The following is a 240,897-nucleotide window of genomic DNA, read 5'->3' as shown; positions in this document are numbered from 1 at the left end:
TGAAGCTCACCCTAACACACTTCACCAGGCTACCTCCTTCACTTCTCACGGCTTACAAGCTGCCAGGATGTCCCGGTTGCCCCAGAACCACCCTGGTTGCATCAGCTGCTCTGCCAGGCTCTTGTGCTTCTCTACAGGTGACATTCAGATCAGATGAGCGGTCAAAAAAAGATTCCTGCTGCAGTTTCAATATACTTTTACTGCTTGTGTAAAGCCTTTCAAACTCATAGCTGAGTGCGAGGCTCACTCACATTGTATTCCTCTGCATATTTTATAACAAGCACTGCTTGAGAAAATGTAGACACAGCTTAGTGCTCAAATTCATTTCAGAAAATGACAGAGGAGCACTCTGCTCCCTCTGAAGGTCTTTTTTTTTTTCTTTTTTTTCTAACAGCAGGGCTTATTTGAGGACAAATTAAAAATAGCCTTGAAAGTTACTCTGGGCTTTAATCTCCCACGTGACGTTGCATCATACATGATGAGAAGGAAATTCCTCCAGGCTCTAAATAAACCTATTATCATTTAAGCTCTAATGGGTTATTTTGAAATCCAAACAGAATACACCTTTGTGCACTTGCACAGCACAGAAGATCACTCTGGATTTCCAAGCCCTAACGGAGGCTTAGAAAAACATAAAAAAGGAAACAAGCAGCCAGGAGCAGGCTGGTAAAGAGCAGCAGGCTAAGGTGCTATGACAGAAAGCCTGATGGTGGGGCAGCATCAGCCGGGTGTGGGATGGGGACCTTCCAGCTCAATGGGGACAACAGCTTGGGCTTCTGCCAGTTCCCTCTTTCCACAAAAATACACCTGCAGCAGGGTGGTGCCTCTCCCAGAGGATGCAATCATCCCTGTGATGTCCTGTCTGCCCCAGGCGGGTGAGGGGGACGGGGGTTAGCTCTGCGCGGGCCATGTCCCCTGGCTCCCCTTGGCTGGCAGCTGGCATCCTCTGATGTGCTAGTTCCCCTCTTCCCGTCACCACTGCCGTGCCACCTGCTTTCCCGTACCACCCTGGCGCTTGAGGTGAGTGCTTGAAGTTCTTCTTTACTAATTACTATACTGTAACTTAAAAGGAAGCTTTCTTTTTCTTAATATGTAACAATGTCCTTTTTACTGAGCTAGAAATTCATAAATAATGCCTATGTCTTTCCTAGGAAACATTTACTTCCCTGAAGAAAAAAAAAGCACTAGCCTAATGGTCACTTCAAAAAAAAGGTTTATATAATTTACTGGCATTTCAGAGGCAGCCTCCCTGGTCCAAGAGGGCATGCATGGGATACCTAACACAAAGTCAAGACAGAACAGGAAGTAAAAATTGCTGTCGTCTTGTCGCTTTCAATTTTTACATTCATCTAAAGCATATTCTGCACCAAATGTGAAAGACCTTGACTTGTTCAGCCTGTGCAATGCACCTATCTGAAATACACAGCCTTTGACTCCTCTTGTGAATGGCTTCCCCATATCAACAAGGACAGAAAACAGATACACTGTCACACATAGGCCACTGCATAACAAAGGAAGAACACAACTACAGGTGTGGAAATTTAATCAATCATCATTTAGTTCACCACAGTAAAAGTCGTCTTTACATATGTATGTCCACTGACACATTTAACACACCAAAGACTGCTGAAAAATCATGATTGTTCTCTTTCTCTTTCTCTCTTATTTTTACACAAAGCGAAACATACAGAAAAATACACATCCTGCCTTCATATCCTGCCTGACGTTCTCAGCATCTTGCCAGTGCTATGCACTGTTTTGACAATCAGCTTCCAGCAGCTCTGCAGGCCTCATGTCCGCAGGGTTCTGTAGACAGAGCTGTTCTGCAAGCCTAAATTTTTTTTTAATTGCCAAACATCTCCTTAGAAGATATACAGAAACATGACAAATATCACAGTGTTATCACACTAAATAATAAAAAGTCCATGAATGCTTTACAAATACAGCTCTTCACAAAGTCTAGGACTTATCAAATCCTCATCCTGAGAACCTCTCTCAGATAAGTTGAAGGCCATATCCAGGTGAGCACAGACTGCTCCTTCAATTTACAGTTTGCAGGAACATGTCTCCTTAGCGTTAGGTGCTCCCTAAGAGAACCCTTAACTAATACAGATGAAAACTTTACTCTAGCTTCCTCTTACAATGATGACTGCCTAGCATATACTGGCTATATGTTTGGTAATGCACAAATCACCACACCCCTGCTGCTGAAACCTCACCAACTAAACAAGATCAGCACAGTGCAGACAGAATGCACGTATATGCAAATATACTTGGTTATCAGCTTGCTTCTTGGATGCATGTTAAATAGGATTCTTCTTTCCTAACTTTATGATCTAACAATCAGGTATCTGGTCTAAGCTCATTTTTAAAATCAATATAAAATCTCATTGAATACACATGCTCATGAGTTTACAAAGTGCAATAAAAATAAGGCAGGGTAGAAACCAGTAAATTGGAGTTGTTATCGCAAGTGAAACCAAAGACTTGTTTTCTTATTTTTGCTTTAGAGTGCTCCTGACCAAGAGTTAGGGCAAGCCAAATTTTTCATTATGCTCTGTGGCAAGCAGCAACTTTTTCTTGAGTATTTTTTTACTGCTGTATCTGGGGAGGAACAAAATGTGGCTGCAGGTATTAGCAAAAGGATAGAGCTCATCTGGATTTTCTGCTTCAGGATCTGCAATAGAAAATTTAAAATGTTCCAGTCCGTAGCCAGGGATTTGATCAGATCCTGACAAAAAAGCTGCAGGAAGGGGAAAAAGAAAAACAAGTTAGCAAATTAAAAAAAAAAAAAAACACAAGATAATATCAGAGGATGAAAATCATGACAGAAAATTAGTGTAAAAATATGGCTATTTCCATAAGCTAATTATTTTGCTTTGTTGAAATGGTACCTGAATATAATAGTCTCTTGCTGATTCGTGATAATTATAAGCCCTCTTTTACTTATATAGACTTTGTGACTGAGAAAGCCCAGGCTAGGTTTGACCTTCTACATTTAAAAAGGATGAGCCAGCTCCTGTGATCCTTCGAGAAAGCTAAACTGCTTACGTCAACATAGTCTGCTCACACAAGTTAAGGTGTCTGACCCAACAACTGATAACCACAAAAGGAAGGGATAAAGTAATTGCAAGGTTCAAGGCGGTCAGATGCACTCAGGCAAGCCTCAAGGGATGTGAGGAGGGTCAGAGCTGTGTCTGTGCAATTCTTTGTGTCACTTCTTTGTGGCTTTCACTAGAAAATGTGGCGGGGGGGAACATGTCAAAAAGCCGTTTGGAACTATAGTATTTTCATGTGCAAGCATCTAAAATGTGCTTTGTGGGGGAGAAAAAGGGCCATGAAAAGTTTTAAATGCCTGATATATTACCGAGAAACTTTTTCTTTTTTTCTTCTGGGAGTTTGTGAAACACAGTCCAGAAATTCCTTATGGTTTGATCTAACTTTTTATACCCACTGTACGTCACATTCTGTTGAAGAGATAAAAACAAAACAGGCCAGTTAATCCTCATTATTTCCATTTTTATTTAAAGCAACAACAGTTTATCCGATAAATTTTATAATCCTGTTCACAGATACTCAAATCCTCTTAACCTCTGCAATCTGCTTGTTCATTTGTTTTTCAAAGATTCATATGACAATCCTTGAGCTACAACTTGATTTTTAGTCCCCTTTATTCTTGTACCTGATGTAGATTAGAAACAGACTCAAAACAGCAACACAAGTCAAAAAAAGATAAAAGTCCCTTGAGCTTCTCTTTTCTGTTCATAACCTACACACTCAATGAAAGAACAGGTCAGAAGGAGTTTATGCTCAGCACATATAGCAGAAGTACACTGTGCTTGTATCCAATACCTTTTCCAGCAGATGCCAGTCAACTTTTGTGTGTCCCTGGAGAACAATCTGGAGCTCTGCAGGGAGAAACATCTTCCACTTCCTAGCTGGGCAGCCTCTTAAAAACCCTTGCATGAAGTCCTGAAATGGCTTCTGTACCGATTCATTGAACACATAATTCACATACAAGTCAACAAATTCTTTCCTGCAAAGATATTTTGAATCCATCAAGCAATGCAATAGGTGCTTTTTTAAAAGGAGAATTATAGAGAACTTTATTTCTTATTCCTTTATTACGTATGACCTGCTCTACTGTAAAGACTCAGTCTTTACCGAGAGCAGTCATCACTGGCAATTATTTATTCACTGAATAAGGTGGGAGGATCATCACAAATAGAAGAGAATGCTGGCCAACATGGATTCATTTTGATAATACTCCTTGTACTTCATGTGAACACTCCAATGAAATCCTATCAGACACTTCACTATTAAGATGGAACCTAGCAGACCTAAATGGTGTAAATTCAGCAAAACTCCACTGAATGCCCAAGAATTACCCTGAAATCAACATAAATATTTGCACAGCTGCTAATCAGTACAGTTTCACTCTTCTCTCTACTGTGATGGGGATTTGTTTAGTGACATTGTACTTGTACAATCAACTCAATGTAAATGCTATACTTCAATCTTCCTAAACAGCCCTTTCATGCATCCCGATAGGTCCTCAGATCATCTGCATAGCTCAGGCCACAGAATTTCTCTCTGTCCCCTGTGCTGAGGTTAATATTGCCACAATACCTTACTGATAGATTTCTCCTTCTCTGTTACACACAAGATACTTTCCATATACATAAGTAAGCAGGAAACATTTTGCTCGTTAAAAAAAACCTTAGAGAGGTGTACCTATAGCTGGATTTCCCAGACAAGTTGTCTGTATTTCCCTGAAAATATTGTTCAAGGGTATTTTATACATTTGTTAGGAACTTCCCGGATAAGGCCAGGCATCTCTGTATATGCAGATGCCAAGATGTCCAAGGAACCCCTTCTTATTCACTGATTGCACAAACTGCCAATGTCTGGTATGTATGTAGCACGTACAACAAGAACTGAAAGCATACAACCTATTGGACCAAGACCAACAGCACAAAGCTGATGTTCAATATTTTCTAAGAGTATATGGGGATGGGTATAGATATGGTATTTCATACACTCATAACAAGACAACAGGATAAGAAAAAGAAAAATAAAACCAACCTGTTACCCTTTGTGACAGGAATGTTGGCACCATTTTTTTTAAGTTCAACAGCAACCACGGAACCTCCTTCTTCCATTATCTATGCAAATAAATGAAAACATTGGATGCTATATCTATATATGACAGATATATATGTACTACATCTATCATTCTTTCTTTCTGCAGGGCCTGACATAGCACTTTTACTAGTTTGAGTTTACAGGGCCTGATATAGCACTTTTACCAGTTTACAGACAAGTTGTGTCATTTGCAGTGGGACACTGTCTTGCCTGGGTACATGCATGGCATGTCTGAATGGCACAATGTCTCACCGTGAAGTTCAGGTCCAGGCTCTCAAGGATATGATCACATTCTTCATCCAAAATTCCCTTAAGATTCCTTTCAAAAAACAAAAGGGAAAAAAGAGAGAAGAAACATGATCATTCAAGGCACTTTCAAATTCGCTGAAAACCATCCTTTGACAAGCAGTATTTGAATGTATATACATACAAACACCTATACTCACAAAGAACCTTCATATATGGCCCTAAACTGATCTATGCACTTATGTCCCGCTGTTGCCATGAGCTGAGGGCAAATGCCTTCACCATGAAGGATTCCAGGCAAGTCCTTCCCCACACCGTGTGGGGATAACTTTACACAAAGTTCAGTGGCGAGTGGGCTTGGACCACAGCCTTGTTCTTCCAGATATCATCTAGTGAGGAATTAAGTGTGGACCAGGGGGATGATCTGGGAGAACCGTTCTAGGGTGCAGCACCTCTCAAAGAGTATTGCAGGCAACCTGATGTTTCAGTCCACTGAGGGCTCTCTTGCACCTCAACACAGTCACTGGCTCGTGGGAAGGGGTTCTCATTTTCTCGGCTGTTTATAGCACTTGCATGGAAAGCTGGGCTTCAGGGGCCTAGAAGCTTTATGCTGGTGGCAGCAGCACCTCTCCCTGCCCTATCTGCCTGAAATCTCCTTTCCCAGCGGCTGGAAACCCTGCATGCAGGTTCTCAGATTTGGCACAACTGCAGCCTATGATGATACCGCGCTTCGGCAAAACAACATTGTGGAAACTGATAATTAGTAAATCGGAGAAAAAAACAACATTAGTAATTGGGCGCTTAGCTCTTGCAAGTCCGAACTACAGCTCGAAGTGTTTTGAACTACATATTCACAGTGTGGACTTAAGCTCACGCGGAGCAGAAACCTGACCCTTTCTAACCCACGGGGCTCAGCTCTCTATTTTGGCGACACCAGCCTCTCTTCGAGAGCAACGCCCGTGCCCTGGACAAGGACCACCTTGGAAATCTGCGGCTTTTAGCAGCTCCACAACGGCAAACGCAGCTGCCGGGGGTACCCCAAACAGGGCCCTAGGGATCTCCGTGAGCATCGTCAAGCTAGGAGACCCGCCTCGGCCGTAGCTTCCCAGCAAAAGCTCGGGCCGTGCCCGGCTCGTACCGGCCTGCGGCGGGCAACAGCTCCTCGAGGTCCTCCAGGGTGGGCGCCAGGCCCAGCAGCTTTTTGTAGAGAGCCCTGGGGAAGGGGAAGGGCGCCGTGCACCCGTTATACAGGGCCATTCCGCACAGCGTCCCGATCCGGAGGAAGGTGTGCTCGCAGCTTGAGGCCTGGTTACAAAAAAGAACATTAAAAAAAAAAAAAGAAAGAATGAAAGCCGTGACTGCCTTTTACCCGGGAGCAGGCTCCCCACCTCCGCGGGGTCGCCGCGGCCGCCCGGCCGGTCCCTCACCTGGCTGTGGAACCACGCGAGGCCGGAGGCCAGGCGGCGGAAGGCCCTGGTGCTGGGCTGGCAGAGGGTCCTGGCGGCGACGCTGAAGAGCTCCTGGGACGGCCCGCCTTCGTCCAGTCCCGTCTCGCCCACGAACGACACCTGCGAGCCCGGAGACACCCATAGCGCCGGGGAGAGCGGCACTGGCACCTGCGGCGGAAAGCGGAACCACCGTGCGCGCAGCGCAGCCCGGGGCGGGTTGGCGGGAGCGCCGGAAGCGGCGGGCCGGGTGGGCGGCCATGCTGGGCGGCGGCGGCGGGCGCCGGGCGGCGGCGGCGGTGCTGCGGAGGGCGGCCGCCGGTGGCCGCGCAGCGAGCGGCGAGGGCCAGGGCCAGGGGCAGGACTCGGACCCGGTGCAGGGCTCGGGCTCGGGCTCGGGGCGGCCGCAGCCGCTAGAGCCGTCCCTGCTGCGCTTCCTGGTGTGCCCGCTCTCCAAGCGGCCGCTGAGGTGAGGGGTGGGGGCCGGCGGGAGAGCAGCTCTGGCTGCCCGCCCTTGGCCTGCTGCTGCCCCGAGTCGAGCGAGAGGGGCTGCCAAAGAGCAAACCCCGGTGATTCACTCCTCTTTTTGTTTTGTTGGTTCTTTTTTTTTTTTTTTTTTTTCTTCCCCTCCCCTGACTCGCCCGGCCAGGTACGAGGAAGCTACCAACGAGCTCATTAACGAGGAGCTGGGCATTGCATACCCCATCATCGACGGCATCCCGAACATGATCCCGGAGGCTGCCAGGACGACTCGGAAGAAGCCCCCAGCTGAGGGCTCGAAGCAGCCCTGAGGACCCACCAGCCACAGGGGTAAACTGGGGCCGATGGCTGGAGGAGGCATGCTCCCCTCCCTGCCCACCCTGACTGTACTTGTTCCCCTCCTGTCCCTAGCAGGCTTGTTTTACTCAGCCAGCGTAGACGAAACCTTCCCGCAGGGCTGCACCAGCACAAACAGCTTATGTTTCTACAGTCTCCTCCTTCCTGTTACAATACCGGTTTATGTATTCTTCCACCTATGGACCTGGATGGGGATTAAGCTTTTTAGGCACAACTAGTGCGATGCACTTGATAATCTGTGGGCTTCTCTAAAGCAACGTGGTTTATTTAGTCTCATTGGGTATTGCAGTTGATTTGAGAGAGTTCCCTTTCTAGCACTAGTGACTGTCGTCATCTTCCTAGTAGTATCTGGAACTGTATGAAGTCCTCTGCAGCAGCCTATTACTTAATTACTACTAAGGCAGGTAAAGAGGAGGAATAACAAGAAGCACTAATTCCTTCTAGCGTATCCCTTCAAGAGTGTTGTGCGTTTGTAGTGGCACTAATGAAAATCTTCTAGGTGGTGATCGTTTTTACCAGGAAGAACTGTAGCCTGACTGAAATAACTGATCTTAAATAATAAGCAATGACAACATGCAGCGATATGAATCTCTCTTTGAATTACGAGCCTTAGTTTTGTTTTGAACTGATGTGTGTGTTGAAATGTATCAGTCTCACTGTCAGAAGAACATAAAATAAATTGGGCTGATGTTCGATAACAAAACTTGAGTTAAATGAAGAAATTTAGTTGGATGATACCCATGTCTGTATGTCCAGTAGCTGCTTGCTTGGCTTTTTTTTTTTTTTTTTTTTAAGAAAAAGATGGGGAGATGACAGCACTGCAGAAAAGATGTACTTCTGCATTTGGGGTTTTGTTAAAGTGGCTTCCAACATATTCCAGTGTCTGCTTAGGAGATATATGTCCCTGTACTATTTGTTAAATGACTCTGAGTGCCCAAGTTTGATAGCCAGGCTGGGTAATCTTTGTTAAAGAGGCATCTCCTGACAGGTTAGAGGAAAAACAACTCCAACTGAGCCCAGGATTTGGTAGCCAAGCCGACAGCTACAAATGCTGTTTAAGTATGTAAAGTGTCTTTCCCCCTAGCACTATCCTCCTCAGTAGAGGGGGAACAGAAGATAATTCTGCTAAATACCTCAACCTTCCCTCTTTTCATTTACAGCAACGCTAGAGAGTGGAGCGACAGACCACTATGAGGGTGTCGGGTGCAAAGAACTATGTTCTTGGTACTGTCTGACAAAATGTCTTCACACGACAGAGCTATGAAGGGGACAGGTTAATGCTATGATAATCTATTATTACAAGGATTTCTTTTTTATGTTTTGTTACTGGGTGGTTTATATCTGCAACACAAGACACACCAATGTCCCTTACCTGCTGAAAAGTTCAGAAATGCAGCACCAAGTTGTAAATACTGCAGATCTCAGTGTCTCTTGGTGGGATACTAATGATGTGGTCAAATTGATCAGGCTGCTGCTGGGCAAATAATGCTGTGAGGCACAGTATCAAAGGCAGTGCCCGCAAGAGGTGTATTCGAAGGCTGACTAGCTAAGTGCAGCTGTTTGTTGGGGCCCCTTGTACAATCAGTGGACAGAGACTCCAGATCCAGAGGACAGTACAGAGCACAAGCTGTATTGCCTCTGTAAATAAACACCTCTTTCAGTGGCTGTAGTGAGGAAGAGGGAAGGAAAGGTAGCTCTAGGAGCCATTGTGAATCTTCTCCTAAGTGTACAGGAAGGAAAAGCTTTGACAGCTCTGGTTGGCAAGAAGGCTCACTTGGAAAGAACCAGAACTGGGTAATCAGGCACTGAGGTTGGTATTTCCTGCTGCACAGGCGTGGTGCCAGACTCTTGACAGCCCTTGTGACTGATACGGCACATGGTCCCTGAGCTGAGCTCTGCTCTGGGCAGGTGCCCTGTTCCCATGTCAGCCATCTAATGGTTTTTGCAGGGCAGGGCTAGCATTGCAATACCTGCAGAAAATACAGCTGCCAGAACCTTTTGTGTGGAAACCGCAGACTAAAGCCACATGGAGGCAGCAGCATTATAATCAGCATTTCGTCTCTCTTGCTGGCACTATCCTTCCTTTCCCTTCAGGCAGCACCTCGTTGAGAGAAATGGCTTTTGTGGCTATGTTGCTTGCTGGCCTCTAAGGCTGGCTCCCCAGCCACTGGGTTTTTCTTGTACAGCAAACTAGCTTAGAGCCTTTAAAATCAGTGTAGCAGTAATAGTAATGGACTTTGCCAATTACCAGTTTCCTGAGTAATCCTATTACATCACCCCAAAGCAACTTCACAGTAAATAGCACTGCCACTTGAATTTAACTTATTGCAACAAAGCTTAATGGCTACCTGCAATAAGAATGTAAGATACTGCCCTCCAGATTTACTTTCCATCCCCCATAGAACATGTTTTACAATAATTTCATGAGTAGTTGTTTTGTTGTATGCTCGGTGACTACTGAAACCCTTCTACCAATGCTTCAGCAACACTGAAAACCAAAAAACGCTGCAGCAATATATTCAGAGCTAACAAATAATACAATTTGGTATCTTACCATTAAGATCCTCCTGAACTGCTGGGTTGGTGCGTCATTTAAATGGGTCCATATGTCTTGCAGAAGGCACTGTCTTCTAACTGGGAAAAGCCACTGTTCGTGGCCCATACTTAATAGGTTTATCTGAAAATTGAAGTAACAATCTGTTGGCAGTGTGTTTATCTCTTCTAAATTGTAAAAAAATTGGTCACGCTTACAGTACTAAAGGCGTTGGACAGAACGTTGCGTTCGGTGTAATGAACATCGATCTTGTCTTGCATGTCAAAGATGCATGGATATTTGGTCAGCTTCCATAGGGCCATCTGAAATGACAAGGAAGAAAGAAGATGACATGTTGATTTCTCATGCAAAATCAAGAGTTTGGGGGTACATGTGCGGACTGAACTGCCAGTCTGTACCCTGGCAAACTCCTGTATCTCTGAAACATGCCCTTGTTGTGTACAAGAACACTATACTGGCAGAGGCACACTTCCTAAAAGCAGCTTCTAAACACTTCTGTGGGTGGGAAACCCTGAGAGACAGGCATCTGAACTGTCTGTGCAGGCAGACGCTTGTGTTAAAGTGCCCCAAGAATAAAACAGAGAGAGAGTGATTTTAGTAGCATCTTCCATAATTCAGCTAAACCAAAACACATAGTAAAAATGTCCTGGATACCCAGGTTATGGTATATTGTTGTTAAAAACTGTTGGGTTTATTATCTGTAATACCAAAAGTAGATATTAGTGTACAAAATAATCTAATTCAAAGTGTTACACCTCTAGTGTGATGGGGCAGCAACTTCAGGTAATGTCCTATTTGACTTTTGATTCTATACTGTTTCTCAAACCTCCTCCTCCGCTCTGGTTAATTGCTACAAAATTGGTACTTAGCAGACAAAAGCTTATGAAAGAATTAGGCAGTTGCCCTGTGAATTCCAGCCAAGTTGCCAGAAAACTGTGTTTTTTGCCTAAGGAAGCCCGTACTATCCACATTTCTATGTCATGCTGCTTCCTGTGACACCAATTGCATTTGGTAGCTAATTTTCACTCCTTTGTGTCATCAAGAAATGAACCATTTCACAGATTATCTTTTGTTACCACGGCTTTGGTTTTAGATTTAAGTAAATTGAAATGCTCAACAGGATTTCTACATAAACATTTAAAGAGACCTCACAATATTTCTGTTAATTAAACATAATAAAATCCAGAATAACAAGAAGTATAGCAACCATCCCTCCTGGTGCTATTTCATGCTGCTCACCAGTTCAAAGCAAATAGAGCCGCTTAAGATGCTGGAAGACAGCTCCAACTCTCAGAACCAGGGGTCATCGCAGGAGAGGCACTATTGTAGCTGCTAAAATACTGGGACGGTAAATGGCTTGCATAATTTAGAACAGCTGGAGAACTAGGGAAAATGCGTTGCCTTTGAGATGTAATTGGCTAGAGTCTAGAGCTGACTTTCATATGTATCGACTCATTTAAATAAAACAAAAAAAAGTGGTTTGCACTGCTGGTAAGATTTTATACTTACTTCTTCTGTATTAATGACCCAACACAATCTGATAATAACTTTCACTTGAGGCACATAGAAGTTGTTTTCTTGTACTCTGCAACCAGTTCTGGAGTTCACCTGCATCAACACACACAATATGAAAAGGGGTGTCAGCAGATCTAGTGAGCTATGCGTCTACGTGGCAGGACAGGACTAAGGAGTAACAGGGCTCTCTGCAGAAACAGCTCTGAGACCCTGCAGAGAACTGGAAGGATAGAAGTGCTCGCTCAACAGTGAGAAGTCTCAGAAAGCCATGTATAAACTAGCTGGAAAGCAAATTTCATTTACAATGAAGACCCCTTAACAGGACTCCGTCAGGAGCTCTTGACTTTCCTAAACTTTGAACATCTCAGCAGGAGAAAGGATGGTTGTCAAGAAGAATACACTTATTGCCCCCTTTCTTCCCCTTGTTCGTATGCAGCTAAACATGGTCTAATTCTATTGTCCCAGAAAATGTCTCGGGTAACGGACTCTTAAAGCATCATACGGCGTTACTGTGGCAGCCACGATGTGCCAAGCAGGTGGGTTGCCTTTTAAATGCTGTGAGCAAGTTACTGGGGCGAGGGGTCTCACCAGCAGAAAGGGGAATGGGCATGCTACCTAATGGACACCACATCGATGCATAGCTCTGTACACATCAGTGCATGCACTCCTCACACCACTGAAAGCATCCCTCCCCCTGCCAGGGGCTGTAACACACTTCAGCTCTTCACTTCTATAGAGGGTCAGCCAGGCACAGCTCAAGAGCGGGATTCTTTCAAAGCTATGCTGGTGTAGAGCCAAAGAGATGCCTGAAGCAATGTCAAATGACAAGGCCCCGCGTTCCCTTGTAAGAAGGAAACCCAGAGAATTCAACAAGTAAAAAGGATTAAAATACTCTAACTTGTACTGATACGTCCTATCTAATCAGGATCCAAACACTTTCTCACCTGATAAAGAATCTGCAGTATTTGCAGAGTCACTGTTTCATGTGGGTACAGGTTTAAGGGGTTTCTGTGGCAGCTGCTGACTTCCACGATAAATTGAGACAGATTTTTCTGGGAAACCCTCTGATACAGAATGACCAGCTGCTTGAAAAAGGATGTTTCTAGATTTGACCACAGGCATTCTGTAAAGAAAACAGCTAGTGAAGTATGTGTCACAGGTAACATGCATATAACTGCAATTTCTGGATGAAGCTGCATTTTCTCTTTTTATCAAATGAACTAAACAAACAAAAAAAAGCTTAATTTTGCACTACAAAAACCAGTAAATTTCAGACTGAGAGGGTTTTTTTTTCTTGCGTCTTGCTGTGTAGTCCCCATGTTTCTACTTCTACTGAAAGCATTTCTTTTGGCTGAACTCTGGAACAAATTACATCAGTGATACTAACTCTTGCTCCACAGCCAAAAATGACCAAGCATTTAAATCATTCAGTTCTATCATCATAAAACCCTACCAAGAGTTTGCAGGTCCTTTGGCTGGAGCTTCATGATGGCTTCTGCTAGAAGCCCGAGAGAATGGTAAGAGCTGTCATCCTCTCCCTGCAGAAGGAAAGGCAAGACCAAGTAGACTCTAAAATTTTCAGGCGAGATGGGAGAGGAAGACAATGATGGCAGTAACCTCTCAATCTCCTTTTGCACCTTCAGAGGAAAAAAAAAAGAGACAAGGGTTAAAAATGCAATTATGTTTTGCCAAAATCATCTATGAATTAGGTTGCCGTGAAATTCCCAAGTTTCATGCACAAATCCAGAGCTCCTCAGTATCTGCGTAGTGAGAATCTTTATATTCAGTCCTTACCTCCTGTAAGACTTTTGGCTTCTTGCTGATCTTCTCATAAAAACGTTGCACTTCTGATATGTCTACACCTGAGAAGTCTTTGGAAGTTTTGAAATGTTTGTCTCTATCACAAAGGAAAAAAAGAACACCAAATGATGTGATAAGCTGGGTTTTGTTACTGAATGAATAGTGAAGCATCCTAACATCAGAAAACACTTGGAAAGTTCAGCCCCAGCTCCAGTGGCTATAATTTCATTCTGTTCTGAGAAGATAGTCTCACTGTGGTGTGACCTGTTTAACATTCCGTCCTTCCTGTCTTCTGTGGCTGTGCACTGTTAATGGTAGGCTTCCTCTGTTTCACCCTAAACCGACTTGCACTTCAGTGCCAGGAGGAGCTATTATGGATCCTTTGGGAGCTGTAATTTTGCCTAAAGGGATTATCATCATCTGTCAAATGTCACTATAGGATAATCTGCTAGAATGTGAGCTTCTACAGCAAATTTCAATAGGACTGGGGGATAAAAAACCCTTAATTTTAGCTTGGGCTTTCAAAAATACAGACTTGCTTCTTGCAAATTCAGATACGACTCATCTTCTCTACATATGTGGCCTACAATAACACTTTCTGGTCAGTTTACATGCAGCCAATATATTCTGTTATGTCTAAGTCAGCACACGCTACCTTTTCTCCAGGAAGCTTCCGTTGATGCAAGCCTCAGACGAAAAGATCAGTCTGATACTCCTGACAGTAAAAAACAAACCAAAGTCAATTCTTTCAACATGAGTAGCAACTTCAGGTTTTTAATTCTGAAAGAACAGAAACCATGGGTACAAGTGTGTCTGCACCTGACCACATAAAACTTTTCTTGGCACCACTGTACTGAGCGCCGTGCAGAAGACACTGTATTTGAGGAGTTAGTGATCGTCAGCAAGCCACCTCTGCTCCCCTGGGCCTTGTAAGGGAACCTGCTCAAGCGCCCCATGCCAGCCTGTGTCGCACGCTGGTGGGTGTTATGATGGAGATATCTTCTCCTGACAGCTTGCGACGTTGCCTGGTCTTGTTTGTTATGCAAAATAAAAGGCAGTGTGGCATGGGAGGGAGGAGGAACCCCTCCACGGACGGGATCTTTGTAGCACACCGAGGGAAAATCCATCAGGGTATCCATTTGCTGCTGCATGAAAGCTGGGTTCCCAGTGTCTGAAGGGATGTTAGACTTACACGCTACCTGTATTCCCGGTTCTCTATTCTTGTTAAAGCAGCTATTTTATCAAGTGATTTGCTGTCAGGCCCTTCCTATTGGTATCTGGAAAGAACCCTTTCTCTCTCTCACTCTCTCAACAACTGCTTCCCATATGATCTAAACCATACTAAAAGTGGTCAGGGGAACATTGAGATCCAAATCAGCCAAGATTTTTAAATGTGCTAAATCAGCAACTGGAGTCAGACTTGCCCAAAGAAAATAACCTCCCACGTAAGATCTGAAAAAAGACTACATAATCATAATTCTCAGCTGTAAGTGTAAGGCTTCCCACAGTAGTATATACTTACTGCTTTTGAAAATGGGTAACTAAAGAAGGGATCACTAATTTTTAAATGCTGACACACACAAAACATTCCAATTTGGGTACTCTGCATTATGATTTTTGCACAAGGCCTTGGCCTGCAGACCAAATCTTTCACTGATTTAACTTGTTGGCTCTTCATCAACTTAACAACCATCCTGTGCAAGAAGAGGAGGACAAGCCTCCGAAGACAGGCAGTACATCTGCTCTGTTCCTGCAAAAGGGTTATCAAAGGGCTGTTGCTCATCAACATCTCTTTTTCCTGTGCAAAACCTAAGTAAGAAGTCCTGGTACAAGATTCTGTCTCAGCTAAATTCTTGAACATCAGTTCCTACAATAGCCTCCAAAGGATAATAATTTTTAGAGAAAATCATGTATCAGAGAAAAAAAAAAAAAAAAACAAACAGCAGGTTTCTGACTTACTTTTTTATACTCTCCCAGTGTTGCAAACCGAAATTAGAAATCCATGTGTCCACATCTTCATCCTTCAGAGTGGCAATTCCATTCAAATAGGAATTCTGTATGAAATGCGTGAAAGTATTGAGAGATTACAGGTCTAGCAGATGGGGTTCATTTTTTCAAGCCAATCATTACAAGAAGATTTCAGCCTAAGTATGAACAAATTAATGGTCATCCAGCTGCAAATGATCTAGATGCATTAACCACCAAACAGATATATAATTGCACTACAAGTTAGTTTCTGTGTAAGCATAAGACATACATAAACTTGGTGCACTAAAAGCAGGATGGAAAATCCAAATGTTTCCAGCAGTAATGTCAACAATGGTAAAATTAGAAGCCATGATCAAATATGCACATACCTCGTTCTTCTTGCAAAGGACAATACTTTGGTTTCCTCCTGCAACAGTTTCAATCACTTCTTGTGATGTGTTGTTTTCTGTGAAAGAATAAAAATATTTTCAAAGGAACGTTTGAAGAGATAGTCATTATCTTCAGAGAATTCAGTGCACAGATGTGGAACAATAAAGAAATCCCTCAGATAGTTGCTGTCTGTCTAAAAGTTGATCCTATGTGGCCATTACCCATGATGATAAATCAAGCAGCAAATGGAATTATCCATTGCTGGAATCTGTTGGGATGACCAAGCAAGCATGAGACGTAATGTTAGCCTCTCAGTACAAACATGAAATCAAGAAAGCAAGCGTTGCCCTGGAAGAAACGAATATAGATTGTACACATCTGCAATAGTCCTTACCCTGACAGGATTCTCCAGTATTCACTGGTGAATTGATGGGAAGTGGTATCAACTGAGTAGGCTTTCTCTCATGTCCCAGCTGTCCTTCTTCATCAGAACCAAACAAATAGACTTTGTCCAAGGAGGGGACGTAGACCAACGTGTGCTGTCTGTTCAGAAAAAGAATAATAGTCATAATAAGCTCATACCATCGGGCTAGTCAGAATAAAATTTAGAGATACGTTTTCAGAGTGGATAGCTGAGGGTTGTCTTTAAAACTCCCAACAGTCCAGCTATAGAACCCCTTTAACCAAAGTCATAGGACCCTTCCTTGCATAAACATTCAGCAATAAAGAAACGTATGGACTCAAATTCCCTATACTATCCTCTAATATTTGTGATTTACCTTGGTTCCACATACGAAAATAAAGTGTTATGGCTTGCTAGCTTCACGCCCTTCTATTTTTTCAAGTGCAACTTCTATGCTCCTGATACAAAGCCCAGAAAAGTCGACAGGAGACTTTTTCTGGCCCAGTTCCAGAAAGGCAGAATGAAATTGGATAATTATCACCACTCTGGTTCCTTCTAAGGACCCACCAGTTTGTTAAAGTGGATGGGAACTCTGTGACTCTCTTGATGCAGGCTTTTGACAGTCTTTTGGCCTTTGGAACCCAGTACATCTTTCATTTCTTAAAAGAGCAAAAACCAAGGGCTTCTGGTATTTTTTGCAGCCCCCTCCCTCTGCTCGGCATGGGCTGAGGGTTCGGCTTTCAGAGGGGCTGTGGCAGGAGGGTGGCTTACACATGATGACTGGACAATATCCTGACAGTGCTGGCCTACTGGGATACAGGGATTTGAACATCATGGGGACTCCCCTCCCCTACTGTTCTTCAGTGATTTCCCTAAGACCTTGACCTTGGAAGGCATGTTATTGGTACTTTCCCACCTGCCACAGGCAACCTGCGAAACTCTTGCTCCCCACAGCTCGGCCACTACACGAGGCGTGAGTTCATTCCGGGTGGAGTTGTGACCGAGCTGGCCAGCCCCTCCTGCTCCAAAGGTGCACACCAACCCCTCCTTGAAAACAAAGAAGCAATCAACAGGATCACTGCATTATTAACATCATTCAAATGGTCACCACCGAGAGCGAGAGCCAGCAAGACACAATACGTTATATGGGACTTGATTTAAAACATCACTGATTCAAACACAGGTAGAGTTCACTTCGTGTCAAGCCTAATCTTACATTGTCTAATGTCCAAATCATTTAACTCCTGAAAAAAGCAATTTAACTCCTGAGAATAATTCCCTGATGTTTAAGAGTTTTAGTTGTATGAGTAAACCCTAGTGAATTAGCTATTGTTCATATCTTCTTAAGTCACCAACGTGCTACAAAAAAAAAGACAATATTTTCAAAAATACTGAGAGTTGAATTGCACCTCTTTGCTCCAGGATTCTCATTCACCGCCTCCCTGCAAAAGTTTACATGCAGGTGACGGGAATCTGAGAAAAGGCCAATTTTCCCAATAGCTTAGTTAGCATCCCTTGGGGATTGTCTTCAGACTTGGATGGAAGCAAGCGTTGCCATCCCAATTTCTCCGTGCTGACTTTTAGCAGTGTATCTTTTCTCGCAGGGTGAGGTCTCGGATGCTGACTTTCCATTTCAGACTCACCTTGGAGAGAACCGCAGTATGATCTGCCCCACATGAGATAAATACAGTCTTCCAGTGCTCTAATGCTCCAACGTATGATGGGCAGTCCCTGTCTGGAAAGAAGATAGCACTGCTGAAGTGGAAGAGTACTAGGGGGTCTCACACAAAGAAAGATTTAGAAAATAGGGTGTTTTAGCACTTTCCAGTCCTCTCTTATAGCAATTCATGTATTTACAACTTGGGTTTGAGTTGTTTTCTACCCTCCACTAGAACATACTTTTTTCTCATAATGTTCTTTTTCATAGGATTTTCTTTTCATTTACATTCGATCTGAAACAAAACACAGTGCTTTCACATCTGCTTGCCAAAAGGTACTTGGCTTCAAAATATCTGACTCTCAAGGGTCCAGACTCATTCAGATCCTGCTGACTTCAGGTTCTGTCTGGCTAGGGCAACTCTGCTCTAGCCTTCTAGGCTTGAAGAAAATGGGTGATTTTAATTCTTCTCTCACCTTGTGTTTATAGAGAATTAAAGAAGGCAAAGAGGTGTAAAATTAATTTCTTTCATGCAAAACTGCATGGAGAGAGAATGGGAGTGGAAAGAGACCTCTGAGACATGGGTTTAAGAGCCCACGCTATCCAGTTGGCCACATAAAATGATTGGAAGTTCTCTGTAGAAATACAATCCCTAAATCCCTTGTCCCTGCATGCCTTTCCTGGTCAGGAAACAAAGACCTCATCCAGATATACTTTCTTCAAAAGACTTTACTGTCCGCTGCTGCTCCAAAGAGGCTTGACAGTCCTGAGGAGCCACTCCTGTGCCTGCAGTAAGCCCACTGACCAGGAAAACACCTTCCTGCTGCTGTCTTTCCTTACCTTTTGTGTCTCTAAGTCCCAGCTGTCCAAAATCGTTTTTTCCCCAGGAGTAGACAGCTCCAGAGAGTGAGACGGCAGCGCTGTGAGCTCCTCCAGCAGCAATCTGAGCGAGTGAGATGCCCTGTAGTCCTTCCACCAGCTGTGGTTGGGGAATGAGCGTGCTTTGGCTCCCCACTCCAAGCTGTCCGTGGGTGTTCTGGCCCCAGGTGAAGAGCTGACCTCCTTCACGCACAGAATAAAAGGAAACAGCTCAGCCTCACTGCTTCCTTTGAGTTTTTGCACTTTGGGAGTGGGAGTGAAAATCAGTGTTTTCAGGGACCTAGCTCCAAGGTGAGACCAGCAGCAGCAGCAGCCAGATCTCCCTGTTTGCTTTCTGACCCCTTCAGGGCAGTCCCATGCTGCCCGTGTGACTCAGCACAGCAAGAATAAAGGCAGGGTGTTTGCAGCTCTAAAGCCATACTTGCAAGAAGTTCCCAACCAGAGAGGTGCTCCAACTTAAGAATGAGCAGGTCTGGTGACCGCAGAGTGGGGCAGCCACGTCTGCTCTCCACAACACACCTTTGCGGAGGGGTGGTGCTCAGGAACTGGAGAAAGACAGAGCTGCAGGTCCCCGGGTGCTGGGAGGAAAGGGCAGCGCTGATAGCCAGCGCACTTTGTGTCCCCTACCCACCGCTCATTACTCTCTAATGGTGTCACCAACTACTGGAAGTAGTTCAAACACTCCCTTCCGAGAGCAAGCCTGCCATAATGTGACTCCCGTTTGGAGGAAAAGTGTGCTTGAAAGAGGCTACCTCTGGAGAGCACAACGGCGTGCTGGTCCCCACACGCTATTTGAACAATATCTCGGTTTCCTAGTCCTTTCACCAGCCTACAAAAATAAGGAAAAAAAAAAAATCAAAGTAGATAGATGCTGTGCCATGAGACAAAGTAAACGAAGAAGATACTAGCACATTTAGCAGGAATTACGTAGAAAAATACAGGTCACCTCTCAGTTGATTCACCCTGCACTGATGCTAGCCTACTGCAGCTGGTCTAACTGATTTGATTGTGTTTTGCACCACGGAAAGCTGGAAAAAAGTCAGGCTCAGCCCTGGGCAAGCTAACAGAAAATCCCATAGCAAACTGATGTGCCATTTTTAGATGATGGTTACCCTCACAGATTAATCAGAGGGTGGCAAGGTTCAGATGTGCTTGAGTCTTTCACCTGCAGCTTTCCCAAGCCACGTGTGGTTTGCAGGTCATCTGCATTACTCTGGTATGTGCTACCAACCATTATTAAGTTTGAGAGAAACCTGTCTCTTGTGCATCCCAAGCAGCTCAGATCTTGGTATTCCCCTCAAAATCAGTGCACTTCTTGCCTGGTTTAAAAAGATGATAAAGTTTTGGGTCCTAGGAATGTGTGTGTTCCAGCTCCCTCTCTACAACAGGAACACGCCTCAGTCTCTTGGATGTTACCTTTAGGAAAAGTGGGCTACATCTTCTGACCATTACCACCCATACCTCCACTCCATGAGAGCTTCTTACCTTGTCTCAGAGCAGTCAGCTGAGGCTGTAGTCCAGTGTTCAGAAAGCTTCCCATTGTGGGAGAGAACGAGCGTATGTGTCGCGTCGTGGTTTGAGCATTGCACCTTCTCATTCTTCTGCGACTGCGTGTGCTCTGCAGAACCAATACAGACAGGCACAACAGTCACGCTAAGGCAGCAGGCATCTTAATCATCTCGGCCCCCTCCCCAAGATCTCTGTGTGCTATTGCTTTCACCGAGAGCTTCGGCTCCTCAGGAAGAAGTGAGACAAGTGTGTATGACTTATTTGCTCAGGCCTCTTGGGGTTTCAGTGTCCAACCCACTGCTTGGTTTCATGCCAGTCAACTCTCCCAGCTATCACTAAAAGACATTTCTCCACCTCTTAGGCTGCTGTGCCACCAGCTCCCAAGGCCATCAGCAAAATGTCAGCAGAAGCACACTCCATTACTTTTGCACAGCTGTGGAGAGTGTCCTGGGGAGATAAAGCACTTCCTGAGGCATCTGACCGGCCCAGATTTGCCACAGCCTTGGGGATGGCACGCCTCGAAGTCAGATGTTTTACAAGACGCTGGAGAAGCAATGACGGAAAAATTCACACATTGCCTATTTACAGCAGACGGAAGTCCCTTCTCATCTACAGCTGAGGGGCTGCAGGTGCTTTCCTGACCCAGACCTACTCCAGTTACTCGCGTGTAGCCCTGCTGCAGCACAAGCGTCCGAGAGCCGGGACGCCCAAGCGTGACAGGCGGTCATCACTCGGCACAGCCTTCCCCGATTCACCTAGCACCTCCGGAGACTCGCTCTCCACCCTTCTCACACCGCCCCAGCTTAACCCCGACATGCAACCAGAGAGGAACATTCACGTCCGTTCCCCGGCACGGTCTCCCCCCCTCCCTCCCTCCCTCCAGCCTCCCCCGCTTGCCGCGCACTGTGACACGGTCCAGCACCTCATGCCGCGGCCCGCTCTCCCCGAGAGGCAGCCCAGCAGGTTACCCCAACCTCGGCCCTTTCATCTCCGCGGACCCGTCCCGGGGTGGGGGTGTCTCACATCCCCCCAGCGCGACGCGCACGGCTCCGGCGGGTCGGGTCCACCCTCGGCCGGGACGCTCCCACCCCCGGCCGGGCTCCAGCCGCTCCGCCGCCGGTCGGTACCTCCCGTGCCCAGCCGCCGGCCGCCCCGCCGCCGCTGCCGCCGTCCCCCCGCCATCCCCCGCTCGCCGGCCGCCCCGACAGCTCGCCGGCGCCGGGGACTGCGCCGGGAAGGCTCCGCCCCGGCGGGGAAACCGGAATGGCTCCGCCCCGGCGGGGAAACGGGAATCGAAACTCGGCGGGTGCCGCGGCAGCGGGAGGAGGAGCGAGAGCGGCCGGTGCCCGGGATCCCCGGAGCTGGGAAACTCCCGAGCCCTGCGCTGGAAACGTGTGAGCCGCCGGGCTTTGGCGAACGGCCGGCTCTCCTCCCGGTGTGCGGGAGGCGGCTGCTGCTCAGGGCGAGGCGGGGGGAGAAGGGAAACCAGAAAGCGGGCGGAAGGGTGCCGGGCTTTTCCGTGGGGAAAAGACTCCCGTTTGACTTCGTTATTCACCTGGGAGAGTGTCCCCCCTGCGTCCATCCTTTGCAGCTTTCTGTAAGCTCAGAGACCTACTCTGCTGCTCGCTGTACCCTGAGGAAGAGCCCGCGCAAATTCAGAGGGGCTGCTTGGCTGGGTGAAGTCAAGCAGCAAGTGAAATTCCCGGTTTTGAAAGACATCGGCAGGTAAAAACCATCCGCTTCCATTCTCACAGAGTCTCTCCTACCGTCTGCTAAATCTCCCCCTGCCTTCAAAGACCCGGGAAGCTCCCCCCGGCCCCGCAAAGAAAGGCTGCCCAGCCTGCCCCACCTCCCGCTCTTCCTCACTGGAGCGATGCATGCAGGACCATCTTAATGATGGAATAAAGGATACCCATGTGAACGATGGAGTGGATCAAAACACATAAGAGCGCTTTTGTTGTATTCCTAATAGCTTCCACTGATGAATTAAATTCAATCTGCTTAAGAAAATTTTATGCTGCTGAATACTAAGCACGGATTTTGGTGGGGCAGTCTACAAAAGTCCTATGAAGCGCAACATGAATCTACCGATTTATACTGGTGTTCACTGAAACGCAGTGGAAAATTCGTTACTGAGACACCAGAAGCATTTAACATAATATATTTGAATGGAGCAGCCTGTGGTGCACAAAAAGGCACACAGAGGCCCCCAGGGTAAAGAAAAAGGGATGCGGAGGAGCCGCGGAAGCAAAGCAAGGTGAACCTGGGGCATACAGTAACTGACTTCTCCCCAGGGAGGAGCAACCCAGCCTGTCTTTCCCAGCCACTTCCCTATGCACATTGCGGGGACCTTATCTCCTTCCACAGTACATAGGAAGGTCTTGAGATCAAGAAATGCCCAGCCAGAGCTGTGAGGCCAAAGCACAAGCTACGAAGGGACACTAGAGGTCCTTCGGCACCAAAGTACGAACTAACGCCTCCTCCTTGGAGGAAAAAACTGCTCCAAGCAGAGGCAAGGGCACTCGCCTCTTGTTTGGCACAGAAATGAAGAACTGAAGAGATTCGAGGGGAGGAAAGGACACGCATTGATGTCCTTCTTCCGTTCAGAGCTACATTTTTCTTCCTGCCGAGTGGCCTGCTGACAGTGACTTCATGTCAGAAAGGCTTGCTCTGGGAAGCTACTGCAGGGTCCTCAAACACCCTGCGGTTCTCTGCCCAAGAGGTGTCAGGGCTTGCGATAGCCTGACCAAAAGGAACCTGGGGGCCCATGAGGGAGATGCCTGGCAACTGGCAGGAGACAGAGGAGAGAGGTGAACTGCGCAAAATGGGTTTTATAGCTAGAACTGGGTTTGGCAGATGTGTCCGTCCATACTTTGGCCATTTCACCCCTTTTCATCACTTCTATAGTGACTTACCCGTAAAAAAACCAAACCAAAACAAAACAAAAACACAAAACCCCCCATGTGTCAAACACCTCGAGTTTGGCATAGTGCTTGCTTATGAGGGCAGCCCTTCTCTCAGGAGAACAGCACAGAGCACTTCCAGGGTGAGGGGAATGGGGAAATCCGAGGAAATGTATGCAGACGCCATGGTGTCCGAGGAGGAATGTCCCATGGCGGGCCCCAGGGAGCCAAGGAAGCGTGCGGCGGAAGCCCATTCCCACAGTGTCGGCAGCTGAACGGGCACAAGCGGGTCAATCCCTCCAGAGCAGATTTGGGAGCGTGGGGAACTTGCAGCCTCTCTCAGCCGGCCTGTCTCACTCACGGCCCCCAGCTGCCCTGCATGTGAAGGGACCCGGTGACCTGCCAGGCCACCCAGCAGGGCTCAGCCGCTGGCAACCCATACCGGGCAGTGCCGCATCCCCCAGTTTCACAGCGAGGCACACCGACTACCTCCGTCCTTCCCCACCAAGGAGTGCCGAAGCAGCGCCCGCCGCGCAGGCCCCGGCAGTACCAGGGCTGAGCATCGCCTTGGCCTGGGCCGCCCCCATACAAGAGGAAGCCCCCGCAGATGCAGCCAGGCCGGAGGGGAGGGAAGCGGAAGGGCAGAAAAGAGCGCTCTGTGCCGCCCCACTGCCCCGCCGAGGGGTTTAACAGCACCACGATGCTTTGGGGCGCTGCGCTTCCAAGGCACTGTCCCGACAGACTCGAGCAGCGTTGCCCAGCGCTGCGTGAGAAGCATTCCCAGTTTCTGCTGGTGGCAACGGCCCCCCGCCCTCGGGGACCCCTCAGGAGCCATCCCGGGGCAGGTGATTATCCACAAGCCGAGGTGAAAGAAGGCAGCGGGCAAGAACTTTGTCCCAAGTATGCACGAAGGAAACCCGACGGCTCTCCTTTTCTCCCTCGTCCCTGCTCCCGCGGGAGACCGACCCCGTCCCTCGGGCACACCGGGGCCTCTGCAGCCCCTCGCAGCTGACGGCTGGGAGCCGAGCGGGGGCGGGTGGCGACCAGGGAGGGGACCCAACGTGACGCCGCAGCTGAGGGGCAGCCGGGACCGCACGCGAAGGGGCCGGCGGCCGCGGGAGGGCGGCGGTGCCCCGCTGCCGCGGCGGGGGCCGTGGCCGTGACCGTGGCCGGGGCCGGGCCGGCGCCGCCGGGGAGGGGTTTCCCCCGCCGCGGCATAAGTGCCTGCCGGGGGCGGGCGGCGCCGTGCCGCCATGCCGCCCTCCGCGCTGCTGCTGCTGCCGCTGCTGCCGCTGCTGCTGCCGGCGGTGCCCGCTCCGGCGGCGGCGACGGCGGCGGCGGCGGCGGCGACGGGCTGCGGGCCCTGCGAGGCGGCTCAGTGCCCGGCGCTGCCGCCGCGGGGCTGCCCGCTGGGCCGGGTGCGGGACGCCTGCGGCTGCTGCTGGCAGTGCGGCCGGGGCGAGGGGGAGGCGTGCGGCGGCGCTGCGGGAGGCCGCTGCGCCCCCGGCCTCGAGTGCGTGAAGAGCCGCCAGCGCCGTAAGGCCAAGGGCGGCCCGGCGGCGGGACACCCCCCCTCCGCCGCCGCCGCCCCGTCCGGCGTGTGCCTCTGCAAGAGCCGCTACCCGGTGTGCGGCAGCGACGGGCTCACCTACGGCAGCGGCTGCCAGCTCCGCGCCGCCAGCCTGCGCGCCCAGAGCCGCGGCGAGCCCGCCATCAGCCAGCGCAGCAAGGGAGCCTGCGAGCAAGGTGCGGGGCGGCGGCCCGAGGGGAAGCGCTCGGGGAAGGCAGCGGGAGGGCCGGGCCGGGCCGGGCCGGGCGGCGGGCGCTGCCGCGGGGCGGGAGGGAGCGTGGGGGGGAGCGTGGGTGGGTGGGTGCCCGGCCGTGCTGAGCGACTTCCCGGTGAAACCGCTGGTCCCGAGTGCTCCTCGTGCTGCTTTATCCCACCGGGGTGCTTACTCGTAAAGTCAGGATGGTTTCAAAACCACCTGAAATGGACTCGGGAGTCCCAGCCGGGTGATGCTGCCTAAGCTCGGAGTAAGACTTCAGACCAGCGCCAGAAGTGCGGAGAAGCGTAGCCACTCTCGGCTTCCAGCCGTGCTGGAACTACACTGCCCTGCTTTTCATACTTGGCCTGCGGCTTGAAATGTGGGATGCTGTGACGTGGGACAAAAGGGTTGAGCTGTCCAGGGGAGGGTTCGGCGGAGGAAGGTTGCAAACGGCGAGAAAAGGAAACGATTAAATGGATGTGAAAGCCACAGAAATTCAGAGCCAACGTTCGCTGGCTTGCTTTGGTTCGAAATGAAAACAAGCAGTGACTTTCCCCTGAGCTGCACACAGCGGTTTGCACTTGCAGCATTTCTAACCAGGAGCTCGATTCTTCCCAAGCTTTAGCTTAGGGTTGGTGCTCAAAGAAGAAATTGTTCTGCTGCGGAGCCTCTACCAGAAGTCCTGGCTGCTGAGAGTGGGTTTTGCTGGGAGAGAGGGAGGGAGGGGTGGGACAGAGCACGCAAGCCCTTTACTGATCGTCTCAAGGACAATACTGCAGCGCCAATGCCGTTTTGGTGGAGGAGTGTTTTCATAAACACAGTATGTGTAGGGTCACAACCTCCACCCCCTCCTTCTCTTTCTTCCCATAAGTGAGGCCAAGTATGTCTTGCAAAAAAACGTTTCTGAAGCTCCCAAGGAAAGCACGAAAGGCTGGGTCAGGACTGGGTTATGCACTTTGATGTTGCCCATTAAATGCCCCACATGGCTTTTCACAAACCCTGTGCAAAACATCAGGCTTATATATTAGCCAGAAACATTGTGCTACAGTGTTAACTCCGGGAGAGAAGGAGCTTCAGCCCGCAGGCTAATGTGGGGTAAGAGAGAACAGCCTCTGTCTGGGCCTCCCTCTAGCATTTGGAAGGAGCCTTTCCTGCCCAGCAGACTTGGGAGATGGTCACAGCATTCCTAAAAATCCGTGCTGCTGCTTGGCCCTGCCAGCGCAGACCAAGTGAGCAGACGTGTCTGAAAGATGTCTGAGGTCACGCTTCAGTTGTGTACTTGAGAAGAGGGCTGGGCTCTCACTTGTCTTGCCCAAAGTCACCTGGGAGTTCGTGGCGAAACAGGTATCGATACTCATATTGTAAGCTACTGCCCCAACCCTTGGCCACACTTCCCTGTGTCCACCGCAGACTGGGTGCTGGCTTGGCCTGGTGAGGCTTTGACCCAGACTATGGAGACAGAGTTTGATGAGGTCAATGCAAACATGAGCCACTAGGCAGGATGATGGGAGGCCACCGGCCTGCCAGCCTCAAACAGCTCCCAGAAGACTTTCCCCATCCTCTGGTCATCACAGCGGCAGCTTCTCTGAAGAGGGTCACAGTGCAGGACAGCCACTCCATGCACAAACTGCATCCCTTCCTTGGAGAAAGTCCCTTGGGGTGTGCAGATGTGCAGCAAGACACCTTTGCAGGCTGTTACCTGTTGTTTAAGAACTTTGCTGGAGCATGTGGTGCCAAGCCACTGGCAAAATGTCACTCTGGGGAGCCGCTCTTCTTTTGGCTCCTGTGGCTGGGAGAGCTCTGACCCAGCATCTCGGGGAAGGGAGCAGGAGGGACGTGGGGTGCTCAGCAGTGGTGTCGCAACTGACTCTTCTGAGACTTCCCTTGGCTGCGTGAACCTTCCTTGTGCTGTGGACCTTCTTCTGGTGATACGCATCGCTCTGTGGCTTGCAGCTGAGGCAGGGACTCAGCCCACACACGTGGTAGACATCTGGAAGTATTTCTGTAGCCCTCAGGACCTCCTGGCAGTTAGGACTGTTGGGTGGGGAGGGGAGGGGAGCTGTAATCTCCACACAGATTTTGAAACAATGGCAGGAGAGGACATCCATCCCATCAGACACGCGGGGTAGAGCCTGCTTCAGTATCTTTCCAGATAGGAGACGGCACTTTTCTGGGTTTCTAAAAGAACCTAGATGCTGTGGGAGTCAAAGAGTGGAAGTTCTGGCTTTTGCCATTTCCCACCACAAATGGACGTGATCTCCTTAAGGTGCTCTCTAGGGTGGGATCCTGCACAGGGAGACTACAAACAGGCAGCATCCTTCTTGTATCAGTCATTTGTCTGGCAGCTTTTGCACAGAAGGAGGTCCTTGGGGGACAGGGGACTTGGGCTCTGAGGTGTCTGCATGCACGCGCTGGACTATCAGGATCACATCCTTTGGGTCCAAGAGCGAGCAGCCTTACAAGTCTGAGAAGAGATCCAGAAAAACATGTTTCCAGCAGTGGGTCCTAACTGTGTTTGATTGCTCTTTTTTTTTTTTTTTCCAAGTGGAGCTGGAGAGGGAGGGCTTGTTTTGCACATCCTATTTGAAAGCTGGTGCTCGGGGGGAGGAGGAGGTGCTGAGCTGTGGCTGCCGTCGGCCTTTGCTGTCGTCGGCAGGAAGGGCGGCAGCTGGAGATGGGGCATCCAGCGGAAGAAGGGAATGCGTCTGGGAATGGCTTGTTGGTAGATGCTCCTCCTCACCCACCCTAGCACTACGGCATGCTAGGGGTGGCAGGGCAGGAGGACACAGACTGAGGCAAATGGGGCAAACACTGCTGATTTATCCCTTTCTTGATTCCTGGCCACTGTTGGCTCAAACCTCACCTCTCAGGCAAGGTGGGATTGAGGCTTACCGCAGCCACCTCCTCTTTTTCTGCCTTGAAATATATGCTTGAGACGGGGATCGGCCACAAGCGATTAAAAGACTTGGGCTCCTATTCCTTGGTTAACTGGGGTTGCATTTCATACCCTTTCTCTTGCCTTGTCTCCCTCTCTGTCCCATACGTACCAGCTATTCAAAGGGTCTGAAGGAGGTATACCTGTTGGGAGGGGCAGTCCTACTGATTTGTCATAGGCAACAGCATGTGGGCATGAGTAAAGCCGCCTAGAAACAAAGCACTGAGCTACATAAGGCTTAACATGCAAAGTACTCCTTGAGACACACATATTTTTCCACCATAGATATATTTCCAAGGGGATAAAAGTTCATTAAAATTATATTTGACAAAGCTGACCAAATGCACGTCCAGCTGAGCTTTCTATATTCATCGTGGTGCTGATTGCAGGGTTTTCTGCACAGTGCTCGGCAGTTTTTGCTTGCTAAGAGATACTGCCCACCGACTGGGAAAAACTTGGATGTTTCTTTGTTGTTAAATAGCAAAAGGAAGGAGCCAGTTCTCAGCCCTACATAATTCGCCTTGACCTTGTCCTCGGGATTCTCTTTCTGCTGCTTGTTTCCCAGACCTCTCGGATCTGATGCCTGTGTTCTTTGTACACAAATAGTGAAGCCATGCAGAAAAAGGTATTTCCGTTGCAGCCAAAACTTCCTGCTGCAGGGCAAAGGAAGACACAGTTGAGAAGAGTTTGAGAAGATGGAAATAACCCTTGCTATACCTGCACTTGGCAGGTGCAGGGATCCAGCCAGTCCTTCGTGGAGTGGGTTGCGCCTGGACAGGACCGTTGGGAATGGCTGGAAAAAGGGACCCTTCTTGATTCCCAGCTCCTTGAGGCTGCCTGTGCTGGGTCAGCAGGGCACGGCAAAGCTGCCTGCGTTTGCTCCGGGGGAGCAGGCAGCGATGCCGTGGTGCTCCCTCCTGGCTGGGCTCGTGCTGTGCCCTCACGCCTGCACTCACAGCTGGCTCTGGGTTTGCCCCACTCCCTGCCAGGGAGCCAGGGAGCCGAGGCTGTGCAGCAGATGGATGCTCGGAAGTCTTCCAGCTGCTTTCCAGCATTGCCTTTAAATGGCTCGGCCCTTTGCTCTCTGCCCGTGAACGTGCACAGCTACGCTCAGGTCTGCTGCCAGCTCTTGCAGGCAGGGCAGGCCCGGACACAAAGCAGAAGTCTGCTGGTGGGGCAGGTACAGGCGGTCAGGGGTGCCACCTCCGATGGTCCCCTCGGCAGGAGGGGAGGCTGCCGTGACAGCCGGGGAGCTGCCCTCTGCCGTCACCCGGCTGCGCGCAGATGCTCAGGAGAGCCTCTTATGGAGTTGGTGGCTTCAGTAACTTAGGCTGAAATTAATTCTGCAGCGCACGCACTGAGGTTGTTTACAGCCAGCTGGGACCTGGGGCGGGAGGATCATGGTACCCACTGCCATGCAAAGCCAGCTGGCATAAAGAATTAGGGTTGCGTGGCTCAGCTCAAGCCAGGCAGAAAAACAACCTCAAAGCACCAACCCCCATCAAAAAGCTAGCAGGATTTTTGGCATGACGATCTTTCTGAGCTGAAAAATACCAGGCACAGACTTGTTGCCTAACCAGTGCAAGAAGGGACAGATACCCCCGAGCCTCTCTTATCATTAGCTACCAGCAAATACCTGCTTCGAGGGACATGTTATGACTGCTGGAAATACTGCTGAAGTTGCCTCATTACAGCCCAAAGGCCTTATGGTTTGAAGTCCCTGATACTTGTTCCACCAGGGTTGGGGTCTCCAGGTTGCTTTGCCATTGTCAGTCAGGGCTTTGTCTGTATTTTATGCTCTCTTCTCTCTTGGTGGAAGCCAAGCGCCTGTTCTTGCCCAAATGCAGCATACCACAAAGCGGCTGTCGGTGGACATCAGAGGACAGCGTTTCACTCTCCAGGGAACTGGTGCTGCTTTGTACCTACCTACAAAGACCTCCTGGAGGTAGAAACTCCGGGCGCCTCTGAGCGAAGGGTAGATTTGCTGGCTCGCCAAGCAGCCTGCTTTATTTCTATTGATCTGAACGTGGCTTGTCTCTCCATGGCTCCATGAAAGTCTTTTCCCAGCGTTGGGAGCGTGCAGGGGTTTGCTCTATGGTGACGAGGGCTCAGCACCTTGCAGGATCCATCCCACAGGTTGCAGAGCTTATGAACAGCAGGACCAGGAGAGAGATTCTTTTAAAGCTATAACCATCGCTAAACTTGCCTAAATCTCTCTTTCACCAGCAAAGAGATCCCAGTCACCGGAGCTGAGCTGTCCCCCCAGAGGGGTATCATTTTGGCTTGCCAGAAGCCCAGACAGCATCCCTCCTAGAAGGGGTTTTTTTCCTAAGGTGCCACCTGCCAGCTCTGGGGCTCAGGAAAAGGTGGGTGCAAGGTTTCTTGGCTGTCCACAGGGCTTAAAAAATGGGCTGATGGTCATAGGATCGTGGCTGCCAAGGTCTCATGGAGACTGACAGCCCCAGGGGCAAGTACACCCCCTCAAATTCCTGCCACTTTACCCCAGCAGTGGTTTTGCTTTGCTGGTGCCTCAGTGTCCCATAAAGCTGCATCTGTGCTGCAGACAAAGAGGTGCTGAGTTCCCACAGGTCGATTTTAAAACAAGAACCATGAGTCACATCTGTTGGCTCATTCCGTACAAATTCAGCTGTTGAGGCTTTGCCAGAAATATTTCAGTTTTGAGGGTGGTTTGTTGGGTTTTTTTTAATCCACTGCCAGAGTAGAGCAGAAACAGGATTTTGGGGGAAAATCTTCTGGGAGATGGCAGACTGCTGTTATCACTGACGTTGGCTCATGTTCTCCTGATACAGCTGCCTTAAATTCAAAGGCTCCCAACTCTTTTAGACACCAGAGAGCATAGTTCATATCCGATCACATTTTGCAAGAAACTCTTGTGGATTTGTGCTTTTTAGTTAACAAGTGGATTAGAGTGCTTTAGTTCTTTCCTCCCATTCTTCCTTTCCTGGATTTTAAGGGACTTAACAAACACCCACATTTTATGAGTGCTTGCTTCTTTGCTGGTGAAAGAGAGATTTAGACAAGTTTTTTGCTAAGTCATCTGTGGATGGAAATGAACTGAATTCCCTAATTCTCCTGGAAAGCTGGTTTGGGTTTCTGCATCAGCTGGGAGCGGGGGTATTGCAGCAGTGGCCTGCTACCCGCTTTCTCCCACCACAAAGGAGAGCGTTGCATTTGCAGGTGGATCTTGCCAGCATTTTTGTGCTGCGTCCAGAGAGTCCGTGGCAGAGCAGAGCCGCGCAGGTGCGTGGTGGGGTTACACCTTTTGTTTTGTTTTGTACTGCGGGGTCCTTTCAGATGGAGGGTGGTGTGGGGATGTGATATTTTTCAGTGTGGTGCTTGCTTTCCCAGCACACAGTGCATTGGGATTTTGAGACAGAGTTTCTAGGGCTGAAGCTTTATGCTGGTATTTTTAAAATTCATCTGTAACTTTGGGGTTTTCCACTCCTGTAGGATAGGCCATAAATTCCTCCTTAAAAGGCATCTAGTTATTTGAAAAGGTTTTGGTTCATTGGAGCTTGAGTTTTTATGGTTACTATGCTAAAATCTTATTAGGGAAGCTGTTTAATGTATTACTCGGCAGCTCAGAGTCTTGGAGAGCACCAATATGCCGGGGACTATGCAAACACCTCCACTGCCCAAGAGGATCCCACATTTCACCTGTGTCTTCATTCTCAATCATCATAGCGTATCCAAAATCACTAGGAAGGAATGACTACAGATCAGCAAATTCCTCCCCATGTTTGTTTTTTTCTGTTGCTGGAAAGGCATGCCGTGTTTAAAAAAATGCATTTAATCCTTTGTTGGGCTGAGGTTGATTGAGGTTCATACTAAATAGGAGATTACCACATAACAAGTCTAATCAGGTCGGACTTTTGAAAGCCCTGCTTGCTTTTCCATGCATAAATGCTGCCATGCTTTGTTTCCGTGTCTCCCACCGCAAGCTTTTCACATTCTTTCCAGGCTTTAGCTCATGGTCGTCCTTGTGCCATGACAGTTTTCTTAGTAAAACTGAGCCAAGGTCACACGAAGAGAAGAGGGGAGGCGGGAGAGAAGTTTCTTGATAGAGCTTGTCTGGGAGGTCGGGGACAAAAAAACCCAAATACGCATCCAGATATGGCTGGGAAGCAGCAAGCATGTTTGCAGGAAGCTACTGCCTGTTTGACCTCAGGGACAACATATTTCAGAGACTGGCAAAAGGAAGGGGAGGTGGGAAAAAAGGGCAAGACAGGGGGAAAAGGCAGGAGGGAGGTTGGCTTGTTGCAGTCCGCTCACAAGGACAGTGTCATCTCCGCTCAGAGGGCTTGCCCTTTCCCCATTTGGCTGGTTCCAGGGGCAAGTGTGGTTATAAGCTTGCAGCTGAGCTTCAGAGCAGCCTCAGCCACACTGGCCTCCCCATTGCCCCAGCTTTGAGATTCAGCTTGCGTTGAGGATGCTGCTGGATGCGGCAGAGCGCTGAGCTGGGCACGAGGCATGCAGAGGCACAGCCTTTTCTCTGGGCACAACGCTGGGGCCAGCACAGACCCATCCTGCCTGCTAGATAAGGGAGAAAGGGCTTGGGACTTCGTCCTTTGCAGGGCCGCCCGCTTCTCCCTCCCACCCATATGTAAACCCCATGGGCGACTGATAAATAGCCATATAAAGGTCATGCACAAGGTCTCTGAAGGCGGCGTTCCCGAACCGTGGTAAAACAGCAGGGGTGGGATTTCCAGCTCTTATCGGTCTGCTCCACGCTGAGCCCGGTGGGGTGGGAAGCAGGAGGAGATCCATGGCAGACAGATGGTGGCCCAGGGCCCTGCCTCACGCTGACTCAGTCCCAAGTCTCCAGGGCTTGGGGCAAAGCTGCGTTTGCGTTTGCAGCCTTTTCAGGGTCACTGGGCTGCTGAAGTCTGAGGGGAGTATCTGCACAGGCTTAGCATCCGGCATCTCCTTTGGTCTGGATGTCTCGGAGCTTCCTTCTGTACCTCCTTAGTCTCTTCAAGGCCAGGTTAAAGGAGGGGGAGAAATGCCTTCAGAAAAAGGCAAAGAAGGAGGCTTGTAAGTCTGCCAGAAAGCAGGCAGCTTTGGGAATGGGGAAGGCCAGAAGCTGCTTGCACTTCCCGTCTGCTGCTGCCTCTCGCAGAGCACTGACCTGGGAGGGAGCAGCTGAGGCCGTGCCAGCTAGAATGAGTAGATGCTGCTTACTGAAGGTTTCCCCTTCTCCATATAAAGTCATTTTGAAGGGAAAATACTTTCCCAGCAACTTAGGAGGCTGGAGCAGATCTATTTTCAGACATGCAAGAGCTTGTGAGGGTGAACGATGTCTAGCTTTTTGGTTTGATTTGCTGTCTCGTGGAGAGTGTTCCCAGTCTGTGTTTCACCCGGGGCCATGGCACAGCGATGCAGTGCTCAGGAGGGCTGGCGGGGAACCAGGCTGGTGCCCATGCGAGCTTCAGCATGCGGTACACAGCTTTGTATGTTTGTGGTCAGGACTTCCCGTGCACACCCAAGCGCCAGGGCATACCCCACAGTGCTTCACATTGAGCTTATTTTTGCCTTTAGTGACATAACCTGCAGCCCCCTTAATTTTAGCAAAAAAGTTATTGCTCTGCTTGCCGGGGTGTGATTTATTTGTGTGTGTGTGTGGACACCAAAGGAAGATCAGCGAGGACCAGCAAACCCTGAGCTGCGATAGACGATCCAGGTACCAGCAAGGGGCTGGTGGGTGGGCTGGGAGATGCCTGATCTCCGCCTGATGCGGCTGAGCAGAGAAGAGGTGCCCGGCACGGGACGGGTGTCAGGAACAGATGCCAAATGATAGCCTCATCGAGGAAGTCACAGGCTCTGCCACGTGCTGCTGCAGCAGAAAAGCAACTACATAACAGCAGCGGGAACTCCTCTCCGGCTGCTACTTTTGACATAACGCAGGCTGTCAGCTCCCTGTGATCTGCAGAAAAAACAGTCCCTGTGCTTTCAGGCTCCTCTCCCCGGGGTGAATGAGCTCACTGGCTCTGTAAGTAAGCCCGTTCCCTGGCCAGGGAGAGCTATTTGTCTTACGAACAATGGGCAGAGTGGGGAGGAAATGCCTGAAGTGCCTGCCGAGAGCAGCTGATCTCCATCAACAGCCTGCACTGTCCTCTTGGCCAAGGAGGTCCTGCGCAGTCAGGGCAAGTACCGGCAGGGAGCATCCTCTACATCCCCCGTGCCCCTGGCTCCGTCACTGGCGGGGAGCAGAGACCACTCAGCCGCGTCGATGGTGGTGACCATTTTCATCAGCAGGTACAACCCACAAGTCCCCAGGTCGAAGGAAGCGGACGGAGAAACATTCCCCTTTGTGGGCAGTGCTGCGAGGAGAGCAGCAAGGCCTCTAAGATGCAGGCTGTAGGATGAGGGCCAGGGGGTTCCTTGCTGGCAGGAATCACCTCACCTGCTCTGTACAAGGTGGGCTTGTTTCCAGTCCTGCTGAGCGCACGGTGGCCTCGCTTCCTTCACAAGGACCCCCAAAGCAAGAGGGGTGACTTGAGGGGGGAATGCCCTCGCATCCTCTGAAGTCCCTGCAAGGCTCAGGCATCCCCTGCCTCTCCTGTCGTGGCAGGTTGCCACATCCCCTGTCCATCTCTGGCTGCTTCGGGGGACTGTGGGAGGGAGCGTGAGTGGGACCAAAACAGGCAGTAAGCAGGGTGGCTGCCATGCATCTGGACGTCAGCTCGCTGTGGTGGGAGTCTAGCTACTGCTGTGGCCTGTCGTGATTTGACTTTAAATCTGCTGACTTCTTGGCCTTTCTTGTTTATTTTTAGTGGAGGAAGAAGCCCAGCTCTAGAGTTGTGGCTGTCTGGATTTAAGTCAAATATCCCGAGAGACCACACTGACTCTTCCCATGACACTGTTGCGTCTCTCAGGATGTGTATTCCCTTCTGGCCTCAAGGCTGTGCCGGATAGAGGCGGAGGCCTGTGAATGCTCCCCGTTCATTTTGCAGCCAAAGGCAGAGTCTCAGAGTTCCTCCTGGTTAGATGAAGATGTGCATCCCGAGCTCGGGACTGCCTCGCAGCAGCCAGGCTCTCTCTGTGCAGTGGCTGCTGTGCCGAGTCAGCCGGAGCTTTGCTGTGAAGCTGTGCAGGCAATTCCTTCTTTCCAGGGAAGATAAACAATTTCTCCTCGCCCAGGAGGTGGGTAGAAATTCCCTCTCTCTTTTCCCCTGCCAGCAGTTGCTGCAGAGAAATCCTGGTGTGACCTGCTCCTGGCAGGGTGAGCAAACATCCCCAGGCAGAGGGTGTCCGGGCCCGTGGCACAGGGCGAAACTCAGTGGCAGCCAAAACTGAGACACCTCAGGCAGTGGATTTAGTGGTGCGTTGAATGCTGCCCGCTCCCAACCAGGGAAGGATTGAGCCAGATTCTGGAAGAGCATAACAGTGCCTTAAAATCCACCTGGCTTTTAACATAAGAATCAGGATATCTCTCCTTTTCTGTGGTGGGAGACGGTAGTCATTTGGGGGCAGTTGTGTTTCTCCTGCCTCACGGAGAAGCCCAGTGACCGGTGATAAAGAGGACGGTGTCATGCAGGGGCAAACGCAGACCTCTCGAGGAACAGCTCTGCCCTAGGAAGGGCACCTTGCACGTGGAGGGTTTTGCACGGCTGGAGCAGAGGGTGGCAGCAGCAGGCGATGCTGGGTGCACATCTGCCGGAGGTCCGTGCTCCACGGGGTGAGCTAAGCCGCCTGGGGACATCCGGATCCCACCGGAGCTGCCAAACGCCCTATTGTCCCTATTGCTCAAGGGACACCAGAAAAAGAAACGAGGAAACGGCTGCGCCGGGGAAGGGGAGCAGAGTGCGTGACCTGAGGCGGCCCCGTGGCAGGGATGGCAATACCCTGGGCTGGCGCGGGGGCCAGGCAGTGCTTCGGGCAGGAGCGCGCTGGGGGTGCTAGCCCCACGGGTCACCCCGCTGTACCACCTGCAGGAGAACAACCTCCTGCGGGGTGCTGCTGAGAGCGCAGAGCTGGGCATGGGCTGGAGGTACGGATCTGCTCTGGGCCACCTGGAGCGAGGGTAACTCCAGTACTCTTCCATACGGGAAAGGGTGCTGTGGCTCCGACACACCTCTCTCCTGGCCCACGCGCAGGAATCAGTTCACGCAGCAGCACAACCAACAACAGGGTAAGCGGTGTAACGAGACACTGCTTAAGTCCTTTTCTCAGCTGAGAGACTCAGTTCTGTGCAGAGGAGGAGCACCTGGGTTGTGATGTCTGTCTGCCAGGAAACCAGCTCATACTGATCATTAGGTGCGGCTTTAACCATGGCCCTGGGGCTACACATAAAACTTCCCTGCTTCTACGGAGCTACCTCCTTGTAAAACCAGGTCTGGGATATCTCTGTAATGGAGAATTTGGATTGCAGCCACCCCTGGTCTCTTAGCAGCTTCCCATCAGCAGGCTGTGTACAGTCATTCCTGGACAGGGAAGTCTTGGAAGAGAAGAGCAAACACTTCTCTGGGATCACATCAGCTGCTCAGGAGTGGGGAGCCACCTTGGCATCCCTTGGGCTAAGACTGAGGGATGGCTGATCTCTGCTGGCTAGCGATACCAGCGTGGATCTGCCTCCAGATCCCGAGGAGGAAAAAAAGATGCCGGCCTTCTGCTGGAAGATATTGGTGCAGCGGGATGCACCTGAAACCTGCTCCCCACTGCCTGCAAGAGGGCTGCAAGGCAGAATGCACATGCGGGGCTGAGGTCAGTGCATGTTCAGGACCCCAGAAGGAGCATCAGGACCCAAACCTACCCTTCTTTTACGGAGCTGGGAATGAGCCATGGTCTGTGAGCCAACATATCCAGAGGCTTCAGTCAGGCTGGCTCTGGAGTACTTGTTCACATAGGAAATGCCTTCTTCTGGTGGAGCCTAATGGGAGCTTGTTTCCTGTTACTGCCTGCATCTTCAGAGCAGAAGGGGAAAAGCTGCTGCGTTCTTCAAGCTGTCAAGTGGAAGTAAACACTATGTGTTCCTTTGGTCTGCTTTTCCTGTTGTGGGGAATTAATAGCTGCATTTTGCAAAACAGCCCCACTAAAGAGGGACTAAACAGAAAAGGCCATTCTTCCCTTCCTGGGATATGGGTTACATCTCCAACATTTCCCAGCCCAAGGGGTAAACATCTCCAGCCAGATCTGCAAAACAGCTCTGTTCCCATCTCGCTTTGGAAACAATTCCCTATTTAACCAGGGACTGGAGCTCTCTGGGGAAAAATGGAGCTCTACATTCACCTGGTCCCTTCCCAGATCCCCCCCAAGAAGAGCTCTGCTACCCTCCAGCCAGCCTCCTTTGGCTGAATATTGCACACAGGTAAAAAGGGAGCAGCGTAAAATTGAATTCTGCTAGCCAGCTGCCACGGGCTTTGCTGGAGGTGAAAATCATGCTGGGAAAAAGGATGCTGCAAAGCTGGCCAAGCTCTCCGTAGCATTGGAGAGTGAGTGGGGACCCACCCTGTCTCCTGGGGAGTCCTTTCTTCCATGCCAGTTGAGTGTCAACGGTGCACTTGGTGGCTGCATGGTGAGCAGAGGCAGCAGTTTGTGAAGTCCTGCTCAGCCCCTGAGATAACAGAGTACAAACATTATCTTACCTCTAACCTCAGTCTTGAAAGTAGATGGACTGATCACCTGAACTGCTCAACACTTGAGTTTCCACCTGGGGCAAGGGCACACCAGCCTGAACAGCTTAAGGTCGGATGCATATGTAGTTTTGGAGCAAGAAGTGCTGTGATGTGGGATCAGTCCAGCAAGCTTTGCTCCAAGCAGGGGACCACCTTCACCTCATCCTCAAAACCCATCAGAAGTGACCGGCCCCACTTAAAAGGCTAGCAAGGAGACAGGCTTGCAGTCACCCGGTGCTTAAAAGCATTCCTCCCTTTTTTTTGCAGGACCCTCCATTGTGACCCCTCCTAAGGACATCTGGAATGTGACAGGAGCACAGATCTACCTGAGCTGTGAAGTCATGGGCATCCCAACCCCTGTCCTCATCTGGAACAAGGTAAGGGCCCTGCTAGGAGCTCTTAGAGCACAGCAAACCTGAGGCAGCTGAAACTGCCTGGTAAGCATAAAGGCCGTAGCAGATCCCCTTGATGAGTTCTCCCATCGGTACAGTTCTGTCCACCCCCAAACATCTGGCTTTGCTTAGTCTCTAGTCATTGCTTGTTCTAAACTCTTGTTGATCCCGAGGCAGAACGGGACTTGTGTTTCTCTTGGCAGCCCCTGGTATTCAGAGCACGCGGGGAATGTCCCTTGACCTGCTGTCACCCTGCTGGCGGCAGCGACTCCTGAGGTGGCTGGACATGGCTCGCCCACGCCGGGAAAAGGAACCGCATGCGGCGGTTATCTCCGGTAGCCAGCGGCGTGCCGATTTGGGCAGCGCGCTGGTAACACCTGCGCTTAGGGCAGGGGCCAGTGTTGAGCAGAGAGGATCCTAGCTGTAGGGCTGAGAGCCACTGCGTGGCCCCTGTAGCCTCTTCAAATGCCACAGCTTTGTGGGTACCTGGGAGGGGTCTTAAGCTGCAACAATACTAGCTTAAGAATACTACAGAGGAAAAAAAAACTAGATTGGCCCAAAGATTGCTCTGTTCTGAGACAGCGAACTTTATTCATAGGGGTCCCAGAGCAGACTGCTGGGTGAGCGTACAGCGTAGGCATGTTGACCCAGGCAGGATTTTCTGCTTGTTTACAAGCAGGTGCTGTGTTTACACTGACTGTCAGCGCTGCTCTGCTTTTTGTGCCTCGTCCTCATGGCCAAGAGACTGCTTGGCCTGGTGATAACACGGGCTGAACTCCACTTATCCCGTGCTGTGCGCTGGGCTCAGATACGCAGCACTGGGGAATGACTGCACTGCTGCTCTCTCATCGATGCTGTGCCCACCAGGAGGGACTGCCAGGTTTGCTGCAGCAGAAACCTACATGGCTGTTGCTGGCATGTTGGGGAAAGGATAGGTCATGCAAGGAGAGCCCGTTCCAGGAGCAACGTGCAGACACTTGGTTCTTTGCTACTGCCGCAGTCAAAAGGCTGATCGTCAGGAGAGTTGCGGGGGAGCCTCTCCAAACAAGGACAACAGTCAGCTCCTGCTGTCCCCCCAGTCCCAAGCTGGAAGGCAGCTGCTCCAGCCTGCTGAACTGGATTGATGTATGGCTACCAGCAGCTGCAGGCAGCCGAATCCTCCTTGTTCAGCACAGGCATCGTTTGATGGGCTAAACACACCCTTGGGAACACGCACACGAGTTCTGTGAGACCAAGCTGATGCAGGGCACGTCTGCACACCCCACTGCCCAACACTGTCTACACCAGAGAGCTGTGCTGCTCTATCTGTTCCTGCTGAGGCAAGGGGAATGCAGCCTCAGTGCAGACACTGAGGCATTGGGGTAGTGGGGCTGCAATATACAGAGGGTAAAGTGAAATGCTGGCACTAGAAAAAACACGGCTACTGCACAAAACGTGTTCATGTAAAACTAGTGTTGATCTTGTCTGTGTGCAGGTATGGTCCTAACAGTTCTAGCATAAATAAGCCCCAAAATTCTTACCCCTTTCTGCCCTTCTGTTTAGATAATTCGGGGACAGTATGGTGTCCAGAGGATGGAGCTTCTGCCTGGGGACCGGGAAAACTTGGCTATCCAGACCCGAGGGGGCCCTGAGAAACACGAAGTGACTGGCTGGGTGCTCGTAAGTACTTTGTGTGTGTGCAGAGCTGCACAAATGGTACAGTGCAGTTTGCAGCCAGCTCACGAACAAAGAACAGCACAGAAGACACGTGGCAACGTACAGGGCATTTAGAGGAGAACAACCTGTGTGAATTAGGCATAAAGGGTAAGGGTGGCTGCTGGCTCCAGTCCCACCTGTTGCAGTTTTTCCCCTCTGTCTAGCATGCATTCTAGATCAGAGAAGGCTAGGCTTAAATAGAAGATCTCCTTTCTGTATGTCATTAATTGTCATTACTACGACCTTCACCATGTCTAGGAAGGAATCAGTACAGCGACAAGGCATCCCTAAGACCCACCCACAGCTGAGGAGCCCTTATAGATCTGGCAGAACTGTCCTTTCCTCAGTGAAAGACATCATCTGCCTGAGAACAGCACAGCACAGAAGCCATCAGCTCTCACTCAGCAGACCTCCTAAGCTACAGGAGTATCTGCAGGCTAATCAGCAGCCACCAGACATCAGAGGGAAGCAGTAGGGTGGCCAGAGGGAGCTGCTGTGCATCCCAGTAAAGGAATTGCAAGTATGACGGCTCCCAGCTGCAGAGAAGCTGGCAGAAGGGAGCACAGCTCAGGGTGTTGGTTCCCGCACCACTTACAAAAGCAGAGGTGGAAACAAGGACTGTTTAGAGCAGACAGAAGAAATCATGCAGTCAGCGTGGTTCCCTCAGGGTTAACTGCTACTTCATGGACTCTGTTCGTCTCATTATGTCTCAAGCAATTAGCAAGTTATATAAGATACCTTAAAACAGAATCACCTCTACCTATGTACAGGATACTTACTGGGGGATGGGGGATATTTCTTTCCCTAGATATCTCCTCTGAGCAAAGAGGATGCTGGAGAATATGAGTGTCACGCATCAAATGCCAAAGGAGAGGCAACAGCTTCTGCAAAAATCCACGTTGTGGAAACTCTGCATGAAATAGCCCTGACCAAAGGTAGGTAGTGTGGTCGAACACTCAGCAGCTCTTCCCCCTAACAGTTTATTCAGTTACTTGATACAGAAGGACCACCTCTGCTTAATGCTTTCTGAAAAAACAAATGCACGCTAGAAATCTCAGTTTAACATGCAGCTTTTACTGGATTTGGCAAAACAAAATCAAGAAGTGGGCCCGTGTGAACGTCATGAGGTTCAACAAGTCCAAGTGCAAGGTCCTGCATCTGGCTTGGGGCAACCCACGGTATCAATACAGGCTGGAGGATGATGGAGTTGAGAGCAGCCCTGCAGAGAAGGACTTGGGGGTACTGGTGGATGAAAAGCTGGACGTGACCTGACAACATGTGCTCGCAGCCCAGAAAGCCAAACGTATCCTGGGCTGCGTAACAAGAAGCGTAGCCAGCAGGTCGAGGGAGGTGATTCTGGCCCTCTACTCCATGCTGGTGAGACCCCACCTGGAGTACTGCGTTCAGCTCTGGGGTCCTCAGCACAGGAAAGACATGGACCTGTTGGAGCAGGTCCAGAGGAGAGCCACAAAAATGATCAGAGGGATGGAACACCCCTCCTATGAGGAAAGGCTGAGACAGTTGGAGTTGTTCAGCCTGGAGAAGAGAAGGCTCCAGGGAGACCTTATTTTGGCCTTCAGTACTTAAAGGGGGCTTATAAGAAAGATGGGGACAGACTTTTTAGCAGGGCCTGTTGTGATAGGACAAGGGGCAATGGTTTTAAACTAAAACAGGGTAGATTTAGACTAGATATAAGGAAGAAATTTTTTATGATGAGGGTGGTGAAACACTGGAACAGGTTGCTCAGAGAGGTGTTAGATGCCCCATCCCTGGAAACATTCAAGGTCAGGTTGGACGGGGCTCTGAGCAACCTGATCTAGTCAAAGATGTTCCTGCTCATTGCAATGAGGTTGGACTAGATGACCTTTAAAGGTCCCTTCCAACCCAAACTATTGTACAATTCTATGATTCCCAGTAAATCTCAGCTGCTAGAGTTCTCGTGGGATTGTTAAATAACCCCCCAAATGCTATAAAGCACTGGAGATTAAGATACAAAATTAAAAACACCTTTTGGGGTTTTTACAAAGCAACTTTCAGTGGTTTTCTAGCCCTACATTTGTATCTTCCTTTCTCCGTTCTCCTTCACTTCCAAACCTGTCCATCGCTCCTGGGAGCAGTATTGGCACAACCAGCCCCAAGACTGAGGGGAAGCTTCAAGCATTTAAATCCCTGCACCTCCTTTTTCTTCTCCATCCTGGAAACATCCTAGTCCCTGCCATTCTCTCTGCATGCTGGAGTGCCAAACCCAGGGGGGGGGATAGATATGCCACAGTAGGCCTTTAGGCAAGACCTGAAACCTTTACCCTCCAGCCTCAGCCAGTTTTCAAACCCAGGTCCTCTTTGCCAGGCTGCGTCCAAAGCTGACAGCAAACCACCAACCGCCTTCATTCCAGCTGCAAAGAGGATGGCTTAGTACCACGGCTGTGTGTGCTTTGGAATAAACCTGGAGAGCTGGAACAGTAACTGTAACCATGCTAGAGGGAGAGGCAGTGGGAACAAAGCAGCCAGCTAGACAATACTGTGCTGCCCAAATACACTTTTGGACATAATCCTTAGTTTTAATCCCAGTAGCTTTATCCTAGTATCCAGTAGCTTTAGCTAGATACAGTCTTCACTTTCTCTATCCTTATATCCCTGAATAGCTGAAAGACTTCCTTTAGCAGAATATTAACAGCACCTGCCATCGAAATAAGAGCATAAAATGAATCCCAGTATCAATTACGCATAGAAGCCTTGCTAAAGGTTTTTAGCTAGTCTCTAATCCCTTTTCAAAATCTTATTTACAGACGTGAATGAAATTGAGTTTTACTGAGTTCTGCCACGAGCAGCACACTTACACTCCAGAATAGAAGTTGCTCACTCCCCCTCTCACAGTAACTACTGCAAGGTTGTAGTACCGTGCGTACTGCCTCGTGGTTTATTTCTTATATGCACACCACATGTCACAGCTGTTCTTTTTCAGCTGTAGGAAAGCTCTCAAGTAAGCATGCTGTAGCTCAGCAACAAGCTGGCAGTCCACAATTACTTAAAGGAAATCGATAATGTTAAATGGAACAAACTGTCATATGAAACAGGCTTCTCCATAGCTATACACTACGGTGGTTAGTCAGTCTGCGTCCAAGTGATCTCAGCACAGAAAAATGACATCTATTACCATCTCCCTGCTGCTGTAGTCCTGCAGCAGGGAAGGAAGGAAGGAAGGAAGGAGGGTCAGGACTGAGTTGTCAGGTCTGACCCTCAGCTAAGACATCAGAAAACTCACTCACTCTGCTACTGCCCAAGTTGTGATATTACCCCTTAGAACAGTACAGAGCGTAACGTGGTTTTGTTTTTCCACAGATGACGGTGCAGAGCTGTGATGTGAGGACTTTCACTTCGCACAGTTTTAAATTAGTGTTTTGGAAAGCTGCAACCTCTGGCTCACTAATCATTCCCTCTTACTCCCTTATTCTTTGATCACCAATTTGCTTGCGCACTTCTTTCACAGATACACAAATAAAGAGATTCACAAGTTTGATTACAAATTTTAATTCTATTTACAGGAAATAAACATACTTTTGAACAGCACGTAGCAGATGAGTAAAACTGTATTTTAAATGCAGCCTACACAAAACAAAACAAAACTTGAGCACTTCAGTCTCATCATTTTTAAAAAAAGCCCTTTTAAAGGCTAAACACTCATCATACGAGGTGCAATACTCATAGACATCAGTTCTTGGAAGAGGAGTTTGCAGGCATAGGGCATTCGAACCAAAGATATCTGGAAAGAGATTTCAAAAGGCTTGTGATAAGCACTCCTAAAGCATCAACTTCCACCACCCTCTACACAAATAACTTGTCAAGTTTTATGGCTCAAAAGTGAATCTGAAGTTATGCATGAAAGCATTTAACAACAATTGCTCACAGACAGTAACAAAGTAAGAGGGAAGCTGAGGTGGTCTGTAGAGGCTACACAGCAGCTATCCAGAACGCATTTTTAATAATAAAACCTGCAGCCAAGGGATCTGAGCCATTTAACAAGGGAACATGTGCATAGCAAAGTGTGCCTGATGTGCAGTAAATGCAGTTAAGATTTCCAGCACACATCTCTTCAGTGACCCCAATGCCATTGTCAGAGATGCAGGAGTCAGTCCCTAGCACAAAACCAACCCTGTTTAAGGCAACTATTTTTATCTCTGCTGCCACTCTCTCTTGACATAGTTCTGTAACCAAGCACACACTACAGAGCTTCTTTTTAAATTAAAAAAAAAAAAAAAAAAAAGTGCAACACAAAAGACCTCCCATGGGGACGCAGCTCTGCAAGCATAAATATATTCACGGGGACAGTCACAAGGGCAATGGCTCTAAATTCCTGTGATTCTGAGTTTTATTTCTAAAAATAAGCTCTCAAGCGTTTACTTTTAAAGTCTCTGAAAACTCTGCACTGCAAAATACTTGAACAGCATTTCCTGCCAAGTGGCAAGCCAACACTGTAAAATTAATAAGGAAACATCCAAATTAACTAGGACACTATAAACACTGAAAACAGTTATGAAACTAAAATAGCAATTGTTATGGTGCTTCTTTAAATATTTACTTCCCTATCCTCCTGTTCACTGAAGTGGCATTTCCTCTTGCCCACAAAGAGAAACACTGGCTGATGAAAACCACACGTACCTGAGTTTTATTACGGCATCCCCGGCATTCATAGGTGTGAGTCCTTGTGTTTGCAATTGCCATGATTCCACAGAGGTTACAGACATGGACTTGGTATGGGTCTGAAGCTTCAAACAATCTTTCTCTCAAGAACTGGGCTGCTCCATGAGCAATCTGGCAATCACGTTCCATTTCTCCAAAACGAAGGCCACCATCACTGAAAAGAGGAAAAGAAAAAAATTCAACTTGAGTTCTTTGGCAAAATACATCAGTTCTTGTTGGTGGAACAAGTAACTTATCAGAAACACAACAGCAGTATTACAAGGCAGGTGTAAAGCTGTGGATTAATTTTCCTCTGACACCTCAGAATAAAACTATTAGGGAGAATGCAAACACAATAATTTGTAACCGCTGCTAAGCATTTCTAAAGGTGTGAGACAGCTAACAGCCACAGCACAACTGTATAGCAAAATGAGGTAAAACAATTAAATCATAACTCTACTTATCTGTGGTAGGTTTAACCTTGGCTGGCTGCCAGATACCCACCAAGCTCCTCTCTCATTCCCCCATGTCGACAGGACAGGGGGAGAAAATAAGATGGAAAAGCTTGTGGGTTGAGATAAAAACAGGGAGATCACTTACCAATTACCATCATAGGCAAAACAGACTCAGCATGGGAAAAAGTAATTTAATTTATTGCCTATTAAAAATGGACTAGGATGGTGAGAAACAAAGACAAAACTAAAAATATCTTCTCCCCTACCTTCTTCCCAGGCTCAACTTCACTTCTTCATTCCCAACTCCTTGCTCCCCTCCCAATGGTCACAGTGGGAATGGGGCATGGGGATTCCGTCAGTGCATAACAGTTCCTTTCTGCCACTCCTTCCACCTCACACTTTTTCCCTGCTTGAGTGTGGGGTCCCTCTCATGGGGTAGTCCTTCACAAACTGCTCCAGCATGGGCCCTTCCCACAGGGTACAATCCTTCAGGAACAGATTGCTGCAGCATGGGTCCCCCACAGATCACAGCTCCTGCCAGGAACCTGCTCCAGCTTTCCACAGGCTGTAGTGCAGGTATCTGCTCCACCTGTGGTCCTCCATGGGCTGCAGGCAGACAACCTATGCCACCATGGTGTCTCCACAGGCTGCAAGGGGGATTCTTCACTGCCCTCCTTCTTCACTGACCTTCCTTTCACATTTTCTCACTCTTCTCACAGCTGCTGCACAGTTTTTTTACCATTTCTTAAGTACATTACCACATATGTGCCACCAGCATCACTGACATGCTCAGCTTTGGCCAGCAGTGGGTCTGTTGGAGCCAGCTGTAAGTGGCTGTGTCCAGCACAGGGCAACCCCTGGCCCTTTCTCAGAGAGGCCATCCCAGCAGCACCTCCTGCTACCAAAACCCTGACACCTGCACACAGTACAGCATCTTAAGCCAAACGCATTAAAATGTGTGGCTAATCAGGGTGAGCTAATTAAATTCTAGCTGCAAAGTTGAGGCAGCTAATTTTTAGGGCTAAAAAATTCAAAGAAAAAGAAAACACTGTATACAAACATTAAACATCCTTACCGAGATCTACCCTCCATGGGCTGTCTGTTAAGTATCTGGATTGGCCCTCTTGCACGAGAATGGATTTTGTCATCTACCATGTGCTTCAATCGCTGATAATATGTAGGACCAATGAAGATCTGTGATGTGATTTTTCGACCAGTGAAGCCATTGTAGAGGACCTGAAGTAGTCAAGGCAATCACTGAATCATAAGCCTTACCCATCCATCAAATGTATATTAAAAAAATACAGTGAATTGATACTTTGATTATACCTCATTTCCTCTTAGATGATAGCCATAATCTGACAAAAGATTGGAAATCTTCTGCACATTGACAGCATCATTAAAAGGTGTAGCATCACCAATTTCTCCCTTGTTTGCAGACACCTACAGAGAAGAGATTTGCAAAAGCTTGTCAGACTTCTGAAGGACTGATCAGACAACATTAAGCTATTTCAAACAGTTTTATCTCTTCATGCCAGAATGTGAGATTCCATGCCCATGATAGTAGCCTATCTTGCTTTGTTTATCAGCTACACAATTTACAGTGAGATTTTAAAAAATACACCATATCAACAATTTTGCTACTCCTTTCTCTAGGTCACAGGAAATGTTTGGAATAAAAGCAACAGATGAGAAAGTACACTGTAGTCTGACTTGCTGGACAAAATTTACAGGACTGTAGGTCTTCTCCAAGAAACCTGCTTTTGCTATCAAGTAACTGCAGAACAATTGTTATTTTTTAGTGGCTTAACACCTACCATGGAGTAGTATCTTTACAAAAGCGGGGGGGGGGAGAAAACATTTTATTCATACTGCTCAGACATACAGCATAAAAGATTCTTCTTACCTTCCCCTGAAGACACTCGATCAAGTGACCAATGGTCATGCGGGAAGGGATGGCATGAGGGTTGATAATTATATCAGGTGTGATGCCTTCACAGGTGAAGGGCATATCCTAGAGCAGGAAAACAGAGTCAGTACTGGCCAGAATATCAACTTTAAGAAAAGCAGTTCTGTGGATTCAAATTAAATCTTTTAAAGCATTTCAAAGGCACTGAAGTACCATGTAAGAAGGAGCTGTGTCCCTTTCTAAACATATTTTAGCTAAATTTAAGTCAATATATTGCATTCTAGTAGATATTCCACAGACAACTCACTTAAGGCAGCTCCAATGCTAAGAAGATCAGAGATAAAATGTTAAGGAGGAAAAAAAAAAATAAAAATCACTACCTCTTGCCTGTACTGGATACCACAGGTTCCTTTCTGCCCATGTCTGCTGGCAAACTTATCTCCGATTTGTGGGATTCTTACAGAGCGTACCTGTAAGCCATAGGAAAACATTCAATTGGTAACTTAAATACAGAACAAAAATGATTAAAAGTAGAAAGCACATGTCAGTGCTCACCCTAATCTTGCAGAACTTGTATCCTTCCTGGTTAAGGGTTACCATGACCTGATCTACAATACCAGTCTCACTAGTTCGCAGAAAAGTACTACAGTCTCTCTTTGTGAAACGTCTGTTAGTGCTTTCCAGTTCGTCTTCGTTTTCTGGCAGCGTTACTGTTTTGCCAATGATGACATCATCCCCAGATACACGCACCCCAGGTGCTATCAAACCATCATCATCAAGTTTGTCATAGATTGCATGTCTCATACCTTTGGGGAAAAAAAGAAAAAAAAAAAAAAAAGGTAGACTCCCAAATTTTTCAACACGTTTACTTTGATATTCTGTAGAAATTCAACAAGTCTGCCTGCAACTTCAGACTACTGCTGAATTGTCCAAAGATAATTTTATGCAAATATGTCAACTTATGTATTTTGCTATTAATACAGACATTTCTGCTATTTTATATATCCCAAAATAAAGACTGAATCAGTTCAACAACATTAACAACCTTGCCCACAAAATTAATTTAAAAACTCAGTCTTCACACACTCCTGTATCTTACCTTGGCAAGTTTCACGCGTAGGCTTTTCAAAAACTTCTTCCTGGTCATACCCTTTTTTAGACTCTTGCTCTTTGTATGAGCGATAGAACACAGATCTGAAACAAAGTTATAAAGCCTTCCCCAGTGAAACCAGCATAATTTTTCCTCATCTGTGCATCTCAATTTCACTATAATCACCCTTTTATCACATATTATGGCTACTGTTACTGATGACAACCAAAACAAATAATGTTCACATGCCATACAACCTTTCCTCTAGTCTTGTTTATCTGTCCATCACTGAGGAGGGGAAAACAAAAACAAAAACCATCCCACCGAACAAACAAAAACCAGTTTCAGGTAGCATTTTGATGGTCACTTTTCAGATATTGCTAAAGTACCTACAGATAACATGCTAATTTTTGATGAACTGCAGAGACCTTCAGATCTGCTTGACATCTCAACAGTAGTTATTATTCCTAAAGATTATTCACATCTTCATCATATCATCCTCATATTACTTTTCTCCTTACACTTGCCATTTTGCAAGCATTTTTAGGCTTCTACTGCTACCTTGCAGTGCCACACTCAGTACAACTGAGCTGCAGTGGAAAACTTTCAATTTATATAGGTTTCTTTCTGGGGCTTTAGGGGTTTTTGTTTGCTGCCTCATTTGCCAGCACACCAAAGCCATGCCACAGCATTTCAGATAAAATTTATCCACATTTAATTAGTCCCACGCACACAGGAGATTCTATAAAAGCTTCACGTGAGCCATTGAAGTCTAATAGTCTCATACTTATTCTACATTGGCAGGCAGTAGATCCAAGATACCAAGCACACAATTCTTGGGCTCAACTTGGGCAAAAGAAAATAAACAAAACTAGAAACCCGTTGACCAGCTATACAGCTAAGCACACCCATCTAAAAACTATAATGCACAAAGTCACTTCACTTGCCCGTTGTCCCAACAGCAGTTGCTACTAAGGAGACAAAAAAGTCAATCCTCACTGGTAGCAATTGTCATGCTACTAAAGACAAGACTATATTACAAAGCTGCAATATTGGCATTAAGGTGTTCACATAACTGACAAGTTATATGAAAATATAAGAGCAAAGAGTCCAAATATTTTTTCACTTAACCACTGTACAAAGAACAATAAACATAGTAAATAAGAACAAAATGGAAGAGTTGGGAAGACAGAGTGGGAAGTCAGGTTACACAAAGGATGAACCATTACTTGCTGTGTTTTCCTAAGATACACGTTCACTATTTTCATTGTGCTGCTCCCTCCATTCTCATTTAAAAAAAAAAATTAAAAAGCTTCTCAGGTTGAAAAGATTTGGAGAATGGTGTCTTCCAGCATAAGATGACCTTTTCTTGAGCCTCTGGACAACTCAGTATACTTTTTTTTTCCAAACAGTTAAAAAATTTACAAAATCTCACCTGAAAAAGCCTCTGTCAACAGCAGAACGGTTCATGATGACAGAGTCTTCCTGGTTATAGCCTGTGTATGATGCAATGGCTACAATCGAGTTGATACCTGTAATATGTAGAGCAAATACTTTGAAAGGATGCACACATACCAGACAGGCATTACTTATAACTCAAAATAAGCTGTGTTCTCTACAATGAAGCTGTTCTACCCTTTCCGAGATAAAATCTCCATGTCCCACACAAAAAAACCACGTGGTATCAGCAAATGCAATTTTAGGAGTCAAGAGTGACCCCTTGTGAAGAACCTAGCAAATACCAATACAGAAAATGCATTTTTCCCGTTAGATTTTAGCAGGCTATATGTATAAGGTAATTTCAGTTGCAACACTAGCAATGTACTTTTTGCAGTCTAGGTGTCAAACTACAAGTTAACATTTAACCTATAATTATTTTTTAAATTACATGCATTTGCTAAATATTCGAGTATTAGACACAACATTATGTGACATAGTTTAAACAAAACAGCAGTATTTTTGTTTAATAAACATTAACTGACAACATACCTGCTGGTAACTCTCTAAATCGCAAGTACTCCATGGAGCGTGTTGTTACAAGGGGCTTCTGAGGATAATACAACACATGTGCCAGCGTATCCATACGAACATGGAAGTTTGTAATGTAAACTCCCATAGCCTGTTTACCCATAGCAGACTGGTATGTGTTCCTGGGAGACTGGACAGACAAGGGAAGAGCAGTATGTATGTACATAAAACTCTTTACACATACACATGTGGGGTTTTTATCAACTTTAAAAGCAGGATGTCAGAAGTGATGCACTGACCTGGTTGTGATCAGGGAAAGGGATAATAGATGCACATACTCCCAGGATCATAGATGGGTGAATTTCACAGTGCGTGTATGTTGAACAATATGCCACACCTTTCTCTTGCAAGTCATCTGGAGTCATTGCCAGCATCACAGTCTCTTCTTCCAGTGTATCAATGTACTCTACTACACCACTGGCCACAAGATCCTGCCAACTGAATAACCAGTGTCTGAAATACTCAATTAACACACAAAATGTGTCTCTTCAGCAGTAACAAGAAAAAGGACTTTCCTGGCTTATTATTACTACCACTGCCTCAGTGTGATAAAACAAATGAATTAAGCTACCAGGCAGAGAAAGCATCTTTGTACTGCACAAAGCTTTAATCATTTCTCTCTCCAATCTGAGGGAACTTCCAGCTTCCAGGATGGAAAATTAGTCATTCAGTTGAATTTCGGGAACATCTCTCACCTGTAATTGTTATACTCTCGTTCCTTCAGTTGGTCAATATGCCTTTTCTTCAACAGCAACTTCTGTTTTTCCACAATTAAAAGGGGTCGACAAATTCTGCCTGCATCAGTATAGATGCGGATTTCTCGCTCACGAATATCTCTAATCATTGAGACCTGTACAAGAAAGCAGCACCCCGTGAGTACAAAGTCTCAGCCCAGAATCAGAACTATGGAACACAAAATAGCTTAACAAAGTTCCCTAAAGCAAAGACCTTACAGGTGCTATCAGCAGCACAGAACAAACATTAACACTCCTACAAACAGAAGCATTTCAAGAGACTATTTTCAACTGTTTTTTCAACTGGATCCTCTTTAAAACAAACAAACAAACCAACCACCAAAAACCAAACCAACAAAAAACCCCACAACCAAACAACAAACCACATACAACAAACAAACAAAACAAAACCAAAAAGCACCAAACCCACAAAAACTCCCCCCCCAAAAAAGTACAATGTGAAGTATGTTCAGAAAGAGACTTGCAAATAATGCTATTTGGAGCTTGCAAAGTAGTATCAAGGCATTATCCTCTCTCATCTAAAAAGACACGCAAACTCTAGATGTAAAATTTATACCTCTGACACAATGATGTCCATCTGACGACGGAGCTTCCTTAGGGTATTCATGAGCTGCTCTGGATCTTTGTGTATGCCTACCCAGCAGCCGTTAACAAAGATCTTGGTAGCACTAGAAAGACGGGAAAAACAAACAAATAATTAAAAAAACCCCAAACACACACCCAAACCCTTGAAGTGTTGTGCAGGATAAAAAGCTTAAGTCTGTTTAAACAGTTTCATTTGTACATACTCAGCTATTGCTGCTGGAGATATTTCTTCCAGGTTTTCCATACTCCACTCCTCCAAGAATTCCAAAATTGGGGATGGCTGAGACCCCACAGAAATGTAAGCCATCAGGGCCAAGTTCTTCACAAGTCCTACTGCATGACCCTAGTAGAAACACAAAGTTAACTTGCATTTCCAAATCAAGAGATTCCCCCAAGAAAAGCTGAGAATTTAAACTTCAAGTCCTCAAGGAACTGGACACAAAACATGCTATTTACTGTATTAATTTCTACCGTTCAACTACAGAGTTAGCTATAAAGCTAAATATTCACGTCAGCATTTAAAAAAAACAGTGCAAGTGATTATCACAAGTGCCATGGCTATAAAACGACTAGCAGATAAAAGCAGTTAGGCATAAGTACTGACATAAATACTACTCTCATTACCTCTGGGGTCTCAGCAGGGCAAACCATTCCCCACAGCGTATTGTGCAGCTGTCTGGGCTTTGCTAGTTTACCATCTCTACCAATTGGAGAATTCAGGCGTCTCAGATGGGAAAGCGTAGATGCAAAAGTCAGGCGGTTTAACACCTGCATGTTGTAAGGAATTCAGTTAGTCAAAGCTTCTTAAGTGTGCTGTTGACAGGCATCATGATACATCAGAGAAAAGGATCAATGCCCTCTAGAAATGATATACTTCAAAAGAACTAAAAACAGCTGATATTTGTTAGCTACACTTTTTAGTTCATGTCCATTAATCTTGGACAAAGTTTACCCCAACATCTGTTTTTTTCTGTAGTATAGCTTACCCTGGTCGGGTAACTAGAATGAGCGATACTTGTAAAAATACTTTTTAAGCTGCATTTTCACCAGGAGTGTTTGCCAGTACAATGACACAGAGATCTTTTCAAACTTAGTTTGAAAAACTAAGACAACTTAGTTATTAGCAGCAAATCAGAATTTACATTCTTTTCAGAGTCTGCTCAAGGCTCCTCAAAAATTTAAGAAAATTTGATTTTACAGCCTGAAATGTGAGAGTTCATTTAAAAAGCAAACAAGCCCCTGATACACACACACCAACAACTCACCATCCAGGGACAGCTACCATCCTCGCCCCTTTCCTAACTTTGCTTTCCCCGAATTATGATTTCACCAGGGCTCCAGACAAAAAAACGTGCTGGCATTTAAAAACTGTCACCTCTTTCCCTTTTCCACCTTTGTGAGAAATGGGCCTAACTAAACACTGCTCTGGGCTAATAAAGTCATTGCTCCTCATCATTAGCTGTGGAATACATAACTGTTATATTACAAGTTGTCACTCAAGTTTCTTTAACCACCTGTGAAGGACTGGAAGTAGTTAAAGAAATCCATCCTCCCTAAAGATTCCCTGGGACTAGGACTTCACCAGACGCACAAGTATATGCTCTAACACAAAAAGTCTTTACGAGAGCTACACCAACTGTTTAGCAGTGAACACAATAGCTAAAACCAAACTCAGACAACAACAAAAAAACCCCAAACCCCACACTAGTCTCAACCATTTGGATCTTCATCCGTTTCAGCCTTGGAAGTTTCCTTTTAAAAATGGTTCTATTTAACATACAATATGCATGGCTGCCAAGCAATGTTAAAAACTCTTCTATGATATAGTTTTACTCTTATGTAAACCTGACAAATGCTACCATGCCTTATTCAGCTATTGTACCTGAGATACTCCTGCTCTGGCCTGATGAGCTTTCTTCTGGTCACCCCAGTTTCCGGTTGCCAATGAATACTTCAAACCATCTGAAATAATTCTTGTTTTAATTGCCAGTTCCAAGTTGAAATCCTTCCCTCTGTCAATAAACTTTTGTGCATATATTCTCACTTCCTTCAGCAAATTCTTAAACATTCTGTAGAAGAAGATGCCAAGAAACATGATTAAACAGTACTGTAGCAATTCAGCCTACTTAGCCCTATTTGGAAAAAATGTCACTGGCCTCCTGAAAAGAAGCAAGTAATTTGTAACTAGAGGAGATGGGGGGGAAAAAACCCAAACCAAATTAACCTGTTTATGAACACGCACAAAATATGCTTCAAAACAAGTTGATGCTAGCCACCTACTATTAGAGGAAACTTACTCACTCCATTAAAAAGTCATAATCAGATACAGGCTGTGTTGCCCAAGATCAGCTACCAGACACAACAGAATAGTCTGATTGATTTAGAAGCACAGAGTTGGCAATGCCTCTACCATTAATTATCTCCAAAGAAAATGTACGTATTATAGTTACCCTCTGAATAGGAAAGCTAACAGTGGCCCAGCAAGATCCAGTCTTTTGTTGCCGTAATGATCTCTGTCATCAAGCTCTCTTCTTCCCAGTGCTGCCAGCAACAATCTATGAACCATATACCTAAGGCAAATAAGATAGTGTATGTTTTAAACTGACAGCAGACATTCACAACAAAAAGATTACATGTTTTCATAGATAAATCAGTGAGCTGTCTCCTAAAGGCTGTCCATTCTGGATCTTTAGGATGCTGCTGTCCTAAAACAAACCTCTTCAGCACGTATGTCCTTAGAGGTGAATGACCCACTGAAAGTTCAGGTAACTAGAGAGACATCATGACGGCAATGCGTCTTCTGCTACGTCTGTCCTGTACTGTAATATGGGCTATGTTTAAGCACACGGAATCAGGTGTAAAACGGCAAGTCTCCTGATGCTACGGTTCATCTGCATACCAATAAGCAGTGATCAAGAGGATGTGCTAATAGTTTTGAAGAGTTTACATTACAAACAGTTTATCAGTAGTTACCTACACATTAGTTAACAACCTCTATAAGTTATCCATGCAACGCAATGTCAAAAAGTCATTTATCACTACCATCACATCTAACTTAAGATCCAGAATGTGTTAGAGGCTTGTTTTGTTTCAATTTTGTTTTCTATTTTATCAACATCTGCATTTTTTCAGCTACGAAAATATACCAGTGCCCTAAAGTTTATCACTGAGTATCCAGAAGACTGAGGTTAAAAAAAAACTTCCATTCAGTGTGTTCTTCCAATCATATAAATATACGTGAATAAAACCTGTATTCAGGGTCCATTTGCAGATGTGTGACAGAAAATACTGACATACCCTAGAAAATAGGCCTTCTTGGTTTCACAGAAGTCACTGACACCAACATGTGGGAGCATTTCTTTCTGCAAGACTTCTTTAGCGTACTTGATTCTCTTTTCTTTGGTGACACCTGGCTTTGCACCTCTTGATCCAATGAAGTTTAGAGCAACATTTTGCTCCTGAATGACAAACGCTTCATCCAGAGAAGGCTTGACCTAATGCACAAAATACAGCAAAATCCTGTAGCATACAGTGCCTGTTGGGGTTGAAGGAAACTATGCAGTCGTTTGCTGATGATTCTTTTCAGGAACTGCTAATTACTGACCCAGTTCTTTCTGGCTTTACTCTAGTAGCTCTTTCAAGAGCAGCAGCAAACCGTAATGGAGCACACAGAAAGCACACTAAAAATAGTTCTCATTCAAGTACCTTCTAGGCCTGTTGCTTTTTCATGTATAAATCAGGATTTTACAGTTCAAGTCAATGGCAGCAGGATAAGACCCTACCTCTCCAAATACATATTAACTCTTTGAAATTTCCATTAGACTCTGTGCACTTAAAATACTCATTAGAATAGCTTTAGGCAGAGAACTTTTGACATTTCTAATAGACAACCCACAAAAATAATAAAGTAATAAATTACAATTGGAAAATGAACAATACTTTGAATTATGATTAGCCACACCTACACATCACCAAATGTCAAGCCAGGAGATAACTTATATATTACCATTTCCATCATTTCTGGATCTTCAAAATCATATATGATGTGCTCTAAAATGTCCCTGTCGGACACAAAGCCTAGTGCACGGAAGACAATTATGATGGGGACTTCTTGTTTGATATATGGCAAAGTTGCTACAATGCGCTGACCAATAGCACTCTTCTTCGCACCCTGAAAAGATGGGGAAAAGCATACATTAGTCTTAAATTATCTTGCCTTTAAATAAAAATATCTCTCTGGATTTGGATGATACAACGTAAGTGTATTCATTCAGGCACTACAGGAAACATTACTTCTCAGCAGGCCAACTAAGCAGCTATTCTGAAACCTTACTCCAGCAGTGACTTTTTTATTTCAAAAACATTTCTAACTTTAGAAGTCTGTAAAAACTGATACAAAGGAATTTAAATAATTCTACTTGCCCATCTGTATGCATCATTTCTCTCCCTTTGTGTGTTTGCAAAGAGCAATTCTATCCACCTTCAGCTTTCCTTCTGTCAGCTTAAGCCCAGCTTTTCTAATCCGCCGTATAAGACTCCATTCTCGTAATTATACAAGTAGCTGCTCCCCCCTCCCAGAAAGAAACAAACACTGTGGGATGCAGAAAGACAATCACTGAAGAGTGCCTTAGCCATCAGGAGCAAGAGTGGTGTAAGGCTTCTATTAAAGTTAGTCTTGGAACGTTTGGGATTTTTCCAAACATCAGCGCAATGGTAAATGAGTACTGACACCTTCTGCTTTTGAAATTATGAATAGCACTTATTTCCCCTCACAGATGGCACAATTAGATATTAAATATGAATTAACATCTGGTCTGCAAAACACATCTAAACGCTAGCTCAGCCATCAGCAAAGACAGAGTCCCTGCTCCTATTCTTGTCCTTTGTCAAAAAACAGGACACAGCTTGTTTGGATTTTCTAAAAACTCATTTACAGTAATTCTAAAATTATTTTTTAGCCTCGCCCTAAAACCTGCCACAAATTGAGTCTTCATTTCAATCTTCAAATTATTTGTCCCAGAGACAGGCATAATCTATGACAAACAGAATACACTTTCATTTAATTTACCTTCTTTACAACTTAGCATCAGAAGAAAATTCTTCTCAAAATCCCAAAAGTAAATGACATGAATAGACAGGACAGTAAGAAAACTCCTAAAATAATCTTTAGTGTAAGCCCCAGGGCAGGGGTTATTACTGCTTAGGCATACCTGCCCACCTCTGGCCAGCATGCTAACCCATATAGTACTTGTTGGTCGAGAGGAATTTTCCAGACAAGATCTACACTCTCCTGTGTAGGCATATTTTGAATCTTTCTTTGCAAACACATACACTGTGTTTGTAGCCATTTTCTCTTGAGCAATCAGAACCTGTGTTAGAAACAAGAACACTAGTAAGTAACTGACAAAAGGACATGCTGAAAGTAACAAGCACTGTTTCTACTATTCCTTCAGGTGCCTTAACTTTTAACAGCACTGCACAGCATTAAGTCAATTTGCCAAACTCAGTTGGATTACATTCTACATTTTTAAACTACAGTATTAAGCAAAACATACAGCTAGTTAAGATAGAATAACCAAAAGACTCCAAGAATACTGTTCTCTATGATGTACTTACCACATTTGCTAGCTATGCCAAGACATTTCTGTTAGCTTTAGGCACAACACTGATAGAGAAAGCATTTCACCACCTGTTTCCAAGGCCAACACACCACACAGGCATTTAAATTTAAATGCCAGCTCTGATAGTCAAAGCCAGATTTATTTTTTTTTTCCACAGAAGAAAAATACAATTCTATTTCTTTTGCTGTGTTTGCCCAGGTGTCAGTTACAAAAACCAGACAGTTCCATTGGTAAGGCACAAGCATGGAGAGGGTATGATTTGCTAAAGCTGAATCCACAGCAACGGAGGGAAGAACCTATTCTTACAATAAAATGCATCTATACTGCTGTGAACAAACTGGAGGAGACTCCAAGTGAAAAAGTACCCCATTTTAGAGTGCATGCTGCTCTGCAATGTTGAAAATGGAAAGGAAAATATCTAGAGTACTTAGTGGCATTCAATGCAAAACAGTTTATGAAACTGAAGAAGGGAAATGTGCCTCAGAGAAGAAGAAAAGGTGGCTCGAGAAAGTCCTAACAGAAAACTAAAAGCCCATCTTTCTACAAGATCATGAGCACCCACAGTGACTGTGATACACTGGAATAAAAGTGCTTATGCTCGTGGCAAAACATATGGAAACAAGTAACAGTACTTTCAGTGTCTGTAAAGATGGCTGTGCAAGGTATAATCCCTTACCTTTTCTGATCCATTAATGATAAAGTAGCCACCAGGATCAAGCGGGCATTCATTCAGTTCACAAAGATCACGGTCAGTTAAGCCGTTCAACAAACAGTATGTTGAACGTAACATAATAGGAATTTTTCCTATAAAAGTTTTCTGATGCTGTGTCTGTAACTGATCCTCTCCTTCTTTAATAACTGTTTTAGTTATATCCACATACAAGGGGGCTGAATACCTACAGAATAAAAACACCATTGTATTATCCGTCAGTTATTACTCAAGGTTGTACACAAGGATAATGAATGTGGTTATTCAAGCACTCACTGGTAATATTAAGCATTATTACCAAATCATCAATCATCGTCTGGATTTAACAACTAGACATGGAAATTTAAATAGAGCAGTAATTATTACATTTCTAAGGCACTACTAAATTGAAAAAGACTATCAATTAATAATGCAGAGCCAGTCCTTCCTTGTGTTTATCCACTACAGAGTTCGTTCTTACGTAAGGTTTCTCAGTCTGGCTTCATTGGGCATCATAGGTGAGGGTGCTCCATCTCTTTCCCAATGTGTAGGTTTGGAAAGATAGATTTGTTCAAACTTCAACAGATACCGGGGCTGGAAAACAAGAAGACATTTACCTGTAATGGAAGAAACATCCATTTTGGTTGTTCAAGAGCGGCCCTAGAGCTTAATACCCAATGCTGCCGCATGTTCTCAGCTCAAAACATGGAAACAATCCCTCTTCAGATGACTAGATCAGAAAAAGCACTCAAAAACTTTCAATAATTTCTAAACACCTCATTAATAAAAAACAACAGAGAAAACCGAAGGGTCAAAACCATTGGTAAGAGAAGAATAAAGTACCCAAATAAGTCTTCTTCCTATAAAACAGCTAACAAACTCAAAATCTGCCAAGTCAGTGAATATATTAAACAGAATAAGCCTTACAGATGCCTTCTTAGATATTTATTGTTTAGGTAACTTCAGATAAAACTGCTAGTTTTATGATGCAAAAAGGTGAATCTGCTTCAACACATACAATGAGATAGCTGACATATCAAACAATGTGGGAGGTTTTGTAAAGCTTTGCTCCGAGGTTTAGAGCCTGCAGTTCACTTAAAATCAAAAGCCTTGCATTTAAAATAAAGGGGTAAAGTTTTAAAACAATACCCTTATCAAAGTGCATTTGTGTATCTGGTAGGGGGAGCTAGAACTTAAAAGAAAGCAAGCAGTTACACAACAGTAGCTTTGTTCAAGTAGTTTGTATGTGTAATCTCAGCCCCAGTGCACAAGCCTGCCGGGTCTCAGCCTCCTTGCATGCAAAAGGACCTAGAGATGAGCCACTCTACTCACAAAGCGTTCTTTCACAGACCAAAATCCAGGTGGGTAGAGAAACATAAGCAAATCATCAGATCTGCATGTATACAAGTTGAAAGGCTTGTTTCCTTACAATGTTTTCTTCAAGTTGCTATTTCCCACCACGTCCCTTTGCAGAACAGAAGCTAACACAAATAAATAACTACAGTGCTGCCACCCCAACTAAGTATCTGCCTAGAAGCCAGCTAAGAATATCTATTATTAAAACAAAACTTGAATTCCATGCAGGCATTTTACTGTATCTCAGTCATAAGGACTCCACTGTAGCACACCACCAAAGCAACACTTGCTCTAGCAGAGCAAGCTCCAATGCAGAGAAAAAAAAGTCAGCTTATGGTTTATGTTGCAAGTGGTTTTAGCCTTTCTGAAATATATTTTCAAAGTCCTCATATTCAGCCCTTTCTCTGGCCTCACTATTAAAGGCAAAGGTACAAATTATCCATCCCATACATTTTGTCTTACACAGAGCCACAGAAACCACCTTTCTAACACCTGTGCTAGGTGGTTTTGTTTCCTCTAGAGATTAAACAGATTATTGCATCAATTTATCAAAAAACCACAGCTTTCAGACAAACTGAAGTGTCATTGCTGCTCTGTCCACAACATATATTAATAACAAGCCTTCTGTATTCAGGATATTCTCTCTTACTCATTACTAACCAAAACTGCTACTGGAGAAGGATAACCTCTATCAATAACTAAAACCACAGCAAGCTGGGTAACACCAGTTCCTAGGATGATTCTATAGGATCAGTAAACAAAGAGGTGAATTATCAGAAAGGACCTCAAAACAATCTGATTTTAAAAAGACACAAAAGCTTCCTTCAATAGCAGGTGGCAGAGCCTTGTTGGCAAACACTTTGTAGGTCAAAAAAATTCTCTCAATTCTTACCCAAAGAAACACCTTTTTCCTGGATTTGCAGCAGCAGCCATGTATAGTACCAAGTTTCCCAGTTCTCATGCAAGCGCTCTCAAGGAGAACACATTTACCATAATTACTATCTCTGACCATCACTCTGATATGCTATAAATTGCCCAAATTGCTTTCAAAAATTGAGGCTGAGAAATGGAGGGAGAAAGAAACAAAAAGTCAAATTAGTCCAATACACTCAGTCTCCTTAAATTAATCCAGTATCTTCAAATGAGGCGAGAGGTTGCCTGCAAGTGACTCTGAAGGGAAAAAAGTTTCCTTTTTCTCATATCTAAACCTATTCCTAAAAACTTTAATCTCATAAATAAGAATAAGAAACTAACCTCTCTGATTTGAGAGAGTAAAATACTAGCTTTTGGGCAAAAAGTATCAAGTTACATACCACGCTCACGATCTGAATCTTAACCACATACAGTGCATATACCAACTGCAGAACTGCACAGCTACAGAATTCCACAATAATATACATACAATAACAGAAGAAACATTAAGGAGAATTACAGTGAGATAAACGTTGATGAACTGGTTGTCTAACAAAGAAACTAAAAGAAATCTCAGTTGTTATCTCTAAAGGATAGTTGTTCGCCTGCAAAAAACCGCAAAGGAATAGTCAAAACGTGTAACAAATTCAACGCTCAGGTATCTTAAATTCCTTTATATCTCTACAGGGAAGCACCAAGGTAGTGACTGACAGCAGGGGAATGGATCACTTATGGAACAGGGATCACACCACACGAGGGACAAGGATGGAAGCACCACAGCCACTGTAGAAGGTGCAGAAGAGCCATCACACAGCACAGACCTCAGATAATTCGTTCTCCTTTGGAACAGGGTGCCAATGGAAGATGATGAGCAATGGCACCCTTTGAAAACCTGGGCCTAACTTTGGCCAAAGAAAGCTAACAGAGAACTTTTCAGCCATAAACATTTCTTGCCATAGTAAAGCTACTGAAAGTCAAAATCCCACCAAAACATAGTTTGCTTTTGGCTACCTGACTTGGTCTGCTACATCCCTGTCAGTACAGTTTCGTACAGTAATTGACAGCATGAACTGCAGCAGCCAATTGCTCTTGGTCATTTCTCAGCTCAATCAACAATTTAACCCGCAGGAGAGAGTAACTCTATAGGAGAGGGATGTTCAATTCCATGGATAACAAAGCTCTTGCATGTGTTTCTCAGCCATATACTCGACTATCTGGAAACTTGGCCATGTACCTCATAGACTCCAAAGAGTTCACACTTCTGTCCTATTGACTGCATGAGCAGTGTCATAACTTAGACATATTTCCATCTCTTGAGACGCGGGCTGAATAAACCCCACGTAAAATCATTTTGCACTGTAAAAACACACCACCTCTGCTGAAGGTCTTCACTTACCGGCTCTTCCACTTCTCCTGTGGCATGCTGGGCTTCAGCTTGTAAATCAATTGGTGGAGCATCTTCAACAATTCTCTGCACAGACATCTGAATAAACTCATCAAAAGAATCCAACTGTTGCCTGACTAAACCCTTTTCATCAAAATAGGAGCTAAAAAAAAAAAAAAAGTGCGTTAACAAACAAGATATCTTAATTTACGTATTTTATACAACAAGCTTAAGAAGTATTTATTACAAAGCCTTCAAAAGCCGTGAAATACAGTACAGAATCAAACACATTCACTTTTCCCAAGGCATGACTTTCAAACACAGATGCTTAAAAATGCTAAACAGTTCTTTCTCAGCATTTAAAGGCACGGACACTATGAAGTGACAGACTTGCTGCCACCTCTTGGCTAAGCCATGACTGTACGCACAGTCTACCTTAAATTAGAAGGGAAACATGATGACTGAAACCTCTGTAAAAGTGGCTTCAGCTGAAGTTTTCAACAATGTATTGAAATTACTTTGCTTTAACTAATTTTCCAAGCTGCAGTAAATTGACTGCATGCCCCTAAGTCAAGGTAACAGTTCTCAGAATTTTTCTTAGCTTGGATCCCCTCTGTTCCAGCCACACAGAGATTCCCAGCTTCACTCCTCTGGATTTCCGTTAGCCTTTACGTCACCCAGCTTCAACCCAGCACAACCTAAGTGTAAAAATCAAAGGCGAAATTCAAAGCCCCAAATCCTAACTTTTAATGGGATGACCTAAACACGCCTGTTGCATGAGCTCCTGCCAGCAAGCTCCTCTGCCTCACATTCCTGAAGCCAGCCAGGGAACCCACACTACCTCAGCTTCTGTCCCATCGCCGCCAAGATCTGTAGAGAAAACTGGTGAAAACTACCTCCCTGCCAATTACTTCAGGTTACCCCAAGAAGGGCAACACCCGCTTGGCTATTGTGCCGCTGCCATAGTGAATCTTGCCAGCACAGTCTGGTATCGCACAAGGGGAAGGAGAAAGAAAAAGGACAACCTGTATCACAGAACAGTTGAGGTTGGAAGGGACCTCTGGAGGTCATCTTGTCCTATCACCCCACCCAAGCAAGGTCACCTAGAGCTGACTGCCCAAGACCATGTCCAGACGGCTTCTGAATACCACCAAGAATGGAGACAGAGACTGCACAACCTCTCTGGGCAACTCGTGCCAGTGCTCAGTCATCCTCACAGTAAAAAAAATGTTTCTCCATACGGAGTGAGGTGCGGCCTCAGTGGAGGGACTTGCCTCTGTTACCTCCCATCAGACTGAAAGCGGAGGTAGCATTCTTCATTGGGCTGCAACAGAAAGGATCTCCTTCTGCCTCCAAAGTTTCTCATCTCTGCTCTCGACTGCCCATGGGACCACCCCCGCAGATCCACCCTTCTGTTTGCAACTGCTGCTCCAAGAGAACAGTCGTATACATTTGATGACTGGTGCAATTAGCAAGAGAAACACTTTTTACCCAGTTCCACACAGCATCCCACTCCTTAACAGTCACAAGAAGCTGCAGGTCCTGGACATTCATGTCTTGCTGGAGAAACACTAACATGGTGCAACAGCCAAGTACTGATTTCCTAATGCCAGCATCAGCTGTGAGATTAGTGGGCAAAATCACGTGCTGGACATGGAATCAAAATCACTTCTAACTTCATTCAAAACAGGGTATCCTACAGGGGGTCAGTTGGTCTTCTTAATTCCTAATGACAACCCTGCTGTTTCTGCTTAAAGACCTTCTGTGCTGAAAGCGCTAAATTTAGCATAACCAAGCCTGCAGCTTCCATGACACGCTGCTAGTGAACTGGGTGTCACCCGTAAGACCAAGAACACACACGCCGAAGCGTTAAGAACGGCGAGTTTTAAAAAGCCACCTAATAACGATCCAGCAGGCTTCTTGCCACAAGTCGGGGGTGATTTCATCATCGTCTTCATCGTACTGCATATCTGTGGGGGAAGCACAACGTTTCAGCCAGGCTCCAATCACCTCGGCGTCTCCCCTCGCCTGCTGAGCTGGGGCCGGCACACGGCGAGCTGAGGGACACCCCCCCCGGCACCCCAGCAGTGCCCCTGACCCCCCCCGAAGGCGGCAGGGCCCCTGCGGGAGACCCCACCGCGCCCGGAGCATCCCTCACCCCCACCCTCATCCTCACCCTCACCGCCTTCCGCCGGCCCTGCCTCACCCCCCCCGCCGGGCTGAACCGGGGAAAAGGCCCGGCGGGGAGCGGCCTGCAGCCGCGGCGCCCTCACCTTCGTCGGCGTCGTACATGGTGGCGGCGGGAAGAGCCGCGGGAGGCGGCGGCGGCCGAGCAGAGGGGCGAGAAGCGCGGCGGGAGCCTGCGCCCGGCGGACCGGCGGCGAGAAGGCGGCGGAGCGGCGCCTGCGCACGCTGCGCGCGTCACGCGCCCTCTCCCAGGAGGCAGCGCGGGTGAGGCGGCGGGGGGGGGGTGGCGCGACGCGCATGCGCGGCCGGTAAGCCCCGGCCTTCCTCCCGCCGGCCCCGCCATGCACCGGCTGGCGCCGGCGCTCCTGGCCCGCCTGGGCCGCCGCCGGCCCTGGGCTCCGGTGCCGCGGCGCGGGGCGGCAGCAGCCAGCGGCGAGGAGGAGCTGTTTGTCTTCCCCGAGTACGAGCCGGAGCCGAGCGGGGTGGCGGTGACAGCGGCAGCGGCGCCCCGCCGGGAGCGGGCCCCGGGCAGGGAGCGGCACCTGGTGGCGGCGGCGGCGGGGCGGCCCGACCCCTCGGTGCCGCCGAGCGGCGTGAGCTGCTCGGGCTGTGGGGCCGAGCTGCAGTGCCGCGACGGCGCGGCGCCGGGCTTCGTGCCGGCGGAGAAGTACCGGAGCCTGTCGGAGGGCCCGGCCGGCGCGGCGGGGCTGCGGGGCGCCGTTTGCCAGCGGTGCTGGCTGCTGGCCCACCACGGCCGCGTCCTGGGGCTGCAGCTGCCGCCCGAGCAGCACCGCCGGGTGGTGAGCGCCGCCCTGCGCCGCCCCCCGCGCCACGGCCGCGGCCCGCTCCTCCTCTACCTCCTCGACGTGCTGGAGCTGCCCGACCCGGTGCTGCCCCAGCTGCCGGGGCTGCTGGGCCCCGACGTCCCCGTCGCCGGGCTGCTGGTGGCGGGCAACAAGGTGGACCTGCTGCCCGCCGACTCCCCCGGGCACCTGGGGCGGCTGCGGCGGCGGGTGGCGGAGGCCTGCGCCGGGGCCGGCCTGCGCGGAGCCCCGCTGGTGGACGTCCGCCTGGTGAGCGCCAAGACGGGCTTCGGCCTGGAGGGGCTGGTCAGCCGGCTGCAGCGCTCGTGGAGGTGCACCGGAGACGTCTACCTGCTGGGCGCCACCAACTCCGGCAAGTCGACGCTCTTCAACGCCCTGCTGCGCTCCGACTACTGCAAGTCCCGTGCCCCCGACATCGTCGACAGGGCCACCGTCTCCCACTGGCCAGGTCGGGAGCAACTCTCTTCCCGTCGCGGTGGCGGGCGCCCGGAGGCCGGCTAGCCCCGGGCCTGCCGTGAGGCTACCTTCGGCCACCCGCCGGGGCGGGAGGACCCGTCGCCAAAGGGCTGCCCACCACCCTGAAGCATCGCTGCTGTGGGCAGCACGCTCCGGTGCCGTGCCATGCTTCGAACCATCGCCTTCCTCAGGGCAGTGAGGGTGGGAGGCGTGCGCAGAGGGTGCTGCACGTCTCGTGGCACTAAGGGGGCTGGTAAGCCAGAGCTGGCCTGCGTGCTCCCCCGACAGTGCGGACGGTACCTGATCTGCATGCCTTGCCATCTTCCTATCAATTAGGGTGCCCTCCAATCTAGAGAGACCAGGAGGTGGACTGGGGAGCACCTGTAAAACAATCGTAGGCCGAACCAAGCTGCCTAGAGGTGGGACTTGCCTGGGGTGTATTAAGTCAGTCTTGGCGCCACGTGGCTTTGAGACTTGTTTCATCAAACCGTGGGTGAGAGCGGATCTCGAGCGGATGGGTGCCTCCTTCCCACCGCCCTGGCTGGGGAGGCTAGTACTTTATGGGAGCAGCTGTAGTTCCACCTCCAACTTTGTGTTACTGGGTTTCACCCAAAAGCTGGAGAAGCAGTTCTTTTTTTTTTTTTTTTTTTTTTCGTCTTGTTCCTCAGAGCTTAAATCTGCCAGGTAGTCAGAGGCCCACATATGCCTTCTATTTTTTTCCAGGAACAACACTGAACCTGTTGAAATTTCCGATTATTAATCCTACGTGTGACAGGATATTCCGAAGGCAGGAGAGGCTGAGAGAGGAGGCAACAAAAACAGAAGATCAACTAAGCAGTGAAGAAAAAAAGTACCTTAATCACCTTAAAAAGCAAGGTTACTTTGTGGGTGAGTATTGCCTGAGTAAAGGTATTGCCCCTCTGCCCCGATGAAAATACTGCATTATACAAAGGACTCCTTCATTTGCTGTAGAATCCAGCTGGTTTTGGCAAGTAATTCCTTCCCACTTTGAAAGAACTCATTTCCATTTAATTATGGGAAGAACACGCTATCTGTAGTAGCAATAAAAAATTTCCAAACTTGCATTCAAGTTATTTTGGCCAGTTTTTGTTCCCTGAGTAACGGGTGCAAGACCTCTAGCTCCTGTGTAAGTAGCAGCATTAGTATTTCTTCTGAGTACTTATTTTTCAGCTGCTGTTGTAGCATTGCAGAGGTTTCCTCTGTGCAGTGCATCTCCCATCAGCATTTGCTAACCTAGCTCAGATAGCTTAGTAGTTTACAGTGGTACTCCATTATAGGCTATCTCTCATTCCCAAAGGAAGAAAACAAGTTTCATTTTTAAATAATCACGTTTTGGCTGCAGGCCACAGTGGTTGTACATCATTTTAGTATGTATCCAAAAGAGGGGCTTGCCGGAAGATAGCTCTGATTTTTCAAGTAATTCTGTGTTTGACAGTCTAAGGCACTAAAAAAACCCAAAAAACAAAAAAACCAAAAACCAGCCTGCTTTACTGTAAGATGGAAATCATGGAGTGTCTGTGATCTGGTCCCTGCTAAGGTTTTGGGGCTTGAGGAGTGCAAAGCAAGAATTATAGAAGGGATTTCTTAGCATCTTGACTTTTGAACACACCAATTTCTAGCCACGTAGCATCTTTATCAACTTTATATTACCGACTTGCATCTCTTTTAAGCAAGGAAAGGGACAGATGTCCAATTGAAGGAAAGGCAGGTTAATAAATTAATTACCAGGAAATCTTTCATTTTAATCCAGGAAGAGTTGGAAGAACGTTTCAACAGCAGAAGTCTAGCCCGGTAGTTGACTTTGACCCTGACATGCTCTCCTACAGCATAGACGAAGATCCCAGGCATTCCCCTAAGAAGCATGAGGAAAGGGAGGAGTTCACATACAATGAAGTGAAGGATGCTCGCTGGTGTTTTGACACTCCAGGGATTGTAAAGGAAAACTGTGTAGGTACCCTGGGTGCTATGTTTCGGGATGATAGGGTTTGGGAGGACTGTTCTGCCTTAGCTGTGTATGTGGGAGAGTATTTCTGTTGCAGTCCTGGGGTTAGGATTCTTTTGGGCAATTGTGTTAAAATATGGTTCGTGTTTACTTGGAAAGGATTTGTTGTGTTAACACTGTTGCATTTCTGAATAGTGCATACTGTGATTTTTGCAAAGGAACTGTATGGCTGCATCGTCAAACTTTTTTAACTTCTAGATGAAGGGAAGTAAGCGATAGTGCTGTAAGCAAGCTTTTACCAGCATCACCCAATGAAGTCTGCGCTTTTTTAGCTCTACCAGCCTACTGAAAAAGGTGGAGCTTAAGAGGATAACCAGTGTTGTGTGACTGAACCAAATCTTTGAGAAAGCATTCTCCTGAAGCTAACGGGATCTGCAGTGTTCCTGTTAATAGCCCCAATACGTCAGGCCTACCTCAATGTTTCAGTAGAGCAATGGCTCTGAAGCCAGTGCTGATGTAGTGCACACGTCCAAAAAAGTCGTGTTTTGATTTTTGATCACTTCGATATCTTTGCAGAGCTGCAGGTCATCTTCTGGGGAAGATTAAAAAGTACAAGGAGATAGGAAAGTTCTGAAGAGAATGAAGTGCAAGAACTGTACTGAGGCTGCACAGTTCAAGTGCAGATGCTGCTTTCATGAGCACTAGAAAACTGCTGGTTTTCTAGTAGATGTGTTTGCCAGATCGTACGTAACCCACTTTACCGTGGCACTTGGCTCTCTAGCCAGTGTAAAGACAGTCATCAGCATAGAGACCTGGCTTGGTAACTAGAGATTGGATATGTTCTTCCCCTCTTCTGGTGTTGAATAAGTGTGAAAAACAAGTGGGCTTTCCTGCATCCAGAAATACTTGCTGCCATTTCTGATTTTGATTATCCTCACTGCGTCTTTGGAGAGCTACATGCCAAGTTTCAGATCAAATTTTGTTCCTGCAGTCAGTGTTCGATCTGACTGGAGGACAAGCAGATTGTTTATGTGGCAGATTTTGGCAGGGGAGATTTCTAGTTATGAGCAGGTTTGGGGGGAAGTTTTTTGTTGGGGGGGGGTGGTTTGTTTTTTTTTTTTTTGGAAGAAGAGGGAAGGAAAGTGGCTGTTAGCATATAATGGAATTACATTTTTGTCCTTATTCCTTGGAGGTATGTTATATCTGCTTCTTCATGACTCCCTCCAAAGCCAAACTTCTGGAAGGCCTAGAAAAGGATTACTGATAACTCAAATTTTGGATTAAGCATTGCCAAACACATGAGAGAACCTGCAGCTAGCAGGGCAAAGCCTCCTCATCTTTTAGAATCGGTATTGAAGGCTGCCCTGACTTTCAAGCTAGAGATTGTCTGCTTGTGAACATAGGAAGAACATTAGGGGTTCTGGCTGCACCACAACCCTTGTTAGTTCGGTCTTTTAATGCTGAACTGAAGTTAATCCTCATGGCCAGACTGCTACAAACTTGGATTTGCATGACTGTGGCGGCATGCCTGGGGGGCACAGTGGGAAGCATTTGTGCTGTCACTTCCCTGTGTTTAAGAAAGAGACACTGTCAACCCGGAGACTAGTTGTTTCTTTCCTTCAAGGCACTGCTTCCTGAAATGTTGTTTCATACATTGTTTCATAGCTGGGTTTGAACAGTGCTTCTGTAAAAAGTGATCAGACCGCTGTGGCTGCAGCACTGCTAGTTAAGTCTCTGGCTTTTAAGTAGACTTTGGGATGGATCATTTCACTGAAACAAGTTGGCACCTAAAGAGATGAGCCAGTTAAGCCAGGAGATGGAAAGGAAGAGGGAGGAGAGGAAGACAGGCAGCGGGAGCATTTGGGAGCCCTCACAGAGGGGAGAGCTTGTTTCACGGTGCCCAGGGTAGGGATCCGTGCTGTCATCCTGCAGTTTGAGTTGTTTCACAGTGTCATCCAGCACTTGTCTCACAGTGAGATATTTGAGACTAGTTTTGCTGCTGGTATTGATTCAGAGCTTTGCATCACTACCTAAGTGGAGTAACTCAAATGTCATAGCGGAAGGTGGTTTCCAGTTCTGTACATGGCTGCACTCATGCTAAAGCACAGTAATCTTGGGTGAGCTTGTTCCGGCCAGGCCCAGGATTCCCAAATCTGTGGTCCAACAGGCTGCTGACAGCTGTTCTGCTTTGTTACGGACCTTCATTGCCATGAAGATTGTTGACCTCCCTACCTCCTCCTGTTTCTCACTTACTGTGTGGACCAGAATTTAACTGTTCTGTTAGATGTTCTTCACGCTGTTCTACTTGATCTTTTTCTTCTGTCAGTATAATGCCAGTATTAATTTCATTGTCCCCATTGAAAAATCTGGAATGAGTTAGAGCAGTATAATTTATTTTGCAGGTTTTAAATCTCCTGACAGAGAAAGAAGTAAAGCTGGTTTTGCCAACACAGGCCATCGTTCCACGGACCTTCATTCTCAAGCCGGGAATGGTCTTGTTTTTAGCAGCCTTGGGACGTGTAGACTACTTAGAGGTAAGGGAAGAAAGGATTTTGTGAGCAGCTGCTTCATTTCTTCTTATAGTACCAGATGATAAAAGGCTTTCTGGGTACCTTTCCCAGACCCTCTCTCTGCTGCTTTTGAGACGATGATTCTGTTAATAAAGCACCGCATAAAGTCAAAATGCCTTGGGGTGGGGAGTTGCAGTTAATAGGTTTGATACTTGTTACCAGCCTGCTGTATTTTATATCATATAACAGTAACTGCTTTTGAATGCTTAATGTGCTTCCCATAACATACAAAGGCACAAGGCAGGGAGAGAGGGAGGGAAGGAAGAGAGTGTGAGAATTAGCTGGGAAAATAGCTGGGTTTCCTCATTTCTGTGTTTTGTGAGAGCTGCCAAGAGAGAAAAGCGTGGGCATTTTTCTTTCTGACACAGACCTTTCTGAAGAGTTTGCCCAAGGAAGCAATTAAATGTACGTGTATTTTAGTTTCTGTAAAAATATTTTTTAAAGGCACTCTGTGTGTATGTGTGTGTGTGTGTGTCCCCACCAATTTCTTCCATTTATTAGAAATGCCATGTCACACACCTTTATTGAACTGTGTGGAGCTGACCTCCCATGATGTTTCCTCTGGAAGTGGTGGTTTCTTCCAGATACGGAAGATGTATCTAGCACTTATGATAATGCCTTTCTCAGTAGTTTGTCCCATTTTGGGAAGGATGTCTGTGTATGGCTGTTCCTTTGTTTCAGTCAGCTTTCCAGTATCACCATAGAAATGTTGAATTGGTACTTTGCTGAGGACAGTCCTGACCTGCTGGGAGAAAACCAGTAAGGTGGAGGGGACAGGATTCTGTAAGTAATAATGTACCAGTATGGCAGGAGAGCTCCATTGTAGTTAAGGTGAGAATCCAGAGCTCTGTCCTGAAAAACGATACAGAGGAGTAATGCCTCACTCAGAAAAAATGCTGTTTGTGAGGAGAGCAACCCAGCAGAAGAAAACCTGTCTTTGTCCATACTGTCTTGGGCAAAGCTCTCAGAAAAGAACTTCCTAGGCATGTTGGTTGGGCGCTATCAGGGACTTAAAGCACCTGGATTTGCATCCCTGACAAAGTAGGACAGTGATACAGGTGACATCTTGCTGGCAGTAAACACCCTCTGCAAATACACTGCAAGATCAGGCAGCCACAGGGCTGCCCAAGGGGTTGTTTTGTCATGAGGGATGACTTCTGTTCTTAGAAGTTGTGGAGAACGCACCTGGTGTTGGCAGCCTGGGGAACCTGAGGTCAGGGTGAAGGAGTGTCACACCATCTCCTGATGAGAGGATCAGGCTCAGAGACATGTCCAGTGCAGCAGGGCTGGCAGTCAGGCTTCGTGCTATAAGCCTGTTCTCCACGTAATGGTGCTCCTAGCAAGCTGAGCTGTGCATGTTTAGGGCCCCGCAGGTCCTCGGTATCTGTCTCAGCCCATTGCTGTATCAGTCTTGTGTATCTACATCTTCCAGAGGCCTTGAAGGAGGACTCAGATCATCACAGGAGTCCCTGCATCAGATTAGATCTGTGAGGAACTTGAAGGAATTGCTGCACTTGGGTTTCCTTATTTCAGACTGCTAGCAGCATTTATAGAGGTTTCTCCTCTCTCTGACCTTGTTTGCTTTGCATGCAAAAGCTAAGAGAGTGCCTGCTGAAACTGCTCCACATTCAATCTTTGCATAGCTTGAGAGCAGCTTGGAATGAAGTATGGTTTAATGAGAGGTGTGTGTTAGACATGTAAAGTGATAGGAGAAGAAGCACCAGACAGGAGATGGCCATCAACTCTCATGCTAAATAACCACACTGAGTTTGTTCTTGGGAATTAAACTTGAGCAAAGATATCTCTTGGATGATTTGCCTGAGCTGAGCAAATGAAATGGCAGGGGATACGGTATTGGGGGTGCTTTGAGGCAGGATGGTGAAGCTGTGGGTGCTTCTCTCCTGGAAGCTCAGCTCCCCTGTTTATGTAAACCCTGGCTGTTCTGCAGTGACAGGGGCAAGGACCCCTAGGGCAAGGAGGGGACATCAAACAGGTTTTCAACATGCAGGAAAGAAACAGAGCAAGAGAAAGCAATTCAGGGCTGCTTTTCTGTTATCATAAGTAACATCCTCTTCTTGCTACTTATTTCAGGGAGAAAAGCCTGCCTGGTTTTCTGTCGTGGCTTCTAACCTGTTGCCAGTCCACATTTCTATCCTGAGTAAAGCAGATGCCATCTATGAGAAACATGCTGGCCAAGAGTTACTAAAGGTAAGAGGAGGTGCTGTCCTGGGCTTATGGTTGCAGATAGGCAGGCCATCCCACCTGGTGAAGCGCCCTGGCTGGGGCACAATTGATGGAGAAAACCAGGATGTGTTAGGAGTTTGAGACTTCTGCATTGGGAGAGTGGAGATCTGCAGTGTGGAGTGGTCTTGCACAGTCTGCATGGCTGCAGCTGTGTTAGGAGAGAGCACCTGAGATGGTGCGTTTTCAGCAGAGCTTTTGTTTCTAGCATTCAGGCTGATTAAGATTTACAGTGCTCTGCTCTCTAATGCTCAGCTTTTCTTGAACAGCCTTAAAGTGCAGGCAGCAACGGGGATATTTTCCATGGCAGACTTCAGACTGGGGTTTCAGAACAGATTGCAGTTGAAAAATGTACCTTTCTTATTCTTTGGCTGTGCCGCACATCCCTTCACCTTTTGGTGGTCTGACTTTTTCCTTGGTATTGCCACATACTGTGTAGCACTTGCAGATTGATGGCAGATGGGGTGAGCTGTCCTTGTCCTGGCAGCTCCATTCCTGTGCACATGGAGAACAAGTGCTGTCACTCACATCAAGGCAGCTGGCTTGAGCCACCAGCTGGGTTGTGCAGTGGGCATCTTTGCTCACCTCTGAGCTCCCACTGGGTTGCTCTGGATGTGATCCTGATTCTGTTCTTGGCAAACCTGAAATAGCTCCTGTAGGGTACTCAAGCCAGCTCTTACTTGACTAACAACAGTCTAATATCTTTATTCCCACTTGTGCCTTGCTCGCCAGCTTAAGGTAGGAGTGCTGAAGCATCTCTTGACTGTTAAATCTTTTCTCCATGTTTTGATCTTAGGTTCCTATGGGTGGGGAAGAGCGAATGAAAGAGTTCCCCCCGCTTGTCCCTCAGGACATCACACTGAAAGGAATTGGTACCACTGAGGCAGTCGCAGATATCAAGCTTTCCTCTGCAGGTAATTTAATATTGCTTCATTAGTTTGCTTTGCAGGATCTGCGTCCTAGAAACATTGATGGGAAGAGGCCTCTGAAGGGTTGAAGTCATATTTCCTGCTCAGAGCAGGACTGTCACCAACACAAAATCAGGGCAGCCGTGACTTTGTCCAGCTGAGGCTTGGCAACCTCCAAAAATGGAGATTGACAACCATGTTTGTACAGGATAACCACATTGGAATACTTTATGCTCTGGCTGCCATACAAGTTCCACAGTGTCAGGAATGGCTGTGACACTGTCGGCCGTCCAGGTGAGACAGAAAGGGCCATGGATTGGAAAGCTTTATTATTGTATTTTTTGGTAGTTCCCACCATCCCTCTTAAGTTCACTGGGAAGGAGCTGTATCTGGTGTGGCTGAGTAAGGTGTGGCTTTACGTGCTGGGAAAGGGCTGGATATTACCTTTGAGATTGGTTTCTGAAAGAAGTCACACCTGGATACTTCATGTTCTTAGCCAACATGGAAGGCACTGAGTTTGTGCCAGAATCCTCGTTCTGATCCTAGTGACTCATCTTGCTGACTGTTGTTTTTTTTTTTTTTTGGCTGTGCAGGCTGGGTGGCAGTGACGGCTCACGCGGAAGAGAAATTGCTACTCCGAGCCTATACTCCCAAGGGCACCACGTTGGTGGTGCGGGAGCCTCCCCTTTTGCCATACATCAGTACCATCAGAGGGGCCCGGATTGCAGGCACTGCTGCCTATAGGATGAAAAAGCCTCCCTCTCTGGTGGAAAACCTGAAAACCACAGAAAGGAGATAGCACTTAACATCATCTGAGCAAGGTAGAAGACAGAACAGCCTCTGGAGAACCTTGTTGCTTATTGATATTCAGGAGAGCTTGGAGTCCTTTTTAAAGGCAGACAGGCACATTTTTGAAAGCAGGCCTGGGGGGAGCTCCACAAGTCCACATCTGATCCAGCTGCTGAACTGCAGCCATTTTGAATGAGCTGAGCGGCTGGTACCTTGCTGTAAGAGGTGAAACTGCTTCTCCCTGGGACCTGCCAGTATATATGAGCAAATACCTTTACCTGTTCCCTCTTGAAATACAGGGTGGAAGCTCACCTGCCTGCCCTGGGCTGGCTTTGCTCTTCACAGAGTAGGTGTTCTCTTGCAGACATGCTCCCGCAGGTCAGAAATCATCACCTTGTTCTTGGAGGCTTTACAGTGTTTCCAAAGTTGAAGGAGGTGGAGGGAGTGGGGAGGAGCAGGGAATGCTCCAGTGTGGGTATGACCCTCCTAGTGGCTCGCAGTAATTCAACAACATCAACCAAAAATCAGGTCCTTTCCGCCCTTCAACATCTGGGGCAGACGAGGGAGTGCAATGCCCTGCTTTTGGACACAGGAAAGGTGGATTAACAAAAAGCAGGTCTGCTCACGTGCCTGAAGAGGAAACCTTTGCAACTCACTGCTTTGGTTTCTTGTCCTGCTGCAACCAGGACAAACTTGTGTAAAGGTTTCTGAAACTGAGGGTGTAGAATAAAACTTTGCAAAGACGCTTACTCCTTTGTATCCTTTTCAAATCACTGACAAAGCGCTCTTGTGTGGGCATAAGCATCCTGTTAACTACACAAAAGCTCCAGTAGGAAGGCCAGTGTTGGAGGAAAGTGTATCATGCCAGGTCTGACAGCTGAAGAGAGGTGAGGCTGCTGCAGCTCCATCCTGCCAAGCACAGAGTGCACACACGCACTGCATATGTACACCTCTGGCCACACAGATCACAGACAGACACACAGCACTTAATGCAAACATAGACAGTGCCAACAGCCTGTATCCACACGTGTGCGCACACAGACACACACACACAGGGTGGATCTCTCCAGCTGCTGGGGTGGATGCTTGGTGATGCCACTTTCCCTGTTGCTGGCACCTGGAGATGTGAGCCCCTGAGGCTGCAGCACTACTACAGTTACTGGTACAGACAGTCTCCGTCACAGACACACAACTGGCCAGGACTCTCCTGGTCCCCTAGCCTCATGCTCTCCTAGAGCCATCCGGGTGCTCTGACACCCTGACCTGGCCCTTAGAGGCCCCCCCACTTCTCCCAGGCCATTCTCCAGCTAGTCCAGCTTGATCTTCACAAGCAATAGCACACTTGTCCTCACTTCAGTTGCTGCACCATTGGGACACAGCTCCTCCAACCCATGGTCTGGCTCCAGTTGCTGCCTTCACATCCCCATGTGCACACACAGACGCAGAATACAGAGCACTCACCCAAGAAAGTTAGAAAGGAATTTAATAAGGACACAGGTTAGATTGTGCTAGTGAGGTGCAGGGCATGGCCAGACAAGTGTACTGACTAGCCAACTGTTTACACATAACTAGCCCTCTTTATCCCCTTACCCGTCTAGTATTTCCCACACTTGTTCCCCAAATCACCTAAATCCCTCTGTTTTCCCACCTTTGGTTCTTGCCCTGAATAAGTCCTGTGCAAAATGTTCCCCTGCATCCTCTGCTGTGTCCCACACCCCTAGACAGTGATCCTCCTTAGCCCAAAAGGTGACCTGGAGAGCTCCCATGACGTATAGACTCATGGCATGGCTGAGCTTGAAGGGGCTTCTGGAGGTCCTCTGGGCCAAACCCCTGCTCGAGCAAGGGCACTTGGATCAGGCTGCCCAGTACTGTATCTAGATGGGCTTTACTATCTCCACAGATGGAGACTCCATGACCTCCCTGGGCAACCTGTGCCAGTGTTCGGTCACCCTCACAGTAAAAAAGTGTTTCCTGATGTTCATAAGGATCCTCCTGTGTTTCAGGTTGTGCCCATTGCCTCTGGTCCTGTCACTGGGCATCACTGAGAAGAGCCTGGCTCTGTCCTCTTTGCACCCTCCCTTCAGGTGTTTATAAACATTGATGAGATCCCCCCAAGACAAAGACTGACTGTGATGGGTGTCAGTCCTGGACAGAGGGGCTGATGGCTCTGCAAACACAGCCCTGAAAGGGTGTTCATCCCTCAGGAGTCCTTCAGCTGGGTTTCTGTCCTGCTGTGCCCCTGGGCAGCTCTAGGCTTGTGCAGATGGGCCTTTGATGGTCCCGATGATGGAGTAGCCCAGCAGGGCATTATTTGGGCTCCCACTCCCACCACTGTGTGTGTGTGTGTGTGTGTGCTCCTTTGTGGGTGTGCAGCCTGGGCTGGAGAAGTTGCTTTAGTTTGGATGATGCTTAAACCAGCCTGCACTGTAGCTACGTTAGACAGCTCAACAGGGCCAGCCCGCAGAAACCCGGCACTAGCCCCATCTTGCTGCCTAAAATGACATCAGCAACCAGAGCTAACCACAGGCATCGGTTTTTACTTACTTACACTGTTGCACAGATACACAATGTTTTGTGCCTTGAGGAGAACCTGTCTCCTGTCTCGTGCGGGTAACACACTTGATTTAACGGCGGGGGAGAAAACAGTGGAAAACAGAAGGTTGCACCTCCTCATTTGTCAGGGTTATGCGGAGCAGTCCTGGGAAAGCAGGCATGGAAAAAGGCACGGCGTGCTCAGCTAAACTGGGAGGCAGGAAAGGGGTCTGGCTGCGGTCTGTTCAAACTAGCTTGACAAATCCAAACCAGGCATCTCCCGTAACATTCCTCTGCTGCTGTATGTCTGGGAAAGACACAACATGAAAGGCGAACAGCTCCGCATGCGGGAAGAGTAACTGGAAGACCTGCCTCTCCTTACAGCGGTGGTCCTCAGCCCAGGGGCTGGATGTGAAAAATTGCAGCCAAGGTGAATGTCTGGTGTAGCAGGTCCCCTGGCTTCGCAAAAAAACCCAAAAAGCCTTTCTACAAGGACAGGTGAGCTGCACTGGGCTCAGGGGGTGCCAGAGGCATACCCAGGAGAAAAGGCTTGCTGCCGACATGGGGATGTGCAGGAAGGGGGCATGCACCCTCGCCTGCCCAGCACCCTTTTGTGTCCAACCCCGACGTGCAAGCAGCGAGCTGGGGCAGCGCAGGGGCCTGGCGTTGGGCAGGTGTTGAAGGGCTTTTGCGAAAGCCGCGTTGTGCCGTGAGAGCAGCAGCCGGCTAGCAACAGCCCCAGCTGGGAACAAAAATGGGTGCTCCTGACAGATGATAAAGCTCGGCATGCAGGGGGTTGTAATGTGGAAGCAATTAGTGCCTCAATGAAAGCATAGACATGGCTTTTATGAGCTCCCAGGGCTGAATTACACTGGAGCTGAAGACTGCTTGGAAACTTTTCTCAAAGGGAGGGTTTGTGTCTGGTTTATGCCAGACAGCCTGAAAGGTAAGACAATTTTTACCATGCCTGTGGACAACGGCCAATTTAATCTTAGCACAGGAGCCAAAAGCAAAGGTGGTTTGAGTCTGTGCAAAACTGAGGCATAAGGAGACGGCTGGGAAGGTCCAACCCCCTGGGAAGGTCTGCTCTTCATGGGTGTCCCAGTGTGCACTAGCAGCGTGCAATCATTTCTAGCCGCTCCAAAAGAGTGTATTCAGCAGAACCGCTCAGTTTGCTGGAGAACTGCACAAAAAAACCAGCTCGTGGCTTCGGATGGGGCCGTTAAAATACAGGTAAAATCCTACAGAAGGACCGATTGGAACGTGTAACAGCTAAAGCTGGCTGGCAGTGCCCTTGAGCCGGCGGGGGGTTGCAGCACCCGGGGGTGTTTGTGTACCTGGACGGGGGTGCTCCTCAGCTTCCCGGCACAGCGCAGAGCTGGGTCGGAGCTGGGCAGCGTGGCGTGCAGAACTGCGCCAGGCAAGGGAGGGCTGCACCTCCCCGCCGCCCCGCAAGCAGCGATGTGCCGCCGCGGCTGGGAGCCCGTGGGTTGGTTTGCTTTGGCACGCATCCGATGTGGCGCCAGCTCACCCAAAAGAAAAAAAAAAAAAGCGGCTTCCTTTCCCTGCCCAGTGGCTATTCCCTTTCAGAGCTGCTCATGGCAGGGGACTCCCAGCCCAGGAAAATGGCCACTGCTTTTCATGGCAAGAGCAGAACCAGTCCCATGTAAAGTTTGAAATTTTGCCCACTGTTAACACTCCCAAAATAGCCTGTAATGTGGGGAGAGGTGCATTGGGCTGGGAGCCTAATGGACCAGAAGTTTCGAGCATCTGCTTCCTGCTGATTTTCCTGTGATTCACAGATTGCAATTACCCATAAACTTCCCTCACCAGCAACTGTCTTCACTGATCTTGTAGCTAAACTGCTGGGAGTTGCCCAACATGGCTGGTGCTGGAGCAGAAACCTTATGGTGGGTCCATGCCCTGGCGGTGCATTGACCCGTCCCGGTGGTTCCTCTGGTGGCGCAGGAGAGCTGTGTCCGTGCAGGTCAGCTAGCAGCGTCCTGAAATACCAGGGGGAATTCATGACTGGCTGCTGTTGAGGATAAGTTGGTGGTAATGTTCCATGCCACATACTGGGTGCCACGGTGTGGCTGTGGCCACGTCTTTGAATTATTCTGTGCCTCAGGTCCCCACTCCAGCCTCACCAGGCAGCACCGAATCAAGAAAGAGGAGAAAAAGAAAAAAAAAAGCCCTCAAACCATCAGGGTTATTCTGGCCTGTTCTGAGCAGGCCGAGGGCTTAGTGCCTTTTGGAAGGACTAGAGCAACACGTGAGCCTGTTATTAAAACCAAGATCCCCAGCACAGCGACAGGAAAGGGGTTCAGCCTTCTTTTTGGTTTTCCTCCATGACTGCAGGGCTCAGGGATGCTGAACAGAGTGCAAACAGCCAGGCCAGGTCAGAGGGCAGGCGAACACGCGCTGTGCTGCCCATGTGTTAGCTGGGGAGCGTGTGCTGTGCTGCGAGCGCGGGGTGCATGCCTGCAATGCCGCAGCTGCGTGTTAGGTGCGCGGTACAAGCGCGTGCTATGCTGCAAGCGTGTGCTCCTGAAATCTCCACTTAAAAATTACTGCCCCTTGGCATCCGGAGTCCCTGCGTAAGGCAGCATGACCTGCACCAGCACTCAGGAGGTCGTTCTGCTGCTTTCTAACCACCCAAGGCACTGCCAATGTCCCTGGTATCCCCACCAAGGGACCAGTCACCGTCTTCCCAGTCAACTTTTTGCCGCAATCCTCCTTTGCCCGTTTGTGATGGAAACAACAAACCCAGCCACAAACCTCATCTCTCCCTCACCTCCAGCATAGCCTTCGCTGCAGACGACAGCAGTTTGAGTGCTCTGACCAATACAGGGCTAAAGGAAGCCAAGAATGGCTCCTTCGACCAGCCCGTGGGCAAGGGACAGGTTCAGCCGCCTGGCTTGAGCCCGAGGCTGTCAGAGCACTGCCACGACATTGCCTTGCTGCAGGTCTGGGGTGTCCAGCAAAGGAGGGAGATGCAGGGAACTCAATTTACCAAGCTTAAAAATACAGCCTAGCCAAGGGAAGGGTTTTGCCCTTCTAGAATTGCCTTTTCCGATGTATAGGTTATACTGTACATGAACAAGGTAAAGCCACTTGCATCAGCGTGGCTAAGCTTTAAAAACCAAAAACCAACCACCAAACCAAAGTCAGGAACCTAGCATTTTGGCTCCTGCACAGCATCAGCAAAGCCTGAATAAGGCAGCTGAGTTAAGACATGAGCTTGTTCTGTCCCCATAGAAGCCAGCAGGAAGCTAAGCCATCCCCCACTTGAGCTAACTCACCTTCTGGGCAGCTCAGTGTGTGGGCAGGAGCTCACGCTGGCCTGCAAGGTACCACAGAGCCATGCACTTGTGCTCAGCTAGCCAGTTCTGCAGCATAAAGCAGCATCTAAGCATGCTTTCAGCTTAGCAGGTTTTATTCTGGTTTTCTATCAGGAAAAAACTAGCAGGTTTTCTACCACGGTGCAAGGAGCTAGTCAAAGATAAGGATGACCTGACTGCAGGTTTAAGGGAAAATGGTTTCTCAGGTTGCCAACCTGCTTGTGGTCTCTCATTTCAGCTAGCTTGTTCCCAGAACACCTTCCTGGGGGTGGGGGGCAGCACCAGCTGGTGGTACAAAGGGCAGGGCCTCCTCTATCGATCCAGTTTGAAATCATTAACTCACACAGCACAAGCAGAGGCGCAGAAGTACCCAGACCCTGCCTGTGTCTCTTTGCCACGCTCTCAGAGCATCTCCCTTGCAGTCCGTGGGCAGCCTCGGGTTCCCTGTCCTTACACCGGCTTTACCATAAACTGCATACACGCCATCTGCAAGACTTCAAGGGGAGCAAACCAAAACCTGCCCCTTACCCAGGTGATGACAGGCCCCCAAAGGCTACGTCCCATGATGGCAGTGCACCCTGCTCTTCGCTGCTTGACGACTAACTGCACGGCTCAAAACCCCAAATTCCCATTGACAGACCAAGATGACTCTGGCAGGGGGCATTGCTTATGAGAAAACATCTAATCAGAGAAGACAAAAGCTCAGTTCTTGTGCTTCTAGGAACGTCCCAAATTGCTGAAAGCTGCCGCAGCTGCCTATAAAACTATCCCCACAAGTTCATCAACTGTCATTTGCCTTGGTCCCCTGGCAAACAGGAATTGTTCTGCGTTAGTAGGAGGTAAGAATGACCAAGCCCTAGAAGGCAGGTTAGAATCATGAGCTAATCCAGCTCAGGTTTTCTAAAAGGGCCAGGCTGGCAGAGAGATGAAAAGTCACCCTTGCAGGCTATACAGGGCTGCACAGCTCTCAAGACATTTTCAGTGTCTATATATAGACAGTATTGTAGCCGTAAGGATGATGGGTGACAATTTTTATAGATATGTTAATTCCCCAAATGAGACAGCACCAGAGACCCTTTTGGAATGCAGGAGGAACTGCCACCTGCGTTACCTCTGAAGCTCAAATTTAAATTCCACAGCTTCCATCAAGTTGCATTTCTTCTCACCTGGCAGGGAATGTGCCTTTCATGCCCATCGGGCCTGTCCTACCAAGTCACAAACAGGTCCAGCATTAAGTCTGAGCCTCATCCATATGCATGCATCTCCCACCTCATGCCCTGCCCTCACCGAAGCGGGCGGGGAAAGGAATACAGTACCGTTGAGATGGCAAAAGAACCTATTTCTGGAGCCATCGTCCCTGTCTGCAGTCAAGTCTGCGTGCGCCCGCACGTGGCATCCATGTACCTGCTCCCCCGGACCGTGTTGGCTTGAGGTTTTGAAGAGCTCTGTCAACAATGCTTGCACTGCTCCTGCCTTTAGTTAAAAATGGCTTTCATAGCCATTAATAAGTGGGAGATAGAAGCTGCAAGTTCCTTAATAAAGTTTATTTAATCATAACTATGCTTAGGAAAATACACTTGTAAGGGTTAATATAATGCAATTTAGTTTAACTTTATACTACATTTTGGACCAAAGACTTCTTATACATGTTTTAGGTAAAAACAGGATGTATGATCTGGTTTGTTTTACATCTATTACAAACGTAGAAAAGACTGTCATGCACTACAGTAGAGAGAGCATGAAAAAAAATTACCTTTGGTTTAATTCAGAGAATACAAGTATTGCACTGTAAAAGCATCAAACATGGTGCAACTAAACATCATAAACATGTTTCCATGCCAGCTTACAAAAGTTTGTTAGCTAGTGTAATTTTAGAGGGGGAAAATATATATACACATGAAACAATTCCATTAGCTATTTGGATTCTGTTAATATTGTATGCACGCCACATATCTACACAACTGACATTCAAGAAAACTCTTGAATTTGATTTAATACCTTTCAGCTACATTAAATCTGTTGAAATCAATTAAATTTGTTGAAATCAATGATGTTACCATATCTTAACTGGCCTGTCAGTTGTTAAACATTCTTCTTTAAACAACTAAAGTTCCAGCCTAGACCATCAAAATCCAGAAATAGCAATTACAATACCATGGATTATTAATGCCTAGCTACCCACTTCTAGGCCATGTCTCAGGGCAGTTACTTTGAGCGTATAGATTCATACAGCAAAAGCCCAAAACACCACGTTGCTCAACCAAGGGCTGGCAGTGTAGGGGTAGCGGTGTGCTAATCCTTCCAACCACATATTGGAGGTTGAACATTCGTACAAGTATTATTGCCAAGAAACTACAAAAATACTAGCATTGGCAAAACCAACACAAAATAATTTAAGAATATTGAAAAAGGAAAAAGGAAAAAAGGCATTGTTTAAAGGGAGATACAGCAATGTAAGACCACCGTATATGGTGGGTTACCTGACCTGCACCCCAGCTCAAATACTCAGTATTAGCAATGTACATTTCAGGTACACATAATGCATTACATCCTTGCTGCTTTACCATAACATACTCCCAAACCTTGGTCTTAACCAAGCAGAGAATTCCAACACAGTTCTGTGCCAACATTAGGTATTTCAGGACATTGTTGATGGGTCTCAGATAGAAAGAATCAACTTTTCTTCTTCTTAATATGTTAATAATTTATTTTCAGTTTCTAATCTTGTGGTAAGAAACACTGCCGAACAGGAGCCGACTGTCGTCTTCAAAGAGTTCTTGTCAGATCAAGCATTGAAACCTTGACCACTTCACAGAAATGTGCAGCAGAATATCCCAGAGAACCACATCTTTGTTTTTAATCTCATAGAGAGACATTTAAAGTCAGTCAACACCATTATTTTCATTTAAAAACAACGAGGAAAAAATTATCAGGCCAGTCCACAAGTTTATTTGAACATAGCTAAAGTCCTTGAAGTCTCTCACAAGATGGCAAAGGCTCTTCGCAAGGATATGAAGAGAGCTATAAAACCTCTACACAGTACTGGAATTCCCAGCTCACATCGCTCACAAATGGTGGCAACATTTATATAAAGGAAACACTATTATGAAGAAAAAAAATACATCTAAGACTATTACAACTGGTTGTTTAGGAAAACAATTCAACTAGGTTTATTTTCTTAACATTTAACATAAATATAGTTGCAACTTGATCTTCAGTTGACAATGATTGTCGCAGCCAAGGTAAGGATTGAACACTATCTAAGCAAACAAAAACTCACTATACATTATACAATTTATTTCTGCCACGAGGGATGCCTTCCCTCTCAAATCTTTGGCCTCCTATTACCAATCTCTCCCAAAAGCAGAAGCAATGTAGCATTGTTGCTCTCTATTCATTCAAGGCAGTGGGTTTGTGTGGAGGGGAAGATGCTGGGGGGGGGACATGCAGAGAAGAATAGGGTTTATTCCAGACCTTACAGTGAGAGTATTTGCCATCAAGTACTCTGACAAATACCATCTGAGCTCCTCAACTCCACTCTCGAAATAACACCTGCCTCCAAATTTGCTTCTTTGGAGTTGACAACCAGAGAATCTAAGCTGCCCGCAACTGCTCCCACGGGAAAGGCGGCTAATGACAGTCAGAAGAGTGCACAGAAGGGACTGGAGGGTTTTGCTTTTTCCCTGCTGGTTTGGAGGTTGTTTACATTTTGCCACTGGTTGGCTACAAGCAGTAAGTAGCTCTCCTGTGTTTGTGTGTGCCAGAAATTAATTCTGTTTAGCATTAAAAACTCCTGGTATGACATGTAGACCCAAGATGACAATCTGATCACTTACGAGCTTCTCTCTGCATGGAAGCAGGATGATTTTATTAAATGCAACTTGAATGAATAAGGAGCAGGAATTCCTACAGTTTTTAATGCCAGGTTTGTTGCTTACCAGTTGATTTACCTTTATTTGTTTTCTTGGTGTGCGAGATGTTGAACCATACTTATATCACTGCTACTATTTTATTTTTTTTAAGCTTGTGAAGTTTGACTGCTGTCCACCACACAAATGAAGAGGGAGGAAAAAAAAAAAATCATCATCACAGCTGGACTTGGAGAATCTGCAGACCATTTCCACTGAGAGTGAGCATTTTCCTGTCTGGTGATCCCAAATTATAAATTAGTATTTATTACTCTGTATGTGTATTCAAAATACCAGAAGTGGCATTTCCATGATAAAACAAATCCTATAAAATAGTGTTTTGAAATTGCATTGGTATCCTTTTGCTCAAGAACTATACAATTTTAAAGCCAGTCAAAAATATCTAGCCAAGCAGTTCATAATTTCAGCTTCATGCACAACTAATAATATCCCAGGAAAACAAGAAAAATCTGCAGTAAAAAGCATCAGAGAAAACTGTCCCATGGTAAGCAACGAATCTGAACCTTTCCAAATAAAAAAAAATCTTACACAAACAAAACCAAACATGCATATATAAAGTGTACATGTACTGCACAAGCGCTATTCCTAAAGGATTAAACTGCATAGGTAAAAATCAAAAACAATGTGCAATATTTTAAGCCCTTAAAGCACAATCAAAAAAAAAAAAAAAAGGCAGAAATTAAAAGTAACAGACTTGCTCCCCCTCAACAAAACCAATTACATATCATAGTCATTAAGATATTAACCAAGACAGAGGTTCTCCAATCAAAAGTTGGAAGGACTACTCCCAAATTTTGGCTCACCATTCACACTTAGGGGATCTGAAATGTACGTTCACAATTATAATTATCTTAAACAGTTATGTTCATCACTAGCCAACTTTGATTTCTTTTACAAAGTGCTCTTTATGTAATAGAAGCTATCTTCCTGGTAGAAAAACCATCAAGTAGTTTAACACTTGGAACATCAAGACACATCAAGAAGAACTAAAAAAAAAAGGGGGAAGGGAAGAGGGGAGGGAGAGAAGGAGTTGGCTGCTAGAACAAAAAGCAACTAATGCCAATGGCTCTATAAACATCCAACTTGTGTATTGTTAACTACAGTCTTCTTCCTAAAACTCAATTTATAAAGGAATCGCATAAGCTAACAGACTAGAAGCTTACACTGACTTTACAGCCTCATACACCCTACCTGCCTTCTCTAATGAAGAGATCCAATAGTTAATGAGTTCACCATTACACAAAAAGTTGTCAAAAATATTTTCAACTTAAAAAAAAAAAAAACTAAACCAAAAAACAAACCAATGCAGACACTAAAGCAAACCGTGCTTAAAAAAAAATAAATCTACAATATCTGTACATAAGCTGTATAAGATCTTACAAAAGATGATTCCCCCAAACCACAGCTATTTCTACTCCTGCCCTTTTGTTGCCTTCTCAAGATAATACACATTGACTAAGTGGCGATTGAGGTGCTTGCTATATTCACCTTCCTTTTTAAATGAGCGGTCACAAAAAATGCACACATAGTTCTCCCTGGCCACTGTGGTGTCTGCAGCTCCTTGTGATGCCTTTGGACTTGTTTCCTCTTGTACGGAGCGAGCGCCATTTAACCCCGAGTCATCACTTCCTTCCGATATGTTGTCACTTATGTCGCTGCCTTCGTGGCTGTGGATGCCCTCATCCTCATCCATTTCCTGAGATTCATTCACTGCTGTATTATCCGGAGATGATAAGGCCAGAGCTACTTTAGGGCTCTCCGTACACCCTTCTGGGGGCGCAGGTGCCGGCACGGCATCTTCTGTTGGCTCTGGTGCTGGCAGGCGTGTCTTGGTCAGGTCCATCAGGTCTGAGTTACTCACAGTTTCTGCCGCAAAAGTTTCCTCTGGCTCCTTCTCAGGCGCCAGATCTGGTACCACATCCATGGGCACATCCAAGCTTTTTTCAGAAGACGCTGCATGGGAAGATTCCTCAGAACAAGCGTCTTCCCCTCTGTCTGCCTTTCTCTCCTCCTCTTTTTCACCAACAGTGTCTTTGCTCTCTCCTGCTGCAGCAAGCATTTCTTGGTCCTCTACCTCAGCTTCTGTGTTTGCATCCTGAGCTGGCAGACAAAGCTGCCCTGGGTCTTGCATGCAGCTTCCGTTGGGATCAGTGCTCTCCCCCTTCAGAGCATGACCAATATCATTGTTTAATGCTGCTGTGTCAGTGCGATCTTGCTCCTTCTGGTCGCTGCCCTCAGTGTCAGGCTTCATGCATCCATCATCTTCCATGACATGACACTCATCTGGCATCTCCTCTTCCTCGATCTTCTCCTGATCGAGTTTACCGCTTTTCTTACTGTGCTTATTTTTCAGAGCTTTCTTTTTTCTGTTTTTCTTGAGGCAAGAATTTTGCTTTTTAGGGTCCTCCTCCGGTACAACGTCACTTTTCTGAGCTTCCTGGCAGTCTCTGGGTTTAGCTTCCACTTTCTTTTTCTTTTTTATTACTGCTGAGGTATCATTTACAGGCTCTTGCTTTGAGGAAGCTACTTCAGTCTCTGCCTTTCTTTTGATCTTCTTTGTTTTACATGTTTTCTCAGTATTTTTCTCCGTTTTAATATCCACCTCCTTGTTTTCTGAAGCCGATTTCCGACTTCTGGTTGTCACCTGACCTGCAGAAACATTGCTCGTTGGTTTCTTTTCCTTTGCCAAATTATCTTTTTTCTCCACTTTCACAATTTTCTCAGTTTTCTTTGCAGCTGAATCCCCTTTCATTTGTTCCTTCTCTGCTTTGTCATTAATGCTCTCAGAAAAGTCAGCTTCGCTCTTTTTAGTCCGTAGCTTCACCTTTGAAACATCCATGGTGATGTCAGAACAATCGGGATGCCTGGATTTGATGTGATACTGCAGGTTACATTTTTTAGATGCTGCATAATCACAAACAGGACAGAGAAACTGGCGCGGATTGACGTGGAGCTCAACGTGCTTTTTGAAATTGCTGCGGTCAGCTGTTTTGTAGTCACAGTGTGGGCAAGTCAGAGGCTTCGGCCCATTGTGAACCTGCCTTGCGTGACGAGTTACTTCATGCTGGTTTGAGGCCACATAGCTGCACTGATCACATTTGAATGGCTTCTCACCTAAGGAAGGAAGGGTGGAAGGGAATGATGGTGATTATTAAGCATGGGGGTGGAGGGGCAATCAGTTCCCGCTAATATAGATACAGAAATATGAAACTAAAAAAGGGAAAAAAAAATTATCCATGCGCCTTTAAAATTAAGTGAAGTCAACATAAGAAATCCACAAGTCACAAACACATTCACAAGACACCAAGAACAAAATACAAAAAAGAGAGAAGGGATGAGGGTTGGGAGGAAGGGGATCCAAAACCAAACAAGCAGTAACGTCACAGGTTCTGGCTATGCATACATACCGGCAGAGATCTCTCTACAGTAATATTAGCAAATGGAATCCATACCCAACTGGTCCATTGAATGCATTGTAGAAAAATGGAAATGTAACATTTGATGAATAGCAGTTTCACACAAACGTTTCAAAAAAGTCCAACTTTACACAGATTTAGCATACTTCGTGTTTGCATTGAAAAAGAAACGAGGGAAAAGAAGCTAGCAAAAAACAAAGCATGTGAAAGGGGCACACTGCTCAGATGATCTTTACCTCTGATAATTCAGTTCACTGTTATGGTGTCTCAAACACATGACGTACTGGCTGCAGGCTACTCTTGGCAAGCCAACCAGATGCAGTCCAAAGCCATCATGTTACTACTGAAATCTGCATTTACAGTTGTGCAAGGACTCTTGCAGAAATGTTCCTGAAATGTTCTGCTTAGTGCATGCCCCTGCAGCAGAAGTGGCTTTCCATTTACACATCAAAGCAAATAGGAAAAACACTTCTAGTGCAACAACTCAAGTTCAGAAATACATTGAGAACATCTGTGCATGTGCATTCAGCTGAGGAATTTGGGATGCTCTTGAGCACTGAACCGGCATCTCAAAACTGACCTGCAGAACTAATGTGTGCCACTTCTCAAGTATGCTGAAAATCCACTCCAGCCCCTCCTGTTCATGGTACAACAGTACTTCTCCCACCCCTGCAACCCGCTGCCCTGACACCGCCCATACTCATGCTGCTCCTCTGCAGCACGACTCGGGAAACCTGCAACCTGCAGCGAAGATGAAGCCACTGTGACTATGGTGTCTGTGTGTTAGCCACATGGCTGATCTGCAATGCCCTCGTAAACTCTATAAAAGACTGTGCTGCCTCCCTGGCAGGAAGGATGGGGACACTTGTTTAAGAGTCTAGATCATTTCACGTCTGCCTGCAGCATCTCTTCATTATTCAAAGAAGGGTTACTTTGATTCTCTATCATCTTCAGCCTATCTTCCTTCCTTCCTTTTTCCCCCCACTTCCTGGTGACATTTTCCACAAGTTTAAGCTTGATGTGCTTCACTGCTTATCCTTGTCACAAGTATGGACATTTATCACCTACACTTCAAGGAATAGTTCCATGTTACACTGAGTGAGGACAAGAACAGCCTCTCTCTTACATGCACATGAACGAGCTGTTCTAACTGCACAGAGCGCTCAGAGGTAGCTGCAACAGGATAACTCAAAGGTTGTATGTGAAGAGTTTGTGTCCATCACCTCTACTAAATCCAGGGGTTTTGTTGCACAAGTGGAAAGGATGTGTACCAAGATGGCTAAGAATACAGCTGTGAAGTAGGCTCTAAACCACTGTGGTTCACTGTCTGACATTTGAAGAAAGCTCCAGCACCTATTTGCCTTAAAAGGCCAGCCTGTGAACTGCAGGAGTCCAGAAATTGCCACAGAAAAGGTTCAGCTGCCTGGGCCATGCGGCACAACATGCAATACAAGTTATGAGAGCTATTAATAAAACACCCCTGATAGCAAGAGTCTCATGTGCCCTCCCACTTCTGTCAGCACAGCTCACACCCTCCCTCCCAGACCTTTGAGTCAAGGGCCAAGGGCAGATCCCACTCCTCATCTCCTTTGGATTTGAGACTTCCTTGCACAGACAAGGGGAGAATAAAATGTTCATGAAATGGTTTCCAGGCTCAGTATTGACTAAATCATTTGCAAATTTGCATTTAGACCAGGGGTTCAGCCAAAAATGATTTTTGTTTCTGGAAGCAGAATACTTCATTCACAAAATTCTCAGACCAAAATACTGGCATGTTATTTTAAAGCTGGCTATTTTTAATGGGTCCAACCCCCTGCCCTCCACTACAGTCAAAATTGCCTGCCTTCTGGTTTCAATTAAAAGCCTCATCTATTGAAATTGAAACAAGTACTGTTCAGGAGACTTTCAGTATTGTTTGCTAGGATTAGGAATTCACCTAGGTCTGGTCAATTGAGATATCAGCAAACCAAAAGCACAGGCTGAGTTGTACCTGAGCTACCCTACGAGGGTCACAAAGGGCAACTGGTGCTTGTGTCTAGCGTGCCTATGCTGTTATAACTCACAAAAATGCTATTAATTCATTCAAAAGAAGAGATTTGCAAGACAGCGAGAGCCGATGTTTGTAACACCACAGCTTATGACCAGTAATGGGAAATAAAGGCTAGTGAAAATTGCTAGTTTGGCTTTTAGTGCCACAAGACCGAGTCACTTGTAACCACCCTCTGAGTTTGCTTTTTTCTCCTCCGTGTCTCCTTGCCATAAGCAGATGCTATTTTACACCTTTCTGTAATACTAAGCAAAAGCCAAAGGTTCCCTCAGAACCCCTGGATGAGACGAAATCGCAGACACCACAGAGGAGACTCTCAGCTGCTCAAAATTTTCCCAGCTTCATTGATTTGAACTGAGTTATGGCAGCAGACGGAAGACAAGAATCTGTTCCTGTATCATCACAATGTTGTATTTGCTACTAGATTACTAGGACTACTAGAGCAGCCCCATGAACCTCAGAATACACCTTGGAAAGTAAAAGGGAAAGAAAAAATATATTCCCCTGTTATCACTTTTATTAATGACACTCAGCATTTCCTTAGCAGGTAAAGACAACCTTCCCTGTTAAAATAGAAGCTAAAGCTCAGGCAGTACTGGATGATATGACATCTCACACAGAACTGGGCAGCCTGCTCTAGGTGGCCCTGCTTGAGCAGGGGGGGCTGAACCACATGACCTTCAGAGGTCCCTTCTGACTTCAACCGTACTGTGACACCCCCTTTTCCTGAGTCATGCTGCTGCCGCCCCTTACCAACCTGAGTGGGTGCGCATGTGCCTGGTTAAATGGGTCTTCTGAGAGCTGGAATAAGGACACATCGCACATTGATAGGGTCGCTCTCCTGCAAAAACAAACAACAAGTTAGTTACTGAAACACAGCTGATTCCCAAACTTGGTGAGCCATACACACGAGGCTGTCACAGATCCCCAAGTTGTATCTGACGGCACATTACCTCTCAGCAAAGGGACACAGTGGGAAGCATATGCTAAACCAGTGCAACGTGTCATGCCTTATGAACGAGGGTAGTGAAGGGACGGAATGTGAGAGAGGCACATCCTCATGTCCATCTGGGGTCAGATGGTAACCTCAGGCAAAAGGTGGTGAGAACAGCCACCTTCAGGAATCCCTAAGCCACCAGAGCTGACTTCCCTACAGTATTTTCTCCCAGCACTCAGAAGATGCACAAAAGATACAGACCCTGTAAGAAACCAGGTATGTTCTTGCTTCACATAACACCTTACCTGAAACCTCCGTATTTAATTTGGATTAAGATGGGGAGCAACCATCCATTCAGCGTGGATTTGCCAGAACACAAACACAGATAGAGATTGGGTCTCTACTTCCGAAGTTTTATTGGCAGAGTGAAATTAGCTTGGAGCATGGAAAACATGATGCCCTGCTCAGTGAAACTACGCTGCTAGCAAAAGCTCAAGTGTAGCAGCAACGTTTATTTTGAAGACTCAAATCCCACTGCCTGCAGAGTCATTGTTTCTGGAGAACTAATGGAAACTAACCTGTCATAAATTAGGTCTCCACAAGGGACAGCTAGCTTGTGTAACCATCAATACAAAGATACCTGAAAATTCTTTTCAAGTGAAGGCAAGCCCCAAATAAAGACAGACAGTTTTAGAATTAACATCTGTTAGGCAGGTCCAGATAAGTACCTGGGGTGTTTGCCCCAAACTGCTAGCACAGCCGAGCGATCTAGGTGGCCTTGTCTCCACTACAAGTTGTAACACTTTTTAGTCTCAGGTGGATACCCCCAACAGAAGAAGGGAGTGAAGTGGGGAAGGGAAAAGTAAGTTACTTGATTGTAATATTTATTCAAGTCATAGCTGGAATTACACTACAGCATTTCACTACATCAGTCGAAGCATACAACCAAGGTGCTCTCCAAAGCACTGAGACCTGGATGTCAGCAAAAGCCCTGCATACAGGCTATGTGTTCACTTTCAGAGGCATAGCTCTATCTGCAGCAGCAAGGGTCCACTGCTGGCCTTTGCCAAAGCAGCAGTAGAAACAGTCTTTGTAATGCAGACTAATCCCACATTTCTTCCTCCCATCAAACATTTAGACTATCGTTCTCGATTAGATCAGCAGTTTAAAGGTAAATTCACCCTAACAACCATCACCCCCCTCCCTTTCCAGTTAAAACAAGGTAGGAGATTGGTGCAATACACACAGTAAGATTAAGTCATGTACAAGGGAGGGTAGTCCTTTTGTTATAAAGAAATGGTTTTGTTTTTAAATGACTCCTTACAATCTGAAAATATGTGGCCAAAGGTCCTGGAATATTCAGTCATGTCTTCTTCCCATTACCTGAAATTCCATATATTTAAAGTTACCTACAATGTCAAGAATATGGAAAAGGATTTCTTTCAGGTATTTTATATAGGGCACAGCAACAAAACGTACTAGGTTTAAAGTACGATGAACACAACTAATTTAAAAAGTATTATTGCCACTTGAGAACTAAATGCATGACTACATTGTAAGGGCTGTTTTATAAAATGCTATTCCCCAAAGGATTTTTATTGTAGTTTTACAAGCTCATTATATGCAAACAAGCCACCAAAAAAACATCTCCACCAGACACTTAAAGAATAAGCCCCAACCTAGCAAAACCTTAAGCAGGCACTTAACTCTATGCAAATGAACAGGCAGACTGACATCAGTGAACAAGTTTAAGGTCATCTCTCTATAAAGCTTTTCTTGTAATGCCGTTAAAAGTTCTGTCTGCTTGAAACAAAACTGCTTCCATCAAACTTCCAACACAGTGGCAAGCAAGAAAGATCCCCTATGATAACCAAAAAAAAAAAAAAAAAAAAAAAAAAGACAGCCCAAAGCTAGGCACTGAACACTGCGACTGCCTGAAATAGATATCTTATTATATAGCCCTGCAGATGATTTTCAATTAAGTTTTCTAGAAACTGCTTCTAACAAGTAAAATGGAAAAAATTGAGAACAATGCTGCACTGTCTCGCACATACTACAGTTCCAGGATCAGCAGTGTGGATAGTTGATGGGGTAAATCAAGTCAAAACTTGGTCTAACAGGTCTAATGAGCACAAACGAGCCCAGGTAGATCTGTCCCTGACACAAAGGGTCCTTTCTGCCCCATCAGCAGAGGAAAGGACAGCCCTGAACATCTCCAACCACCCCGTCCTGAGCAGCAGACAGGCTCTTCCACATGTAGCTTTCCCAGCTGACAAGCTTATGACCCTCTGCAGGGTTCTTAAAACAGCCCTCTGCCCAAGGTCCCCCATATTTGTCAGCAGCCTACCACACAAGCACTGTCACAAGCTGCAAGGTATCTTCCAGTACAGGGCAGGTTCATGGACACCTGCTTTCCAACACGGATCCAAGCAGCAGGCAAGCAGATAACCTCTGCCTGCCTCCCCGTGGTCCCCAAACATGCAGAGGATAGGTGTTTCTCCCACCATGCAAGGTACCAGTATGCAGCCTCCTTCCCTGCTCCTGGCCATGTGCTTTGGCATTTGTGTGTGTCCTTAGTAAGTCGATTCAGCTCACTAACCAGCAGAAAACCAACCTGGGAAAGAGGAAAGGAATATTTTACTGCCATTTTAGTGAGCTGAATCAACCAGTCCCAGGATACGGGCAGAAAACGGAGACTGCCTTTCTCCAGCAACAGCAGCAGAGCATTTGCTCCTGTGAAACCACAGTCTGTACAGAGTCAGTGTTTCAGAAGACTGCATGGCTCAAACACAGCAGAATCCAGTTATCTGCAAGGAGGCATTTCCCCACACAGAAAAAGTCAGGTGAAGTACAAAAAATAGGAGAGAAAGAAAAGTGTCTGTCCAAAATTATTTAACCTATTAGCAATCAGGAAACCAAAGAAACAAACAATTCCAACTTTCTTCCAACATTCTGAACCCATAAAATAGGAAGAACATGAAGCACGTATGTATCTCACCTTTTTTCCAACAAATATTTTTCTTAAGTTTTAAATGAAAACTATACTCCAAAAATATTTTAGTCTCCTTCAGACAGTTTTTATTAAATTCAATTCTGTTATGTTAACAGTCTGCAAATACTTTGGACTATAAAACATCTGTAGGTGTTTTTTTCTGTTTTTTTGGGGGGTTGTTTGTTTGGGGTTTTTTTTGTGCTTTGTGTTTTTGTTTCTGTTTTTTTAAGGCAATCGATTACACATTAATACCAGCAGAAAGTTTTAGCCTGGTATATAAATGTAGCTCGCGGTAGCTTATTCATTCTTCTAATACTCTTCCTTTAGCTTCAGCACTCTCCCCCACAAAATCAATGTTACTGGAAATGAGGCACATTCCTAAATCATGTCTACTAACATATTTGAAAGATTTTTATCAAGTGAGAACTGGCTGAAAGATCTTAACTTTTTAGTTAAGAGCTAGCAAAGAAACAACTACCAGGGTGGACTAAAAAATGCTGAAATCATAACCACTCATTTCAGCTTAATTAAAATAATGAAAAGACATGGCAAATCAAAGAACCAGAAACCTTGACTGGACCACTATTTTTAAAGCAGAAAAGAGGAACTGGACAATATCCTACATAGTTTAACATGCTTGGGTTTTTTTTTGTTTTTTTTTTTAGTTTTAGTTTTAGTACAGTTCACTGGTAAATTGGTCAAATGCAGCGATAACAGAGCGCTTCCTCAGCAAACATGCTTTCATGGTTAGTTCCTGTAAACTCAACAAGAGCTTTCAGAGATCAGAGGGGGGACCTAATGTCATGTACAACCACAAGCAAGGATGAATTTAAAGTTGAGACAAATGTAAAACAGACAGGCACCACAGCATAGGCTCACATTTGGCCATAAGTTCCCCGGATGTTTTATTTAGTTTTTTCTCCTATTATTTTGACATTTTTTACCTGGCCTATTTCCTGTTATCTCACACAATACACACAAAGAAAACAAACTGGAGGATAAACGACACCATTTTCCTAACATCGCTCACAATAATCTTTGTTTACTTGTTTAGGAAAAAAATATTTAGACAAGACTGATTTTTAAACTGATGGTATCCTCTAAACAACAACACGTGGCTATTGTTAAAAGGAGAATATGTCTTAACGTAGTAAAAATCCCAGCAGACCCTCCCAACCCCGTCAAAGCAGATACTAAAGCATGCTGACGAACACAAACTTCTGCACACTTGAGCTCAAGCCCAGCCCTGAGGCCGCCTGAGCCCAGCCCTCCCCTTCCAGACAGCTGCAGACAACTGAACTGAAGCCTCCAAACCATTCATGTCACTGCTGTGACAAAACATGACTTCAAAGGAGAAATTCCCCAGTGTTTTGCTCAGCCAGCACAGCCTACAATAAAGGGGAACCGAGTCAGGTCAGCACACTAGAGGATGGTTAGCAAGTCTGCCCTCTCCTCAGAAAGCCTTGACAAGGTGGAAATAAAAGCTTCTGAGAAGCTGCAAGAAAAGTCTGAACTGCCCTCCTGCTTTCACAAAAGGGATCAGGAGGCAAAGCAACTCTCCCTCACTGCCCAAAGAAGTGAGGTGGCTACGCCGTCCCCTCCTAGGAAGGAGTCTTAAGTTTGGGTACACTTCAGGACTCCCCTGAGGGGAGTGAGAGGCTGGCAAGGCTCTCCGATACAAAGCAAGGTATTTCCTAAATCACCTGCGGCCCCAGCTCACAGGATGGCAGCAACATGGAAGGTCCTCTGATTCCACTTGGTATAAACCAGAGTAGAAAGGGGCCTCACGCTTTTCCTTGAGACAATTACAAACCGAGGTTAGGAGAAGACAGGAAATCAGGCCAAAGACTCCCTCGAGGGCTTCCTATAGGCCGACAGAAGTATGTGTCTACTTCTGGCTACTGCAAGGATGCAGACCTTAGAAAAAAACGAGGCCCCTGTACATTAAGAGGAATTCATTCACTGGGAACACTACTCAACTCTTATGCTGACTTTGTAGATGCTGGAGGGCTCTTTTGCATGTGTGTATCAGCTCTTGCTTCTCTGTAATTACAGCTTAGTCAAGTTTCAGCTCAGTCTGAAGGTACCATTTTCAAAACTACCTATGTGACTTTGGCACCTTTTGTCAGCCTGCTTGTTTTGTTTTTACACTACATCAGGCGTTCGTGTTGTAGATCCTGGCAATCATCACAGGCACACTTTGTCATGCCCTCTTCAAAAAACTGGCTGAAAAGTACTGAACAGGAAGCTCTTCATCTCCTCTTGGGCCCCTGACGTTGAAAGGTTTTCTCAGTCCTCTAGGACTGCAGACTGGAGCTCAAACCAAATCCACGCTTCCATGAGGCTATAACCTGGTAGCACCAAGAGGAGAGAGCACAGAGCTTTACTGGGGTGGAACGAACTTTGCAAAGAGAAGGCTCTCGGCTTGCTTCATTCATCACAGTTTCTCAGTACTCTTATCATGCTGAAATCAAAAAAGACGAAGGACTTACCTGTGTGAGTTCGAATATGTTGAATATAATTGTTCTTCCTGTCTGAAAAATAGGAGCATTGTGAGCAGGTATACACTTTCCTGGGAAAATGATTTCTTAGGTGTTTCTTCCAGTGATATTCACTGACAGTAGTATAAGTGCATATGGTACACTTGTAGACTCTCTCATTTTCCCCTGCTTTGTTGTGGTGCTTCAAGTGAGCCAGATAGTGATCATATCTGTTAGTGTTATAGCCACAACGATCACAACGGATTGGGCCCTTAGAGAAATCCACCTCTTCTGCAGTGCACGAATCAGACTCCTTCACCTGGGCTTGCTTTTCTGCATTTTCTTCCACAAAGAATTTCTTAGCACTGTGAACCCTGATATGATGCACAAACTCCTCTTCGGACTCTGCCTCATACTGGCAAGGCTTACAACGAAACGGCTTGCTCTTCAAGTTCTTACACTTGTCCTCTGTGCTTTCTGGAGTACCCGGTGCTTCCAATGAGACATCTTTGTCCACACTGGGAGTCTTAGGAGGGGGGCAAGAAGCTGCACCTTGGGTTTCCACACTAGGAACTTCAAGAGAGCTTAATTCCACATTTTCAGGTGCCTCGCGGTCGCTCTCCGCAGCCTGGGTATCTTCCATGCCCTCTCCATCGCTGTCTGAGAAGTTGCTGTCCCCCACCGTTGTCAGTTCCGCCATTTGCCTCTCTTCTCCAACCAGGTAGTCGCAGCAGTTGCCATTGACTTCTCCCGTCAAGGCCACATTTGCCAACATAATAAGCTGAGGAGCTGCCAGCTCAGCTTTAGAAAGGTCGTGTAAGTCATACATGTCATTGGACAATGCCATACCAATATTAGCACCGCCAGGAAAGAGGCTGCTGCCACCAGACTGTCCCAGAACTTGAGTTGCCATGGCAGTGATTCTGTTGGAAGAGACAAGGAACACCTGTAAGAACCCGAATCGTGGAGAAGCCTCCTCTGCTTCGTGCTGTCCAAGCAGCCCTCGGGGTAACGCCAGAAAATTAAACCCCTTCGCCGAGGCCCTGGGGCAGTGGGAGGCAGACCCCGGGGCGAGGGCTTCCCCCCTTCCACACACTGCGCTCGGCCTCGGCGGGCGAGCGGGGGTCCCGTTCCTCTCCCGACAGGGCTGCTCGGTTCCGCCCTACGTGCGGCGCAGGATCCCGCCGTGCGGGGGCCGGGCCCGGGGCCACTGACAGCGGGGTCCCACGTCCCTGGTCCCGCAGGGCCCGGGCCGGGTCGCAGCGCTGCCCGCTCCCACGGGGGCCGCCGGGCCCCGGCAGCTCCCGCGAGGCCGCCATGTCAGGTACCGGGGGCGGCGCAGGCGCCCGCGGGTGGGTGCTGAGGCCGCCGGGCCCCGCCGACGGCCCCCGCCCGGCTGCCGGCTGCCCGACGGACCCCGCCGGGCCCAAGGCCGCCAACAAAAGGGGGCGGCCCGGCCCGGCCCGGCCGCCGCCCCACCGCGGCCCGGCGCACATCCGCCGGGGGAGGCGGGGGAGGCGGCCGGGGGAGCCGGGCCGGGCCGTGCCCCCGCCGCCGCCGCCGCCGCCCCTCCCTCCCTGCCAGGCATGCGGCCATTTTCTGCCTGCCCACACAAAGCGGCCCTCCCCGCGCCGCCCGCCGCCGCCCCCGGCCCGCCCGCCGCCGCCGCCGCCGCCGGAGGGCCTGGCCGGGCACGGCCGCCCCGCCGCTCCCCCTGCCGCCGGCCCGCGGGGACGGGAGGCGAGGCAAGCGCTCGGCTTCCTCCTCCCCCCCCCCCCCCCGCCGGCGGCGGGCAGGGCAGGGCAGGGCAGGGCAGCGGCCCCGGTGCGGGGGCGCGGGGTGGGGGAAGCGGCTCAGTACCGGCAAGGTCACGGCCGCCGCGCCCACCCGGTGCCCGGCGGCGGGAGGGCGAGCGGCGCCCCGGGCCTCCGCCCGGGCCCGCGGCCTGGGGCTGCGCCCGCCCCGGCCCGCCCGGCGGCGGCGGCGGCATCGGCATCGGCATCGCCTTCCGGCGGCGGCGAGGCCCGGCGAGCGCCCCCGCGGCCGGCGCGGCTTAGGCGGCGGCGGCGGCTCCTTAGCCGTGGTGCTGATCCCCCCGCGGCCCGGCCCGCCCCGCCGGGCCCGGCCGCCCCCGCCCGCCCGCCGGCCGCAGATCAGCCCTGGACAGCGCCTCTCGCCCGGCCCGGCCCGGCCCGGCCCGGCCCGGCGCGGCCCGACTCCCCCCCCCACGTCCCCCGGCCCTCCCCCCCTCCCCCACGCCCGGGCCCGGGTCCCGCCGGGCCCCGCCGCACTCACACGGCGGCGCGGTGGCCGACCGGCCGCGAGCGCTGCTGCGGGGCGCGGGGCGGTGGCGCGCGGGGGCCGGGGCGCGCGCGAGGCGGGGAGGCGCTGCTGGCGGCGGCGGCGCGGCGGGAGGCGCCGCGCATTCCAGCACACAGCGCGCAGCGGCGGCGCCGCCCCGCCCCGCCCCGCCCCGCCCGCCCCCACCGGCGCCGCGCGCCCCGCCCCCGGCCCCGGCCGCGGCCTTGGGCGGGGGGAGCGGGGAGGGCGGCGCGGGGCCGCGGGAGGGGCCGGGGCCGACGGGGTGACCCGAGAGCGGGGGGGGGGGCGCCGAGGGGTCCCGCGGGGGGAACGCCCCGGCGGTGGCGTTCGTGGCCTCCACCCGAGGAGAAGGTTCGTCCTCAGGGGCAGAACCGGCAGCCCGGTGGAGGGGGGGGGGGTGTCGGTGCCCGGCTGCGCTGCCGCCGTGCTCTCCTTTGTCCCGTTCGGGGAAGAGAAGGCTGAACCCTGCGGCGCCGCGGTGTTGCCCGTGGCGTCACCGTCACCGTGCCCCGCCGTGGCAGGGGCCGGGCGTCTGAGCGTTGCCCGAGCTGCCCGTGAAATGTAAAGCGCCTCAAGCAGCCGTAGGAGCCCGGGCCTCCGCGGAGGTTCCTCTTCGTCCCAAATCCTGGAGAAAACCCCAGGCGGTCGCTGTCGCAGAGCCCGGCCGTGCGCTCGCCTCGCGGCAGCGGGTCCCTACAACCACCGGGAGGGCAAGGACAGCGGCCGGGCCGAGGTTGGGTCGTCGACAAATTCCAATCCCCAGTGAGGAACCCAAACTTCCCAGTGGTTCTTTCTTCTCCCGCGGCTCCTCGACGTTAATGTCTGAAAAGTCACCTTGGGCCTGAAATTCCTCGGGTTGAGCCGATTTTTCAGCAGGAGCCGAGCGCTTAATGAGCTGACCTCGCCAGGAGGCTGCAGAAAACCCTCTCCTTGTCTGCTCTGGCCAACTTCAAAGCGAGATTTGCTGCCCTGCCAGGCAGCAGGCGCAGAGACGGGGGCAGCCTCCCCGGCCGGCAAAGCGGAAACTTCTCCGGAACCGGGGAAAGCAAACAGGGTTTTTCCCAGGTACAAAAATAACTGGAGAATTCAAACTACGTCAGGAATTGGTGAAGGAGCGTAAAGGCGCTGTGTCGGATATGTTGTCATGTATTTAAATGGGGTATCTAAGGAGCATCCCTGATCCATCCCTGTTTAGTCTGTATCCCAACAGGAATTTCAGCGCAGCTGAGCCCAGTTGGTGCCAATACTCCCGGGCCGCGTTTCAAGTTGCAAAACGTTTTGAAGCTTCTCCCCCAGGTGAATCCTGAGGGATTTCACGTGCCGTTTTCTTCCCGGGGTTTTGAAAGTTGGGGTTTTTTTCCTAACCATCGTTGGTAGAGGCTCTGATGGAACCAATCCCCCGTAAGGCAGGGTAGAGGAGTTTGGCTTCAAAGCGACTGTACGGTATTTCATTTAATTGAGCAGTACAGGTGCGGGGGTCACGTCGTGCGTACCAGACCGCGGGATGCAGACTGCAGCCCGGTTACTCCTCCGCAGGCGCTTATATCTGTGTTTGTCAGAATCCAAGCCTCCGTAAATACTTAAATCGATACTTAGACAAACACCGAGATTTTTAGGACTCGCCCCAAAGTGTGATAGATACACTTGCGGATGGTGAGTAAGAGCCTTCCCGGCCCGCACGGCAGTGGTTTTGGGGTGTGCACCAGAGGTGCCTTGTCACCCTCCTTGCCAATGCGCCTGCGACAGGCACACGCCGTTACCCTTGGGTTTAAAACACCGCCACAGTTCGGTCACGAGTCAGCTCTTCGCATCTTTTTTTCAGTGTCTGATGAAGACCTGTGGTGATAGGGGTTTTATGCTGGAGGGTTTATTCTCAGGAAAGTGTAACAGTGGATTCTCGCACCACTTCAGTGCTTTTTTAACTGTAACGTGGCACTTCCAGCTTTCAGAAAGCTTCTGAATAAAACTTGGCAAAGCATATAAATAACCTAAGAACTTTTCTTTCAAAAAGGCTTCATTTTCTAAGTCGTTTTAAAGGAGTTTTGATGTTTCCCACCTCTTTTGAAAGATTTTTAAACGCCTTTTACAATTTACATTTCTAGAAGAGTTTCTTCATCATATAATTTTCTTTTTTTTCCCCTAAAGACTCGTTCATTAGCAGTTACAGAAATGCCAACCGCACTTGCAAATCTTCCCAGCTGGTCCTACTTCTGCTTATGTATCCCTGGTTCCCAAGGGCAAGCTCCTTTCTTCAACCCCCATAGGTGCCTGCCTGTCATTTTCTTCATCCAGAAGAGGAACTCTTTAATACAGGTGTGTTATATTATGGATTTATATATATTTATATATATTATGTTATGTATTTATTTGAAAGAGGTTGCCCTAAAATCTTAAGCTGAGCTCCCTTGCCAAAGCATCAGGCTCTTTGCAACCTCCCTGTGTCTTTCCTCCTGCTTCGCTGCTCTCGGGGTAACTTCCCCCAGTTTGGAGTGGGGTGCTTGGACCACAGCCGTGCTCTGGTGTTAACACAGGCCACAGCGCTGAGCTGCTCTTCGGGCAGAGAAACTTGGGCGCACGGGAGGACAGACTCGCATCAAAGCTTTGCCTTTCCAAAATAACATGGATGCGACTGGCTCAGACTACTTGGCTCCGAAAAAATCTAACCCAACTTTTAGTCCAGCTTCCGTAAGTAGTTTCGACATCGCCGTTGCCTACTCCTCTTCCTGAAGAACTTGCCTTATTTGCAGGCAGCTCTTTGCTCAATGCTCTCCTTATCCCAGCCCAACACAAAGGATGTGTTCCCGGCGAAAAGCTCCTTTGAGCTCAAAGCTGAACATTGCCCCTAAGTCAAGTCTGAGCCATTCACAAACCCCCTTAACTGTAGTGGCTGCCCCATCAGATTTATAGGTTAAAACTCAAGTTACACCACTCCTTAGCAGCGCCAGCAGTCAAGTGCTGTTAGTTCTCCAGTGCTTTCCAAAAAATCCCACATGTGCACCCCAAGAAATCTTAGCGGAACACGGAAGTGGCTACAGCAATTATTTTGTGGTCGGGATGCTTTCGAGCAGCTTGAATGTAGATAATTCTGCAGTGAATATGTATCCTGAAAGAAATGATCCACATCAAAGCCTGTAATGTCTGCAAAAAAATGCAATAGTAAATAAAAACTTCTGCCAAAACAAGAAACTTGACGTTAACACTAAGATGTATTGTTTCCATTCTGCATCAGCTGGGGAGCAGGGAGCTCAAACTGAGTTTGTAATAGAAAGCATACTTCAATATTAACATCCATCTGTTATAAAAATAAAGGCGCTGCATTTAGAACTGTTAAAGCATTTTAGATGACTCGAGGTTCCTGAGGGAACTTAGGTTCTTTCCTTCATGTATAATTTCACAATTGGATTTGACATAAGTGCCCTTTTAGGTTCATTCCCCGGAAGCTTTTTTTTTTTTCCCCCCCACCGTCTGCTTTTCCTCATCTGTTTTTTTTTTTTTTTTGAGTCACCAGATTGCTCTGAAAGCACCCCTATTAATGTTATCTTAATAGTATTTTAATGTTTATCACTTCAACAGAGATCTCTTTTGCCTTTCAGAAACCAGTCTGACCAGATTTCTCAACTTTTGTACTCTGCAAGTATGCCAATTTGCTGTAACTGTCTATGTTAATGTTATAAAACTGTGTTTATGGCTCCAGTGTTCTAACAAAACTTAAATATTAATTGCTTCACTGCCAGGAAAATAGACCCTACAAGCACTTGCTTTAAAAATACAATGTCGGCTCCACTGAATTTCTAAAAAGCTATTCAGAGTGTCAAACGATGTATATACACTTTGCAGTATTGTGCTCTGAAAGGACTCTCTTTCAGTGCTAGTGGAGAAAAAGCATTGCTGCCTGGGTTAAAAAAGGTCTCCATTTGTTTTGGTTTGTGTGTCATTTGCTACTTATAACACATCTCGTGTTTGAAGATCAGGATGGGACAAAATTTCACGCCCTGTGCAGCATCACTTGCATTTCAGAAATTCTGGCTTTAAAGAAAAAGCTCGTTCTACAGCTTTCAGAACATGCAGGTCTCATGACGACAGGAATCTAATAAATAATTTTTTTCAAATAGTCAGTGAAATTCTCCGACTCGTAGCCATTCCACCGTGGCATCTCCTCCCTCCTTCCAACATGAAGGTTTCTGTATCTGTGTGGTGAACAGGATCAGTAAAAAACCACCTATTAAAACTACCTCTCCAAAAAGCTCCTTTTTGGTCAGCAGCGCCGGCTTACCCCACCTTGCAGGGTCACTGGAAATGCGACGTTATCGCTTCTGCCTAAAAATGAATGTAATGCAGGGTCAGTTTTTGAGAATACCAGTTTATAGGTGGTTATCTGGACTTAGCTACTCATTCTTAGCTCTTGCAGAAAAGCACAGAGAATAGATTGGATTTGTTATGTTTTTGCTACCTGCTTGGATAGGAGTGGGTACTGTGAAGGGGCAAACTTCAGCAAAGCCATAATTTCATACAGTACAAAATATCATGCTCAAATAAGGCAAAGACTCTTCAGGTAAGTACTTAAAGTCATTTTTCTACTCACAGGGCATTTCTCTACAAGCAATCAGGCTTAAGACTTCTACCTATTTTTACATAGCTTTTTCAAAACCTCTTTTGGCTCCTTACATACGCCTGTTACCAGTAAATCCAGCATTCAGGCTGCCACTGCTGGACCTAACCCACCAAAACCATCTGACTCAAAGCACAAACCTGGCACAAACACATCATGTCGAGAGTCCCACTCATTTCAAGATGCTCTAACGGTTAATTTTGTGCCATCAGACTTTATGCAGCTCCCATTTATGTGGTTGCGTTTCCAAATGATTTCAGGCCATGGAAAGGAGAGCCGGTAGGTACCGAGGGCTGTGGGAAACCTGCTCTCAAGTTTGCAGCTGGAAGCCGTGCAGTCAGGTGTCAGGGCTAGGCACATAGCACCTAATCCTCTGCAGCGATTCCTGGCTTCTGAACCAGACAAATAAAGTTGCCCGAGTAACTGTTTGGTGGGGAGGGTAATGTTGTACCTAGAGTTACAGTGCCACAGGTGCAGCTGCAACACGTAAAACTGTTTTTAAAGGCCTTTCTCGTACTGGAGCAGAGGAGATAGCACTGGTGTAACTGGATTTGGAGTGGTACGTCTTTCGTCTTGGGTGATGGCAGGGTAGGGAACAGTGCGCCTGGTGTTTGACAACAGTTCTCTGGATGAGCAATTGTTTCTTAAGCAACAGCCCTCTGCTCTTTGCCACTGGCTAATTGACAGCGACAGGGATTATGTGGGGAGGAGAGAGGGTGTAATGGACAATTACTGGGTAAGAGGAAAAATAAGGGAGGAGGAAGGCCCTCTTTGGAAAGAACATGCTGTTGTGCAGTGGGGCTCAGCTGTTCTGACCACGGTCCTGTCCCTTGGTTTCCCTTTCACTCCCAGCAAGTCAAACTCCAGGCTGCACGCCTGCTCTCAATCACTCTCCTGCTGGGAAGAGTCTGGTTTATTCACCCCAGGTTCTGAAATTCCACCTAACTTTCCTAAATGCCTCTGGGTTTAACCCACAATCCTCTCGCTCCTGCTTCTCACCAGGCTTCCTATGCCCGCTGGCTTGGAAGTGTCAGGAAGCCAAAGACATTTGGGATGTTCGCCCCATCGTTAATCGAGCCCTTTCTTCCTCCGTTCCCTCCTTCACCGAGCCTTTGCCGTACCTTCCCCAGCACAGGGGCCACTGCCTGTTCTCGCACCTGCTGCAAGCACAGGCTCGCCCTCTGACAACCAGGCAATATTTAACCCTGAGTCTGACTCTCTGGAAGAGCTGTACCTTTCCAGTACTGGGGACAAAAGGGGTCAGAGATCGGACAGTAGTGAGGGGAGTGTACCCTAAATCACGCGGTAAGACTGAAATACATCCAGCGTTAGATGTAGAGATGCAGTAAAAGTATCTTTGCCACTCGCTTCCGCGCACAGGTTTTTTTCCAGAAGACATGAAGATGCATCTCATTGTACCAAGTCACTGTTCACTCCAGCCCAGCTCTCCAAGCTTTGCTGTTTGCACCAGCACAACTATAGTGTGTGTGTAGAAATTAAAAGACAGCCTAGACAAACATATAAACTATGTGTCCTTTCCACTTCACCTCCAGTAATTGTTCAGTCAACAGAGACATCGTTTCACCAGCCTGAAATAATCCCTAAGACTCAGTGAAGTGTATGAGCATTTTCCCAAGCACGCTCTCTGCGCGCTTCCCCGGACTTTTCCAAACCCTGAGCTCCTGGTGATGCTGCGGCTTTGGCTCCCAGCGCTGGGAAAGCCGCGCAGGGCAGGACACCCATTTACAGGCTGGGCGAAGCCCCCGAGGGTGTTTTTTGCCTTTGTGGTCCCAGGGTAAGCTGTGGGGTCGCAGCACACTTTCAAGAGAGGTTTCACTGATGCAGCCGCACCAGTACAATACTGGCTAATGCCCAGATTTAAGCGAGGCCTGACATTTCTTTTAAATATGGAAAATTCAGTGCTCTGTGCAGACAAAATGACTTTTCTATTGTCCCCCTTTTTTTTTTTTTCTGAATGGGAAGCCAGAAAGAAAAAGCCCCAAACCGATAGTTCTCAGTAACAGCCGCCGCTTCACCGATTGACCTAGATGGGCAGTTCAGTCTCAAACCCCAGTTACGAATGTCTCCCTTTTCACTCTTTTCTTCCTAGTATCTCTGCAGCTCATCTCGGACTAACAAAACTCTGCCCACAAGGTAAGAAAGGAACAGGAAAATCTGCATCCCACCCATCCCTGCAGGGTGATCCCTGCCCCCAGCCTTTTGTCTGGGGACCCAGCAGGACGGGGATTGTGTCTTACGGGGGGGGGATACGGTGCCCAGTATGATCGGTTTCCTCTCCCAGTCTGGGCTGGGGCCCTGAGGCACTACTCCAGGATAGGAAAATCATGCCAATCCTGTTAACTCTCCCCTTGCCAGCCAGCCAGCCTGCTCAGAGACCTCCTCTGGGACAGATGCAGTTTTTAATCTCAACTCAGTGGGCTTCAGTAGCGTGGCAAATTGTTAGGGAAAAAATAAGCTGAAAAAGCTTACTGAAGAAAAATAGTGAAGAAAAAGCGAAATGCAAGCTCTGTTTCATGCTAATAAAAGGTATTTCTTCTCCCTACAGTTCTCACATGGCTTATAATAGTAGACTGCTATGGCTGGAAGAAGCTCCTACAACGTCCCTGTCTTGGGTGGAAATGCAGACTAGTGCACTGAGATTTGATTTGTTAAGATGTATGAGATTTGTTAAGATCTATGAGATCTTAAGCTCTAGCTTCTGTAGATCTAGATGTTATGTGACCACTGTAATACAGCACGTGCTGTAATGTAGCTCATGCTGTAATATAGCACAGGCTATAGCTCCATCTCTTGAAACGCAAATGAAGTATTTAGTAATTGTTTTTTCATTTATTTAGGATGCTCAGCAAAAATGGCATAGCTGTCCAAAATGTCGACCATGCCTTTTCTTCTGATTTCAGTGGGAAATCAGGCCACTTACTGAGATGAAAGAGCATGGATTTTATTTCATCATCAAAATCTTAACATTAATGTTTCATCCACAAACTTTCCTGGAAAACAGGTAATGTTACCTGCCCTTGTCTGGCGCGTTGACAAATTAACATTTGTTTAGCAGTCTTGTCTGCGAAGTGTGAAAGTGTCTGAATGCAGTAAGGGCAACTGCTTATTCAAATCATCGGTCTAATAGAAAGGCTGAATTAGGGGGTGCCAACTGTCATAACTTTATTATGAAATTTGGCCTACGTTTAAATTATCTGCCAAGGACATATATTGCGACAGGAATGCAAAACACCTGTACTCTTCTCTCCTTCCACCTACGCCAGCAAAAGCTCTAGTGCAACTACAGGTATACTGTTTGCAGAATTCCAGCCAACTACTGGGAAAAGCGCTGTTCAGCTAGCATTACCTTTCTGTACCAGGAGGCCGCGCCAGGAGGCTCATCCTCGTAGATAAGGATGTAAGAGCTGTCATACGGTCTCGGAAGAAAGCTCCGCCTACCCCAGTACCCCGATTTTGATGGAGGCCATTAACACCTTCTGCTTCTGGAATTCAAGATCTAGGGATTTTTGAGCCAGAAGTCACATAATGGCTCAGTGACTGATGTGCTGACTTGCTGAGAAATCACCTAATCCTTTCTATCTCATCTTTGGTTTTGGCCTTTAAAACATGCTGTGGTAAGCAGTTTCATAAACCAGAGGGCTTGTATTTTGAGGTGCATGTGTCTCTGAACTGGCAAGATTGACGGCCTGACCCGGCAGCGGAATGTACGTGGCGTCCTCATAAGCCACGTGCAGACTGGGGGATGCAGCTCCGTTAGCGTGCTGCAGCCGCAGCGCACAAGAACACCCTCCAGTACGTCGACTGCCTTCACCAGAGCATCCCACATCATTTTTTCAAAGGTCTCTGTTGCCGACCGTTCCTTGCCCTTGCTTCGTTTGTCATTCCAGGGCATGAAACATTCCTGTAGCTCAGCTGTCTTCCTGGGCCTCTCCTGACATGCTGTCCAAAGGTCATCAAATACAATCTTCCCTCGCCCACGGCCTCTTGGCTTGGAGATCCGCCAAGCTGAGGCTAAGTGGTAGCACTCGTTGCTCCACGAGGCCTCTCAGGTGCTTGAGCAAACAAAGGCTGGAGAGGAACACATGCCTCGGTAGCATGTTCAGGCTAGAAACGCTCATCGGTTCCTGTCTGGGACTCCTTGCTCTCCCCTGCTCTTCTCAGGTTGAACGCTGTTGGAGACGGTTCGCGTTGTGTTTCTCTCCCAGCTGCTGCAGAAAGTTCTGTTCCTCAGTTATGCCCAAAGCAGCTTTGCAATGCAAAATTCAGTATCTGTCCAAACCCTAATTTCTCTTTAGCACCTGCATCAGCTGAGCTAAAGGGAATGTATTAGTATCTCAGGTAAACCTGGATTACTGGATTCAAGTGTAGTCTTCCTGTCATCACTTATGTTTGCACTGTTTCAGCTCTATACACATTCGCTTAGTTACAGCCTAATCCCCAGCTCCTTGTTAAAAAGGAAATAAATCCTTCCACCTGTTATGAAGGAGAGCATGTAGAATTAACCAGCCAAGCTTGCCAAGAGAGAATCACACTGCACTGTGACCCAGGGGGCCTGGCTGGTTTTGTAATAGTCAGGATGAGGACACAGGATTTGCCTACGTAAGGAAAAGAGCACTTCACTGCTGACAGTAGGTGCCAGCGGCAGCAGATGATTTGTGCTGAACAGGATCTCCTTGACTCAAAAGCAAAGACAGGAACAACTTTCCGAGCTGTTTCAGCCTACGTTGAGCTTGATTTTTTACCTCAATTTCAGGAACAGCACAGATCATTTGTTTCTGTCTATTCTGCAACTGTGTGAATTTCTGCACTGATCTAACTTCACTTGTTACTGCTACCAATTCTTTGCAAGCTGTGCATCAAACTACAAAGAGCCCCAGACAGGTCTGACTTTATTGAACACCAGACCTGTCACAGTTCTAAGTCTCCCACTCTTGCTGGAGTGGTGCAGAAAGCACTGGTGGTATTACTCAAATCCACAGCAATAAAGTACTCCTCCTCCTCCTGGAAAAAGAATGTTGGTAAAGTATTCCCAGCGTGAAGGTCAGCTCTGCAAAGTTGTTCCACCTCAACATTTTACCTACATTCATTACGCCTTTTTTTTTCTTTTTCCCTCAACCGTAATTGTTTTTTGTCCATTAAAGTAGATGTGATGCATCTACAGCTGCTAAATGACATGAAAATTACTACAGGACTTGACTGGGAGATGAGTAAATCCCATTACTCAGCAGCAGCAAAAGGTATTTTGGATTGCTGGCAATTCCAGTGCTGCCTCAATAAATACACCCCCCCACATGCTAATTACAAGGGCACAGGAGGCCTATAGAAAACGGCTAGCAGGGGCCATGATCTTCAGGCTATGATCTCAAGGCCAGTTCTCAGAGGATCCTGTACAATGACATCCAAATACAGTTGTAGAGCAAAGACTGCACAGGAGTCTCAGTGCCAGGGAAGTCAAGGCAAATCCAGTAATCGAGGGAAAATTCCCTGTGCGGTAACTTGGAGAACCTGGTCTTTAAGCAGGTGGTGATAGGTCTCCACCAAACTTCACAGTGGATAGTTTGAAGACTGAATTGGACTATGGCTCAGATGGTCCTCATAGCAAAAGGTATCAATATGTATTACTGGTAATTGCCCTTAGGACTTCTTTAGGGATGCAGAATGAAACTTCTAAGCCCAGTAAAATAATCCTGATACAACTGCTACTAGAGCTGCCTAGTATTTCCTGCTGTTGTGCGAGAAGAGCAAGCAGACAGGACATTCCAGGGCAAAGGCTCCTCCACCTGCAAGCCTGGCTTTGGCTAGTGCAGGTGGAAACTTGCTACCCTTCATCATGCTTGCTCGCTGCTCTTTCAATTTCTGGCCTTCACGGTTCATTCCAAGACACACTGCAGTGGGAAAAAAACACGGATGCAGGTCCAAGTCCCCTTTCTTGTGCTTGGCACTAGCATTGTGGCATTTTCAGAAGCATCTGGTATCTTTAAACATACATCTACCTACAGGATTTGCAATGGCATGCCTGTGGAGTGGCTGAGCTAGCACTTCCTAGGCCAGCTTCCTGCTTATACAAGTCTTAGTCATTCCTAAAGTAAGATGGAGAGGATGCTTCCAGGTCTTCTCCATGCTGCCAGTTCACCAGTCCTTAATCTGCTCCAGCCACCAGCTGCCAATACTGTACCCTTGACAAAAATGCTTCTCTGACAGAAGGCTGAAAAAAGTTCTTTTCGCAGACATACTGCCCACAGAGGTCAATTCGCAGCCTGACGGTTTGCTCCCTTGACTTCATCTTAATCCAATCCAGCCATTCCCAGCTCCATGTACTTTTGCAAGTGCTTGCCACTTCCTTACTGAAAAAACATTGACACTCAGCATGAATGGAGGGAACTTTTAAGACAGAAGACAGTGGGAGATAAATACAGGCCACATAAAGGGAGTCTGCTGGTTATTTTCATTAGCACTGGCAAAACACAGCTGCAATAGAAATGGAGATGTCAGAAAATGAAAACTACTGTAGTCAGACACAATATTAGGAAAGCAAGAGAATCGGCTGTAGAGGAAGGTTTCAGTGAAATATGCTGAAGGATATGGAGCCTCTCCCACACAGCACTTAACCCTGAACTGCCCCAACAGGTACAGAAGGAGAACAAGGGACCTGACAGTATGTTTCATTACACACGAGACAAGAGCATTGTCTGTTGATACAGACTGCAACTCCACGAGGTGTTTTTTTTATTTTATTTTTGTGGTTTTGCTCATATACTTCAGTTTGGAGGCAGCTGGGCTATTTCTGTACCAGAATCACTCCTTGATAGGTAATCTGAAAATATTGAGAGCTAATGCTAATTTGCTTTACTAAGGAGGGAAAAATACACCACTTGTAATTAGTGCTAAGTGGACAACAACCTGTGTACAAATACTGCATTTTCAGCTTTTAGATGGCTGTGCAGGCAGGCATTGCTTGCTACCTTATTTCAGCAATTTCTCTGTGCAACAACTCCTAGTGCTGGAAATAGTGCCACCTGGTTTAATTTCCCTTTTGGAATTTAATGATGCAAAGTGATGATCATGGAAGATTTTTATTTTTTAAAAAAACAACATACCCTCTCCCCTCGCTGATAAGTCTAACACACACCTTGCACTCAGAGAAAAGAGCAAGTTGCATAGCATGACAGTCTGCAGGACTAGCCAAGATCTGACCTGGGAGTTGAGTCACAAGACAGAGTGGCATAGAGAAAGCTTATCTCTGTGCATCTTTTTTTCTTTCATCACATGCTTCAGGGGAAGTCAGCTGTAAAACCAGGAGTTTTGTTCCTGTAATGAGCTTTAGCTTTGTGTGAGGATGTAAGCCGTGTCAGAGTATGAGCAGAACTAGTCCCAGGTGCCAAGTAAAACTGCAATTATCCTACAACAGCATTTAACAGTTTAAGCATTTACATATGCCTTGCAACTATGAAGTTGCTGTGAAGATGCTGCCAAAACCCTGTCCAGGAGCAGAAGGAAGACTAGGACCTTCCAGATCAGATGTTCAGGAAAGAAGCTCAAGGTCTCTCACAAGTATGAGCTCTAAGCTGCCTTCCACAAGTTCTTTTCATTCAAAAGCCTCAGCAACATCCTTGATCAAAGATCAAGGAAACTTTGATATCAGAATTTGCAGGCCTCCATTTAACCCTACCTCACTACTGGCAAGAAGCTGAGCTGCCTCTATCTGTAGGCCCCGTCTCTGTTCAGCAGTGACACAGGCTCAGTATAAGAAGCAGATCCGTCAGCTGCTATCCCAGGGTAGAGTTCTGCTATATCCACAGCCGGGAACAGCAGCAGTGACCACCGGTTCTTTTGGAAGGTTCAGGTAATCACCTTGTAAAACAAGCAACTCACCAACATAGTGGAGCTTTTCTGCAGACTCAGATGCGAAAACTTGATTTACAAGAAACCCTTCATTTCCTTACATGGTTCAGTATTTTTTTATCGAATATCCAATCAATAAAATACCTCTATTCCCAGTATTGTTTTATTTTGTTGAAACAATATACAGCTTACCAGCTATGCATCTGGGGGTAAAGGATGTTATTACACCACCCAGGAAGTGGATGAGACATAGCCAACACTGAAAAACAGACAGTGCCATCCCTGCAGGCCTCAAGATAGTTTTAAAGACAAAAATACTCCTTATTCACTTTTACTTTATCAAAGGGAAGGGCAAAAATATCCTACAGACAGATTCAGAAACTATGGTAATTCATCAGGTTTATGCATCAAATCACATTTCATGCAGAAACTATACATACACATGAAAACATTGTCTAAAACATATCATAACACATTGTAATTTGGGAGCAAACTTCAGCTTCAAACTACTCAGTTAGCAAAAATCCAGTTTCATTGTTATGTAATTGGTTGGCAAAGAGAGTATTGACTGTGACAAGTTTCAACCTGACTACACTTAGAACTAAGTAAAACCTCCACATTTAAAATACATTATTTTGCTGTATTTGGTCAAAAAGCTACAGATTCATCACACACGTTTCCTCATAAAAGGTAAAACTTTCTAACAGTCCAACAGTAAGGTCTTTGCTTTCTAGGTTGATAGAGCAGGCTGTTAATGAAGGTGTTTTCCCCAGTCTTCAAGCAGCTCTGAGCAGCAAACCACTATTTTATCCTCAAGTTACCAATTTTATCTGTATTCCCACGTTTTCAGTGTAAGCTCTACACTTTTTCATAGCTTCTGTTGACTTCTTAAGGATTTCTAGGTTGGCTTTTTTGTTTGGTTTTTTTTTTTTTTTTTGGTTTTTTTTTTTTTTTTTTTTTTTTTTGCTTAAGCCAGACATTGAACTCTGGCATTATCATTCAAGCCAATTATTTTTGGACTCATGAATGGACATAGCTGCTTTTTGAGGAGTAACACTGAAGTCACTTTCCTAGACTAACCATACCTGCTAAATCTCCTTGTGGAGATGCAGCTTGTATCAGCAAAACAGTGCTTTGCTTTTGCTGTAATAGTTTACATCAATTCCCGGACACAGTGTTTTCACAGGATGAAAGCTATGCTTCTCAGACTGCTGCCAGCATAGAAAAGCTGTGCACACACACTTCTAAGCCGTATTAGGATGGCCTCTGGAGAAGACCTGGTGGTCAAGCAGCCCATTTTTCACTCTCCCCTCCCGCCCTAATCCTGAGAAATTTCTCTGTTTTTTTTCAGGAATACTTCTCCCAGGGCACAGTCAATCACACAATAACTATGACACTTCTCAGAGCCCCAAAATATCATCACAGAACAAAGCAAGGCCTCTCTGCTTCCCACTCTTTGACAGCACTTTTTTTTTTTTAAAAAGTACATTCAAGAAAGGTTACATCCCATTAGACATTCAATTTCCTTTCTTTGCTTAGTCTCAAGGCCTGCTATATTCTAGAGATACCACCATCTTTGGATTAAGAATACTCCCTTCCCTTTTGCAATGAGCACCTTTGGTTTATTGTGTCCTGGACAGGTCATCTAGCAGGACAGACCGTTCACATCAGAAGTTTTCACAGCATTGCTAACATTCACCCTAAAAAGAAAAGTCTGGAGCCTCAAAGTGGGCAAAGTGTCTGTAGCCACCTGAATTTAAATGACCTCAGTCTTCCAGAAAAAGGTCCAAATTAAAAAAAGGACCATCTTTTCTCATTTCACATTCCCCCCCCCCCCCCCCCCCATTTATACACAAAGTCCCCCAGGTTTGCTCAGCCACTTGGATAAACCCTAAAACATGGGAGTGTCCTCAAATCTGCAAATTTTGGCTACAGTAGTCAGATGGCACAGATACAAACATTATGTTAATGTTAGTCTCTCTTGTTTTGCTCTTTTCCACTAAGGAAAAACCCCAACACCCATCCAGTTAGCCGACTGCACTTACAGTAATGTTCACATGAATTTTACAAAGACAAACACAAGTAGCTTCAAAGAGCAACACCTCACAGATATCAGGTGGATTACACACTAGGCCTTTCAGATGCTGGACCACCAAGGAAAAGAAAAGACTTGGAAATTCTGGATTAAATGAAATTAAGCCCAGAACATGAGTAAGATACTTGCTTTGAAAATCTGGCAAGGCTACCACTGCCATAATCCCTCAAGTATAGACAGATATATAGGCACTGTAACATCATTCTTCTTAACTTGGATGAGTTTATTTTGTATCTTATGAGAAGCTGCTGTTTTGAAATAGAGGATGTTCCAGCATCTGTGATTCCCTGTGGAAATGTGGACTCTCACTCCTGTTTAGGGTAAGAGGAATTCTTTGCCTAGTCCTTCACACCTCTTCTCATATCCACTTCTGAAGCCTACTACTAATAAAAGAAGTGCTAGTACACAGGAAGATTTAGTTCAATCACTTAGATGTAATAACGTCAGGCATTTCATCTTCGTTTTGTGCCCCCGAAGCCTGCAAAGAAAAAAAAAAGTGTCAGCTCCACCATAGCCTTTCCACTGGGCTCTCTAGTTCTAAAAAGGCTAAAGGTGGCAAGCGAGTCAAGTTAAACCTATTCACCTAAGTAGAAGAGCAAGCAACTGTGGGCCGACTGGCCTGAAAAATATTCTATTCTTGCAGATCAGACAACCTGCTTTCTACAAAGAAATCACGTTTGTACATGTTTGCTGGAGAAGGGCATGTGCAGCACGCACCAAAGGGGAAAGCCTTAAACTAATGCACCTTGCAGATGAAGACAAACCCAGTACTGGTGGTACCATGCCCACTGTAGGCCTGCAGGGAGTTTCATGCCCCACAATGCTGCCCTACTTCCACAGGAAACAGAAATAAGGGACATTGTTACATGCCCACCTGTACCAACTGGTAAAATAAAACAAAGAATGCTTGTTGAACCTCAACTAACATCTGTGTAGTTTTGATAGGTCAAAGTCTCTTGAGCTTCAGGAGATTAAAAGGTCTTTTGCCTTACCAGAAGCAGTTCTTGTTCCTGAACTGCCACCTTGGGTGGAATTGCTTGACTGCCCATTCATAGGAGGTGCAGCTGTGGGATCTGCCCATGTACTGTAATATGGGGAACGTGGCTGTGCTCTAATGAGAAACAGAGTAGAAGGAAGGCTTCATTAGCGATGTTACGAAAAGTTAAGAAGTTACCATTCCAAACAAGGGGGCTACATTTCTGAGGGAAAACTGTAAGCAGGCAGTTGTTTCAAAGCTGGAAATCTCCCTATTTAATGCAATTAACATGTTGAGAGCAAGGATACGAAGTATTGTCACAATAACATCTGTAGACTTTCCAAAGGAAATTAAACCTCATTCTTCAGGATAAGCAATTGTAACAATTGCAAATGAGAAAATTTTTCCCTCTGAAATTCTGACCTTAGATTCTGTCAGACAAGAAAGTAGATTTGACATCTGAAGCTTAAATGCATTTTGGCAACACCTATATCCCAGCGATGTAAGACAAAAGAAAACATCCCTCTGTTCTGTTAACTATTTTGAAAAAGTTGTATCAGTAAGACTAGCACATCGTGACCTTTGACTCACTGATTTAAATTACTTGCTTCTACGGATATGGAATTTCCTGCTGTTGAAATGTACAAAAAGCTGTCTCATACTTTCTGGCACCAGCATTTTCAGGCACATCATCTCAAACAACTGAAAAAAAAAATAAAATAAGTGGACCAAAGACTGTTTTAAAAGAAAAGATGCCCAAGTTAGGAAGCATGTTCATGTATTTGGACTTAAATATTCAGTCAGGCCTCTAATCTTGAGCAATAAGAGGTAGCTATTGAAATGGGGTGTGTTTGTGAAAATCAAGGAACCAGCCTGTACGTAGATAATACCTAAATACAATGCTTAAACACGAGGGTCCCGTATTTGAGACTTAAGAAATATCAAGTCAATGAAACCTTTAACACATTATACTTTTTACGAATTCTTTGCGGGGTTACTATAATAAAACAAGGTCATAGAATCATGGAATCATTTTGGTTGGAAAGGACCTTTAAGATCATCAAATCCAAGATATGACCTTTCAACTCCTAAAGCTCTATGCAAAGTGAATTCATAGACAATTTCTACTGCTGATGGCATCACCATCCCAGTTTCATCCTGATTGACTACAAGATCAAGACTGCACATTGGACACTTAAGAAATTCTCTTACATCCCAAGTTTTTACTTCCTTAACAAACAGGCAATCCTGATAAGGCTTCTGCCATTACCAAAAAAACTTTACAGTAGAGGAAGATGTTTTAACACACTCCTGTCCACATGATCTTACTCCCAAACTTTCAATATAAAAAAAGTATGTGGTTATATTTAATCTGCTATATTACTGCATTCCTACAGGATTAGACTTGATACACATACAGTTATTTGATGAACAGAGGAAACTGCTTGGGCTCTAAAGATTCCCTGTAGGAGCCACATATTTTCTCTAGTGAAGCCTAAAATGGCAGCAATTGCTCCCTTTAAACTGTTTATCTAAAAATTATGCATTTTAAATGTTTAAAAGTGTTTAGCGAATCTGACCAGCAGATGTTTACTCCAGCACTGAAACTGCTTTTGAATGCTGTTTGTGTTATGTTTTTCCAAAACGCAACTTACATATGACCTACCAGTCCTTTGGAAAATCACACCTCTTGGATTTCCATACATGGGCCATTAGGAGACTGTAGATTAAAGGCTGTTTAATCTGACCACACAGAGCATCACAGAAGAGCAGCTGCCATCCAGACTGACTTTAGGAGAGATGACACTGATACAAGAGACCTATCTACAGACGGTCTTATGCTTAATATTATTACCTGTGTTTTAAGGCAGTCTGCAGATGGATTGCTTAAATGCTCATTTTAAATTTGGAGGCCATCATGCCACATCAGAGTAATCAGATAAAGCAGAATGAAGTACCTCAGTCCTCCCAATTCTTCTTCCCCAGAAATGTGTTTAAAATATCTCTGCTGCTGGAGCTAGAGATTGCTCCTCAAAATTGTTCTAGAGGTAGGATTTTATAGCTTGAATGATACAGGCCTGAAAGCTTAGAAACAATATAAACACAGTATACGGCATACCCCCTGAAAGCTTAAATACTTAAAATCTGATAGCATGCATATTTTACCTGTGACTGCCAGCCAAGTAGCCTAGCAAGCCTCCTGCTCCTAATCCAGTCCAAAATCCTGGTCCTGAATTGGTTCCATGATGGGAATGAGTCCCAAAGCTGTTGCCTTCTTAAACAAAATGAAAATGGAAAACATATCAGTTAGTGGCACCTAATTCTCAGGCCAGCTGTTGCAACAAGGCTCTTCCCTATTAAAGATAATGGAAAATTAGACAATAAACTCATCCTGATTTCAGTAGATTCTTGATCAAGCTTAACTTGAAAGGCCCCCGTTCAGAAAGCAGGAAGAAACATAGAAACGAACACTGATATAAAGAGCTTTACATTAAAAGTTAGCTTCCACTCAATCTCACAGCCCTGATGTTTGCAAAACATGGCAAAGAGTCCCTGCCTGCAGATTTATGAACAGGCAAGTTAAATGAAAAATAGAGAAGGAAATGAAGAAAGAATAATCTGCTCAAGGTCCCATAGCAGGCTAGAAGCAGACACAGGAACAGAAATCAACTACAAAAGACCAAACAGTGAACTAGCCACTAAGACACACAGCTTCTAATCTCACTCAGAACAGCTGCACATTTTGAGTAACAGTGGCTCAGTCTAATGGCTAACATTACTTTGTATTGTTTCTAGTAATCCCAGTCTGGTTATTTGTTATCAAAAGACATGCTAACTGCAATCACATTGCAAAGTTTTTATTATGCATGAGTCACCAAGCTTGACAAATACCTGATAAAACTGCAAGCATATGAAGTGGGTTGTGGGGGGAGGAGAGTCACAGATTTTTTACGTGTGACCTTCATAACATGAGGTTCTGACTAAGAACCAAACATCTTCCATTTAGAAATAAAAAGAGAAAATGCAAAACCAAAGTAGAGTCATTTTCTGTTCTAGAGAAAAACACAGATGCAAGAATAAGCTCAACCACAGGTTTAACACATAAGGAAGTGTAAAAGGCAAGGACTGAAGGTAACATTAGGGTCTCCCTGAAATATGCCCACCTAACAAGTGGACCAGAGATTTTTTATGTAAAAGTTATACAGGGCCTGGTTTGTCTTCAAATTGGTGTGGTTTGTTTGAAGTCATGGAAGAAAAAAAAAAAACCAATTTAAATAATCGGTTTAAGCCTACGTTGGATTTGACGTTGAATTTCATTTTGAATGCATTGGGAGAAAGATAAACTGCCATTGGGATGATATACCCATTAAACTATGCTGATTTGGAACAAAAAAAAAAAAGTACTTAATTTACTGCAAAAAAGATGTTAATCAGGGAGATTAACCAACTCATTTGTTCAAAAGCACCATGGCTGAACGTTGACTCAGAAAACTATTTTTGCTGAAATATCTAGAGTAAACATTAAGGATCATGTCAAACCACTAACAGAGAAAAAGTAGAATTTAATTAAGATAGGCTAGCTAAACAAGTTTCACAGGACACATTCTGCATATTAAGAGGATTTAAAATGAGGCAAAGTAAATATTAACAGCAATAAGTGAACAACATTGCTTTTCATTACCGTCCAGATTTTCAAAGACTAATAATGCATTCCTGGAACACATGGACATACACACTCAGAGATGTACTTTTGCTCCGGTGCCAAAATTTAAGGCAGCCACTAAATGCATGAAGTAGCATAACACTTAATATTTTTAAGCTGGCCCCACACTCAAGAGGTTTTCCTCTTTACTCTGTTTGAAATCTAAGGAGAAATCATTGACACTCATGAAAAACGCCATAAATTAAGCCTTACATGGCTCCCAATGTGCATTTTAAGTGTCTCAATTGTCAGTAATCATCAAGAAAACACATTTTCGAGGCCCTACCCTTGCTAGATTTCAGATTCCTGCAATAAAAAACGCATTGGTGCAATTAATTGACAAGGAACAGGACAGGAAAAAAGAAAGTAACTCTTCACCCTGTTCTGCCTACACCCAGTGTGACAGCGCCCTGTGTTATGACCAGGGCTCTTAGTAATTACCACAAGAACACCAGTGGCAAGTGGCAGGCCCACACAAGGTCACAGATGCACACACAGCAAAGACAGACTGTCTGAGGTCTGAAATAACTACATGGAAACCAATTTGCAAAGCCACTAGTAATACAGAAGCAGAACCCCTTTAATTTTCTGCTGCAGGTACACCTGAAAGTTTCTGCTGCACATGCCCTGCACAAGGGTATCCAAAAGAGTTATACTGGCACCCTCTGTTGGCCAAGTGGCTTGAGCAAACTTGGAAGAAAGCATTAACAAGCACTACTAAAATTTAAGTTTTTGACTACAGAAACTTAATGCTTGCTATTTATTTACTTGATAGAACCCCTTCTCTGTATCACAAAACAAAACCAACAACAACAACAAAAAGATGGAGATGATGTAACTTGTCAGAAGATAATTTGAGTTCCAGTGCTGTGAGCATCTCACATGTTCACAGGGTTAAACGACTTGGTCAGACACCAGATGAATAATGTTTATTTCCCTTAGACACTTTGACCATCTAAGGCAGACCATTTATTAAGTGGCAAGTCATCAGTTTTCTGGAAAAAGTTCATTCCTCCTAGCAGCAGCCTTGTCACTGCTTATTTAATTTCCAACTTCAGATGAAAGGCACCACACGAGTCAGGTGCTGCACTCCTAATGATAGTTCACAGACACTGTACTCAGCTCTGGGAACCAAATCTTTCAACTGCTGGGACTACACTAAGGCACCTGTTGAACAGAGGACTGGTACATGATACTCAACTCCATCAACTGTTTTGTGAATGAAATCAGGGGTCAGGTAGCCCAATGGCTCAAAGACCCTTCTGTAAAGTTTCAAAGCGCTTCTTTGGCATAAGTTTGTTTCTGCCTGCGTGAGACTCTTCTCTCTTCCAGATTACTAATGAAAATTATTCTTGCCTGTCACAACCCTCCTATTTCACAGAGTATGAAAAGAACACTTGCAGAGCATGGGGAGATGGATTTTCAAAGGTTCAAAGGGCAGCTTGCTGCACAGCCTGCCCAGAAAGCCTGTGGGAAAAACCAAGTTCTTATTTCCACTTTTGAACAAAGAACAGAATGCAGACTCTGCAGCCAATTCAGCAGGGTCAACTGCCAATGCATTGGTTTCAAGCCTATCCCACCCGCACCTACTGCGGATAAAACAGTACAATCCTGCTTGCTCTTTTGGGTACTATAAATGGCTTAGAGCCCTACCTGTGAAGCTGGACTTAAAACCAGGAGGAGGAGGTGCCTGCTGACTCTGCCAGGAAGGCCTAGTGAATCCATCACTGTCACCAAACCTCTGCTGAGGCTGCTGGTTACTGAGGAACAGCTTGTATACTCCAAAAGCAAGACCCAGAAGAACAATTATAACAATCGCTCCGGCACCAGAATCAGAAGAATCCTTCCTTGACTGGTAATAGCTAGAGCCAAAGCTTCCAGAGTTCTTCACTCTCCTTTCACCTTCCTCAGTCAGCTCTAGCCTGAACAGCAAACTACAGGAGCCTCTTAAGATGTAAGGATCATCCGGATAATCATAGCCTTCACAGCTCACTTCGATTTGTCCAAAACGGTAGGTGTTTTCCAAGTCTGCTTTGCACTGCCACTGAAAAAATAAACACAATACAAAGTAAAACCTCCTGCTCCAGAGATGAAGATACCTGTCTGCTTCCACAAATACGCTCTGAAATAAAGCTGTGATTGCTAAAAAAAAAATAATCTAAAATGCCACAGGGTAAGAAACTTCTGAGCACTCTTATTTTTAAAAGGACTAAACTAAGAATGTTTCTTGAAATCTTAAAAGTTAAAAAAATCCAATCTTTCAGAACACAGAAGTTACAATGCTGGAAGATTTTGGTTTTCTTCACTGAACAGGCTTTTCAAGTATCTCTTCTTTAGATATAGGACTACTTCTGAAAATAACCTGTATCCTCTGCAACAGTTACTTAATAAATGCCTGTCCCGCCTAAACTAGATGGCAGCTACAAAAACATAAAGTGGAAGCCTGAAATCCAGTGCACCTGATTCCATTCGCGTCCACACAGAAATCAAAAGAAATCGGGACAGACATCATCAGGCATTCATATGCAATGCTTAACAATCAGATAGCGATTCTACAGTTGAACATACGCAAATTTCTCAGTCTCACATTTCCCTGAAGTATCTGAACTTAGGTACTGCCTCTATCTGCAAGTGACACATGGGGAGGGGGGAGGGTGTGTAGAAAAAAAAGAAAAAAAGAGAAGTAGTTTCTAAATTAGTAACACAGGACAGCAGTACCAACTGCCAATTAAAAATTGGTGGTACTTTTACAATACTGTATCAGTTTTAACAACGATCTTCAGCCTTGACTCCTAGTTAATCTCTTGGCAAAAGCCTAGGTAATAGCTAACAAAATAAGAAATACATGACTAGTACTGACGTACTAACATGCAAAAGGAAGTCACGTAAGTCTGAAATTTAGTTTTTAAAAGGTAGAGCTGAAGTGATTCAAATACGTACAGGCCCTTCGACTCTTGGAAATCCACGCAGCAATATCAAAGCAAGAGCATCCTCTGGGGCTCACGAGAGTTTGACCTTATAAAGTCGAGCAACCTTTTAATTAAAACCAGCAAAGGTTTGCTATGCAGTGTTATTACACTAGAGCCTTCAAGGATATTTCAAAGATATACCTACAGTAGTTCTGGAAAATCCAAACCCAAAGAGTATTCAGGTTAAGTTTTAGATGTCAAAGGTCCTCTAACAAAAAGCAAACTGAACTGACACTCTAGCCCGTTACTCTTTTCTCCTTCAGAAGTTACCAAGCCAGGGGGAAGACAATTTCATTAAACGTTTAACCAGCTTCAAACAGTTACCTGTACATCATAGCCGTCCCAACCTTTGTTGTAACACTGAACGACCTCAGGGACGCGGGAACATCCGGCAGTGCCTCCTGTGCACTGTAACTGAGGGACTGCAGCGGTCCGCCGGGACGTTGTGTACTGACCTCTGTGGAGAGTGAGCGCCTGCACCTCCCTCAGCAGAACCCGCCCTGAAACAGGTAGCACAAAGCTCAGCGTCTGTCCCGACGCGTTCCCCCTCGCCACAAGGGCCTCCCTTTCGGAAAAGGCTGACAATCCAACGGACGCAACGGCGTGCTTCTTCAAGACGCGAAGCTCTGGGAAGGACCAGACGCGCAGAGCGGAACAGGGCAGAGTTCCCCGCTTCCCTCGGAGGGGGCTCCGGGTTATTCCTCTCAGAGCGTACAGCCACCCCTGACCGCGCGGCGGGATTACTGCTGCGGCACAAGCCGACTTAACGGCAGCCCAAACCAAAACGCCTTCCTGGCGCGGGCCCCAGCACGTCCCCTCCCCCGTACCAGGCCGCCGCTAACCCGGCAGCGCTCGGCCGCGACAAGCCGCCGCGCCCCCGTCCCGGTGACGGGAGAGGCGGAAGGGGCAGCTGAGGGCCTGGCCGAGACATACCCAGCCCCAGGGATCTCACCCGGCTGGTCCCAGCACCGCGCGGGGCCCGCGGCAGCGCAGAGGAGAAGTAGGTAGAGCGCGGGGGCGGCCGCAACCCGCCCGGCGGCCGCCATGACAGCCCTAACGTAAGTCAACCCTCTTCGCCAGGCACGGCGCCTCTCATTGGCTGATCTTACCGGAAGGGGCGGAGCCTAGAGGAGAGCATGCGCACCGCGGGGCCGGCCTGACGTCCCGCCCTAGTAGCCCTCAGGGCCAATGGGCGGCGGGGGAGCGGAGCGGGAGGGCCGCTTGCTTCGAGTGACGTTGCGGCAGCTTCCCGCGCTTCGGGGAGGGGGCGGTGCTGCCGCCGCCGTGGGCCCTTCACGCGCGCGCCGCGGAGCGCGCGTCACGTGGCAGGAGCGGGCGAGGAGAGCGGGCGGGGCGCCTCCTGGCGCCTGCGCGCTCCTCCTCCCCCTTCCCCTTCCTTCCCGGAAGCGGCTCCCTCCCGCTGCCAGTTCCGCTTCCCGGCGCGCGCCCCTCCGCCAGTGCGGCTCGCGGGACGGGCGGCGCCATGGCCGGCATCAAAGGTGGGCGGGGGCGGGGCGGTTGCCCTGGCAACGGCGGCGGGGCGCTCTCCCCCCCCCCCCTCCCCGGTCCCCCCTCCGCCCCGGTGGGCCCCGCCGCCTGTCCGAGGCCTTACGGCGGCCGGGGCGGGAGGGAGGGCGGCCCCGGGGAGGCCCGGCGGGCCGTGCGGGCGCGGGGCGGCTGTGGCGGGGACGGGACGGGAGGGGAGGGGAGTGGGCCGTCCGTCCGTCCGTCCTCGGGCGGGGGGGGCCGGCAGCGCGGCGGGAGCCGGCCGGAGCCCCCGGAGGGGAGGGGAGGTGGGCTCCCCGCGGGGCCGCCCGCCCTGCCACCCCCCCCCCGGTCCCCCGTGGGGAGCTCTGCCTCGGCGGAGGGGGTGGGGGGAAGGCGGGTCGGTGGCCGCCTTGAGCCGAAGGGCCGTGGCGGGTGTTGTGGGCAGCGCGTTGGAGCCGACGCCTGTTTGTGTTCTCCCTGCAGCCTTGATCAGCCTGTCCTTCGGGGGAGCGGTCGGCCTGATGTTCCTGATGCTGGGATGTGCCCTTCCCCAGTACAAGTAACGTCCGCTCTCCTCCTGTTCTTTGCGGCTTGTTTCGCACCTCTGTAGCTCCAGGATAGTTTGGCTTTCATCACTGCGGGCTGATAAGTCCTCTGCGTGTAGGAGGGTTTGGGGGGGGCGGTTTGGCTTCAGAAGATCGGGGCGGGAAAAAAAGAGCACCCAGGAGCTAATTCACCATAAAAGTGAAGGCAACAAAAGGGAAATGACCAGGCCTGGCTGCAACCCGTTAAAGAACGCACTGTCCTAATGCCTCTCCAGTACTGTCCCTCTGTGGCTGATAAGCAGATAGCATCTCCTGACGTAGAGAGCAAGTGTTTGCAGGGAAGCGTTTGCATTTTCTCTGGCTACTTGGTGGTAGCTGGGCTGTCGGTGACCATCAGGTGGGCCCTTGGCTGCGTACCACGCTCGGTAACACAGCGTCTGGAGTGACTGCAGCTGCTGTCGGTACTTTTGGTCTGTTGATTCCCATCGCTTAGTTCCCAGGAGATGCGAGGTAGTAGACCAAAAGTGCACAAAGTTAGGCCTGTGGCTTTGACCCTTTGCGAGTGAATGCTGACTTTACAGAAAATCTTTTAAATCGACCTGTTTAATGTTAAACGAATATCAAATATCCTGCTGATAGTGCCATTAGTGGCTGTGAATTGCAGTTCTCTATATATATGACTAGCTTTCTTCTGCCAGCTTTCTTTTGTTATAAAACCAGGGCTAGTGACAAACCCTTAGGAGGGAGATCATCATGTAGTCACCCTTCAAACAATGCAATAGTTTTATTGAAACAACGTGCAGCTGCATTGGTGTGTCTGAGAAATCCAGTCTGGCGAGCTGCAAGCAATAGAAGAAAACATCACCAAATATGCTGGTGTAATTTTTGCACATTTTTGTTGGTTGCGTTCAGATTTAAAAAAAAAAGTCTCAGTGCCCCATGGCGGCTGAGTATTGGCTGAGGACAACACTGTGTTCAGTGTATGTGCACTGAAAGCTTACAGGCAAAATGACGTGAGGGGTCTACAAAGGTATCTCTGCAATACTTAAGTAAAGCTGACAGGTTAAAGTTAAGAGTTAAGCTCATCTTGCGAGGTGGCATTAGATTTAGGCTTGCTTAGTGAAATCTTGCTTCAAGAATATCCTGTTAGCGAGCTCTCTGCTGCTGGCATTGAGGTCAGCTGAAGCTGCTCACAAACATGGTCTGTCGGATTAATGTCAGCTTGTTCCAAAGCGAAGGATTTGCTTTCTGTGGGCTTGTGTTTGTCTTTGCTGGATGGGGAAGATGCCTTGCGCTGATTTTAGGAAGAACAGGAAGGAAATCAAGTTAACTTTAACTTTTCTTCTTTCTTTTTCAGCCAGTACTGGCCACTGTTTGTTCTGTTTTTTTACATCCTTTCTCCTATCCCGTACTGCATAGCAAGAAGATTAGTAGATGACACAGATGCTACAAGTAATGCCTGCAAGGAGCTAGCAATATTTCTTACAACAGGCATTGTTGTCTCAGCATTTGGGCTACCGATAGTGTTTGCGAGAGCAGAACTGGTTAGTAATATTTCAATCTTTTTTTTTTTTTTTTTTTTTTTTTTTTTGCTAGAAAACTTTGTTCTGTATTTTTAGTGAAGGTAAAGCTCTCACGCACTAAGCGACTCTTATAAATACGTACGTAAGATGCTGTCGTGGTTTAATCCCAGCCAGCAACTAAGCACCAAGCAGCCGCTCACTCACTTCCCCCACCCACCCAGTGGGATGGGGGAGAGAATTGAAAGAAAATAAAACTCGTGGGCTGAGATAAAGACAGTTTAATAGGACAGAAAGGAAGAAAATAATAATGATAACAATAATGAAATGACAACAGTAAGAATTGGAATATATAGAACAAGTGATGCACAATGCAGTTGCTCACCACTCGCCGACCGATGCCCAGTTAGTTCCTGAGCAGCGATCTGCGTGCCCCCTCACCCCCCAGGCAACTCCCCCCAGTTTATATACTGGGCGTGATGCTACATGGTATGGAATACCCCTTTGGCCACTTTGGGTCAGGTGCCCTGGCTGTGTCCCCTCCCAACTTCTGGTGCCCCTCCAGCCTTCTTGCTGGCTGGGCATGAGAAGCTGCAAAATCCTTGACTTAGTCTAAACACTACTTAGCACCAACTGAAAACATCAGCGTGTTATCAACATTCTTCTCATACTGAACCCAAAACATAGCACTGTACCAGCTACTAGGAAGAAAATTAACTCTATCCCAGCCAAAACCAGGACAGATGCTTGCAATGGAAACAAAGTAAGAGTTCTTTTGGCAAGAAAAACTGATACTAGAAATGGAAGCATGGCAAAATGAAATGTTGTGATTGCCAATTGCTCTGCATTGTCATGGAATAAACGCTAACATCCTATATGCAATGCAGAGAAAATGAGATAGGAAATAGTGTGAAAACTTAACAGGCAAGTAACCAAATATAAAAGTGTATAGACTATTTTGACGGCAATTTGTGGAATAGTTGGGCTAAAGAAGCATGAATAAACAATGCATTTTTGCACTCACTGTAAGTGATATGTGGTGTTATTTTTTTTAACCTTCCGAGTTGTCATTACATCCTTCCCAGTATATGGCTTTTCACTAAAATCCCTTAAAAGATGACCTTGTTTGTGTGAATTTCAGAGAGCATTACTAAGTCAAAAAACATGGAGTGCACTTCCCTAAAAATGTCTTTAGGCCAGAATAGCTCAGACGGTCGGTTTGAATGCCTCACACCCTCTGACTAACCCACTTACTCTCCTTGGAAAACAGTCACCTCCTTTTTTGTTACTGGGATATCTGCTGGCATTTTGAAGAGGTGCATCCTTAAATGTCAGTTTAAAAAAGTCTTATATTGTGGTTAGCAAGTATAGCTGGGCTGCAGATGTGTTTGATGCTGTTGCTTAGGCTTACTTTACTATTTTTGGATGTTACAGCAAAACAGCTGTGCCTGCTAGTTGGCACTTTGAAGAAGAAACTTGCAGTGCTGCTTGGCTAATTGTGAATTGTTTGATTTTTGGGGAGTAAACCCAGCCTTCTTGGTGTAACCACAAATAATGAGATACCAACTTCTCCCATTGTGGACCTGTTGCTGAACTTTGTAATGTGACATTAAGACATTACCTTTTGTCTTGTCAGTATTTGGCTCAAAACATGTCTTAACTAAATTCCTCTCGTTCACAGATTTACTGGGGCGCATGTGCACTTGTTCTTACGGGGAATACAGTCATCTTTGCCACGATCCTAGGATTTTTCTTGGTCTTTGGCAGCAATGACGACTTCAGCTGGCAGCAGTGGTGAAAGGAAGATAAGAGAACTATCACAGGCATCTTGTCATGCAGTGGCCATCCATACAAATGAGAGAATGGGCAATAAAGAGAAGTAGCATAGCAAGCCTCTTGAGTATTCTAGATGCTCCTTTTCACCTTGTTCGTTCTGAGTGTACTACTGTTGCTGACAAGGTTTCTACGTTTTTATGAAGTGGAGAGATGATTTATTTCATTTTTACCTATGGTATGTTTTTAGGTGCTCTCTTGGTTTAAAATTGTCATCCTTCTGTCCGGTGTTTATGTGAAGCTTTAAATCTGGAACAAGAACATTTAAACATGGTTTCAAAGAAGATTTGAAGTTGGGTTTTTGGGTTTTTTTTTAAGTTAAGCATTAATATTATGTTTCAAAATAACTTTTTTTATATAGTGATTAAGTTATATACAAGCTGAATGGAGGTAAGAGATTGTGCACCACCATTGTCAATTACCAGATCAATAGATTGTTGCTATATTTCAGCAGAGGCAAGGCGGGGAGTACCAGTTGCAGATTTTTCTTCTGCCCATACCTCAAACTGGATGATGAATGTTGATAGCCTTCATTTTGGGAGAAGGCTGAGGAGCAGGTAGAGTTATTTGGGAGAAGTCCTAAATTTTAACACCGCTAGCACTTTTACCTGCTTTCTTATCAATTCTTGTGTGGATGTGATATTCAAATACTCTGTAAATGTACTGATGCTATGACATACAAAACTAAAGTGTATTGTAGGGGAAGGGAAAATGATGTTTAAATTCCATTTTTTAAAAAAATATCTTTTGAACTCTTTCTATTTATAAGTATTGTATGGTTTTGAACTTTTATGTCAACTTTTTACCACAAAGATGGTAAAATGTTCATTTATGGAACTACTGGCCTGTGTTAATTTGAAGCATATACAAAGCTATTTCCTCCTTCCCCTTTTTAATTTATTTTATACATAGTATATATATAAAATAAAACAGCTTTTCAAATGTAGATTAAAACTTTGTGTTAAACTTGTCTAAGAATGTTTTGCGTTTGGTTCCCCCCTCCCCCGCCGCCCCCTTCACACAGTGCAGTTGAGGCATGACTTTTTTGGAAGTCACTGGCTGAACTGATTTCACTGACTTTTTAAGTTCTTATGCACTATTGGTTAATAAGATTTAATGTTATGTCTGTAACTGTAGCTTGTGTTCTGTAAGATTGCACATGTAGCTTCAAATACTTAAGACAAGTTTTCTGCATACCTCTCAATTGTCTGGATTTTTCATTTAAAGAAATCTGCCATTGGACATTCCATCATGAGATAGTTGATGAGTGCCAGTTAACCAGGTTTGATTGTACCACATGCAGTGATAAACTTGACCAAACATACTTCTAAACTATCTATTTGTTCGATTCTTTAAAAAAAGTCTAGGAAACTTCCTGTGCCTAATTGAAAGCTGATGGTTGCTTAGGTTCTGCTTAACAGTGGAGCAGTATGAAAAGGCACAGAATTGCAGGTCTTAGCTGTAGTATTTGTGCGCAGATGTAAACAAAGTATAAAGCTTGAATATTTTAAGTCTGATAGTAATGGTAGTTACTTACACCATACGCTCAAGGAACTGATGCCAGCAGGTAGGGGCAGCAGGGGTGCAGCTACCTACATGCGCTGCTTTGTTAGTGTTGTCCTGTGTATAAACTAAGAGCTCAATTTTATCTGTGCTGGTAGAGGAACAAATAGGTGCCAAGACCCTAGCACGGAAGCCAGTCTATAGCAGATGGTCTTTCAGCCATAAGTAAGCGCTTCACCAGACTGCCTGTGACGGTGAGGTTCAGAGGTGCGTAAGGGCTGCAGAATCACTCGTTTCACCACCTTTTTCAGTGAGACTTCTGCATCCCAGCCCCCAGCACGACAGATGCTCCGGAAAATCTTCCAAACCAGTGGCTAGATTTGCAGTCCTTTGCAGTCCTTGTGAAGGAGGAATGCTTAGGACTTGTACAAATCTTCTGTATCTGTTACCGACTCCTTTTCCATGGTCAGGAACTGTGTTTTCCATTCCTGTGCTGCTAAGCCTACTTCTCCATGTGATGCTACTCTGGATCACTGGCCATAGAGCTGACCGCATATGTACTGGCGGTGCATTTTTTGTGTGTTAATTGCATTACAGCGTTACCTTCTTTTGCTTGCACAGTGAGTACATGGAGTAGTGCTCTGATGTATGAGCTAGACACTTGAGAGGTATGATCCTTCCATATAATATGCACTGAGATAGCGTTATCATCCTTCTAGAGGGAAGAACTTGGAACGATAAAAAATTTTAAATAGCAATCTTGAGTTCTGTATGTTTTATCAAAAATACTCTAATAAAAGAGTATTTTGTTTAAAGTATTAATTGGTTTTCCTTTCTTTAATGTGGTTGTCATTCCTGTTGAAGAGATCTCACTCCATAGTCCTTCGGAGTGAGTACTCGTGTTATCTACCTTGGACTACTCTATAAAAAGGGGGTTGATCGCCCAGTGCTGCACTGGTTCCACTGAGCTGGCTTTGCTGGTCCTATCTCGCATCTGCGGTTTATCTTCAGTTTGTGTTTGAAGTCCAAATTCTGTTATGTTGGTGGTATTATTATACAAAGTGATAGCCACCACCTTCACAGTCTGGCAGATTTATGTATTTATGAATTTATAATTTTTATTAAAAAAAACCCACCCTTTGTAATATTTGTAATAATTCGTGAGATTTCTGAAATTCGAAAACTGATGACTGATAGCAGTCTTTTAGCAGAAGAAAGTAATGGGAATTGGTGGAAAATCTTTTTTTTTTGGGGGGGGGGGGGGGGAATTGCCGCCTTCCCCCCACACGCTCACTTTGGTCATATCTGCTGATTTTATTAATTTTTGTTTGTTTCTTTATTCTGAGGGGAAAAACGTTGGTTAAAACCTTAACAAAAGGAAAAAATTCTTCAGCTGAAACACTGGAAGAGAAGCGGAGCCGCGGAACTTGCCAACAGCCAAGACGGCTACGGCTGCGCGGGCTTTCCGTGAAACCGAACTAAACTCGCGACGTCGCGTCAGGAAGACAGTTACAGTCCCTCACCTTGGCAGGCGGACACCCCCGGGCCCGCTCCCGCCTTCCTCCACGCGTGTTTTTGGGGGGGATGGCGGGCGGGGGGGGGGGGGGGGGGGGGGGCTGTGGGGAGAGCAGGAGGGCGGGGCCCCGCCCGGCCCTTCGCGACGTGGCGGCCGGCGCGCGCGGCCCTTCCGCTTCCGGGGCAGCCACCGCCCCCGCCCCCCCGTGAGGTGTTTCGCCTCCCGGTTCCAAGATGGCGGCGGCGGCAGCGGCGGGTGGCGCGGGGGCAGCGGCGGCGGCGGCGCTGTGGAGCGAGGTGAACCGCTGTGGCCAGAACGGCGACTTCGCCCGCGCGCTCAAGTCCGTTAACAAGAGTGAGTGAGCGAGCGAGCGAGTGCCGCTCCCCGCCGCCATGTCGGCGCCGGGCCCTGCCGCGCCGCCGGGCCGCACGCCGCCAGCAGAAAGCTCCCGGCGTCCGTGAGTCGTCCCGTCCCCCCCCCCCCGCCCCCCGGCTCAGATCTGCCCGGCCGGCGTCGCTCCCCGTGGTCACTGCCCGGGCGGGCTCGGCCTTGTGCAGGGCCGCCGTGGCGGGGAGCGGGCGGTTTCCGTCTGTAGGCTTCGTGCCGGCCTCCGGGAGCAGGACGGCGGGCAAGGGGCGCCCGGCGGCTCTGCGGCACGCTGCCGGAGGCTTCGCTGTGCTAGGGGAGAGGCGAGAGGCAAAGGCGAGAGGCAAAAGCGGATGGGGGAGCTGAGCGGGGCAGCCGCCTAGGCCCCCGCTCCTGCACCGGGACCGTCGTTGCTCGGGAGTGAGAGTCCACATTGAGATGCGTTGTCTTGCTAGTTTGGCATCCAAAATGGGATGGCCATACAAAGCACGTTATGGCTAAAAGTTCTCTCTTTGCTGTTTGTAGGGAGCAGGGACTCATCTCTTGTCCTGGCAGATCTGAGAGTTGGGACCGCGTGAAAAAAGCAAATATCAAAACCTATTTCTCTCTCCTAGTTCTCCCTCACTGTCTTCCACTGGCAGAAAGTAATAGCATGTGAAGTGAATACCTGGCTAGAGCCATACAGTTTTTCTATATCGTGTGGCACTTGAGTTTTGGCACTGTGTTCTCTGCTTGGAAGTGAAATGACAATGAAAGGTTTGTTGAGGTGCGTACAGCTCCTTTGGTGCAGCTCTGTTCCAGGCATGTTAGCACAGCGGTCACTTCAGGTAAGTTCAGTATAAATACTGGATTCTTTTATGCTGACAGGATCTGTTTCATGATCTGAGCCAAAGCAAGCCGTGCCAGGACCCCTTTAAATTGACATGACTGCTCTCTGTGATGGGTTTTTGCAACTGTAAAAACATACGGCTCTTACAAAGCCTTAATGTGTCTGATGATGAGGTAGATCGTTGTGTTGAAACTGGTTTCTCCTCCAGTACTGCAGATCAGCAAAGACGATGTGACTGCACTTCAGTGTAAAGTAGTGTGTCTTATCCAGAATGGGAACTTCAAGGAAGCCCTCGGCGTAATCAACACCCACACTAAAGTGTTAACCAGGTGAGTTGTGGCTTCCTGTGCTCTACAAAATACAAAACCGCAACTCCTTGAGAAGCTGCTGCAGCTTCAGTGGAGGGGACTAATAGGCAGCAAAATACGGAGCAGGAGGTGCTCAGAGCCATTGGGATTGTGCTTCTCAGTGAAACACCGACTTATTCTGAGTGTGAGAGGTGGTTTGGATGAGTTTGGGACAGTCTAACGTCTTGCTGTTACTCTTGAAGGGATTGTCCCTAATCTAGTTTTCATCCACCTTCATGAGCTGATTCTGCTTGTTGACGTGCTGGTACAAGGGAAGAGAACAGATCTCATGGGGAGTGAAGAGAGAAGGGAGAAGCCCTTGCCAGTGGCAGTGAGCTGTTAGCTTTGCTTGGCTGTCTCATCATACTGCTCCTTGGGGTCCTTTTCTCTTGACAGCCTGAAGGTACTGCTTCAGCTTTTGGGGTGATGCAAGCCCTTTGTGCATGTTCTCAAAATCGGGACCTTGGAGACAATTTGTGTTTGCGAACAAGTCAAGCTTCCCATTTGTGTCGTTAAGCAGACTCTAATTTTCTTCCTCATAAAGATGCTCTTCGTGCAATGACTAGGATGAAAATTGCTACCCAAGAACTGCCTGGCAGCAAAACTTTTGTATTTCAGATACTTCTCTTGTTAAGGAATTTCCCAGAGAAGTGTCTTGTAGTATTAGTGCGATGAAACATGCCCTCGTTTATGTTCACATCTGACTAAAACATAATTACGTTATTCACAAATTCCTTCTTTCCTGGGATGGAAGGGGTTTAATTTAAGTTTTTTAGCTTGGTTTTTTAGTATATGGAGAGGAGGAGGAATAATTTCTCTAAATTCAGCTGGCTTCAGAGTTCTCCCTATAATTTCTTTAGCTTGGCTCTACTGTGTGTCTGTCTCTGTATCCTGCAGAGCAGGGAAAGTGGTGGTTCTTGTTCTGCCTTGAAGTTGTCCTGTCCTGCACTGAGGCTGGCCCACTGCTTTGCTTTAATTCTTGATGCCATTTGTTTGTTATTAGACTCCTGTAATACTCAGCTGGACTGAGGTAATTTTAAATAGGCAAAGAAGTAGCTGGTGACAAAGTGGCACCAGTGATGAACTAAGGGAATCGCTGATTAATTTTCCTTTGGCTTAAGTGGTAACTCAGGGGGTAGGTGGAACACAGCATTCAGGGCACTGCTTGTTTGATAATGCTCCTTGCTGGTGTGAGCTTGCTTTGAAGCCAATTCTATGTTAACATCAGCAAACTCTTTTGCTGCAGTTCTGCTGCACTGGTATTTCAAAATAGGTTAATGTTACCCTTGGCTTAGTAGTGGACTGTAAGAGGGGCTGTGTTTTATACCATTTCCTTTCTCTCTCTGAGTCGATTCTCTTTGAAAGTTTGCAGTAACAATCTTTTGCTGTAATGATATGCCTTCTCCTTAAGAAGGAGTCACATAATGAAGTTTGGTGTTGTTTTACCTTTAAGCATTTGATTCGCATAATCAGTAGGAGCTGGGGGGGTGGGATTTGAAATGCCATGTGTTGAAACACCAGAAGAAAGGAACCTCTTGTTTTAGGTGAAGTTTTGGTGTTCCTTCTCTATTGAACACAAAGTAGGTTTAAGATATTTTCAGTGCTCACCAGACACATAATTCAGTACTCTGTGATCATATGCTCACCTCTGGTGTTTGGCTCTTTGGGAACGTAGCAGTCTGTGACTAATCAGGGCTGCTTAAACAAGTGTGTTCAGGTGGGTGAATGCTGTTGAATGAAGACAACAGTGTGTGCTGTCAGCCTTTGTCTTGTCCTTGCAGTGACATCATTGCCTTTGAGAAGGCCTACTGTGAATACAGGTTGAATCGTATTGAAAATGCTCTCAAGACCATTCAGAGTGCCAGTCAGCAGACAGACAAACTGAAGGAGCTTTATGGACAAGTGGTAATTACAAGCTTTTCTTCCTGGTAGGACTTTCATATGCTGGATGCCTTGTCCCTCCTCTAATGTGGGGCAAGTATGGGGACAGAATTTCCTTCTCAGCCTTGAAGGTAAGGAGAGGTACAGTTCCCAACTGCTCCAACTTCTGTGGAGCTTCAGTCACCTGTTGCTGGAGGCAGAGTTGTCGTCTTACTGCCACTGAACAAAGCAATACATTTGTGACTCACTCTCCCTTCTTGGGTCTGGCCTCATAGTAGCCATCTGACTGAGGGGATGGAGGATGGAAGAAGCTGATGGGATTTATTTTGGTTGAGCCATCTGCTTGCATTAGATACCTGTCTAGGAGTGGTTTGCAGGATCTGACATCTCGGGTGTTAGAAGTGAAGCAGAAAAGAAGTTGCGTTTCTTCTCTGTTTTCTCCCTGGTTGATCAGAACAGTTTTGTGAAGAATTGGCTGTCGTCTTTCAGCTGCATGAAAGACCATTCATTTAATCTCTCTCACAGAGAGGTGATATAATCTGGAAAAAGGCTGTTTGAGGACACAACTGTGTAAACTGCTGCTTTTAAAGAAGCTGTTTTAGGAGTAAGAACTGTGCCATTTGTGTGCAGGTATCTGGTTTCCTTGCTTGAATCCTTGCAAATGTAATCTATATAGAGAGTTTGCCCTTAAAGGTAGATGCAAATGTTAGTAGTGTTCAGCTTGAAACATACTATGCTGTGCTGCTGCCAGTCCATGGTGGGGGGGAGGAAGGAGGCTGTAGTTACTAGCATACAAAGGGAAATACACTTTTGAAGGCTAATCCCTTCCCCTTTTCAGTTGTACAGGTTGGAGCGTTATGACGATTGTCTGGCTGCATACAGGGATCTCATCCGCAACTCCCAGGATGAGTATGAGGAAGAGAGAAAAACCAACCTCTCTGCTGTTGTGGCAGCACAAAGCACATGGGAGAAAGTGATGCCAGTAAGTAAGTGTGTGTGTGTATGTGTCTAAGAGTGAGAGACAAGGAATAAAGGATATGGAATCATAGATATTTAACAGGACAGAAATGTGTTGCTGTCTCTTAATGACTTCTGAGTTTATTGAAGATCACCTAGTGATTTCCCCTGTATGGAGGAATAAATGCGGTTATTGTTCATGAGTTATACTTCACCTTTGATCTCTAGGAGGCTTGTATTAGTAGATGTCACAGCGGAGCAAGAAATACATCTCTTTGAACCTGCATTAGGCAGAACACCTGTGGTGACTAGCACTTTCCCTGTCTCATTACCCTCTTGCCCAGGGTAAAGCTAACTGCCTGGATCACCCAGCCATGCTTGGGAATATTTTTGTTAATGAACACTGCAGATTGTAATGTTCTCATTTTTTTCAGAAATCTTTGTCCTTGGAGGTGTGCACAGTATGCTCAGCCTTCTGTTCAGTGCTGTGGATCCACTTTCTAGTTCTCTAGAGTAGCAGTTCTTACCTGCCCTCTTTCAGCAGCTTAAGTAGTCCCCAAGTTCAGGCTGTAGTTTCATTGCTGCCTTATCAGTTGCCTCTGACTTTGTTGTGCAGTGTGAGGGAAGATCCTTTGCACTGTGACTTATTTACCAGGTGTGTGCCCTTTTAAAATTGCCTCAATTTATTTTGCAAGGAATAGTTTGAATGTACATGAAACTATAGTTTGTGTCCGTTGCCTGTCAAATCTGTATAGATCAGTTGGTGTTTATGCAGTGTTACATTTGCTTTTCATGCTAGGAAGATTTGGGCCTTCGAGAAGCTACCTACGAGCTGTGTTATAACAGTGCATGTGCATTGATTGGGCAAGGAAAGTTGAATGAAGCAATGAGAAAACTACAGAAAGCAGAAGGTAAAAACATGGTGAGGTGAGAGGGAAGCTTTGTGTGATAGATGTAGTTATTTGCTTTCTATAGACACACTTAATCAGAGAGAAAGAGGTTTTGAAAATTTAAAAACTGCCCAGCAGCAGGATTTGTTGTAAGTTTCCATATGGTTACTGCCAGAACTGGTGTTTTTGTAGAAGTGTTCCTCTGTAGCACTCTTCCAGAGCCATGTGGCATGTACCGTCTCCTTGCTCTCTTACAGCCCCCGATTGGTGTTCAATTCCTTTGACCAGTCTTTTGAAGTAGGAAGTAGACATGAGTGTAATCTCTTCTCATAAGCATGAGATGTTTCATCTATTCTGACTCTTGGCTTTGTTAGTGTATGTGTATATATGAACATACACTATAAAAAAAATACTTCATGGTCTGAATTAGGTATGAAATTAGTATAAGCCAATAAATGAGCTTTTTTGCAAAGAAAATTTTTTTCTATGGGGTGGAAGGGTTTATTTATGTGAGGTTAAAAAAAAAAAGGCTGGGGGAGAATTAGGAAGAATTAGTTTCTTTCTGATCTAACTGCTCTTGCAGATAAATAGGTCAATTCTGTCCTGATTTTGATGATAGAATAGCAGCTCTCCCATACAACTGATTTATTAATCATGTGTAATTTGAGCCTTTGTGCTGTGATAGTAGTCCTTCAGAGAGCAGAACAAGTGATGTTCTGGTGAGGTATAGGAGAAAGTGAAGAAGTGACTGGTATGTGTACTGAAAACTGAGGGAATTGCTGCCCCATAAAGGGTGGTGTAATCTAAATATTGCAGGCTTGCAGCACTTAAAATAACTCCCAAGATGGTGAGCGGTTGGTGAGCAGTTGCAGCTGAGTGATCCTTATGGAAAAGATCAGGAGCTAGGTTTAAGGAAATTTGTTTAGGAGAGAAAATGAGTATGTGAGTCTGCTCTCAGAAGGCAGCTTTGGGAGGGACAGTATTTCCTGTGCATTTGATATTTCTTCTGCATCATGTAGTCTCCCTCATGCTCAGTCCCATCCACCATCAGACTTGTAGTCCGATGTGCCCTTGTTAAGCTGCAGAAGTTTCAGGGGTACGTGAAAAAAGTTTATGTTCCCCCATGCTTCTAGGCTGTTTTTTTTTTCCCCTAAAGCCTTCTAAACTGTGTTCTTCAACTTGTTTTTCCTTCTAGAACTGTGCCGCCAATCGCTATCAGAAGACTCTGTAAGTTCTTGATGTTGTTCTGGAAAGTGTTCGCTTTGCACCAGCATGAACGAGGGTGCGGTCATGAAATGTACTGCAGATAGCCAGAGGATAGCTAAAGCTGCTGTGCAGTATTACTCAGCAAGACCTGCCACTGCTGCTGGTACCCGCTTCTGAGGCTGGGGCAGCAATCATGGTTGTTGCAGAAGTGTAGCTAACACTGCAGACTGCTGCTGTGCTCCTTGCACAGTTGCCTGTGTTGGTGCAGGCAGGATGGGTACAGGTTGTCTGAAACCTCCCTGTCACCCACCCCTGCTATGGATGAACATGCCAAATGGGTGGTGGAAAACACGGGAAATTTGTAATCACTGTCATTGGTTCAAGCAGAGAGGCAGATTCAGCGCACAAGTTAAGGGTATCCAGATTCTTGCAAGAGCAGGTGAAGCTTTCTTTTCTCTTGGTTTATCCCAGATATGCTTGTATTTGTGCTGTGGCCACAATCTTCACCTGTAGTACCTGGGGTACTTTGCTGTTAATACTGCCCAAAAGAGCTTGTAGACATTTGCCAGAAGAATGCTGAAGCCAGGGGAAGAGAGGTGAGATGGCAGCTTTTTTCTTTTTGCCTTGATTTTCCTTCAGGATGTGACAGAGGAAGACATTGAGGCTGAACTGGCCATTATTCATGGTCAGATGGCTTATATCATGCAACTGCAGGGTCGTACAGAGGATGCTCTACAGCTCTACAATCAAATAATCAAGTTGAAGTAAGGGCTTTTCTAAAATAAATGCTCAGTCTTCCACCTGTAGAAAGGCCACTGTTAAATAACAATGTGCTTTCTACTTTTCTTATCTGCAGGCCAACAGATGTAGGACTGCTTGCTGTCATTGCAAATAACATCATCACAATTAACAAGGTATAGAATTACCTTGCTGCTTTCAATGCAGCCCTTCCTGGTGGTTACTCAGCCTGCTTCTCTGCTTCTGTGGAGAGAAGGGGGATAATCAGGAAAGACTTTTTCCTAAACAATAGTTAAACCGCAGACCCTGAGACCTTTTCTTCTTCAAGGAACATAGTGAAATCTCATGATGTGTGATTTCCCCAGGACCAAAATGTCTTTGACTCAAAGAAAAAGGTGAAGCTGACCAATGCAGAAGGTGTTGAGCATAAACTCTCCAAGAAACAGCTCCAGGCGATTGAATTCAACAAAGCTTTGCTTGCAATGTACACTAACCAGGTAGGGGACACTGATCTGCAGTAAGTAGCTACAGATTTACTCCGCAAGAGTTTGACTAGGCAAATGTGGGTATGCAATTGTTCTGTGTCAGAAGACCACTTGGTTTAAGCACATAAGTGAGGAATAAAAAAAAGAATCATCCCTAAAAGAACAGCCAGCCAGTTGTGCAGTGACTTGAGTGTTGCTGTAGGGAGGATGGTGTGGAGATGACTAGGAAACAGAAGGGGGTTGTGGGGTTCTTAGATGCATCTGAAGTGCTACTAAGAGGACTTGTTCTTGGTTCTGTGTACCCATTTCAGGGAAGCCATCACTAGCATCTCTTCTCAAATACAACTGGTATGTTAGCCCTGTGTTACGTGCTTGCAGAGGTTGAGTAAAGTGTATTCTCTCTTCCCACTCCTCAGGCAGATCAGTGCCGCAAGCTGTCGGCAAGCCTGCAGTCGCAGAGCCCTGAGCATCTGCTCCCTGTGCTTATCCAGGCAGCCCAACTGTGTCGCGAGAAGCAGCATGCAAAGGCTGTAGGGCTTCTGCAGGTAGGTTAAGAGAAAGTACTCCTTTGGCCAAGCTCTGTTTAAACTTGTGCTTTGTGTTCTCTTGTGCTGTTTCCCTTAGCTTGTGTTGTCTGGTTTAAATTTCCGGGGTATCTGATTGCTTATTTTGGTTTGGTTTAATGCTGCTGGAAGGCATTACCCAACTGAGCAATGCTGCTTTTAAAGGGAAATAGTTGCCTTGCACCTCTCATTTGTATGCTTGGGAAACTGTCTGTAGTAGACTTCTAGGGTAAGCAGTGTGCTCTGCTGCTCTGCTTGCCAGCAGTTTGCAACAGCCTCCTTTTGGGAGGGAGTGAGTGGCCTGGGACAGAAATCTGAGAGGACAATGGGCCACTGGCACAGTTGGGGGCCCTTCTCTGCTGTGTGCTGAAGCCTGCCTGTGCTGGAAAGCTTCCTTTGGCACTTGCCAGCTTGCTGTGACTGAGCATGAGATATGATTCACCATAGCAGCAGCCTGGTGTGCCCACACACATGTTGAATTGTTCTTTCTTCTGATTCTCAGGACTTTGCAGATCAGCACCCTGCCAGTGCAGCTGAGATCAAGCTGACAATGGCCCAGCTAAAAATTGCTCAAGGTATCCAGTGTCCTCCTTTGCTGGGAAGTGTCTGCAGATGATAATGGTCCAAGGGGTGAGAAAAACAGGCTTTAGGGCAATCTTTGCTGCAGTCACTGTTGTGACTGTGGTACAGAGCAGAGATGCTTTCAGTCGGGTATTCTATGTATATGGCTATGGCAGGATAACACTCATAGCTTAAAATGGATGTCCAGCCTCCACAGATCCTTGGCAGAGATGCCCACAGTCTTTGTGAATAATAGGGCTGAATCTGTTCTGGGGCAGGAGGGTTTTGGGAGCAGCGTGGGGCTCCCATATGCTACCATTCCTGCATAGAGTCAGGCAGCTCAGAGTTGCTCCTGGAAGAGAAGAGCCTGCTTGCAAAAGCTTGCTCCTGAACCCTTGCAGGATGTGGCAAGGGCAGAAAGGTCCATTGTGTGGAGGTCTGTCCTTTATTCCTGGAAACGGGGGAGATATTCTGAGAAGGGGATCGTTAAGTCCCTGTTGTTTAACTTTGGCTGGAAGTTCACAGGCAGGGTGAAGTGTTACTGTGCCACTCAGACCATGTTCCTCCCTGTCTCTCTTCTAGGCAGTGTCACCAAAGCCTGCATGATCCTGAGGAGCATAGAAGAACTGCAGCACAAGCCTGGTATGGTAAGCAAAACTCAGTCTGAACTGTGTAAGGTTTTTCCCTTGTAGCACAGCTTTGTACTGCCTACTCTCTGTTACCTCTTCCCTATGGTTTTCACCTGACCTGAGTGTCTCCGGGGAATTTGAGCCCATCTTCCTTGTCTTGGACAAAGGTGGGATTATAACTTGTATCAGGTAGCCTGAACAGTACTCTACCTGTCCGCAGAGATGCTTTCTGCCTATGTTCCCAGTCTCTCGTAATCCCTCAGACCTGCATATTGCCTGGATTTACTTGCATAACATGACTGGAGCAGCTGCTTCCCTGGTATGTACTGTTGGGAAGTTTCTGAAGCAGCTTTAGGATAACAGGTATTAGGGAGAAAATGCCATATGTTCCATCCCCACAGCATCACCCCGGTCTGCACGCATGTCTGCACCTGGTATTTGGAAAAGTTTGATGACCTTGAAAACGCTCAAGTGTACAGCGTAAACATCTTGAGCAGAGGCTGACAGTTGTAGGTCTGTTCCAATTGCAAGTGTGGATGATCAAAGTAATTTACAGGGGCAGTCAGCAATACTAGCTCCTTGCCCTGAGTCACCTCTAACCACAGCTGGTTTTTAGGGACAGAGCAGAAAGCTCACATTGACTCTGCTTTTAGGAAATCCTGTCATTTAACTGCTGACCCTCTGTCTATAGACAGCTTCTATGAAGGATCTACTATAAGCTGCTCTTCAACGTTTGCAGGTGTCTGCGTTGGTGACAATGTACAGTCATGAAGAGGACATTGACAGTGCAATTGAGGTCTTCACACAGGCTATCCAGTGGTATCAGCAATTCCAGGCAAGTGAGACCAGAGGAGCTAATGCGCAAAGATTTTTCTCAGTCTTTTCTAGCTAGTCCAAGTCATCTTTTCCTGTTGATGCGTAGCCCCAGCAGCTCATCCAGTTGGGGTTTTGGGGACCTGTGAACTCCTGTTCTGTGAGCATTTGTTTTATCACTGTTTCATTATTTTAGATGAGTTTCAAACAGGGAGCAGCAGCTCTTGTCAGATCAGGAGAGTGGGGGCAGTGGGTGCCCAAATGTAGCAGTCAGGCCTTCTCCCTGATTAGAAAGCATTGTGGAGCAGCAAGCTGCCGTGTCCCATGCTGTTCTGCCTGACATCCTAGAGTGCAAAGGTGGTCTACTTTCTGCACAACAGGGTGCTAACTCAGTTCTCCTCGGTCAGGTCTCAGGGGCATTAAAGCCAGCTAGAGCTGGGCTCCGTGCTCTGATAATGAGGAACTAATTATGGCTGCTGTGTCTTTCAGCCAAAGTCTCCTGTCCATTTGTCGCTGATAAGGGAAGCTGCCAACTTCAAACTAAAGCATGGCAGGAAGAAGGAAGCAATCAGTGACTTGGAGGAGCTCTGGAAGTGAGTTGGGTGGTTGCTGAACAGGAGGTTTCCGCCCAGAGACCTCTGCAAGCTGTCTGGTGCCAGGCAGCATCTGACGATGTTGATTGACTGTTAGCCATTCTTTAGAGTTGCTTTTGCACAGGGACTCCAATGCAAAGCCATATTTTGGAAGGAGGGGGGATAATTAATTTGATCTATAGCTGATGTTCGCTTGAAAACCTGTTTGACTTGTCCCAGAGGCCTCTTGTGTGCAGCGAAGGTTGCTTTGGGGACTGGGATGCATCATTTTTTCTAGTGCTAAATAAACCATGGATGTCTAGGTTTTAGTTTTTGTTACGCACTTGATGGGATTTTTTTGGGGGTACTGTTAGCTTGCCTTTGCTACTGGGACCTGGGGGCTTTTTTTGTCTGTCATTGCCTGCTTCATGATACTGTGGAGATGTCTGCACCTCCCTTGGTCCACACCAGTGATGTTTGGTGATGTGCTCTGGAGGAGACCACAGACTGACATGCCTATCCCCACAGATAGCAGCTATGCTGCAGCAGCAAGCACTGCGTGGTGATACCAGTCTTTGGGATGAGTGTGTACTTTGGTAACTTCGTCCTTTTTTTTTTCCCCGACAAAGGCAAAACCCAAAAGATGTGCATACTCTGGCACAGCTCATCTCTGCCTATTCCCTGGTGGACCCTGAAAAAGCTAAAGTGTATCCTTTTGGTGGTTGTATCAGAGCAAAGAAAGAAGTGTTTGGGCATTGCTCCCTTGGATTTCAGCTGTGTGTGGAATTCAGACCCACTCTCACCTGAAGAAAGGCAAGGAACATCTCCAGAACAGCTACCATATCCAGGTCAAGTTGTCTGGAGCTATATTATTTCCCTGACTGGTTTGATTACTGTACGATCCCAGGACCCTTTTGTCTTTGGCCTCCTTCTCTCTGAGAATTGGTAACTTAAGACTAGGTGGAACCAAAATTAGGAGCTCCTTCATCTTTTCTGTTGGAATCTTAAACCAGTGGTAGTAATGCAGGACTGTGCCCAATAAAATACGGCTAAGCTCTCACTGACCCAAAACACCAGGTTCACATACTGCTTTTGCCACGCTGAGCAGCTTTCAGAGGAAGTTGCTGCTTTTGTGCCCATATCGGAGAAGGGAAAAATGAGGCAGGTGGTGATTAAGCAGCTCATCCCAGCTTGTGTAGGAAGCTGGTGAGAGAGGTGGACCTTGCCCTGTAGGCCTGTCTGGTGGTGTCAGCATTACTAACAGGCTGAATTTGTTCAAGCTGAAGTTGCCTATTGCTCTCTGGACAAACCTGAGTGTTTATCTTTTTGCTTGCCGGTTTGCATCCCTGAACTCTTCCCTTGCAGTCTTAGCAAACATTTGCCTTCCTCAGACACCATGTCACTGAAAGTAGATGTTGACGCACTGGAGAACTCCCATGGAGCAACCTATGTTCGGAAGAAAGCTGGGAAGCTCACTGGAGACAACCAGCAGAAGGAGCAAGGGTAAAGTGGGCTGCTGTAGTTCTGGTGCAGTTATTATTTGGGGTAGCACAAGAACCACACCTGATGTGGTGGGGGGCATTGCTGCAGAAAGCAGGCTGGTGGAAAGGGTGCCTGATGTTTAACTGCAAGGAGCTTCAGGTAGCAGCAGACCAAGTTTTGCGAGAGATGGGAATGGTTTAGCTTCTTCCAGAGCTAACTTTTAGTTGACTTGTTTGCTGTTTCCATGCTGTGTCACAGCAGCTGTTTCCCTTCTTGTTTTTCAGACAAGGGGATGTGAAGAAGAAGAAGAAAAAAAAGAAGGGTAAGTTGCATTTCCTAGCTGTTGACGTGGCTGTCCTAGTTTCAGCTGGGATAGAGTTAACTGTCTTCCTAGTAGCTGGTACGGTGCTATGTTTTGAGTTCAGTATGAGAAGAATGTTGATAACACCGATGTTTTCAGTTGCTGCTAGTAGTGTTTAGACTAATGTCAAGGATTTTTCAGCTTCTCATGCCCAGCCAGCGAGAAAGCTGGAGGGGCACAAGAAGTTGGCACAGGACACAGCCAGGGCACCTGACCCAAACTGGCCAACAGGGTATTCCATACCATGTGACGTCCCATCTAGTATAGGAACTGGGAAGTGGGGGCGGGGAATCGCCGCTCGGGGACTAGCTGGGTGCCGGTCGGTGGGTGGTGAGCAATTACACTGCGCATCATTTGTACATTCCAATCCTTTCATTATTGCTGTTGTCATTTTATTAGTGTTATCATTATCATTATTCGTTTCTTCTTTTCTGTTCTATTAAACTGTTCTTATCTCAACCCGTGGATTTGCTTCTTTTTCCCGATTTTCTCCCCCATCCCACTGGGTGGGGGGGGAGTGAGCGAGCGGCTGCGTGGTGCTTAGTTGCTGGCTGGGGTTAAACCACGACAGTGGCACAGCTCCAGAGAGCTCACCAGACTGTTTCTACAAATAGCCAGCCTTCAGCTCCCCAGGAGCTGGAGCCCTTTGCTGGGACTGGGTCCCTGTGAACCCAGATCTTCATGATAGCTTGTTTGGATGGGGCATTTTTCCACAGAAGTGAGAGCAACACACTGACAGGATGATCTGGGTTGCTGGGCTTTGTGCTTGCTGGCTACTGACATCCCATGCGTATCCATTGGTGATACCTCTCTAGTGTCTTGACCCCAGTCTCAGTTCCTGGCATTGGATGTTCTGCAGGAAAGCTGCCTAAGAACTATGACCCCAAGGTGACTCCTGACCCTGAGCGGTGGCTTCCAATGCGAGAGCGTTCCTACTATCGTGGTCGGAAGAAGGGCAAGAAGAAGGATCAGGTTGGCAAGGGGACTCAGGGTTCAACCACAGCTGGCTCCTCTGAACTGTAAGTACCCATTTTGCAGGGCTTGGTGTGGGGAGTCACTCCTGGGCAGCTGGGAGGGCTGGGTTTGTGCTGCTTTTTCTGGGGCTCTGTCACCACGCCAACCGTGAGTAACACAAGTGAAACTGTACTTTGCCACTTGAACTTTCTACCAGCTGCTTTTCCCAAAGATCCCTATATGTTGCTGAAAATCAAAATGATACGATTGGCATGCTTTGCTTGAAGGTGCCAAGGTACAAATAAAATTCCCGTAGTCTTTTAATGTGCTTTTCTTAGTTTTGACAATGAGATGAATTTCGCATGCTTTCTCTCGAGCTATTTGCTTTCAAGTCTTTTGGTGGCTGGAGAACAATTAGCCATGATTTGGGAAAACACTATACTTCCTTCTAAGTTGACACTGATTATCTGAGCTGGAATCAGGGTTTACCATTGTGTGTGAGGCCTGACAGCAAGATGGTGACTTACTAGCATCTGAGAGAAGGAAGTACTTCTAAAATCACAGCAACTCAGGGACTTGCCAGTGCCATCTGATCGTTTCTCTTTACACAGCTGTCTCAGAAGCATAAAAAGCCTTTTGTGACACTGTTGGCTTGAGCAGTGTGTGCAAGGAGAGCTGGCACAAAGATTCCTCTGTGGTTAAGGAGAGAGAAAGGATGTTGGGTTTGCACTGCCTAAGCGTGGGGGCCTGAAAGGTTTCTCCTGTGTTGCAGGAGCTGCCACCTGTCTATTTGAAAGTTAAACTTGCTTTTGTAGTTGCAGACTTAAGCTCTCTAGTAAACGTAACAGCTAGAAGGTCCTGTTGCCCATCAGCCCTTCTCTGTATGTTGAAGCTTATTTAAGATCTCCTTGCATGAGTGCCCTCCCATACATAATGCTACCTAGTGCTATCTTATGGGGCAGCTGCTATTTTTTGCTGTCAGCTTCCTGCAGTAGTGCTGAGTCTTGCAGGTGGCTGTGAACCCACGTGGTATCTCTTTCTCTCGTTTTCCCTGCAGGGATGCCAGTAGGACTGCCAGCAGCCCACCTACCTCCCCTCGGCCTGGCAGCGCTGCAGCAGTATCGGCCACAAGTAACGTCATCCCTCCCAGGCACCAAAAACCTGCTGGTGCCCCAGCCACCAAGAAGAAACAGCAGCAGAAGAAAAAGAAAGGGGCTAAAGGAGGGTGGTAAAAAGCAGGATGTGTAACCTCCCTCCTGCAATAAGCGACGCTGGTTGCAGAATAAAGGTGAAAAGCAAGTGCTGGCGAAAGACTCCTGGCATCCAGATCTCTGTCCTGCCTGTGGGTGGTCTGGGGGGAGATCGGCTGGTATATACACACCATGATGTGTCTGCTCACCAAGTTGCCTTCATCACGCTTGCCCCCACTGTGACTTAGGGTGTTGCCATCAAACTCAAATGCAGCCGAAGAAGAAATCTGTCCATGTTGCCAAACATTTAAAAGATGTGGAATAATCAAGAACTTGAAATGTAGTTTTATTGTCCTCCTGTGTTTGGTAGTTAAGGCCTTCAGCAGATTTATCTGACAGTGTGTCTGACTATGTGTGATGGAAGCACTGTCTTCTATGTCTTGTCCCAGTCAGTCATTGACCACCAAAGAGCACAGGCACAAAGGGTCTTGGAAAACAACATATGGGTTAAATTATACAGGAGAAGATAATCTGAAGGGGGAGAACAAGGCTGTTAGTAGAAAGCATGGTGAAGTGTATGGCAGCTGACTCGGTGTCCCCTTTTCTGCAAGCCAGCTGCCTTATTCTGGTGGGCTTGGCAAAAGGAGAGTGAGCTAAAACAAAGTGGCTGGTTGTGATGGTAGGCTGCATTGAAGAGACATTACACTTCTCAAGTGGAAGCTGGTGGTGAGATGGAAGATGTGTCTGCTCTCCTAGAACCCTGCAGATAGCCTCCAAGCATCTCTTGAAAATTCTGGTTTGGTCTGAATGTAGCAGAAACATTTTTCCATACGTGGACTTTCAATAGGTAGAAATAGCACCTCAGGGAGAGTTGTTAGATGTCAGGCCAAAAGGCAAAGGCTTCTGTCTCAAAGAATTTAAAGCAAAGGCCTGAGGAAGTGGGGGGCAAGGGAAATGTTACTGTGGCTTAAACCCCCCTGCCCCTGAGGCCCCATGGACTAAAAATCTAAGTAGAATCCACTCTTTATTACCTTGACTGTACACTTGGAGCATCTGGGAAGGGGCCTGAATGTGTGTTGTGCTCTGAGTGAGAAGAAAGAAGAAGAGCATAGAGAAAACAGCTTTATGAATGGCTGTCAGATTCACTTGCTGCCAAGTGAGTGCTGAATAGAAAGGATTGTTCTAAATGACCTGCCTGGCTGATGTGTCTCCTCTTAGCCAGCAGCTGGTGACTACAGGAGAGCGAGCGCTATCCTGTAGTGACACAGCTTCTGGAGAGTGATTTGGAGGGAGGAGATACTGGAGGAGAATGCGACTATGTGTTCTGCAGGCGTCTTCTCTGGTCAAACCTTGCTGAAACTCTGACCCGATGGAAACGCTGACTGTGGCACTGCTGGAGCCCTCACCAGGCTGCCTGGACAGTGCCCTGGCTGCGTGTCCCGGAGATGGGTGCCTAAGTAGAAGCGAACTGGGAGCAAATCCCTTTGCAGGGGGAAGAGGGCGGCAGCAGCAGCAGCTGTGGGGAAGGCCTGCCTTCCTCTAACAAACAGCAAAAAGTCACCTGTGAAACGGTTCGCTTTTTACTGAAACCAGTTAAGATCTCAGCCTGACGTTGGGAGCCCAGCTGTCGGGGGAGGGAGCCCTGCATTTGGGGCTGCAGGGGGAGCCCTGCCGGCGCACAGGGCTGCGGGGCGAGCGAGCTCTCCGTGCGTGTGTCCCTGTGTCCGTCTGTGTCCGGGCGTCCCTGCGCGGCGCCGAGCGGAGCGAAGCGGGCCGGTCCGGGGCGGCCATGGGCACCCGCCTGCGGCCCGCCGCGCTGTGGGGAGCGGCGCTGGCCGTGGCGGGCGGCGCGGCCGTGGCGGCCTGGGCCTGGGCCCGCCTGCGGAGCCGGGCCGTGCTGCCGGCCACCCGCCCTGCAGCCGCCGCCGCCGATCAGGTACCGGGGCCGGGTCGGGGCAGCGGGCGGGGCCGCCGGGTCGGGGAGCGCCGGCGGGGCCGCCCGGGGCCTCTCGGCGGGGCTGCGCCGCCCCCGCCCGCCTCGGTCCGACCGGGCCCCAGGCCGCGGCGGGGCGGGCAGGCCGGGGCCGCTCTCTCCGCTTTCCTCCGCAGCTTCCCGCGGTCGGGCCGGGGCCGGCGGGCGTCCCTGGCCTCCCATCGCCTCGGCTGCGCCGCGGCCAGGAGCCCAGCCGGCATCGTCTCCCTCTTCACCGCGAGGTGGTTTTTGCTGTTCCCCGCCGTACGGGCGCGGACAGACCCCCCGTCTCCCTCAGCCCCGCTAAGCTTCGCGCCGCCTGGCTGCCCCGGCTGCCTGGCTAAGCGCGCTGCCCCTCACTTTGCAGGGTAGAGGACACGGCAAGCAGATACTGGTGCTGGGCCTGGATGGGGCTGGGAAGACCAGCATTCTCCACTCCCTGGCAACTAACCACGTCAAGCGCAGCGTAGCTCCCACCGAGGGCTTCAACGCTATCTGCGTCAACACCGAAGAGTCCCAGATGGAGTTCCTGGAGAGTGAGTGAACCTGTTCTAGTACGGAACGTAAAATAAGTTCCTATCCTGTGCCCTAGGGATCAGGCCCGTATTTTAAAAGCTCTGCATCCCCTCGTGCCTGCTCTGATAATGCGAAGCTGTGATTAATTTCTCCTTAGGGATTCTGCTTTACCACCCTGCTTCTTGAAGGAGATGATATACTGGTGTTAGAGGAGGTCTGTGTTTGTTCGGCCCTGTCCTCCAGGGAGTTCTGCTCCCAGAGAGAGAAGGGGAACAAGCCTGATTACGTGAAACCAGCCCAAAGCAGAGGTGTCCCTAGTAAGCCCTGTGTGGTGATCCGTCGCCATTATGTGTTGTACAGCTTCTCCTTGGTGCTCATGCCTGGCAAAGGGCAAGAGCCGAAGGGGAGTGAATAATAAGGTGAAAGAAGAGAGGAGGAAGAGAAAAGCTTTGTACCCTTTTTGTTCAAAAGCCTCCTAAGTGGTGTTTTCTAGTCTTTAATGGCTTTTGAATGTCTGGGTTTTCACCAGCTTTCTGTGTTGTCCTTAGCACTGATTTTTGAGTATTGTCCATGCCTTCAGAGAGCGTCTCCTGTGATGCTTTTGGGGTACCACAGCTGTTCTAGGTGCAACTAGCTGATGGGGAAGGTAGAGGCCCTGGAGTCAGGTCAGTCCCTGGTACAGAGAGGCTGATATCCTAGCCTTATCAGTGCCTGCCTTCTGTGGAGGCAGAAGCTATTTCTTGCTGTTTCTGCACTGTGCTGTACCAGTGCTCGACCGGCTCACTTGGCAGCTAGCCCATAGACACCTCCGTACCTTTGTCAGCAGGCCTAAAGGAGTTGCGCTGTTCTCAGGTAAGTTTTTGGGATGTGAGGATGAGGGTGCTAAGGCAGAGAGTTTCATTTCCAGTCCTACTACCATCGGAGTCTCTGCAGTGTCTTAGGGAAGTCATGTCTCCAGAGATCCTAGTAGGTATGAGACACCTGTGTCTCCTACTGGGAGGTGCTTTGTCTAGCTGAGCCCAGAGAAACCCACAGCATCTCTGCTCCTGCCTGGGGATGGCCTGGGCCCAGTGCTGTGCACCCACGGCAGAACCTGTTGTCTCTGAGTCGTCCTTCCCTCTCTGGTCCAGGTTGGTAGTGACTGAGATGTGATGGCTGCGATCTGACCCATGGGAAATGAAATGTCTCAGGCCAGTTTCAGCCAGGTAAATCCGTGCATGGCTCTCTAATCTGGTTACTTATCCAGTCTGTACCATCGCCTAGTCCAGGGGTTAGCAGCCTATGCTGTGATCACATGGCACAAGGTGATCAGCAGACAGCAGGGTTTTTATTTTGCTGGCTTAGACAGATAGGAAACTGTTCTGTCTTTTTCTTTGTACCGTCATATAGCTAAGTGGGTGGTAGCTTGCCTCTGTAAGGGATAGGAGCTCCTGGCTTCTGCTGAGTTCCTACTGGTTTGGGAATAAAAAAACATTCTCTGTGAGGTTGCTGACCCCTGGGTTATGCTATGCATGAATGCACTTAACAAAGGGAACAGTGGTGAGCCCCCACAATGTCACAGTACAGAATCAGAGGCATCTGTCCCAAGTGTGACATGTCAGTCGCGCCCTTTGGCCCCTTTCCACAGTGGCAGACTTGCAGTTCTGCTTGCAGGTACACTGGGGCTCTTGAAGAAGAGGCAGGCATGCCGTAGCAGGAATTGTTGCTTCCCTTTCTGCGTTCTTGAAACTACTGAATCTTTTTGACTTAAGTGAAAGCAAAATTGCTTTGAAACAGAACAAAGTCACTGAGGGCAGTAAAAGATGGCCAACTAGCAAGTCGGTTTTGAAAAGAGCTCTCGTGTAAGGCAGGAGACAATTTGAGGGAACCCCAGAGGTATTGCTTTGAAAACTTGCTACTTTTGGGAGACTCGCCCGTGCCTTTTGAGCACCTCAATACTTTTGAGTGAGTGGTTCTGCAGTGTACTTAGGAGAAGACCTGGAGAGCTGAAAACACATCTGAAATACTTCATATACTGTTAGCTATTCCTGTTTGTATTAAACTCAGCAAACTACTAAACTCTTTTTGTCCCCAGATGGGAACAACAATCTTGAGCAACTTGCTGCATATGGTTTCACCACAGAATTGTTATAAGGCCTGGTTTTGAAGGTGGACAGTTTTCCTCTGTGTCGAGCAGAGAAGAGCTCAGGTAGAAATGTATCCTCTGCAAAGATTTCTCCCAAGGATTGCCTGAAGAGTCTGCTGGGGCTTGATTTTTCTCTCTTCCTAAGCACCTCTGGTTATTGACAGTATGAAAGCTGTGGGAGTTTTGAACTAGTCCCTAGTGTCATACAAATCTGACGAGAGCTCTCCCCACTTCAGAGCTAAATTTCTTCTTTGGAAACTGTAGGCCTGCTTTGTCGTAAGGTGAGATGGGCATGTGGAGATAGGTTATATGGGGACATTCTCACATGGTGTTTATGGGCACTGAACCTCTTTCTACTCTCCCTACTTGCTTGAGAGCAAGAACCAACAAGGGAGAAAGCAACCCAGAATCCTCTCAAAATAAGAGCTTAAAATGGAAAGGTTTTTTTGTTTTTGTTTTCTTTTTTTTTCTCCACAGCATACACATATATACCTGCATGGGACTTGACTGGGGAAAATAAAGCTATTTCCAGTCTCGTATACAGTAGCCCAAATACTTTTGAGTTTTGTTAACCCAAATACCTTGTGTTTTCAGCCCAGGGCCTGCTGTCTGCACCTCTGGGCGCAGCGCTGGTTGGATTACTTGGTGAATCCTGTGCTGCTGTTTTCTCTTCCAGTCGGGGGCAGTGAATCTCTGCGTTCATACTGGAAGATGTACTTGCCCAAAGTGCTGTTGCTGATCTATGTCGTGGACTCGGCCGATCATGCCCGACTGCCTGTGGCAAAACAGCTGCTTCATCAACTGATCCAGAACAACTCCACCCTGCCGGTGGTGGTTCTGGCCAACAAGCAGGTAAGAGTTCCCTGCTGCTAGCTGAGCTTGGGCTGGCAGCTGCTCTGAAAACAGCAACAAAGCCTTTCAAAGGAGGCTTCGTGCCTTTAAGGAGGCCACGTGGCTGGGACCTGGGGGTCTTCCTGGGACACCTGTTGACTGCAAAAGAAAATAGTCTGAGGTTGAGTTTTGGATCTGCAAGATGCAGGTCCTGCACTTGCAGATGGTGCAATCAGAGCTGCGGGTGGAAGTAATGGTGGAAACTGCTGTAGAGTTGCAAGGTTTGATAGCTGCAAGGGAGACCACAGTTAGACCTAGAGTTAGGTTTCTGTTCTGAATGTCTGTCTAGGAGGAGCACTTCACCTAGCAGCAGCCGAAAAGTGAAGCACCCTTGTTTGCCTTCAGATTGTCTGGTTGGTTGCTCCTAAGGCTGCTGCTGAAGCCTGAGAGAAGAGCAGCTTTCCTCACAAGGCAGTGCTTTCTCCTAAGATCTTTGTGAAAGTGTCAGTGACTGGTGCTGTACCTGGAATAGAATTGTGCCTGTGGTATGGTCAGATGATGGAACAGCCCAGGGTTTTTAAGCCCAGATTTTCTTTTATGAGGGCTGTGTGCTCGGTTTGCTCTACGTTTTTACCTTCTAAATTTCTGGTAACTTAGACATGTTACTGGTAGTCCTTTTGTCACCCTTGAGTGCAAACGCAGGCTTTGGCTTCATCAAACGCAAATGCTACTATTCTCTAGGTCCCAGAGTCAGAAACACTGGTGGCTGAGAAGGTGTGCAGGGAATGCTGTTGTATGTTTGCCCTCTTCTTGTAACTCTGTGCTGGGCGCCTGGGGTCTTGGGCCAGCAAGACTTTTGTCTGCCTTGTACAGCTAGTCTTACATTATTATCAGAAACACTGGGATTACTAGAAACAGAACTGTACCCTTGTTTCTTTGGGAAGAAATTAGGTTAAGTATAAATATTTTTTTTTCCAAAAGCATTTTAGGGCATGGGAACTTGATCTCATAGAAATTATGTAAGAATGGTGCCCCCAGAACCTTTTGAGACCCTTCCCCTCCCTGGACAAAGGCAGTGGCTCAAAGCAGGAATGGTGCTGCCACCTCATGCAACTAACAGGCTTGTTTTGTTTTTGTGTATCAGGACCTCGAAGGTGCATATTGCATCACCGATATCCACGATGCTCTGGCACTGTCTGATATTGGGGACGAGAGGAAGATGTTCTTGATTGGTACCCACGTGGCAGAGGATGGCTCCGAGATCTCCTCCAGCATGAGGGATGCCAAGGAGCTGATAGCACAGCTGGTTTTGGAAACACAGTGACAGCTCTTTTCCTACAATGTGGTATCTGCAGCTGAGGGAAACGCGTTGTTAGCGTATGGTCAGTTTGCCGTGTGACAACTGAAACGTGCAGATACCTTTTCCTTGTGGGTGTGGAATTCCTCTGAAAATGATGTCTAGTTGGTAAGAAAACCTAATTTGTAGTGGTTTGAAAATATGTTTGAAAAGTAGTCTATTTTTTAGTGTATTTGTAGGGGAAAGTTAGTCTCCTGGACAGCAGAGTTAAGGGGATATATAGCTTAGGTGGGCTGAGATGGCTTCTTGCCAGGTGGGAATCGAACATTGACTTCAGTGGAGCAAAGCTGTATCCAGTGAATTTAACCTGGCTTGATGTCTCAGGCTTAAATTGAAATATGTTTACTTCACAGGTTTTACAGAACCCTGTTCGCAGTGTTGTTCTGTTAAAAATGAGACCTCACTTCTTGACAGTGTCAGAACTTTAAAGTGCTACGGCTGGTATTTTCGGCGGTGACAATTTTTGTTGTTGCCGTATTGGAGCTGGCTTTTAAGGGAGCGGCAAATTAGTGATCTCTGGAAGTTGGGTTGGTTACTGCTTCTTTAGTGGGTAAGAACAAGAAAATGAAAGCAGGAAGACGTTAGGTGTTTCTTTTGCCTACAGGGAAAAAACAAAGCAGTGTAATTTAAGGTAGTGACTGGAAGCATTTAAGTTAAATTGGCACCAAAGGTGGGAGACTCCTCCATCGGGCTGAGCGGCTTGTTCCGGTTTAGTCCAGGCTGTCCTCGAGCAAGCAGTCGTACGCGTGAAAAACCTGTTGTTTTTGGGAAGCGATTTCTGTTAGCGCGGCAGGCGAGGAGGGTGAGTTGCTGATGGGTGCCGCTCTCCCAGCGTCCTCGTAGTTCCACTCCAAGAACGCGTGATCCCGGAGCCGTTCCCTCAAGGACCTGTTTTGCAACCGCATGTACTGTACCGACGGTTTTGTAGTTTCCTCCTTCGGAACGGCTGCATAAAGCAGAAAATTTGTACCCTAAGCGGTGGTCCGGCCTTCATTTACCACAGCGCGGAGCCCGCCGGAGAACCAGAGGCCGGAGGAGCCGCCGGTTACCGGCCCGGCGGGGCGGGGCGGGGCGGGGCGGGGCTGCGGGCGCCGCCGTTGCCGTGGCGACGGGAGCGCGCGCCATGGCGGCGGCCGGGCCGCGCGCCGGTGGGTGGGGACGGGGAGGGGCGCGGCGCGGAGCGGGGCGGTGGCGGGGGGCGGCCCCTCCCTCCCTGCCGCTCCGGCGGCGGCTCCCCGGTGCCCCGGCGGAGCTCGGGGGCTTCGGCTGGCGGGCCGGCAGGCCCCTGGCGCCGGATGTGGGAGTGCCCGCCGGGCCGAGCGGCGCCAGCCCGTTGCGGGGCCGTTGCCGCTCGTGGGGGCACGTGGCTCCCCGAAATGGCGCCCGCAGGTCAGCAGCGGCCGCCGGCGGTGCTCGTCCCAGGCGGCGGCGGAGGATGCTGGTGAGGGGAGGTGGTGCCGGGGGTGCTCTGTCCCGCGGGCTCGGGGGCTGCCAGCGCCCGGCGGTGAATGCGGAGCCCCTCACGGTGTGCCGGTGCATCGCTGTGCCGCGGCACCGGGAAAAAACGGTGCGGATAACTGCCAGGCAGTCGTATCCTAAGGAGATGCACAAGCTTCACACGCCTTGTGACTGTCTCGCCCTGAAGAGCGGGCAGCCCAGGCTGCAGGTGTTGCCCAGCATTTAAATTCACCTCTTCTTGTCTTTGCAGTTTCTCGTTCCTTGCCTGCCCGCTCACGCGACAGGTAAGAAGCCCTCCCGGCCCCGGCCTGCTGCGTGGGTGCCCACGCCGTGCCCCACCTCTCTTGGGGTCGGGGATTTACGCCGAGCGGCGGGTCGATACCACAGCGGGTGACGCTGTGATAAACACACAGAGAAAATGATGCCGGGTTTTGCCCTTCCCCCTGCTTCTCATGACAAGCAACGTCTGTCCGTGACCCTTTGCTTTACAAGGAATTGATCTCAAAGGGAGTTGACCCCCCCTTAAGCGATGAGTCTGTGTGAGCTGAGGCGGCGTTTCTTCGTCTGGCTGCAGCGAGGCCTCTTTTTCCCCGCCGGGACCAAACGGCAAAGGCTCTCCCAGGACTGTCCCCTTGTCAGTGAGGTGGCCTAACTCTTTCAAGTTGCAGATCTGCTGCAGATGCGTCCTGTGTGGGGATGCCGGTCTGTCTGTAGCTTTTGCCATCATAAAAGAGTAGAAGGTCATCTTTTTTTTTTTTGTAATTGGGGGAAAAAAAAGAAAACCTTCACAATTGTCAAGTGAGTTGAGGGACCTGATTTGGAGATATGTGTGACTCGTCCCTTGGCTAGGTCATGACGCAAGGTTTGCACAGCAGTGTCCAAGCCAGCGATGTGGGGCACTAGGGCCACGTGTGCTCTGTGCTAGGTTTGGCTGTGGCTACACGGTGGATCTGTGCCAGCAGTAGAGGAAAAGTGACGAGCCTGCCTGCAGAGAGAGGCAGCCAGCTCTGCAGTGCAGCTAGGCTGGGGGGGACCTCCGCGTGGTAATCCTTCACCCCCTCGCACCTTTGTGAGGAAAAGCCTCTGGGGAGCCACTTGGGAATGAACAGCTGAAACTGCTTTTTGGCTCCTGAAATGATGGCTGCCTTCCTGAGCGTGTCCCATCTTGAACTGGCGGCAGGGGGCCAAAGTCCTGCAGGCAGTTCCCTCTGCGGGACCTCAGTGGGAGCTGTGTTTGCAGTGTTGTGACCAGCGGTTGGGCGTGATGGGGAGATAACATTGGCGGGCATCTCTCGGGGAGCATGTGGTGAGGATGCTCTAACAGCAGCCTGCCATTGCACTGGTCTCTGCGGCGCTGAGCTCTCTGGCAAGTGTTTTCTGGGGCTCAGCATCTCACTAGAGGTATTGGCCCCATCAGAGAAACCACAGGTGTGTCCCCAAAGCACAGACCGTTTTATGTCGGCCAACATTTCTGTGGGTGTCCCTGCTCCTCTCTAGGGTTATGATGCCCTATTGCCGGGTGATACTAAGCAGGGAAGCAATGCCCCAGGCTTTCACCTTCCGTGCTTTTCCATGGTGGGGCACTTCCACAGCTGCCCGCATCGTGTGGTTGTTCCCCAGCTGGCTGGGGACAGGCACCTGCAGCCCCAGTGGGTGGATGTGGGCTTGGTCCGTGACACCAGGGAATTCTGCAACGCACTTGTGGCATTGGCATCATCTCATCCTTCTCTTTGTACCCAGGCTCACAAAGCACAAGTGCTTCCCAGCCACTGGGATTTCAGGCCTGGGACACTTGAGAAGAGGAGCAGACAGCTATATCTGATCTTCCTGAAAGGTTTTGGTCTGATGAATATTCAGTAAAAACATTTTCAGTGCTGCTCCTAGGGCACAGACCATGTATATTCCTGTGTCTCTATAGTGTCTAAGACCTTTGTGCTAAATGGACTGAAATAAAATGATAAATAAAAAACCATGTCTTCATCTGTGCTCCTAAAGCCATGTGGGAACAGTGCTGTCTCCATGGTGCCTTTTAGTAAACCACAAGAGTGTTGATAACAGGTGTTTCTGTTCATCTGGGCTCCTGTAGGCTGGGAGATCATCCATCTTCTACCTTCTGGGGTTACGTGGCATGTTATTAACCAGAAAAGTATCTTCCCCCTCTCTCTGCCATGTCCCAAAGGGACCCCACAGTGAGGGCAGAATTGCAAATTTGTGTCTCTGCAATCCAAGAGAGAGCACAAAAATCCATGGGCTGGTGAATTCACCAGATTAAATGGATGGAAAGTAACTTGGAGAGACAGAGATCCCTTAAATGCACTCTTGCAAGGGATAGAGGCAAAGGCACGGGTGTTGGAGAGTGTGTTATATGGCTTTGAGTACAGCAGTAGCTTCTTTATGCTTTGTTGGTTTAACTGTATGTTTAATGGCATGTTTGTCCTTTTCTGCAATTTTGACAGGATACGAGAACTTGCAGAACCCAAGAAAACAGCTTGTGCAAATGATCCCAGGTAAGGAGGCACCCAGACAGCCCTGGTTCGAGGGCTGGGGACTGATGGGGCCTCAGCCAGTGCAGAGCCTTTGCCTTTGTCTTGCTACTGCTTTCCTCTCAAGAGCAGAAGTGGCTCCAAAAAACCAGATTGAGATGTTCGGTGCGTGAGGGGCTCTCTTCAATTTGCTCTTTCTTGTTTTCAATCCAAAACCTGGGCTTGACGTGAGTCTTGCCTTTGCTGCCCCACTGAGATGTTGCGGGGTAGGATGGTGCTGTGCTGCAAGGAGACCAGACCTCATTGGAGCCACAGGCTGCTGTATCCTGGAGGACGCAGTCCAGCTTTAGGAACAGAGTTGCTGTCTGCATTGCATGGTCAACCTATGGCTTGACAAGCCAGGGCAACAGTCTCTTGATAACGTCTCTTCTCCATTGTCTGGATAGGAGTCGCTGTGCTTGAAAAAGGCTCCACAAACCCATCGCCCTGCTGTTCCCTGTCCTGACTACCCTGGTACCCTCTCCCACTATGGCCTCTCTCTCAGTGGGGGATGAGCAACTCCAAATTTGCCCTGGGCACAGGACAGTAACCACTAACATGCTGCAAAACCGCACCCACTTTCCATGGCACACCCTGACCATAATATTATTATTATTTTTACTGTCATACCTGTGGTATGGTTAGATGGTAATGGTGAGGCAAGAAAAATGCAATCATGAAACTCCCCCAGGGGTTTCAGAGATTTAGTGAAATGACCCTTTCTGCACATCCACTGGGAACTGTACAACCAGACTCATCACTTGAAGGCTCTTTTCTTTTTGAGTTGACAGCAACCACCTGGACAGCGTTAGGAAATTCCGTACCAGAGAAGGTGAGGGCTTAGGGCATGGCAGCAGCACTTTACAGCTGTGGGGAGCTGTAGGGACCGTGTGCGTGTGCCGTCCTAGGCAGGGAAGGATAACCCCAGCAAACACATTTCACACTTGTGCATGTTTCTAAAATTTCACACCCTTGCTGTTCTTCCTAGGCTCGTGTGGGGAAACCAAGAGACAATCTGGACCCTCTCATGGCGTGCTGTGACAGCTCAACCATCCCCAAGAACAGTTGCACTGGCCAAGCCCAAGCAAGATTTTGGCAAGAACCAGTGCAGGTCAGTGATGTGGTAGCACATCCTAGGGAAGGAGGCAGCTCAGAGGGTGCTATCTAATCAGGGGGATGTGCTGGCTCCCAGGGGAAGGGGAGATGCTATCTCATCTCCTGCCACTGCTGCACCACAGGGAGCTCCATGCCACTGAGACCCACCAGGCTGTACTGGTGCTTGGAACAGCTGTCTGTAGCAGGGAAGAAAGTGCTATGGGAACATAGTTGCCCTGACTGCTTGACTTCCAAAGTGAGGAGGAACTGGGGGGTGCTAACTTTTGGTGCCCTTTTATTTCCTCACACCCACTTCCTGGCTGTGGGAAGGGCTTCTGCAACATGCGGTGGTTGCTGGTCTGATTAGAGCTCTGGGTTTGGATCAGCTGCTGTAGGAGCCAGCCTTGATCTCACCTTGATCTCAGTCTCCAAGCACATGGGAGCATGTTCCTCTGCTGTAACAAAAAGAAACCCAAACCAAAACCACAACCAACAGCTCTGCTTTGGCTTGGAAGCAGAGACATCATGTGCATTGTCCTAGTTTCAGCTGGGATAGAGTTAACTGTCTTCCCAGTAGCTGGTACGGTGCTATGTTTTGAGTTCAGTATGTGAAGAATGTTGAGAACACTGATGTTTTCAGTTGTTGCTCAGTAGTGTTTAGACTAATGTCAAGGATTTTTCAGCTTCTCATGCCCAGCCAGCGAGAAAGCTGGAGGGGCACAAGAAGTTGGCACAGGACACAGCCAGGGCGGCTGACCCAAACTGGCCAACAGGGTATTTCATACCATGGGACGTCCCATCCAGTATAGGAACTGGGAAGTGGGAGCGGGGAATCGCCGCTCGGGGACTAGCTGGGTGCCGGTCGGTGGGTGGTGAGCAATTGCGCTGCGCATCATTTGTACATTCCAATCCTTTCATTATTGCTGTTGTAATTTTATTAGTGTTATCATTATCATTATTCGTTTCTTCTTTTCTGTTCTATTAAACTGTTCTTATCTCAACCTGTGGGTTTTGCTTCTTTTCCCGATTTTCTCCCCCATCCCACTGGGTGGGGGGGGAGTGAGTGAGCGGCTGCGTGGTGCTTAGTTGCTGGCTGGGGTTAAACCACGACAGCATGCATGCGTGCCTTGATGGAAACATGTATGTGTCACACCTGTGTGTGCAGAGGGACTGTCTGTCCCTAGAGTGTTCCCTGTCTGTATTGGGGCTGATGCAGCCCAGCCAGGCACCTGGACACAATCAGTGATCCCTTGCATCCTCTTGGAGCCTGGCCTAAATCTTGACATTAAAGGTTAGGAAGTGCTATGAACAGAGAAATCTTGCAGCATCCTGCTGGCTGGAAGGAATCCAGGTCTTTTGCCTTGAGTTAAACCTCTGCTGTCACTGCATGGTGAAAAACTAGTCCATGTTTGGGAATAGGAGTGATAAATGGTGTAAAAAATGTAAACTTCAGTGGTGCTGGGTGATGCCACATTACTTGAAGCAACTCATCTGTAGCTCTGTTGGAGGGGATGAAGCTCTTTTGGAGACAGAATGGTGATTGCTAGTCTGTAAGAAGTCCTAGCAATGAGAATGGAGATGAAACCGTGTTGCGCTCCTGGCTTTCCTCTACCTGGAGGAATGTCAAGACATGCCTGTCTGTAGTTTTCCCTCCTCTGCCACTGTCATCAGTTCAGGGGCTCTTATCCTCCTGAGAGCTTCTGCCTCTGACTAACGGTGTCTGACAGCCCTTCCTGCCTTTCAGCTCACCTTCTCCCTGGTGATGACAGGCATCTTCCAACAGTAGTGGCTGATGGAAAGCTGGATGAGCATGCACTAGGCAAGCCTGGGAAGTTCCCAAGATGAAAAGAACTGCAAGAGCACAAGGTGCTATTAAGCCATTGCAACAAAGAGCTTTCTAAATTGGCAGAGCTTAACAACAGAGGTGGTGCCAGGTTTGTGTTGTGGAGTGGCTTCTTGAAATGGTCCAGGGAAAGGCCTAGACTTTGAAAGCAATGCACTGAGGGTGCTGGAAAGAGGACTCTGCATATGCAAACAGCATTTACCTTTAAAGTCAGGAAATCTCAAGTGTAAATGCCCATTTATTCGTGGCTTTTCCATGTGCACCGGTGCCAACTTTTGTACATGCAGCAGGCACAGATGTTTAACCAGACTTAGGATACCATCTGCCAGGATCATGTTCTCTGTCAGTTGCCTTTTACTAACTCTTCTGTGCTGTTCCTTAAGATCCCTCTTCTTGTACAGCTGTGGACGGGAATCAACTATCTGGGAGCGTCCCCTGCTAGTGGATTTTGGCTTCCCTTCTGATCGGCTGCTGAAGTTGTCTGAACCGAAAAAATGCCAGGCTGCTTACCTGCAGCAAAGGTGAGAGGCCAGAAAGCCTGTAGGGTGCTATAGGGAGGCCCTTGGGTCTTGTAGCATCAGTGCAGCTTCAAAGTAATAAATACAGGAACAGAGGATGGGTGTAACAGAGGGCAAAATGCAGAGCAGGAACTATGCTGAGATTAGGACCTCTGGACTCTCTCATGGGCTGAGTGGGTTCTACACTGGAAACGGCCGCAAGACAAAGCTGCCTTCTACTGCAGCAAGCATGAGGCTTAAACATCCCAGCTGCAGCCTGGTTCAACCTGTGTGGAGGAATATCTGTGAGTGGTGGTGCCTTGACTCTCTGCTTCCAGACCTCGCCAGTCCCCTGAGCGGCCCGTATCGCCAGCTGCACTGAGCTATAAGGCCTCCCCACGGATCCTGGAGCTTGCCCGACCAAAGGCGCTGCACCCAGAGTTCCTGCTGGCCAGAGAGGTGAGGAGGTGGTTGAGTGAGATTTGGAGGGGACAGTGATGCAGCAAACTGTCCTGAGTTTTTGCACCCTGTATCCTGCCCTGGGATGTACCCAGTGTGTGCTACGGAGGGGAGAAGCTGTCTGGTTCTGCTGGGATTTGTGATACTGAGAGAAACTGCCTTTTCGGAGTGAGATGCGGTCTTCGAAAATCTCCTTGCTGAGAGACAGAAAACAGCCAGGCTGGAGCAGCCTAGAATAGCAGGAGAGCCAAGGGAGGCATCCCCTGATCAAGCAGCCTGGGAAAGTGGAGAAACCTGATGGGAATGGCCTGTTTAGCTCCTAGGGAGTACAGTCGTGTTTGTAGTTGGGCAGCTGTGCTCCTCACTGTGTATATAGGGGGCATGAGCCTGCAAGCACTATGTATATTTTATCAGTGTTTTACCAGAAGCCTAATTTAGAGACCTATTTCTGAACTTGCTCCTTTTAGGCGGGTCATTGCTTTGGCAGGGGTGAAGGGGCTTGGGGCAATCTCAGATTACACTCATTTCCACGGCAAAGGCTAGGTTTTCTGGCTGCAGTCTCTGGGCTGGGAAATAAGGGAGGCTGTGCTGGAGCAGGCCTTGGCATCAGTAACCCTATGAAAAATAGGGGAAGAAGTCCTGTCCTGCAGCAGTAATCACTTTTGCTGTAGGAATGCAGTTAACTGCACCAGCAATTTTACCCTGAAATCTAAGTGTCTATCCTTAGCAGGGAAATTATTTGATTCAGACAGGAGGATGAGTATGAAAAACATTACTCTGGAAGAAATTTCTCTGCATGTTTACCTGGCTACACAGGCTCTCATTACAGGCATTTATCTGATATACAAATCCGAGTAGCGCCAAAATTACCTTATAGTTCAGGTGAAAGAAATGTAACGGGTGCCGGGAAAGTAAGAGTGCTCCTTCTTGTGAGCATGTCTGCAGAGGAAGGGTGCTGGGTGCGCACCCCTTTGGAGAGGGAGTGTGTCCCTGTGGGCTGCTGTGGACGAGCTGTGTCCGCATATCCGTCCCCGATTCTGAACCCACGCAGGTGCCAACAAAGGTTACAAACGCTGCGGCCTTGGCCAGAGCATCCTCGCGGTTACAGCGTCTCGCAGAGCCTCGGGTCAGGAAGGTGACCAGCTGCTATGAGTGCAGCTTTCCTGAATCTGTCATTCGTCCGGTAAGGCAGCATCACCCGGCACCATGCGTGACAGGGACGCCGGGCAGCGGGGAGGGCATGGGTGATCAGTCGCTGGTGGCTCTCTTCCTGGCAGCCCTGGATGCGCTGCTGCCTGTGGCTGCTTCCTGGGCTGGAAAGCAGGACTCGTCCTCCATCCAGAGCATGAACTGACTCCCAGCAGGCATCCCCAGAGAAGGGCAGACCTGTGCCTAGCCTGCAGCTGTGGGGATGGGCAAGTGTGTAACTGGGATCTCCAGTGCTGGGGGATGGGTTGGACAAAGGGCTATGAGTAAGACGGGGCTGGAGGGCAGGTTTTGGGACTGGCCAGGCAGTGATTTCTCCTTCCACAGCTTGTCTGATGCCAGACACAGCTGTGGACAGGATCGTGTGCCATCTGTGTGTGGTCAGCGGCTGTGAACCTGGGTACACTGAGTTGCCGGTTGGTCACCCTTGAATGCCAGGGGCACCTGTAAGGACCTTTCTCCCCATTCTTTCACAGGTTTCCAAGTTGGCTCAGGAGGCAATTGCGAGCCCTCGGACCCTGGAGCTGGCTAGGGCAAAAAGATTGCATCCTGACTATGTGCCCCTGCGGGATGCTGAGTGGCCAGTGACGAAGGCTGCAAAGCGCACGGTGGCCACGCCAAGGCTTGTGGAACTGGCCCAGCCCTGCAGAAGGTAGGTGCTGCTTTCCTGCCATGGGGAAATATCAGCTGTCAGCCCGTTTTGTGCAGACCGTGATACCTTGTTGATTTGGGTTTGGCCAGTGTGATTAAGCCACTGCTCTTCCACTTCCAAAATACATGGATTTTATATGGCTGGATGTGCTAATGCTACAGGGATTGTGGTTTAAAAAGCATTTCTGAGGTGGAAGGAGAATCAAAAGAGAAGAAGTAGGACCTTTCCAATTCCAATAGGAATTACTGGTTGGGACTTCTTAATTATTAATTGCAATTATCAAAACCAACCAGCTGACACATGGCACAGTGTAGCACATTGACGTTGCCCAGTGTGATGCAGCTGGCCTCAACCTGGGCTGCAGGAAATGTTGGGTAGGATATTTCATGGAGGATAAGGGAATGCCTGGCTGTAGTGGCTGCGACAGCTTCGGTGAGAGATGGGGCATCCCCTCTCACTAGTGTCTCGGTGACAGCAGCAGAGGCATGACTGCTTTTGTCCCCCCTTGACAGGGAAGGGCAGGGCTCAGGTGGAGGTGTGTCAGCTGACAGGCAGATTTGAGAGCTGGCCATGCTCCAGTCGGAATTGACCGGCTCTGTCCTTGCTCCCCCAGGCCTCCTATGGGCGCAGCTCAATTCAACCCAGACGCGTTCACAGTGAAGGAGACTGCTAAGAAGGCAACTTGTTCTGCTCGGGTCCAAGAACTGGCTCGTCCGATTAAGCGCTGAGCTCCCTCAGAAACACAGCCCGCTGCTCGTGCCAGCTGCCCCCATCACCCCGTGGAACATCACCCTCTTCGGGCTGTGCTGTGGCTGGAAAACCTCCTTGAACACCGCGCAGAGGCAGCACCCAGGAGGAACACTTCCTTACGAGCAGCCACTTTTACTGGGCTTATCTGGGGACTTAAATAAAATGGTCGTTCCTTAAGAACAAAATAGTCACTGGGGGAAACGAGCAGAATTTGACGTAATGTGTGAAGCCTCTCTCCCTAGGATGGGTTATGTCTGGAGTTTATCACTCTTCTTGTTTTTTTGCTGCAATAGTTAAAGAAGTAATGAAACAACTGCTGGGGGAAGCCAGCACAGGAATTGTTCTTTCACGTAAAGAAGTGTGGCAAACCGAAGGTGACGGCGCACAGTAGGTTGATGCAACACAACTCCTGACCTTGGGTTTCAAAATTTTTGCTGAAGTTTAGAGGGCTTCTTAGTGGCACTCAAAGTTTTGTGCTTGTGACAGAAGTAGAAACACAAAAGGCTGCAAAATTCCAGATCGAGGGCTGGATTTGTTAAGGTGCAAAGCTTTAGTACAGACTTAGGAAATGCTGGGGTGGCATGTGCGTTGAGTTGGCTTGGATTTGGGGCCTGTTTTCTCAAATGCCTGGAGAATGGGAAGATCCAGCCTTTTGCTTTGCATGCATCTTTGATACAAGTTACACAGGTGGGTTAAATCTGTGCGGTTCAGATACTCAGTTTTGTGACCCTGGGCAAAATAATGGAGCTCTGCATTGGGATCTTTGGAGCCTAACTGAAAAAAGCAGAGTTCCCCTCAGTCTAAGGGAGAAGGCACATTGCAAAGACTAAGAAGAAAACAGATAACAGTGCCAGACTCTGCAGAACAAACTCTGAGCTCCAGTTGGGTCTGAGGGTGAGTCAGTTTGGCAGCTGGACTGCAGGGGAACAACACAGCCTGTGTGGGAACTGCACAGGGAGATTGCTTTTATCTGTTTCCTGCAGGTTCAGTGTGCTTTGCCCTGGCAGCCCAACCACTGGCGATGGGCTGGAGATACTGAGGCAAGAGAGATCCTCTCCAGCAAGGGACAAAAGCCATAAATGAAAGCATGTGGCAGTTTCAGTGCCAGTGTATCTTCATCTTCCCTCTGTTCTCCTGAAGGCTGATTCTCCTTCTAAAGGAGTAGAGGCAGGTGACCACAAACCAGAAGAGGATCCACTAATTGATTAAATAATCCACTAAGCAGAGGATTTTTGAACCCTTTTGAACAAGGTAAGGTCACTGGGCAATGGTGCTCGTTATTTTTTAGCCCATGCGTTGTCCTGTACCAGGATGGATGAGAGTTTGGGCTTTGTGCCAGAGCCCCAGTGAAACTACATCCCTCAGGCTTGAGAATAGCCAGAAGAAGGCTGGGGTTTCCCCCCCCGCCACCCTGCAGGTGAATCCCAGCACCCCCAGCCTCTGCCACCTCAGGGCTTGGGGTGTGTGTGGGGCTGTGTGGGCTGCCATGGATGGACCCATGGGTGCCCTAGAAAAGGAGGTTGCCCCTGTCTGTGGGCTATCCCTGTGGCAAGAGGGAAAACTCATGGTGCCCACTGAGGCTGCCTTGGAGAAGTGTTGTGTTCGCTCAGGAAGGAGTCTGCTTCCTGCCATTGGGGCAGGGAGAACAAGTAGGGACATAACACAGCTCCTTTCATCAAAAAAAAAATTGTTTTTTTATTTATGCCTTGGGAGAAAAAAAAAAGACCAGTTCTTTCCCTCTGGTGACCTTTAACAGAAATGTGAGAAATACATTCGGAGGGGCTTGGCTTGGTCTGATTATGGTGTAGGCACTTGGTCTGCCAATATCCATAGCTGACTCGGGCATCTTGAGCTAACCAGGATCACCTGAACAACACAACTGGTTTTCCAGGTTCCCTCCTCTCTGGATGATCTGTATATTGAAGCTAGCTCACATACTTTGCCTCTGGGGATCATAAGGAAAACAAGTCTTTCTCCCCCCCTTCTGTGTTTGAACCTTTCATGGCAGCTTTTCTGCAAGCCTGGGACAAGGGCATGAGATTGCCTTGCCCTGTGCAGCTGCTGTTAAAATGGATGGGAATCGCTAGACAGGCTATGCAGCCACCAGAAGCTGTATAAGCATATATATATAGCATTTTTTTCCTGGTTATGTACACTTTAAATAAAACTTATGTTAAATAGCAGGGTATTACTTTGTATCTCAAAACCTATTGCAACAGAAGAACCTCAAGGAAACCCACTCTGAAGAGCTTCACCATCATTTACAGCAGGCATGGGGATCGGAGCAGCATCCTCTAGTCCCTGACAGACCCGCTTTCTGAGGGCAGCCCTTCAGATTTCCTCCACTCTGCCAGGCGCTGCTTGAACCATTTCTGGAGGAAAAAAAAAACCAAAACAGAGACTGAGTGCACTGGGCTGAGCAAAACCTCCAAATAACCTTGCTAAAAGTGCAGATGTGATCAGCACATTGGTCCAGGTGAAGGAACGTCACAGTACTGCTGTCTTCTGGCAAGGCGCTGCACCGTTCCCAGGCAGTACAGGCAGCAGGACAGCCGCTTCTGACTGAACGGTCTTGTTACCTACGTGTGCACCTCTTTCATTTGTCTTGCTCGCTTCAGACCTTGACAGCATGGGTGAGTTCTCATTTTATTGCTGTGAGTCCAGGTTTTTCTTGCAAACAGGTTGAGAGATTGGCTAAGTTGCTGTTGGATGGTCTGTTTAAATGGCTGGAGCAGTGAAATGATCACTGCAGGTCCAAAAATGACAGGAATCAAAAGCTGACCTGCTTCAGAAAGCCACAACACAGTGGCTCTCAACAAATTTAAGAACAAACAGTTTTAAAAAATGAGTTAAAAATTATCTTAGTCTCCAAGGAATATGCATGGCTATGTTATTCTGTAGTAACTTAGCATCTCTAAGCCAACTCCCAGAGCTGCTGATGCCACTTCAACACAGCTGCAATTTCAAACGTTAGATAAAATGCAGCTGGATAAAGCCACACTACCTCTGTAAGAAGAGAGATATAACTCATGTGTGCCGGAAGCACAGCTCAGCTTTTTGTTTGGAAATGTGCCTGTGATTTGCTTTGTTGCTGCTCGTTTTGTTGCTATGTTTGTTCATGGCTATTTTTGAAGCTATTGTGGTCTGTAATGATACAACCACGGTGCTCTTGCACTAGCACTGCCTTGGACCGCGTCCAGTCAGATGATTGCCTGCCTAGCCTCCTCCCAAAAATTTCACTTCCTGTCCTAAACCATCATCTCCTGTTGACTCAGTACCTCTTTGCATCTAATTTTTACTAAATTTTTTATTAAAATGGTTGCTATATCTAGCTGATAAAACACTCCAGATGTCAGGAGCAATGATTCTCTGTCGTACGCAATGCAGGCACTTTGCAGCTCACCATCCCAGTCTCCATCCTGTCCCTAACATGACCTTCATCTCCAGATCTCTAGAAGCACCCTTGACTTATGGAAAAAGATGGTTATCAGGGAAGATTTTAAGACATCTCCAGAGGTGTACTGGGCATATATGGCCTGTGTTTACAACTTGCTTTAGAAAAAAAAATAGAGCAGTGCAATTTCTAAGGAGGAAAAGGTATTTCAGGGGTACTGCCTCCTTGCTGCCTCAAACAAGCAGTGGTACCTGGCCTATCACCAAAGCACAGTAGAGGAGGGGTCTCCTTTCCCACTCCAGCCAAGGACTATCAGTGCAATGGATGTTACACCAGCATCCTTCCCTGGGACAGGCTACCTGCTGGCATTGCCTGCTCAGCTCTTGTATCCCTTTGGCTTTGCCCAGGGAGAACCAGGCTTGGCAGCTCTCTGCAAAATGCTGCTAAGTTTTCAGAGGGTTGGATTTCATTTCTATACCCATCAATGCTGCTATGGGTCTAGTAGCTTATAAAACACTTGCATCAAAAACAGCTGCACTGCATCCTGAAGGAATTGGGAAGGAACTGTTTGCTTCTGAAGCCCAGGGTAGCCTGCAGGTAGCCAGACGGAGCACAGGGCTCAGTGGAAGTCCCAGCCTGTCCCTGTGGAGGGACATTTGGAGGCCTCTGTGTCTCCTGGAGAGGCCGACAGACTTGCCTGACATCTGGGCTTAGGGTTGCTGAAGTAGCTAATTGCAGTGAGGGGGAGTGCACACAGCCTGAGCATGTCCCACAGCACATCCTGCAGGAGTTGCATCTATCCCGTATCTGTTTTAAAATGACTGTAGTTTCTTCAGACCATAAAGCCAGCAATGGTTTGGGCACCCGACACTATCAAAAATGGGTTGGAAGGAAAGGACAGCGTGCACGGGTTGTATGTTCAGGGCTCCACAGCCAGCCAGTGACCTTCAGGGTGTGCCCTTGGTCTGGCTGCGGGAAGCACCAGCCTGGTCTCCAAGCCCAGGCTGGGGATGGGGTTTTTGGGCAGGGCGGGGACACAAGGATCCCACTGGGGCACTAGGCTGCTGTGCGGGAGGCCACGGCTGTGGGATGGAGGGGCTGCGATTACAGGGGAGGGGACTTTGGGGATGCAGGGGCAGGAACATGTGGGGTGCAGGGAGGTGCGGTGGTGCAGTGGAGTTCTGTGGGTGCAGTGTGAGGTTAGGGGTGCACTGGGGGTTGGAGAGGTGCAAAGGAGACTTGTGGGTGCAGTGTGTGATGCAGAGAGTGCAAGTAGGGAGCCTACGGAGCACCAAGGGGTGCAGGGGGTGCAGTAGGAAGCATGTGGGGGGACAGAAGAGTGAAGGGGGTATGATAGAGAGCCGGGGACAGGACAGGCAGGAGATGTGGGGAGAGTGTGTGGGGCACAGAGGCATGCAGGGGGAGCAGGGCTGGTGCCAAGGCGGGGGTGATGGGTGCACACTCACCAGGGTCTGCTCCTCGGAGAGCCCGGTCTCGGCTGCGATGAGGCACAGCGTGGTGGGGTCAGGATGCTTGTTCACCTTGCAGAAGTTGTACTCCAGGATCTCCAGCTGCTCCTCAGTGGGAGTCACTGGCTTCTCCGTGGCCATCTCCTCTTGGGGTAGGGCTATGGGGCCAGGCACTGTGGAGAGGGGCCAGCGTCATTGCCCAAGCTGGGAGTGGCCAGTGGGGCCACACTTGCTGAGCCCCAGATTTGCCATCCCCATCCCCAGCAGCTCCCCCCTCCCCAGTGGCCTCTGGCCGCAGCAGGGCACAACTTTCTTCCCAAAGGCATGCCGGGGAGCTCAGCCGGGAGCCCCAGCCCCCCAGCAACTCCTGCCTCAGTTTCCCCACTGTGGCAACCGGACGCCAACAGCGCCCAGCTGAGCTGTCTCACCATCCTTAGCTGGCGGAAGACTGCAGCCTGTCCCCTGCTCAGCACTCCCCTGGTGCTGTATTTATAGCCAGTGTGACTCCCGTGGGGACAATTCCTGTTTACAGCCATATTTAGGCCTGGGCGTCACTTGGGAGTGATGTCACAGCAACGGGCATGTTGAGGGGGTTAATTTAAAGACATGAATTAAAAAACATTATTTATCCTCTGGGTGAGGGGACAGTATCTGGCATCCAGCCTAGTGGTTTGGTTTTTTTTTTTTTTTTTTCCTTCTCCCCAGCGACCAGGCAAGTTTTTGCAGGGGAATCACAAACCAGAGGATGCAGGATCTTTTGGGAGCATGGGCTTGGACCCAGCAATCCCCCCATCTTCCCTCCTGATCAGTGTCCTTGTCCTCCTCCTAGCAGCATGGCCAGACATCATAGAAAGCTGGTGGTGAGCAGGTGAGCTGCTTGGTGTTTCCTAATGTTTAATGTTATCTTGCATGGGCATAAACAGTTAGTCTGGTTGTTCCTGAGCATGGCTGAACTGTTTGTTTGTTTGTTTCTCAGTGTATAAGTGAAGGGTCAGTCCTCGGAGGACCGTACCCGTGCATGTCTGTTGCTCAAGCACTTGCTGCCTTTGGCTGTGATCAGTGCTAGGTGCTTCCAGCAATGGCAGAAGTAAGGAACCCACATTCTTCTCCAGAGTAACGTTTGTCCCACTTGTGCTTTGCACAAACCTCTGGCAGATCTGGCACAAAAGCACATGCAAAACAAGTAAGTACACCTTGGGTAAGTCCCACACCTCTCTTCTGCAGGGCTCCAAGTTTGCTCCTGCGTGGCAGAGGGTCGAGCCTGCCAGTTCGGTCAACTGAAACACGAGGCGTTGCCCCCACAAAGCATGCAGAAGTCCCTTGACACTGAATCATTTTGGTGTTTCCGAAACCAAGCTGTGGGGTGTTGGCGGGGGAGGAGCTGGATGCAAAAATGTGGCCTTTCTTGATCTGCTCTCCTGCTTGTCCGAGTTGCCTGTCCCGTCTCTGTCAGGCAGGCTGGTTGGTGGTTGCTGGCTCTCCAGTGCTGCCACGAGCCCTTGGCCTGCCTTGGGACTCCAGGTCTGGGCCATCCGCTGCAGACCTGCCCTGCCGCCCCCTTGCAGTCCAGCTTCTCCTTCCCTTTGGCTCTGGGATGTAACCCAGGCACCTCCATCGTGTAGCACCCCTACCGCTTAGCTTTAAACCCAACTGCTTTCCTGGTTGGCGGATAACTGACCTTAACCCACTCGGTACCCTGGGGTGTACTGAATGCCCCAGGGCTCTCACTTGCTGACAGCACTGCTGGGATGAGGCTCAGCTCCAAAACTGCCTTGCAGCTTGCAGAGAGCCAGCTCTGCTATTCACGAGAGGCTGGAGAGATCCTCTTTGAGCTTTACCTTGAAAAGCAAAGGTCCAACTGAGCCTTGTCTGCAGGAGGTGCTTGTACCAACAAAAGGATCCTTTGGCATTTGAGTAGGGGCTTATAAATAGACCAGAGCTGGTTGTGAAACAGCCCACTCTTCTTGAGTCACTTGGTAAATACAGATTGTAACACAGGGGTTGCGTAAGGCTGGGGCACATCTCTGTGTGATGGAGTGCGCTGATGGACGGCATCATCCACCACCCCTGGATGGACTGGAGAAAGACCATCTTTAACGCCAGGTGCTGCAAGCCGAGCTGGCCTTGTCTGCAGAGTGTTGCGGCCACAGGTGTGTGGCAGCAGCTGCCTGGGCTTTCCTGGGGTCAGCTCAGTTCAGAGTTGTCCGTATAGGGAGGGAGCAGACAAAGTTCAGTCCCTCATGCGTGTGAGCTGGTGAGGGCCAGGTGAATGCTGCTCACCTGCCTTGGGCATTTGGAGACCTCTGGAAAAGATGCAGGGGGAGAAGGAGATCCCCTGGACTTGAAGTGCTGCTCTCCAGCACTGCGGCTGCCAGGTTCTCCATGAGGTCAAAGTGCTGATAAGGCCAAGCTCAGGCCACAAGTCCTTCCTCTCCTCCTTGATCAGCAACCCACTGAGCCACCTGCCCCTCTCCTAGAAAGCTCAGTCGCCACAGGGCCCCTCATCACCTCTGGATCATGCATCTAGCCTGGGCCACCAGCAGCAACATGTCCTGGTGGTTCATAAATCATCGTTTCCAGCGTGCTGCATTAACGTACATTAATGTGTGTGCATTGATTTGCATAGGGAACACGCGCTTCAACTTTCATGCTTCATCTGCAGGCTGTTTTTGTTTCTGATAATCTCCAGGTTCCTAAGGCGTTTCCCCGTAGGACACAGTATCTTCTGCCTGCTGGCAGCTCAGGGTGCCCCAGCATGCAGGATGTGATGCCTGATGGTTTTTCCTTGTATCCCCTCTACCCCTGCTCTGGAGGGAGAAGAGTTCCTACCTCTCAAGGCTTTGAGATGGCCTTCAGGAAAAGGTCAAAACCCTGAGGGTCCTGGAGGGCTCTGTAGGTCTCCCCACATCGCTCCACTGGGCCCTGGAGGTTTTCAGGAGCCATGTGGCCCTGTGCAGCATGTGGGACCCAGCACTTGGCACCTCTTGGGTGCTAAAAATTGGGGGTATATGACAGGACTTGAGGGCACCAGGAGTCCCTAAATGTCTTGACCGGATGTATCTGGACCATTACTCACCTACCCGCTACTTACGTGGAGCCCTGTTTAAGCCCAGGCCTGGAGCCTGGCCTTCAGGCTGCACAGGACCTCTCCCCTGTACAGGAGAGGTGATTTTCTTGCTTACATTTATTTAAGCCTGGCAGAAATACGGAGAATCACAACTGTTTTGCTCAGCTGCTGAAGAGCACCACTGCTCACTGCTTTTTTCTGCCTAAATTTTTGCAGGCATTGGGGAAAAAACCAGCTTTTTCACTGCAAAGGATGTAAACCATCTGTTCGGCTTTCAGAAAGGCTGGGGGGCTGCGGTCATCATTCAGGTCTGCGAGCAGTCCCATGCCCACTGCTGTCTCCCCTGGGCAGCACAGGGAGGAAAGTTCAGGGGCAGGCGGTTACTCACCCAGGCAGAAATGACAATGCCAGATGCACTGTCACAGTGAAACCACAGCACCGGTGACACCTGCTCTGTCCTACGCGTCAAGCTAAAGAGCCCTGGGGAATTCACGCTTGGCTCTGACTAACTGTCTTGGTTTTAGGTGGAGCAATGTGAGAGCAGCCACCAGCTGAAGCTTGCAAGGGGTTCATCGGTTGCTTGGGCTGCTGTGGGCGGCTGCAGCCAGCATGGCTCTGTAGATGGAGGCCGTGCAGGTAGCATCTGGTGCTCTTAGTGTGGCTGATGGGGCATTTAAATGCACCTCCAGGGCCATTTTGGAGTGAGCGGACAAAAGGCAATGGGTGATGGACACAAGTTGCAGCAAGAGAAAGTCTTATTAGATATTGGGGAAAAAAATCTTCATAGTATGGGGGGGTCCACCATGGGGACAGGGACCAGAGAGGTCAGGGCACCTCCATCCTTGGTGATCTCTAAAAATCAGCTGGACAAAGCCCTGCGTGACCTGACCTAGATGTGAGGTAGGACCAGTGGGGGTGGCGAGAGACCTCGCTCTACAATTACACTGCCTGTGTCCTGTGGTTGCACCGAGCTCCCCAGAGACACCCTGGGGTTACTAGCAGGGCTCCCGACTCTGGCCTGAGATGGGAGAGGACATCCCTCTGTCTCCCAGCATGCCTGCCCAGCACTGCTAGTACAGTCAGCATTTACTACCCTGGCAGAAAGCAGCCACTTTTCCAGAAAAGATGTGATCTCTGTTTGCTCAGCTTTGCTTTTTTGAACGGCAAACACAGTAACTGGCTGGCTGTGCAGCTTTCTAATGGTGTACTGCACCCAAAGCCCCTGGAAAACTCTCTGAGCAGCAGCTCCTGCCCAGCTGACAGGGCCCCATAGCCCCTGCTGGGCTTCTTGACCCCTTCCCCAGTGCTCTCCCCACTGTCAGAGCTGGGATGCGACTGGAGGCATCTGCGTCTGGTTTTAGCTTGCAGCTATTTCCTGCCACTGTGGGGATCAAAATAGCAGTTCTCAATGCAAACGAGCCCTCCTGCCCTCCCTTGCTCTGCTGCAGAGCCATGTCCTGTCCCAAGCTTTGCTCGGCCTCCTGCTGTGGGGTAGCTGTGGATAACATCAGCCGGCATGGCGCACAGGATAAGGTGGGACGGAGGCTTTAAAAATAAACCAGACCCTGCCATAAATAAGGAAAAACCACCTGTCACGCATCCTGTAAACTACCCGTTCAGCCTTCTAGAAGATAGTATCGGATGGGAACAAAGCAAACAAGAGCACAGCAGCTGCTGAAACGGAGGCAGGTCCCCGTGGTACCCCCAGCCTGGGGTCTCTGCCTGTGTGCCCCTCTCCCTGCCCGAGGCATGAAGCTTTCCCACCACAGCCCTGCTGGGCGCTGCTCCAACCTGCCCAGCATCAATAAGCGCTCATCAGCTCCTCCCTCCACCCCCCCCATCCCCAACTGCAAATCCACCCCAGCACCCCCAGCTCAAAGCCTGCGCTTACCTGGAGCTGGCAGGGACCAGAAGTGTGTAAAAGAAGAACCCCGCAGGTCCTTGGGTGACTGCTTAAGTATCTGCGTGTGTGTGTGACAGGCGGGGACCTGAAAAACCTGCCGCAAATCACAGGAGCTCCCGGGATCCACAGCCACTCTCTGGGCTGGTAATTCAGGTTTGGCATCCACTCACCTTGGCAGGGCTCAACGCATGGTTGTACGCACTGCGGGGCTCTCCGGACGGGTGGCACGGGGAAGCCGTCGGGGCTCGTCCCGCCACGCTCCGGGCTGGTGGACGCCGTCCCGCGGGCCCGGGCGAGGGTGGCTGGGGCTGTTCCTGCAGGGGTACAGGAAGGGTGAAGGCAGGGTGCGGCGGAAACTGCGCTCAGCCGTTGCGCTGCGCTCCAGGCGAGCCAGCCTGCCTGCCCTTCTGGGGGTCCCGGGGTCCCCACCTTTGCCCCCCCGGCCAGGCTGCGACCAGGTCCCTTGCTGTGGGGAGCCCCGCTTCGGGCTTTGCTGATGGAGCATGGTAGTGGTCACTGCTGTGCAGGGCTGGTTTCTCACCTCGCTTTAGCCCCCTGCAAATGATTTGTCCAGGTTTAAGGTTCCTGACCCTGCTGTCGCTTTAGTCAGCCCTGTGATCCTGCCAGGCTGAGTATAGGGGCAGGACTGGGTCCTGGAGCTGACCTGCTGCTGCAGCCCAAGTGCCCCTCAGAGGCACACGGCAGGAGCCTGGCTGTGGATCAGAGCATCCTCTTCTGCCAAGGACCTATACTGTCCTCGATTCAAGTGCCCAGGAGTCTGCAGCTCCCAGTCGGGTGGGCTGGAAGCATTAGACAGCAGCTTAAAAAGAGGCATCTTGTGGGGTGGGGTGCAGTGGGGAGGAGCTGATTTTCTCTCAGCTCACAGACAGCTGGAAGGGGATGCTGGAAAATCAGAGGGGCTGGAGAAAGCGCTCATGAGAAGCTGAGTATGGGTTGCAATGGCTGAGATTATCTGCCAGAGCAAAAGGAAAACTGGCACTGAATGCAAAAAGCTGTGGAGCTGGCTGGAGTCAGGGGCAGGGAGCCCTGCCCCTGGGGAGAAGTGGCTGGACAAACCCAGGCAAGAAACCTGCCATGTGTTTGGCAATGAGCCCCAACTGTCCTGAAGATTAAGTGGTTTTGTAATGTGGGGGGAAACATGGGCCAAGGCAAGGGGGTTGTGAAGAGATCTGCGCCAAAGGGCAGGGAGACCCGTGCCAGTTTTCCTAGCAGGATGACGTTGATCAAGCAAGAGTCCTTTTGCTACAGAGATAGCCTCGCTGCCTGATAAACCAAGTGGTGCTGTTCGGTGGCTGCCAGAGGAGGTTTTCGGGAGAAGGCTTGATCCTGCATGCCTTGGGCGGGCACCCGGCCAAGGGGATATGTCCTGTTTATCACTGGTGCTAAGCGACAGGAGCATGGGTAGTGATGGGTGGGGGCAAGCAGGTTGGAAGACGTGTCTGATGGGATGGCTCCAGCAGCCACGGCTGGAGGGATTCGGGTGCATTCAAGGGGGCTGGAGCAGACTCCTGCAGCAGGACACAGCCCTGGATTTTGAACGCAGTGTGGGAGGCCTAGGTAGAGGCCCTGAATTGCATACTGCCACGTGCTTGGGGGAGCTCTGGTGGGTATTGCGACTTACCTACCCCATGCCTATGCTCTGCTCTGGCACCTGCTCTTGGCCACCCTTGGAGACAGGACAGGTGGGAAGATATTCTGGCCCAGAAAGATTTTCTTATGTTTGTACGCTGTCTTTTATTTTCTTCCATGCATGTGCCCCAAGCATTGCAAAATGTGAGTAACCTGGCCTGCGGGAACAGGATCAGCTCTTCTCTTCCCTTGTTTATTGCTGTCAACAGAGAGAAAGTCTTTAATGTGGAAAAAAACTTTTCCCTTAGCCTGTGAACCCAGCCCAGACTTGCACTGGGAGCGCTGGCAGCGACATGTTTCAGGCTGAGACATGCCACTGAAATGGCTTCAGAAGCACGGAGATTCCTGCAGTGACAGTGCGAAAGTCACATCACAAATCTGTCCATGTCTGGCTGGCAAATGCTGATGCTTTTCTGATCCCGAAATCCTTTAGGACCCATTTCTCTTCCTGGGAGAGGGTCAAAGTACTGCTGGAGTTTATGCCTCACCTGGTATGAGGAGATCCTGGCACCAGAGGATGTCCCTTTGTCAGGAGAGTTAGATTAAATAGAAACAAAGTGTGGGGTGCATCCAGGCCCATCACTGAGTTTTCCTCCCTACAGGGGAAGAAATACAGCTGTTGTGATGTGCATTTGGCCATTTTGCATGATACTGTGGCATTGCAGGGGGGAGTTGGCAGCTGCAGCCTGTGTTCAGCATCCTGCTCCTCTGGACCCCTCTTGCAGAGGCCTGAGTATCATCCAGTGCTTGCACCATGGCAACATATTGGCTGCAGTTAATTTGTGGGAGGCGTTGGACGCATAGCTCATGGCCATCCTGGCTCAAATGTCCCTTTAACGCTGTGTGGAGACAGGATGGAAAAAAGATGAAGAGGAGAGGGGGGAAGCAACTTGTCAAGCCATCAGGAGAGAATGGGCTGTAATTCAGCTTTTCTGACTTGTTCATACTGCCTCCTTTGCAGGCATGTGTTTCTCCTGAATTTTGCCATGTTTTCCTTCCTGAAAATGAGGCTTAGTACCAGGACCTCTTGTCTGGGCATTAAGCAGAGATTTTTTTCTTTTTCTGAGTATGTGAGTTAAAAAATGTGTGCTTTCCTGAGACTCCCCCACCCCAACCCAGTTGTCAGAGCGAGAAGAAAACCTTCCCTTCTCCCCCGATCACACCAATGCAAAGGACAACCGCAAAAGCCATCTTCTGTTTTGTTTTCCAGTGTTTTTCTCCTGATGTGCTGGGGTTTTCTGGCTACAAACCCAAAAAATGTGGCTGGAAACAAGGCTTTACAGAATTTTTTGGCTTCCATTCAGTTAGAGAAGAGTTTCCTAACCAGCCAGTACTGACTCACAGGACAACTCTTGCAGCTAATCAGATGAGATTTCTACCTGCAAAACCCACTTGCTCCAGAATAGCGCAAGAGATCAGTTGCTCTGCAGGGTGCAGCTAACAATTGCCTTTATCGGATACCCCAAAACACAAGAACCTGACTGAATCATTGATCTTTTGATCAGTTTTTCCCTGGGAGAGCAGCAACACTAGCTGCAGCCCAAGAGACAGCAGCACACAGTGCTCACTCAGACCATGCCCCGGGCAGGGGAAAGAGGAGGAGGTGGGCACAGGTGGCTCCTTGCTGCCCTTGTTGCTGGAGCAGGGCTGCCTGCTGCCCACCCGGGCTCAGCAACTGCCTCAGCTGCACTCTCCTTCATGCATTTTCCTTTTGTTTTACTGGGCAGGGTTCAGCCTGTCTCTCCTCAGCATCAGAACCGATCCAGGCCAGACAGATACGAATCAGATGTGACTTCCAATAAGATCCCTGCCTTTTCTTTGTCCATGGGATACAGCCGTGTGGATGGAAACTGCGGTGTTTTATTGCTCCTCCAGTTGTTCCAATACTTCTCAGAGAACAGTGTCATCTCATCGGTATTTCCATGTGCAATCTCTGCCTGGGGTACAGTCTTCCTCCTCTCCCTCTTACTAACCAGATTGTTTTGAAGTGACTAAACCCGGCGCTGATACATCCAGTTCCTTGCCAGGAGGCTTTTCAGCAGCACTGCCATTGCTTGTAGGCAGAGCGTGCCCTAGCACGCGGAGAGAGCCGGCAGGGCATCACACGTGTGAGCTGCCCGCTGTGCCCAGCCCAGGAAAACATGGGCTCCGGCACTGGCGAGAGGCAGGGAAGAGGCTAGAGGAGACATGCAGATCTCCTGTCTACTCCTGGAGTGCCAGAGGGATGTGAAGAAGAGCGAGTGCCCTTCCAGAGATTCGGATGGCCTTGCATTTTCTAGGGAGCAAGTCAGAGAGGCAGGAGGCTGGAAAACGCCTCCTGAAATCTGTCCTGGTCTGAACCTCTAGGCTGGAGCTGCCCGGTTTTGGAAGTCCTGACTCAGACACTTGTATACGGGTCAATGAAGGGACTTTATCCCTCCCTGGAGCAGGGATGAGCTCTGCCAGACCACTAGCACGGCCCTCTTGGTTGCAGCAGGCATGCTGTCCCGAAGGCCTACCCTGAGGAGAGCAAGGGGGCCTTAGCGGGATGAGCACAGGCACAGACCAGCCTGTAGCTGTGCCATCGAGCCCAGCCGCTTTCCTCAACCTTCACCACAAGGGACGAGGACCACGTTTTCCCCTGTGCTGTCCCAGGCCGGGCAGCCCACGGGTGCCGCTCGCTGTGAGGGGCAGGGGGGGTGCCCCTGGCTGCGGGAGGTGCCTGGCCCCTGCGCCCGCCTCGCGGCAGCGGTGACATGCAGCCGGCAGTGGTCCCTGGGGTTTTGGTTGGACCAGTTTGGGTGGGTGGCACAGGGCCATGGTGGGCGCCTGCTGAAAAGTGACCCCCGTGCCACCAGCTGCTGGGGCATCACCCCAGGCCCCAGGACTGTGAGCAGGATGGGTCATTTCTGTGCGACACACACCACAGCCCCCGGGGTGCCTGCGGGGCCCCCGTGGCACTGGCAAATGACAAAGATGACTTGCAGAGTGACAGTGAACAGGGAAGGAACGTAAAGGAGATTGGTCCTCTGCTCTGGCTGCCAAGTGTTGGGCAGCGGTTTCAGGGGCCCCGTGCAATTAATTTAGAAAGTGTTTTTCCCTTTAGCAACCTGGGGTTTGCTGCTCTTGGGAAGCTGGCACTGATGAAGGCATTGCAGCTACCTGGGTGCTAGCTGCCAACAGTCTTCTCTACACGGCTGGCCGCAGGGAGAGCTGGGGGAGCACAACAGAGGTGCTCACGGCTGGCTCCCTCTTTGCTCTGACAGCCTCACCGCCCCAGGGAGCGGGTCACCCATAGCGGGACCTCCTCTGCTCCTGGGACCTCCCCCCTGCTCCAGCTTTGGGGGCTGGGACACTCAGCTGTCAGAGGGTTGGTTGTGTCCAGTGTGTCTGGCAGAGAGGCTCCAGGCTGGAGGAGGATGCTCCTTGCTGTATCAGGACACAGCGACCGGGCTGATGGATGGGGGTGCTTTCCAGGGAGGAGCAGTGGGAGCAGGTTGCTGTGCTGCATAGGTAAGCAGCTGGAGAGCGCTCAACCCATGGGAGAGCCCAGCAGGCTCAAACAAGCACAAACACCGTAACAAACCTGAGCTAAAGAAGCTGTACCTGCACCACTGCTTAAGGAAGTCCCACTCTTGTCTGCGGCATGTGTTTTTGCTCCTTGTCCTGCTGGAGGGGAGTGGTTTGGGGGACAGAAGAGGCTGCGGGTGCCAGTTCCCATCAGCAGTGAGGTCAGGTCCTGGGGGCTCACTGCCAAGCTGAGGCTGTTTGAAGCAGAAGGAGGGCTTCTGGTGCTGGCGTGGGATTGCCTTCATGTTGCTCTGAGTGTCTATGTGCCTATGTCTTGGCTGGCTGGTACTACATACAGCCAGTGTGTCTGGCTTCCCTGGGTGGGTTTTTCTGCCTTCTTCAAAGGCTGTTTCTTTGCTCGGGCCTAGTCCTGGCTAGTAAGATCTTCTCCAGAGAGGGCTTGGTGTAGGGCTGTGTCTCCTGTTTCTTAAGTCTATGGCCTGGCCACAGGGAACCCTGCTCAGTGGGGTGGGCACAGCAGGGCTGAGCTGAGAGAGCCTGCTGGAGAGCTGCGTCCCCGTCACTGTGCTGCTCCTGCTGTCCAGTGCTGGCCTGTCTGCATGGCAAGAGAGCACTGGAGGAGGCAGTCAGGGCTTTCCAGAGCCTGCTTGCCTTGAAATACACTTCACTTTTAGCAGATATGTTTTTAGCAAGATACTAATTCTAGCCTCTGCTGCCCATTCAGCTCTTCTGCACATAGACATGGCTTTGCTGACTTGTGAGGCTGAGCTGCCTTTAAGTCAGGGAAAGGTAGTCTTGAGTTCTCCTGACTTGATTTCTCCCAACTTGATTTCTTCCACCCTGCTCCATTGTTGGGTTGTGGCACTAGGAAACCTCTGCCAAAAATGAAGAAGGGAAACTTGCACCAGCCAGGGTGGCGGGATTTGTCCAGTATGGCAGGATTTCTCCAGGGCATCTTATTGCTATGCTGCAGCATCATCTCTGTGCTAGATCTCTGCACGCCTTCAAAAGAAACAGTTCATGGCAGTGCTGTAGAGCCCTTCCAGCTGCTCTGGACCTTCTCTGGCCTAGGGGAAAGCAGGGACAAAGGAGTTCTCTCTGGCTGAAAATGCCACTTTGCTGACCCTCAGCTAGCAGGCTGGAAGGACCATGAAGTCTGGAAGAGAAGGAGCAGGTGGCTAGAAGGGGCTGACATGTCCCAATATCAGCCACCCTGGATTGCACTCTGCTTGTCCTTATCTTGTCACTCCATGCTCCCTCCCTTGGTGCCAGGAAAGGAGGTCCCTGCAGCTCGTACATCTCACCCTGGTGCAGAGCTCAAAAGTGAGCTCTGGAGCTTGGCTGCACTCATCCTGGTGTTCACAGCAACATACTTCTGGACCCTCTTCAGACTCAGAAATGAATTGCACAGCAAGAGAGCAACGCTGCATGCCTGAGGAAGAGTTGTGCCACATCATTATTCCCTGGGATGACCAGGGTCCTCCCAAGGGAACTTGTCCAATTGAGCACTGCTGATCTTTTCCTGATATGCAGCCCTGATATGTGTAGCTCCCCATTTTTACGGATGACTGCAGGAGCTCCCAGGGCACAGAGTGAAGCCCAAAGCTTCATGCTGTGCCCTTACCAGTCTGCTGGAGACCTGGCTGAACTCGCTGAAGATGTGCATCCCCATATTCCATGCTGAACACTGGAGCTGAACTCTTCATCTGCCAGAGGGAGACTGCAGTCATCATCCCTCCTGTTTGAAAGCCAAAGGGAAGCTTGTTCTCACCGATCCAGCCCTTATGCCCCTTGGAGAGATGATGAGGACACAGAAGAACCCTTTACCACTGGGACCGCTGCTGTGCTTTATAACCAGGCCATAAATTGACACCGCAGAGCACAGGGACCTGCTCTTTGCTCTGCGAGCTCTCACTGACTGCTGGGAGCTCATCACCGGCAGCCCTGACAATGCACTGACACTTTCCCAGGTGCTCCCAGCCACTGCTCAGTCTGGCAGCAGTGCCACCTCTTGGCATTAACTGTCCTGGGAAGAGGAAGAAGAAGGGAAATATTTGTCTAGGTTAGACCCAAACCAGCAGCCCACTGGAACTGCCCTGCCAGATTCAGCCCATAGGCAAAGTTTTTTCTGCGCGTGCCGCCTCTTCATAAACCATCTCCTCTTGCCACTGGGGTCTCATTTGCTGAAAAAGAGAAGAAGAGGTGTGCATTGAAGCAAAGCTCAAATTCCAGAAGGGATTTGTCGAAGCTCCTGGGTTTCACCTACAGGCAGGACAGAAAACTGGCGAGTTTGGATGAAGCAATAGAGTCCCAGAGTGACTCCACTTCTACAGACACAACTACTTTATAGGGACTGAATGTTACAATAATACAGTAAGCTAAAGGAACAGGATGGCTACAAGTAGCTCATGTGTGTCTGCTCATTATTGAGCTAAGAGTGTTATCCCTTCTTTGTTGTGATGTATAATTGCCGAGTTAGATCACTAGCTCTGCAGTAGGGTGTCAGCTTGGCTGGGTTACCTACTCTTTGTATAGTGCTTTGGATATACATGCACCACTTTTAGCCAGCTCCTGCTTTCAGCCTGGCCACCCCACCCCCTGACCGTGTCCCATGTTACTGACTGCCAGAATGGATCAGGGCTCTGAGTGCATCTAAGGGCTGTCATGGGCTCAGCGGTATTCCCACAGCTCAAGCTGGGTGAGCAGAAATGCCATTGTGCCTGATCATGGCAAATATGAGCCATGAGGGAAATAAAATACATGAGGGGCCAGCTCTGCTCTCCGTGCCCAGCCTGCTGTTGCACTGGAAATCTGGGTGATCTGGGGGTGGGAACACACAAGTGACTATGTACCCTGCCTGGAGAGACCTGGTGTGAGCCAGGGACTGTTCACAACCTGCTGTTTTCTGTCAGGTGTGGTTCAGGCCTGCCATTTCTGAAGAACTGGGGGCTTTCCTGAGCCTCAGAGACTGTACTATCTCTTCTGAAGAAAGTCATCTTATCACTCCCTAATGGCTGGCTGTTGAACCTAAGCACTTATTTTATGAAGTTTGCACCCAAGGCACTTGAATCCAAGAGTTGGGAGATTAAGCAAAAAGTTCAGAGACATTTCTCTGCTGTGTACCTACACACAGCACTGCAGATGACTTAGGTGCTTTCTTATGAGTACTCAGACCTGTCAGGGTGGTTCTGATAGCACCTGACTTTGGGTAGTACAGGTGCCGGTTGCAAATGCGCTAGCCTCTTGCTATTATAAATTACAGAATAACTGAGGCAGAAAGGACCTCTCAAGGGCTCTAGTCCAACCTCCTGCTCCAAGCAGGGCCCTCTAGATCGGTTTGCTTAGGGCTGTGAGCAGCTGAATTGTGAACATCTCTAAGAGTATTGTTCCTAGAACCTCTATGGGTCCCTGTTCTAGTGTGTGTTTGTTTCCTCACGGGGAACAAATTTTTGCTAGTATTTAATCAAAATTTTGCATGTATACAAGATCCTCATTCTAGCACACTATTCCTTACATGTTTTCTGGTTTACTGGTGCATAGCAGAGTCTAAAGGCAATGTTTGTCAGGGGACAACAAACTCTTCTTTCCCTCCCCATGAGCCCAAACACTTGGTTTTCTTTTCAGCGTTCAAAATGTCCTCTTCGTCTTCTGAGTACTTTTTTAAAGGGCATCCTTCTTCCTCTGTGTAGGAGTGGAGTCCCCAAAATATGCAGGTTTTTCCTCTCTTTGGGCTCAGTCAGATAATAACACATGCTACTAAGAGTTCACAGACCTTTATGCCCAGAGTTTAGGACATCTTTACCTTGGCTGACCCAGGCAGATGGCTTGCTTACTGCCTTCTCCTATTTGACTCTGACACGAGTGTTAGCTAGCTTTCAACCAATAACAATACATATAGTCAAGTTTTAAACTTAGAATACGGTTGCAAAACTACCTATCTTCCAGACACAAAAACTGCCAAAACTGCATGTTGCCCCCTGCATTCTCCAGGAGAAACTGGCTGCTCGTGGCTTGGATGAGTGTATTCTTTGCTGGGTAAAAAACCTGGATGGGGGACAGGGCAGATGGCCAGGGGTTTTCTAACCCAGAGCGAGAGCTGAGCCTCTCAGGGCAGGGCACGGCACTGCCCTTGGGGCTGGGGGCAGAGATGCTCGGGGCTCCCCATGGCAGCAGGTGCCCAGAGAGGCTTTGGGGATGTGCCGGGTGCTCGTGGCTCCATGGGACGCTGTTGTGTGGCAGGGATGGGGCCTTGGGAGACTCTAGTCTGGTGTCCCTTGCTCTTCCATGGGGCGCAGCCCAGCCAGGGGCTAGACATGAGGGCGGCTTGGGCAGGATGGGCCCCATGCTGTCTCCAGCCAGAGCCTGCGGCCCCTTCATGCCTGTCGACACCAGTGCCCAAATGCTTTCCTGGGACAGCCCGTGGCTCCCACCCATGCAGTGCTCACAAACCCTGCCCTTGCTCCCTCCGACCTCCCTCGCACTCTCTCCTACCTGCCCCCAGCTCCAGGCGGCTCCTGCCCCGCTACCCCAGCCCCATGCTCCCTCCCACCCAGCCCCACTGAGCCCCCTTTTCTCCCCCTTTCTCTAGGCCATGGCTGTGGCAACTGCCCTCATCCTGGCTGTGCTGGCCGTCCAGCATAGGCTGAAGTGTGATCACGAGATAGATGTGGTCACATCCAAGCGGATGCAGCAGTGTGAGGAGTATCTGCATCAGGAAATGATTGGGCTGCTGTGGGAGATCGAGCGGAGCAGGTATGTGCAGGAAGCCATGCTCCTTGCATGTGGCCACAGTGGCCATTTTGGACCATTGCAGGAGCCGTGGTCCTGCTCGCTGAGGTCCGCTGGCTGGCCAGGGAAATGAAGCTTGCTTCTGCCAGCTGCAGTGAGCAGGACAGCTCCAGCAGCAAGGAGGAGGAGGAGGACAACAAGCAGGAGGAGGAGGAAGACCTCAGTGGTGCACACAATGGTGTCAGGTCTTTGGCTGTGTCCACCCCATTGCCAGTGCAGGGCCTGCCTGACACGTGCAAGGTGCTGAAGGAGCTGGTGGGTGGCTTCCTTGATGTCTGCCGAGTGCTTTGCAAGAGGACTTTCATGCTGCAGATGCATCCAGCCATTGGGACGGACAGCACCTATGAAGCGTGTCCACAAGAACAGCATTGCCTACCGCCTGCTCCTGCAGCCACCCCCGGGCTCTCTTTCAGCCTGGAGCTAGACACCACGGGGCAGCTCCCAGCAAGGCACTCCAGCATCCATGTGGTGCTGGAGTGCAGGTGCTCGAGGGAGCAGCTGCTGGGGTATATTTTGTGCTTCCTCCACCACCCCGACGACAAGCTGTGGAGGGATCAGAGCTTGTACCTCCTATGCACCCTCTGCACATGCTCCTACTTAGGCTTGGAGAAAATCGCCTGCTGGGTCCAACATTTGGTGAGATCAGCCTGGCTGCTTTTGCCTCAGTCACACCACTGCCAGCTAGTGGTGCTGCCCTCCTCCCGGTCCTGCAGGTTCCAGCTGACAAGCACCTCCAAGATGAACATCTTCACTGAGATGATTTTTGCAGTGCAGCAAGGCAGCTCAGGCACCTACCTGAGCCTTGAGTAGGCAGAGGCCAGCTTTACCAGCAGCACACGATGGCCTGAGAGCTGCACTGTTGTCGAGATGCAGCTTTTCAGACTCATGGTGAGGCACACCCAGCAGGACAATTCCCAGCTCAGAGGTCTGCAGCTCTGCACCTGTATCCTTGCGGTCACAGGCTTTTCCACCCATGCCTGTGACCCTGAGGACCTACTTTCCTCTCATGCTGGTGGGGCCCGGGCAACAATTTTGGACACTGGGACAGAGAAGCTGCTCATCCCAGAGACTGCCTGGGGAGTCTGTGCCACAGATCTGAGCATGGAGATGACACTGCTCAAGAAGAGCTCAGCATAACTGGAGTTAGGGGCACTCTCCCCTGGTCCAGCTGAAGATGCCATTGTAACTGAGGCTCCTGTTACCACCTGTAATGGGATGGGACCACCCGTCCTGTTGGAAAGAGTTGATCCCCTCTGGGACCTTTAGGCGATGCAAAGATGACAATAAATGAGCTTGTTTTAACCAACCCTCTGTCTGTGAGCGTCCGTGCAACACTTTGTTGGGGAATATGGGGAGGCAGCAGGTTGCTACCTGCTCAGATGCAGAAGCAGTGGGGTGGCGTTTTGAGGTAAGTAGTACCAAACCAGAATGCTTCCCCTGACCACTTTTTCCTTTCTTTTCCAGTTTTCTGCTCTGCTTCCATTTTAAGGGGAAGATGCCTCTGTGCATGTATACCTGATGGGAGCGAACAAGGGCAGGGGAGCCAGCTCTTTCCTAGTAGTGACCACTGACAGGACAAGAACCAATGGGCACAAATGAAAAAATGTGAACTTCCATCTGAATGCAAGAAAGCACATCCTGACTCTGAGGGTGTTCTAACACACACGCAGGCTGCCCGGGGAGGTTGTGGAGTCTCCAACCTTTGAAAGTCATCTGGACATGGGCCTGGGCAGCCTGCTCTAGGTGGCTGTGCTTGAGCAGGGGGGTTGCACTAGACAAAGCTGGGGCAAAGCAACCCCTGGGAGCCTGACAGCATTGCCCCAGGGCAACCCCTGGGGAGGTGAACATCATGATCTCCAAGCGGTGAGCCCTCTGCACAGGGAACAAGCACCACGAGTGCAGAGCGGGGGTCTTGATGCTCTGCTTGCTGCACTGGTGAGGGGCTTGGGAAAGAGCCAATGCAGAGGAGCAGCTTGAGAGCTGGAGGCACAGCAGCTAAGGCAGGCACAGGAGGGAGGGGTGTCCTGCAGCACCAGGCATCCCCTCATCACCATTTGGAAATAGAGTCTCTTTTGGAACAACGATCTCTCCCCAGCACAGCAAGGACAGTGACCCTGCCATGGAGAGGTCCCATCCCGCCCCAGGGATAGACACCATCACCCCCACATCAGCGCCACAAAGGCACCAAGAGCACCATCATGTCTCTACAAGCGCAAAGGCCAGCACCAAGGGAGCCGATCCATCTCACGGGGTGACAGGGCAGGAATGAACCATCCACGGGCCGTGTCACCTTCTCTTACACATGCACACTTTGAATTCCTTTGGGTGGCCTGCCTACAGTCACAGGCAAATAGGGCAAAGGTATGTGTAGGTTGTTCCTGGAGTGCGTGGAAGGTAACTTCCTGACACAGTTGGTGAGTGAGCCAACTAGGGAAGGTGTTCTGCTGGACCTGTGTTTGCGAACAGAAAAGGACTTGTGGGTGATGTGACAGTTGGAGGCCGTCTTGGGCACACCGATCATGAAATGATAGAGTTTTTGATTCTCGGAGAAGTTAAGGAGGGTGGTGAGCAGAACTGCCACCTTGGACTTGTGGAGAGCAGACTTTGGCCTGTTTAGGAGCCTGGTTGACAGAGTCCCTTGGGAGGCAGTCCTGAAGGGCAAAGGAGTCCAGGAGGGCTGGACATTCTTCAAGAAGGAAATCTTAAAGGCACAGGAGCAGGCCATCCTGGTGTGCTGAAAGATGAGCTGGCAAGGAAGAAGACTGGCCTGGCTGAACAGAGAGCTTTGGCTGGAACTCAGGGAAAAAAAGAGTTTCTGACCTTTGGAAGAAGGGGCAGGCAACTCAGGAGGACTACAAGGATGTCGTGAGGTTATGCAGGGAGAAAACTAGAAGGGCCAAAGCCCAACTAGAACTTAACTTTGGCTACTGCCATAACAGACAATAAAAAATGTTTCTATAAATACATTAACAACAGAAGGAGGGCTAAGGAGAATCTCCATCATTTACTGGATGTGGGTGGAAACAATGACAAAGGGTGAGGAAAAGGCTGAGGTACTTAATGCTGCCTTTGCCTCAGTCTTGCATAGTAAGACCAGTTGTTCTCTGGGTACCCAGCCCCCTGAGCTGGAAGACGTGCAGCAGAATGAAGCCCCCATAATCCAAGGGGAAATGGCTAGCGACCTGCTACACTACTTAGCACGCATGCAAGTCTATGGGGCCAGATGGGATCCACCCAAGGGTACCAAGGGAGCTGGCAGAGGTGCTCACCAAGCCACTTTCCATCATTTATCAGCAGTCCTGGCTAACTGGGGAGGTCCTAGTTGACTGGAAGTTAGCAAACATGATGCCTATCTACAAGAAGGGCCGGAATGAGGATCCAGGCAACTACAGGCTGGTCAGCCTGACCTCGGTGCCAGGGAAGGTTATGGAGCAGATCATCTTGAGTGCCATCACACAGCATGTACAAGACAACCAGGTGATCAGGCCCAGTCAGCATGGGTTTATGAAAGGCAGGTCCTGCTTGACTAACCTGATCTCCATCTATGACAAATTGACCCACTTAGTGGATGAGGGAAAGGCTGTGGATTTTGTTTACCTGGACTTTAGTAAAGCCTTTGACACCATTTCCCACAGCATTCTGCTGGAGAAACTAGCTGCTTGTGGGTTGGATGAGCGTATTCTTTGCTGGGTAAAAAACTGGCTGGATGGCCAGGCCCCAAGAGTGGTGGTGAATGGAGTTAAATCCAGTTGGTGGCTGGTCACAAGTGGTGCTCTCCAGGGCTCGGTATTGGGGCCAGTTCTGTTTAATATCTTCATTAATGATCTGGACGAGGGGATCGAGTACTGCACCCTTAGTAAGGTTGCAGACAACACCGAGTTGGGCGGGAGTGGTGATCTGCTTGAGGGCAGAAAGGCTCTACAGAGGGATCTGGACAGGCTGGATCGATGGGCCGAGGCCAACTGTATGAGGTTCCACAGGGTTCAGTGCTGGGTCCTGCACTTGGGTCGCAACAACCCCATGCAACGCTACAGGCTTGGGGAAGAGTGGCTGGAAAGCTGCCCAGCGGAAAAGGACCCGGGGATGTTGGTCAACAGCCGGCTGAATATGAGCTGGCAGTGTGCCCAGGTGGCCAAGAAGGCCAACGGCATCCTGGCTTGTATCAGAAATAGCGTGGCCAGCAGGACTAGGGAAGTGATTGTCCCCCTGTACTGGGCACTGGTGAGGCTGCACCTCGAATACTGTGTTCAGTTTTGGGCCTGTTGCTACAAAAAAGACATTGAGTTGCTGGAGCGTGTCCAAAGAAGAGCAACAAAGCTGGTGAGGGGCCTGGAGCACAAGTCTTATGAGGAGCAGCTGAGGCAACTGGGGTGGTTTAGTCTAGAGAAAAGGAGGCTGAAGGGAGACCTTATCGCTCTCTACAACTACCTGAAAGGAGGTTGTAGTGACGTGGGTGTCAGTCTCTTTTCCCAAGTCACAAGCAATAGGATAAGAGAAAACAGCCTCAAGTTGCTCCAGGGGAGGTTTAGATTGGATATTAGGAAAAATTTTTTCACTGAAAGGGTTGTCAAGCACTGGGACAGGCTGCCCAGGGAAGTGGTTGAGTCACCATCGCTGGAGGTGTTTAAAGGATGTGTAGATGTGGCACTTAGGCACATGGTTTAGTGTTGGAGTTGGTGGTGTTAGGTTTACGGTTGGACTTGATGATCTTAAAGGTCTTTTCCAACTTAAATGACTCTATGATTATTAGATAAACTTAATCATTGACATGACTTTCCATTCACAAGCATTTCACTACTGCTCTGTGCATTCTAGCTGTATTTATGTCTCCTATCATAAGCTTAGGGAAAACAGGAACATTGTGGGGCAAGCATATCTATAAATTTACAGAACAACACCTACTCCATAAAAAAAAAAAAATCCCTGGAAAAGCTCTGAATCCCATGTAAATGCAAAGCTGATTTTTAGAAATTCAGAGAGAGAAACAAGCTACTTGGAGCTTCCCAATACTTACCAGAAGGTAAGAGTATGTATGCAGATAGCTATTGTAGAGGAGCCCCAAAGCTTCCTAAAGGACCTACTCCTCACTTTGACAGATGGTCTTCAGACATGAAGAGAGAGGGCTCACTTCAGCTGTCCGTTTACAGACATCTGCAGCTTGGTGGGTATCCAAAATATTTGAAGGGGACTGGCAGATAAGAAAAAGGACTTTGAGGAAACCCAGGCCCTTCCAGGGCAGCAGTTTGAGGCTTGCTGCAATATCCCACAGAACCTATAGTGACACCAGACTATTACTAGACAAGTTCAACATCTCAGTCCCAGCCCATTTCTCTGCTCCAGAGAGCTTCATGGTAGGATTTTTCAGCCCCTTTGCCTCTGTCACTGGGGAAGCTGGAACAGACTAGCTTAAGTAGGAGCAGTTGTAGGTCAGCAATAAATGCTTTTGCATGTAGTGTGAGGAAGAAGAATTCAGATCTGCTTAAAAGGTAAAATAAAACAAGTGTACCAGAATCTTATATAATTTCTCACCAGTTGACAAAAAAGCACTTAAAAAGGGTTAATTTTTCCTCAATGTAAAGGTGAGACTCAGTCGCAGAGGAAAATTTATTTTTTCTGAGGTTACCTAGTTAAGAATGCTCTGTCCAGAAACCCATGCTGCTTCTATAAACGTTTAGGGTTTAGAAAATGAATCAACTGCTACATGACCAGCTAGAAAATCATAAAACTAAGACAGTTCCCAGTGCAATCCTATACATGGCAATGACTGCCACAGGTCCATCTATGAGGCATCTGCCAACAGAATAACATTTTTACAAAATGGTGTACTGTAGAATCTCTTGGAGCAAACATACTTGGATTAAATGATCAGGAAAAAAGCAAGTTAACTTTGCCAAGTGAATGGGATTGACTGTTTATCAGTGACACTAATAATACAGATGAAAAGAAACAGGTCCTATCAGAACATGCATACAAACGATAATTATTAATAAACAGTCTTTCCTCCACCCCTACTGAGAACACGAAGTAAAATGAGATTTAAAAGAAAATAAATGCTGCCGCCCAGTGATCAAGATGGAAATCCGCAAGTTCAAGCTCTGCTTGCTGACTGGTTTCCCACAGGATTCAGACCACGTCTCCCCCAGTTAGACCTCTCCCTTCTGCTCTTGCTCACAGTTCTGTGCCAGCCCGGCTGTATACGAGTACAGGCTAGCACTGCACTGGTACCTAAGGGGAAGAGAGAAGTCTCTCCTGGGTGGCTGTTAATGGCAATTTTGGACAGATGTTCTCCAATAGACAAGGGTTTTCAACAGCTAGCAATATTTTTTGAGCCCTAAATGTTTCAGTGGAAGCATGGTGGGTTTGATACATTTCTGTCACACCCAAGAGAACTGTCAGGATCCCCAGTCCTGAAAGACTCTGCCAGAAATTCAAGGACAGATGCTTTCTTCCTTGTTAAAAACAAATTGTGTTACTGCCTCTGGTTGAGAAAACCTGCAAACTCTCAAAAGAGTGCCTGAAACAAAGGAGCTGAGCATTTCCGAACTACCCACAGCCAAGCTGGGAGTGGGAGCCCAGCTGTCCCAGAAAACACACCTGCAGTGCCTGCTGGGCAACAGCGCGTGGAGTCCAGGGAACATTTTGTTTATGTATGTTTCCTGGACAAATGTTTTTTTTTTTTTTTTTTAATATTTCCAGAGGAGGGAGAGTCGGAAATTTAATCAATTAAAAAAGCTCTTCTTGTAGCTCAACCAGGAACAAAATAATACCTACTCTTCATTAGCAAAAGCCAGTAAGACATCTTCTGACCTTCATTTGACCTAGAGGGATGGCTGCACATTCTCCTCCCAGTCAGATGAAGACTGTGCTGATCCTGGGAAGCTAGAAAATATCATAAAATCCTAATCAAACAAAATATTATCCAACCATTTGAGCTCAGACAGAAGAGAGATCATTTCATATCTTGTTTCACAATCATGCCATTCACCTAGTATAATCCCTTGTTAGCCTCATGCAGATGTAATAAGCTAATGAGAATACTTGGCATAAGGTTTGTTGATGTCTAAAGGTTACAATAGCATCCTCTATGTTACCAATTTTAGCTAGTTCTTAAATACCATGAGTAGATGCCAGTCAACACTCTGAGCAAAGTGACATAGGGATTTTAACGCCTCTGATGATAAATCAAACATGGTGGTCACCAAACACTGGTGAGAAGTCCTGTACTAGTCAGTTTTTAATTTCAAGGAGGCTAGGATGTTATCAATTCCTATCAGAGCCAGGCATGGGATGACTGAATGCTATACACCAGGCTGTTGAAGAGAAATACACCTCTTTGATCCAGCTGGAAATATATGTTTAAACAGTTTGAAGAACAGCAGCAAGTATAAAGCACAGTCTAAAATGCAACGAGAGAGCAAAAGGAAAGTTGGGTAACCTAGCTACAGCAGTTGCAACAAACTCAAGGAACTGTTCCACCCAAAACCCACTTTGCCTAAAAGGTGAATAACAGTAAGAATCAGGAAAATAAAAAACTAATTAAGAGAAGTTTACCAAAATAAGGAGATTCTGGGCAACTCCTGCTTTCAATGATTATGTTTATTTATCACAATAAGAAAAGCAATGTAAAATGTTTAAAAGAAAAATAATGTCAAGAGAAAAGAAGTATTTCTGCCTTGGTTTAGTAGAAAAGTTAATGCCACCTACTCCAAGGAGCTCTGGGTACCAAGACTGAGAGGGTTGCTAGACCCAGTGCAACATGGCTATGGCCTCAGCGTCTGGGTACTTCATCACGCCCTGAGCCTGCCCGATCACCTTCCCCTCCAAGTAACATACTCCAGAAATAGGAAGGACTGGAGCATAGGCAGGCTTCAAAAACCTCCTTGCTGGGTGACTTCCCTGAGCAGCAGAGGCTAGAGTTGCCAGCCGGTGAAACCCTTCCTGCAGCCAAAGAGGCAGCTGGGTGACAATTTTGGGAACAAGCAGATTGGTGTCCAAATTTTGGGCAACTAGAGCATGTGGAAGTCATCAGTGTTGACCCACTCTAGCCCGCAATGCAAGACCTCCCAGGCTGTCTTTCCCTCTTTGCCACTTAATTTTGCTACTCTAGCACTCTCTCATTTAGACAACTTCGTACCTCACTTGTATGTAAAATAGACCTCTAACAGCACCACTGAAGGCAACTGGATTATGTCACAAGAGTAAGGACTCATCATACAAGTAAGCCTTCTCTTAAGGCTTCATAGGAAGCCTTAGAGTCCTACTCTAGAAGTGTAAGAGTCCTACTCTTCATATGAATAAGACCAGCATTGTCCTAAATGTAATGTACAATTTTAACTTAAAACAAAAATTAAACCCATCATACCACAATTCACCAGATTTTTGAGCTATAAAGCTTCATAAACACCCATCTGGACTACATTACTGTTTTTTTTCATGAGTTTGAGAAAAAGGGGGTTTTTTTTTTGAGTGAGGATTATGATGTGATATGATTAAACCTTTCTGGCACTGTCCCACATGCACCACAAAATTTTGATTTAAAACAAAAATTAAGTCCACCATACTGAAATTCTGAAACATCAACTTTTTGATCTATAAAGGTACATAAATGCCAAATTGGAGTACAACACTGGTTTGGAGTTTTGGGGGGGGGTTTGTTTTGGGTTTTTGAGTTTGGGAAAGGATACGAGTGATGTTTTACATTCAGCTCTGGAAGGATCCAGCTGACAGCACTGAGAGTCTTTTATTTTTCTACATTTTAGTTTTCATCCTTGCAAAGCACATCAAGAAGATGGCACTACCTAAAGCAAGAATACAACTTCACAATACACTATAAATACACTACAAGAAATGTTGAAACATTAATTAAAAATGTATCAAATGCCCATCAGGATTATTTCAGACCATGATAAGGAAACTTCTGCTCCTACATAGGAATCCTTCTCCCTTAGTCTTCATAGGCAGTCATGCAGAAGTTACTGTGAAGTGGTCTTCACCTTCAAAAACTCCAAAATGTTCTAGACAGTCCCAAGCACAAGAACCATCCCACCCATCTTCTTTGTAGAGCTCTGCTGAACGAGGTCTCTTGTCTTGGGTAAGACTAGAAAGAAGTAGGATCCGTGACATACATCTCCACTTTTCTTCACAATTTTTTCTGTCAAAATTTACCTGTGGGAATTGCCAGAACTTTTTAAATTACAGAAAATGAAGTACAGATGTCGGGGCCAGATTTGGTGAGTACTTACATGCGGTGCTGAATTCACCACTTTTCAAATACACAGAAAAATAGGAAGATTTAAAGTCAGCTTTAAGGTTATATTTTAAGCATTCATATGCTGGGAGCAGTGTTCTAGTGTAATTACGATTGTCAGCCTACACACCATTTTTTATTTTGATTTGTTTCATTTAGTGGTGTTTACAGAGACAGCTATTTTTTCTGAGTTTTTTTTTAAAGTTCCCTTGTAAGCACAATTAGTTGTCAAAATAGAAATACAAAAAGAAACAGCTTATCGTTTCCATCCACTTGTTAATTCATAGCATAGCACACAATGGCTTTGGCATTTGGTACAATTTGAAAAAGTGAAAATTTCCAGATCTGGATGTGGAAACAACAGCTGGCAGCACACAGGAACTTTCTCCAATGGATTTGCCACCAATAGAGAAAATTGATTCTCTATGAACAACTGATGACTTGTTGGGAAGCACTGGTCATCTTTCTTTTCTATCCACATATTCCTGTCTCCACATGACCACTTTATCCTAAGCTTCCCGCCCTCCAGTTGTGCCACACATGACATCCCTCCGTCAATTATTACCCTATACACGAAGGAAATGAAAGCAGGCATGTGCTGGAAGATAAGGATGGCTTCGACCTTTTAAAGGAACTATAAGACAAAAGCATTATTGTTTTTCAAAACCAAAGCCACTGATCTGTGAACATTCATCAGGCATAAAGTGTGCCATACACCTCTGCCTGCGCTGCCGCTGCCCAGCAAAGCCTGACGAAGCCATTGTCTGGGGCCAGGGCGAGAGCCAGCGCCGCTTGGCTTGGGTGAAAGGTAGAAGCCATCCATTTATTACCAACAAGCTGTAAGACAAACCAAACACAGTTCATTTAAAGCAACATGCAGAAAACAGAGGTGTTTAACAGAACAGAAGGGAATAACGTAAGAAAGGCTATGTGCCCATCTGCATGGCAACGGGTTGAAGGGAAGGATGGAACCCCAGTGCTTGCACACCCTCCTCCCTGTGGGAAGGTCTGCCAGATCCACTCCAGAGTGTGCCCTTTTACACGAGTCTTGAGTTTTCTGATTTTGCTTTAATGTTTGCTGCGGGAAGTGACTATTGCGTGCCAGCTGAGGGCGGTGACACTGGTGTCACGACCTGTCCTGGACAGAGCGGGGAGGGGTCGTGGTAAGTTCATAATTCCCTCAGGCTAAATTAAGGTGAAATGACACCAAATGATGAATTAGACATTTTATTTACAGCAGGAGCAGCCTGAACTTGGAAGGTGCAACAGCAGGTGGTGTGGCTTCTCTCAACAGGAATTGGCATGGAACTACCTCAGTGACCCGTGGTAACCATATACATCAATTCGGGGAAGACAATAAGGAGAGCCCTCCCGTTGAGTCACAAGGTTAAGAGCAGATCCTCTTGCTTTCTAGACTCCTTCTCAGAGAAGAGCCCAGGAGCAGCTGGATCCACTCCTAGTCCCAGACTTGGTCTATGGTTTTATGTCTGAAGGGATAAGGTGTAGGGATTATGGAAAAGGAGAGAGAAAGAGGGAGCGAGACAGGGAGAGAAAGAGGAAAAGAGAAGGATTTCACTGGTCCCGGGTCCAGCGTGGGTCCAGTCAGCCGAGGTGTCCAGTCAACCGCAGGGTCCTGTTCTGGTGGGTGCGTGCATGTGGGGCTTCAGTTTGTGTCCTTTTATCATGTCCTTGCCCCTCTCTTTGGGCGGGCACTTGAACTCATTAGGCTAATTAGGTGTCATGCACAGTTTGTGCTTTCAGAACCTTCAGGAAATGGGTCAGTGGGCTTGGGGGTCATTTGGGGAGTAACTTCTCCCTCTCTGCAGGCATGACCGTTGTTTGATTTTTGGCCATGCATCACCGGTGAGCTGCCCTGCTCAGCGTATCAGAACAGGGAGCTGCGCACCCTCCGGCACAGCACGCCCTCCACGTTGCTGATGTCCTGTGCTGATCGGCTTCTTTTGATGCAGTGTTCCTTGTTAGGCAGAACTTGCCCCACCGCAATGTTTTGAGACATTAACTCTTTCAGTCTCTCACAACCGGTGGCCCAGGAATGAGGGGGCACGGCTGCCATGGCCGTGCCCCAGGGAGCAGAGCCCAGAGGCCTGGGTGCCCGGGGGGGGGCAGCGCATGCCCCCTGGCTGCTCCTCCTGCGGCCCCAAACAGCCCTTCCTCGGGGCAGGAGCAGAGGGTGCCCAGGTCACTGCGCTCCCCCAGCAGGACCTGCAGGTACGGACCCCAGGGCAGAGGCTTGCTGCATGTCAGGCTGCCGTCACCAGTTTGATAGCCCCCACAGCAAACGCCCGCGGTAGCTCCCCAGGGGTCCTTGGCACCTGCAGGCTCAGAGCCTCCCAGAAACAATGAGCAGCCCCCGCCGCCAGCACCGCCTGCGGCGGAGATGCTGGGGCCTCCTTGCTCCCAGTTGGTGCCCTGGGAATGGCACTGGGTACCCGTTCATTTCCTTCTCCGACCAGCTGACCTACTGGTATACAGTCAGGACATCTCTTTCTTCCCCTATGATCTGTCTTGAATGAGAAAACAAATCGGGGTTCAGGTTGTAAGTGTACTATGGCTATGTTTGTAAACACTGGGTTTAATACACTACTTTGTTTAAACAGGCAAATTTATTTATTAAGACAGGCTACATAGAAGGCACCTTTAAGGCATTGTTTCCATTTGGAATGTCTGTGTCCCTCTCATTTTCCTGAAAAGTGGCCATCTGCCATATCAGCATCTTCCCATCTTGAAAATTTGGACATACTTTTTATTTTCACTGCAAGCAAAAGAAAAATATTTTAGAAGTGAAGCACTACACTTGAATTTAACAGAGACATTTTATAAAGCAGACTCTCCCATGTCTTTCTATGTGTTCAATTAAATGCAGCAACGCATTTAATTGCATCACTTACGGCAAATATCACTGCAAATCAACTGTGATGCAAAGATTTCTGAATTGCACAGAGAGAGAGAGAGTAACTTACCAGAGACAGCCTTACTTCAGGCTTTGTTACCTGTAAAAACCTGATAAAGCCATCTGCAGATCTGAGAAGTATCAAACCACATGACAAATCAGGCCATGAGGACTAATGTGTCCATTACAAAGCACTAATGCAAGTCAAACTTCACGGTCCCCGAAGTGGGAACCAGTTCTAATGCTTACAAAATTTCCCCCTTTCACGTGGGAATTCAGTGGGATGGGTACGCATCCTCATGAATTTCTGCATCCCTGGCTTCACTAAAATTTGAATGTGTGGTTCTCTGAACGTTGGAATCTTCTTTAAGAAAATTTTAGCCAAGTCTCCCTTAGTTTGGGAGCTAATACAACTCCCTCTTAAAAGCTCTTTAATGGGCTTAAACACAAGCTGGAAGTGACGTGCAAGTTGGCTGTTGAGAATCACCCAAGTTAATTTAGACATGACTGTTTTGTAATTCACTATGGGATATGCCCATATATCTGTTTCTACATCACCACATTACACTATTTGTCTCAGCAACTACTGGTCATGCAGCTTGTTAAGAAGGGCAGAACGCCCTCCTAAGGAGTGTGATGGACTGTACCTTAGACTCCTTGAAGTGAAATGACCATTGCTTATGACTATGAACCATTTTTCAAAGCTGAAATTCTTCCAATAAGACAAAGTGTTTTATCCGTGTTGTGTTCATGCCAAGTCAAACACTTTAAAACAACTCCAGACTGAACTAGAAAGCCACTGAGTACACCAATACTGAATTATTAAAGAAAAAAAATCAAGATAGTATCTCATCATCCTGTGCCCCTTCAGACCAAAATGCAAGTTTCTGAGCATGTAAGATGCCAGAAAAAAAAAGATGGTTAAGATAAAAATCTATCTTGTGTGTGTAACTGGATTAAATCCCATGTTTCATGAAAACATGTACATTACGACTCATACTAATTAAGAAGTATGCCCCATCATGAATTACTTAAGGAATTGAGTGGAAAGAAACAGCAGGTTTGCCTAGAGAACCCTTTGTGCTCTGTGCAATGCTGTATTCAGGAATCTACCATGCACCCATCTGGAACTGAGGGATCCTGCCTAAAAAATGAAACATCCTAGAAATGTAAGGCTGGATCTCAAAGCCCATAATTCTGCTCTGAGAAAGGATCAAATATACTGTTTAGGTCGTGAGACACTCTCCTCTCTATATCTCCACGACATGGATTTGCATTCTCTATGGGTGATACTTAGCACTTCTCTTTGACTTTTATTGTACTGATTTCAGTCCATTTCTCCAGATCCCTCAGAATTTTGATACTGTCCTGCATAGATCATTGTATCTCATGCCATTTTGCAAATTTTTATTGTCTTGTTTCTGACATCCAATTCATTACAAAAATACTGAATTATATACTACACCTGAAGGAAATCCCACTTAATAGGTCTTTCCAGTTTGGCTGTAAACTGCTGATTACTGCTTTTAAACCACAGCATTTCAAACTGCTTATGACTTCATTGTTTAACAATTTCAGCTGAATAACTATTTGTTTGCTTATGTGAATGTCAAGTGGAGCTACGTAAAATGCCTTATTAATGTCATGGAGCAACACTTCTGTTTCCTCCGACTCTGCTAGGCCAGTTATCTTGCCAAAAAAATAAATCTCACAGACTTGATCGGATTCTTTCTGACAAATCCGTGTTATCTTTGCTTACTCTCTTTTTTACCTCTGGCTATCTACAAGTCAATCACTTAGTAACTTACTCCAACATCGTTCTAGGCAGCAAAGATGGGTAGGCTCCTAACAGGTTGCATGCCAGCGCCTCTTTTCTCCCCTTTTCACAGATTGTACTGTGTGTGCCCTTTGATTCCCTGGTGGTTTGTTTGTTTTTTGTTGTTTTTTTTTTTTTCCCCCTAGACTGTAGTTTTATCAATTCTCTTTGCAATTTGTCATTTCCTTGGGTAGTTTATGATGTACTCTAGTGAAAATGTTACCAAATTCTGCAGATCTGCATACCCTTAAACACATTTTGACACACTTTGGCACTTTCTTTAAAATACTATTTCCTTAAGTGTCCTTTGACACTTTCCTTATTCTGGCCTATGTTCCCTCTATCTTGGTCATTTGGATTTTGTAAACTATCTGGTCACAATTAATCTTTCCCCCACCCCAACGTCAGAAACATCTCTTTCTTGACATCTATCTATTTGTAATTTTGTAAATGCCCATCACTGCTGTTGTGCTGCTCTCACTTCTTCCCTCTGCTGGAAACAGAAATTCTATTATTTCATTTATATAAATTCCTTTCACCATCACATTCAATTCATAAGCAGTTCCTCTCGGTTTGTACTGAGGGGATGCTCTATAGACCGTCCAGTCAAGCGTGATGAGGGGCAACAATGCTTATTAAGTACTGATTTTCTATGTTTTCAATTTGTTTTAAAAAAATGATTAAATTATTAAAGAATAAAATACCCTCTTTCAAATATTAGGAGAACTTTTCCTTGATTTTTAAACAATCTGAATGGCAAAATAGTATTTTACCCTATCATTTGGCATTCTTACTCTTCTCTGTGAAAGGAGGTACAGGAGGTTGGATCTTGAATGTAAATATTTTGTAGTAAAAGCTGCATTTTGGGTGGGATCTTTCATGTTTTCTGATGGGAGAGTGTGGAAGAGTCGGACATTATATTTAATGGCAAGGTGGCACTGTAAGAACGTGACAGCCAACTGCCCTCTGAGATGCTCCTCCTTAAGAATTACAAAAGAGAATATCCAGTACTCCCAGCTAAGTGAATCCAATCTAAGCAATTTACAGGTATCATGATAAAAGCTGTTGCAAGGCATTGACAGTTGAGAAGACACTGCTCAAACTGCACTTTAACAGAGTGTGAACGATCCAAAGCCAATAATCTATCAGGTAATTGGGATGTGAGGGTGAATATTTTGCTTGCATATAGGGAAGAGGTTAGGATGTCAATTAAGCGACTACCTGTTTGAAAGGCAGAGCACACACTCGTTTGAGTAGGTCTTTCCATCGGTCCCACAAACTGGATTGTAGTCCCTCGGACATCCAGGCACACCGTACTTGTAGCAGGCAGGCTAGGGAAGACAGGTACACGAGAAGTCTAAGACACATCGTCTGAACAGGTCTCTTGAGCCCTTTCAGATCAGCAGCTTCTGAGCTGAGAGCCGCTAAAGAATCCTGGCACACTCGTGCACGGAAAGGAGCGCTCAGCGGGAGCTGGCACAGCATTATCAAGTGCCACATTATCTTTCATGCCCTTCTGGGAATTTATCGCTTGAGGCTTGGCTTCTACGGCCTGGCACGGCTTGAGCTGCGGTGTCAGGACATATACGTGCTACAACACGCAGCTCCTTCCAACGTCTTAGCATCAGTGGGACACACAGACAGCGAGTCCCCGTGAAGGGCAACCGCAGACCGGGCCGGTAAGGGACGGGAATGACCGGGACACCTCTGCTGCAGCCCTCAGCAGGCGGGTGCCGGGCTCCCGGGGTCCCTCAGCTGTGGGGAAAGACCGACTGGGGCATCTCCGGGGGCCGAGCAGGGGTACCGGAGGGGCGGCCTGGCTCCTCCGGAGCCAGGCCGCCCCTCCGGTACCCCTGCTCGGCCGCGGGGCTCCGGAGCCAGCGCCTGCACCGGGATGCCCGGTTGGCGACACGGAGGGCAGGTGGGATCGTCCTTCCCGGGGACGACGGGGCAGGCGGCACTCACCGGGACGCTGGCAACGGCGCCGGGACGCAAGAAGAGCCCTGTGGAGAGTAACCGGCGTTAACGGCGTCTGGTCCCGCCCGGATTCCCCCCGACCTCCCCCCCTCACCCCGCCACCGGACCAGCCGGTCTCCGTTACCGGTCCCGTCCCCGACCAGCCGGTCTCCGGCACCGTCCTGTACCGTTTCTCCCGCCCCCGGATGGCCGATGCCCGCTACTGGCTTAAGATACCGCGGCCTCCCACCCACGCCGGCCGGTGCCCGGTACCGGTTCAGGTCTCCCCTCCCTTGGGACGGGACCGGCCGGGGCACGGGACCGGCCCGGTTCCTCCCCCCCCCCGCTTCCACGGGACTGGCTCGCCTCCCTCTACCGCCACCGCCCCGGCGCCGTGCGCCCGGTACCGGTGAGAAGGGCGGGCAGCAGCACCAGCACCAGCACCGGAACCGCCATGTCGGCGAACGGAGCAACGGCGGCGGGCGGGGGCGGAGCGGGGCCGCAACGGCGGCGGAGGAGCGCGGGGGGCGGCACGGGCGGGAGCGCCGGGCGCTGGGGCTGGGAGGAGCCGGGGAGGGGGGGACGACGACGGGGCCTGGATGCCACGGCGGGGGAGGGACACCTGGGGGTCGAGGACCCCGTGGGGCTTCCACCGGAGTGGGAAGGCCCCGGGACATACCGGAGAGGCAGGGAGTAAGGACCCGCCGCGGGGAGCGGTGGCACCCGTGGGGCTGGAGGCGCCGGGAGCGGTGGGGAGGGATGTGCTATCATCTTCACCTGCGGGTTTGGGGAGGGGGCAGGCACCTCCGGGCGTGGAGACGGGATCGGTACCCTCCACTCGGGGTGCTGGGGGAACGTGGGGTTGAGGGCCCCGAACGCCGTCCTTGGCAAGCAAGACTGTGACTGCCCCACCGGCAGGTCCCCGTGGGGTCGCTTATAGGGATAAGCCCTGCTGTTTCCACGGGGAACCCCCAAAATATCCAGTAGTCAGCAACTAACCAGGCTCTGCTTCTGCGATGCACGGAGCGGTGCAGAAAGCTTTAATGTCAGGGCTGTGCAGCGGGGCAGCGGAGTTAATGGTGGGCGCCCGGCGGTAATTTCAGCATTTCCCGGGTTTCCCTTGCTTGGCTTCACCTCGTTAGCGTTGCGCTTTGATTGTAGAGTGTCTTGGGCAATGCGGGCAAGTTGGAAATACACGTGCAGTGCTATGTGGCTGTTAAAAGGTCCTAGCCCCTGTCTCATCATAAAGTGACATGAGATGGCTTGTGCTGAGGTATGAGTGCGTTCCTGCCAAGCGGAAGAGAAATTAATACAGCCCCAGCAATAAAGCCAACCTGCCTGCATCCAAAGTCATGGGAATCCAGGCCAGCAGGGCCTGGAAAGGCTTGGCACGCTGTCCTGTCAGCACGCCTGGGTGTCTGGACAGCACAGCTCTCCAGAGAGTATCTCATCTGTTAGCTGCCGATAAGAGTTGTTAGCTTTGCAGAGCCCAGAGGTTAGCTCTACGCAGAGTCTGGCTCTGGAATTTTTATGCAGTTTCCTTATCTCTAGGATACGGGCTTCTCGTAAAATGGCCTACGCTTGTGTATATGAGCTGGGGTTTAGACCCTTCAAATGTTTTGGTATGCCCCATATAGGTACATATGCAGGCATCACACACATCCTTCTTGTCTCTCTGTCAGCCTCCGAGTCCTTCCAAACATGGCTTTTCTTCTCCTGTGTGTTTCTGACAGTGTGCCCTGCCTGCATGGCACCACAGGGAGGTTATTTTATTATCTGCTGAATATGTTCTTATTCCTCCAGGTAACCTCTGCAAACTGATTGCAGTGTTAGATTGCCATTCAGAGCACACCTTTGAAATTACTGCTCATTACAAGGGATGTTTCATGCAAAAGCCTCTGGCTTGGATATTTTAAGCAAGATGCCTAATCAGAACATTTGGTGGCTGGTGAAGCGTGTAGAGGGGTATTTCTTTCTCTCTGCTTGATCTCCTTCCCTAGCTTTGCCCCAGTTTTGCCTGCTAAGCCATTTTAGAAGAGGGCATCTTTCTGTTACCTTGTTATGGGTGGGTGGTTGCTGGATTTGCCATCCTTCCTGGGACTTTAGGTCCCAGCGAGATTTCCTTGGGAGAAGGAGCATCAGGGGGTTAAATACTGGAGAGAGGCTGGGGTGGGTTTCCTTGCTTCTTGAATGTGTGATTTTTCAAAGGAAAAGGTGCCAGCTGAAGGTGAGGAAAGAAAAACCAAGGGGAAGATGAAGAAAGGAAAACCAAGGGTAGGAGTTATCTAAGTTGTTCATTTCTTAAGTTCATGTCATTAAACAATTAAGAGCAAAGCTCTTGCATAGAGCTGTGTTTGCACAGCAAAAAACACAAACAAAAAAACCCAAGTAAGAGCTCAATGCCCCAGCTGTTGGTAGCCCAGACAAGCTTTCTCCTGAACAACTCTGGCATAGCAAGCACAAGATGGATGCATACTGTCATCATGCCACCTAAGAGAATAGCTGTCCCCCCCGGCCTCCACATTCGCCACACTAATGTATTTTCCAATAAGTTAATTACATGCTCATCAATTTGTTACACTTGATCCCAGATAAACGGGGTGAAGGGGACCCTTTAGGTTTAATATTGCTTTAGTTGTCTCTCTGTGACAGTAACATGAACTCATACGCAGCCATGTGTTCTGTCCCAGATGCTTCCCCTTGATGTTGCAGAGAAAATATGGAAAAGTAATCTGCAGGTGCTTTATTAACTCTCAGCATGACACTCATATTTTAACTTGGTCCCAGTCCAGCCACCTCAGTGCTGAAAGCATTTCATTTTACTTTTTAAAATTCTTTTCACTGACAGTATTTAACTTTGCCTTATTCAAATACAATTTTAGACACAGGTCTCCAGAGAAGGGAAAATGAAAGAAATGAGATTTTAAATAGAAGAAAAGACAACTTACACAACTTTTCTTCTGGCAGGATGGAGTATCTATTAGAAAATACCCATTTTCTTTCATAAATTATTAAGAACTGGAGGCAAGGAAGAGGATAATTATGCAGAGGCTTCTTAACAGCCTTTGTATCCTATTAACACATTTCTGATATGAATGCTGAGTCACTGGAAAAGAAAATTGCAGAATTATTTGCATATCTCCTAGAAGTTATCTTCTTGTTAACATCAGGTAGCTGATTAATAAACATGGAAGATAATAATGATCCTAGCGTATAGGCTGCAGGGAGCAATACTTAATTAGAAGTTATATCCCTACAGAGAAGGTCTGTTTTCTGCCTTAGTGGAACAACCCTCTGTGCTTGGAAGCTAGAATTTATTTGAACTTTAGTCACTCTTCTAAGTAAATGTATATGACTCCCTTAAAGAAAAAGATTCCTTTGGTGAGTTTATATGTACTTCATATTCTTCTGCTGCCCAGCGGTTAGGCACTAGCAAGGTTGTCAGCCAAGACATAGAGATTTTGTGACTGAAAGATATTAAGAGCAGCAGAATTGACTAAGGGCAGATTTCACAGCAGAAGTGCGTGCCTGTGTCCTTCTCTTGGAGTAAAGAAATGTTACCCATGAGAGTCTATGTTTGGCCTGGAGAACAAAGGGTGTAGTTCAGAGCCTCAGGTTCACCTGAGAAGAAAGTGGTTGTATAGGAAGGAGTGACTGAGTATTTGCCACTGCTTCCAGCAGGGCTGGCCTGTAGTCTTGGAAGAAACAAAATAAAACAAGCTGCTGAGCAAAACCTTTGGGGCTGAAACCCTTCTGGCACACCTTGGTCTTGCTGCTGCTCCAGTGAGTGCTAGCTAGGTGCTTCTGAGATGTACCTGCTGCAAAGATTGGCCGTTGATCGTGACCACCCTAGTGACGGTGACGGGAAGGTCCTTTTATGGCTCCACCTATATCGTTTATCCTCAACCACTCATGACTGCCCTGCTTGCTGGAGAGGCTCAACTGCTTGGGTCTGCCTGTGGGAGTCTTTCCCCTCTTAAATCTGTGCAAATCAGCTAGGTGAGCAAAGATCTACTGCTAAAAATCCCAAAGTACCCCAGCCACATTGGACTGAAGTGGCAACCTCTGGCACAAAGTCATGGTGTGGGTAGCTCCATCCTATTCCAGGATGAGAAAGTTTGTTCCTTATGTCCCCAAAGCATGCTAAGCAAAACAGGGATAGTTTTTATATACCATCACTAATGAGTAGGTCTTAAATGAAGTAGCCAGTGATTAAGGTGGATATCAACAAACTGCAGCAAAAAGAATTTGGTTGAATGTGGAACAGATTCAACATCAAGGAAAGCTTTTAGACAAAGAATGATAAATGCCGTTATCTGATGTTCCTTTTTAAATAATTGAGTCCCCTTGTGAAAAACTGAACTTGCCTCACTCTTGGTGTTCCTTGGAAAGAAAACGTGTTGAAGACTTGTGGACTCTGACATCTTCATCCTTGGGGATTTCCAAGACTCAGCTAGACAAGGTCACAACTTCGCTGATCTACTGTTGGCAATAGTCCTGTAGCGAGTGGGAGGGTGGGAGAGAGACCCCAGGCATCCCCGCCAGCCATCACTGCCATGACTCTATGTCCCTGCCCCTGGAATCCATTCAGAGCTTTCATCTGCTGATTCACACTGTGTTTACTTATGTTGCCTATCCTCCTGAAATCAATGGGCATCAGGCACTGGAAGGATGGAGACTTCCAGTGAGAGATAGCCCAAAACTCATGCCTGTGCTAGGAATTTTTACCAGTATCATTCTGCAACATTTCAATACCAACAAAATGCTGGATATGCAGCTTAGCACAGGTATAAAAAATGTATTTGGTGGTGCCATTTATTCTTGTTCTTTGAAATGGTATCACCTTTGTCAGGGAAGAGGGTTTGGCTGGCATGTCTGTGCTAGGATGGGTGTGCCAAAGCTGAAGGGACAACAGGTTGTTATTTGTTGGGCCTTCAGGAACATATCAGTGAGACACAGGCAATTTCTGGGAGTGCAGAAGTACCTGCATTGCAGTAGAAAGAGCTTCAGTATGTTCCTTACTCTTTTACCACCTGAAAAAATTGGGTGGTGATCTGGGTTATAAACATTAGTGGTATTCTCTGTTATTTTCTGATTCATGGAAAGCATTTGAATTAGTGGTTTAACATCTACTTTGTGCCTGTCTCAGTGCCTCTGACAGTAAGGCCACTGAGCGTAATGAAAACCCACATTATTTCATGAAGATGGGACAAGTGGAGAGCTGTTTTGTACCATTTAGTGAAATGAAGCCTCTTTGCAAACAGGCAGCCAGGCTGCTTATAGCTTTACTCAAGCACAAGAGCAGCATGGGCTTAGGTGGCAGGGCAAATTGGGAACAAGCTAGGACACACCAGTTCTTAGTATAAAATCAGTTCACAATATCAAATGAAAGCTGATCTATTACATCATCTGCTTAAAACAGATATAGGGAGAGGTCTTAGCCTGTTGTAGTGCCAGGAGGATTGGGACTAAGGCACTAGGTTGCCTGCTACCTTAGACTGAAGGATTCAGCAGTGTGGTGTGGAATATCCTCTTTAACACAGATGGTAGATGCTAAAATTTAAAAAATGGGGGGGGGGAATAGAGTTGTAGAGCAAGAAACTGTAAGTGGCCTTAATAGCATGAAAATTCCCACTTGAACAGGTTCCTGTGAGCCGCTGCAGGCAGGAAGGTGACACAGAAGTCTGGCTATGCATTTGCTCCAGTTTTCTCTTGGCCATCACTGCTGGCCTCTCTTGGAGAGAGGAGGCTGGTGAGAAGGATGCTACAGTCACACATAACCTGCCGTTAATGTCCTCTCGCAGCCCCCAGTCATACGGGGGAGGATGTTTACATCCGCTGAAGCAGCAGGACGGTGCAGCTGCCTTGCCTGCGCTGCTTGAGGCAGTCTGGCAGGGCACAGCGCTTGGGCACGTCCCAGCTGTACTTGTGCCATGCATGTGAGTCTCTTGCCCTAAGTACGGGAGCGTGTCTTTCCACCTGAGTAATTACTGGGGTAAAAGCAAGCAACACCCTTGAAGGAACATAGCACAGGACAATAAAAAATGCTTCCGAGCTGCTTTTCAGCACATCAGCCAGGGGTGGCTCTGCTGAATGCCTCTTTCCTAGGGCACTGGAGGGCCCCTGCTTCTTTCTGGTGAGACTGGGAATGCCCTTCAAATGGTTTGGCACTTGCTAATTGGCCATTTCTGCCAATTTGAACCTGGCACAGCAGCAGGGCAGAGGAGGGGAAAGAGCTGATTTTCCTGAACATTTTCATCTCCCTGACAATGATTCCTGTAGGGAGGAAGTCAGCAGCACCGAGTAGACTAATGAGCTTTTGGTGTAAGTCTGGGTTTGTTGTGCAGGGGGGATTGGTTCCAGTTGACAAGCTGCATCCCTGGCCAGGTCCAGAGCACTGAGCTGTGGCATCACCTCTAATTTTGGCAGACTCCTCCAGGCTGTTTTCATAAAGGCTGGGTTCAAAGGTTCACAGAAGGATGTGGAGGAAGCTCCTTGTCTCATCACATTCCCTCACCATCCTGTCAGTGGCATTCCCACCCCCACACCAATAAGAGATTGCTCTGGGGGTCCTATCTGTCACACACAGCCCATGAATCATTCACTTCAGCTGTGCTCCTACATTTGCAATCCCACGTAGCCCAAAAGACAGGATCCAGGCCTCAGGGATTCAATTATATACACTCTGTTCAGTCTCTCCTTCCTTGATCCCTCCGTGCCCATTCATTTTACTCAATCCTGTGCTGTTCTCTGCTGTATCAGTCACAGATGGGCAATTTGTCCTCTCCTGTTTCCCACATGAATGCCATCTATCACCTGCCTGCCTTTGAAATTAATTTACTGGCTGGACAACTGCCTACTTTGTGTCCCTGGCTCCCTCCCATCTGTGTATAACTTGGGGGATGCTCCCTGGAGCGGGGGGTGAGAATCTCCTGGTGGCTGTATGTGCTGCCTGGTACTATGGCCCTAAGGAGTGTTGCTGACCTGTGGGTCGGTGGGAAAAGGGCTGCTGTGAGTTACCCACATGCTCCTGGAGGGTCTGCTCATGCCGTCAGTCACCGTCACAAAGCAGCAGCCTTCTGCCTGGCAGAGAAATGTGTGTGGATTTCGGTGATACTCAGTCTTGAACAAGGGCTTTAGTAGTCCTTGGGGCCTCCGGAAAGCTCCTGAAAGGGTGTCCTGATGGGCAGTAATCAACATAGTTTCCCTTTTCTCTCTCCTCCAGAAGTTTTTTTCTGCTGTTGCTTTCAACTCAACTGAGCACATCTATCTACTCGGTCCATCATGGACAGATTTACAGCTGCTGGCTTTGACTTCTGCTGTCTGTCTGTGTGCTAGTTCAAATGATGCATGGCAGACCAGGGCCACACGTCCTGCTAGAGGGGAAATGCACTTCGTCTTAGTGACTTGCCCTGCGATCATCACCACTTTGGAGGGAGGTAGCTGGTCCCAGTGGAATTTCTTATGTCAAAAGTTTTCTCAAAGAGCAGAAACTTTGAAGACAGGCTGTAAATGCATCTTATAACTGCTGAAGCTGTTAAAGGAGATAGGGTTAAGGGAACCTGCCTGCACAGCTGCTCACCTTTTTCTGGGTGCTAAGGTTAAACCCCATAGATGACCTGCAGCTATAGAGCAACAGCCAGGCTGGTGGGTCAGCAGAAACTGTTTTCAGCTGTGAAAGGACAGAGGTTGTCCATGGGGGTGGGAGCAAAGCTGCTACTGAATCGGCACAGTGCTTGAAAGTGAATTGATCCAGCAACGCTTGTCTTATTTCCATATGGGAAGACACTTTGAAAAGTCAAAGGCATCTTCTTTCATGGCCACATATTTCTGACAAAGTAAGTGGTTTCAGCCAGGGCAGTGTCCATCCAAAGCTGCTTTCAGAGGCAGCCTCACACCCTCTTCTGTCTCTTCACCCTGCAGGAAAAGGCTCTGTGAATGGAGTGGTCACCTGAGAAAAGCTTAATCCAGGCAAAGCCTGTGTTCCCCATCTCTGTCCCTGCAGAGCTTCTGTCCAGTGCCCTTGGGCTGGGTTTGTGGGACAAGGGCACTGTATCTGGTTAGTGTCAGGGGGAAAGGGTTGCTGATAGCTATCCCTGTGGCAGAGGGAGGGCAGGTGGCGGGGAGGACAGGCAGTAGGGTCAGCATCTCCATTTTTCCTGTGCCCTGTTCATGCAGTGCTGTGCCCCAAGCATGTTTCATGACAATGTGTGCTGTAGCTCTCTCTGACCCCATAAATGAAGGTATTTTTATCCTGGGAAAACCCATCCAACATACTTTATGGTCTCCAGGAGGGAGGACGAACTGCAGATAAGAATTTCAGAGTTGGCCAGTATATCGCAGTCAGGGTCGGTCAGGCTTTGATGCCTGTCTGCCTGAAGGATTGTCTGGTAAAATTGAGAATAAAAAGACCTTTATTCACCAAGGAAGTTAAGTGATGGCTTGGAGATGGAGATGAATTGGCTGCAAAGGTGCCCGGCACCACCCCCATGAAGGCTCAACGCTGCTGAAGGCTGTTCCTTCCCTGTGAAAGCCAGTGCCAGCGGTACCGCTTCACGATGGGTGTGTGTGCATCTTACTGCCATGCACCACTGCCAGCCACAGCTGTGGGGTCTGTATTTTTGTTAGAAACCTGCCATCAGTCAAGTAAGGAGAGCAGCAAAAGGAGGAGGAGGTGACAAAGCCTGGGGCTTGTCAGAGGTACCATTTCTGAGCGGCGCTGCTAGATGGAAGACCTACAAAAGGCAGGAGTCCCCAAAACACTGCCTGGGCTTGAGGATGATGGAGGAAGGTAAATCTCAGCTTTGCTTCCCCCTCACCCTTTTATGGCCTGACCCGGCCTGTACTCCTCCATCACAAAGCTGCGTTTTCTCTTGCTCTTCTTGCTTCTACATTTGGGCTACATTTGGCAGTGTCTGGCATCTGGGGTGCGTATTGGTAGACCTGCATTCTAGAGAAAGCTTTGTAAAAATAGCGTTGGAAATGTTTTTTATCCACATGATGTTTTTTCCAACAATAAAGGCAATTTTCATCTGTAACGGAAAAAGCTCAGTTTTCCTCTAGATTTTCAACTCATCTCTCCCCCACCTTTTTGGGGAATATTTTGCAGGGGCTGAAAGGGAGGAAGAAAAAATATTTTCTGTCTTTTGCAGATGATTCCATTATTGCAGAGCAGAATCACAGTTACCTGAACTGCTCTGTAGTTCAACACGAGAGGCCAAGGCTCCCCAGCCATTATTGGAAGTATCACGCTTTTGGATTAATTCCATGCCCGCAAGCAATGCAAGTTTAGGAACGGCAAGACCTTGGTATACTTTTGTCTGTCAGTGCTCTCAGGCTCTGCCGAGCCTCTGCTGAGCCCAGACTTTTCTGATCTTGAACTGGTTCACTTGATTCAAATCTTCCCTAGTGAGAACAGCCAGATCTCATCTGTGTTTTAGGAATCCCTATTTTGCAAGACTCTGGTGGTTTCTTTGCAGATACTTTAATGACTTGGAGGGGAGGGAAGGGTGCAAGAGTAACAGTTCCTGACCAAATTAATTCATCAGGCTGAGACATCAGGATTTGGCCATAGCTGGTTAACGAGGCCAGGGCTGGTTGGAGTTGAGGATGGTTTTCCCCGCTCCTGCTCTGGCTGAAGGAGTCTGCAGGCTTGTCCTTGTACCGTGTGGTGGCAGCCTTGCTCACAGAACGCGCTCTGTGTTGCCTGCTTGCGTGACTGGTTTTGTTTGCAACATTTTTTTAGGGTGAAGAGCTCAATGGGCCATAGATGCTGTCAGTGGATAATATTGTACTGTAATGTAGTGCGTTCATCCCCACAGCATCAGCAATGCACAGCCGCTTCCCTTCCTTGCCCTACTGGAGACATCTATAATTCAGTGTGAAAGAGCCCGTTCTGCTGGGTTAGGAGCACCAACATATATTGTCAGGGCAGCACGAGTGACAGGGCTGTGCAGGCGTGAGGATGTTTGGGGCATGTGAGACCTCACCCAGCCTTTCAGATCCCTGCCTGGCAATCCCAGAGCTGCCCAGGAGCTGTGAGCAAGGACTGGTAGCAGGTAGCAAGCGCCATTCCTAGCTGAGTCCCTTCCCCTTTTCCCTGCTAATTCATGCAGGGTTAGTCTGCTCCGTACTGTCTCTCACTCTGAGCCCCATTTTGGAGGGCTGGGGTCTCTTCAGCTCACAGGTTTGCCTGTGCTGGTGCTTGAAGGCCAGAAGGAGACAGGTGGTATTTATTTTGGTTGAGCTGCAGTGTTGTGTTTGGCGGGGCTTTCCAGCAGCAATGGCTTAGCAGGTTGTGGGGATACTTGGGAGTGAGTCACCAAGCAGTAATGACAGTAGGAAGAGAAGAGAAACGCTTCAAGAGTTGCTCAGCTTTTCCTGATGGGAACCGGACACAGGGGCAAGGTTTACCTGGAGTGGCAGAAAGCATCTAAATGGAAAGGTCACCTGAGGTGATCTGGGGACATGGCTCAGCTGTGGTCTCCATCTTGAGTCCTCATGTGTCCCTGTCACCAGCTGATGTGGAGACTTCCTGGCAGATGCATATGATGTTGACAGGAGAACTTTCTACTTGTCAGCTTCTCTAGCTACCAAGAACCTCATCAGGCTGATGTGGCTGTCCTAAGGCACATTTGCTTCAGTGCAAGCTGGCTTTACTAGAAATCATCCAAACAACTCATATTTAAACAGAGAAGCACTTACTGCTGTAATAAAAGCGCCTGCATGGAGATTACAGTGTGCTGCAACTGGTTTACACTTCACTGAGCCCCAGCAGAGAGGATGTCTGTGGTTTGCCATATAGTTTCTTCCCCTTAATTTTGGCTTTCACTGCTGTTTCTGATCAGAGATGCATGTACGGGATAGTAATTAGTTAGGAAATATTTCTTAGGCTGCATTTTGGCAAGTGCAGGACTACTGCTGGTGTTTTCCCTCTGCAATATATGCTGGCCAGGTGGCCTAAGGAAGGGAGCTCTGTTCCTTCCACGTTTGTTGCGCTTCTGATATGTGTGCCACGTTGAGGACTGGTACACTGTGGGCACATTGGCATTACCATGGGATCCTGTGAATCCCAGTTTTCCTACATTTAGAGATCCTGTTGCTTGCAGGCACTAACCCCATGATAATGACCATAGTATAAAAACCTGCAGAGAAGAAGGGGGGAGCGGGAGTAGATAGAAGTTGATCTACAGCATTTTTCTTAAACATGCATTTAAATTATTTGGAGGACTGAGTCTGGGCTGGTGGGTTTCCTTTTCAGCTTATTGCACAGAGGGGACCCTTTGCAGCAGATCTACTTAGTACAGGTGGCTTTGGGCTTCAAGTGGAGGGCTTGGAGCTATGAGATGAATTTGCTGTAGGAACCAAGTGTAGTGCAGTAACTAATGACAGGATAATACCAGTATGGAGCTTGGGAATGAACTACAATTGCTGATGGCAGCATCTCCATGTGCAAAGGACAAAGAAGTTGTGGCTTCTTACTCATGTATTTGCTATTTCTTTAGCATGGAGCTTTTCCTGCTGGGAAGTGGTACTGTGCAAGCTCCTCACCCTGTTGCACTGGTCCGGGAGGAGATGCTCCCTGTTTTACTGCAATTCCCAATAGTTCCTTGCACATTACTAGGTTTATCTACCGCACTCTAGAAGCAAACTGGTGGCTAATGCTGAGGTTGCCCCTGAGGACTATGGCTATATTGCCTGCAGGAGAGCAAGGAGTGACCTGGCCTGTGGAGCAGCACCCTTGGGTGCATCCAGGACATGGGAAACCTTTTTTCTGTGAGTAGGTGTGTGGTGAAATGCTGAGCTGAAGCCAAGGCCCCTAGACTACACCTTTCCACAACTATAATGCTCTGACCTCTTAAAAAGGCCTTCAACCTTGGGGTCAGGCCTGCCGTGTTTGGGGTGGTCAGGGTTACTGACGTTCCCCTCGAACACTGTGTTAGAGGGGTTTTGGGAATGGAGGTGTTAGAGAAACATGGCTTAGAGGTACCTCTAAAAATGGCAATGGAAAGGCATCAGGGATATATCCTAACCACTCAACACTGACTTTCTTTGGTTGCTGCCAGCTCTGAGTCTGAGCAGGTGGTGACCAGTGGGTGCAAAGTCTCATATGCCACATGAAGGGAGCCAAGAAGGGCTGGAGGAAAGTCCCAAGCTCTGCTCTACTTCCAGGACGGTTTGGGGAAGAAAGGCCTCTTGCCTGTGCATCTCAGAGTAATCTTTGTGGGTGAACTAGATGTGCAGCAGTCCGCAAGGGTGAACTGATGCTCTGTTCACCTCAGTTATCTCTTCAGTCCCTTCTCCTTCTGTGTTCTGCATGCCCATTCCCATGGTGACCATACCTGACATGGACACATGGACACCTCTGCAGTTTCTAGGAGATATCAGCAAGCTTCTTCCACAGGCAGCAGGGGACCAGACATGGAGCAGAAAGTACAATGGGAATTTGGGCCTGGGACCACTGTTCAGAGCAGCTTAGGCATTGGTTTGAGTCTCCCAAAATGCAGTAAGGGTTACAAGGGGAATGCCTATGCTCTGTGCTCATTTAGTGCCACATCTGGAGCATGCACCCAATCAAGAACATTGCTAAGAATTAGAGCTTTGCCCAGAAGTTTTGGAGAAATTAAAAATTTTCACTCTAAAGTGCAGCCTCAGTCTTGTGGCTAGTGGAACTTCTAGTCGCTGCCATCAGGGCAGAGAGGACAGGCTGAGCTTGCAGATCCCTTCTAGGCATCCTCCAAAACTTATCAACACCAGCAGCTAAAGAAGTTGCCTTGGAAACTGTGATGAAGCTGAAGTTGCAGGGAGCTCCTGGCAGGCTAACTGGAATTGCAATGTAGATACCGTCCCCAATGCTGGCATCAGACACAGCTCAGCAATCCTGGGGATTCTCATCCCAAGATGAATGTTAGAGAGGACCACCCTGGTGTAGCAGGATGCTGGGCAGCTTTTCATTGTAGGTCTGCCCACCTTGGGAAGCATGAAGAGAGGCAGAGTTCATATCAAAGTACTTTCTTGGTAATGCTATCCACTTAGAAAGACGAGTGAGCAAAGCAGGTACATTTGCAGCAGTGGAGGAAAGGGATTCTGCATGGAGTGGGAAAGGAGATGGAATGGAAGACCAAGCAGCAGATAATTTGCCTAAGGGACAAAGAGAATGAAGCGGGTTACTCACCTTTTTTTTTTTACACTCGCCACAGGCTAATTAAGGAATCACTGTAATGCTGGAAACCTCTGAATGCTTAATGGAAAAGCAGCTAATTAATTAACATTACAAATCATAATCATTAAGGAATTAATCTTTCATGAACTTAATTAGGAATGGTGAGTGAATGGGTACATGGGAGGATGACTTTTGGAATATGAATTATGGTTGTTTCTTTCCAAATCACTGCTGGTTAATGAAAAGACAGAGCAATATTACTGAGCAAATAATGCAGGAGGGAACAAGGCTGTGTAGTGATCCAAGCTAGGAGTTGTAATTGATTCGTTTGTTGGGAAGGCTCACAAATTGGAAATGGTATTTGGCATGATCATTCTGTTGCTAGAGATGACCATTTGCTTATGGTAATAAAGGGCTAAATTGTCCTTGACCGTCTGCCCGGAAGGCAAAACTCCTGACTGCGGCTGAGCCTTTGCGTCCAGTTCCCAGCGTTGGTTGTGGTCACTGCCCAGGGACCTCAGGAGTTCTCTCATCGCAAGGTAATACAATGTAGATGAGAAATGCAGTTTTCAAAAGAGGAAAAATGGCCATAGTGCTTTGTGAGGGCTGTATAGAAAAAGGTTGGAAGGCCTGAGAGGACTGCAATGGTCTGGACCATGAGACTTCCCTATGTGGCCTTTTCCTAAGGGGCGTGTGCTGGCTCAGTCTGGATTTAAAAACTCCAAGTGATGGTTCCCAGGGTGTGTGGATCCACCTGTGGATTTCCAGACTGTTACAAATGTGTCTCTCATTTTGTGCCTGCATTAGGGATCAGCTTCCCGCTGTCTGACCTGCTTCTACTCCCTTCTGCTAAGCAGAGGCCCCTTCTGCACCGGGGTGGTGTGAATGTGTCGGAGCTGCTCCCAGTGGTGCCAGGCAGAGTTCTAAGGGAGCAGAAAACCCTGGCTGTGGTTTGGAGACCTTTCTGCCTTAGTTAATCAGCTCCGTTTCCTGTTCAGTGCTTGTTTGAGGATCATTCTGCTAATAATTTTCTTTAACTTGGCAGTCAGACAAGAGAATTGAGTGAGGCTAAGGACTCATTTGGGGTGGGGCAAGAGGCAGATCTTACTAGGATTTACCCTGGGGAGCACATGCCAGTGGAATTACACTAATAGAAAAAGGAGGGAACATTGGTCCTCTGTATTTATTTCTGGCACGTGTATCTGACATAAGGTTCCTCCAGGGACTAGAAAACTACAAATCAGAACGAAAGCTAATGAACACCCTCCCTTCTTGAAATATGACTTAAACTACATGGCTAGATATGCATTGCTATGATAACACAGCTCTTCCGGCAGCAATTGATAGATTTCTCTTTCATTAAAGAAGCTCCTTAAGAACCTTGTTCTCCACTCTTTTCGTTTTTCTTTTCTTTTCTTTTCTTTTCTTTTCTTTTCTTTTCTTTTCTTTTCTTTTCTTTTCTTTAATGAATTTAGGTTGTTTGTTCTGGACACAGAAAACAGCCTATGTCAGAGGCTAGCATGGTCAAAGAATAAAGGACACTGTTGGACACCACCCTTCACGGAACATTTCTTTCTCATGCTGTGCACCTGGAGTTAGGCTGCATGTCTGCACAGACATCTGTTTGCATTCTTCCCTTCCTGCAGAGTAGGAAGTGTGTTTTTCAGGTGGAAGTGGTAGGAGGCACAGGGTGTTTTCAGGGGTTTGCTGTTCCAGGCTCTCTTTGAAGGTCCCAGTCCCTTCTGTGAGTACGCAATGGTCCTAGCCAGTCCCCAGTCTTTGGGATGCAGAGACTTGGTATGTAGTACTTGTGCAATGCTGTAAGTAAGGTATCTGGAAAGAGGTTGTGGAACCAATCTTTTGGGTGACGGGTGGTGAAGTGGAAAGAAGAAAAGCTAGTCGTGGACCTTGCTTACCAGAAGTCATTCTAATTTGGTGCAGAAAGTCCAGCGTAGACAAAAGAATGGGCTCTTAACAGTTTGGGGATTAGAGACCTTTAAGACTGAGCATTTTGCTTTGCTGGGATAATGAGCCCATCTATAAAGTTCAGACTTGCTTCTGGCATGAGTGCTTGGACTGTTTCCCTACATAACTTGCACCTTTCCGAGAGCAGTGTGTGACTGTGGAGGGCATGCAGTAGCCCTTGGCATTATTTTGTGTGTGATGGCCTGGATGATGACTGGAAACCAGCCAAATGCCAACACAACTAACCTACAGGCAGGAGTCCTGCGCAGAATGAAGCAGCACAAATTTTTTCATGCTGGGCTCGCTGGACCTTCAGCAAGGGAAGGCTTCCCACTTTTGCAGGGAAGGCTGCAAAAAGCATAAATTAATTTAAATTAATAATCCAGTAAATAAATGAGAGCAGGTTCTATTAACATGGGTTTCAGCCTCTACATGCCTTTGTGAATTTGGGCTTTAGATATTAGGCAGAATCAAATGTTCATATGACTTGAAGGGGTGGACCAGACCCATGTACTCTTTATGGATTTTACTAAAATAAAAAAGTGAGCAAGTATGTGCTTATCAAGCACATTATTAGGCTAATTTACTACAGTTTCATGAAACTATTTAAAGAGGAACAAGACAAGGATGAAAATAAGGTCACAATTAAGATTGAATCAATAAATCACTGGATTCAGCAATTCAATACAGCAAGTAATAGAACTGAATTATGAGTTTGGCATCAGAAAGAATTACTTTTTGTGTAAATCCTGTTCAGGGGAAGATAAAGGAGACTCAGGTCTATTTGAACCAAAGTGTACAACTCATTTCCTAGTGGATTAGTGCATTGACTTTCCTTGGAGAAGTTGAGAACTTGATCCACCATGGGCAGAAGCCTCTGTAGGATCTAGGCACCAGGTCTGCTCTTAGCCCCCCACCAGGTGTTGCTCGGTGCAGAATGCTCTCTGCCCAGGAAGCCTCCCATAAGGAAGGAAGGAACGTGGCTGCCCAGAGCAGTCCCATTTAAACACGCTGTCCTTGAATATCTCTGTGCTTGCATGGTTTTATCTTGGTCCTTATTTCCCTCTTCAAGTCTATGCAAATATAAAAGGGCCTTTTCACACCCTTCATACAAAGGCAATAACCAAATCCAGTCGAACAGCAGTTTTAAGCAATGGTCTTTTTTTGATCACCTACATTTACTGATGAACTGGGAGATGTACATACTCAAGAGGAAGAAACTGGACCTGCCAGGCTCCTTTTGTCAAAGCAAATGTGAAGATCTGTTGAAGGATTCCTTGATGGCTTCAAGTGTTGTTGCAGAAACCAAGAAATCATTTTGGATGTGAAGCTTTTTCTGGAAGACTGTTAGGAAATGTTGCTTGCTTCACAATTAGGAGCAGACTTTTAAAGAAACTTGGGTACTTTTTGATGAAATTTAGTGTATTGAAGGCATATAGATTTAGTATTTCTTTAAATACTCAACAGTATATACCAAAATTGCCAAACTAACAAAAAAAGCAGACTAATGCTAACAATTCCTCCATAAATAAATTAGCAACTGCTACAAAAAAATTTGTCTGTTGAACATCCTTCTACTTTGAATTCCAGAAGTTTAGGAAATTCCAGAAGAAGACTGGAATTCACCAGAATGCCCAAATCTTGAATTCAAAGATTTTCAGATTTTTTTCACTTCATCTTGCAATCCACTATACATCTACTAAAAATGAACAAATCTTCCAGAACTGATAATCAGTTCTGGAATCAGTTTGAGCGAAACTAATCTCTCAATATCTTCACTGTATTCCATTTTCTACTGGGCTGTTTTGAAATGTTAACTCTCAAAGTAAGGGACATTGCCTATGAGATGTCAACTATTTTAAAAATAGGTTAAATTTATCTTTACCTATTTGACTCTATTGTGGCATTGCCTTCTATCAGCTGTCCCTGTCCAGGGCAAGTCTAGGGTAACTGGTGGGGCTTGCTGCCCCTTCTGACATTTCTGGGCTTGCTGCTGCTTGTGACACTCTCTTCTTTCATTGCATTAATTAAACTTCATGTGGGAAAGATAATATGTTAACAGTAATAAAGTCCTGATGAACTGGCCAATTCCGCTAGTAGCCAAGTATTAATTTTAAGTGTTTCTCTTCATTAAGAGGTCTTCAAGAATTGCAATGCTGTAGATTATTGTTCCAGAACACTTGAGATTATGCCCTTACAGCAAATTTCACGCTGAAATGAGTGACAATGGAGTACTTATATGAACTGGCAACTTCTAATAGTCATGTCCTACTCCTAGTGACTACCTACTGCTCTTGCTTCATCATTCCCAGACTGACACTGTAGTGGAAGGTTGTCATTGCCCTGGCTGTTGGCAATAGGACTGAGAGGTTAGGAGCATGCCTCTGTGGTGCCAGCAGCTGTGAAGCACACAAAGAATGCAGAAACAAACCAAGTTTGAACGGTAGCTGTGCTGTACCGAAGAGAACTGGAAATGCAGCTTTGTTTCTAGGCCAGCATTCTTCAGCAATGGGGCCTGTTTGCAGCTGACTCACCTTAAAAAGTGATTTTTGTCCCAGCAGAACACCAGCTATTTCCTGAATTTTTCAGCCAAGATATCTAAATGCTATCATGGAAGAAGCCCTGACCTCCTCCAGAGTTGTTTCTGCCTGCCTTACGCAGTTCCTCCCCTTGTGCTTGGGCATCAGTCCGACTGAGGCTTGCACAACCATCCCCATTTGGGACCATCCCTACAGCTCACCGGGAGGCTGGGTTTGTCTTCTCCCATTTCATTCCTCTGGCTTCTACTCCCAGAATATTGTTCACTCGTTGCTGGTGATCCCCCACATATTACTGTAACTCCCCTAACAAGCAGGCAGCAACATACCGTTCAGGGCAGCTCTTGCCATCCCTGAACATCCCTTGCTATCTTGTGGATGAGGAGCCCTTTACTTCTAGTCTCTGGAGTATCTTCCTGGACATGAAGGAGGTGAATATGGGCAGTGGGACTCTGACAGCACGTGGGTTCAGCAAGGTCTTTTCAAGGCCATGCTGCTACAGTAGGAAAAACACAATTGTTTGAGTGAAACAAGCCACAAGATATTAATGAGTTTTAACCCCACATGTCCCCTTTTGTCAGTGTAGCAAGGTTACCAGTGTGTGTAAGGTGCCAGTGTGTGGTTTTTAATGGAGCCTTGGCCTACCTCACATAGAAGGAATTTAAAATAAAGTCATTTACAAGGCAGGATTTGGGGAGAGACAAAGAGTGGCTTTGGGTTTTTTTGGACCCAATGTATCGAAAAAGAAGTTTGAAGCATGATCATCAGCCTTGTTAAATTACTGGGCTGTCCAATGTATCTGATATTGATGCCACTGCTTCTAAAACTATTGCTCTCAAGGGGTCAGCAGTGGTGATTTACTGGCTTGCACAAAGTCAGAGAAGTAGTCTGGCATTGCTAAATTCCAAATCCAAGCACACCTTCAGAGATGTGAAATGACCTGGAAAAATGTGAAACTATCTAAAATAGTTTGCTGTTAATTGTCTCTCACTGTTGGAATGTCTCAGGCTTCTTTCTAACTCAATGGGATTGAAATGGACAAAAAAGAAAAAAAAAGGAAAAAAAAGAAAGGAAAACAAGAGGACAAATTAAGGCTCCAAGATCTGGTGCTTGAAGAAAAATGGCACTCTTGGGTGAAATTGCAAGTGTCTGCAAAACTGTCGAGGAGTGGTGGAAGCCATAACAAGTATTGCATTAGGTGGATGCTGATCTCAGCACCAGCCCTTAAATTATAAGTAGGTCCTTTGATTTCAGCAGTTACCGAAGATTATTCTAGTTATAAATGAGATCATAAACACAAAGGAGCTGTAATGTTTGTCACTTATGTATCTTATTAGTACGAGGCAGATCTCTGAAATAACATGGCCCAGAAGAAGAAATATCCCAACAGTTGTTTGTTCCCATTTATTATTCTTCTGCGGGCAAGTATATTAACAAGAAATAAATGCAGTGAATGAACTACAGGTAAGTGCCATGTTAATGCATCAGAACAGAGTACTTGCTCTTATGTCTAGGTTTGCAGAGAACAAAAATAGCTGCAAACTAATCCATCAGTCGAACTCACTTCAATTAGGTTCTGTGTGCAGGCGGGGTCTTTTCCTTTAAGTAGAAGGATGACAGTCCCTTGCTTTTATAAACCATGCTTCTCAGGAGCTCATGAAGGAGGATGGCATCACGGTGCTGTGTTACAAAGCGGGGTGTGGGGGCAGAGGGAGAAGTGAGGGGATTTAGCCAACTACAGATACCGATGCAGTGTAGAGGGGCATGTGGCTTTATTCCTGTGGTCCTTCTGATGAACAGACTGCAAAAATGCTTGTAGCTTTTTGCCCAGTTGTTCAACCTGCCCACATGGCCTCGGCTGTTACCTTTTACAGGAGCCTAGGCATTGCTTTAGGTTAAAAAGGAGAATAAAACACTCTGTTTAAGAAAAACATGGGGGAAATGCCTGTGCATTTTTCAGGAGGCTCACACAAGTTGCAGTTGGTCTTAAAGCCCCAATTCCTGGAGTCCCATGATTATGCCAGGCTCCTTGCTTGCAATGAAAGGAAAAGGGTGCGTTTTGTTTTTGAAATTGCAGAGGAAAAGCTAAACACAGAAAGGTGTAAGAAATCTTCTTTCAGGATGTTAATAAACACAGTTTGTATGTTGCCTGCTGGGAAATTCTTAGCAAAACTAAGAAATAAGTGAGAAAGATCACAAAGTCAAGAATATTGTTAGAGAATTCCCAAATATGGGTGCATTTTAAAATTTTGTGATTCTTGCAGTGGGTAAGAGCTAGCATGATTTTTTAAGAATTCCTCTTGCTCTGCTGGCCACTCATCTAATGTAGGCCAGGATGCGGTTTGTTCTATTTCCAAGGAAAGTGCTCTGCCAGCTCCTTCATCTTCGTGTCCAGCATCACCCCCAGGGCCTTTCCACCCAGGACTGCCTGTGGTCTGAGGGCTCACAGCTTCCGAGTGGTGTGAAAGCTAGTTTTCTCCTCTTACCCCTCTGCTGGGCACAGCTGCCTCTGACTTGCAGCCATCAGCTATCCAAGGAGCCCTCTGCCCGTTGGCACGGGTCTCAGCTCGCCAGCTCATCAGCAGTACGTACCATCCATGGTCAACCCCCTGCCCTTTGGGAATGGCTGTGGAAGTCAGCGAGATGAGGGAGAGGGCACCAACAAAGCTTGCTGTGAGGAAACAAAGCTTGTGCTCAACGTGCAAGCAAGGTGCTGGGACTTCTCTGATATATATGTGTGCTGACAGATGGTCTGACTTGAAATACTCTCTCCAAATTCCATTAAGCCCTAGGAAGGGAGCGGGCAGCTAGCAGCCGTGAGGAAGTAAGTGGTTTCTTATTAACCAGCCCCCACGCTTCCCAACCCCTGCTAACAGCAGCTGGTGGAGTGTCTTTTCCGGATGTCAGTTATCTGTCCATCTGGCAGGTACTTTCAAGCCTGCCAAGATGAGTATAAATAGAAGGGCTTTTAGGGGAAAAATGGTAGACCTCCACTGCAAATCTTGTATGTGCTGGGTTATGAGGGATCCTGGTGGCTCTTGCTTCGGAGCAGTGCTTTGGCATGGATAAGAAAGATTTCTTTTTCTAAAAAGAATTTACTTTTTCTAAGAGAAAATTTTGAGGCTGCTGTCTCGCCTCATTTTCAAACGTAAAGAATGAGCCTGGAAGCTGGGCAAAAGGTTTCTCCTCATTTTTTTTTTTTTTCCACCAGAGAAATAAAGACTGATTCAGTGGTGCCAGATTAGGATCAGAGTGACTGAGCTGTTTGCATTTAGAGCCCCAAAATGAAGTTTAAAGAAAACTGAATTTAGAGTTTATGGGATTTGAGCAACGTTGCAACCAGACTCTTGTAAAAGCAACATCAGTGTGCAGTATTAACAGGAGAGGCACCCTGGTAGAGACACTTTTAGCGCTCCTCTCTGCCCACATCTTTCAGGATGTCATCTAGAAGACCACCTTGTTTTCAGGTGTGGATCTGGTCTTGAACAGACAATTCTCAGATTTGGCAGTAGTCGGCCAGTCAGGCTGAGTGTTGGCAGGTGAGTTAAATGTCAGTGGGGGGAGAAGGATACTGGCTAGATATCTTGGGTGTTAAGTGTGGATTTGGGCTCTTCATTTCCACCTAAGCATTGCAATGCATGCCTAAATCCATTGCTCAGTGTAGCTGTTAGTGTCTTCGTTGTGATTCATCTGCCCAGATTGAGATATCTGCAGTACCATGCTCTATCCTGTGCTAGCAGTCTGAATCCCCTCCTACAGACTGTGGAGAGATGAGCACTTTGTCTCATTCTAAGATGGGCACCTAAGGTCAGGTGAGATGACTCCCCTCTCATATCCAGTCCCCAGCTCACAGGGGAGCCATGCCATGAGTTACTAAAGATATTACAGTAATGGAGGCTCAGGTCCTTATGGTGGAAAGACAGCATGAGCTTCCTTGTGAGCACTGGTGTTTCTAGATGGCTTATAAAGTGGATATTCCCTATAGTAATGCAAACTGGGAGCTAACGAGTACCAGTTTCCATGGTTGACAAAGTGCAGGGAAACAGCCAAATTTTGTCCTTTGGGCAAATGTGTATGTTGGCTTTTCCTGGTTCAAGTGGGCACATACTGATGTAAAAAGGTGGAAAAACCATGAGGAAAAGCAGCAGGGAGTTGGAAGATCACAGCTCAGCAAGATGAAGGCCTAGCCCAGTACAAGGAGCAGTAAAAACTAACCCTTTTCCATCTGACCAAGTCTATTGTCCAGGCAGTCAGCACTGGGTCCCCTTAGTTGGGGTGCATGTTAGTCGCAACCATTTTGTGTGAGTGTATTAGCCAACAGATAATTGGTGTGTACTCATAAATTGTATATAATCTGTCTTTCAAACTTCTGTTCATTTTAAAATATGCCCATCTAAAAGTGACCCTAAGAGCTGAGGATTACTGCAAGTGTGGCGTTCTTGTGCGACCCATGGCACTGCTGCTGATCCTGTCCCCAGCCGGCCTGACCAAGGAAATTGAAGGTAATTGCTCTGAGAAGAGTTCTTGTGATCCTCTTAACAGACTTCACAGGTGCCCTGATGAGGTTAAGTCTTCTCACTGTTTCATCTGCAGCCCAAACCAGAAGACATCGCGTCCCACTAGCCAGCAGAGGAAGGCAGCCATGTGTTGCTGAGATCAGGGATGTTGTGAGTTCCCTTGCCCTGTCAGCACCAGTTTATCCAAAATACAGTGTCAGACCCTGCTTATGACACTGCTGAAAGTTGAAGCCTCAAAACCAAACTCTTTGGAAAGTCTTTGATGGTGTCAGAAGGCAGAGTTCTTGCTCCTCAGCAGCTGGTGCAAGACATACCAAAGGACCCTTGGACTCAGGTTTATGCGGTGACTTTCAGCTTGGTTCTGAATATGTTGTGTTGACCTGAATGGGAATTCTATGTAATATGGAAAATAATCTGTCTCCATCTATCCAGCCAGTATTTGTGCTTGCTGCCTAGCTCTGGGAAAGGAGAGGTGCTAGAAAATGGCTTTCCTCCTGTGATCTGGATCTTAAGCTATGATGTAAATGTGTTTTTTCAGAGTACAGTCAGGATGTGATACCCCAGAAGGTAGTCATGATCCAGGCTACTCCTCTTTTTCTCTACTACTGTGCTCCTGAAGTACCAGACAATTGAAGATTAGCCAGTATGATGTCACAGACAACTCAGCCTGGATGATGCCTTGGTATTTCACATGAGTGCATGAACAGTTTCCTGCCAGGTATACTTAACCATGCTCCTCTATTTAACCATGGGCTGAGGCCAACTTAGTGCTCATGTGGAGAATAGGAATGAGGATGCTGTATCAGAACAGGTCCCTCTAGGTACAGAGCTCCATGAGGTTTTCATCCATACTCACTGATTTGATAGATGCTGTGTCCTTCGGGAGGACACCTGGGTGTTTCTAGAAGGTAATTATGCTTGGATAGACATCTGAAACTACTAACAAGAGGGGTTTATTTCTCTCTGTTGATTATAAAGGGAGTCTGGATGATTGGTTCAGATGTAGGTGTACTTGTTTAAAGGCTAGGAAAAGAAATCCCACTTCTGGCCCTGATCTCTGATGTCCAGGATGGTCAGTATGGTGTACAGTGAATTCTCTACAACGTATGGTTATTCTAACTGTGTTGGCAGTTCCAGGGTGCGAAGCTTATCCTGTGGGCTGAGATTTAGGTGAATGGGGTGCATATCCTTGTGATTTCTCTCAGTTGCCCTGAAAATATTTGGCAGATTAATTTGTGTTTTCTAAAGTAGGCGAAGTGTGCTTGTTGACCATGAGTGCTAAAAAAGGGTACGTCCTGCAGCATGTAAGCTTGTTCAATTCCACATCTTTCAATCAAATATGACTGTAAAATGTCCTATCCTTGTGATTTGTGTAAACCATGCCAGTGTCCCACAAAGCTTGAGGATCTTTGTGGAGCAGGTGACACCACAGGGTAGTGGTTTGATGTGTTTTCAGCACTTGCAGTATCATGGAGCATCTTGTGTCTCATGAGAACAGGTAAATTAGCCGACTTGATGTTCACCTTTAGTAGTAGTTTTTGCTTTATGTATCTCATCTATGGTATTTTATTTATCCTCCTTCCATATGGAATAGCCATAATCTCTTTCGAGTTCCTGGTATATATGCGCCTCTCGAGACCTCACTGTGCTTATCAGGAGCTCTTTTTCCACTTCGGATGCCCATGCAGCTGTTATGCTGCTGTCTGCTGGGTGAAAAGAGAAACCCTCCAGCAAGAGAAGGCAAATCACGAGCTCATTTGCTTATTTTCCTTATACATCTTCTGGAGGTTGAAAGCATAGCAGGGAGGAGGAGAGCTAGCTCTGCAGACTGCTTGTGAATGCTGCCTGCGTCGGTGGCACGAGGCCAGCTGGGTTGCCCTTTGGCAGTGTGGGACTGTAAGACGGATTGGACGGCATGCGGTCTCCGTGCTCGAGTGCCCGGGGAGCTGGCTTGGAGGAGTAATGGAGCACGCTCCCAGGCACGCGCTCTCCTTCCATTGATTCAGCAAGCTGTTCTCTCCCGTCTGTCAGAGCTCGCAGGCTTCTCCAGGCTGCCCGCGCAGCCCCCACCAGGACAGGATGAATGAAACTCTGGTAATTACTACAGCATGACTTCACTAGAACCATATTGGTAGGGTTCATCAGCAGCTCATTAATTAAATAGTTGCCATGGTGACGGTTGCCCTGGTAGAATGAAATCCTTTCTCCTCCTTTCCCCCTCCTCCTCTCCACTTCGCAGAGTTTCTCATTCATATTCTTGTGTTTTACATGAATGAAGCGAGAGAGGATCACGGGGCTAGGCAAAGAGATACTTGAAGAAAGATGACGCCTGTTTCCCCACCGTGTCTGTCCCCTTGTGGGCCTGAATGATCACTCAGCCCTGTCCCTATGTTTTGCTTTCCTTGGGTACACAAAGTCTGCCTCATATCCACCCTATTTGTTTTCATTGATTGCTTACAGCTCAAATCCTGATTATCCTGAGCACCTGTGTTATTCTGGGGTCCTGGGACCAGCTCCTCTGATTGCCAGTGGTGCAAGTGAAGGACTGGGCACTTCATTTGCAGACCAACAGCAGAGACTTGGCAGTCTTCCAGAGCTGAGCCTTTGCCTGTGTGGGTTTTCTGTGCTTGATTAAATCACAATATTTCCTCTGGCTCTGAAGCCAGAAAAGACCATTAGCTCTTTTAGGCTGGCCACCTGCATAGCGCAGATCACTGACTCCCACCCAATGCCTTCTGCTTCCTGCCTGAAAGCTTCTGGCTGAGCGGTGATTTCCTTGTCACAAGATGTCTCATCTTTGTATAAATATTGATAGTGATAGAGAACACTGTGCCCTGTGGCAATCTGTCCAGGTGTTTAAGCACCCCTCGTTGCTAAGAATCTGCCTCCCCAGCATGCGTGGTGAGTCTTATTTGGCATTACTTCTCCCTTTCACGGTCTTTGATTGCCTGTGGGTGCTTTCTCACAGCATCTAGCAGCTCCCTCCCTCACACAGAGTTGGGATCCTTTCTAGTCCCCCTGGATGCAGGTGGATGGTTGATGATTTGCCCTGAGCTCACCATTCTGCCCACATCTCACCGTAGATATTTAGAGAAGAAATACATCCTCAGTGGATAGCAAGACACGCCTGTATTCATTTTGTAAGAATGTTTTTCTAGTTCAAAGTATTCAAAGTAATGACAGGGATGTGTTTCAGTATCCAAGAACAATGTTTTCATAGCACAAAATTGAGAGCATGTGGTATGTAGGACTGTGAGGAAGTACAGCCTGCTGGGGCAGTGTCAGAGGAACATACAGGGTCGCAGAGCCCAGACTGACCTTGCCAATATAGCTGTTGGGAGTGGTTGCTGGTGTGTGCTGTCCTTTGAGCCATGCCCTGAGGAAAGGTGCTGTTGGTATGGGCCAAAATCCTATCTGTAGTGTATGAATGGCTGGGTAGTTTGGACGATCAGGGTTCTGGAGTTCATCTTTCTCCCTGGCTCTGTTTTATTTAACAGTCTAGACATTGCATTAGAATTGGGGATAAAATGTAGCCCACGGGATGGATTATCCCTTGTCTGCCTGCTACCAGGCTTCACCCAACTTTGACCAACGTATCTAGCAATGGCAATGTTCTGAAGGAGGTCACTGGAGCAGATAGAGCTAGGGTCTGAGCAAAATTGAAAATTCACATGTTCCTGACTTGGCCCTACCCAGAAATGCAAAAAATTGCCAGGTCTATAACATCACCTCTGTTTTCTCCAGCCTTGATACGTTCTGGCTGACTGCCTGCCCTTTCAGAGGCCCATAAAAGTCTTGTGAAAGTGCCATGAGAAGTGGGACACCTGGCAGAGGACAGGGCCTGCCTCCCTAGTAGCTCACAGCTGCCATTCGTGTTGTTGTTGCTGTAAAGCTTATTGAGCACAGATACAAGGACAAGCAGAGCCACACCAAATCCCCATTGTAGTCTGTTGCCAAAATACTTTTAGCCCATCTGAGGGTAAAGGAAGAAGGACCCAGTTGTCTCACTGCCTCTAAGTTACTGTGTGAGCAACTGGGAAATGCTTGGCTCTGTGTGGAAAAGCTTCCTGTACTAGAGACGGGAAACCTGACACAGTTTTGGCCTGCCCCTTTGTGGGTTGTTACTTGGTTTCTCACTGTGGTTTTCCTTCCCCTTGAGTCTTCTGCACTAATTTTGTAATAACAGTTAGCGCTGGGTTTCATAACACAGACATACAACATGCAATTAGAAATTGCTTTGTGTGAAATAAAGTAGCTGTGAGTCATATCCAGGCAAGTGAATTATCTGTGATTATTCAGCCAAGAAGGGAGACAGTGGTAAGCAGAGGAATGTGCACACCAAGGGCTACACATCACTATTAGCATTTCCATGCTATTTGGAAGCGTAAGGAGGAAAGCAAAGCCATGTACCATGGCAGGGTTGGGCTTATTGGGATGTCTGTGTATAAACATCCATGTGATCAAGTCCTCATGGGGAGGAACGGGAGATCTTCCTCTGGTCCTAAGACTTGTGCATCCAAAGGATGGGGCAGTAACCTCGCTAGGTGTCTCTCTGTTTCTAAAAAAAGGGGGGGGATACATGGCAGGTACAAGTATCTTTTAGAGTTCTAAAGCTGTGTGAAGCAAATCCTGTATATGGGGACTTAGTCTGAAGAGGAACTAAGGTTTCTTCAAGGGAAGATAGAAAAAAAAAGATTTCCAGTACTGCCCTTGTTTGATGTGTCTAGTGGGTCTGTTCCTTTTCATCCTCTGGGAATGAAAAGTCACATTAGGAAGGGCCCTTGGCTGTGCAGAAACAGCTGGGGAACCTTTGGGGGTGAACAGTTGCCAGGTCTGTGAAACAAGGTGGTTTCTGCAGTGGCCTCTCAGCGCGTTTGTTATTTATTGCCAGATAGGCAACTTGGGGGCTGTGACTGCAGTCAGGGGAGCACGGACTGAAGGACAATTTGCATTTCCTGAGTGCCAGTTAATCAGCCAGCGAGAGAGACAGCAACAGGGTAGGGATAATGTGGGCAGGGAGTGTGCCGGCTGCCTGCTTCGCACAGTTGCACACTTGTCATGGGAAGGGTGATTTTTTTTTTTTTTTTTTTGAAGGCGTACGGTGAAACCAGAGGTCCTTCTGCAAGGAGGGAGTTATGTACAGGGAGGGGGCTGACAGCACTTGCTAAAGAACATCTTCAGAGTCCTCAGTGCGTCGCTTCAACTGCCCAAAGAAGTTTGTTTTCCGTCCGTTGCAGAGAATCAGTTGACCCTTCCTCAGCCAGTCACAAATGCCTCCATCTGTAAAATGACAGTGAGAAATGCTTAATCTTCCAAGATGAATCTAACAGATGCTTCTCCCAGGAAATGAACTAAAGGTTGCAGCTTTGCTTGAGCGATTGTGAGTCAGGTATGAGTCATTTCTCCCTTGAAGGGCATCTGGATGTGCTTTGCTGATAAACACACAAAGAGCACAAAGCCTGGGGTGAAAGGTTATCACAGGAAGGAGAAACTAAAAAAAAAAACAACCCACAAAAAACCGCTGAGGTATACCAGTGTACCCTGAACCCTCTTCTGTGGCCCGTAGGATGCATTAGCTGGGGGTTTTAAAGACATTGTCTCTCAACTTCCACTGCATACTAACTTGTAAAAAGCAGGAGCGTTCTGTTTTAGTGGAATGTGGATATTTCTGTCATATCTACTGTTTCTGTTGCTTCTGATTGCTTCAGGTGCCTTGAGCCCAGGGAACCGTGAGCTGTGGATAAAGTACAACTTCAGCTCGTTTTCCACACTGAAGCAAGGTGGTCTGAGTATAGATTAAAGTCAGAGCCACTGAGTGTGATAGCACAGAGTATTTGAAAACCCAGTAATTGATCTGTGTGAAAAAATAGTCATTTGCAGGGAATAATGTGGTACTGCATGGCTTTCCAAAGTCATCATAAATGAATGAAATCAGTGCAGAAATTGCTGGCAAAAATTACCTGGCCTTGTTCTATGCAGATCAGAAAAAGGGCTCACAGTAATTCTGCTTGGCTTTAAAAAAAAATCACAAAAAGAGGCACTGGACTATAAAGAATTGAGTGTAAAACTTGTTTCCAGGAGTAGACCACAACTGTTTTTAGACGATCCTGTTAGCTTGATGGTAATCCCTGCTCCCATAGGATGTCAGAGGTAGGAAAGCTGGCTGCAGCAGCAACAAATTAGCATTAATTGTGCTTCATCTGATGGAGCTAATCCTAGCCAAGTGCAGCCAGACACTGATTTTCATATATTGCTGTTCTGACCATTTTACTATCAAGCTGTTTCTTAGTGACATGCATTTATTCATGGCAAAGAGCCTACAAAAAGCAGCCTAGCATCCTGCCTTAGGAAGCCAGTGGAGCGTGGTCTGTAGGAAGAGCTTCTATCTTTTACTAGGCTGACAGATAAATCAGGGAGGGGGCAGACATGCTTGCCAGCACACAAGTCCATTCCCAGGTTGGGAATGGAAGCTGCTGCTTCTAAGTAGAGGCAGGTCAGGAGCAATTACTCTGGGTTCAACTTAATTATGCTAATCATTCAAGCAATTAGAGGGATAAGGGTGGCTGACTTGCAGGGATGAAGAAGTAGCTAGCCTTTTTGGGAAAAGAGAGAGGCTAGTAATTAGCTTAGTTTGGGCTGGGAGAAGAAGGGGTGGTGGGGAAGATTGAAATAAAACTCTCTGGTTGTGTCTATGGCTTTAGATGTCAGGGGGGGTTTATGATTCTTAGATTTCAGGCTCATCAAGAGCTTACACTTTGCCATGTGGTAGGATATACTGTGGAGATGATGTTTCTCCTGACTGCTGCTTGCTCCAAGCTGATGCTGACGGATGCATGGAGTATCAGTGTTCCTTGTTTCTATGTATTTGTATTGCAGGAGACCCCCTGCCTGTCCCCAGGCTGAGAGGAGAAGCTCTAGCTCATTCTCTGAGACCAGCCATGCTATGTTGTTTTTTTTTTTTTTTTTTTTTTTTGCATGGGTTTATAAAACAGAGCTCTGTTTTTCACATTTGTCATCATGACAACCAGGGGAATGTCAGGTTTGGACCATCTCATAGCCAAAATGTTGTGCATACCCCTGGCCTGTGCAAACACAATACCTTCTGCCCCAGCTATTCACAAACTGCCTTTCACCCATGGCTTTGTGCCTGGCACAGCCATGGGTTCAAAACTGTCTGGAGAATGGCAGTCAGGCCAGAATGTGACCAAGGTTGGGCTGTTAGCCCTTGTAGCCCCGTGCCATGATAGAGATGAGAGATGCTAGCCCTTTGGCGGTGTCAAATCTGCATAGCCAGAAAGAAGGAATAGCACAGAGAAGAGTCTGTTCTGGCTCAAGCATCTCTTCCAAAAATGTTCTTAACTTGAGTGAGTCTTAACTTGAAGAGCTGAAGCATTTACTGTGTGCCTTGAAAGTAATTTTAACTACGTCAGTTACCTTGACTGGAAAAACTCAAGGCAAGAGAGAGCATATCCTTCTTAGAACAATAGATATCACTGGATAAAGGACACGTTTCGGTCCTTCCTCAGGTCTGAAATAGAAGCAGCAGGCTTGAACGTAAATCCAAGCTGCTCAGTATTGAATTAGGTGTGTACTGGTGAGGTCACTTCTGAAAGAAAAGGTATCTCTCTGATACTTGTGAATAGAGGAGAGAAGAGAGAAGTGGAAGGGGGTGTCTCTGAAGGGAGAGAGATTTCAGTGTGTCCTTCTGATGAAGAGGGCTGTAGTGGCTTTCCCTGCCTGGAAGGGAAAAGCATCTGTAGGCCAGGCCTGCAGGGATGATGAGTTGGCCTGCTCTGTTTTCTCTTCCAAACCTTGCTCTCACAGATCAGCTTTGACAAAACAGCAGCAAGGCAGGCTGGAAAAATTCCTCAGAAATAGAAAAGTCAAGAAGTATTCTACTCAAAAAACAGCTTCCCAAGGCTGGTGACGTACTTCAAGATGGTGAATAATCGACCTCAACAGCGGAAGGGAAAAAAACAACAAAACTATCTGCTCTTCCCTCTGGCAGGCTCCAAGCGCCTTGGGAGACAGCTCTGCTGACTCATTCGGAAAGCAGTTTTCAAAACATGATTCCTTCGCTTGGATCTACACAGCTCCTTTCCCTGGGAATGACAGCCCACCTGCCCCGATCAGCAAAGGCAGGGTGGGAAACCTGCCCTCCTCCTGCTGCACGGCTCTTGCCTGGCTGCCAGCTTGGATCTCTTGGCACAGGCACCCCCCACCCCTTAGTCTACACTTAATTCTCAAAAGCCCAGTTGCAAAAAAAGCTGGGATCTGATTTTTGGAGGTTGCTCCAATGTGATGTTCATCTCCTGTGCTCTACAGTAGCAAGCCATGTAACATAGTAAATAAAGAGATATGAAAATACCAGAAACTTGAAACAGAAGAGATTGCTCGTTCAGTTCTTTCCCATTAAGCATTTGGTTTCCAATATATGAAGAGTGGAACATCATGCAATGTAAATACGATGCCATGCTTTAAACATACAAATTCCATCCCAGGATGGCCCTAAGGTACCTGGCAAGACATGCCAAGGAAGAGTTGGCTCTGTGCCTGTCCCATTGCAGGCTCTGTATACGCAGATGCACTCCCGGCTGCTGTGGGAAGTGGGACGCTGGCAGCATGGCACGTTGGGTGGCCCTTTTTGTGCAAGTGAATTAGGAGTCCTTTACCTAGTTCCTAGCCAGAGGACATCATTGTATCCGTCTTGCGGGTGCTAAGGAGTTTTTTGCTTGGGCACAATTCAGGGAAAGCTACCGGGGCGATCAGAGCAGCAAGGGCTGTGTTGGAGGACATCCTGAACAGGGCCACATTTCCTCCGAGAGCTCACTTTGGTACCAGGACTCTTTCCACAGAGGACTTTTAGTGCTGGCACCATTGCAACCTTCCCCCCAGCCATGGTTGTGGTGGTGGGGAAACACCTGGGTGGGGAAAAGGAGACTTCTATTCACATAGTTCTTGGCAGGACTCACTCTACCCTGAAGCAGAGGTCTGTGCTGGAGAGAGGATCTAATTCCTCAATGTGTTCCCCACAAATTGCCATCACTTTGGCATGGCTGGAGTCAAGCTAGCATCAGCAGCACCCTTCTCTGAGCAACCTCATGGCAGCAGTGAAACCAAGAGGAAACAGGAGAGGTCCCTGTGGGAGCTGCTGGGTGACAACTCGGGTGGAAGGGGGGACATGGCAGCTGTTCCTCGCCTGATCTGTAGTGGCACAAGCAGGCTCTTGGACGTCAGTTCTCAGCGTGAGCGAATGTGCGAAGCATTTTATCCCTTGTCTGCTTCCCAGGAAGTCAATTGTTCTTCCTCCCTTTGCAGGGGGTAAGTAGCACATGCAGTTTCTGCAGGCAAACAAGGGGCTGAGAAGCAAAGAGAACCTGGGCCTGGGCATCTGTTTCGCAGGAGATTGGGTCAGATCTGCAAGGCTGGGACTGGCTCATCTGCCTTCCTGGCTGATGACAGCTGACAGCTGTGGAAGACAGAGGGAGAAGGGGGAGACAGGCTTGATGTGAAAAGAAAGGGAGCTGGGATTGCAAAAACACACTGATGATGGTTTTGCTAGTAGAATTCCAATTCCAAATCTACATGTGATGAATTAAAATCTGAAATGGTGTTTAGCAAACGCCGCTTGCCAGGCCAAATTAGCAGCCTCATTTGTTGCTAGTGGCAGTTCTTTAAAACTCTTAGAAAGGGACTCCTTTTAAAATGTGGCATAAATAGGATGTTTTTTCAACAGTAGCATTTGCTTGCTTGAGCGTTGCAGTAATTTTTGTACCCTTTGGTCTCCCACAGCTGGTATACCAAAAGAAAATGACAGCACAAAACCCAGCCAAGCTCCTTGGAAATGTAAATAGACCGGAACCACTGGTGTCCTCTTAACACAGCATCAATCACTGCTGGGTTCTGGAAGTGGCAGCACGTTTGTTATGGTCCAGGCAACCATCACAGGCAGCAGATGGAGAAGGTTTAAGACCTAGTAGCAGTGTTTTGGAGGTATGCATGATTCTCTGCAGAAAATGGAGCACAGATGGGGTCTGCTTTGACCTGCTCACTCAGTAACTGCAAAATACTTGTGTTTTCAGACCAACTCGGTATTTATCTTGAGGCTCTGTGGCATGGTTTGGAAACCCTGCACGTACTCCCTACTCATGCTGGTCTCTGTTGGCCATTAGCTGAGCTTCCTGTGGATTTACGGTGAAGTAGTAGACAGTAAACCAGGGCAGGTCCTTAGCTTCTGGTGCGGTCTTCTCAAGAAAAATTAACCCATTTACTTTCTCCAAGCAGACTGTGTTTTCAAAAATAGTAGTCTCTGGAGTCAGTTGCTGCAAGTGAACCGTTGCAGCTGGTGCTAAGTGCCATATTCATCAGCCACAAGAACAGAATCAGATCCGTCCATATTGGGGGGATTCCCATGCCACAGAGACTTCTCCTGGAAGACAGGGGGACCTTAGAAAGCATGGGGGGCCCGTGCTGGAATGGTGGTGCTGTGAGATGCTTTGACCTAGGAGATAAGTGCAGATGTGATTTCTTGGGTGTGCCATCTTTGTGGAGAACAAGCAACGGTCACTCTCCAGTGGAGGGACCTACACCTGGCCTGTTTCAGAGGCCTGCCTCTTGAGGAGCTGTCTCTTACAACCTCTTCTTTCTCACTGACTATCAAGGGAGCCCAGGAGAACAAACCAAAGAAGTGTCTGTGTTACAGGTGTCTGAAGTGATGCAAGATAAATCCCACCTGTAGAGACCTTGTCATGTGTCCAAGCCTGGTGAGCTTCCTGTGCCTTCAGCTATAACTATGTAAGAACAAAGTGAGTTGCTCCTTTCATTTCTCCTTGTGTACTCAGAGGCTTCAGCAAGGTCTCTGATGGATCTGTAGCTGAAAGATGTGTTCAACAGAAACTATTAACCCAGTTAACACATTAATTCAGTAGTTCCTTTCAGTAGCATATTACCAGCCTACATAGACCTTGGGGCAGAACATCTTTCCTCCTTCTTGTTGTCCTTTGAGTCCTGATCGTGCTGTCCATATGGACAGCCCTGGTAAGTATTTCCCAGGACACACTGAGATCTGTAATTTGGATTTCTCTTGGCCAGGTCTACATGACAGATACCTGATTGGATTGCTCTGTTGGGTAGATAATACGTGATCCTGATGGACAGAGGAGGCCAGAAGACGACTGTTTTGAAGGTAATGTTGCAGCTGTAGTTATACCAGCAACACTGCTTTCAGAGCTTGTTTTATTTGAGTAGCTCTAGGGATGAATTTTGGGCTGTGCTCAGAAGGATAACACATTGTTATATTATCCTGAGCACCTCATGTAGGAGCATGCCAATTCTTGGATGTCCTTGTGGGATGTTTGTTTCTCAGCCAATTTCTGTTTCAAAGCTTGCTTTTTCCAAGAACACCAGGTGTTTATGCGAGTCACTGCTTTTCAGGTTACTGTCTCTTTCATGCCATGGAGCAGCGAGGGGTATGTGATGCAGCTGCCCAGAGGAACTGCTGAGAATTCGTAGTCACTGAGGCTAGTACATACTAGAGGTGATTAATAGCTGTGCTGGTGGTAATACAACTGAAGGATCAATCCAGCCTGTGTGGAACCACAGCTTAGAGCAGTGAAAGATTTCTTGCCAGTGTAGGAGGGTATTTGCACCACCTCTGTCTTTTAAGATGGTTATCATATGTTGCCTCCAGGGAGGGTGGTTGGAAGTCAGAGCCCAGCTTGGGAGCTGTTATACATCCTTTTCTCCTCCTTTAACTACAGGTGGAGCTGAGGGGCTACTTTCTGACTTAGGGGATAGCTAGACAAGTCTGGCCACCTGAAATGTCATAGATTTCCTTTTCCCCTGAGTATGTCCTCCTGCTTCTCTCCATCTCCTTGAATGAAACCATTGTCTGGGGAGCTGATTCCACTTAAAACAAAACTTTTTTTTCTTTTTCCCTCCCCTCCAGTGATATTACTTCCGTGATCCCACTCCCTGCCTGATCCCATAAACTTCAGGGTTGATGCAATGAAAATGGTGGGCAGGACTAGATGTCTCAGGGCAGCCGCCACCATTGTCAAAAGAAGTCATGAGTTGGGCCAGGCCTTAAATCCAAAAATGTTACGAGATACGACAGGTTGGGATGGATGGAGGGGAAGATGCTGCCTCAACCATTGCCCTGAAAATGAGGAAGGATCATAGTGAAAAAGCAGGGTATACTTGCAGGATCCTCAACTCAGTGCTTAGCCAAGGATAGCAATTGCTCTACACCAGCATATGGCATCACATTAAAAGCGGGCTGTTGTGAGCCCTGTGAGGTTCTGGCATGTCTTATGCAGCTTTACAACCTACCTACCATCAATAGCATGGTCACAATGGGTGAATGCTTCTTCTGCAAGGATTAATAAGCTCTGTCTTAACTAAGAAACAATCTCAGTTAAAATTTAGAGGAGATGAGGGCATTCCCCACTCCATGTTCTGCAAGATGGTCCCCAGGGAGGCATGCCTTCAGTGTCCTTCCTATGGCTCCTGTGTGGGGGAATCTGGCCCCTCTGGCAGGCATCCAGCAATATGGGAGAGGCTGTTTGCTTCCATCTGGCCTACTTTCATGCAAAATCCAGTGACAGTTTAGAAAAACAAGGCATGTCCTTTGTAATAGATAATTTGATTCCATGAGCAGAGCAGAGGAGGGAAGTTACAGCTATGTTCAGGACTCTGTGCCTGCCATTCAGTTAGCAGGACGGAGGGTGACAACACCAACCACCAGGGAAACAAACATGCATTTCACCACCTGAACACTCTGGGAGGGTTGGATGCACCCTCAGGTCAGGGCACTCTAGCCACTGGTTTCTGTCAGTCCGTCTTCTTCCAGGCATCGCAGCTGGCACTGTCATCAGCTTCACGTTAAGGCAGCTGAATCGGAAGAGGTCCCCCATGGCGTCGGGGTGTTTCACAGCCTCCTGGCTGGGGTAGGAGAGGGGCATCCTGACAAAGAGCTGCATGGTATGCAGAAAGCAGTAGTCCTGGGCAAGGCTACCTGATGTCCTTCAGGCATTAACAACCCATGGTAGAGCCTGAGCTGGGTCTGACACAGATGGACCCTCTGTCCCTGTCCTCAATATTTCTATGCCAAGCAAGGTTGGCTGCTGCAGCTTGGTGGCTGCTGACCCACAGGGCAGATGCCCCCCCGAGCTCCTCTCTTGGAGACCAGTACAGTTCTCCCAGGCACAGTGTGGGAGCCAAGCAGGAGACAGAGCTTGGATGTGGATACAATTGGGGGTAAAGGATGTAAAACAATCACTGTTTACTTTCTGCCCAGAGTGGACAATACACCCTCTAACTTGCACCTTCCCACGCAGTGCCACAGTCAGGGCTGTTGTGTTTATTATGATTATTTTCCTCCCAGTTGTTAGAAGACATTATTTCATTGCTGTTATTTTTGATCTGCTAGCTCCGGAGCTTTAGGATGCTACCTGCCGACCCTCTGTTTCAATTCAAATCATACCTTTTTCCTGGTATCATTCGTATCACAGCGACAAGCCTGCTCCTGAAAACAACAATGGTGCATTATGCAGACTTTGACTTCTCAGCTGATGGGAGATAAAATTATAAAGAGGGGTAGGTGAATCATCCGCTCTGAAGCACTGATGAATACACACGAGGCTTTCAGATCGCAGCTCTGTGTGGTACGATGAGTGAGTGGAGAAAGGGGAACAATAAGAGATTCAGACAAATACAGGAAAGCAAAATGACGGTACGTGCTGGTAGGAGGGTGTCTTCTTCCACTCTCACGCTGGACTCTCCTGGCAGAACTGGAGCATTACAATAGTGCTTTCACCCTTTCTTTTTTTATCCTGTCTTGTGGTGGAGTCAGTGAGAAAAGTGGTTTGGTGTGGCATGAAGATGGGGGCCCTTGTCTTACTGGGTGGTCACTGTCACCCAGACCATGCTCACTGCACTGCAGAGTGGGTGAATGCACAGAGAGTCAAGGGTGGTTCAAGAGAGGACTTTGCAAAGGAGTTCCTGAATACATGAAGGCACGTACAGCCTGGGAGAGGGATCAAAATAACAGAGCTTCATATTAATTTTTAAAAAGCCATAAACTTTTCCTTCCTTAAATGTGAAGGAGATAGGGAAGATCCTCTCTTTTTCTCTACCAACTCTTTCCTTTGCTTCTCTCACCTCAAAAAAACAGTGAAATGTGTTTGCTTGGAGATCTTTTCATAAGTCTGAAAAACTGAGAGGGTGGAAAGCTCTCTTGTTCTTTATTTTGCTTCACTTGGAAGACCTGGAAAAGACAAAAGAAAGTACTGCTTTGAATGTTCGGTTTTGTTCTGTTACTGTCCTTCAAGATACGTCCTTCAAGCTTGTGAGCAAGCTTTTTGAATTTTTATGGAGGAAACAGAGCATTCAGAAAACAAACCTACACTTTTCTGAGTGCCAGATAATATCTCTGAGGCAAGAATCCCGGATAATATCAGGAACTTCTTTAGCACTAAACCAGCGTCAAATCTGCCCAATTAAGTGAGAAGTCCAGGAGGTGAACTGAACATGGTGTCTCCATGTGTTGTCAGAGATAAGACACCACATGCCAGAAGGCTCCTTCAGTTGATAGGGTCAGGTACAATAAAAAATGGACATTGAAAAATAGCTATGGCAAATACAGTTTGCATACTCTTTAATAGGTTGGGTGGTGAACCACTGGCATGGGAAGAGAGGGAGACATCTTTCTGGTCTAAATGAGCGTACCTAATCTTCCCAAAATTTTTATTACAGAGTATGAAGTTGGTTATTTTTAGGGAGAGAAGGAACAACCATGGACTTTGTGCTGACATCAGACTATACTGTATCGTGGTTGAAGCACTTGCTGTGGAAGAAACGCCTGCAAGCCAATGTGGAAACTAACTGCTCATTCATACGTATATAAATAAAACATTGTGAAGGAATTGGACGCACTAGAAGTTTTTCTGTCATTTGCAGCAATGTAAAGACAACAGATATGAGCGGTCTTCCTCCAGATGTAACAGATGTATAAAAAGGTGTGAAGGTTTTCCCCTCTCCATTGAAATCAGCCCCGGGGCAACGGATGTAGTTTCCTTTGGAGTGGTTGTGCTCTGCCCGTGCTGTACATACAGCCATATTTCTGCTGGGTCACAGAGGCTCACAGTACCCTTTTCTGTAGCACTGGCTCTCCACAGTAATTTAATAACTCACATTTATTGCAAAACTGTTATTCATATACCATTAGATTTTGGGGTGTGGATGTGCAGCAGCAAGCAATGTACATTGTCATGGTTCACAAAGCTCTTGTGACACTTGACAACTGAGAGGAAATTGCATTTTTCTCTGCTGTAAAACAGCTACAGAGATGGAAGGTATGAAATTAGTAAGCCTTACCATGCATTAATCAAGGAAAGGAACTTGAAGATGCCCTTGGAGAAAGACAAAGATGCTGGGCCTAGAGCCTGATTTTTGCTGGTAGCACATGCTAGAGGGACAGCTCTTGTCAATAGCAGCAGAGGAGCTGGGTATGAGTGGTGGGCAAGAGACAGGCAGCCAGCCTGGAGAAACCGTGCTATCGTGAAAGCAGCTAAGAGCTATCATGAAAGAGGCTGATGAGGATTTTGGCACTGGGAGCAGGAGGAAGGGGATATTTGGAAACAGCAGATCTAAGGGAGGCTTTCCTGAGCCACCTGGGATTTCAGAATCTTTAGGTTGTTGCCAGTGGGAGAGGTACCATGTGAAGATGGGAAGGGATACAGCTGGCTCTGCACCTTCTCTGCTCCGACAGTGTCCCTGCAGGTGGGGCAGGTGACCAGTCTGCACGGCGTGTGTGTCCCCTGGCAGTGTGGATCTGCAGGTGCCAGGCTGGTGACAAACCTCCTTTGCACAGGGCAACGCTGCATCCTCCTCCCTTGCAAGCACTCTTGTGCTTTCTCCTGGGGTAGCTGCGACATGGAGACACAGAGACGTTCTGCATACATCACTGGGCTGGAGGAAGAAGAAACAGGAGCGAGAAGCTCGTGTCTGCTTCCTCTGGGATACTGGCTGGAAAATTCCATGCTGGCCTGAGGTTTAGTGCCTCTGGAGTTCTAGTAACGGTGTTGGAAGCACAGGAAGACGAGGCAATCACAAGCCAGCACATAGACAGCCGTAAGCACTGTCCTCCATGCACGGCCAGAAAGCTGCCCTTCCCTGTAACTCTGCCTGCAGAATCACTGAGAGCTAACAAAAAAGCCAGCTTCATCTTTGCAGCAATTTTTATTCAGTGTGTTATTCACTCCCCACTCTGGCTTATAGTTGTGCTTGTTTTCTCCTGCGTTCAAAGGTTGTGTGTTTGAGATCCCTGCGTGGAAGGTGATTGTTTTTGGTGCTGAATAGAGCCTTTTGGAGTTGATGCAAGACTGATTCCATTCATGAAACTTGAGGTTACTTCTTAGCTCTAGCAGTTTGAAATGGGAGTACAGCTCACCTTGCAGATGGTTGACTAAAATATTAAACAGTGATTCACCATTACTCACTGTCTCATCAGCTCATAAATTTAAAATAACTCCCTTTTCTATCTTTTTTTTTATTTAAGGAAAAATAAAAGAAGTAAACTGTATTATGCATAACTATGCTAAATCAATCCTACAGAGAGGTCTGCTAATAAACTTTTTACTGGCTTCTGCCTCTTTATATTAGTTGAGAACTGAAGCAATGGGAGGGGGAAGAAATCTTGCATTTCTATGTTTATAAAGAAAATAGGAATGGTGACATCTCTGGCAAAATAAAGGAGTAGAAGTGTAAATGCAATTGTCCATTATACTACTTGGGAGGATGAAAATAATAGCTGGACACTGTGATCACAGGCAACAGAAAATAAGAAGGTGCTGTCATGTTGTTTCTGGGGTCCCTATTAGCTGTCATTAGCCATTGCCCAGGAAACAATTTGTAACCGCTGAAATCCTCATTAAAAAATTCTCATAGATTTCTGCCTGTAAACCAAGCAGGTCCTTCTTTCCTACAGCAAGCCTCTATCCTCTAGGCTGGGCACTCACTGCCTCTCTGGGCGTTAGGGGAGCTTCAGCTCATATGCACCAGCCCTGCTTGTTTTCTTCCCCTTTTCTTTCCTTTTGGAGTACCAGTGCAGTACTCTGCTTGCAACCCCCCATTTCCATAGTGGGGGAAGCTGGGCTGTAAATGGGAAAGCAGAGGTGACACAGGATACACAATCTCTGGGACTAAGGAGTCAGTGATGGGCTGGTCCCTTCTTTCTTCTTCTATTGATGTAACTAGCTCTGAAGGCTTGTTCTCCTCTGGGAAATAGTGAATTTAATCCAAAAGCTCTGGAGAGACAAAGCCAAAGACTTGGGTATTCGTATTTGTTTTTAGTCTACAGTAAGTTCTAGTGGCTCAGTATTCAGAATGCTAGGGGTTGTAAATGTGCAGAGCGGGAAGCAGTCCCTGCCCAAAGGTTGTGTGGCCAGAGAAGAGACTGGGAGAAGCGATCAAGACTACCAAGGTGAGTGGCAGAGCTAGAAATTTGGGCTCCTGGTTCCCAAGCCAGGACTCCCTCTGCATAGACCAGGCTGCTTAATTTAACTTCCCTTGAAAGGGCGATAAGCCCCCCCGCCCCCAATTTTAGCTGCTCTGGGATCCAGCTTAGAGCATGGGGTACTAGAAGTTACTGAGGGCTGTAACAGTTGAATTTGTGCCAGATACAAGCCACCTCCCAACCACAGCCATGGCAGGTCAGAAAGCATGTCTCTTGTCAGTGTTTGTGCCTGCTGGGACCCATTCAGTGGTCTCCCATGGTTGGACCAGTGCATGCAGCACTTTGTGTGCCTGCTTGAGAAAGAAAAGTTGCTGAGGGACATTTACAACATCTCTGCTGACTAATACCAAAATTCAGTGATTTTGCTGTCTTGTGTAATCACTCATCAGCTTCCAGTGGCTGTAGTACTTCCTTTTCAACATCAAGTAGAATTCAAGTCTCATTTTTAAGGATTATTCTGCTGCTGTGAGTGAAAGCTGGTGGCACCATAAGCATCTCTGGGCTGCCAGGGATGTTGTTTGCTCTCTCCTTCAGTCAAATAAAAGCAGAAGGAGTCAGCCTAAGAAAGCAGCATAGCATGAGCCTTTTCAGTGATCAGCAAACCCTTATGAAAAAGAAAGCATGATGGCAGAAAAGCACTGGCACTAATAGCTTTGAATAGTGGCAGCAAGATGAACAGACTGAAATCAAAGCTCCCCTCCCCTTTGTGCTAGAGAGAGCCCCCAGCTTGCACCCACTCTAGGGTCTTCCCGATGCTGGTTCCTGTCTCATGCAGCAGTGAAGCCAGAGTGCATCCAGAGATGATACTCTGGTCCCCCAGGCTTCTCACGAGTTATGAAATTAAGCCACGAGGCAGTTGTCTTCACCACATTATGTCTCAATTGCTGTCTTGTAATGAGTCTCGCCTGTAAATCAAGTCTTATGATAGAGTCCCAATGTTGTCCGTTATCTCATCATGTCAGTAAACTCCGCGCTCATTCTTCAGCACGGGGAAGACATGCCTGGTGCCTTTGCAAAGGATGGATGGGACTGGTCCCCTGGTAGCCCTGGGAGGCAGGATTTGACTCATACTGCAGAGTCCTCTTTGTGCAGCCTGGGCCTCACGGTAAGCGTGATGTGTGGGCATTGGAGAGGGAGAAAAACACCACAGGCCTGAGGCTCAGGCTCTCCATGGCCTCCTTCCTAGCTTTGCAGCTGAAGATGGCCTTTATTATCCCTGTTATCTCTGCCCCCAGCTCCTCTTTGCAAACCATTACTGTGCCGGCCCTGGGGCTTGTTTGGATGAGGAAGCATTGCCATAGGCTCCCAGAGAAGTTGCCATGCTTTTGTGCTCACATCAGCTGCAGCTCTCCTGGTGGTGCCTTTCCCTGGTTGAGGTGCTGGTCATTTGCAAGCTGCCCAGGAGCATCATAATCATGCAGCCAGGGAGTTTAGGTGCTGAACAGCAGGGGTAGAAGAGGGCAGGCGGTGGTAGTGCAAGGTCACGCACTTCTGCCTTGCACCAAGGTTCACGCTACCCATATGACATCATGGGTAAGAGTTTGAGAGCCATTGTAGACACTGCCTGAGGGAAAACTGCCTGGAGAGTGGCTTATTTGCCACTTGGATGCTGAGTATGACAGGAAAAGCACATGGTCCTTCCTCTCCTTGTGCTCTCACCTCTGCCCTCAGACGTTGTTGCAGCCTGGGAACAGCCTGGCTTTATTTTGGTGTCTTAGCCTCTGTTGTCCTGATGAAAGGTGGGTCCTGTTCAACCTTGCTGTACCTTCAGGGTTCCTGTGAAGATTTCCTGCTTTCTCCCATAAAGGGGGCCAAAAATGCTTCAGGAAATGGCAGTTCCCCAGGCAACCACACTCAACAATTTCATCAATTAATCAGGAGGAAACTAAGGAAGAGAATGGGAAGCAGATGCTCTGAACAGGACAAGGCTATGAATGATTGATGCCATCTAAGAGACAGGGAGAATTTACACCAGGAGAGACCCCAGCCTGGGGCTGAGGCAACTTCCTATGTAAGAGCTTGTTACTGCAAAATGATGGCAGGGAGCCAGGAATGGCTTCCAAGGCGAAAGTCCAGTCCAGCATTTAGAAAATTATGAGGCACACTGCAAAAATACAGCCAGGTTGTCTCAGAAAGGTGCAGAAAAAACCAAGGAGAGATGGAGCAGGAGTTATATGCTAGTTTTCCCTACCACATGTGACAGTTCTCTTATTGAGCCTAATAAAAATGGATTTTTGATGCTTCTCAGCCAAAGTTATGGGTAGGTGTGATCTCTTAAAGATGTTAATTTCCTGCCACATTTGTGGTCATGACTGTAAGCTAAACTGTCTGTATGTTGTAGTCCATGCAGACACATCTAATAACCAGTACTGCCTTAAAGCACTGCCTGCATATGCAAGGCAGCTGAGGGAGAGATTGGATTTCTTCTAGGTGCCCATGGTTGGATTAAAGGCTGTAGAGGTCTTAACAAAATGTATCAGTGCTCTTGTTCAAGCCTTGCTGAGAATGGCAATGGCAAGGGGAGAAAATCAGGCAAAGATTCTCCAGGTTTTGATGTTTTCCTACAACTCGATCTGAATGAAAATGAAAAGGTCTTGAAGAATCTCCTGAGACAACAAAGTGAAAAATGTCTTGACGTGATAGAAGATTGTTACAGTAACTTGGAATCCATTCTTTTTTTTTCTTTGCTTTTAAAACATCTTTTATCCTTCATTTTTCTCTTCATGGCATTTTTCTTCATAAGATTTTATTCCTTCCATTTCCCTCCACATTTAACGATCCAACTTTTGTCTCTGGTGGAAGCAACTAACTGAACCAAATGATGAAGACAGCATTGTGAGTATCGCTTCTTCTATACGATACATAGCTTTTCTCTATATGAATCCATATGACAGTGCATTCTTCCCTTAACACTTTCATTTAAGTGAGTGCTGGAACAGAGCTTTTGCATAAATCAGCAGGAAAAAACAAACCATCTCTTGCTGTAACCATTTGTTCCTTTTACGTCGGTAATAAACCCTTCCTGGGAATGACGAGCTGATGTAATTTATCAATTGATTGTTGTAATGCACATTATGGTACTGTATTTCACATGTCTGGAGTGCATCTTTTCATTACAGCAGACCTCAGCTTTCTGTTTGTAAAACAAGTGAAAAGATCTCTCGATGGCAATGTTGCATTAAAAAATCAGTAAGTAAAAGAGCAAGGTTCAAACAATCGAAGTGTTCACAAGGAGAAAAGCTAATCAGAAATGTTAGAACCAGATTAAATCTGCCATCTTTACTAGGATGGTTTTGCTGCCTTTAATGATATCAGCCCTATGGCTTTTCCTTTTCTGATACATTAAAAAAACATTAAATATACCTTCTAGCTTGCATTATGGATACCTGAGATATAAGAGATTTCAGCCTTCGATTTCTTTTAGATAATTCATTTTAGGCCATTGGTAAAGAGTGGGAAACATCATTTCACACCAAACTGGATTAATCAGCTTTTCCAAAGCAAGTAAGACCTTTTGGTCCTTCTAGGTGCAATTTTCTGTCAGGTGTCTGGGATGAGCAGGGACATGCATCTTTCTGCATGTATTGGGTTCGGATGACGGTCCATGATGGTTCAACATTGCACGTATATCAAGTCCCCATGTCAGGAAGAGGGACAAAATGTCAGGGCCTCAGCCTGGAAAATTTTCAGCTGGCACCCTCACCTTCCCCAGGTGCTTCCCAGTGCCACAGCCTCTCTCCTGGCCTGGGACATTATTCCAGGTGATGGCTCAAGTTGCAGGGGCCTCAGCCAGAAAGGAATGGTGTGAGGAGAAAATAAATAAGTCTCAGGCATGTTCCTCAGACATGAGAGGTTGGGAGGTTGCTTTCCTGAGTTATGGCCCCTGTTACTGTGGGAGCTGAGCACTTCAATGTCCTTCCCCTGCCTCTCCTTATAGGGTCTCCCACCTGGCAAGGTAGTAAAGAGAGAAGTTAGGATACAGGGAATGTCATCTCCCTGGGCACCAGAAAAATGCCATCAGGCAGATCTTCAACCATCCTGCTCAGCTGTTGTCTAAACCTTGAGAGAGACCTCAACTAGCCAAGGCATCAGTTCCTCCTCCAGCCAATGTGCTGCCCTGGAGTCTGTTCCCTTGCTTTCTGGGTGAGGCTTGAGTGATGGCCAGTTCCAAGGATGACTGAGGAAGATGTGCTTTTCCAGGTAAAATGACCATCCTGAAGTAAGTCTTAGACCAGAATGTGAGAGGCGACTACAGAAGGTCTTCAACTCTCCCTCCCATGCTGTCTTGGGTGACAGCCCTTGCTGTTGTGTCTCCTGGACCCCTAGCAAAAAGGTCTTTATTTCTTTCCACCTCTCTCTCTCTAGCATCCTGCTAAGGTGCTAAATGCATCTCTCTTGTGTTGGTCTGCTGAAATGCGAAAAAGCATGGGATAAGTGGAATTTAGCATCAAATTGAGTGAAGGAAGAGCAGTTAGTTGGATAGACCTCTCTGTTCTTTGCGCTCTTGCCTGGCCAAAACGTGAGAGGAATAGTAGGAAGGCTGCAGATCTGCACTGAGAAGGGAAAAAGTACTCATTGAAGGGCATAATTTGTCCACCCCAAAGCAAACACAAGCCACACTCTCCCAGGGATGAGAGAGGGGCCAAGTGCCTTCTCAGTGTGCTGCTGCAGGGCTGCTGAACATTGTGCTGCTTGGAGCAGAGTGTCAGCTGAAACTGCAGCTCCGACCAAGAAATTCCCAGGGATAACCTGCCAGACCACGACAGGTTTATTGGTTGGGCTGTGCTAATTATAAGCCACTCCAGTGGGAGAGTAAGGAGAAGGAGTGACGTGTTCTCGTCGACACCGAAAGCCTTGTGACTGGCTTTGTTTCCATTTAGCAACAAACCTTTGTGACACAGTTTCAGATTGCAGAAGCTGAAGTTCCATTGTGCACAAGGAAAAATGTTAAGGGTCAGCTGTGGTTTACCTGCAGATGGCAATAGCAAAAGCAATTATATGTCCATCTCAATGAACTGCAGAGTCAATTACATGTTCACGGTGAGGGCTTGGCTCATGCCGAAAACTGGGATGTCGTGAGAAGGATCGACAGATGCACACTGCAGAAAGTTGATGTGCTTGGTTTTGCTCTGTGCTGCTTACATGACGATAAGGTTCTCAGAGGAAACTCTTGTCATCACAGCATAAGTTTGAAGCACCTCCTGGCCAGCAGTGGACTCACTTGGATTAACCCTGGTGTAATCAAGGTCAGAAACAGGTCAGAAGAATGCACCTGTGCACACACATACCTACCACCTGTATGACCAGGAATACTGACAGAAGGTTCCAAAATTGCTGAATTAAATAAACTTCAAGAATCAATCTGATTTCCTGAGAAAAGTGATGTGTCTCTATTTCAGGTATTTTTTTTGCTGTTAGTCAGTGGGACCTTAAAAATATGGACCCATTTGTTGTGTCAGACATTAAATGGCTTTTTAAATTAAAGAACAGTGGTACTGGTCAGGTTTTTTTAAAATCAGAGGACCTGGCCCTTGAGATATGTTAGCTGCTGCTCACTTCTGAAAAGCCAGGAAAAGCAAGCATGAGAGAGCAATTACAGTGGCTGCACATTGCCTGCATGGATGTGGACTGCCAGCTGGGAAAGCCTTTTGCTGTGATTCTGCACAGCGCTGATGAGCTGGGCAGCAGTTTGGAT

At 47.6% G+C, this 240,897-nt stretch overlaps 14 protein-coding genes and 1 long non-coding RNA gene across 29 annotated transcripts; 9 read left to right on the top strand and 6 right to left on the bottom strand.

Annotated features, from left to right (window-relative positions):
* Positions 1-1,526: 1,526 nt before the first annotated feature.
* Positions 1,527-21,530, bottom strand: LOC115353380 (probable E3 ubiquitin-protein ligase HERC3). 2 transcript variants are annotated; one of them, XM_030043162.1, is made up of 23 exons: positions 21,476-21,530; positions 20,325-20,457; positions 19,592-19,668; positions 18,801-19,022; positions 17,947-18,038; positions 17,220-17,350; positions 16,295-16,443; positions 15,900-15,976; positions 15,502-15,596; positions 14,198-14,257; positions 13,537-13,639; positions 13,196-13,379; positions 12,687-12,865; positions 11,737-11,835; positions 10,425-10,529; positions 10,228-10,350; positions 6,819-6,959; positions 6,530-6,696; positions 5,398-5,464; positions 5,086-5,165; positions 3,853-4,036; positions 3,368-3,467; positions 1,527-2,743 (listed from the first exon to the last, which is right to left on the bottom strand). In XM_030043162.1, the coding sequence occupies exons 1-23, from the start codon at positions 21,528-21,530 to the stop codon at positions 2,529-2,531; spliced, it is 2,838 nt and encodes a 945-aa protein (XP_029899022.1). In that variant the 3' UTR covers positions 1,527-2,528. The 2 variants fall into 2 exon arrangements, with proteins under 2 accessions (XP_029899022.1, XP_029851728.1); XM_029995868.2 differs by lacking the exons at positions 19,592-19,668; positions 21,476-21,530 and adding an exon at positions 21,271-21,421.
* PYURF (PIGY upstream open reading frame) lies at positions 7,082-11,712 on the top strand. Its single transcript, XM_029999642.2, has 3 exons — positions 7,082-7,305; positions 7,486-7,646; positions 8,834-11,712. The coding sequence occupies exons 1-2, from the start codon at positions 7,097-7,099 to the stop codon at positions 7,625-7,627; spliced, it is 351 nt and encodes a 116-aa protein (XP_029855502.1). The 5' UTR covers positions 7,082-7,096; the 3' UTR covers positions 7,628-7,646; positions 8,834-11,712.
* On the top strand, positions 7,643-8,376 carry PIGY (phosphatidylinositol glycan anchor biosynthesis class Y). Its single transcript, XM_030000959.2, has one exon. The coding sequence runs from the start codon at positions 7,661-7,663 to the stop codon at positions 7,889-7,891; it is 231 nt and encodes a 76-aa protein (XP_029856819.1). The 5' UTR covers positions 7,643-7,660; the 3' UTR covers positions 7,892-8,376.
* Positions 21,531-24,466: 2,936 nt separating the features above from the next.
* IGFBP7 (insulin like growth factor binding protein 7) lies at positions 24,467-43,241 on the top strand. Its single transcript, XM_029998401.2, has 5 exons — positions 24,467-24,997; positions 37,855-37,964; positions 39,522-39,638; positions 40,483-40,609; positions 43,014-43,241. The coding sequence occupies exons 1-5, from the start codon at positions 24,505-24,507 to the stop codon at positions 43,031-43,033; spliced, it is 867 nt and encodes a 288-aa protein (XP_029854261.1). The 5' UTR covers positions 24,467-24,504; the 3' UTR covers positions 43,034-43,241.
* POLR2B (RNA polymerase II subunit B) lies at positions 43,187-63,538 on the bottom strand. 3 transcript variants are annotated; one of them, XM_030030576.1, is made up of 25 exons: positions 63,408-63,538; positions 63,032-63,104; positions 61,147-61,297; positions 57,964-58,076; positions 57,471-57,690; positions 56,384-56,542; positions 55,180-55,344; positions 54,471-54,667; positions 53,624-53,743; positions 53,056-53,242; positions 51,798-51,941; positions 51,377-51,516; positions 51,145-51,256; positions 50,529-50,683; positions 50,073-50,271; positions 49,795-49,963; positions 49,241-49,337; positions 47,815-47,909; positions 47,271-47,521; positions 47,096-47,185; positions 46,713-46,820; positions 46,136-46,249; positions 45,882-46,042; positions 44,331-44,526; positions 43,187-43,434 (listed from the first exon to the last, which is right to left on the bottom strand). In XM_030030576.1, the coding sequence occupies exons 1-25, from the start codon at positions 63,424-63,426 to the stop codon at positions 43,345-43,347; spliced, it is 3,525 nt and encodes a 1,174-aa protein (XP_029886436.1). In that variant the 5' UTR covers positions 63,427-63,538; the 3' UTR covers positions 43,187-43,344. The 3 variants fall into 3 exon arrangements, 2 of the variants coding, with proteins under 2 accessions (XP_029886436.1, XP_040983138.1); XR_005933516.1 differs by lacking the exon at positions 43,187-43,434 and adding an exon at positions 45,073-45,722 and having other exon boundaries at positions 44,352-44,526; XM_041127204.1 differs by lacking the exons at positions 63,032-63,104; positions 63,408-63,538 and having other exon boundaries at positions 57,964-58,099; positions 61,147-61,288.
* A 90-nt stretch (positions 63,539-63,628) lies between these two features.
* Positions 63,629-73,821, top strand: NOA1 (nitric oxide associated 1). Its single transcript, XM_029997138.2, has 7 exons — positions 63,629-64,593; positions 65,325-65,489; positions 66,373-66,569; positions 68,967-69,098; positions 71,226-71,342; positions 72,172-72,289; positions 72,877-73,821. Exons 1-7 carry the CDS (start codon positions 63,663-63,665, stop codon positions 73,080-73,082), a joined length of 1,866 nt encoding a protein of 621 aa, XP_029852998.1. The 5' UTR covers positions 63,629-63,662; the 3' UTR covers positions 73,083-73,821.
* Positions 73,822-80,474: 6,653 nt separating this feature from the next.
* REST (RE1 silencing transcription factor) lies at positions 80,475-97,087 on the bottom strand. Of its 2 annotated transcripts, XM_030017573.2 has the most exons (4): positions 97,044-97,087; positions 94,759-95,670; positions 89,095-89,178; positions 80,475-85,988 (listed from the first exon to the last, which is right to left on the bottom strand). In XM_030017573.2, exons 2-4 carry the CDS (start codon positions 95,657-95,659, stop codon positions 84,286-84,288), a joined length of 2,688 nt encoding a protein of 895 aa, XP_029873433.1. In that variant the 5' UTR covers positions 95,660-95,670; positions 97,044-97,087; the 3' UTR covers positions 80,475-84,285. The 2 variants fall into 2 exon arrangements, with proteins under 2 accessions (XP_029873433.1, XP_029873422.1); XM_030017562.2 differs by lacking the exon at positions 97,044-97,087 and having other exon boundaries at positions 94,759-95,877.
* A 12,602-nt stretch (positions 97,088-109,689) lies between these two features.
* On the bottom strand, positions 109,690-120,398 carry SARAF (store-operated calcium entry associated regulatory factor). 3 transcript variants are annotated; one of them, XM_030008597.2, is made up of 7 exons: positions 120,236-120,398; positions 119,608-119,783; positions 117,968-118,358; positions 114,778-114,886; positions 112,628-112,746; positions 112,063-112,113; positions 109,690-112,026 (listed from the first exon to the last, which is right to left on the bottom strand). In XM_030008597.2, exons 1-6 carry the CDS (start codon positions 120,327-120,329, stop codon positions 112,088-112,090), a joined length of 915 nt encoding a protein of 304 aa, XP_029864457.1. In that variant the 5' UTR covers positions 120,330-120,398; the 3' UTR covers positions 109,690-112,026; positions 112,063-112,087. The 3 variants fall into 3 exon arrangements, with proteins under 3 accessions (XP_029864457.1, XP_029864446.1, XP_029864469.1); XM_030008586.2 differs by having other exon boundaries at positions 109,690-112,113; XM_030008609.2 differs by having other exon boundaries at positions 109,690-112,113; positions 114,778-114,883.
* Positions 120,399-120,456: 58 nt separating this feature from the next.
* On the top strand, positions 120,457-126,990 carry LEPROTL1 (leptin receptor overlapping transcript like 1). Of its 2 annotated transcripts, XM_030008623.2 has the most exons (4): positions 120,632-120,782; positions 121,255-121,330; positions 122,674-122,860; positions 124,518-126,990. In XM_030008623.2, exons 1-4 carry the CDS (start codon positions 120,767-120,769, stop codon positions 124,632-124,634), a joined length of 396 nt encoding a protein of 131 aa, XP_029864483.1. In that variant the 5' UTR covers positions 120,632-120,766; the 3' UTR covers positions 124,635-126,990. The 2 variants fall into 2 exon arrangements, with proteins under 2 accessions (XP_040981209.1, XP_029864483.1); XM_041125275.1 differs by lacking the exon at positions 122,674-122,860 and having other exon boundaries at positions 120,457-120,782.
* An 860-nt stretch (positions 126,991-127,850) lies between these two features.
* Positions 127,851-142,636, top strand: SRP72 (signal recognition particle 72). Of its 4 annotated transcripts, XM_030011206.1 has the most exons (19): positions 127,851-128,042; positions 129,092-129,212; positions 131,012-131,135; positions 131,950-132,093; positions 132,868-132,979; positions 134,154-134,185; positions 134,804-134,928; positions 135,021-135,078; positions 135,268-135,399; positions 135,804-135,932; positions 136,453-136,525; positions 137,094-137,158; positions 137,880-137,975; positions 138,443-138,546; positions 139,155-139,232; positions 139,891-140,028; positions 140,292-140,329; positions 141,228-141,387; positions 142,380-142,636. In XM_030011206.1, exons 1-19 carry the CDS (start codon positions 127,922-127,924, stop codon positions 142,552-142,554), a joined length of 2,025 nt encoding a protein of 674 aa, XP_029867066.1. In that variant the 5' UTR covers positions 127,851-127,921; the 3' UTR covers positions 142,555-142,636. The 4 variants fall into 4 exon arrangements, with proteins under 4 accessions (XP_029867066.1, XP_029867084.1, XP_029867075.1 ...); XM_030011224.2 differs by lacking the exons at positions 141,228-141,387; positions 142,380-142,636 and adding an exon at positions 140,939-141,200 and having other exon boundaries at positions 127,889-128,042; positions 140,292-140,355; XM_030011215.2 differs by lacking the exons at positions 141,228-141,387; positions 142,380-142,636 and adding an exon at positions 140,940-141,200 and having other exon boundaries at positions 127,889-128,042; positions 140,292-140,358.
* A 1,410-nt stretch (positions 142,637-144,046) lies between these two features.
* ARL9 (ADP ribosylation factor like GTPase 9) lies at positions 144,047-150,288 on the top strand. Its single transcript, XM_030011238.2, has 4 exons — positions 144,047-144,448; positions 144,852-145,020; positions 147,802-147,977; positions 149,101-150,288. Exons 1-4 carry the CDS (start codon positions 144,302-144,304, stop codon positions 149,278-149,280), a joined length of 672 nt encoding a protein of 223 aa, XP_029867098.1. The 5' UTR covers positions 144,047-144,301; the 3' UTR covers positions 149,281-150,288.
* Positions 149,343-188,993, top strand: THEGL (theg spermatid protein like). 3 transcript variants are annotated; one of them, XM_041125262.1, is made up of 10 exons: positions 150,523-150,702; positions 151,022-151,055; positions 153,228-153,278; positions 154,282-154,404; positions 156,615-156,752; positions 157,067-157,187; positions 158,239-158,370; positions 158,870-159,045; positions 159,659-161,046; positions 188,336-188,993. In XM_041125262.1, exons 1-9 carry the CDS (start codon positions 150,609-150,611, stop codon positions 159,771-159,773), a joined length of 984 nt encoding a protein of 327 aa, XP_040981196.1. In that variant the 5' UTR covers positions 150,523-150,608; the 3' UTR covers positions 159,774-161,046; positions 188,336-188,993. The 3 variants fall into 3 exon arrangements, with proteins under 3 accessions (XP_029880524.2, XP_040981196.1, XP_040981198.1); XM_030024664.2 differs by lacking the exons at positions 150,523-150,702; positions 151,022-151,055; positions 188,336-188,993 and adding an exon at positions 149,343-149,421 and having other exon boundaries at positions 159,659-160,108; XM_041125264.1 differs by lacking the exons at positions 158,239-158,370; positions 188,336-188,993 and having other exon boundaries at positions 159,659-160,108.
* On the bottom strand, positions 161,466-170,022 carry HOPX (HOP homeobox). Of its 3 annotated transcripts, none has more exons than XM_030024711.2 (3): positions 169,799-170,022; positions 164,656-164,831; positions 161,466-162,167 (listed from the first exon to the last, which is right to left on the bottom strand). In XM_030024711.2, exons 2-3 carry the CDS (start codon positions 164,797-164,799, stop codon positions 162,090-162,092), a joined length of 222 nt encoding a protein of 73 aa, XP_029880571.1. In that variant the 5' UTR covers positions 164,800-164,831; positions 169,799-170,022; the 3' UTR covers positions 161,466-162,089. The 3 variants fall into 3 exon arrangements, with proteins under 3 accessions (XP_029880571.1, XP_029880554.1, XP_029880563.1); XM_030024694.2 differs by having other exon boundaries at positions 169,617-169,909; XM_030024703.2 differs by lacking the exon at positions 169,799-170,022 and adding an exon at positions 165,087-165,267.
* A 2,435-nt stretch (positions 188,994-191,428) lies between the features above and the next one.
* On the bottom strand, positions 191,429-196,003 carry SPINK2 (serine peptidase inhibitor Kazal type 2). Its single transcript, XM_030023648.1, has 4 exons — positions 195,914-196,003; positions 195,516-195,553; positions 194,772-194,881; positions 191,429-191,596 (listed from the first exon to the last, which is right to left on the bottom strand). The coding sequence occupies exons 1-4, from the start codon at positions 195,960-195,962 to the stop codon at positions 191,551-191,553; spliced, it is 243 nt and encodes an 80-aa protein (XP_029879508.1). The 5' UTR covers positions 195,963-196,003; the 3' UTR covers positions 191,429-191,550.
* Positions 195,138-230,389, top strand: LOC115345209. Its single transcript, XR_003924753.1, has 3 exons — positions 195,138-195,229; positions 222,925-223,076; positions 227,480-230,389. It is a non-coding gene; the product is annotated as an uncharacterized LOC115345209 (long non-coding RNA).
* Positions 230,390-240,897: the final 10,508 nt, after the last annotated feature.

This window comes from Aquila chrysaetos, chromosome 1, assembly GCF_900496995.4.
Source record: "Aquila chrysaetos chrysaetos chromosome 1, bAquChr1.4, whole genome shotgun sequence".
Taxonomy (NCBI): Eukaryota; Metazoa; Chordata; class Aves; order Accipitriformes; family Accipitridae; genus Aquila; species Aquila chrysaetos.
Note: the sequence above shows the minus strand (reverse complement) of the source record. Positions and strands in the feature narration are given on the sequence as shown.

Coding starts and splice junctions, on each gene's coding strand:
- PYURF (XM_029999642.2), top strand. CDS start 7,097: ATGCTGGGCGGCGGCGGCGGGCGCCGGGCGGCGGCGGCGGTGCTGCGG. Junction 7,306..7,485: donor CTCTCCAAGCGGCCGCTGAG/GTGAGGGGTGGG, acceptor TCGCCCGGCCAG/GTACGAGGAAGCTACCAACG.
- PIGY (XM_030000959.2), top strand. CDS start 7,661: ATGGCTGGAGGAGGCATGCTCCCCTCCCTGCCCACCCTGACTGTACTT.
- LOC115353380 (XM_030043162.1), bottom strand. CDS start 21,530: ATGGCGGGGGGACGGCGGCAGCGGCGGCGGGGCGGCCGGCGGCTGGGC. Junction 16,444..17,219: donor TCGCAGGTTGCCTGTGGCAG/GTGGGAAAGTAC, acceptor TTTTCTGAACAG/ACAGCACACGTTGGTCTACG. Junction 13,640..14,197: donor GGAAGCTTCCTGGAGAAAAG/GTAGCGTGTGCT, acceptor CCTTTGTGATAG/AGACAAACATTTCAAAACTT.
- IGFBP7 (XM_029998401.2), top strand. CDS start 24,505: ATGCCGCCCTCCGCGCTGCTGCTGCTGCCGCTGCTGCCGCTGCTGCTG. Junction 37,965..39,521: donor CTGTCCTCATCTGGAACAAG/GTAAGGGCCCTG, acceptor CCTTCTGTTTAG/ATAATTCGGGGACAGTATGG. Junction 39,639..40,482: donor AAGTGACTGGCTGGGTGCTC/GTAAGTACTTTG, acceptor TTCTTTCCCTAG/ATATCTCCTCTGAGCAAAGA.
- POLR2B (XM_030030576.1), bottom strand. Junction 51,942..53,055: donor CCAGAGCAGGAGTATCTCAG/GTACAATAGCTG, acceptor TACAACATGCAG/GTGTTAAACCGCCTGACTTT. Junction 50,272..50,528: donor CGAGAGTATAACAATTACAG/GTGAGAGATGTT, acceptor CTGGTTATTCAG/TTGGCAGGATCTTGTGGCCA.
- NOA1 (XM_029997138.2), top strand. CDS start 63,663: ATGCACCGGCTGGCGCCGGCGCTCCTGGCCCGCCTGGGCCGCCGCCGG. Junction 71,343..72,171: donor CTGGCCAAGAGTTACTAAAG/GTAAGAGGAGGT, acceptor TTTTGATCTTAG/GTTCCTATGGGTGGGGAAGA. Junction 72,290..72,876: donor TATCAAGCTTTCCTCTGCAG/GTAATTTAATAT, acceptor TTGGCTGTGCAG/GCTGGGTGGCAGTGACGGCT.
- REST (XM_030017573.2), bottom strand. CDS start 95,659: ATGGCAACTCAAGTTCTGGGACAGTCTGGTGGCAGCAGCCTCTTTCCT. Junction 89,179..94,758: donor ACATATTCGAACTCACACAG/GTAAGTCCTTCG, acceptor TTGTTTTTGCAG/GAGAGCGACCCTATCAATGT. Junction 85,989..89,094: donor GCACATGCGCACCCACTCAG/GTTGGTAAGGGG, acceptor TTCCTTCCTTAG/GTGAGAAGCCATTCAAATGT.
- SARAF (XM_030008586.2), bottom strand. CDS start 120,329: ATGGCGGCCGCCGGGCGGGTTGCGGCCGCCCCCGCGCTCTACCTACTT. Junction 118,359..119,607: donor GGGACGGCTATGATGTACAG/GTAACTGTTTGA, acceptor TTATTTTTTCAG/TGGCAGTGCAAAGCAGACTT. Junction 114,887..117,967: donor TTTTAAGTCCAGCTTCACAG/GTAGGGCTCTAA, acceptor ATTTTGTTTAAG/AAGGCAACAGCTTTGGGACT.
- LEPROTL1 (XM_041125275.1), top strand. CDS start 120,472: ATGGGCGGCGGGGGAGCGGAGCGGGAGGGCCGCTTGCTTCGAGTGACG. Junction 120,783..121,254: donor CGCCATGGCCGGCATCAAAG/GTGGGCGGGGGC, acceptor TTCTCCCTGCAG/CCTTGATCAGCCTGTCCTTC. Junction 121,331..124,517: donor TGTGCCCTTCCCCAGTACAA/GTAACGTCCGCT, acceptor TCTCGTTCACAG/ATTTACTGGGGCGCATGTGC.
- SRP72 (XM_030011206.1), top strand. CDS start 127,922: ATGGCGGCGGCGGCAGCGGCGGGTGGCGCGGGGGCAGCGGCGGCGGCG. Junction 140,029..140,291: donor AACCAGCAGAAGGAGCAAGG/GTAAAGTGGGCT, acceptor CTTGTTTTTCAG/ACAAGGGGATGTGAAGAAGA. Junction 140,330..141,227: donor GAAGAAGAAAAAAAAGAAGG/GTAAGTTGCATT, acceptor GATGTTCTGCAG/GAAAGCTGCCTAAGAACTAT.
- ARL9 (XM_030011238.2), top strand. CDS start 144,302: ATGGGCACCCGCCTGCGGCCCGCCGCGCTGTGGGGAGCGGCGCTGGCC. Junction 144,449..144,851: donor CAGCCGCCGCCGCCGATCAG/GTACCGGGGCCG, acceptor CTCACTTTGCAG/GGTAGAGGACACGGCAAGCA. Junction 145,021..147,801: donor CCAGATGGAGTTCCTGGAGA/GTGAGTGAACCT, acceptor TTTCTCTTCCAG/TCGGGGGCAGTGAATCTCTG.
- THEGL (XM_041125262.1), top strand. CDS start 150,609: ATGTGGGAGTGCCCGCCGGGCCGAGCGGCGCCAGCCCGTTGCGGGGCC. Junction 151,056..153,227: donor CCTGCCCGCTCACGCGACAG/GTAAGAAGCCCT, acceptor CAATTTTGACAG/GATACGAGAACTTGCAGAAC. Junction 154,405..156,614: donor TTTGGCAAGAACCAGTGCAG/GTCAGTGATGTG, acceptor CTGTTCCTTAAG/ATCCCTCTTCTTGTACAGCT.
- HOPX (XM_030024711.2), bottom strand. CDS start 164,799: ATGGCCACGGAGAAGCCAGTGACTCCCACTGAGGAGCAGCTGGAGATC. Junction 162,168..164,655: donor TCTCCGAGGAGCAGACCCTG/GTGAGTGTGCAC, acceptor TTTTTCCTCCAG/AAATGGTTCAAGCAGCGCCT.
- SPINK2 (XM_030023648.1), bottom strand. CDS start 195,962: ATGGCGGTTCCGGTGCTGGTGCTGGTGCTGCTGCCCGCCCTTCTCACC. Junction 194,882..195,515: donor GCGCCGTTGCCAGCGTCCCG/GTGAGTGCCGCC, acceptor TGTCTTCCCTAG/CCTGCCTGCTACAAGTACGG. Junction 191,597..194,771: donor GTGCTCTGCCTTTCAAACAG/GTAGTCGCTTAA, acceptor TTTTGCTTGCAG/TGAAAATAAAAAGTATGTCC.